The following is a 214,169-nucleotide window of genomic DNA, read 5'->3' as shown; positions in this document are numbered from 1 at the left end:
TCTACAGGCCTTTGGGTGGTGTCTGAAATAACCTGCCCGAAGTGTAGTTTCTAGAGCAGGCACGTGGACAGATACCCGTCACTGTGACACAAAGTTGAACTGCTTCACGGCTATCTGCAGGAGCCAGGGTCAAGCTGGTTTGGCCTTTCTTGATGCTTTTTCCAAGGCTCACTGGTTGAGCAGCACGTGGAGTTTTTACATAGTTACTAGCTGATTGTGAATGAAAAGACAAGAGCTTTGCATTAGTCATTTCCTATTGAATCTAAGAATACAGGTTTATACTAGTCTGTGAGCATTTTTAGGGATAAGCCTTAGGATGTATTTGTCAGTCATGGTAACAACATGGTTTTGAGAGAATCCGTTACTAGGATCCTGTAAGTAGTGGTGGTAGAAATGAACTTAATATCACATAGTAAAAGACAACTATAATTTGAAAAATATTTATTTCTCATTTGATGAACAGTTTCTTCACCAGTGCACTTTTAAAATCCTCTGGCTGTAAATTGGTTTTTAAATGTCCATAATGTACACTTTACACACCTCAGCATATACCAAATTTTTAATGATAGGATTTGAATTCAGTGTGGGCATACAAATCATCTCAGCCATGTAAGAGCTTTTTAATGAATAGAAAAATATAAACAGAGTTGTAATGTGAAATCCTCCACGCTGAATAAGAACTATTACTAATGTTTATATTTTGAGAATTACATTTTCTGAGGTGTAATGGACTTTCATCAGATCACACTTTCCTGACATTAGTTTACATTTTTACAGTCTATCCTTTAAATATAAAAATTGACAAGATAAATATATTGTTTCAACTTAGCTTATTTGTGGTTTTCTGTTTTCCTACGACCCATCATTCGTTCTATAAAAAAGTGCCAGGCCAAGAAACCAGAGTAAGAGTAATTTTTCCTTTAAGTTCCTTCAGCATCCTTGCCAAGCAAGCATGAATCATTCCTGATGTACTTCTACCGTTGACAGCCAGAAGAATGTCACCGCATCTAAAAAACATAAAACAACCCATGATTAACATTTTGGTCTGTAGCTAAGGTTAATTAATGCAAGTGTATCTGGTGGTCCTAGCTCTTGCTACATCTGTCAATCTTAATTATATAAAATTCTAAACAAACCTTCTAATGAAGGCTTTTCCCCCTCCTCACTTGAATTCTGCACACTCTCTCCATTCAGCTTCTGTTAGAAAGAATGCTAAAAGTATGGGAAGTTGCTGTATGGGACCAGGGAATTCTTAGAAATTGAATGCTATGTAAATTTTTCTTACCAATAAAACAAGGTATGTAATACATGCGATATTTCTAATGGGGCCATGCTTTTGCATATATAAAACACTGGAAATAAGCCATCATTATTACCTAATTCTTCCATCATTGTATGCTGGTGTTCCTTCAACAATGGACTTAATAAAAAAAGGTTTGTCCCCGTTGTATTCTTCGTAACCTCCTACAATGCAGAAGCCCAGACTCCCGGCTGTGTTTCTTCGTAATATGACATCTTTACAGTTATACAGGTACCTGAAATAGAATGTAAGCAATATATCTGCACAGATCGGTTGAACTCTTAGTAATAATTAGGATTCATCTCCCGTGCCCTTTATTGGCATTTTTCAGACTAGCATTGGATGGGTCTTACTCAAAATTGTCATAGCCCAGCGACCTTTTGTGGTATTAGCTGGCTTTTTCCAGTTGAACTGTTTTCTGTTGCTAAACACCCCTTAAAAAATACTATTATGTTCTGTTTACATGTTTAGTGGGAAAAATAAGCCTATTTTTGGCTTAAAGATTCAATGTCTCAATTTATATTAAAAAGTTGGAAATGCCTAAATCCTTATTGATGAGCCAATTCAAGCCTACTTAGCAACACATGTTTATTTACTTGTGGATATAATTTTAATGCAGACAAAAATCCTTTAAATGATTAATCTCGGTGAAAAAAAAATTTAAACCTAACCCTAACTTGCCAAAGTTTGACTCTTGAAATAATACCAGTTTAAATGTAGCTCTACATGCTTGACAGGTTATAGAGAAGTATGCAGGCATAAAGTGAATGGAAATCGAGGTACTTTTAGAGATTAGAAGAATGATTCATAAGGGAGGAGAAAAAGTAAACTGAATAGCAAGGTACAGAAGGAATGGGAGAAGGAGAAGCCACAGGTCTTCTGTGAATGGGTGCAATCCTCGTAGAGGTTAGAGGGAAGGAACTACTTGGTGGCAGCTGGACCAGTGTTGACACAGGTGCAAAGCAAGTGCAAACTGTGTTAACAGTTGTGACAGGTTGTGTGTCAGGAACTGGATTGGACTAAAACCCCCCAGTTGAGGAACTGGTTTAAAAGAAAGCATTTTCATATTGGTAAAAATCAAGATATGATTGTTTTGTTTATAAGCTGTACCTTAAAATATTAACTGCCTTTTGGAAAACCAATAAACTCATGTGAAAGGTTTTGTTAAGTGATGACGTTGGTCATTCTATTTGTTACTGACCTTGCTAATCAGTGTAAATGTGACTTCATGACGTTGCTGATTCCAACTTAAAATAAGCTTTGACTTTGGTGGATAACTTTAAAATGTAGTGGTAAAATTCAACTCTGTTTTGTTTTGTATCTGTTGTCACACATAATTTACAGTAATTTCACTGATAGCTGAAAAATAACAATTTTCTTTTAATAAAACAACATCCATATTTTGATTGTAAAATATTCATCTGCTGTATTTCACAGGAAGACCTCTGGTGTGAAACATTCACCCTGTAGGATCCGTGGCGTGTTAGATATCACATTTGCTTAGCGGTTCACTGACTAGCTCATACACAACGCAGGTAACAGACAGTTCTCCAGACACCCCACAGCATTACATTCCTACCTATGCCCAGTACTGGGGAGAAAGCAGATGAAGAATTTGGTGATTCCTACCCAAGGTCATCAGCAAATATCTGTTACCATTTCCCAGCCATCATTCCTTCCTAGAGCAATACTTGAAACAGTATTTCTCATTCTTTGACTACTGGATTTTTTCATGGAGTATCACCTTGGATCTTTAATTTTTATTGAATATTTGATTTCATGTGGACAAGCTATAAACCTCACCATCTAAAAATTCTGTTCTAGTGTAAAAGTTTCAACATAACGTGAATGAATTGTGTCTATTTTCCTAGACTCTTGTTTTGATGCTGGAGAGAAAGTATCGGGATCATCTTTTAACAGATGTTTATTGAGTGTACCACATTCTGGGCACTTGGGGTATCAGTGAACAGACAAAAACCCCTGACCACTCTGCCATGCATTCACGTAGATGGCAATGTTACTGAGAGATTTTTCACTAAATACTCTCCTTACTTTTGTGTTGAGTAGTTTAACTTTGTAGCATAAGAACTCAGTACTGTAAACCCCTTCAAAATCAGACCTTGGTTAGTTGGAACTGAGGAGTACTGGGCATTTTTTTTCTCAAGTTAAATGATTTCAGTCCCCATTGGGAAATGTGGAAGCTGGCTTTGATCAATGATGCTGAGGATTTACCTTTGAAATACTAAGCGACTTTAAATTCTATAAATGTGAGTTTTCCTATTCTGAAACTCTCTAAATTTAGGGCTCATTGAAGAAGAGTTGGATAATTTAAAAAAATAGCAATGGGTTTAGTAATTTTCTCCCAGTGAGAAAATTACGGTTACCTTAAAAAATAAACTCCATGTTAAGGACCATGGTGAAGTCTTGAGTTGCTCAAGAAGCTGTAAAATTTTGTTACACTGGCTGTTCCTTCTCAGTCTCCAAGGATTCCTCTTTTCTCAGCAGACCTCAGTGTTTCGCTGAGCCCCTACACTACCAAAGGGTGGTTCTCAAAGTGTCTGGAGATCAAAAACTCCTTTTGCCTTTCAGGGAGTCCAGAGATCACAATAATTTTATCGTAATAGACATTATTTGCCGTTTTAAAAACTCTCATTTTTCTCATGAGCGTTTAAGCTCAGAGAACACAGGATGGGTGATCTGGCAACAGAGTGAATGCAGAGGTAGATGTGAGAGTCCAGTTATCTTCTGTTCAAGCCAAAGAGTAAAGAGGTTGGCAAAAAATACTACTCTTCTCACTATCTCACCCCGAAGTCTTTTCTGGGTTCCCACAGCACCCTGTGCCTGTAGAATAGTAACACACATTAACTCATTTCTCCCCTATCCTACTGGTCCAGATGAGAGCATGTTTTGAAAGACTTCCAGATGTGGAGTGTGGCCCTGGGAGCCAAGAGAAAACGAAGCAGAAGGTCTTTGGTGATTTCTGAGTCCCCTTGAGTTGAAGAGCATCTGATAAGTTGTAAAGCTGAGGGGCAATCCTGGAGTTGCTGCCTATGGTGTGACCCTCAAAGCCTCAACTCCGGCACTTTACAGAGAATGTTCGCCAACCCCCAACTTTGACTTTTCCTAGAAAAACACACAAGGAACTGGTCACCGTGATGACTTCAGGGGAGTGGGTCTGAGGGGACAGGCATGAGAGACTCACCCTGCACCCTTCTCCCCTTTGGTGCCTCAGAATTTCTTCTGTGATTATATTACTGTGAGGGGACGAGGGGCCAAAGGAAACTAAGGGCCGCCAGGGTGACCGAAGACCAGCGTTGTCTGTGCTGGCATCATTTCGCACTTCCTGTCTACTCCTTTTAAAGGAAATGAACCAAATCCAGACTCCACTTCTGGCAGGAGCAGGGAATCGCTGCCTCAGGCCAGGTGACAAAAAAATGGAGAGAAAGCCACTTGGTTGGTTATATTTGGAGCAAAAGCATCTCGCATTTGTCCTGTATACCACGAATAAGGAACTCTGATAGATGATGAATAGCTTTCAAGCACGCAAAAACAAAAAACAAACAAACAAACAAACAAACCCTGCTTTTATAGACTCCAGTGTCAGAAAGATTAAAAAATGTTAGTAACTCTTCTTCCACTCAGGCTCAGTCCAAAATGCTTGCAGATTTTCAAACTGCCTCAATGCTCAATTTTCAACTGTTTAAAAATGTCCTTATTTTAAAAATAATCAACTAGGAAAGGCTCAAAAAGGAATCTAGGTCAGTGTATCTGAGGCAGGGATGTTTTTTAAAACCTCATTTGAAATTTGAGAAAAAAAAAAAAAAAAAAAGACAAAGAGACCGACCTATCTCCACCCTCAAGAAAAATGTCCTAAAACCAAACATCCTACTTTTATTCATTAAATCCAATGGCAGCATTTCATCTTCGGTGACTCTAATATTTAACATTTACATCACGCAGTTGGAATTTGTAAGGCAATCCTTTGAAGGTCAAGAGTTTGTGCTCTGCTGCAGGTGTGCAAACCCCAATTTATCTGTTCTTCAAAAATTTAACTTCTGCATCTAGCCATTTACAATGTCCTTAAAAACTGTCCTGACGTGTCTGTGCAAGACAATTTACTGGCTTCACATAAGGCTCCGGTTACGTCTCACTGAAATGACAACCCGGCTGCTCCCTGAAGTTTTCTAGAACTTTACAAGAGTAGGAACTAGAGAGTCTTGAGACATGCCCCTCAACCAGCACATGCTTCAACATCTGGGTACACGCAAGATGTTCTGCTGAAGGGTTTTACCTCTGCAAGTTCTGAGGATTCCACTAGCAAAGTAAGGGAAGGTTCCAGAGTGGAGGAGCCTGGTTGGGTTTTAGCCCTCTGCCCCCGTCAGCTGAGCTCTCTCTGCTGCATGAGCCATACAACGTACAAGGGCAGCAGCCCAGGAGCTCCTCAACGTGAGTGTCTAACAATGTTTCCACATCCAGGCTTTCATCCTGCTCTGGGATTTCCGCATGCATTTTCAGTAACAGAAGGGAGGACAGACTTCTTTCAAATGGTCTCACAATCAAACGTGGGGCTCACAAGGATTCTAGTGCCACGAACGTGGCTAGTGCCGAGAGAGTAAGAGTGGTCCGGGAAACGCAACAGTTTCCTCCCACATCTCCGCAAGGATGTCAAGTTGGGACTCACCGTGGTAATTCCAGCCACATGATCCAGGACGGGGACCAGTCTCTGGCCGGGGCTACGTTGTGGTTGGAGTCCAGGGCTGCTGGGCTGCTGCTCACTTCCTCGGGTTCACGTTCTTTGACTTCCAAAGCTTTCAGGACCACCAAGGAGGATGTGCTTTTCAATAATGCAACTGCCTCACTCCGGCTGACCTCTGTTAGTTCAATCCCGTTCACGTTTAGCAAAATGTCACCTGATGGCCAGAGAAGCAGAAGCTATCTTTAGTGAGAATGCAAATAGGAACTTCTAGAAAAGTGCAAAGGGGCAGGGGTGACTGCGATGTGGGGAGGTGAGGAGGGTGAAGGGCCATGTCATTAGCCTCCTGCACTGACGTGAGGCTGAGTTCTCCAACAGCAAAATGGCTAGCGTGTGGGTGTTTCACGGCACTGGGAAGTTATGTTTGGTGGTTTCTAAAGCATACTCGTTAGTGTTTGGTTCTTGCCTTTAAAAAACAAAAAGCAGGGGCGCCTGGGTGGCTCAGTCGGTTAAGCGTGCAACTTCGGCTCAGGTCACGATCTCACAGTTTGTGAGTTCGAGCCCCGCGTCGGGCTCTGTGCTGACAGATCAGAGCCTGGAGCCTGCTTCACACTCTGTGTCTCCCTCTCTCTCTGCCCCTTCCCTGCTCATGCTGTGTCTCTGTCTCAAAAAATAAAATAAACATTAAAAAAATTTTTCAAAAACAAAAAGGGAAAGCAGGTAGATAAATTAGCTTCGTTTACCATTTAATCAAAGAAAACCTACTTCTTCACTTCTTGTTTCTTGGTTTTAGCACAAGAGAGAGCATTTGGCAAAAGCTCCAAGTACCCGCATGGAGCCTGGCATGTGGTGGGCACCCAACAAATGTGGACTGCCTGAAGAAGAGACCACCCCTGAAAGGGTCTGGCAGAGGAGAACACAGCAGTTAAGAAAAACGAGCTGGAGCGATGCTCTTAAAGAGGGGAAAAGAGTTAACATTGTGGTTCACTGCAAAGGTGATAGTAACTTCCATCGGCTAAGCACCTACGATGTGCAGGGCCATTTCCATACACCATCCCGCACAGTCCTCTGCTCGCATTCTCTCGCTAGCAAGCCACTTCTTGGCAGACCTCATCACTCTCCACCCAGGTGCTTGGGTGCAAAAGAGCAAGAGAAACCAAAAGACATACTTCTCCTACCTCCAATTTCTATTCTTTGATCTCTCTCCTAATCTCCTGCCTCCTTTGACTCTCATCTTTTTCACACAGAATAACCATAGCAAGAGTAAAAAGATAGGAAGAGACAGATGGGAAAGGCTTGACCACCAGCCCAAACCCTGCCTGACCCCAAAAGAAGCACTGTTAGGTTGGCCAAAGAAATCCCTTACCATACCCCCCCCCCGCCCCACCCCCACCCGTGGCTCCTCAGGCTGAACAGCTGTACTTCAGGAACTTCACATGATCTGAATCGGAATATCCTTCAACGACTTAATTGCTCAACCATCTGAGCTACCCCTTCGTGGGAATTGACAATATTATTAAAGATACATACTTGGCATCACCTTCCTTCATTCAGAGTAACCCAGGACACATAAGATTAAAATAATTAGGGGCGCCTGGGTGGCTCAGTCAGTTGAGTGTGCCGCTTCGACTTGGGTCATGAGCTCGCAGTCTGTGAGTTTGAGCCCCACGTCGGGCTCTGTGCTGACAGCTCAGAGCCTGGAGCCTGCTTCGAATTCTGTGTCTCCCTCTCTCCCTGTCCCTCCCCTACTTGCGCTCTGTCTCTGTCTCAAAAATAAACGTTAAAAAAATTTTTTTAGAGAATGAAACTTTTTTTTTTTTTTTTTTTTTTTAACCAGTGGAAAAGAACCTAGCATGGTACTTTCATGATAAATATTACTTCATGGTAAATAATGTAAATGGTAAATATTCATTGGCTCAAAATCCATGAAAGCATTTCTCCCATCCAACCCACGAAATGGAACAATTCATGAATAGGTTCATCACAGGATCAATCCGGCAAAAGAATCACTTAGAAAGAATGGAACCAAATTATGCCATTTAGTCGAGGCCACTTGCTCATAACTGTAGAACTTCTCCATCACTTCTTGGCATAGTTTGCAGGTGCCCACTTTATTAGCAAGCCAAGGGGCCCACATCGGCCCATGTAAACTAAGAGGGGTGAAACCCAGTCCAGCAACTAAACCCAAACCAGTCAAGATCAACGGGTAACAGAGGTCCTGGGCAGATCAACGTCTCATTCTCTTGTTAATTCTGGAAGCAGTTACCTAACCCAGCAAGCTGCTAATTCATTTTTAACCCTCTGCTGCCCCGGTACTTTAAGTCTCTTTTTACCTGTTTTTATTCTTCCATCTCTGCTTATGACTCCTCCGGGCTCCACACTGATGACATAGATAGGCAAATCCCATTCCCTATGTGATGCTCCCCCTGCAACGGTCATGCCGAGAGATTCGCTGGGGTCTTTTCGGACACTTACCACCTTCTCGTGGCAAGTGACCACAGGATGGAGGGGCTAAAGGCACAGAAAAACAAACACGGCATATCTGTTCACAAGTGGGTTTGCATTTCCTACATACAAAAGCTACCAAAGCTGGATAAATACAGGATGGTTGTCCTTGCCCTCACAGAGAAAGACGCGCTCAGACACCCCACACTTTGCCTCCACCCTCAACAGAGTTGCATTATCCCAAACTCTATAGGCTCAGAGAAAGTTTACATTTCAAATAGAAATGGAAACAAAAAAAACAAAAAAAAAAAAGGAAGAGGAACAGGTTGGAAACCACTGCAGAAATATTAAGCACACAAAGTGAACTACATCCCAAATATTCCAAGTGACTCATTCATTCCTGATAGCAGGGAGTATTTCCTAAAACTCTTGTCATTCATGAGAATCAGGATTTTTTTCTAGATTAGAAAAAAGTATTTGCAACAACATGAATGGAACTAGAGTGTATTATGCTAAGTGAAATAAGTCAGAGAAAGACAAATATCATACGATTTCACTCATATGGGGAATTTAAGAAACAAAACAGATAAACATAAGGGAAAGGAAGCAAAATTAAGATAAAAACAGAGAGGGAGACAAACCATAAGAGGCTTTTAAATTCAGAGAACAAACTGAGGGCTGCTGGAGGGGAGGGGGGTGGGGGGATGGGCTAAAGGGGTGATGGGCATTAAGGAGGACACTCGTTGGGATGAGCACTCAGTGTTATATGGAAGTGACGAATCACTGGGTTCTACTCCTGAAAATCATTATTACACTGTAGGTTAACTAATTTGGATTTAAATGAAATTTAAAAATTAATTGAAAAAAGGAACTGTACTTAAATAGTCTTCAGTTTAACTTAGGTAGAGGGAGTCAATTATAGAACTCCTTAAAGAAAAAAAATAATGGATTTCATAGATACCCCATTCAATGGATAACTGGGTTCTCCCCAGTTGGCATCTTCACTCTTCACATATCTCTGAAAAATATGCAGTTCTACCCTTGAATTATATTATGTAAAAATATAGCATAAACATTGTATAGCATACATTGAAGACCAACTGTTGAAAAATAAGAGAACTGTGATTTTGATTCAACAACTCTAGACCAAAAACAGTCAAAGCTGCATGCAGTGTTATCTTAAAGCAGTAAGAGTTGGTCAAGGGCACTGTTTACCAATGAATACAGATCAGCATGTACTTTTATTTTTTAAAAACATTTTTAATATTTATTTATTTTTGAGAGAGATAAAGAGACAAAGTGTGAGCAGGGGAGGGGCAGAGAGACAGTGAGACACAGAATCTGAAGCAGGCTCCAGGCTCTGAGCTGTTAGCCCAGAGCCTGGTGCAGGGCTTGAACTCATGAACCGCAAGATCATGTCCTGAGCTGAAGTCAGAAGCTCAACTGACTGAGCCACCCAGGTGCCCCTCAACACATACTTTCCTAAAAATGTATTCTCCTCCCTGCTTGTGCAATGACTTGGGAACTAAACGGGAATGTGCCCTGCAAATAAATATTTATAATACTTGATCAGACCTCAGAGAAGTCTCTGGTTCAAGAGAGAGTTTACAGTTGTATCTAAAGGAAGAAAATTAGAAAACACATCTGGTAAAAAAAAAAAAAAAAAAAAAAAATCAGGGTACAAAAGACAGTGTAAGCACACTACCTTTTGTTTAAAATGGTGTAGGAATGAGAATTTGTATTAATATTTGCATTTTCATGAAGAAACTCTGGAAACAAAGAGGTTTTTTGGGCATGGAGGGGGGAACTGGACAGATCAAGCATGGGTGAGGGGCTCCTTCCTGTATCGGCTCCATTTTCTGAAACCTGGGAATAGATTATCTGTCCAACAAATCCACTGAATGATAATTAAACTTCTGTAAAGTTGATGGTTAACATCATATAGAATTACTGCCTGAATGCATGAGTCCATTTTTAATGCTTCATTATGAAGATAAGCTTAGGGTTTTTTTGTGTGTGTATTTATTATCTCACAATTTTCTATGGTATAAAATTACCCACCTCTGTTCTAATGGCCTTATTGTATCCAGTAACGGCCTGTTGACTGTATCCCAAGCACTGAACATAGCATTTGGCATATTCAAGATGGTAACTATGTGTTTGTCGAATAAACAGGTGATAAATTACGGCTGACACAAATTGTTTTTGGCAGTGATGAAACACTAAAATAGGGATTGCAAATTATTATGGCAAGGTATTTGTTACAATTAGTGCTTACAAGGTCTGGTTGTGTGTTTCTCTAAACCCCCAGAACCTTGAAGAGACTGGTTATCAGACGCGGGTTGCAAAACGGAAATGGGACCTTCTTCAGGGCAAAGTTTCAAAATAAAACAGAGAAGTAACAGTGTGCACACAGTGGCTCTAGCATTCCAGAGTAGATCTGGAGGTGCTCTCAAGGTCCGTTCTCAGTATGTAACTTTTCTCGTCCACAAAGCAATGAGATGTAGGATGTTTCTGCCTTTAATCACAGACATCCCTCAAAAGAGCCCTGTTTGGAGATGCAGACAGTTCTGAAATGCACCCAACTCAGGGCTAAGTTCTAAACCTGGAGACTCCTACTGGCTGCTCTGTTTCTTCAGCTCATTCCTGGGGACAGTCGTACAACATTCACTCCCAAATCACAAATAAGGTCTTTCCTCCATTGTTTCCACATGGAAGCCAGGCATGCTGCTGGGACAGCTGATCAATCTCCCAAGGTGATGACTAAAACACAGTATGGAATGCTCTGGAAAACAAGGACCTCTTTTCACATTAAAAAAATATATGTACACACAGGGGTGCCTGGGTGGCTCAGTCATTGGGCGTCCGACTACGGCTCAGGTCGTGATCTCATGGCTCATGAGTTTGACCTTGGCATTGGGCTCTGTGCTGATAGCTCAGAGCCTGGAACCTGCTTGGGATTCTGTCTCCCTCCCTCTCTCTCTCTCTCTCTCTCTCTCTCTCTCTCTCTCTCTCTGCCTCTCCCCTCTCACGCTCTCTCTCCTTCAAAAATAAATGAACATTAAAAATTAACATATATATATATATGTACACACACATACACACTGTATTGCATTCTTGAACAGCTTCCTAGTACTTCATCATGTGTATGTGTCATATCCCCCATTGATGACCATTTTGGTTGTTTGTAAGTCTCGTGAAAAATTAAACAGTGTCACTGCGAACATCCTTAGACAACACATATCTCGTACGCTTGTGTAAATATTTCTTTAGGCTAATATCCTAACAGTACAACTGCTAAATCAAAGAACCTGAGCATTTTACATTTTGATACATACGACACAGCTCTATCATCTATAATCTCACCAATACCTCGTGAAAATGCTGATTTCCCACAATTCTGCCAACACTGGGTTTTATCAGTATTTACAACATTTGCCCAGATGAACAGAAGATTGCAAATAATTGCCTTTCTAGGTAATAAGCTTAAACACGTTTTACTGTTAAACTTCTAACAGTAACAGCATTTTCGATCTTGTAATACCGTCACCACTCAAGCTCCCCCAACTTCATTTATGAAGAGGGTAAGCATGCCCATTGGGGCAGCCCTGTGATGGGAAGAAATGCATCTGGAATGGAAGATATGCCTTTGACCTGAGAATCCTTTAGTTAAAAAAAAAAAAAAAGGGTCACTAAATTCATTTGAAAGTAGAAAACTTACTTATCTCATGAAATATTCCAGAAATGGTTTCTCACCTGCCACACCAGATAATAGAAATAAGTGAGGCTGCGGGCACCTGGGTGGCTCAGTCACTTAAGTGACTGGATCTTGGTTTCGACTCAGGTCACGATCTCATAGTTCATGAGTTTAAGCCCCGCATCAGGTTCCGCAGCTGGCAACACAGAGCCTGCTTGGGATTCTGTGTCTCCCTCTTTCTCTGGCCCCTCCCACACCTGTGCTGTCTGTCTGTCTGTCTCTCTCTCTCTCTCTCTCTCAAAATAAATAAATTAAAAAGTAAGGCTGTAATTATTTTGTTGTGAATAAATATTCTTTGAACAATGCACAGATTGGCCAGATACTCTTTGAGGAAAAAAGAAAGAAATACAGTTGGTTATCTACTTAAATGTGTTTGGGCGGAAAAACTGAGACTCAACCTCAAAACAATTCTGATCAAGGAAGCACAGCTGGCCGGGGGAAACTGAGGACTGACACCCAAGAGATCTGAGTAAATCCATGGTCTCCCTGCCCACACTACTCTGCTTTCAGAGGTAATATTTTAACACCTGATTAAAAAAAAAAAAAAATTAACCTATTAATTTTCAGGTGCCGGTCAGAAAAAACACATGAAAGAATCAGTTACCCAAGAATGAAAGGTTTATCTCATTGACTAGAGAACTCAAATCCAATCCTGTCAAATAAAAGACCTGACATATAAGATCTGACTGCTGAAACCTATGTTCTCTTGGCTGCACAGGTAGGTTATTTATGCTTTTAGATCCAAGTTCCTGGAGAGCAGCATCTTCCTCCACACGTCATCAGTGCTTACCCAACAGCCTTGCTGTGCTGAGCAAGGAGATGTTTCAAGCACCTATGGGCTCAACACACATGACTGGGCACCCCCTAGATAGGAAACGTGTCCCTTGTATTTTGGACACCCATCTGCCTTCCACACCAGAGGGAGAGACTCACGTTAACAATGGAAAAAACCAAGTACCGCCACGAACCCTTCACACCCAGAGTTGCCTAATCCTCATTGAGGAAAAGGAGAATGAAATACAACAGAGATCCTCTTTTCCATCCGTGTTTTCTCCCAAACGCCTTCCCTGCTTCAGAGACCTGAGGATGTTCCCTGATGTTCGAAAACATAATTTGGTACGAACTAATTCAAGCTGGCTGAAAAGCATCGTGAGTACTAGTCTACTCATCACTCAGCTATAAAAATACTTTAAAACAGTTTAGACATAAAAACAAGTATAAGGATGTACATAATGACCTCCCATGTACCTTGCCACCCAGCGTAGGAAATACGTGCTCCAGTACAGGTGGAGTGCCTCTGTGATTTCTTTCTGGTCACTTTCCCTTTCCTGTCCCACAGAGGCAGCCGCACGCCTCCATCTGATGCCTTTCCAGCTTTGCTTTTCAGTTGGCTAACAAACATTTCTGTCTCCCGAGTCTTGGTTTGCCTTCTCTGAGCTTTGTCTCATTTAAGCTCCTACTTTAAAAACCCATGTTGTGGGGCGCCTGGGTGGCGCAGTCGGTTAAGCGTCCGACTTCAGCCAGGTCACGATCTCGCGGTCCGTGAGTTCGAGCCCCGCGTCGGGCTCTGGGCTGATGGCTGGGAGCCTGGAGCCTGTTTCCAATTCTGTGTCTCCCTCTCTCTCTGCCCCTCCCCCGTTCATGCTCTGTCTCTCTCTGTCCCAAAAATAAAAAAAAAAAAAAAAAAAAAAAAAATGTTAAAAAAAAAAAAAACAAAAAACAAAAAACCCATGTTGTTTCCTAGATAAAGCAAGGCTTAGGATCATAAAAAAACTAATCGAAGAGCCACGTATGTCTTAGTATTGTTTTAAATAGGCTGTGTGTGTGTGCGTGTGTGTGTGTGTGCACGCGCGCATCTCATCTCAAAAGGCAGACACACCTACAAATTAAAATGAGACTATTATAATTTCCCACCAGGCCAGTTTGTTCGGTATGTTTCCCAGGAATTAAATACATGACAGAGACTGCAGCAAAACTTTGATCAGCTCATCTCGGTTGTTTCCGTGATTCGCAGCAGTTAGGTGAAAGGGACTACGGACCCACAGAGCTGGTGGAAGCCTCATTCTTGGTGGCTTAATGACTAGACTACAATACGGTCTGGGTAACCCAACTATAATTAGTTAATTAGATTAAACCTTAACTAAGTTAATAAACTAGTTTTCTATTAGTAAACACCATTAGTTTATTTATTTATTTATTTACCATTAGTTTAATGTAAACACACTAATCCTATTTACTAGTGAAAAGATACCAGGAAGCCCTTACCCATAAAATGTGTTAGCAGGAGGCACCTGGTCTGTCTAGGTTGCTTATTGTAAAAAAAAAAAAAAAAAAAAGCCTGGAATTTATGGATATATGGGGTACAGCTGGCTGGCTGGGGAAAGAGAGGGTTGTAGCCTTGTAGGCTATGTTATTAAAAGTCAGGATTCTGAGAGGCGTCTGGGTGGCTCAGTCGGTTAAGCGTCTGACTTCAGCCCAGGTCACGATCTCACAGTTCGTGGGTTCAAGCCCGGCGTCAGGCTCTGTGCTGACAGCTCAGAGCCTGGAGTCTGCTTCGGATTCTGTGTCTCCCTCTCTCTCTGGCCCTCCCCTGCTTGTGCTCTGTGTCTCACCCAAAAATAAACAAAAAAAAAAAAATTAAAAAAAAAAAAAAAAGAAGTCAAGATTTTGAGTATTGTTTCTGCATACATTACTCAAAAACCCAGACTTGTGAGTTATCCCAAACTGAAGCATAGTCTGATATTGCTCAGACAGGCACTCCCTAATCTCTGTTACAACAAGAGCAGGCTACCTATAGACTTGTTTTAATTACAAGTGATTGAATGCAATCAGATTTAGGAGAACTGGCTAGAAATCCATTGCCATCACAATAGGATGCCAACCCAAGGCTATAGGACTCTGAATTTGGGCTAAGCAAGGTTTGTGTTGCTTTCGATACCCACCCAAATGGAGAGGTGATGGCGTTGCCTCTGACAGAAGAGACCGACAGGAGTACAAACTGGGCTGAGTCACCTCATTGAAAGAGAAGCTGCACATTGCTGACCTGAAGGACGCAAGCAGCCCGTAGGTGCACTCTGCTTCATTCACATCGTCCTACATTTTTCTCTGACTTTAAATGCCACAACACAGGGCATATGCTTTCTCATTCGCCCCATTCCCCACCACTCCCTAATGTTACATGAACTCCAAGTGTATATATGATCTTCCCAGTTCTTCTGAAAAAAAAAAACAAAAAACAAAAAACAAAAAACGAACGTACTAAAATTAGCAGGGGAATTGTTATTTTAATTTTCAGGCAGATTGGGAACTTCAAAAACCAAAAACCAAGTGAATCTCTTGTTTCATTTCAAAACGAATGAAAACGGTCCTCAAGCAACGCGACTGTTGGAAAAACATGACATCTCTTTGGCTTAGACTAGAAATTAGGTCCCCATATGGAGTCTGCAAGATCAGGTTTCAAAACTTGCCTGCACCTTCTTCTCTCTTGTTTGGATGGGAGACACCTGTTATCTCACTGGGTCTTGAAGATGGGACCTCGGGCTTTTTGTTTCACAAGGCAAGTCAAACAGTGTTTAAGTGATGAAGTCCAGAGAGTACACTTAGAAATGTTAAAGTGTTCAGCCTTCCCAAGCAATTGCTTCCTGCAGGAGGAGTGGACATAGCCTGGCTGGGGCTCACCTTGGGAGTATTGCTCCTGTCCCCCGGCCCCGGGGACTGGCTCCCGTTGCTGTCCCAGCCGGCTTCCTGAAAGATGTCAGGACTCTGCAGACGAACCTGGCGGGACACGATGAGGTGAACGCGCCTTTCACTGGCCTGGGTAAGAAGACACAGACATTAGCCACCCTCAGAGCTTCCATCCAAAGCACTGGGCACCAGGGGCTTACCAGGATGCAAATTTTACTCTACCTTTTTTTAGAGAGAAAAAAAAAAATGGTGTCTAGTATTTCTCATGGCAGTGCCCATTTTATAATTTGGCAAGAGCATGAGACTCATTTCCTTTACTTTTTAAAAATTTTTGTTTAAGAGAGAGAGAATGGGGAGAGGAGGAGAGGGGAGGGAGGGAGGGAGGGAGGGAGAATGAATGGGGGAGAGAGGGGTAGGGGGAGGGAGAATCTTAAGCAGACCCCACACTCAGCATGGAGCCTGACTCGGGGCTTGATTCCACAACCCTGGAATCATGACCCGAGACGAAACCGACAGTTGGATGCTCAACCCACTGAGCCACCCAGGTGCCCTTCCTTTAGCTTTAAATCAGGTAAGGAAACCTACTTCAAGGGAAAAACTAGGGAAGGTTTGATGCATCCAACAGTTTTTGAAAAGACATCATCGAACATGGTTATTTTTCAGAGATGGCTCCTCTGCACACAAGCCACGTCTGAAGGGCCTTCCAGATAGAACCGAGTATATGGCGTAAAGTTGCAGCTCAGTCTAAAACCCAGGCCAAAGGTGAGCAGGACAGAAAAAGGAACAGAGTTGGTGGTGGCAATGCTACCAACGTAAGAGTAGAAATCCCGCATGTACAGAATTCAACATTTGGGCACAGGAAAGGAGGAACACTTTAGAAATACAGGGATGAGTCAATAGTGCAAATGCAACCCGCTTAAGGGCCTTTACCCTGAGCCTTTATCTTTCATGTGGCTATCCCCAGTTCTGACTACTATTCCCCTCAGCTATCAACATCGATGCTTGCACAGAGCATTCCAGAGAGCAAGTACGTTGCTTACTGGGGAGAGTCTATTCCACATCGTAAATTTACAAATTGGATTTGTGCCACAGATGAATTTCAGATCTGCTTGAGAGCATTCAGCGTTACTCACAAACTGCTGACTACTGAGACCCCAGATCCGCGGGGAAGATAGAGGAGACATTAATTAGCCCTGTGAAGTGCAGATAAACAAAGCTCCCTGATGGCCCGGAGTGGATTAGAAAGGTCCCCAGGAAGGACTAGGATTGGGCACGAGGAGGAGAGAGGAGCACGTTTTGGGGGTTCCTCTCTTCATGTCATCCGCTGACCACCCTTCACCTCCGCAGAGACGCACATTGCCTGCCTGCCTTCTCCATTTACAGGTATGGCTGCCAGACTGTGGAAAAATCTGGTCGTGGAGGAGGACCTTGTTTTTAATTTTTTTTTTTTAACGTTTATTTTTGAGAGAGACAGAGACAGAATGTGAGTGGGGGAGGGGCAGAGAGAGGGAAACACAGAATCCTATGCAGGCTCCAAGCTCTGAGCTGTCAGCACAGAGCCCGACGCGGGGCTCGAACTCACTGTGAGATCATGACCTGAGCCAAAGTCGAACACTAACCGACTGAGCAACCCAGGTGCCCCAGGAGGACCTTGTTTTTAAAACCTGAAGCAATCAAAACCTCATCGGTGAAATCCCCACGGTTGTCCAACACTGCCCAGCCCAAACCTTCATGATTTTGCATGCTTGTATTAATAAACATTTCTTCTCAGGGCTCTCTTGAAACTTAGGGATCATCAACTGGGTAGCTGTAAGTCAGATGAACTTTTAAAAACAGCTGCTAAAGTCCACTAAATGTGGCTATGGTGAACATCAAGGTGGATGGTGGGCCAGTTGAGTTGACTCATCTCAAATAAATTACAAAAATCCTACTGAACAGGCCCAAAAAGCAAGTTCAAGTTCTTCATTTTCCTTCCCATAAAGCCCAGTCATCACTTTTGCTGGTCTACGTAATCAGTATTTCTACACCTTTCCTCTGTTCCTTGCCTCTCTTGAATCCCTTGGTGTTCCTCATCACGTATAAAGCTTGCATCAGAACAAAAACTAACAAGCTCAGGAAACAATAATGTGGCAAGCTGACATGAAGAACTATGGTATTAGCCAACTAAATGCAATTCTTGGAAGAGTATTTTGTAATAATGTTTCTTTATCCTGTAAGCCTCACTTTTCCTAATGAGGTTATCGCTAGGAACTTTCTGAAGCAAAAATTCCTAGTGATAAGCAGCAAAACACTCAAGTCAAAACTCCAACTGCTGAGCCCAAATTTGCTCTTTATCTGCAGGGAAAGTCCAATGTTTTGAAGGATCTCAGCAGGGGGTTTGTCTTTGGCCCGCACATCGCCATCACGTTCACTTCGGACCAGGAGCAGTCATGTGTGCTAAGCATCTCCTAAGAATGGAGAAAATCTGAGCCTTTCATATCAAATCAACTTGCCAGGCAAAATTCAAAATGCCAAGGAGCAGCCTGCAAGAGCTGTTTAATTCACATTTGCAAACACAAATTTCTCACTGGATTTTCAAATGTCGACTTTGGCATTAAGTTGCCGGCAGGAACAACCCTCCAATAAATGAGCCTGGTATCCATTTGCTTGGAAATAAATTCTCCACAAGGCTGGATCTGTGGCTCTTACCGGCCACCTTACAAATTGTTCTCAGGGAGACTACTGGCTGCACTTTCTCTCCCAGTGTTTGAAGTTGTGAGGTGGAAACTAGGCTAATGTGTTTGTACTGGCTCTCGCCTCAGCAGCAGCTGGGTGCAGTGTTGAGAAACAGCCCTTGTTAGAGAGACGAGTGAGAGCTATAGTTGCATTTATAATAACGTGAACTTGCCTGTACTTAGTGCTCCATCAACAAAGATTTTAATGAGCATTTCTTTAAAAATAATTCATCCTGCATCCACATTCCCCACCAGCTTCTTTTCCAAGGATCCCAGAGTTAGGCAGTCTAGCTTTGGGTTTCAACGTATAGTCGTGGGGATGGTCCTCTCTATACTGTTTGGGGTTGCCCCCTCTTGGGCTCCCTTCCACCAACTGTTCAAGTATCACGGTCAGTTCATCTATCCTGGGCTCACAATGCCTTGGGAAATTGGGGACCACTGGTTCCATGTAATTAAAAAGTCACATATAGCACTACTAGGAATTTACCCAAGGGATACAGGAGTGCTGATGCATAGGGGCACCTGTACCCCAATGTTTATAGCAGCACTCTCAACAATAGCCAAATTATGGAAAGAGCCTAAATGTCCATCAACTGATGAATGGATAAAGAAGTTGTGGTTTATATACACAATGGAATACTATGTGGCAATGAGAAAGAATGAAATATGGCCTTCTGTAGCAACGTGGAACTGGAGAGTGTTATGCTAAGTGGAATAAGTCATACAGAGAAAGATACCATTACGTTTTCACTCTTATGTGGATCCTGAGAAACTTAACAGAAGACCATGGGGGAGGGGAAGGGGGAAAAAAGGGAGGGAGGGAGGCAAACCATAAGACACTCTTAAAAACTGAGAATAAACTGAGGCTTGATGGGGGGGTGGGAGACTGGGAAGGGTGGGAGACTGGGGAGGGTGGGAGACTGGGGAGGGTGGGAGACGGGCATTGAGGAAGGCACCTTTTGGGATGAGCACTGGGTGTTGTATGGAAACCAATTTGACAATACATTTCATATTTTAAAAAAGTCACATATACAGAAGAGATGTCAGGCATCATCTAATCCAACACGTTCTCTGTAACCCATATTCTAATTCCCCCACAAAATCCCTGTCACGTTGTCACCCATCTCATGCTTCGGTGCCTCCAATGACAGTGAACTCACTGTGTCCCCAGGCTGCTTGCGCCATACTTGGCGTTAATTAGAAAGTCTGTCCTCAGGCTGAGCTAAATGTACCATTTTCTTGCTTACCCATTGGCTCCAGTGATGCTCTCTTGGGCAGCCCCAAATCAATTTCCATGTAACAAACTTATTTGAAGATAACATTCACTGTTCTCCCTTGGCTCCTTTCCTTTCCAGGTCAAGTATTTCTAGTTTCTTTAATATTTCATATGTTTTCAAGTCATCTCAAAAGCTTGACAAAGTCTGGACTGACTCTAATAAAGCTGAGTGGGGTGTTTATCTGCAGAATTGGACCTGGAAGATCCAATACAGAGTAGTCTTTTTGCTGATGGACCAGCTGCCCCCAGGACCTCCATGATGGGCCCACTTGGCCATGTCATATATGCAGACGCGATTATCTCTGTGCCCTATGAAGCCAAGAACTCCATAGAGGTCTGTCTTCATTATTACTAATTAAAAGATTACTGATTAATTAAAAGATGATGGATTAAAAGATGTCCTCACTAAGGGACACATTACATCAATGAAACCTAACTCTGAGATCACGTATGGCACACAGACCATACGTGGCAATACAGACAACAGGAGGCATCAGAAGAGAGTTAGCAGCATAGAGCCTGATGCATTTTTTTAAAATGCGTATTTATTTGGGGGGAGAGAGCCAGAGTGCGCACATACGTAGGGAGCGGCAGAGAGAGAGGAGGAGCCAGAGAATCCCAAACAGGCTCTTCGCCATCAGCGCAGAGCTGGACGTGGGGCTCGATCCCACAAAACCACGAGATCATGACCCGAGCCGAAATCAAAGGTCAGATGCTCAACTGACTGAGTCACCCAGGTACTCCACAATTTTAAAAGAAGACTTCACGAATATCTTCTATGGGGGCGGCAGCAGCTATTTTAGTGGGCAAAGAGCAAGAGTCTGACCAAAGAAAAAGAAAATTAAGGAGGGGTTGAGGGAAAGTGGTGAAATAGGACCTTAGGACTAGACCGAGGTAGAAAAAGAGATTTGAGACAGCAATTTGGCCTCTTTTTCCCTCTTGACCATAGCTCCATATTCATCCTTAGGCTGCCAGAAGCACCTCCTTTAAGTGCTAAGATATTAACGACAGTCTGGTGTACATGGGATCATACAGAGGTCAGCGACAAGGTCAAAATAAGAATTTAGTTCTTGTGGCTGCTGCTTGCTGCGTTGGCAGAATGACTCAAGTCCTTTGCCTCAAACATCACTTCTTTTATGGTATCTAATTTTTTTTTTTTTTAATGTATGTTTATTTTTGACAGAGAGAGACAGAGCATGAGTGGGGAGGGGCAGAGAGAGAGGGAGACACAGAATCGGAAGCAGGCTCCAGGCTCTGAGCCATCAGCACAGAGCCCGATGCAGGGCTCGAACTCACAGACCACGAGATCATGACCTGAGCTGAAGTCAGATGCTCAACCGACTGAGCCACCCAGGCGCCCCTCTTTTATGGTATCTAGAAGTTACTCTCATGGTTAATGTTGTTCCATGGTGTTAAAAAAAAAAAATGCATGTGGGGGGGTATGGAGTTGGAGGAAGGGCAGTAAAGTTCCAAGATTCCCTAATATTTGCAGCGTGTGGCGATGTAGGAGATTCACTCCAAGAATTCAAAGCTGAAAAGCTGTACAGTTTACCAAGTGATGCTTTATCAGGAATGCATGAGATTTAGAGCTGTATATAAAACTTATCTGGACTTTAAGAATTCAGCTCAAGAAGACTGTTACTAAATCCGCGCATTCTTTAGCCATTGTATTACATTTATTACAATGCCATGGTAAGAAAATATGTTGAAATGGGGATTTGATTCTGTATTAGCGCTGTATTGTGCTGATCTGTAAAAAGCACATTGACCTATCAGGTCTTATTTCATTGGCAGTTCTTCCTGGTTTCAAGGGACAGAAGTGCTCTCTCTTTTTTTTTTTTTCCCCCCCAGTTACGCAGAACACATGAGCTGGAATCACGTATTCAGAACAAATGTCGGTAATACGAGCAGTCCATTATTTGCTTTCTGGCTCTGTCCAGAGGCCTCTCACATTCTTTTTAAAAGTCTGTAGAGCCTAGTTGTTGGTTGTTCTTGATAAAATCACTTCTCATTTAAATATTAATTCATGCAAAGGGAAAAAAAAATCACACATGTGTGCATTATGAAATTAGTATTAAGGAAAACCTGTGTGTCACCACCTCTACAAATGGCTTCAAATTGTTTTTCAGCTTCTGCCTCAAGTCTGGGGGTTGCCTAGAAACAAAAGGCACGAGAGCAATACTCAAATTTGAAATCCATAATTACTTCGTTTATGAATTGCATATATTTGATCTCCCACATACGTTTGTAACTCACTGTTCCAGAACTGCAGATAGAGGAGAGCATCTCAAAATAGGTACATCTGTCAGCCTAATCCATTTGCACACTGATTGGTGGGTTGAGAGATGCTGAATCGCCATGGTGAGGGAAGTCGAGATCTCTTTTTTCTCCCAGGGTCTCAAATCTTCGCTTTGTATTTCTTGGTTCTCTGGTTTTAGGTAGGACACCAGACAGTTTCACAAAGCTGTCTCCTTTCTACGATTATTCTAGATATGGCGCTCAAAGAATTACGAAACTGACAATGGGGGGGGTGGGGGGGGAGGAGGAATAAAGTCGTCCTGTTGTTCAGTCAGTCAACTGCTCCCTACGCGAAACTTCTGTGTCCTTAGGGTTTCTCTTCCTAGAGGAGCCGACTAACTCCTGGGGTCTGGCACCCGGGGCTGCTGAGTAAGTGGGGGTTAGGACTCCGCATATGTCAGTTGGTCAAATTTAAAACAGTTGTGGCTTCTCTGTAATAACTTTTCCCTGAAATAATGGAGAAAAGAGGCAAAAGTGTGGTACTGTGGGAGAAAACATGACCAACAGGACATGTTGTCTGGGAATTTCTTTCTCAGGCAAGTATGATTCATGGGGTAGATACACAAGGGCCATGCAGCTAAGGATCGCTTGGTAATTTGAGTCTCAACCTTTGAAGGGTATTAAGTTTAATTCCCCCAGCCTGGTGTGCATTACAAGTATCACATAAATAAAATCCACTCTTGAGATTGCTTAACTGGGTTTTCCCAGCACTCTACTTTTTCCATTTCTTTTCCAACTAGCTTTGCCCAAGCCTTTAAAAGATCTTTTTTTCCCCTTTCCCCTGCTTATAAAGCACATTGGCTTTGTGAGAAGACTCTTTTAGGAAGTCCCCCTGTTAAGCAAGATTTTACTTCATAAATTTCTCAGGGAAAAAATTTTTTCCTCTTCTGCTATTAATCTACAAAAGTAGAATGCCATATGTAATTAAAAATTTGCCCAAATGGCATGAGTAAGACCGTTTTTCTTTTGCCTACTGCCAAGTGTAGTTGGCAGATCACCTCTAGAACATGAGCTGCACAGACAGACCTGCAGAGGAAGTTGACAAACACAACGTGCACGAAAATTGACGATCACCTAAAAGTCTAGTTTCAAAGAAGAAAAAAATCACGCTTAGTGTGCAGTTTCTTTGTGATGAGGCAAAGGGCTCTTCCTTGTCCGTGGGTTAATGTTTTCAGAAATACTGTCTTATTTTCTGTTCTCACCCATTGACACAACAGGCTACACCCACCTGCCAAACGTGGACTTCATTCTATTGGAGATCAGAGATAGGAATACATTCCAAGCTCTAGAAGGCCAGGAACTGCGTCAGTCTCGCTTTCCACTGTAACCTACACCTCTCGGCACATAGAAGGTGCTCCACCAGTAATAACTGAACCAATTCAAAAGGACAAAATGTAGAAATTCCATCTTGGGGACAAACAGCATGTAAAAGTCGATTTGGTGTTTGTTCTTCGGTAAAAGGTTTGATGAAAAATCCCTAGGAGATGGGATGAATGTATAAATCCGGTCTTCTATATATTTACAATTTTAGAACTTGGCTCAATGTATCCATTCAACAACTATCGAGTGTCTGTTCTTGCCAGGCACTTCTCTAAGTGCTTGAGATACCATATTGTATTCTTCTATACTATGTTGACAGGTAATAAATTCGTTGGTGGGAAGAAATAAAGCTGATTAAATAAGGGATCTAGAGCTGGGGGTGGGAGAAGCTATTTTAAGTGGGCTTGTCAGTGAAGGCCTCCCTGAGGTGAGGTCTGAGGAAACACCTGAATGAAGCATGGCAGTTATAGAGTTATTTGGAAGATTCTTCCAGTTAGAGGGAGAGCGAGAATGCCAGCTTTGAGGTGAAAAAGGTCTTGAAATGTTTGAGAAGTAGTAGCAAGAAGGCAATGTGACTGAGGATGGCCGGGCAAGGGTGAGAATACCAGAGATCTTCTACTTTGCTTAAGAAATTAATTTGGAAGGATAACTAAAGGCCAGATTATGTATGGCTCTGTGGGCCGTTGTTAAGATTTAGAAAATTTTAAAAAATACTTTATTTTATTTGAGAGAGAGAGAGAGAGCGCGCACGCATGTGCTGGGGAGACAGAAGAAGAGAGGGAGAGAGAGGGAGGGGGGTGAGAGGGAGGGAGAGAGGGGAGGGGGGTGAGAGGGAGGGAGAGAGGGAAGGAGGGAGAGTAAGAGAGAGAGAGGGGGAGGGGGGAGAGAGAGAGGGAGGGAGAGAGAGAGGGAGGGAGAAAGAGAGAGGGAGGAAGAAAGAGGGAGGGAGGGAGGGAGAGAGAGAGGTAGGGGGGAGAGAAAGAGGTAGGGGGGGAGAGAAAGAGGGGGGAGAGGGAGAGGGGTGGGGAGAGGGGGGAGAAGGGGAGAGAGAGAAAATGAAACTTAAGTTAGGCTCCACACTCAGCATGGAACCCCTTATGGGACTCAATCCAGGACCCTGGGGAATCATGATCTGAACCAAAATCATGAGCCAGACGCTCAATTGACTGAGCCACACAGGTACCCCAAGACTTGGAAATTTTAATCTAAGTGTCTTGGGAAGCATCAGAGAGCTGACCACAGGAGTGACATGATGGGACTGACATTGTAAAGTGGCCATCTAACTGCCATGTAGAGAGCAGAGGTAGAGAATCGGGCGCAGAAGCAAGGAGACCAGCTGGAAGGTCTCTGGTGGAGACCGAACACTGATGGTAGCTTGCCTGATGGGAGCCATGGACACAGTGAGGAACGGATCACAGAAAGAGCACGTGGAAGGGAAGAAGGGATTCTTCTGGCCCAAATTACTGGGCAAATGGTGCCATTTCTAGAGGCCGGCAAAAGCTGAGGAAAGAGCAGGTTTGACAAGGAATAGAGTAGGGAGAAGTCAAGGATTTGATTTTAGACATTAAGTTTGAGATGCCTTTAAATGGAGATACCAAGCAGGCAGTCGGTTCTAGAAGGGTGGCGTTCAGAGGAGAAGTCGAGGCTGGGCATATGAATTCGGAAACTAGATGGCACAAACTCCAGAAGGGACATGCCTCCTGTCACTCTGATTCTGTTCTCCACCTGATCCACAGGCCATGGCCTTAGGCCCTGTTTAGGGAGATAAACATCCATCAGGTTGTTAATCACCTTGAAAGTGGAACACCGCCAAGATCCACAGCTCGGGGGCCAAGACAGCACATGTGCTTCCTTTCCCGGTGGACAGGGGAAGGAGGGAGAGTCCCCTTGCCCCCTCTGCCTCATGCTGTCCACGTACAAAAGGACAGTAGCATCTACCACTTGCTTCTCCCCAAGGAAGAGGCAGAAGATGCTCCACACGACAGTGAAGAGGGCTGCCGACACCCGGAAGAAGTCCATGGCCGGAACCCCGGGTAGGGAGATCAGTGTGTGCTTAGGTGACCAATTCTTGAAAGCAGGCTCAAACTTCTGTCATCTTCAGTGGAACTTGGTACAAGGTCCAGCTAAATATATACTGCTGACTCACTGTCTATTCTTGAAGTATTAATACTTTAGTCACTAACTAGAAGCTGACGCGGAATGCCAGGTAATTGCAAATGGTTCATAAGATAAGTCCTCTAATCTGTCCCCTCTCCTATCCGCTCTCCACTGCCTCTAGAGGAATCAAGAAAATCATGTCACCTCCTTTCTTAAACCCTTCCAATGACACCCCATGGCCTTGAGGATACAGTCTGAGCTTCTTAGGGCCTGGTCCTTGCCTGCCACTCCTGCCTCGTCTATGGCTGTGTTTTTTTTTTAATGTACTCCATGCTCCTGGTATTAACCCTTTTCCTAACCAGCTTTTCGGGAAATGTTCTTTTGTGTTGTATCCCCTTCAAATGACCCTTCCTTCCTTGTCTACTTAGAGGCCTTCTACTGATTCGTCCAAGCCCCAGTTCAAGGTGTTCTCCTCTATTAAGGATTCCTAGGCCCGTGCAAGCAATAATCTCTCCTTCACGTGAAACAGCACTGTTATTAATTTCTCCGTTATAGTACTAACACACCATATGGGAATTATTTACAAAAAGGCCATCCCCCATACTAGACTGTGGGCTCCTTTGAGAGAGCAGCCTAAGAGGTCATCGTCTCTGTGTTCCCTGTACCTGATGCACGGCTAGGCAAGCAGCAGAAACTTAACGTGTTTTGGCTAAATGAAATAAATAAATGGATCAGGAGCACAAGAGCACAGAACAAAGCCCGTCCTTCGAAGAATAAAGATGGCAGCTCATCATGAATTGGAAAACCATGGTGACCCAGGGAGAGCCAAAAGGACACATGCTGGGGCTTGATGATGGTATACCAGTCAGGAAAGTGAATTAATTTGAACCAACGTCAGGTTATTGGGAACATAACTTGCATGCCTCGCTTTTGAGAGGCCTTCCTAAAGGTTCATACTGGAGTTCCGTGGGTTTTCCAAAGTGGCTGGACTCAGCCATGGAGACGGGGATTATTAGCTAATTCCCTAGTGGTCTCTGTCCACAGGATTCCTGGAGGGCATATGGCACCACTTCTCATGGGAGTTAGTACAATTAGAGGTCTTGGGTATGTCCAGAATGTATCTGAACGACCCTTCGGTCTGCAAACAACACACGGGCTATAAGGATGACCTTAAGTGATCTTCACCTGGTCAGGTTGCAGCACATAACCCTAAGTGTTTACAGGCAGTCATATTGGTTGGCAGTCATTGGTTTATAGGCAGTCATGGTTGGTGACACTTAGGGAATGTCCATGAACTTGAGACACATCATTTGCTTGAGTAATGTTCTTACCTGGCCCTTCAATCTTGATTCCTGGGAAGGGGGGCACTACACGTGACATGTGGTAGTAACATGGCAGGTAGGGCAGGTTAATGAGCATACCACTCCTGATGGCAGTTTCCAGCCGAGATCTTGGCAATGCCCTGTGACTCACCTGAATCAGATGAGCTGCGCTTTCAGGACTGCCGTACCGAAGGTCATGTCCATTGATGGCCAACACACGGTCGTTCTCCTCCAGCTGACCATGTCGGTCTGCTACCCCACCATCCAACACGCTGAAGATGAAAACCCCGGGCTCATCCACCCTGCGCACCAGTTTTATTCCAAGCTGCTCCTCAGGGCTGCTTTTGTTGAGAATCACGTGGAAACTGTCATCGCGGGGTCCATAGGCATCCAGTGCCTGTCCATTGCTCCTGCTTTGGAACTTCTGCTCTCGCAGCACAGTGAGCCGCAGCACGCGACAGGGCTGCCGCAGGAGGCGAAGGGCGTAGTTGTGAGGGACGTTGCTGATGTCCATCCCATTGACCTGGGTGGGGGGGGAGACCGGAAGTCAGAACAAATCAACCAGCTCCACTTGCCACAACACTTCCTAAAAGGCCCCGGGCCCACAGCATCAGCAGCATCCTTCCTTAAAGACTGCTCTGGGGGGCGCCTGGGTGGCGCAGTCGGTTAAGCGTCCGACTTCAGCTCAGGTCACGATCTCGCGGTCCGTGAGTTCGAGCCCCGCGTCGGGCTCTGGGCTGATGGCTCGGAGCCTGGAGCCTGTTTCCGATTCTGTGTCTCCCTCTCTCTCTGCCCCTCCCCCGTTCATGCTCTGTCTCTCTCTGTCCCAAAAATAAATAAAAAACATTAAAAAAAAAAAAAAAAAAAAAAGACTGCTCTGGTTTCCCACCTCCTCCTCTGTCCAAATACCTGCATACACCCACTTTCCAACATTACTCCTAACCCTGCTTTCCTTCAGCATCACTCGCACTTCCAGTTCAAGTCTGTCTCACTGGACGCCATCTTTCTTCAGGCTCGTTCTTGCACAGGCCCCTGGATTTATCTGTACAAGTCCCAACCCTCATTCCTGTTGCTTGCCAAACTTAGTGTTCAGCCGAAGGGGTGGAGGTGGAGAGGAGGGTGGAGAAAAAAGGAAGAAAAAGTAGGAAAAGGCAAAAGAAGAACATTTCCCATGAAGTTCAAATGATTATACTAAACTCTTCAGATCAAACTGAGCTGACACTTTTCTTTCCAAAGAGCTCCAGATGAATTGTTCTCCCTGGGGCCTCCATCCTGGAACTTGAACTTCCAGGCCCCATCACTCTGTGTGTGTGTGTGTGTGTGTGTGTGTGTGTGTGTGTGTGTGTGTGTGTGTGAGAAAAACAACCTCTGTATAGTGTCAAACAAATGGATGTGACTGCGTTTCTAGGCTCTTACTGAAAGGCTGGATCACTTTATTATGCTACTTAAATGTTCTCAAGCTCAGCCCTCTCATTTGTGCCTCGTTAATTATCTGTAGGGCCGATGCCACATGGGGCTCTCTGGTTTTAATTACTCTGGCTAAGCAGGCCCAGCCTGGAGGCTACAGCCCCTAATGGTAGTCACCGCTCTGGCACCCCGCTGTGCAGTGTCTGAAGGACAGGGGCCCCACAGAAGAGAGACAACCTTCTTGAATTTCTATGGTTTGGTAAGATTTCTCGTACTCGCAGTCGATTATTAGTGGAGGCGTGATGTGAGATTTTAAGAAGCCCTCCTGCACGTACAGTCATCAGTTTTTTGCTGCCTCTCCAGGGATGGAGGGGGGCTCTCGTGCACAGACAAGCCTCACCACCTTTGTCCAAGCACAGGTGAGCTCAAAGCCCTTGCTCTGCTCTGTCACGTCTGCGTCTGGTCGTCCCATCGCACCCAGGCCGAGAGAAGGCCGGGGTCATCTCCTAGACAGTTCTGGCAGCATTTTGCCTGCCAGGGCCACTTGAAGACTGTAAGAATCACAACTGCGTATCATACAACCCTCACCAGCAGCAGTTTCCACTGGAGGGGAGCCACGCGCACTGTCGCTGACTGTGCCGTGGACCATCTCTGGAGGGGGATGGGCCTCGCCTCGTGCTCCACCTCAGGGACCAGCGGGACTTTCAGTATTGCAACGACACCTGCTTTAAATTCTTTCACCTCTTATCACCCCCAAAATAAGAATTTCTGTTAGAGAAATAGCTCATGATGTGTCAGGTGCCTGCCCCTCAATGACCTAGAAGGAATGGAATGAAACCCCCATCCGGGCATCAGACAGGAAATGTGTGACCAGGGAGGGTTTTCCTGTCACTTCTGCCACACGTCTGACTTCTGATAAGCAACTCTTCCTTGACCTTTTCTTTTCTTCTCAACATTCTTCCCTAACGTCCTTCCTCTCACCCAAGCCTCAGGGGACAGAAATGCCCAGGGTGTGCTGTTCTATCACCTGCCTTCCCTGGAATGCCTATGGGTTGGTGGGAATAGCTTAGGAATACTTTTTGGGTTTTCTCACGGAGGGCCATTAAGCTATGGGAAATTTACTTTAGAGGGTTGTGTGAATGGGAGTGATTAGATAAAATACAAAATGTTCCATTAATCTGCTCTAAAAACAATATAAGAAGATATATGCTCCAGTTTGGTATTATTTTAGGCTATTGTTACTTAAAGTAGGAGGAGGGGGCAGAAAGGAGGAGAGAGGTAGAAGAGAAGAAAGGAGGTAGAGAAGGGGCAGGGGGGATGAAAGGTGGAGGGGAAAAGACAAAATGATACAGAGACACAGAGAGATACTTATATACAGAAAGAGGGAGAGACCAGAAGAACAAGAAAGACAGAGGGGGACAAAGACCTATCTCAATTAAATGACAAATCTCAGATGAAGAGTCCTATCAACATAATAAATATGGAAAGTGGCCGCTCCATATTGATTCAGCATTTCATCCATCCAATTACTTGCTCCAAAGTGATTTTTATTAAGCCCTTTTCACGGCCCCACAGACGGTCTCTACCTTCAGGATGATGTCCCCTGGCAGAAGCCGGCCGTCCCTGGCAATCACCCCATCACGGTAAATGTGCTGGATAATGATATGGACCAGTGGGGTTTCGCTGCCTCCCACAAGCCTAATGGAGAGGCTTTCGTTGGGATCCACTCGATTGATCTTGACGCTCGTAATTTCACCATCTGGAATCAGGTGATACAACCTTGGAAAGACTAAAATGGACAAAGACAGTATTTACTTAAGACACCGACCCAACGGACATTTCCAACCACTCTCCTTCTTGCCAAACTTTGGTTTCAGCCAAACTAAACTATTCATCGTTCCTCATACATGTTTTCCATTTTCCTGCCTCTGTGCCAGGATAAGTTTCTCTGCTTGGAATGGTTTTCATTCTAGGCCTCGGCCCAATTTTTTTCTTCAAGACTTGCATGAAATGATCCCTTTCAATTAAACGCTACCCCGATCCCACTTTCCTTGTTTTGTCTAAACATCCCATTTCTCCCCGAAACTTGTTTCTCACAGCACTGAGCCTTCATTAGTCATGCTCATTTCTTACAGCCTCTCCTGGACTCTAAAATCCTTGAGGACATCACTTCTGACTGTTCCGTGGTTGTGTGCACAGATCGCAAGCATTGGGCAGGGCCTCCCGAGGGTGGAGGAGTGAATGAAAATGAATGAAGGGTCGTGATGGAATCAACCGCAGTTTTATCACTTATCCACGAACACAACAGAACGAACCTGCTCTTCTCTGTCCCTTTTGAAGATTTCTGCCTGGAAGTCCCTGCTTTTTCAGGCTTAGGGAATTACCAGTCCTCTCTACCAGACATTGTTGTTGATAAAGGGAAGTCAAGCAGCCTGATCCATGACCACAAAGAGATGGATGTGGCTTCCAGAACCTCGTCCCTGATCTAGCTGAATTCGGAGCTAATGGGAGGCCCAGAGACCTAGGCGGATGCCTCAGACTCTAACTTTTAACTGAAGGCTCTTCTTTCTGTATGAAATCTTTCACAGGTGCCTTCACCACCCCACCACCACTGCGCCCACACGAGCTTCCCTAGTTGCCTGGCTCGACAGACACAGTTGTGTGGCTTTATTTTATACCTGAGGATGTTTGAGCGTGGAGTGGGGAAGTGACATGATTGGCTGCTGGGGAGGGTGCCAAGTAAGGCGCTCTCAGAGTCAGGTCACAACCTGGGGCTCCAGGCGACCGCCATCCTGTCACCTCCCTCAGGTTTCTGTAGAGCCAGGGATTCACAACAGGTCCACGGGGGACTTGCCATATAGACCTGTTAGTGGGAAAAGTGTGCGGAAGGGACGCCGTGAAATACTACCCAACCTACACCTAGTTTGCTGATAGCAGGTCCTCCCGGGTTACTGGAGTTTGGACGTGGAGGGCGGAAACGCTTTTGTCTCCCGTAGCTGCTGACAGCTGCCTTTGCCCTAAGATTCTCTCTTCGTTAAGTCATCTGGGAAAGTCCTCTGCAGGTCTGGTTCTGCACAAGGCACTGTTTTCAAAACCCATGACCTTCGTCCATTTTCCCTAATGAACTCTGAGTTCATTAAGAAGGGCTCAACTCTCCAGGAACAATACAGAAAGAATTAAAATTACTTCGAAGCATAGAATAGTATAAGCAAGGCAATTGAGCAGTCAGAGGAAGCCTGAGACATTGCAAATGGGGGTCCTTAACGTCCACTGGGATGTAATTTAATGTAAGCGACTGGCTTTGCTGTAAGGCTACGGGCAACAGCCTTAATCTGTCAGTTTCTGGTGCTCGAAGTACTTGGGTGATTGAGTTCAATGGATGTTTAAACTACTTTGATTACATTAAATAGGTTCTACCACAAGCGTTTGTTGGAACAGGTTTGGGGACAGGGAATGGTGATTTTTAAAAAACCACTTCGAACAAAGAAAGATTTAGAAATAAATCATCCAAGTTGCTGATTCATGCTTCCCTCCCCCTCCCTGTCCATCCCCCACTTCCCCAACCGATTTATAAAAACTATCTTCCCAAACCTGGACTATTCAGGGCATTTGAGAGTCTGAAAAGACACGCCCAGTCACTTTTGTACATAATGCTAATTAGAACCATGCCAATGAGACCATAGTGACCTTGAAGAGTTAAAATAATTTTTCAACTGCCAAATTTGTGCTGGTCTGGAATGAAACAGGGTTGTTCAAAATTATGTCCTCACCTAAGGGTGTTACAAGCCAGCCGGTTGTGTGCATGTTTTTTGCATTTAGTCCTTACAACAACCCTATGAAGCAGATTATTACTTTTTGTTTTGGCTTTTGTTTTTGTTTTTAAAATTTTTTTTTATTTTTTTTAATATTAAATTTATTGTCAAATTGGTTTCCATACAACACCCAGTGCTCATCCCAACAGGTGTCCTCCTCAATGCCCATCATCCACCTTCCCCCCTCTCCCACCCCCCCATCAGCCCTCAGTTTATTCTCAGTTTTTAAGAGTCTCTTATGGTTTGGGTCCCTCCCTTTTTTTTTTTCTTCCCCTCCCCCATGGTCTTCTGTTAAGTTTCTCAGGATCCACACAGGAGTGAAAACATATGGTATCTGTCTTTCTTTACCTGACTTATTTCACTTCACCTAACACTCTCCAGTTCCATCCATGTTGCTACAAAAGTCCCTATTTCAGCCAGTCGGGGAGGGACAGAGAATCTCAAGCAGGATCTGCACAGTCAGCACAGAGCCTGATGTGGGGCTTGAACTCACAAGCCATGAGATCATGGCCTGAGCCAAAATCAAGAGTTGGATGCTTAATTGACTGAGCCACCTGGGTGCCCATGAAGTAGATTATTATTATCCTTGTTTTTAGATGACAGAATGCTGGAGCTCAGAGACGTTAAATAACCAGGCCAGGGCCACCCAGCCAACAAACAGTGGAGCCTCTTCACCCATGTGAAAAGGATGGATAAGTCACGCCATGACGGTCACCAGACCAGCCACAAGTTGCTGGAGCAGTGAGACTCGAAGGCCATTTTTGAAAGTTTTGTTGCCTCACAAGTCCTGTAAAGACATCACTACCAGCCTTGCTCAGTCTTAACACCTCATCCCATTCTGGGTAATAGCTTCCAGGAGCATCTGAAGAAATCCATTCTCTCCCCCTCTAAGCCCCCTGCACACCTCACATGGCAGCCGTCTTCGTGTTCCTGGATCACAGCACAGATCCGGCAACAACAGTCTGCAAAAGCTCCCAGGTGTGTTCACTGCCCCAAATCAAGACGCCCGAATGGCATCCAAGACCCTCCTAATCTAGCCTTAACCTTGGCTTCTGCTACTTTCTAACACAGCCAAGATCCCAGTGCCCATCCAGGTCATAAACTGCCCCTTAAACACAGATTTTGCCACCCTACCTGCAAATGATGCTCTTTTCCCTGTGGCTGCCGCTGCCATTTATTTATATCTCACTCTTCATGATGCTTTCTTTTCTTTCAGTTATGAATGAGCCTCTTGAAGCCAGAAACTGGATTTTGTAATCTTTACATAATATCACAGAGCCTAGGCCAGTACCTTACGCATAGTATCTCTTATTAAAAAGGTTTCTGCTATAAACATGCAAAAAAGTGTTATTCAGGCAGGAGAAAACTTTACCTGGAGAACTCAGGATGCTTTAATAAGAGAGAGAAATGGCAGAAGGGAAGTTGTAATCCCATTTTCACTGCACAAACATTCAGTGAACACTATCATATGTGCTGGATATTGCACATCATCTTGAGAATACAAAGACTCATCAAAAGAAGCCCTGCTCTTCTGGATGCGGTTACAATGAAAGGTGACACCACTGTAATCAAGATGCAGGTGCATGGAGAACACAAAGGAAAGGGGACTGAGGAAGTCAGGGAGGGCTTCCAAGAGGAGGCAAAGCCCATGCACAGCTTGCAAGGAGGAATCAGAATGCCTGCTGAAGGAGTGCGAGCGTGAAGTTTGTATAGTAGCATGGAAGGGAGAGAAAGACACAGTATTCGCAGGACTGTAATGAGTTCAGAGTAGTTAGAGGATGTAGAGTGTGTGTGTGTGTGTGTGTGTGTGTGTGTGTGTGTGTGTGTGTATGGGTGCGTGCATGTGCCAGTACAGGTGCGCATAGCGGGAGAGGTGATAAGGAGACAAGAGGGATTTTCTAGGACTGCTCATGGATTCTCTGAAGGCAGGATAAAGACAGTGGCTTGGGATTTACCTCTCAACCCCCCCAGGAGTGGAGGGCACTTCACCCAGTGGTTAATGGGTGGGCTCTGGAGCCAGAGGACCTGAGTTTAGCTCCTGTGTCTGTCATTTTCTAGCTGGATGTCTCTGGGCTAGTTTACTCTCTGGGTCTCAGTTTCTTCATCTGTGAAATGAGAATAATAATCCCTGTCCCTTAGCATTGTGACATCTAAATGACTTAGGGCACACACTACCTGGAACACGAGAAAGCTTCATTTTTTAAAGAAAAGTTACTGCGACTGCTCTAAAGCTCTAACGTAACATAGGAAGTATTTCCTCAGCTTCACTAATATTGGCAAAACCACATAAGATCTAAGAGCCAATAACTTCCTTTGCCCGGATTCTGGAGCCACATTCAAGTTTGGATTTAAAGTTAAACACCCTAAGTAATCTCCCTGTGTCTCAGTTTTCTTATCTGTAAAAGAGGGGTAATAATAGCAGCTACTTCATAGGTTTGTTGTGAGAATTAAGTAAATGCATGAAAAACACACTCAGAACCACACGTTATACATAGCTGCAATAAGATAAAATATTTACATGGTGTTTACTATATGCCAGCCACTATTCTAAATGCTTTTTACTTAATAATTATTATGTTCTGTATGTGTTAAGCTAGCACCTGGAGGTAAGGGTTCCAAAACCTGTGTGTTCAACTTCCGTGAAAAGAGAACAATCACTTCTGCCTTTAGTTACTTATGTAAGAAGTAAGCTAATCAAGGTAAAAAATATTTTATGCCCTCGTGAGGGGAGGTGTCCTAGAAAGCGGGTGGTGGTCAGGTGTCATCACCCCTGAAGTCATTCTGGAAGCCCAGGACCACGTCCACTCTCACAGGGAGCTCACTTACCTTCGGAGGCAGCGGTGCCTTCGGAATTTTCTCTGCCCTGGTCAGCTTGGTTGGCAACTACACTTCCACTCTTTGTCCTTCGAAGAACACTCAAAGCTCGATTTATTTTTTTAAAAGATCTGCTCCTGATACTGGATCGCTCAAAAGGCCGTGCTGAGGACAAGTGAGAAGGGAGAAACAGTAGCTACTCACTCACAGAAATCCTCTTTTATGTATGTGTCTGGTCAGATATATACAATAACATGAAGTGATTACTTCTAGGTGGTAGGAAAATGGGATTTGCTTCCCTGTACTGTCTCTGTTTTCTACCATGAAATATGTATGGCTTGTTGAAAAATCTGCTTTTCTTTCTTGCTGGGCTGGACTGAATGTGGAAACACTTTTCTTGGGCAGCATGGATAGAAGGATGGGAAGGGGTGGTGAATCATCAGGCCTAACTTCACCCCTTCCACCAAGTCCAATTACACATTTTTAACAATCTGAGGTACTTGTGGTTTCATTTCACTTTAGAGAATTGGACGTTGGATTGCTGCCGAAACTACCAGAATGATTTCCCCTTAAAACAAAAAAAAAAATTTGCTAGAACCTTCTACAGTAAATATTCCATGGAGGGCGATTTCAAGGCAAGGAGCCCATTCCCAGAAAACCACCCATTTGACTCACCCCTAGTTCGGTTGCTCCGGCCAGAGTCCAGTGGGCCGTCTGCTGGCTGACCATCCTCGGCTGTGGACACGTAGGCAGGGTTGTCTAGCCCAGGCTCGTTTGTCATTAAGGAGACGGTGGCAGCTGCAGAGACTTCTGGGGAGAGTGCTGTTGCCGTGAGGCTCGCACAGCCATCCGGGAAGCCATCTTGAGAGCGCCTCTTCCTGTCTTTGGTCAGGCCGTAGTGGGAAGCGCCTTTACAGCTGTCACAAAACCAGCGGGAGGTCAGAAAAGTCTCTGGCTTTGCTTATTGTTCAACTGGGCCTCTTCAAGTACACATGCTTGCTACACTCAGAACGTGATTTGTTCACTCCTATGTCCCCCTCCCTGTATCATGTGTATGTACTCAATATGCAGTCACCAACCGAGTGAATTAGTGATTTGAGAAAACAACTTTTAAAAGATGCTTTTTGCATTCTCTTAAAACACTCCACTAGTCCCTGGAATGCAAATTTATATAGTGGTCATGGTATCTACAAGACCAGAGCTTGAGGTTGGCACTCCTCAACTGTTTGGACTTGGTAATTCCCTCTTGTTGGTGTTTATTTTGACCACGAAAGCCCTTAGTCACACTCAGTCCTTTCTTTTGGGTTTGGTTCCCAAAGCACTGAACATAAATACAAAGCTCCTCCCAGATTCCGTATTTAACTGTCTGTGGAAACAGAATCGCCATCACCACAAAGCCACGGGGATTTGCTTAGCAGTACTATTCCCTAGAGGCAAGCTGGCTCCCGGCTTCCATTCTCTACCGCTGGGCTGGTAGCCAGCATCAGGGGCTGGGGGCTCCTGTCCACTAAAAATGTCATTCGTTGTCTGATCTTCTAACATTGGGAAAGTAAAACTACATTAAAGGTCTTTAAAAAAACACTAAAGCCATAATTGCCTATAACCATTCACCGTCCGTGTTAAAGAGCAGACCCAAGGGCACCTGGGTGGCTCAGTCAGTTGAGTGTCCAACTTTGGCTCAGGTCATGATCTTGTGGTCTGTGAGTTCGAGCCCCGTGTCGGGCTCTGTGCTGACAGCTCAGAGCCTGAAGCCTGCTTGGGATTCTGTGTCTTCCTCTCTCTCTGCCCTTCCCCCACTCATGCTCTGTCTCTCTCAATTATTTTGTCAAAAATAAACAAATATTAAAAAAAAAAAAAAAAAAAAAAAAAAAAAGGAGCGGGCCCAAGGGCCAAGAGACCAAGATATAAGCTGATCTCGGTCCATAGTTTGCTGTGTGTGCCCATGTGCTACTGAACAAGTCATTCCAGCTCTTAAGTGGGGTTTTGGTCAGAAAATGGTGATGAGTTAACTATCTCCTTGCACTCTGGTGAGAAGTAGCTGCAGACAGCCACATCAGCTCCCACAGCGGTTGTGAAGGCAGAAATCACGTGGGGGAGCCCCTTTAAGAAATGGCCATTTTGCTCATAACGGATATGCTAATTATAAGATATTTTTATCAATTCATTACAGAAAATCTTATGTGGTTGAGCTTTTTAAAAATTTTTGTTTTTGAGAGAGACAGAGCAAGAGCAGGGGTGGGGCAGAGAGAGAGGGAGATACAGAATCCGAAGCAGGCTTCAGGTTCCGAGCTGTCAGCACAGAGCCCAACGCGGGGCTCAAATTCATAAAACGTGAGATCATGACCTGAGCTGAAGTCGGACGCTTAACCAACTGAGCCACCCAGGCTCCCCGTGGTTGAGCTATTTTAAGTAACTATTTTAAATGAATATAGGTTGAGCGCTTATTTGGAACAATGGTTCACGTTCTTGAAAGTAAATGGAATCAAACAGCAGTCTACAGTTGATGAGTACACGATTTATAGAGCCAGAAGATATACAGCTGGTGGATAGGATGGCTTATTGTCTGAATCAGAATCCTTGCTCTGAAGTTTACCGGTGTAGTCGGGGGCAATTTTGTGAACCTGGTTAAATTTCCTGATCCAGACATACATTTGGGGCAGTGGTGAGGTCAGGTCAATATTAAGTCTTGTCCAGATTTTAATACCCTACCAGACATGTAGTAAGTTATCAATAGACTGTAGCTACTTCCATAACGGATCCATCCTAGGATGCCTGTTTTTGCAAACTTTAACATCTCCTGAGATTAGAATGCACAGATGATTGAGGGGTCATGCAGCTTCTGTTGCCAAGCTGCAGTCATGATGCAAATGCCATTGTCTGAGCGTGGCAAACAGTCACAGGTGTCCGTTCTTGGGACTACACCATTGAATTTCACTGCCATTAAATGTCTTAGAAAAGATTACATTAGGATTCAGCATTGGTCTGGAAAGTTAGTGTGCACGTAAAAAGTCTCAAAAACAGAGCAGCGGCATGTAAATGTTTGATGTTGATGAAGCAAATGTTAATCTTTCGTAGGAGGACAGCAATTCTGTATTTTCTTGCAAAGAGATCAGCAAATGCCTTATTTGCTCAGAAACACAGATACTCCCAAGGAGATAAAAAGTGGTGTTACATTTCCTTACTGAGATCACTCAAAAGGATTGGCCTATTTCGTGCCAAACGATACAACTAGAGGGCAGGAGAGGTCACCAGATTTGTCTGAACGGATTTCAAAGCCGCAGGAGTCTGATGGGACCAGTCCACGCATTGCAGGGAAATCTTTAAAAGTGTTTTGGAATAATTTAACCAGTGACAAGTTTTAAAACTGTTGGTATAGAAAATATGTTCCTTATGATCAATGGCATCTTAGATTTGATGAAATGTGGTTTTAATATTAGTAGGAAGAACTTGGATTATACAATCCTATACCCTTATCTTATAGAAAATGAAATAGGCCTCCAGTTTTAAATGTTAGTCTTTCCCTCACTGGAAGAATACAAGCTCTCTCCTTGAATTGGTAAGGTTTCACTGTTCGGATTAGCTACTCAGGCTTGAAATGGTTCTGCTTAAAAATAGCAAAGTGGTTGATATGGGAAACTAAAAAATTGGAAGAACCACCGTGTGATGGAAAAAATAAAAGCCAGCATGCATTTGAACAGCTCCAAAGTCATAAATACATGAGCGGAACACTGCTATGCAAGCCAGCGATATTTGGTTAGCAACGCATGGGAAGGAAGTTCCTAGACTATTTAGTTGGACGGGAAACAGTCTTTCTTTTCTTGGGGCAGCAATGCCCTTGACCATGGGTCCTGCCAGAGCATGAAATGAATTTTCCAGTTGGACAAATGGCTGGTAAGGGCACAAGCCATGGCTTTCTGGGGGGATACAGCATATCCCCAGTGGAACAAAGGGACGATATCTTTTGCTGCCACATCCACGTGGAGGGTCAAGGTATTTAAAATATCCAAATCTGAAGGCTATGACATTAAGAAACGCCTGCTGTTCCAAATCCTTGGGGCTCTAGAGACAGTTTTTAGTCCAGGAAAGAAAAACCTTATAAAATGGGTAAGTAAACTTCCCTTTGGCCCCACATCATAGCTATCCTTACAACAGCCAGGGGGCGGTGTATAGAATCCAGATTTAAACGTTCAGACTCATAGCCTTGTATAAAAAACGTTCTGCTAAAGCAACTCATGTGATGGTGCTCGTTCCAGTTTCTTGGCTTAGCTGGAATCTGAGGCACGGAATGATCTATGAAGGTAGCAGCTTGTACTCACTAATTATGTCTTTTGTGGTGACTAACACTGAGGGCTCTTGATTTATAAGGACAAAAGAGGGGAGGAGTGGGGAAGAGCTGATTAGCATTGGCCAGGACAGGAACATATGGTGAACCCTGGGTTGTGTTCAAAGCAAGCAGGATTTATTCTCCCTTTTAGTTATCCTGAGAACTAAGTACTCTCAGGTGGTGATGGGTGATGGCCATGAACTTGAAGGATGAATACAGGGAACATAAAAAAAACAAAACAAAAAACATATTTCAACCAAATCACTCATTTTGGATATGCTATCTGTTCAAAGGAACTCTGAAAATCAAATTGTTTTGGTAATAATGGAGTTGGGATCCTGAGCTCCCATATCACAGTTAGCAGAAGCAAATCAGTGTGTGTGTGTAAATTTATTTATTTTTGAGAGAGAGAGAGAGAGAGAGAGAGAGAGAGAGACAGAGAGACAGAGAGAATCACAAGCAGGTTCCACACTGTCAGTGCAGAGCCAGACATGGGACTTGATCTCATGACCTGAGCTGAAATCAAGAGTTAGACACTTAACTGACTGAAAGGCAAATCAGTCTAAATATAAAAATGTGGACAATGGATGTTCCGTGGAATTTTTTTTTTTTTTTTTTTTTTTTTTTTTGCAGGGGCATGGGGAGAAAATGAACTCCCTTCTTGCAAAAATTCCTGAGTCCAAGAGTTTGCTGCTAACAAGAGTTGACCTGAAGCAGGATAGGCCCCAACATAATTCACAGAGGCTCTAAAGGGGTGTCCTGCTAAATTCAGCCAACAAGGAGACATGAGCTGCTTTGCAGTGGACCTTCTGACAGGGAACTTACCCACTTGTGATAGCAGAAGTTGTAAGAAAGAGAGCCTCAGTGCCCTCATCATAATAGTCTGGCTAACTACACAACCTCCCTTTGATCTAACTTCCCTCGTGTTCTATCTTGGTTTACTTCTGAACTAGGTAAGCATCAAGTCTGCTCTTCACATCAAGTTCATTAATTGCTCAGTGTGAGCCTACTTTAAACCGAGACTTGTGAACTCATATGCTAGCGAAGTGAGGTGAGGAAATGGGGAAGGTCAGGCCAGCTGGGGTCCGTGGCAAACAGCTCTGCTCCATTTCAAGGGTACAACAGCCGTCATAGGACTTCACTGATCTAGGTCTCAGGAAGACCAGCCTAAGATCAATGGGGTAAGAAAAAGAAATAAAGCGCATCCAAATTGGGAAGGAGGAAGTAAACCTGTCACTATTTGCAAATGACAGGATATTGTAGAAAACCCTAAAGACTCCACCAAAAGACTATTAGAACTAAGCAACGAATTCAGTAAAGTTGCAGGATACAAAATCAATATGCAGAATTCTGTTGTTTCTATATACGAACGTTTTCTGATAATTCACTGAGAAAATTCCATTCATAATTGTATCAAAAGAAAGAAAATACTTCTGAATAAATTTAACCAAATTGGTAAAAGACCTATACATTGAAAACTGTAAAACATTGATGAAAGAAATTGAAGAAGATGCTAATAAAGACATTCTGTGCTCATGGATTAGAAGAATATTGTTAAAATATCTAAAAGTAATCTAGATTCAAAGCGATCCCTATCAAAATTCCAATGCCATTTTTCACAGAAATAGAATAAGCAATCCTAAAATTTGTATGCAACCACAAGAGACTTCTAATAGCCAAAGCAATCTCGAGAAAGAACAAACCTGGAGACCTTGTGCTGCCCGATTTCAAAACAGTACAGTATTGTCCTAAAAACAGACATGTGGATCTAGGAAACAGCATGGAGTCAGAAATAAACCCACACATATGTGGTCAATTTATGATAAAGGAGTCAATAGCATACGATGAGAAAGGGTGGTCTCTTCAATAAATGGTGCCGGGAAAACTGGACAGCCACATGCAAAAGAATAAAATTGGACCCCTGTCTTACACCATATGCCAAAATCAACTCAAAATGTATTAAACACTTGGGGCACCTGGGTGGCTCAGTTGGTTAAGCGTCTGACTTTGGCTGTGGTCATGATCTCATGGTGCATGAGTTCGAACCCCACGTTGGGCTCTGTGCTAACAGCTTGGAGCTTGGGGCCTGCTTCAGATTCTGTCTCTGTCTCTCTCTCTTTCTCTCTGCCCTTCCTCTGCTCATGCTCTCTCTCTCTCTCTCTCTCTCAAAAATAAACATTAAAAAAAGCCTTAAAAGTAATGAAAAATGGATTAAAGACTTAAATGTAAGACATGAAACTATAAAACTCGTAGAAAAAAGCATAAGCAGTAAGCTCCTTGGCATTGGTCTTGAGGAGGACTTTTTGGGTCTGACACCGGAAACAAAGGCAGTAAAAACAAAACTAGACTGGTGGGACTACCTCAAACTAACAAGCTGCTGCACAGCACAGGAAACCATCACCAAATTGAAAAGGCACCTACAAAATGAAAGAAGATATTTGCAAATCATATTATCTCATAAAGGGTTAATCTCCAAAACATCGAAAGAATTCATACAATAACAGAAAACAATTAACAATGGGCCAAAGATTTCAATAGGCTTTTTTTCCCAAAGAACATATACAGATGGCCAACAGGTACATGAAAATATGCTCACCATCTCCAAACATCAGGGAAATGCAAATGAAAACCATCATGAGATATCATGTCACACCCGTTAGAATGGCTATTATTAAAGACCAAGAAAGAAGTGTTGGTGAGGACGTGGAGAAAAGGTAACCTTGTGTGCTGTTGGTGGGAATGTAAGTTGCTGCAGCCACTCTAGGTTTTGAGGTTCCTCAAAAAAACTAAAAAAGAAATACCATATGATCCGACAATTCACTTCTGGGATTTTTCGGAAGAAAATAAAAACACCAGTTCAAAAAACATCTGCACCCCACGTTCACTGCAGCATTATTCACAAAAGCCAAGATATGGAAACAAGTGTCCATCAACCTATGAATGGATAAAGAAAATGTGGTATATACAATATGATAAAATATCACGGAACAAGAAAAACGAAGGATATCTCGCCATTTGTGACATGGATGGACCTTGAGCGCATTATGCTAAGGGAAGTAAGTCAAAGAAAGACAAATATCATATGATCTGTGGAATCTGAAACAACAGTAGTGGGGGGCCTGGGTGGCTCAGTAGATTAAGCGTCTGACTTTGGCTTAGGTCATGATCTCGTGGTTGGGGAGTTTGAAGCCCACGTTGGGTCCTGTGCTGACAGCTCAGAGCCTGGAGCCTGCTTCGGATTTTGTGTCTCTGTCTCTCCCTCCTCCCCCACTCCTGTTCGGTCTCTCTCAAAAATAAATAAATAAACTTAAAAAAAAAAAAAGAAAAGAAATAAAACAACAGCAGCAAAAGCAAAACAAGAGAACCCAAAAGTAATAGAAACAGATTGGGGGTTTCCAGAGAGGGGAGTGTGGAGGTGGGTAAAATGGGTAAAGGGGATCAAAGGATACAAATGTCCGTTATAAAAGAAGTCATAGGGATGTGATGTACAGCAGGGTGAGTATAGTTCACAATAATGCATTTGCATAGTTGAAGGTCGGTAAGAGTAAATCTTACAACTTCTCGTCTCCAAAGTAACCTGTTGTAACCTGATGCTGATGAGGCCATGTTTCTCTATCTTGTCTATTAAGGATTCACAGACACATCCTGGCTGAACTCTGTGTTGCCTGGATCCTGGATACTCAAATCGTGGTCCAGGGACCAGCAGCCCAGCATCACCTGGGAGCCCTCTGGAAATGCAGACTCTCAGGCACCTCCCAGAACTGCCGAATCAGAACCTGCATTTTCATGAGATTCCCCAGGAGACTCACGCACACATGAGAGTTTGAGAAACACTGGTTCAGAGCAGAGGTTGGCAGATTTTCTTTACGGGACTGGAGAGTAAATGCTTTTGGCTTTGTGAGTCAACAGCCACTGCATTGCTGTGTCTACTGTGCTCTTTGTAGCGGGAAAGCAGCCACAGACAATATGTAAAAGAGTGGGTGTAGCTGTGTTCTAATAAAACTTTATTTCCCCAAAAAAAAAAAAAAAAAAAAAAATTTGGCCTTGGATTGTCTGACCTCAGTAGCTATTAAATAACATCAAGTAACATCTGTATCAGGCCCTACATAGAACATACAGTTGAGTGGGAGTAAACAAAATAAAAAGACAAACGTGTGTTAATGGCTGTGCAAGAAAGATCAGGATAAAGGCCTAAACAGGAACAACTTCATCATCATTTAAGTTAGGAGATAGATGTTAACTAGACGTATTGTGGAAATCATTTCACGATATCAAATCATTATGTTGTACACCGGAAATTCGTCACTAATCTATGTCAACTGTACCTTAAGAAAAAAATAAAAGCCCAGTGTGGCTGGGGTGAAAACTTCATAAGCTGAAATCCAGTTTTAAATGTACAGTCTCTTGATTTTTTTTTTTAAGTTGACAACAAATTCACCACTTTAACGAACGTTGTGTGAGGCAAAATACATCTGAAGGTCAGATGTATCTTAAGGGATGACAATTTCTCCCACTGGAAATAAAAAAAAATAATAATAATAATAATAACCCTGTCAACGTCAGTAGGTCAGACCCATTTCTCTCTTATCAGTCCTCTTTGAGGCAGGGCTCTCCTTTTACCGTCTCCCCAATCTCCCTCTCTCCCCACTTGAGTGACGGTCTGTGTTTGGCATGCGTAGGGGAGATGGCTCTCAAAGGGGCTTCCCTTTCATCATTTGCCCCAGCCCTATTTCTGATCCAAGTTGGAGAAAGACATTGAATTCTCAACTGTTGGCCTTTCACTCCTGGGAGAGCTAATTACTTGCCCTAAGTCGTTACATAATGGGAAAGGGAGCCATTCAACCCTAATGGATGTACTCACTCTTTCAGGCAAGGAGAACCAAGATCAGAAAGCTCTGGAGGGAAGTGAGTTCCCCCGCCCACAGCTGGGTCTTAGGCTTCAGCTGCTCCACTGAACAGGATGAGTGACTCAAACTTTGCTCAAGGTCCTCGGGGCTAGGCCTGGAGACTGCTGCAAGAGACGTGGTCACCATGACATAGTGACAGGCTCTCCCTGTTGTGTCCTTGGACAGGCCACCGAGATTCTCAGGAAGCCATAGTGCGTCCTCAGAGACAGCCTTTGTCAAGGTGCTTGGTGGCCCTCAGTCACATGTACTCCCTCTCTTGTGCCATCACCCTGGCCCTCCTGACCCTGTACCTCCATTGTTCTGCAACAAACCCGGCCCATCCCCCTCCTACTGGTCTTTCCCCCCCGCCCTCTCCATCCTAACTTCACCCACACAATTTCTTTTTACTCAAAAAATTTCCCATAGAAATATTTCCCACTGCTTATTGGATTGTCTCAATTCCTCGGGCCGACATTCTGGGCCTTGCCTCATCTGTGTGGGTCATTGGGCTCACTACAGGGTCTGGCAGCCCAGGAGGGGGCTGGAAAGAAGACCACTATTACCTGTCGATCTGCTACGTACTGTGTTACGCTCTACATACGTGGCCTTCTTCAACCTTCCCAATGGTTGAAGGGAACATTCACTAGGCCGCCTCCACTCCTCACAGATGAGGATGTGGAAGCCAGAAGGGAAGGAAGCCTTGTCTGGGTTCCCCGAGTGCAGCTGGGATTTGAATCCAGGCTGTGGGGTTCTATGCTTTCACCCCTCCCATGGCCTGGCCTCCAGCCCAGAACTTCCCCCTGCACTCCAGGCTCATACATCAACCTGCTTCCTCCATGTTTTCACCTCCTCATCTCATAGGCACCTTGGACTTAATATATCCAAACACCCTAAGGTTCCCTGCCAAATCAGCTCTTCCCACGTCTTCCCTGTTTTATTGAACAACACCATATATCTTCCTGGTGTTCAGGCCAAGACCCTCAGCGCCATCCCCGATTCCTTTCTTTCTCTCAACACTCCAAATACAACCAACAAGATATATCCAGAATCCAACTACTTCTCATCACTTCCACGGCCACCATCCATGCCTGGGTTATCGTAACAGCCTCCTAAGAGGCATCCCTGCTTCTACACATTTCTCCCTTCCCCATCTATTTGCGTAAGGTGCTTGCAATGGCTCACAGAGCCTGTGTTCTCTGTCCGGTTACCCCACCCCTCACTCATTCACCCCCTGCTGGTCCTCACCAGGCCCAGCACATTCCTGCTTTGCATCCTGTTGCCCCTGTCTGGAACACTTTCTTCAGATTCCTACCTGGTCTGCTCCTTTATCTTCAGGTCTGTGATTAAAATCCACCTTCCCCAACTACCCTATTATTTTAAAGCAGCTTTCTCTGGCTCATCCTGATTTTTTTTTTTTTTTTTTTTCCTCTACAGAATGCAAGCTCCAAAGGGAGGTGGAAAGAGTCTAGTTGCATAATTCAGCCAATAGAGCCAAACTCTGAAATCTCGGTCCCTCAACGAGTGATGACTTCCTCGTTGGTACTCATGTTGGTGCTGGGGGAAGTTAGCTTGTGGATTCCCACATCACCACCCCTCCCCCCACCTGCCTGACTATGTTCCAGGCACATTAGCTCGGCCTTGGTTGACCAGTTAGCTCTGGGCAAGTCTTGTTTCAGAGGCTTTAAAGGGACAAAGTCTTGCTTACCGAGGTGCCTCTCGGAAGGTCTGAATAGCATGTACATTTCCTAGGGCAGGCACGCAACAAACATTTGTTGAGTTGAACTGAACAGTCACCCTTCTGGCATTCTATTTATTGAAATTATCAAACTGGGAATGGATGGACTCACCCCCGTGGCCCTGATAACACATAATTATCGTGGTTGATTGCAATAGCATCCCAGTCTTTTTCCCTCAGCAAGCTCATGATGTTCCTTTCCCTTCCCCTCATCCCAACTGAAGAGGCGAAAAAGGAGAGGGAGGAGGGAAGACATTTTTTTTATTCCTCTTTTCTTTTTCCCTAGTAACTTTAATAGGATCTCATTTGATATGGATTTTAAAACTATTACACACATAAAAGTAATAGTTACCATACATCTTCCTTTGATGGATTATGCTGGTAGAGTGGGCTGATTTTAAAATACTTTTTTTTTTTTTTCATTCAATGAACACTCATGGAGTCCTTCCTGAGAAAGATGACACAGCGAGGTGGAAAAAGCCCAGGCTTTCAAGTTTAAAACATATGGGCGGGAACCCTAGGTCTGCTACCTTCCTGTTCCGTGACTTCGAACAAGTTCCTTAATCCCTGAGCCTCATTTCCCAGGTATAAAATGGGCACAATGATGTTTACTGTAAGATTTAAAGATTCATGCAAAGTGCCTAACAGGACCTGGAATACAGTAGCAATAAACAGTAACTAACATAATTATTGTGTAACAGGCAAAAACAAAAACACCCTTTACAGTGTATGCACCCGAGGAAACGAACATGGAAACAGAAAAACCATCAGGCCACGTTATCTGAGAGAGACAGAAGTACAAGCCAAGTGCTGAGAGATCAGAGGAATGAGGCCGTGCGTTCTGCTTGGAGGTAATCAGGGAAGGTTCCCCAGAAGAGGTGAACTTGGAAACGAGTCTAGAAAAATGAAGGACATTGATCTAGCAGTCTAGATACAAATGCTACACTCAAAGGCCCCAAGGATGCAAGTACATGACAGGTACCAGCCTCATGGGGTTCGACGTAGACTTTCTCCCAAGTGACACTGACAGGGAAAAAAGCAGAGCTGAAGTGAGACCAATGAGGAGGGCAGATGCTAGGAGTGAGCTGGGGATAAAACCCAAGACGCCTGACTACCAGTCCATAAACCACTGTTGAGGTCCAGCAGGGTTACACCATGCCCACAAGCGAGGGATCTGATGCCAACACAGGAGAGGGTAGGAGGGAGCCAGAGGCATGAAGTTGACAGTGGAAGGCTCAAAGTCACCTCCTCAGAGACCCTGTCAATCTAAAACAGACCACCTCTCCCAGCAGCACCTGCTTTCACTTCCTGGCACCTTAACATCTTTGGAGGTTATTTTGTAGGTTTACTCGCCTCCTTTCCCAATATGTGTCTCCCCCCAAAGAAGACAGATTCCACGAGAGTAAAAGTCTGGCTCATCTCGCTCACCATGAGCTTTCAATACTGCGCTAACAGCTCTCATGGACGTGGCTGGGTCAGCAGCCCGAGAGATTTGGGGAACAACAGTTTTTTCTTATTCTTTTCATTAGATGCTTTCTATTCATACTTTCAATTGTGCTAGGCCAGATGGCTTTTTTTCTTTTGATGGGTTTTATTGAGGTGTAATTGACAAATAGCATTAGTTTCGGGTGTACATGATTTGATATGTGTTTGCATTTCAAAATGATCTAAGTGATCAAATGATAATAAGTCTACTAACTTCCATCACCTACACAGTTACAATTCTTCCCTTGTAATGAGAACTTTTAAGACCTACTCTGAGCAACTTTTAAGTATGCGATACGGCATTATTAACTATAGTCCCCATGCTTTACAGTGAATCCCCATGCTTATTTTATAACTGGAAGTTTGCACCTTTTCACACCCTTCGTCCATTTAACACACCCACCCACCCCCTCCTGTCCACCACCAATCTGTTCTATCTCTATTTTTTAATATTCCACATGTGAGCGAGATCACACGGTATTTGTGTTTGTCAGACTTATTTCGCTTAGCATAGTGCCCTGCACTGTGTTTTTCCTTGCTCCTTTTATTTGATGCTTTCTGTTTATACTTTTTAATTGTGCTGGCCCAGATGTGTTTTATTCGTTGCAGGCTGCCTTCTATTCTTCGAAGAAGGCGGGCTGTATATTTTAAATACATGATAACTAATATTTCATGATCGTCTTAATGCACAGCACTAGAAATCTTTGTGCTCAAGATAAAAATAAATGCATCAGTCATCAGCTTCCAAAACAGTCCCATCTGAGCTCCCTGAGCCCACCCTCGAGCAGGACCCACCCTTGCGAATTAATCCTGATCATGTTACTTGGAAGAGACTCAAGTAACAGTAACACAACTTCTATTAATATGATTCCTCTGGTTTTCAGGCAGCCTGGTCCTGAGCACAGGACTTCCTTAGGGAACTTCCTTCCTGAATTCAGACTGGAAATTTTCTGTATTTCATTCAGTATACCCGTAGCTTCTTAAATAATCTCTCTTTGGTCTAAGAATGCTAGGTAAAGTCATTTTTCCTTCTTTGGATGACTTTTTCTCCTCCTTGAAGTTAAAACCCACGTTCCCTGGGATCAAATTACGTGGTCGCTCACAAAGCTATCAGAAACCATAAGTGAAAAAAAGTCATTAGCACTTTTGTGTAGCCACGAGTGAAGTAAACATCAGTTAATAAGTAAAAGAGGTCATCAGTTGGTCAAGCCCACCCTCTGGGAGTTCGTTTAGACCCTGAGTATGAACTTGAGCCTGAAAGGCCCTTACCCTGGGGAGCCCATGGACTTCTTACATCACCACCAACCACATACTCCTTCCTCTCATTAGTCCCTTTCGTCTGCCTCCAAACCACTAGGGAAAATGTCCCCAGCAATTCCAACCACCCTGCCTCACTTGTTAATGAATACCAGAAAGGGAAAATTAAAAACACACTGGAAAGCAACAGGGAAACGCAGGCCAAGCTTTGGGCAGCTGTAACGCCGGCCTCTTGGGCACGGGGAAGTGGGGAGAGGTGCAGGGTGCTTTTAAGGTAGAACTGGCTCAGGAAACACATGTGCCCGAGCGACAACTTAGGCAAGCACGCTTGACTCAGTTTACCCAAGATGCTGATATGTTCCTACACTGACCTATGGGGGAGATCACCCACTGCCTGCAGACGTTAGAAACAGTTGGCCAGTCTCTGCACGGGCTCAGTTTTTGTTTTGGGGGAGGCAGGCGAGAAGTAGATATTCTGTAACCTCATGCGAATGGCTCTCCTTTTCTATTTTTTCTATTTGTTTACAACGTTAGGTCTGGAAGACCATCTGTGGCTTCAATTCTCAACTCACAGGTGAATAACATAATCACAGCCAGCACCTACAGTATCCTTACCGTGGACCAGTAGGCCCACGTAGTCCTCGCGTCATGTCAGTGAGGAAGATCCCCACCGTCATTTGCTAGTGAGAAATTAAGGCACAGAGAGATTAAGTAACTTTCCTAAGGTCACACAGCTGGTAAGTAGAGGCACTGACATTCTAACCCAAGACTTTTAACTGAGGCATGCACCCTAGTGCTAGAAGATACCATGCCCCCTGGTGGCTGAGGATTTGGAGCGACGGCAACGTAGGAGGAAGGGAGAAAGCAAGGAACCTTAGGAGCAGGTTATTTACAACCTTATATTCTTTACTGCAGATACCGTTCACGGTCAGCTGCTGAGCGGGCTATGACCGATGGAAACAGCAGGAGCTGGCAAGTGTGACCCTGCGGTCATCTTCAGGCCTGCAGTGGACAGGAGGAGCAGGGAGCTTCGCGTCGCCATATGGCTTCACTTCCGCCACATCAACAGGCCATGTCTGTAGGGTACTCTCGGTGGGTTAGCGTGTGGGGGGAGCAGGTACGGTGGTCCCCACATGCCCTTGGACGTGCTGTCTCCCTGCCATTCTTCCTCTCTAAAAAGACCTAGTTGTTTCTGAGAATAGATGTGGCCCCCAGCATCCCCAGAGGCAGAGGCTTAAAAGGATCTTGTCAGGGTATGTGAGCACCTCTAAGGGATTCACTCCTTTTCTAGAGAGAGCCCCTTCGTCCAGGCACTCAGATTCAAATGTGCAGTATAAAGACACAGCACTCGTCGTTGCAGCCAGGAAGCAGAACCCCCCTTCCGGCATATAGTTACAAGGTTAGCAGTGGCCTAATGCTAGGCCACCATGCCCACGCCATTCACCTCACGGTGCCACAGAGGCATTTCGCCATCGGACATCGTCGCACGAAGAACAAGGGGGAGTGGAGTACAAGAATCTGAGAGGCCATTCACATAAACCACAGTAGGTGGTTACAATTCAATTCTGTTATGATCAGTTGTTGAGCTCTAACTGGGGCCTGATGTAGCAGTGAAACTTCCTCCTAGGTATGGATGTCAGGAGAACACAGCCCAGAGAGGGTTTGGTACCACCAGCAATCTCAGGCTTCCACTCCGGGTTTGGGAATGGATCCCCGGCAGGCAGGCGGGTACTACCAGAAGGAGAAAAGAGGCAGACCCACGCAGCCCACGCTGGCTGGGAGCACATCTTCTCCCCTGCTGAGAGCAAGCCAGAACAGCAACCACCTGAGGAGTTATTTGTTGCGTGCTTGGTCTTTTTCACCAGGCACGGTATTGTGGCTTACGCCGTCAAAATACCGCCCTGGCTGGATGATAGTTGTCCCATTTTACAAATGGGGAAAAGGAGGCTCAGAGAAGTAACTTATCCAAGAGGACACAGCAGTAAACCAAGGAGCTGAAAGTCAAACATATTTCCTCTGTCTGGGATTGTGTCGTCAATTTTTTTTTAAATTTTTTTAACGTTTATTTTTGAGACAGAGAGAGACAGAGCATGAACGGGGGAAGGGCAGAGAGAGAGAGACACAGAACCGGAAGCAGGCTCCAGGCTCTGAGCCATCAGCCCAGAGCCCGACATGGGGCTCGAACTCACGGACCGCGAGATCGTGACCTGAGCTGAAGTCGGACGCTTAACCGACTGAGCCACCCAGGTGCCCCTGTGTCGTCAATTTAAACCCTGTAGCTGTCCAGTTTTTATTCTTGGAATAACTAAAACACATAGCCCTTGACACGGGTCAGGCAGCCCTAAGCCCTTCACCCGCTTTCATTCAACCCTCCCAACAACATAATGGGGTAGAGAATAGTATCATCCCCATGCTGCGAATGTGGAAACTTAATCCAGAAGTTCACTTGCCCAGGGTTAAGCAGTTAGTCGCTAAGGTGGCCAGTGATCCCAGTTTGCCTAGGACTGACTGGGGTCCTGGGATAAGGGGGTTCCAGTTTTAAAATCAGGTGAGCCCCCCAAGTAAACCAGGATGAGCCACTCACCCTGCAAGTAGCAGAGACAGAACCTAAAGTCAGAGCTCTGACTCCAAATAATACGCTCGTCACCGTCATCGATTTTTGCCACGATTTCACAGAAACAGAAGCGAGTTGGGTGGGGCTTCTGTGGTTTCGGGTGCCTCCCCGCACGTACTCACACGACACCCTCTTAGAAGGGGGTCCACAGGGCCACCCTCACTGCTGACTTGGTACAGCACCTTGCACGTCCAAACCGCGTGAAATTCCAGAGCTTCCAGTCACCAGGAGAATCGACTCCACTGTTCAGTTAGGAGGAGCCCAGCTGATAGCCAGCAGTGCCTGATAAATACCAGTGCTGCTCCCTGGGGTGATGCTCAGGGTTCTAAAGCCGCAGCCAGATGTGAACTTGACAGTGCTTAATGAGGGATGGCTGAGGGCTCGGGCACAGTCCAGATGCCAGGTCAATTCCTCACAGAGACGTCAGAATAGTTTATCCATTCCCTGAGTCTCCTGCATCTTCGGGGTCACAGAGTTGTTTTCCTCGACACTTTGGGGGAGGGAACAGACAGTTCTCATGCCACAGATGATTTGAGCTTTCTGTCCATGGATTAAGGGTGTGTGTGTGGTGGCAGGGGGCGGGGTGGAGGGGGTGAAGGGGGAGGTTGTCTTTTTTGGTTAACATTTGGTCTGTGCAATTCTCGGTTCCATTCAGAATGATCATCTTTACCTTTAAAACACTTGGAACTAACTAAAGGTTAGCTTCTCATTTTCGGGAAAGCAGGCTATGGATCAACTGTACTTTCTATTTCAGGATCGACTAGGAAATGTTTTTAGGGTAACTGGGAAAGGGTGGATTTCATAGTGGTGAGGGTTTGTAAATATCGCTGCTGCCCAGTGAGGTTTTCAGGCTGGCTTTGAAAGCAGCCTAGCTTTCCATTTGCTCGAGGAGTTTTTTTGAACACCTCGAGTTTTTGTGAAGCCTGCACAACCCCAGCGCCTGTCCAGAGGTGACGGCTTGGCATGCAGGTGGGGGCGGGAGAAGACGGCATGGCATGCGAGTGGAAATCATTGCCAGACGACATGTTAAAGCATTTCCTTCATTCCTCAATGTGCATTCCATTCCGGTTCTTAGGGAAACTATGAAATGCTGGACTTTCTCCGAGCCCCTTCTGAGCTGGGTGTCAGGAGGCCTCCTGGACATACGACTGGGCACTCGGATGTTGAGGAAGTGTGTTCTCCCTCATTCTGTTTGAGAACGTGTCATGCAAAGATATTTGGCACTCTTGTGACAAATCGTTTTGCATGAAACACACGCAAAAATTCTACTTTATCAGCCAGTTTCTATTTGCTAATTGAGCTTCCTCTTCCCTTTCAGCATATTGGAAGGAAATCACCTTTCCTCTCCTGTGAATCAGATTTCCTTTCCCCCAAATTGTGTTATGCAAATGGACGGAACGGAAAGTGAGGGACTCTACTATTTACTTCTAGGGTCACGGAAAGCCTCTCCTTTCTCCATCTCTCTTTCCAGGCCCCCCTCTGATTATCACTCTGCTCGATTCCTCTGTTTGGGCACAGTCGCTGCTCTAGACAAGGCTCTCTGCAGTCTAGCACACTACAAACTGTCCCTCCTCGCGTCACACGGGCCTCTCCCACAGGTTTTTGTTTGAGCTGGCTCCCCACCTGGAGTGGCTGCCGTTCAAACAAATCCAACTCATTTCCCCGAGACCTGCCCCTAATCCCACTTTCTCCATTGAGGTGTCAGGGGAATCTCTCTTCTCTCATTCATTCGTTCCACAAATATGCAAGCGATGGCTAAAGTCCACCAAATGTAAGGCACAAGGCTAGGTGCTCGTAAGACTTCCCTCTTAGTTAGCAATCTAGCACAGAAGGAAGACAGGCAGGCAAACAAGTATAGTAGGAACTAGTTTTACCCCAGGACCTCAGTGTTTTACTACATATCGACACGGAGTGATGTGTTTCTCTGACTAGATCAAAACTTGCTGAGATCATGTGTTGCATACAGGGGTGAAGACAGGATGCATTCATGAAATGCTTCTTCGTGTTACTAGAATCAAATGTAAATGGTCTTTAATTTCAAAAGACAACAGAGGTTCATGGAAGACATTTTTGACAACAGAGAAAAGCGAGAACAACCTCTTAACTCTATCCCCAATTAAAACTCGTGCTAATCAGTTTATCCTTCCAATTTCTTTTCAGTGCACAGACGTGCAAGTACGTATGTATTTGCTTTTGTGTTGGCTTTTCCATAGCTGGGCCAAGACCAAGTAGATGCACATTTAAGGTTTTTGAGATAGATTGTTAAATAACCCTACCATCGGTGCATCAACATGCTTACTCCCCTAGTGGTTCTCAACCTTAGCTGAACGATGGAATGACCTGAGAAGATTTTTAAAATCCAGCCTATCAGGTACTCCAGACCCCTTAAATCAACCTCTGGGGTGGGTCTACTAAACATTGGTGTTTTCATTAATCTCCCCAGGCAAGCCCAATGTGTGGCCACGGTTGAGAACTACTAGCCCAATCCTTCCCGTCTCACAAATTTCAATTGATTGAATTACACAATCTGCTTTGCACAATCTGCCCACTGACCAATCACTGCCATGTGAATTCTTGAAGCCATTTCATCGTTGATGTCTGGGTGGCCAGGTGTCCTTGTCTGCAGGGTAGCTGAGTTCTCTTCCTCATTCCTCCTTAAGTGCTGTGCAGAGAATGGTCTAGGATAAAGTCTGGGGTAGTAGAACTTGGTTGTGTTGTCCCCCCAGGGAACGAGGTGCCATAGGGTTTCTTTCTGTGCTGAAATCATCTGGACTTGGATAAGGGGAGAAATTGACTCACTGCCATCTCCTCCCGTGGACAGTATTCGCTTATCCATAGTATGTGTGGGAGACTACCATAAGTAGCATAAGGAGGCACAAATAAGTTGCATCTGAAACGCTAACAGTTGAATTATTAGTTTTGTTTCCTTGCATGATATAATTAAGGTATAACCAGGCAAACCACCCCTCAAAGGCTAGCCAACATGATCATGAAATATTCCCAAAACTTATAAGTAACTCAAGGGATCAGTTGAGATACCACTTCAATAAACACAGTGATGGATTCCTAGGAATTTCAACAAGCCATTCAAGTTTTTTTTTTTTTTTCCTATTACCTTAAGTGGCTAAAACCTTTAAATAGAACCTACTGGGTTCTCTTTTAGCTCTAACTGTAAGCCTAAAATGATAAATCTCTACTGGGAGTTATGTTGAGTGTGTGGTAAATAGGAGGCTCTTGATGAACACTTATTGAATAATGAAGCAGGAAGATTTCAACAAGTAAATTCTTGATTCCAACTACTTATGTAAAAATGTTACCCTATTCCATGGGTTTTATAGCCTTTCTGATTTTGGTAGTTCATTGAAGAAGGAAGTTGGAAGGTTGTATACTGTTAACAATCCTCTGCCTACGTCCTACCTGAAATACCATGACTGTTTATCAAAAGTATCTTTAATAAAGCTGGATAGATTTTGGCTTGGCACTTTTATGTAAAAATTGAAATAATTTTAATAACGTCCCCTACTTTATCATTCATTTCCATACTTGCTTCTCCAACACACTCACAGACCATGAATGCTAAGATTCTAAGATCCTCGAGGTGAGTCAATGTCTTAAAGTACTACTTTGCTCACCATGTGTTCGTAGTGATTTTTGATAAACAGAGTTTAGGGTTTGCCTACATGTTAAAGGTTCTGTCATTACTACTGACCCTTCAAAACGTCAGTGTTTAGTTTCGACTCCTCTTACCCGTACTGAATCCTGAACCTGGCCCTAGCTCCTACTTTTTGTCACTTGTGGGCTCTAAGGTTGCCTTTTGGGTTTCAATCCATTTGATTCCTATTCATTTTACCTCTCTAGGAATTCAACCATCCCTAGAGAAGAGAAAGCAAAGAAAGGGAATAGGAAAAAAAAAAAAAAAAAAACCCATAAATGAAACTTAAACTTTGGCCACTTGCCAACCATCCAATTTATCACTCAACCTATTCACGACTAAAATCTATCACCAAAGAACTGCACTGAAACCACTGAGGTCAAACATTTTAATCTGTCCAATTATTCTAGAGGGAATAAATGGAGATCCCAGATTTATTAAGACAATGTGGACTTCAGGTTGTTCAAATCAAGCTTTTGCCCATCTACCAAAAATAGAAGAGATTTAGAAGTGAAGCTACAGAGTATTATCACAAAATGCAAGGACCTACAACTTTATGTGATGGAATTTGGTGCTAACATCCTTTGGATCTGAACTCTTCTAGATATTTTATATTTGTATTAAGATGTAAATAATAGGAGTTTTTGTCATAATATGCAGATAAATAATCAAGTAGACCTCCAGCTAGACTAAACAACAGGACCCTCTAGAAATCTTCCAAGGAAATACCCACCTTGCCATGGGTTTATGTTCCTAGCAAAGAAAAAGTATTATTAGAGTATTATTACTCTAAAGTATTATTATTATTAGAGAAAGACCCCTATACTTTGAACTTTGAAATTTAGGATCTCAAGCGGTACAGTGAGTTTTCAAATAAAAATATGCACATCTCATAACATCAGTGGTCTACTAGAAGGAGACCATTAATTTTCTGCTTCATAGGTGAACTTGGAAGGTTAGTTTTGGCCTCTTTGAATGAGGACAGACCCCAAAACATTGCAGAAATCACTGTGGATTCAGGCAGTTTCAGATTCTCGAAACAATTAGTGCCTCACTTTACTCTGCCAATTGTCCCAAAATACATTGACACACGTTTCCCCATCTTCCTGCTTGCCTGTCGATGACAGAGGATTTGGTCGATTATAGCAGAGGATTTTGTTAATTAGGTTACTGAGAACTGCTTTTCAGAGGACAACTTTTTCTAGCAACTTAATTGTAATCCGGCTGGCCAGCCTATTCTTAAATTGACCATCAATTAGATTACATAATACTGCCGTTTTGGATAAGGGTCTTTGCTCCACCAGAAAACCAGATTTGGCTAATGTCTACTCCCTTAATGTCAATAGTATTGCTTTGTTTTGAGAAGACATGGTTTGATAACAGTCCTAAGGTTTAAGCTGAAGTGTGTTTTTATCCCTGTTTTGAAATGACAGTCAACAAGGTTTTCATCGGACCTTGTTAGCACTGAAACCATGATCTTGTTGAAATTGTGATTTGGAGAGCTAGTGATCAAGAGTGAGATCTCCTGTCCCAGAAATAACCAAAGAGCCAAATCTGGAAGTGGCAGAAGAAACGGCACTCCAGGAAAAGAACATTTATTGAGCCCTATGCTACCCTTTCATCCATGGTATCGTTCACATTTAATACTCATCACTAACTCTGGAGACGCACGTGTGGGTGTTCTCTATTGTACAGATAAGGAAACCGATTTAGAGATGCTAAGTCACGCATCCAAGGTCACATAACAAGACCACCAAGATGCTTTTCCTTGAAGTCATTCATTCTAACACGATTAGTAAATGGCAGATCAAAACATGAAAAATGTCTGTCTGGCTTTACGCCCATGTCTTTCTGTCAGTAAACGTTACTTCTAGGACCAATCCAATTCCTGGAAAGTTAATTGCATTTCTGAGGAGATTATAAGGTTTAGGGGAAATAAACAAAGTTGGACAGTTTGGCTCCTGCACAAAGGGGGTCAACGGAGGGTTCAGGGGGCTGACATTCAGCTAGTGCTCTGCTTTCTGAGCTGAGTGTCAGCAGAGGATACAACGGCCAAGAGAAAGGGGCCCTTTCTTTGGGAGGGGGAAGCTCTGTCCACTTGCCAAGGGGGTGCTTTCTTCTTATCTATGTGTGATCTAAAGGTCTCACGTGGAAGGACTCTTAGGGTATACAGGTGGGATCTGTGGATTTGGAGGTTTCCAGAAAGCTCTCCTGTGTTGCGCAAATAGGAATCTACGCTTTAGAGCTGTTTGCAGCCACAGGGCCTTCACACGCCCTCACGTTTCTTTCACGCTCATTTCAAACTTCCATAGCCACTCAGTGTGGGATGTGATTCCCCTTTCTTACACACTGAAGAAAGTGAATTAAAAGCTCTGTCTCTTGCCCAAAACCATACAGCTGGTAAGCCAAGAAGAGTCAAACAGATGTCTTTTCCCACCTCCTATTTTTGCAGTACCTGCTTTCAGCCCAAACTAGCCTATCGAGCGAACCACACACAAAGATGCTTGACTTCCTGGCTGCAATTCCAGCTCTGTTTTGACCTCAGCAAATCACAGAAATATTTCTGACCCCCAGTCAAAGTTTCCTGGCCATCACCATGGGGAGAGAACAGTCAGTCAGGCTGATGAATGGAGAAAGCTCCAGTGTTCTTAAGTTCTTAATGATGGATGGAATCAGGAAGTTTCTTGAATCAAAAACATGGCAGGTTGGGGCACCTGGGTGGCTCAGTGCGTTAAGCGTCCGACTTTGGCTCAGGTCATGATCTCGTGGTTTGTGGGTTTGAGCCCAGAATCGGGCTCTGTGCTGACAGCTCGGAGCCTGGAGCCTGTTTCGGATTCTGTCGCCCTCTGTGCCCCTCCCCTGCTCGTGCTCTCTCTCGCTCCCAAAAATAAATAAATGGTAAAAAAAAATAAATTAAAAAGCATGGTAGGCGATGCTATTATCCTGTGGCTGAAAGCTTCTCCCTCTCTGGGAGAGTATGTGGAATGCCAGGAAAGGGGGTGTCTGGGGGAAGACAATGGCAAGCTGATCTGATGGTTAAAATAATGAAGTTCTTTGTTAGCATTCACATTTTTAGGAAATACTACCTGATCAGGGTTAGCTTGTACCCTATCATTTAATAAAATGGGTAAGGGGTAATTTGCAAATTGGACCGTGCAAATTGCCAGTATCCAATTATTATTTAATCAAAATAATTGCTTGGTTATTGACATTTGATTTTTAAAATATAGGTCATTTGTTTGCAAGTTGCCTGAAGGAAAAGCATTATATAGCATGTTTGGAGACTTTTTAGGAAACAAACAAAAATTTAATAAAGATTCCAGGATAATTTAAGTCCTGTTGGGCAAGAAACTTCTTCTAATCAATGGTAACATGAACAAACAAAGAACCCAGTCACTGGACATATTCTTAAGTGTTCATCCCCTTGTTTATATCAGAAATCCAATTTGGGGAATTTGCACATGTTGATGTAAAACGATGAGTACTGGTTGCTATGTAAGCAAGACACAACAGCTACTTGGGAGCGATTTCCATATTCCTGAATTCTTGTGTCTGAATTACCCAATAATCAACTCCCCAATCCCTGGCACTAAGTGGGGAAACCAAATACTGCAAGTTCATATTAGAAGGACTACTTTCAGAATGAAATTTAAAGCCTAATGGAAAGCGTTGGCCAAGCAGCTGGTAAAGATACAGTACAAACCGGCCCCAGGCTTCAGCGATCACAGCCCCACCCGACCTGTCCTGCTCAGGACAGGAATTGCAACCATCTCTGCGCCTTTCTATCTGCACTAGTCTCTGCTCGAAATTCCCTTTCCCCTCTTTCCTCGGCCCAACAAAGTCCTACTCCACTTCAAGATCCAGCTTAAAGGTCATTTCTTAAAAGGTTTTCGTAAGCCCCAGGATAAAATTATCCTTCTCTTTTGAACCTTTGGAGCTTCTGGCACTTCTCAGTTGGAAATTCCTCAACGTCCCCAGTTAAATTGTGAGCATTTTAACAGTAAAGGGTGCAGCTTAACATCTTTGCTTCTACGGCAGCTGGCTCCATAGAAGGCTGCCAATGTTTGTGGAATAAATTAATATCCAGAGCAAGTTCTTCTTTGTAAACTAGATAACTCATCATTCTAAATGATGATAGAATCATCATTCTAAATTCTAATAGAAAATGAAACTTAGGGGCACGTGGGTGACTCAGTCGGTCGAGCGTCTGACTTCAGCTCAGGTCACCATCTGGCAGTTGGCAAGTTCGAGTCCCACATCGGGCTCGCTGCTGTCAGCCTGTCAGTGCAGAACCTGGTTCAGATTCTCTGTCCCCCTCTACTTCCCCCACTTGTGCTCTCCCTAAAAATAATTAAAAAAAAAAAAAAAAAAAAAAGAAAAGAAAAAGAGAGAGAGAGACAGAAACAGAGACAGAGACCGAGAGAAAGAGACAGAGACCGAGAGAAAGAGAGAGAGACCGAGAGAAAGAGAGAGAGACCGAGAGAAAGAGAGAGAGACCGAGAGAAAGAGAGAGAGACCGAGAGAAAGAGAGACCAAGAGAGCGAGAGAGAGAGAAAGAGAGAGAGACGGAGAGAAAGGGAGAGAGACGGAGAGAAAGGGAGAGAGACGGAGAGAAAGGGAGAGAGACCGAGAGAAAGGGAGAGAGACCGAGAGAAAGGGAGAGAGACCGAGAGAAAGGGAGAGAGACCGAGAGAAAGGGAGAGAGACGGAGAGAAAGGGAGAGAGACGGAGAGAAAGGGAGAGAGACCGAGAGAAAGGGAGAGAGACCGAGAGAAAGGGAGAGAGACCGAGAGAAAGGGAGAGAGACCGAGAGAAAGGGAGAGAGACCGAGAGAAAGGGAGAGAGACCGAGAGAAAGGGAGAGAGACCGAGAGAAAGGGAGAGAGACCGAGAGAAAGGGAGAGAGAGCGAGAGAGAGAGAGAGAGAGCGAGAGAGAGAGAAAGGGAGAGAGACGGAGAGAAAGGGAGAGAGACCGAGAGAGCGAGAGAAAGGTCGAGAGAGAGAGAAAGAGAGAGAGACGGAGAGAAAGAGAGAGAGACGGAGAGAAAGGGAGAGAGACGGAGAGAAAGGGAGAGAGACCGAGAGAAAGGGAGAGAGACCGAGAGAAAGGGAGAGAGACCGAGAGAAAGGGAGAGAGACCGAGAGAAAGGGAGAGAGACCGAGAGAAAGGGAGAGAGACCGAGAGAAAGGGAGAGAGACCGAGAGAAAGGGAGAGAGACCGAGAGAAAGGGAGAGAGACCGAGAGAAAGGGAGAGAGACCGAGAGAAAGGGAGAGAGACCGAGAGAAAGGGAGAGAGACCGAGAGAAAGGGAGAGAGACCGAGAGAAAGGGAGAGAGACCGAGAGAAAGAGAGAGAGAGAGAGATAAGGAAAGAGAGAGAGAAAGAGAGAGGTGGGGCGGAGGGAGAAAGAAAGAAAAGAAAGAAAGGAAAGAAAAGACAAAGGAAAAAAAAAGAAAAGACAAAAGAAAGAAAATGAAACGCAGCTGGGGGCAGAATCCAGATGGGCCAAGGAGAAAGATCCTGAGCTCACCTCCTCTGACAGACAAGCCAGCACTACAACTACATTTAGAACAACTATCTCTGAAAATGAGAAGACTCACAGGAAAGTGTTTTACGCAACCAAGGATATAAAGAAAACACCACACTGAAACAGGTCGGAGGGCAGAGATGCAGTCTAGTCAGGACCATAGCCTAGACCCAGCTAACTGCTCACGGGAGGGCTATCAAACCATAGAGGCCTTCCCTGAGCAACGAAGAGCCTTCCACCCCGGGAAGATGAACCCCCATAACGTGTGGCTTTGGAAACCAGTGGCGCTCAGGTCCAAGAGAGCCGGACGTTAGTAGGAAGCCGAGACTCTGGCCTCAAAGGGCACACGCACAGTCTCACCACTCCGGTCCCAGCACAGAGGCAGCAGTTTGAAAAGCACCTGGGGTACACATGAAGGAGATCCATTGACTAATTTTAGGGCATGTGCCAGAGGGGGAGGGATCTACCAGAACATTCTCTGGGGAATGAAGTGCTGGCGGGAATCACTTTTTTTCTTTTTAACTCCCCTTCTACCTAGGTTGGCACTCGCAGAGCCATTTCTGATGCCCTCTATCTACTGTGCTAGCAACACCTGTCCCACCCCCAGTGTCCCCCTGAGAACTCACCGTACTCAACCCACCTGCCCCAGCCAGAGCCCCTCCTGAGTGATCCCCATCCCACCACACCTGGCAGGCAGCCTCAGCCATCATTGGAGCCCCCTCCAAGTAGTATGGGGAGGTTGGGGGCGGGTGTTGGGGGGACATCCCCACACACTAGAGCACCTACAACCGTCACAGCCAGACCTCACAGCCAGCTGTGCTCACCAGCAGTCACGACTGGGTCTCTCAGCCAGCCCAGCTCACTAGTGCACCCATAACCATTGTGGCCCATCCACAGAAGAGTGCATGCAGTCTGCACAGGGGATACCCTGGGAACACCCAGCTTGGGTGACTAGGAGCTTTTGCACTACTGGGCCCCACAGGACACCTTCTACATAGAGCCACTTCTTTAAGATGGGGAGATGTAACTGATCTACCTAATATATGGAAACACAATTCGGTAAAGTGAGGGGACAGAGGGAAACGTTCCAAGCAAAGAACGAGACAAAAACTCAAAAGAACAAAACAGAGATAAGCAATGTGCCAGATAAAGAGTTCAAAATAATGGTCATAAAGATGCTCTTTGAACTCAGGAGAGTAATGGATGAATACAGTGAGAACTTCAACAAAAAGAAAAAAAAAAGAATCAGAGCTGAAGCAAGCAATAACTGAAATGAAAAATACACTAGAGGGAAGCAAGACCAGATTAAGTGGCGAAGAATGGATTGGTGATCTGGAAGATAGCAGCAATTAATGTTTCACATGATCAAAACAGAAAAAGAAAAAATATAATTTTTTTCATGTTTTTTTATTTCGAGAGAGAGAAAGAGCGAACACGAGCAAGGGAGGGACATGGAGAGAGAAAGAATCCCAAGCAGCTCTTCACACCATCAGCACAGAGCCTGATAGGGGGCTTGATTTCACAAACCGTAAGATTATGACCTGAACCCAAATCACGACTGAGGGTAACTGATGGAATCACCCAGGAACCCCAGCAAAAATAATGTAAAAAGAATAGTTTAAGGGACAACTAAGCCACACTAACATTTCTGAGACACTGGGAGAGAGAGAAAAAGGGACAGAAAATCTATTTGAAGAAATAATGGTTGAAAACTTCCCTAACCTGGTGAAAGAAACTGACATCCAAGCCCAAGAAGCAGAGTCTCTCAAGTAAGATAAACCCCAAAGACTCCCACCAACACACATTATAATCAAAGTGTCACCAGTGAAAGATAAAGAGAATCTTAAAAAACAGCAAGAGGAAAACTGGTTATATACAAGGGAATCCCCAAAGGACTGTCAGCTGATTTTTTAGCAGAAACTTTACAGGCCAGAAGCGCCAGAGGTGGCACAATATAGTTAAGTGCCAAAAGGAAAAAAACTTACAATCAAGAGTATTCTACCCAGCAAGTTTATTTCTCAGAACTGAAGAAGACAGGGAGTTACCCAGACAAGCAAAAGATAAAGGAGTTCATTGCTATACTGGCTTTACAAGAAATATTAAAAGGACTTCTTTAAATGGAAAAGAACAGGCTATAAGTAGAAATAAGAAAATTATGAAAATCACTGGTAAAGGTAAACATATGATAAAAGTAGTAGATCAACCCCCACATAGCTAATATGAACTTTAAAGACAAATGTGGTAAAATCATCTAGACCTACAATAATTAGTTAAGGGATGTAAAAAAATGGGGACATCCGGGTTGCTCAGTCAGTTAACTGACTCATGATCTCAGGGTCGTGAGTTCAAGCCCCATGTTTGGCTGTGTACTGAGTATGGAGCCCACCTTTTAAAAAAAGCATAAGATAGAACATCAGAAACAGAAATCATGGGGAGCATAGTAAAAAATATAGTATAACTTAAACACCCATCAACGTAAATTCCCATATACATAGGATATTATATATGAATCTTATGGTAATCAATAACCAAATACCTAGAACAGATACTTCGAAAGTAAAGAGAAAAAAATTCTTACATAGCACTAAGGAAAGTCACCAAGTCACAGGGGAAAACAGCAAGAGAAGGAAGGAGCAGCAAAGAACTACAAAACTACCAGAAAATAATAAACAAAATGGCAATACATACATACCTATCAATAATTACTTTAAATGTAAATGGACTGAATGCTCTAATAAAAAACCATTGGGTGGGGCGCCTGGGTGGCTCAGTCGGTTAAGCGTCCGACTTCAGCTCAGGTCATGATCTCACAGTCTGTGAGTTTGAGCCCCGCGTCGGGCTCTGTGCTGACAGCTCGGAGCCTGGAGCCTGCTTCAGATTCTGTGTCTCCCTCTCTTTCTGCCCCTTCCCTGCTCATGCTCTGTCTCTGTCTCTGTCTCAAAAATAAACAAACATTTAAAAAAATTTAAAAAAACAAAACAAAAAAAAACATTGGGTGACTGAATGCATAAAAAACAAGACCTATCTATATGCTTCCTACAAGAGACTCTGTTTAGTCCTAAAGAAACATACAAAGTGAGGGGATGGAAAAAGATATCTCATGCAAATGGAAGCAATAAAAAACAAAAACAAAAAACTGGGGTAGCAACACTTATAGCAGATAAAATAGACTTTAAAACAAAGGCTACCACAAGAGAAAAGACAAGCATTACGTGATAATAAAGGTGTCAATCTAACAAAAGGACATAATAATTGTAAATACACACACATACACACACACACCACTCCCGACATAAGGACACCTAAATGCATAAAGCAAATAACAGATATAAAGGGAGAATTGGCAATACTAATAGGGAACTTTAACATCTCCCTTGGATCAATGAATAGATCATCTAGACAGAAAGTAAATAAGAAAACACTGGCCTTAAAGGACACGTTAGACCAGATGGACTTCATATACAGAGCATTCTATCAAAAAACAGCAGAATCCACATTCTTCTCAAGTGCACATAGAACATCCTTCATCCAGGATGAATCATATGTTAGGCCACAAAAAAGGTCTCAATAAATTTAAAAAGACTGAAATCATATCAAGCATCTTTTCCCAACTCAACAGTCTTAAGCTAGAAATCAATTACAAGAATAAAACTGGGAAAAACAACAAAAAAAACCCAAACACGTGGAGGCTAAACAACATGCTACTAAACAACCATTGGGTAAATGAAGAGATCAAAGAAAAAAAAAGTAACAGACAGACGAAAATGGAAACGCAATGTTCCAAAATCTATGGGATGAAGCAGAAACAGTCTAAGAAGGAAGTTTATAGTGATAACAGACCTACTACAGGAAACAAAAGTCTCAAACAATCGAATCTTACATATAAAAGAACTAGAAAAAGAACAAAGACAAAAGTTAGAAGATAAAGATCAGAGAAGAGAGAGAGACTAAAAAGATGACAGAAAAGATCAGTGAAACTAAGAGCTGGGTCTTTGAAAAGATAAACTTGAGAAAGTTTTAGGCAGACTCATTGAGAAAAACAAAAAAAGAGGGCCCAAATAAGCAAAATTAGAAATAAAAAGGAAGTTATAATTGATACAACAGATATACAAAGGATAAGAGTTACAAAGAACAATTATATGCCAACAAATAAGACAAACCTAGAAGAAATGGATAAATTCCTAGAAACATGCAATTTTCTAAGACTAAATAATGAAGAAATAGGAAATCTGAACAGACCAATTACAATGAATGAAATGAAATCAGTAACCAAACTCCCAAAGTCCAGAACCATAGAGCTTTATAGGTGAAAATCATGAAATATTTAAAGAAGAGTTAATAACTAATTCTTCTCAAACTATTCAAAAAAAACTATTCAAATTCATTCTACAAAGCCACCATTACCCTGACAACCAAAACCAAAGACATAACAACAACAACAACAACAAAATTGCAGGTCAATATCCCTGATGAACAGAGATGCAAAAATCCTCAAAATATTAGCAAACTGAATTCAACGATACATTAAAAGGATTATACATTATGATCAAGTAGGATTTATTCCAGGGAAGCAAGGATGGTTCAATAGCCACAAAAATCAATCAGTGTGATACATATTAAAAATAACAAAGGGTAAAAATTATATAATTTCAGATGCCGAAAAATCATCTGATAAAGTTTAACATCCATTTACGATAAACCTTTCAACAAAGGGGGTATGGAGGTAACATACCTCCATATAATAAAGGCCATATAAGACCAACCCACAGCTAACAGCATACTCAAAGGTGAAAAGCTGAACGTTTTTCCTTTAAGATCAGGAACAAGACAAGGATGCCTATGCTCACTACTTTCATGCAACATTGAATTGGAAATCCTAGCCAAAGCAATCAGACAACAAATAAAAGGCATCCAAATTGGAAAAGAAGCAAAGCTGTCACTATTTCCAGATGATATGATACTATATATAAAAAACCCTAAAGACTCCACCCCAAAACTATTAGAACTAGTGAATTCAATAAAATTGGAAGAATCAAAATTAATATACATAAATCTGTTGCATTTTTATACACTAATAACAAGCTATCAGATATATTAAGAAAATAATACCACTTAGGGGCGCCTGGGTGGCTTGGTCGGTTAAGCGTCTGACTTCGGCTCAGGTCATGATCTCACGGTCCGTGAGTTCAAGCCCCGCGTCGGGCTCTGTGCTGACAGCTCAGAGCCTGGAGCCTGTTTCCGATTCTGTGTCTCCCTCTCTCTCTGCTCCTCCCCTGTTCATGCTCTGTCTCTCTCTGTCTCAAAAATAAATAAACGTTAAAAAAAAATTAAAAAAAAAATAATACCACTTATAATTGCAGTAAAAAGAATAAAATATTTGGGAATAAATTTAACCAAGGAGATGAAAGACCTGAACTCTGAAAACTTTAAAACACTGATGGAAGAGATTGAAGAAGACACAAATTAATGGAAAGACAGTCTGTGTTCATGGAAGAATTATCATTAAAATGTTCATACTACTCAAAACAATCTACAGCTTCCATACAATCCCCTTCAAAATAACAATGGCATTTTTTTTTCCCCACAGAACTAGAACAAATCCTAAAACTTATTCAAAGCCACAAAAGACCTCAAACAGCAAAAGTGATCTGGAGAAAGAACAAAGCTGGAGCTTTCAGGCTCCCTGATTTCCTTTTTTATTTTTTTTTAACTTTTTTTTTTTTTAATGTTTATTTATTTTTGGGAGAGAGAGGGAGAGCACAAGTGGGGGAGGGGGAGAGAGAGGGAGACACGGAATTCAAACCAGGCTCCAGGCTCTCAGCTGTCAGCACACAGCCCGATGTGGGGCTTGAACTCACAAACAATGAGATCATGACCTGAACCGAAGTCGGATGCTTAGCCGACCGAGCCACCCAGGTGCCCCTCCCTGATTTCAAACTATACTACAAACTATAATAAAACAGTATGATACTGGCACAAAAATAGACACATGGATCAATGTAACAAAATAGCCCAGAAATAGACCTAAGCTTCTATATTCAATTAATCTTTGACAAAGGAGACAAGAGTATACAATGGGGAAAAGACGGTCTCTTCAATAAATGGTGCTGGGAAAACTAAGCAACAATATGCAAAAGAATGAATCTGGACCACTTTCCTACAGTATACACAAAAATACACTCAAAATCGTTAAAAGTTTAAATGTAAGACTAAACCATAAAACTCCTAGAAGAAAACACAGGAATTGAGTGTTTTTGTTTTGTTTTGTTTTCTGTTTTTTGTTTTGAGAGAGTGAACACATGTGCAAGCAGGGGTGGGGAGAGAGGAAGAGAGAGAGAATCTGAAGCAGGCTCCACACACGGTGTGGCACCTGATGTGGGGCTCAATCCACAACTCTGGGATCATGACCTGAGCTGAAATTGAGTCAGATGGTCAACTGACAGAGCCACCCATGTGCCCTGTCAGCGAACTCTTTGATGTCAGTCTTTGATATCATATTTTTGGGGTCTGTCTCCTCAGGCAAGGGCAACAAAAGCAAAAATAAGTGAGACTACATCAGACTAAAAAACTTTTGCAGACCAAAGGAAGCCATCAACAAAACATAAAGGCAAATTACTGAGTGGGAGAAAATATTTTCAAGCAATATAACTGATAAGGGATTAGTATCCAAAATAGATAAAGAACACAAACAACTCAACATCAAAAAAATATCCAAGTTTAAAAATGGGCAGAGGACCTGAATACACATTTCTCCAAGGATATACAGATGGCCAACTGACACATGAAAAGATGGTCAATTCACTAATCAGGAAAATGCAAATCAAAACCACAATGAAATACCACCTCATAGCAGTCAGAGTGGCTATAATCGAAAACATAAGAAATAACAAGTGTTAGTGAGGATACAGAGAAAAGGGAACCCTCTTGCACTGTTGGTAGGAATGCAAAATGGTGCAGCCACTACGGAAGACCGTATGACATTTCCTCAAAAAATTAAATCCTATGATCCAGGAGTTCCATTTCTAGGGATTTATCCAAACAAAACAAAAACACTATTTCAAAAAAATATATGCACCCCTATCTTAATACAGCATTATTTACAACAGTCAAGCTATGACACCCTAAGTGTATATCAACATAGGAACAGATAAAGAAGATATGGTATATATATATGTACACACACACACACACACACACACACACACACACACAGTATGGAATATTACTCAGCCATAAAAAAAGAATGAAATCTTGCCATTGTGGCAACATGGATAGACCTAGGGATTATTATGCTAAGTGAAACAAGTAAAAAAAAAAAAAAAGATAAATACCATATGATTTTACTTATATGAGAAATCTAAAAAAAAAAACAAAAAAAAAAAAACAGATTTATAGATTCAGAGAAGAATCTGGTAGTTGCAAGTGGGGAGGGGTGGAGGATGGGCAAAATAGGGGAAGGGGATTAAAAGATACAATGTGCTAGTTATAAAAGAAATAATTCATTCAGTTGTAATGTGCAGCATATAACAACTTTGTATAGATTTCAGAAGCTAAATTTATCATGGTGATCATTTCATAATGTACATGTACGTTGAAACTCTGTGTTGCACATCTGACACGAACATTGTACATCAATTAAAAAGAAGGGGAAAAAAAAAAAAGCCAAATAAGGGATAGAGAATGCATGAATTAGAGGCTAAATACACACTGGGTCAGTAAGGTTTCAGATTCTTCTTTCGGCACCCCAACTCCCCTCCCTGGGCCCTCCCCCCAAAAAATCCAGCGTGTTTATAGACATTAGCAGCAACTGAAATACATCATCGGGAATTTAAAAATCCAGTTCTATATTCTCAGCAGCAAGGTCAACTTCATTTCATCCTTATAAATCAAGACAGAATTTCAGTGAATGAGTATAGTTTTAATTCTGTATGTGTAATGGACTAGCTAATTCCCAGATTCATGGTACAAAGAACCTGTGACTCAGAAAAATAACTTATTTAATTATCCACCGTAACTAACGTTCTTCTTTTAGGAATTTGTTGACTTAAATGCGTTTTCCTAACTTGGTGTGGTACTCACCATCTGATGGCTTCAAAATCTTTTTCGAGAGTGGGTCTGCATGAATTCCCCACACCCAATATCCGTTTCCACAAGTCTTGTGCTGGCTCAATTATTATAAAGGTTCTTAGTTCCAGAACATTTCTTGGCTTTGTTTTGGAGGCACGCTCACTTCCATACACTTCATTACTCATAGGAAATGCTTGGCCTTCTCTGTACATATCGTGTGTTTTTACGTTCATCAGCATTGTTCCCTTTACTCAGTAAGCCTAAAACCTTATTCCCCACTGGATCAGTGGTAAAACCCATGGCCACGGATCCATCGTGGAGGGTAATATACAGTGCAACAGAGAGCCTCAGCAGGGGTAGGGGGCACCCCAGGGCTGTCAGCTACCAGACTCTGCGAAGACAGATCTCTTGTGAAAGCTGACACCCCTCACTGACAGATTTAGATCTTCCCCAATAATCAAGAGAGGAAGTGGAGGGATTCTAAGCCCATTACATGAGCAAAACTCCCCCCTACAATTAAGTGATGTTTATGGTCTAATATAGTTCACTTTTTCTTTCATTCACTTATCCCCCCAAGAAATATTAATTTTGAGCCCACTATGTGCCAAGTCCTGGGAATAAAGTTTTATGTTTTCTAAGTTGATCTAAACTTAGCACCCATGTTCAATTGCTTTGCCATTCTGTCTCCTAAAATTCTTTAGAACACAAAAGTCATTGTCTAACCTCCTGTGTCTATTCAGCATGTTCCCTTTGAGAGTGGCAGGGCCTGCCAATCAATTATGCGAACTCACCCAGAGAGGAGAGCCAAAACATTTAAAAATCAAGTACAGTCTACACAGCAACCCATGAGTGGAGATGATTGACCAGCGTGAACCAAACCCAGACTAAGTGGACCGGCTGCCTTTGCCTGCCCTGGGCACAGCCTCCCTTAGAGGGGGGGAGGGTGAGGCACATGAGCTAACCTAGCCAGTCAGGATATCCATAGCCAAAAGGCTTGGTTCCAGGGTGCACACGTGACCCATGTCAGATCCGAGTTGGGACTGTGCGTGACTGTGGCAAGAAGCTGCCTGTGGAAAAAGCAATCACTGAGGAAAAAACAGCCAGGGGAGAAAGGCACGAGATCCAGTGATGCCTGGGGTTTCAGTTCATGACCCATTCTGTTTTTGCTGGTTTACTGACATTGGCACCTAAAGAGTCCCGACAGACGGGGAGACAGAGGGAGGAGAAGAGGAAGAAGAAGAGAACTTAGAAGGGCAGGCAATGAACTAACACAATCTAGGAGACAGGGCCACTGGAGCCAACTGAGAAACCCAACAGCTCTACCCTTGCTCCACGCTGGACTCAGGGAACAGGACAGAATCTATAGAATCTTCCAGGAGTGGAGGAGGCACGTCTTCTGTGCCTCTGTCTGCTCTCTGGTACAGAGAGGTTATTCCAGGTGAAAAGTAGAGTACTGTGGGTGCTACGATTTTGAGACAAACAAGCTGCCATTATCACATTCACTTATTTTTACATCCATGTGGAGATTGGGATTCCCAAGAAGCAAGAGAACAAAAGTCAAGGGAGAAGGGAGGACGGGCACGTTGTATCCTGAGAGAGACAGTTGTTCGGTAATGCATGAAGCTCTGGGCAGAGACAGTTGCAGGGAGACGCTGGGTGCAGAGCAAGCTGGCATTTGACAGGTCGGTGTCCACCGTGGGCTGCCAGAGTGTGAGAAGCTGGAGGGTTGGTTGCACAAGCTGTCACCAGAGCATGGCGGGGCGTCCTTGCTGGACAGACCTTATTACCCGGTAGGGAGAGCCCTGGGCCTAACTTAGTCAGGAGCTGTGACTCAGAGAGCATTGGCCTAGTTGCCAAAAGTACGGTGACCAGGGCTGAGAGAAATGGACATACGCTGACCAGGGCGAACAAGGGCTCTTGGAAGAGCACCCCTCATTCCAGGATGGGGAAAGAAAGACATGAACATGGGGCTGTGGAAAATGCTGCAAAGCCTAGAAGAAAACATAAATGCTTTTCAGACCTCAGCCTGAAGAACTTTCCAAACCTCAAAGAAATGTAAGAGGCAAAGGTTGATATGTTTGAACAAGATTAAACACTCCATCCACAAATATTCTAAGCAGATTAGAATTATGCAAAATACCTGCTTTCATATGCAAAACAGGAAAATAACAATAGCTGTATTAGTGCAATCTGGTTAGAAACAGTATTTGTGTTCTCTATTTTCCAAATGTGTTCTATGGTTGGCTTTCCATACATTTTTAAAATATTTTTTTAAAAAAATTTTATTTATTTTTGAGACAGAGAGAGACAGAGCATGAACAGGGGAGGGGCAGAGAGAGAGGGAGACACAGAATCGGAAGCAGGATCCAGGCTCTGAGCAAGCAGTCAGCACAGAGCCCAACGTGGGGCTCGAAGCCACAAACTGTGAGAGCATGACCTGAGCCGAAGTCGGACGCTCAACCCACTAAGCCACCCAGGCACCCCTAACTTTCCTTCTTCAAAGGCCCTATCTCCACACAGAGTCCTATTCTGAGGTACTGGCGGTTAGGACTTTCACATCAATTTTGGGGGGGTACAACTTAGTCCATACAGCTGTCAGCACAGAGCCCGACGCAGGGCTCGAACTCACAAACTGTAAGATCATGACCTGAGCTGAAGTCAGATGCTTAACCGACTGAACCACCCAGGCGCCCTGAAATGTTACCATTAAAGAAACAACACTGACCTAGTATTTGATGTATCAAATTAGCAGGGATCATATCCAGGGCTGGTAGATGGGTTTATAATGAAACATGTTGACCAAAAGCAGATGAGAGTATAAATGTTTGAGAAAACAATTTGGCCTTCGTATCAAATATTTTTTTTAAAAGATCTACTTTGAATAAGAAATTCTCAATCTAAGAATTCAGCCTAAAAATGATTTATGGTAAAAAAAAAAAAAAGAAAAATCTTCACAGATTACTCACGATAGAGAAAATCTGCAAATTTATGTTGAAGAAAAATGTCCCTATGTCTAGAGAATAGTTTAATCTAGTAAGACATGCCAAAGTCAGAATAATATGCAGTACATGAAAAACATTTTGTTGAGGTATTTGAGTAAAATTACATAATTTCTGGAATTTATTTTAAAAATATTCCAGGAGCGCCTGGGTGGCTCAGTTAAGCGTTGGACTTTGGCTCAGATCATGACCTCGTGGTTCGTGAGTTCAAGCCCCACGTCAGGTTCTGTGCTGACAGCTCAGAGCCTGGATCCTGCTTCAGATTCTGCGTCTCCCTTTTTCTCTGCCTCTCCCCTGCCTGCACTCGCTCTGTGTGTCAAAAATAAACAAACACCAAAAATTTTAAGAATATTCTACAAAAAAGGGAGGGGTGGGGTTACAGAGGAAGTAAAACTATCAAATGTTTGCAACTGTTAAAATGGGAAAGTTATTCTACTCTTCTACTATTGTGTATGTTTGCAAAATCCTACCCTGCATGTTTAAAAACATTTGTAAAAAAAAAAAGCAAATAAGAAATGTGATTATGAATAAATGCAAGATAGAAAAATTGTATATCTATATACACACACGTTTGTATAGTTTCTAACCTTTCAAAATAGTTCAAGCCTAACTCCCTCCCATCTTTTTCCACGCATAGTTTAGAGCATAGAGCTGTCCAGTAGAAGTTTAGTAAGAGCCAATAAGTAAGGCTTTCTAGCAACCACGTTCCGTACATTTTTAAAAGCAGGTATTTTAATATAGTTTAACTCAGTATATAAAATACTCCTATTATTTTTGTTCAGTTTTGAGAGTGCATGCGTGCATGCACACACAGGTGGGGGAGGGGCAGAGAGAGCGAGGGAGACCGAGAAGCCCAAGCAGGCTCCGGCCTGTCAGCACAGAGCCCGACAAACCAGGAGATCCGGATCTGAGCCGAAATCAAGAGTTGGACACTTGGGGCGCCTGGGTGGCGCAGTCGGTTAAGCGTCCGACTTCAGCCAGGTCACGATCTCGCGGTCCGTGAGTTCGAGCCCCGCGTCAGGCTCTGGGCTGATGGCTCGGAGCCTGGAGCCTGTTTCCGATTCTGTGTCTCCCTCTCTCTCTGCCCCTCCCCCGTTCATGCTCTGTCTCTCTCTGTCCCAAAAATAAAAAAAAATAAAAAAATAAAAAAAAAAAAAAAAAGAGTTGGACACTTAACTGACTGAGCCACCCAGCAGCCCCCAAAATATTACTATTTCACCATCTGAGCAAAAGTAGAGATAATTCACTTTTTTTTTTTTTTTTTTTAATCCTTGGAATCTACCGTATGTCTTATGCTGGAGCACATCTCCGCCCGGAAGCAGCAGGTTTCAACTGTGCGGTGGCCCCGTGAAGCTAGTGGCTACCAGGATGGACAGACAATCCAGCGTCAGCCCTCTTCAACCCCTCTCCTTATGTAACGGGCTCCTGGGCAGTCTGGTTTCAAACCAAACAAACTGGGGCACACAAAGATGTCCTAACCCTCAGCCTGGCCTCTCGGAAGACCCGAAGCCCCGTCAGGCGAGGACAGGAAGTTCTAAGGGTCCCAGGATCTGGCCAGGTACAAGCCCCATCTTCTCTTCCTTCCTCACTTTTTCTTTCTCCAATCTCCTGCCACGGTCTTGGCATGAATTTACGGCTTCTCGACAGGTCTCTGAGGGACTCCTGTTCTTGTTTTCTCTCCCTCCTTCCGTTGCTCTCATTTCCTATTTTGCACAAAAATGTGCATGTACATACGCTGTATGGACTAAGTTGTACCCCCCCAAAATTGATGTGAAAGTCCTAACCGCCAGTACCTCAGAATAGGACTCTGTGTGGAGATAGGGCCTTTGAAGAAGGAAAGTTAGGGGTGCCTGGGTGGCTTAGTGGGTTGAGCATCCGACTTCGGCTCAGGTCATGCTCTCACAGTTTGTGGCTTCGAGCCCCACGTTGGGCTCTGTGCTGACTGCTTGCTCAGAGCCTGGATCCTGCTTCAGATTCTGTGTCTCCTTCTCTCTCTGCCCCTCCCCCGCTCATGCTTTGTCTCACTCTGTTTCTCAAAAATAAATAAATGCAGGGGTGCCTGGGTGGCTCAGTCGGTTGGGCATCCGGCTTCGGCTCAGGTCATGATCTCACGGTCCATGAGTTCAGGCCCCGTGTCAGGCTCTGTGCTGACAGCTTGGAGCCTGGAGCCTGTTTCAGATTCTGTGTCTCCCTCTCTCTCTGCCCCTCCCCTGTTCATGCTCTCTGTCTCAAAAATAAATAAACGTTAAAAAATTAAAAATAAATAAATAAATAAATAAATAAATGAAAAAAAATTTTTAAGTTAAAGGAGGTCACTCGGGTGTCTCTAATCCAATGTGACTGGTGACCTTATAAGAAAGGAAAATTAGGACACAGAATGGAATAGAGGCAAGACCATGTGAACCACAGAAAGGAGATAGCCATCTATAAGCCAAGGAGAAAAACCTAGAATAAATCCCTTCCTCATGGCCCTCAGAAGAATCCAAGCTTGCCTACACATTGATCGTGGACTTCTACCTCCAGAACTGTGAGGAAGTACATTTCTGATATTTACTCCCCCTAGTCTGTGGGACTAGGTTATGGTCCCCTCCAACCACCCCCCATCACAACACACAGAGCTTTCAGCCTTCTTACTCTTTCTTCAAAGAAGTTAAACTCAACTGGCACTCGTCAAGAACTTCTGCACTTCTGTCCAGCAAGGAAGCACTGTGGACATGAGGTAGGGAACACTTTGTGGGCAACAGAATTCTAGTATTTGCAGAAAACGAGGTCAGAAAGTAAGATATGCCACCTGCCCTTTTTCTGTACCAGCTCGTTTTCTCCTAAGCAAACCACGTAATGTTTCAGGGCATCTCCCCTATAAAGTGAGAGGCTTCAATGGGACCATCTTCAATGCCTCTAATAAAATCTTAAGATTCTGTGGCTCAGCCTGGCTCAGACACAGGCTCCACCTCACCTTCTATACCCATAGCTCCCTAGATGAGGCACACAGAACGGACGGTGGCTGGGATAATATTTAGTTTTCAAAAAATTGTTTAGTATAAATTATTTTAGCTTGACGCTGGTTGTTTGGTTTTGCCTGCTCTGATGTTTCCCCGCCATGTAAACATATAAGCCCGGAGACAGTGTAAAGGGAGGTGAAAGAACTCCTAATTGTTGTGTAAACCGTGAGCAAGGGTTAAACGTGAGGCTGAAATGCCCCACATTTGTAATACGTTTGAACCAAACTGCTGGTAAGCCACAATTTCTGCACTTCATTTTTCTTGATGTTGGACCAGAACGAACGCTTGGAGTTCTAAGAGATCTTAGGACAAGTCCTTCCAGACATGGGTGTTGCTGCTCTTTGTTCTATCACAACATCCTGGTGATGTATTTATTTCTCTCTCTTCAGGAATGTTTAGGGAACAGACACAGTGCGGTGTCTTTGAGGACTGGAAACCCCTTTCTGTCTCAGTTGTTCTTTTTGCTGCAAAGGAGTTAAAGGGCTCGGCCGCTGTGCTGAGGAAATATACAAGCCACATGCTGACACCCCCAGCACCCAGGGATGTCTTCGAATGAGAAAACAAAGGCAATGTTATTTCTAAATATGACTGTGCAAGGACTTAGGGAAGGGATGGATGCAGGATACGAATACCATGAACACATTCAGTGTCCTCTTCAAGAAAGCACCTGTTGCGACAAGGCCATCAGCCACCGGAGCTGAAAGCCCCAAGGAAACTCACAGACCGGAAGCCCTTGAGCTGCCAGACTGCCACCAGGCTTCTTTTGAAGCAAAACGTTTGCTTTCCATAAAGATCCCCGCACAAGGGCCAGCTCTTCCACAGCACAGCACCGTGACAGTCCCCAGAGGAAATTTTCCTCATGCCAGCTGGGGAATAACATCCCCAATAAGACCATTTGGGGAGGAAGTTCTGGCCACAGGGGACAGAATCAACAGTGGAATTCTCGAAAGCCTCCACGTCATTCATGCTGGAACACAGGTATCAGAGTCAGTCTTGCCAGTGCCCAGCTTGTGCCGGACTGCAGGCTGGTGGGTCTCTGCTGAGGATGCCCTACTGCGGGCAAGTTCAGGTGCAGCCTTTGCTCGTGGAAAGCTGCCAGGCATCCTCTGCTCCCAACATTTCCACCCACCCCCCTCCGGCAGCCTGCTACACTGACCTTCTCTTCTTCCTTTGGGGGTAAAAGTCCCAGCAGGGGAGCTCATTTATTGCTTTCCCGGCTTATAAAAGAACAGCAGGAACATTCTCCCCCAAAGACTGTTATTGAGCACATATGCTCCCTAGATGCAAAGAGGGTCACTCATGAGCACAGGGCAGGATTTTGTTTATTTAGTGTATTGCTTTCTGGGTTGCACAGTTAAGCCTGGCAAAGGAAGAAATGAGACTTACTTTTAATACTCTAGGTGGCTGTGGAAGCAGGGGCTAGAGGACATGGGGTATTGAAAGGAAAGGGCCCAATAAAGTGCACACAGGAAACAGATTTGCCAGAGCAGCTTATTAAAAATAGAACCTGGGCCCCACTCTCCCCTTAGGAATTAGAGTCCATAAGAGTAATTCTCGACCAGGGGCAGTTTTGTTCCCAAGAGACATTTGACAATATCTAAAAGGTATTTTTGATGGCCACGAATGGGGAGGTTGCTCTTGGCATCTAGTGGGTAGGAACCAGGAGGCTAGTAAACATCTTACAGAGCACAGGACAGCCCCCATCATCCCATCGTTTCCTTCATGACTTTGTGGATTCTTTGAGAGTGTTCGCAAGGCCTTTTCCAAGTGCACTATGCTTCTGGGTAAGGTCCGACCTTCAACCTTAAGTGTCAGAAGTTGATAAAAGGGGAGAGCAGGCCTTGTCTTTTGGCCACTTAGTGTGCAACCGAAGGCTAAGAGAACCTGTCTTTAGAAAAAGAGGTGAAAAAGTTCAGGAGAAGCATCTCAACTGTCTTCTAGAGCTCAAGACAGCGGTGTATCAAGAGTGAAATGATTTGGGCTCTTTTGGTCTCTACTCATCAGCCATATGCTTTGGCCAGGCTGCTCTCTCTGGGGGCCTCGGTGTCCTTGCCCATGACGATGCTTGACCTAACTCGCTGCAATGCTGTAAGGATTGCTAAGCAAATGACCAAGAAATGGCCTTTAAAAACATTATAGTGGAAAGAAAAGATTGTGCTTGAGTGTGGAAGGTAAGAAACCAGTAGTGTTAACCTGCTGTAAATGAAAATGGTTTTCTATTAAGTCATGGATGGAAAAGGTGTTTGTCAATCTTGGAATATAATGAATCCTCATGGCTGAGTCAGAAGAGAAATAGAATTTTCTTTCTGCATAACTCAAAGGTTTCGACTTTAAGGAACACAAAGGATATCATCCAAGTTACATGATACTCACCAATATTGCTGTTTCCATTAGAAACTAAGCCTATTTCATTAGGTTATTTATACTCCATAAACAACAGACCAGGCTTTGTTGTTTGGTTGGTTAGAGCATGATTCTTTTGGTCCTTTTTGCAAATTCTGTTCCAATCGGGGTCTTTCTCCCAAAATGCTATTTCCGTGACACAAACCCTGCATCCTGATGTAGCTACAAGTGAAATATTGCCCCCTCCATCCAGAACAGAAATCTTTAATTCTGATTACCGGCAAGGGCACGCAAGAAATCTAATAAAATAAATTGGCCTGTTGCCTTGTGAGCGAAATGTTAATTTCTTCCGGCTCTATTCACAGATAACTTTCAGACACCATATTTATGTCCTCAGAGGTAAATGTTACTATCAGTTATAACAAGAACCATGGTGCTCTCTTTATAGAAATTGGGGGGGGGGGGGGGCAAGAGCCAAGAAAGGAGGAGTCGACACAATGATCAGTCCCAGATCCTCAATCGGCTCCCCAAACCCAGTGCCATGAGGATGCCAGGTACTCCCTAAAAAATCTCCCCTCTTTATGCTCTTCCCCTCCTGCTTTCATTTCCTTGATTATTCCTCCCTCACCTATTGCCTTTGTTCATGAAGCACACAGGGCTGGGACTATTTTACCTTCTACACTTGGCATGGCATCTGATAACTGCTGACAAAGGCACCATTACCCCATTTTACACATGGAGAAGCTCCAATGCCGAAGTATTAGACTTCATCAAGGTCACTACTTCTGAGAGATTTTCAGGGACTGCACCAGTGTAAGCTCTGTGGGTCAATCCCTTGCCCCTGACCTGAAGTCTTTCCACCTATTTTTAAACAAGCATTTTACAACACCCTGTAACGATCTTATCATGGTTTTCTTGGTTATTCCACATAACAAGGTAGCACGATTTTCCTTATTTAACCATAAAGAAATGGGTAGGGAGAACCACATTAACAGGATGCCCTTCATCTGTGAATGTACCTCCTATATTCAAGTTCAAGTCCAGCATACCTCCTATTTTCAAGTTCAATCCAACACCCGTGGGAATCTCTTGGGAAATGCCTAACAGGGATTTTCTCCCATAACTGAAGCCACCTATCACCCTGTGAGGAGATTGTCACTGCTTGCCTCCTTCAGAGGATGATCCCAACACAAAGGGCACAGCCACCAAAGCTGTCCCCTGAGGGACTCTTCCTGTGGAGGGCAAGCACAAAAATGGTCACAGTCAAGTATCTAGAAATGTTACTAAGTGGCATGGTGCCTGGACCACAGCCAGCTCCTGACCTCAGGTTTCCCCCATTCTCCTAAATCTTCGTCCAAGAACACAGCGGATTCTACAAATGTGCCTTATAAAAACTTGTTCAGCAGGACTGATTTACCAACTCGGGGGGCAGATCTCAGAGCCACTCCATTCCCAATGCAGCCCCTCTGCTCCCACATCGCTTATTCACAAAGAGTTCCACAGATCCTGCTGTGACACAGCTTCCTTGGAGGAAGGCTCTAAATGCCCCTCGAGACCCTTTGATTACACGGAGGAAGCATGAAGTGTTCGTGGGGAAAAAAAAAAAAAAAAAAAAAAAAAAAAAATCACTCCTTTGTTTTTCTAGAAGTAGCTGGTTCTCTTCCTCTGCTTGCTTCTACACCTAGTGATGCAGTGACTTGGTTAAAAAACACCAAGAAGATGCGGTAGGCTGCATTTATGACGTGAGAACACAGCTAATAGCATCAATGCAGACTTTCCACTCTAACCAAGGGATCATTCTTTTCACTGTTGGTAGCAAAATCTAACGGTCTCCCACATGGCTTTAGATTTCCTAGGAAAATCTACATTTTGTTTATTGCTTTGTTTATATCCCAAGCCAGCTGTCATCCTGGCACGTTATGAGGTGAAGAGACTCACTTCCAGGTTTATTTTCTTTACATTTGAAGGCGGTGGTGGGCAAAGTATACAGCCTTTCCTGTCGAAAGTGATTTGCCTTAGGGGCACCTGGGTGGCTCTGCCAGCTAAGTGTCCAACATCAGCTCAGGTCACGATCTCATCACTCATGGGTTCGGGCCCCGCATCGGGCTCTCTGCTGACAGTGCGGAGCCTGCTGCGGTTCCTGTCTCCCTCTCTCTCTGCCCCTCCCCAGCTCCTGCTGTTTCAAAAGTAAATAAAAACATTAAAAAAATTTTAAACAAAAAGTGATTTGCCTCAGAACAGGCAGACAAGGTGTATAATTTTTTAAAGGCAGCCAACTTGCATGAATACCCGGTGCTTTTTAGTGGAGTCAAAGAGCCAGCAAACTGTGGAGGAATTATGAGCATGCTTATAAAAGCTTTGAAATGGTAACCACCACCCTTGAAGTCACAGGCGTACAATGGCCAGAAGTCCGCCCTTTCTTAATCAACTGAATCTTTTGTCTGAGGGCGGAGTTCTAGCCCTCCCCATGTCCAGCCTTGTACCTGGATAGAAAAGGGAGGCACACTGCAGTGCTTGTATCAACAGGTAGCCAGTGGCCTCATGTGTACAAACACACGTACACAGTGAGTAGTTACAAAGGAGTGGTCACTTTTCAGCTTCCTTTAGTATTCACGCACCCTCTCCCTCTCTCCGTTTTCTCTAACCCAACTTTGTACCCAACACTCACTCTGCTGTCAGACTCAAGAGACTCTCAGATCTGCCTGAGCCCCACACCCGTGGGCAGTCCCGGGCACCCTCCCTTGTACTATTCCCCTCCACCTGACAAAAGCCTAGGACCACACAGCCAAGGAAGAGAAGGTCTTTGAAAAATGGGGGGGATGGGGGGGGTGATGGGAGCTTTCAGTGAACAACATTCTCCTTTCTCATTAAACACACAACCTGGTGCCTCCAGTTCCTTCTTTGGGGATGATGGTGTGGGGGAGTCAGTGACCTGGGTGAGCTGGGACAGAGTCTCCTGAGGCTGGGTGGGGCTTGTCTACTGTTCTTAAGTGCTTCCCTAATTACTCTCAGTTGGAACGTGAGCGATCAGAAGACGCGAAGTATGTGAAGAAATTTCATGGCAATTGGTTTCAATCAGCTCTTGGCTAAATACAAAGGTCTCCTAAAAATCCACCACCACCACCACCAGCAAAATGCCACCGAAAACCCACTTCCAAGCCTGGCACTCGGAACACATCGCGAGAGAACATGCTTAACACAAGCCTGAAGGGTGGGTGTCTGGCTTGCCCCTGGGTGGGAAGCCACCGTGCCTGTGTCTCATCCGTACTTTCTACTACACTGCCCACAAAACCCCTGGGTTGAGTGGGACCTAGTCTCGAGACCTAAGGGCCAAGATCGGCAGCGAGAGAAAAACACTGCTGCCGGCCCTAGAATGCCAGCCAGATGCAGTTGTGCTGTGTTTGAGGCGCCTAACTCCAGGAGAATGCGTGGAGGAGGTGAGAGATCAGAACCCTGATGCTTCTTTTCTGAATGGATTAGGGTTCAGCTCTGGAAAACCACTACATTACAACTCAGGTCCAATCGATCTGAAGAAGGCTTTACATTTTAGAAAAGGCAGTCAATCTGCTCCTTCTGCCACATGGCTTAAGCCTCATATCCCGGCACGTGTGTGGTTAAAAACTCTTCCCCGCACAGCCCGCATCTCATGTGATGCATCTGGGACTCAAAAGCTGTGATTGAAAGAGCCTTCAAAGTTGCAGGTGTGCGGCTCGCTGGGGACGCTACACACAGATTTAAAATGCAGCGGCCATTAGTGTCCAGTCTCGTAATTTTCATGGCCAGGAAAGGCTGGACGTGAACGCATTGAAACAAGGACCCTTTTGGGGGTAGAGAGGAAGAAAAAAGAAAAAGGTAACTGAAGACCCTCAACGGGGACAAGATGTTCTGCAACTTCTGGAAGTAATCAGAGGGAGCGAGCCAAACAGCCCATTACCATCCGTGCACAGACAGTTCCACCTGGCCAAGTCCGGGACATCCGAGCAGTTGAAGGGGGTCCAGAAAGAGGACTAAATCAACTCAGTCCCACTGAAAGTGGGGTCCGTTCCAAGGGCTTAATCTGTCTTAAAGGTTTTTAAAGCCACACTTTAAATAAGGTAGATTTCCTGACTAAAATTGGATCAGCCATGTAGCCATCCTGCAACATCAAAGGAGTCTTTACAGAAATGGTGCTTTACAGAAATCAAGGGCTCCCTCCGTTACCAAGGGGACCACAAGGGCCCTCTGCCAAGTGGAGCTGTCAGATGCCCGAGACCAGGGTCTGGACTAGAGAAATGTCCATTGCTCCCTTCCCAGAAGGTCTCCAGCAAGATTTCCTACCCTTCCGGTCCTCTAATCATGCAGAAACCTCAAGAAGTAGGGAAGGGATTTGATCCTCCGTACAGAGTGGCATCCTATGTAGATTCACCCACCGAGTGGTCTGTACTGACAAAATACTCCAGTGTTTCCTAGTGCCTCCTCTTCCCATGGCTCTGAAGATTTTAGAACTTTGGAATTTCTCTTCTCGTAGCCTATGATTCATACATTCTTTCGCCTGCAGAAAATGGTTCAGTTCCAACTGGTTTAACTTCTGCTCTGAGCTCTTTAGAGAAAATGTATACATATGTCTCCAGATACCGGGACGGCGGGGACCTCAACGGATGCTATCAAAAGCATTGCTTACTGCGGGTTTTAAGATTCAAAGTCTGCTTTCAGAAAACAGCACCCGCGTCTTGTAAGCTGCAGGGGGAGGCCACCAGAGCAAGGCTGCTCCCTCTTTGCAACCAGCTGCCGTCAGAGTTTAATTTCTGCCATCCTGGCATGGGGCATCCATGACAGAGGTGGACATGGCCATGCGGTTAAGACTGGAAATTTAGTTTTCAGTGCTCATTTTTGCTCAAGTTACTAATCAATACCAAATCTAATGTCACTTGAATAAAATAAAATTGGCACAGTAACTACATGGTCCTTGCTAACAGCTCCAAATGACAATGGGGCTTCACTTGAACGTACTTCAATACCAGCTTCAAAGTCAAGTGCCACACCAGCTCGTGAAGTTTGTTAAGAATAAGGGTTATTGCTTGTAAAGCTTGTTAAGAACGAGGGTTATTGCATTATAAACAGAGCTTTCTGTTGGAGTAGTCATTGGCACAGAGTGGTTACAGATTTACATGTCCTTGCTTATTGAGGTCAAACATTTGTCTTTAGTAAAACAAGGGCGTTGGATTATAGTCTAAAAATAAGTGGCAGGAATGTGTGCTGTGACTTCAGGAGTCTCTAGTGGGAGGGTGGAGGGATCGACCAAGTCAGGATACAGATAGCAATTGAATAAACTTCAGAAAAATGTTCTCTAAAATCATGTTGATTTGGCAAGGCCATCTTACGAAGATAGGCTGGGTGGAAGAAAATTATTTCCCTGAGGAAAAGAGTGAATAATTAGCGCCAAACTATTCACATAGTGGAAACTTGTACACTTTGGCAAGAGGAGCGACTTGGTGGTTTCTAAAAAGCAGATCAGCATATTCCATTGCTATTTTTTTCCCCTGAAATTTATAGTTCATAATTCTTTAATTCCAGTCTCTAGATCAAATTAAGGAAAAAAAAAAAAAAAGCGGACACCTATTCAGCCATGTCAGAAACTTAGGGTCACCAAACAGTTCTGAATACCTGAGACAAGAAAAGATGCCCAGACAACGGACCATATCAATTAAGCTCAGAGGAAAAACCAAACAAAACAAGTTGAAACAACAGAACTTAACACTCTGCAATAGCTTTAAAATCTGTAAGCTCACCCTGAGTCATAAAGCATAGGCCAAGAATCTTGAAAGAACACAGATCTACTAGGTTTTTAAAAGAGGCAAACGCTGAAATAAAAACGTGAAGACATGAAATGCTAAACTCCTTTAAAAATATAAGAATAAGTGAAATTCCGAGAGTTATAAACTCACGTGGGGAAGTTCAGACAAAAAATAGGTACGGGCCTATTTGGCAAACACAAACATACATAAATCAGCTGCTCCAGATGACATATGCCCTCAGGGAATAAGGGAATTTGACTAACATGCTTACTGAACAATGGTGCAGCAGAGGTGAATAATTATTTCTGAAAAATTACCTTGCACACAGGGGGATGTCAGAAGATTGGAAAAAGACCAACAACATATGATAGTGATATAGAAAGAAAACAGAAAGGGCAGGGAGAAATTCATGTAGGATATATGCCATTGTTGGTTGTGGAATAAAGATCAGGGCAGCAAAATTCAGAAGGGTCAGAATACCAGAGATGGATAAACAAAGAGTGATCTGCATTTAAAGCCCCATAGACATGTTCAGGAGAGGATCTTAAGGACTTAAGTACGGTTCTCTTTATAGTTGAGAACATAAAGGTATGGGGAAGAGGGTACTGAGCTGAATGCGCGTGGGTCTTGGGAAAGATTTTATTTTCCATCGGTCCAAAGATTCCAAACGGAGGCTGAAAATGGATGGGAATCCCAAACAAACAAGGTATTAGGCCCAGTTACGGAGAGGTGTTCCAAGAACAGGATCTTAATCTGCCTTGACTCAATACCCTGACCCACCAATACCTTGACTCAAAACCCTGACCGAGGACCCAGGACAGGGTGTCATGAAATTTATGGAGGATGCTCAGGTGGGGAGCACCACAGAAGACCCAAGACCAGAGGAAGCAAGAAACCTAGGTTACACACATCTGCAAACAGAATTTACTGGAAACAGAGATGAACAGGATGGAGAAACTTAGAAAGCGTTTTAGAACTATACTGGGAGTGTGTGACCCAGAGCGACGTTTAACCAGGTGAAAGTCCTCCCTGACCCTCCTTCAGAAATAATCCAGCCAGGGTGAAAACGGAAGTGGCAGGAACTCCCCTTCACCCAGCCTGGCCAGGCACCAGCTCCTTTTCCAGGGGTCTCACTACTCAAGGGAGTCCTGTGCTGTCTGAATCCTCATTTCTGCTCCACAGAGGAGACAGCAGAGGCTCAGGGGGGTTAAGGCCACGTAAGGAGACATGGAACAAGGCCGTGTGAGATCTGGGGTCGTCAGAGAGGACCCCAAGTCCAAACTCCTGCTCTCTGATATCAGGCACCCTCACAGCCCCCTCCTTCAAGTTTCTGCTCAAATGGCACCTTCTCAGAAGCCTTCTTGTAGAAGTAAGCCAGGGTCAGGGGATGCTGTTTTACTTCATACCACTTATTTTCATCTGATATGCTAGATGTTTGCTTGTTTATTGCCCTCTCATCGGAATATACACTCACTGCAGGATCCTCAGAGCCTTACAACGTGCTACAGGTTTCATTGGTACTTGATAAATACCGATTAAATTATACACTCCTCAGGAATAAGTGCTTTCTTTTTACTAATTCATCTACCAGTGAGTTGCCTAGTGGGGGGGGGGGGGGCGGGGGAATCACTTATAAAACACTCAGAGGGGAAGAATTGTAAGGAGTGGGAAAGGTCTTCCTGGATTTTTTCCAGAACATGGATTTATTTCTACTGGATGACACAATCTGTTTCTGTAACATACTGACTTTATGAATAGAAATACCCGTCATTTGTTAAGTAGTAGACAAAGAATCTGAAGGAGAACCAAACCACTGAACTCCTTTGGGGTCCGTGTCTCAACCCAACCCCACGAACCCGACCGTGAAAGTAAGAGGAAAGATGGATCTACGTACAAAGAAGCCAACAGAGAAGTGGAGAAGCCGTCATGTTTTCTTTAATGATACTAAAGCAGCTGATGAGGGATTTGAAAGAAAAACCAAACTGACCACACTTCTCACAGAATCACCTAAATCGTCTGGTCATTTTGTAATGAAAGAAACAATGCCTAGGTTAGAGCGCGCACTGTTTCTTAGTCTCACTTACCCTCCCTTGTTCCATGTTTGAGCCCTAGACACCATTCCTGTCTAGCTGCCATTCAGAGTTTTAAATTCTCTGAAACAGGTCATAAGTATTTGGAGGCTTTTTATGGAGAGTCAGCATCTCAAGTGTTTAATCGTTCTTTTGCGACGTTAAAGGAATTCTAATTCTCTGATGGGGCTGGGCCGCCCTCTTGAATAGAGCCAGAGGTGGCCAAAAGAGGGATAGTCAGCAAAGAGCTTCTAGCTCCGCGGCCACCTAATACCACTTGGGTCCCTTTTCTAAAGAGGACGTTGGCTTGTAGAGTCGCAAAGGAGGAAGCAAAAATAGCGAACATCGGTCAACAATGCCCATGTGCCAGGCTTAGTACGGAGACTACATACGCAGGAGCTCGGGTGGCCCTCACTAACACCACAAGGCTGAGCTCAGAGAGGTTACAGCAGCTGAGGACATTCATCTAGTAAGTGACAGAACCAGCGGCTGGCTGGCTGTGGAGCCCATGTTCATGATCATAACACTACATGACCTGCATACCCCTCAGATCCTCACAGGGTTTGTGTCATGGGGGGGGGAAGGGACTTCTACTTTTTTAAGTGTATTTGATAGAGAGAGAGACAGAGCACGTGAGTGGGGGAGGGACAGAGAGAGAGAACCCCAAGCAGGCTCCACCCTGTCAGTACAGAAACTGACGCGGAGCCCCAACCCACAAACCGTGGGATCATGACCTGAGCTGAAGTCAAGAGCCAGATGCTCAACCGACTGAGCCACCCAGGCACCCCCGGGGCTTCTACTTTTGATGGTCGCCCAGATGTTTTTCTACAAAAACTGCAGCATTTTGGAGGAAAGGGTTATCACAGATGCATTCGCCACAGAATCCCTCCAACAGCCTCTTCATTCATCGATTAGCTCAGGAGGCCAACGATGTTTTTTTTGGCTAAGCTCTCTTCTGTCTATTTCAGTGGGAAAAAAATACATACATTCTAGAAAGCTCCATCTTCAGCATAATTTTAACTAGCCAGAGAAACTACATGAATGTTTTGCCCAGAAAAATTGCATCTATAGAGCAACTTACTTGTTTTGGTGCAGAATCCATTTCAGTCCCCCAACCTGGCCCTAGTGAATCATAAAGACCCACAGCAACTCAACACCCACCCCCAGCAACACCATCGTCACAGCAACAAAGGGACATGTGGTAGGGGAAAAAAAAAGCCCTGGTCCTAGAATCAGGATGCCTGTGTCCCAGGCTGGCTGGATCCTCTAGGGGCACATCCTAACCTCAGTGGATCTTAGTTCTCTCACCAGTAAGATGGGGATTTACCGCATCTACTGTGAAGTTCAAATAAGGTCATTAGGTCATTACCTACCATTACCACACCTAGTGTTTACAGTGCACTTGGCGATATTCCAGGGGTCCATAAGTGCTCCATCTGTAGATTTCATTCTTACCCCATCAGGTAGGTGCTATCAATAAAAGCTCAGATTTAAGGATGAGAAACTTGCAGCCCAGCTGAGGGGAATTAATTCATCCCTCCGAGGTTACATAGCTGGGAAGGGAGGCAGCAGTATTTGAACTCAGATCCAAGGGACTTCAGAGGTTACCTTTTTAATTACTGCAAGCTGAAGCTTGTAACTGGTTCATGATTGGGTTCAGCCCTGCCTCTCTGCTGCCATTCGCTGTAAATGAAATCCTTGGAATGCCCTATTCAAATATAAAGCCTTATTGCTATCAAGTGGCCCCAGTTTGCATTTGTACAAAATTGGTCAAGGAAGTCCCAGGAGAGCGTTCTGAGCATGCCCATCTGGTCAGCTCCCCTCAGAGGACACTCAATCCCTAATAGGCGATGTGTGTGGTCAGGTGCACATCGATGCCATTGCTTTGCCCAAAGCAGTTAGTTTAAAATGTTAATTAGATCTAGCTTTATTGTTTCCTGAGGCTACATGAAAATAAGCGAGTTACCATTTTCCCCCCAAAAGTGTCCTGACATGTTCGAGGTCTACATAGTTTATTACTGACAGGGCCAAGGCATTCAGGTAAATTACTGTGCCTCAGTTTCTTCCATAAAAATGGGAAGATTGGGCCGGACCATCTCTGTTGCCTCCTTTGGCCCTGAAAAAAGGGTGGTTCTGGACCACAGACTCTACCAGCCGAGTGACATGCTGGATTAGGCCTTCCTCTTCACAGTGGGGAAGGGGGAAGATGGACAGCAAACGGGAAGGAAGTAGGAGCCGTGGCGTCAAGGTAACAAGCAAGGGCGCTAAGTGGCTGAGGGAGACACCAGGGAGAAGAGTGGGAGACAGTAGAGAGAAGGGGGTGCGGTAAAGGACCCGCCCAAAGGAGGAGTGGCTCTCATCCACCAACAAATGGCTCAGTCCTCTCCCAGGCTTCACCCTGAGACACCGGACATGCTTTCTCAGCTCAGCCAAGTCACCCACCAGCCTCTCCAGTGAGGGAGAGAAGAGAAAAGGGACTGCGTGGTTTTAGCAATTCCATTTTCTTGATTTCAGCCCATCTGTGCTCACTGTAGATGGGGTTTTACTATCAAATTTCATTAAATCAAAGACTCCATCTCTACTGTAGGATGCGCCATTATTTGACAGATTACCAAGAAAAACACTGCCCGTTATCTTCGTACGGCACCATTGAGAAGACGCAGCCTGCTCTCAGAATATTAACTATTTTAGAATTGATAAAGTGCTCTCTTATAACTACTATTAATAAAACCTATAATTTAAGGGTTTGCCATGTACCAGGAACTGCATGACATGCTTTATACAATCTCATTCAATACTTACTACAACCTGTGAGGTAGGGTTTATTATCCCCATTTATAGATGAGGAAAGCTCAGAGAGGCTAAAGTAATTTGCCGAAGGTTGCCCAGCTGGAAGAGACGGAATAGGAACCTGAGTCAGCCTGACTCCAAAGCACTTGCCTTTAGTCCCCAAGTTCTCTCACCTCCGACCTTCCAGTGGTGGCCCGTTTGGCTATGGTTCTCAGGAAGATGAAGGGACTCAGTCATTGTCTTGGGGCCCCACCTTCTCCTTCTCTCACTCTAGGTAGAGAGGCTAATGAAGAAGAGGATGGAAAAGTGGCCACAGGTACCTCCTTGGCCCATGGAGCATTTGCAAAACTCTTAACTCTGGACACAGAAAAGTTAGACACAAGAAAAGCGGGCACCAGAATTCCCAGAGTTGGTTCTACACGGAAACAGAGAAATGGGGGCACACAGACTGGATGTCTTTGCTCATACAGGGAGGGGGGTTACTGTAAGACTGATGATTACACCCCAAGGCATGCAGAAGCCTTCCCAGGACTTGACTGGAGACCTAGCCAGTATGAATTCATGCGTGTGTCTTAAAAAGAAGACTCCTCAAACTCTTAAATCCTTCAGGTTTCACAACCCTGGCCACCCCCCACCCCAGCCCCAAGCCCCGCTCTTGAGGTTTATGAAAGCAGGTATGGTTGAGAGTGGAGGAAGCTGGGAGAGTCGAGTCCACATGGGCCACACAAAGAAGTGATGGCCCCAAAACGGGAAAGATGACGAAGAAAAGAGGTCTGGTTCTTTGGCCCACAAGTTTTCATTGGCCTGCAAGAACGGGCCATTTCCTGCCCTATTCCTTCCAAGGCCAATCCCACAGACTGGCAGTGGGCAATTTACTCTGTTTACTTTGAAGGGGTGGTGTTCTAATGCCAACAAGGCCCGAGAGCCTGTAACTCTGCCGTGGTCTCCCAAGTGCAGATACCCATAAGGAATGTGGGAGGATTTAAGAGAATTCTTATGTAGTAAATCCTTTACCAGTGTTTGTGTTAGGGTTTCTAACGGGTAGAATACAGTAATCCAGGGGTAAGCAGACAATTATACATCAGATGGGCATATGGACACATTTCTTCATTGATAAAAGTCTGTGATCAAGAAGTTGTAAGATTGTCACCCTGGGGAGAAGATACTCCATGCTCTTTAAATTCACCTCAAAGCTCTGGGTGACAAGATTATCAAAAAACCACTCATTTTGGTGAAAGATTGCCTCGGATCTTGCCTTTACATTTCCTTTCAACCTGATAGTAAATTCATTACCTGTTCTCTTTTTCCAGCTACTACCTAGTACTAGGAGTTTGCCAAAGCTATCTTCTTCAAATTTTATTTCAAGAACTCCTTTTTACGTTGATGAAGGTGGAAGAGGCGGGGGATTAAGAGACAGGGCAACCAATTGCAATGTGTAGACCTTATTTAGCTCATGATTCAAACAGCCTGTAAGATGAAAAGACAGACAAATGGGGGAAATTTGAGCTTCCTGGATATTTGATATTAATGAACAAACTGATGGTTTCTCGTGTGATATTAGCGTTACGGTTAAGAAGCTTTACCCTTTGGAGAGAAATACTAAAAGGTCTACAAATATGGTGTTTGTGATTTGCTTCAAAACAACAAGGATACAGGTGAAACAAGACACCCTTGACTTATTATTTAAGATGGGGAATAGGGTACATGGGGATTCATTATACTTTTCTGTGTTTGCTTTGAGGTTTTCATTGGAAGTTAAAATGAAGAAAGTAAAAATCAGCCAAGCATGAAGCAATCAAGGAGTCCTGAGGTGAAAGAAACCCTCACTTTGCTGGTCATGCACCTGACATGTGACCCAAAGAAAGGCAAGCACAATTTGCCAAGCATTAGAGTGAGATCTTGAAACTCCCAGGGTTCGCATTTTCGACCAGAGAGCGCATGGTTTGGGACTGGAGTTGCTTTACTGCTGGCAAAAGAGAATTTGCTGATTCTCAATGAGAACAAAATAAGACCACTAGGTAGGATCCCTGTGAAATTTGGACATCAAAGAACAGTTACAAAGCAACATTTTGAGGAGTTAAGTGTAAAGGAACCAGGAACATGCAGCTTCAATTTCCTTCCAAATAGACACACTTGTAGATTTAAGGAAAAGTGTTCTATTAGACATGTGCTAAACTGTAATGCTTCAAAAGACATGGAGAGTCATTGAACCCGAATGGGCCCTGGCTTTGCTCCCTCAGACTGGATGTTGTTCCTCTCCCTTGGAATAGGACTTCTCGATCTCACTCCATTTCCTCTGTAAACCCCACCTCCTTCCTTCCAGGTCTAATCCAAACTTGACTTCAGATTCTCAAAACATAGGACAAGAAAAATCCAGAGATCAGCAATATTTTTTTTTTTTTCCCTTTTCCGTTCTGAAGAAAACCCAGCAAATACTTGGAGACTCAACTTGGAAAGTGTTTACTGGCAAATCCATAAAGCTCACTCCGTTGGTTTAAACTTGGAAAGTGTTGGGAGTAGTTAACACAGCTAAGTGCAGAGGAAATGGGGGCTGAGGTAATCCCCGTATGCTCCCCTCCCTCCTCACTCTTGCAAGAAAGACTCTGACTGCAACCATATAGATGGACCTCATGCAGAGCTCCACGTGGTACACAGCTTTAGAAGAGGATGCTCTCCCCAGCTCTGCGGCTCAGGGCCCAATACCCAGCCCATGTCTAGCTGAAGTCAGCAGGGAGAAGAGAAGTTACTAAGGCCAGGGCCTCTGCATAGCCTTGGCCTAGAGAAAGGGAACTCGAGGAGCTGGACCAAGGGCCAAATGAGTGCCATCCAAGATTAAGGCGAAAGGTCTTCACTTGAGTGCCCAGAATGCCCAGCTGGGAGGGATTTAAGATGCTCTTTGGCCTGCAAGCCCCAAAGTGGATGATGTTTTTGCTGCAGGAAGGCGGTGTAGTTTGTCAGGAGTGTGTTTTACAGGTTGGCTTGAGAAAGTTCTGCTGGGGAGGTGGTGGGTGGTCGGAGTCCTTGGACTTAAGACATTTGGTGGGTGTTCTCTGTCTCTGAATGCCAGGCCCTACCCCACTGCCCAGGAAGGATGCACACAAGGCTCCTTAAAACTCCTGCTGCTCCTGGCAGCTTCTCCAGGAGACCTCATCTGTCCATAGCCCTACATGGTTCAAGTTATGAGATCAGAGTCGCTCACCTTAATTTCCCAAGCACAGAACCCCAGGGGGAATAAACTTTTCCTGCTTAGAACTGCTATCTCCATCATGGGTCAGAGTGGAGTTTCACCCTCCAGATGCTGGCACAAACACCGTTCACAGATATGCCACATACACACCCCAAATCCTCTTACATGCGCTAAAAAGAGTGCCAACGTTTCCTGACTTCTGAGAAGTCACACCGCTATGGCAGCAGCACTAGCCTGCAGTGACCATGCCTACCTGCCTTACTGGTAACTGCATCCCTAAAACAGAGGGCAGTTTCCTGCTTTGAAAAGTAGGACTCAAGACGCACCCAGACTTAACACCAAGGGCACGAACACCACACCCGCCACCCCCAGGACGTGCCAGTAGGAAGTATTTCTGAGGGTGACAGGAGCTACAAGTTGTAAAGGTGGGGGGAAGATGAACACAGCTTTTCAGTTTTCTGTAAACAGCTTTTGAGAGTTGGGCATGTATCATAAACTACATCTCACCACCCACCAGAGCCTAAGGTTTCTTCCTGGGATTCTTGCCAAACGAAATATGTAGAGAAATGTTACAGCAGCCACAGGAGACCAATGACCAGAGCGGTGTCCATTTCTGTTATGCCAGCACGGCTCCGCTTTGTGCAACACCTGGGGTGAGGCTGTCTTGCATCGATACTCCCCTCCACGGAAGCCAAACCAGGGTCATCCTTCGTCAGGCCTTGCCATATTTAGGAATTGGCCAGGATAAGAACCAAATTCATGTCACTCAGCTTCACGGAAGCCTGAAGCGTGCAGAAATGAACACCTCTCAAGCTCTCCCTCTGAGGACTCACCAGGTAGAGGAGACAGACAGGAAAGCTGCCGGAGATAGGGAGCAGAGCCGGAGAGTGGAGGGCTGGTTCTCCACAGGGGAAGGTAGGGAGCTAAGAGGCTTGCGTGTACTGTAGCGTCCACAAGGATCACCTGAGGAGCGTGTTCAGCATGAAGAGGGTCACCTGGGGAGCGTAAGAATGGAAACAGATGCCCCCTGCCAAATGTTTTTGTTTTTGCAGGTTTTAGAGCCCACGCATTTTAAAAAAAACAGCCCTCGGCTCTCACGTGAGCGGTCCTCAGAACTGACGCTGCTCTTAAGACTTCACCTACGTCTCCCCATGTGCGGGGGGCTGCACTTAGGCCCGGAAAGGTGAGAAGGCCATATCGATGCTCATGCCTGAGGGTTAGAGTCTATTTCCTACATTCACTTCGGGGTCTAGGCAATTCAGAGAGTTGGCGGAAGTGTGAAGGTGAGGGCTCTTGGGGAAGGGGAACTCGAAGAGCTGGACCAAGGGCGCAATGAGTGCCGCCCAAGACTAAGGGCGACAATCTTCACTTGAGCGCCCGGAATGCCCAGCTGGGAGGGATTTAAGATGTTCTTTGGCCTGCAAGCCCCAAAGTGGAAGTTTTTGCTGCAGGAAGGCGGTGCAGTTTGTCAGGAGTGTGTTTTGCAGTGCCCGTATATGCCCTTCAATGTCATGCTGTGCCCTCTGCAGGCCCTGAGAACCATCCTACACGCCCTGCCCCTGACCTGTGGACTGGGATTCCACATCACATGCCCTGGTTTGGGGCTTCTTCTGTGGAATTCGCTGTCCTCTGGGTCAAGGCAATAGGTGACCATGGACATGTTTGAAGATGGAGCTGCTCAGGGTCATAAACTGTTGACTTCAAGGCCAAACTGGGCAGGCAGAAGTGACCTGCTGGGCTCGACCAAGTGTTTTTGTTTTATTTTGTTTTAAATTGAATTAGAATACTTTTAGACATTATACGTATATAATATGTATTGTATATAATATAGTAAAAACATATACTATGATATATGCTATATTATATACATATGTATAATAATATATATTTTATTATAGTGTCTAAAAACATTCAAATTATACACACACACACACACACACACACACACACTGCAGTTGATCAGAGGTCTCACCCCTTCCTTCTGTCTTATACATGAATGAGTCACATGTTTACATAACTCCTGCCTGGTTCCTGTAGGCATTTGAGTTTGCGACCCTCAGGGCCACATGCTGTAATCGACACTGTTTACTGGATTAGATCCAAGTTTCCAGCTGGGTTCTGAGGGAGCAGGACTCAGACTGAGAGAGCCCTGGCCAATCCGGGAGGGCCTCTGCAGCTGGAAGTGCGGGAACACAGGTCAAGCTCACCCAAGGCCAGGACCCCAAAGCCCAGACAAGGGTAGCAGGAGGAAGCCTGGCTTCCCAGTGCTTTCCAGTGAATCCCCCCAGCACGGCCTGCCTTCAAGATCCCAGCGGCCTGTGGTAGTGAGAGAAGCGTCTTTTCACCTCAAGAACATGCAGCCACCAACCCATGCCCCCCACCTTCCACGAACAGTGAAGGGGCCCAGGAGTCCTATTTACTGCTCTCCATTGTTGTTTCTCACAGCTTTGGTGACAACCACAGCCACCTCGCAACCTTTCTGCAGTGCCATTTACTCTGCCCGAAATGCTTTCTCTTTCCATCCACGTTGCTGCTTAATCCTTCCCTAACTACTTCAAAAATCCAGCTCAAACCCCCAACTCCCCCAGTTGTATTCCCTGACCAATTTCACGGAAATGGGCGACCTCCACCTCCTCTCAACTTACTCCCTACCTTACTTTTTAATGACATAGTCCCTGTTGCCTTGGATCATTGTTAATACTTCTTATGTGTATAAATTTCTTCATCTCAACTGAATTGTCAGCTCCTTGAGGATGGGTACCCTGCCTAATTTCTTACCACCTGTATTGCTCAAAGCACTGCCACAGCACCCGAAATGTGTCACTAATTTCCTGATTAGTTCATTATCACACTAGTGCCAGCTAATAGCTACATAGAATTCTCTCATAAATCATCATCCCCAGCGACTGGAAACTTCCAGAAAGTTCCGGCAAATTAGTCTGGGAACACTGTCTTGGCAATTTCCTGGCATTAGGCTTCCTCGATTGCTTCACGTTGTGGAACTTGTGTCCAGTTATTCAACAGAAAATTTACCTTGATGCACGTACTTGTAGGAAAGAAAACTGATAAGCCAGTAGGAAGAGCCTTCCTTTAATTAGGCTGCAAAACTGAAAGTAACTTGGTGGAAAGCCTCCTCAGGAGCACCTGCAGTGGGGTTGAGTGGAGCTCCCTCACTGATGTGCACCTGGAACCTGTGAACATTCACCTTATTTAGAAAAAGATCAGTTAAAGATCTCGAGATGAGATCATCCTGGATTATGCAGGTGGGCCCTAAATCCAATAAGAAGCGTCCTTGTAAGAGGAGGGAAAGACAAGGGAATTGGAAAGGACACACATGGAAGGTCACCTGAAGACAAAGGCAGAGATTGGAGTTACGAGGCCACAAGCCAAGAAAGGGGTCACCAGGACCCGGAAGGGGCAAAGGAGGATTCTCCCTTACAGCCTTCATAGGGAGTGTGGTCCTGTCGACACCTTGATTTCAAGCCTCTGGCCCCCAGAACCGTGAGAGAATAGACCTCTGTTGTCTTAACTTACAAATCTGCGGTCACTGTCCCCATAGCCCCAGGAAATGAACACAGTAACCAACAAGGATAGCAGGTGGGGGCGGCGAGGGTGGGGAGGAGCGCTTGGGCACTGGATTTCAGAGACACCATCCAGGGAGGAGACTTGCCACAATCCCAAGTAGCCCCGCTGTTGCATATTTTTCTAGAAAACGTCCACATGCCATTATTACACCAGAGATGCTCACCATGCAGGCTTAAGCCTGATATTTCCCCACTGAACCTTCGCATCTAAGGAGGACAGGGCTTACATTCCAAAAGGATGGGCCCAGCTAACCCTGAAATGCAGGGTCCTCAGGATGCATCATCTGCCTCCACGGACCTAGGTCATTTGTTCTCTCCTCTATTAAGAATTTGTTGAGTATCTGCTATGCTATACAAATTGGTTAGTCTGGCTAATTATAAAACAGACCCTGATTATTACCGTACACATTTGGGGGGCAAGGTTACTTCTACCTAAATATGACTAGCTGAGCTTTCTAGTCTGGGCTCTATGAATTCTTTTTTTGGTTTGTTTTAATTTTTTTTAATGTTTATTTATTTTTGACAGAAAGAGAGAGAGAGAGAGAGAGAGAGAGAGAGAGAGAACAAGCAAGCTGGGGCAGAGCAGGGAGAGAGGTAGACAGAATCTGAAGCAGGCTCCAGGCTCCAAGCTGTCAGCCCAGAGCCTGATGCTGGGCTCAAACCCATGAACCATGAGATCATGACCTGAGCCGAAGTCGGATGTTTAACTGACTGATCCACCCAGGTGCCCCTCTTTTTTTTTTTTTTTAATGTTTTATTTATTTTTGAGAGAGAGAGAGCACGCAAGCGGGGGGTGGGGCAGAGAGAGAGGGAGACAAAGGACTTAAAGCAGGCTCTGCACTGACAGCAGAGAGCCCAACGTGGGGCTTGAACTCACGAACCGCAAGATCATGACCTGAGCCCAAGTCAGACGCTCAACCAACTAAGCCACCCAGGTGCCCCCAGAAGAATACATTTTTGTAAATGCTCCAAACGCTGAGGCACACACCACAGCACTTTTTATATGTTTGCTAGAGGCTGTTCACATTCACCTGCAATACTCTTGGGTTTTTTAAAAATTTTTTTTTGATGTTTATTTATTTTGGAGAGAGAGAGAGAGAGAGAGACAGAGCATGAGCACGGGAGGGTCAGAGAGAGAGAGAGGGAGACACAGAATCCGAAGCAGGCTCCGGGCTCCGGGCCGTCAGCACAGAGCCCGACGTGGGGCTCGAACCCACGAACCGTGAGATCATGACCTGAGCCGAAGTCGGACGCCTAACCAACTGAGCCACCCAGGCACCCTACCTGCAATACTCTTTTAAAGCTTACTAACAAGAGGAGCCAGAAAATTGTCACCGGAGAGTTTGGATGCATGAATGATTTCCTCTTACAAAATGGACATGGGTCATATAGGAAAATGTCTATTTTTCAGAGATGCACAGTGAAGTATTTGGTGGCGAAATGTCATGACTGCAGTCTACTCCAGGCCACTTCAATAACAACAAAAATAAACGAAGTGAAGCAAATGTGGCAAAATAGTAATCACGAGACCGAGGTGATGGAGTTATGGGAGCTCGCTGCACAGTTCTTTCTGCTCGCCCATACGTTTGAAAATGGTCAAAACCAAAAATAGGATGGATGTATATTTTTTCCATTTAGGGTTATCTGTCTGCTGTACTGATGCTATCTGTGTTTGCAGGTGTGAAGGCTGATGGTCTGAATAGAGGGAGTTGTCTTCTCCCAATTAGAAATGCCTGACAGGCTGCAGATTTGTGCCCGCAAGCTCGGTTCGTAATTGCTCTTTGGTTCTATTTACGGAAGGAAGAGAAGACACATCTATCGAGAAAAAGTAGAGTACCAAAAAAAAAAAAAAAAAAAAAAAAAAAAAAAGGGCAGGGTTGGCATAGAAGCAGGAAAAAATATGCCTTGCTGGGAAAGCATTGCATCAGGAAGACGGTGTTTTTTTGTTAAGTCACAGACCTAAGCATGCAGCTTCAGACTGCTGGCAGGGTGCTTTGTCCAAGTGCATCTAGCTCCTGTAGGGCTGACTCCTCTAAGCAGACACCCCAGCCAGGGAACTGACTCCGGTTCCAGCCCCAACAGCCCCAACACACAGACACAGGCAGGCAGCGTTATAGAGGGACTCACAGTTCTGAGTACAGGAAGTGCAGATTGCCCACATTATCAATGTAGTTGGCAGGGCTGAGCCACGGCAGGACCAGCAGCAGAAGCGCCTTCATTTTCCGAGCAGGGTGCTGCTTTCTTCCTGGCCACCTTCTCTCTGTCCGCTGCAGGGGCCCAGCCCAGCTCAGTTCCCTTAAACAAACCTTGCCATGTCCCCACAATGGCACCTGATTTGGAGCCCTTAGATGGAGCCACGCTGATAAATCATGGGCTCGTAAGAGGATCGTGCCCTCTGCTTCTCGGATGGGGAGATAGGAGACTGGAGGGACCCACCATGGTTGGCAAGAGGGCTCAGGCTGAGAGCAAGCAGGCTGATGCCCGGGAAAGGGACCTGCCCCTCCTGCAGGATGCCGACTGGTTCTTGGGAAGCAGCTGGTACGTTTACATCACCGGCCGGGAGCAGATGGGCTGGAAGCTGAACTGTGTTGGAAGAGGGCAGGAGCATGGCACAGTCAGACCCCGCGGTGTGGATGCGCAAATCATCAAAAGCTGTCCCACAGTCTGCTAGAGGAAGACACTGTAAGAAATCAGCATGCTTGGAACACAGCCTGGGGATCTGAGCTCCAAGTGAGTCTTCAGACATTGAGACAGACGAGGGTTAATTATGAACCAACTCCACGTCTCGGTGCATATTTAGAATAGGCAGATATTTTACCTATCCCTGTCCTGACTACACTGGCAGATGTAAGCAAAGTGATGGCCTCTCCACTAATTTGGACAACTGGCCCTTTACAAGAATAGACTGCGTCGTTCTCTTTGAGAATAAAGAGCCTTGTTAGACAGACGTAAGATTCTGTCCAAATGATGCACAAATTCCTGTTCCGCCACGAAAGAAGTCACTCCGTTCCTCCTCCTCCCCCGAGTGGCAGAACTAAGCTCTGATGCTAGTCGTAGGACCCTGGGCATTTCATTGAAGCTCCCGAGCCTCAGCTACGTCATCTCTGAAATGGAGCTCTATTCATGCCTTACTTGCTGGGTCCAGCAGGCGCTGGACATCATTGCTTCCAGCTTTAAGATCTGTGATTCCAGCCTATGCTATCAGTCTTAACAGGACTTCTAGCACGCCTAAGCCCCGTGATGTGCCAGAAGCCCCCGGGACTCCTCTCCTTCTACGCCATCTTCAAGAAGTCTAAAATCCATGTGGACCTTGCAACTCAAGGCCTAAATCTTAACAGACACGGCTTAAAAGGATTGTTCCACTAATGCAACCAAGCAATTACAGCAAACTAGAGTCGACGGGAAAGAGACCAGGGAAAAGTCTGCGGAGTGAGACCAAGTGCAATGAGCTATGTAGTAAGCGGGGTTTGGCCTCAGAGAAGGTGCATTTACCTGAGGCAGGACCGAAAGAGTTTACATACGGTAGATCCTTCGAATGTACAGGCTTAACTGCTACAGTTGAGATCAGAGATAAGCAATCTCGGTAAAGCAGGACCTGTATTACTTTATAGTTTTGTTGAGACTCTAATTTGAATTCCATTCCCTGTCAGTCTGGTATGCAAGAGTGAGTCAGGGCTGGTGAGAAGGAAGTACCATGAAATAGCAGTAAAACGGAAGTTAGGTTTGGCATTTAGTTCCTGGAGTCAAACAGATGACTTTGAACCCTAGCTCTGCCACATGATGGCTGTGTGACACTGGGCATGTTGTTCAACCTCTCTGAACCGCTCTATCTTCCTCTGTAAAAGAAAGACAAGAACAATAGTGCTTAACTCATAGTGCTGTTATGAAGGTGGAATGAGATAATGCCTATAAAGAACAAAGGGCTCAATGAGCGTTAGCTGTTGTTATAAAAATTGTTATTAATAACCACTAAGAGCAGTGAATGAGCCTTGCCGGCAGCTCAGCACCCACCTCCCAGAGGCTTTGTTCTTCTCGTCCTTTCTTCCCTTCTGCACTATTAGGGGCATGAAATGTTACAGTCTGTTCCTGAATATGGAGTTTCACAGAGTCCTGGGACGTGCTTTTCTGGAGTGCCTGGTATCTGCTGTATAGATCACAGCTCCTGAACAGCCTGGAAAATAATAAATGCTGTGGGTTTCATAGTGTGCTAGATTGTATTTCTGATAACCTTGGACATGTCAGATTGTTCCTCCAAGTCTCTATGACAAAAGAAGGATGTCTGCCCTTTTACCTCCTTGCATTTCAAGAGAATAAAAACCATTAATGGAAAGGAATGCAATATAAAAACAAAGGAATTATTTTTTGAGGTTGTCTATGTCACTACTGCAAAAATTGCTGGTTGCCTATCCAGTATCTCACCTTCTCTTCTTCCTTTTCACAGAGCCTACATTTAGCTCACGGTGGTAATGCACGTTAGCCTGTCTCACAGATGGGTGGCCATACAACGCAATACTGGCTAATGAGGCATAAGCAGAAATTACTGGGTGAGGCATCCCAGAAAGCTCTTTAAAGGAAAAGTCTCAGTATGCATATTGTCAATTTGCCCTCCCTGCCTGGTTCTTCCTAGCTGGTTATTTCTGCCTGGAACTTGGATGTGATGTTGGCGATTGGGCAGCCGTTTGGGAACCAAGAGGTGACAAGTTGAGGCTGAAAGCTAATCCCCAAAGCCGAAAGAGCCTGGATTATTGATGGCATCACGATAACATCATACAAATCATGGACTTCATACACCCGTAGTTTCTGTTATATAAGAAAAATAAAACTTTTACAAAGTGAAACCAATGTAACTTCAATTTTCTGATACCTGCCATTAGCTACAATCCTAATACAACCCCCCGCAGATGAAATCTCACCTTCAAATGGCCATATTCTGTAGCTACCTTGCCAGTACATAGCCCTAACCCTAATCTTTGTCCCCTTTGCCCAGCTAAGTTATCCTTAAATGTCATCTCAGATATCACCCATAAGCTCCTGTTTTCTTGTCTCTTTTCTCTTCACTAAACCAGGAACTGCTTGAAGGCAGAAGTCTACCGGTCTTGTTCTCTATTATAGCCTCACCATAGTGCCTAGAACACAATAGATGCTCAATAAATACTGAATGACATAAAATTGAACATGGTTACAGAGTCAACTTTGGGACCAACCTTTCTTGATCAGAGGCAAAGCAGCAAAACAAGACAAAAGGATCTCAGGACTTCAAACGTGCCAAGAGCCACGGGAGGGGTCAAGCGTTTGTACAGAGAGACAATAAATGTCCAGGAATAAAGGAAATATGTAAAGAAGATTTCTGGGCACGAGGGCCCAGGAGAATGTTGTTTCTTTAGCAGATTGCTTGGAGCATAATGGAAAAGCAATGGGTCCCTCAGGGAGCAATGCAGGACAATTGCCTCATTTCTTCCATGCCCGGGAGAGTGAAGAGAGCAGCTCTCAGCCAGGTAGGAGCCAGGCAACAGTTGAGTTTGAGACTAGGATGTCACTTGAAGGATGAATGTCAAAACAGTTACGGTGAATAGGTCAAGCCTGGCTGACGTGACCAACGAGACTCGTAACCTCCCCATCTTTCCGTAGGGTAAGACTCCCCTAGACCTTCCCTCCAGGAGTACCATCTTGTGGACACTTACAGACAGTCACTGTGCGCACGCTCCACGGGCAAACTACAGGAAAGAGCCACCTGAAAGGAGGAAAGGTCAAGAGAACCTGCAGGGTTGGTCTTTGGAGAAGAAACTCCAGGACGCTGGGTGCAAATTTAATTAAAAACGACAACAAAAGCAACAACAATAAACCCAGGGAGCCTTCAGTCAGGTGAGTCTTGGGCCAAATATGCATTTTCATGCAGGGCTGTTTTCAGAACATCCAACAATGATCTCTTTGTTCCTGCCAGTAGGGTCAGCTTTCTTATCTCCCATTGTTATTATCTTCCATCAGAAGGAAGCTAAAGGCCAGAGGCACTTATCCCGTGAAACAATTCAATGTGTGTGTGTGTGTGTGTGTGTGTGTGTGGTTTCGACTTCTCTACTCTTAAAGGGTCATTTCCTAAGGCAGAAATCACGGTGTGTATAGATTTTTCTCTCATTCCGGGCCCGTCCTACAGTGGATCGTTGATAAATATGATGCATGCAGATGACGATATTACACAAGGAAGATGTGGTCTGGAGCCTAAGACGACACCCACCGAGCATCAAGGAAGTAACAGCTATATTCCCACACACCCCGTCACTGATCCAGGTCAAGAGAGACGCAGTGGACTGGCCCCTGCATCACCTCTACCACATCCACTGTCAATGTCCTTGGTTAGGAAGGCTGTCTCTTGACTCAACATAAGCCTATATCGCCCGCGGGGCAATTCTTTGCAGCAGACCCATGCGAGGGGAGTCTGCAAGCGTCTAAGAGGACAGAGGTCAACGGAATTAGCCCGAAGATTCCAGACATTAGCTCACAGGTTCGGGCTTACTCTCATGGAAGAACCCTCTCGTCTGAAGTCAGGAACAGCTGTCCAAGGAGTTACTGGTGCAGGCAACCGTGTGCAACCACAGTCAATCCGAAATGTTTTACTTAAGAATTTACATTCAACTCGGGGTCTGAAGCGGCTGGATAATAATGTTTACAAAGGACACGAATTTTGGAGAAAACAGGCAGCGTTTGTTTAAAGACATGATGCTGCCTGCCTGCATTCCTGACTCAGGTCACCTGCTATTATTAGTGGTCCTCTGGACAGGTCATGAACAGAGACCTCAGCTCGGGTGGGGGGGTGGGGGGAGGGGAAGTATTTGGAAGTATTTCTCTACCATATCTTCTTTTCTGGAGGGACAATGGGTGACATTCTAAATGTGACTCATTTCTGAAGAGCTTTGTGTTCAAGGAGCTAATTGAAATAAATGCCCATTTTGTAGGTAGAGAAACCTAAGTCTGGATTCGCCCATGAAGCCTGGGACTGTTAGCATACTGGGACCCGCTGGTAGGGAATGTGTGGGTCCACATCTGTCATACGGCAATCCTCAGCCAGATTTATAGTTAAGTTCTCCGTACGAGGTAGGATCTGAGCCTGCCTCGTTCATATTCATTACAACGCCACAGGCCAAATAATATTTTTTTAAAACTCATTGCATGTGAAATCTTGAAATTGAGATGCAAAATTGATAAGCAAAGCTATCTTCTAGGACCAATGTGTGAAGCAGCTACAGCCACCAACCTGGAGGTCTCCTATGGATATATAAGGAAAACATTTGCTTCCTGGTCACCTCTTGGTTTTTCCCAATTGAAGGGACTCCAGGGGCGCCTGGGTGGCTCAGCGGGTTAAGCGTCCCATTGTGGCGCAGGTCATGATCTCACGGTTCGTGAGTTTGAGCCCCGAGTGGGGCTCTGTGCTGCCAGCTCAGAGCCTGGACCCTGCTTCCGATTCTGGTCTCCCTCTCTCTCTGCCCCTCCCTGGCTCGCACTCTGTCTGTCTGTCTCTCTCAAAAATAAATAAACATTAAAAAAATTTTAAAAAAGGGGGAGGACTCCAGAGTAGTAATGACTTAATCTTAATATCCCTTCTGAGGAGAGGAAGAGATAGTCCACTAGCCCAGTTGCTGGCCCGACGCCTAACAGGGCTCCAGAGTCAAGTCCTGGATTAGCTCCAAGTTTCGAATCCTTGCCAATCAGACGGCCAGAGGGCGGGAGGGGCGGAAGTGTATATTAAGCATTTGATGACTAATATATACAACATATTTTTGGAAACGTTGGTTTCAACCTACTTAGAGAGCCGACGTGTGGGGGAAGATCCAGAACGGGTGTTGCGGCCCTCACCTCCCTCACATGGGAGTTTTCCTCTCCCCAGGGAGCTGCAGATGGCTGCCTGTGAAAAACTCTGAGGCCTCCGTGTGAAGAGGTGATTTCAATTAGTTTTGCGTTCTTTCCTCCTGTTGTTTTCCAACTGTGCATAGCATTATCGGCCGAGGGTTCGTCCAGACCTTTTCCTGGGCTTCTTGTGGTGTGGGGGCCACACGGCCTGTGTGGGCAGGTGAAGGCCATTGCCAGTCTGGGCAGCTGAGGGGCTCCCGGAGGCCCCGTAGGACCCACCTGCCCCTTCCCAGCCCTTCTGCTGCCCCACTTCTGTTGTGAACTCACCCTCCCATCCATACGCCATCTCACCCCGAGTTTTGGGGGTACTCTTGGCCCGAAACCAGTTCTTGATGAGGAGGTGAGGAAGAGCTGCTGTGTGTTCATGTTCCTTCAAGAGACTACCTCCATTTCCTTCCTTCTCTCTCCACTCTCTTACCCCTCCCCTGTGGAGCCCCCGTGGGGAGCAGAACAAGGCCTCTCCCCACAGACGGCCGTCTCCCAATCCTCAGAACCCGGGGACATGTTACCTTAACATGGCAAAAGGGACTTTGTAGATTTGACTAACTTAAGGATCTTCAGGTGAAGAAATGATTGTAGATTATCCAACTGGGCCCAATGTAGTCGCCAAGTGTCCTTGGAGGAGGGAGGCAGGAAGGCCAAAGCCACAGAGGGAGATGTGATAATGGAAGCAGAGGAGCGAGAGGCAGACAGACAGACAGAAAGAGGAGACAGGGGGAGAGAGAGAGAGGCAGAAAGCAAGCAAGCAAGCAAGCAAGAAGGAGAGAGAGGGAAAGGGAGAAAGAAAAGAAAAGAAAAGAAAAGAAAAGAAAAGAAAAGAAAAGAAAAGAAAAGAAAAGAAAAGAAAAGAAAAGAAAAGAAAAAGAAAAGAAAAGAAAGAAAGAAAAAGAAAGAAAGAGAGAAAGGGAGAAAGGGAGAAAGAGGGAGAGGGGTGAGAGAGAAAGGGAGAGACAGAGAGAGAGAGAGACAAAGAGATCGACAGAGACACGGAGAGAGAGAGAAAGAGACAAAAGGCAGAGACAGGCAGGCAGAGAGACTGGAAGATTCTATACTGCTGGCTTTGAAGGTAGGGAATGAGGCCACAGGTCAGGGAAGGCAGGCAGCCTCCAGAAGCTAGGCAAAAGGGAGGGGATTCTCTCCTAGAACCAGAGAGAATTGGCCCTCTCTGACCTGATGTCAGTCCAATGCACCTCTCACTGGACTTCTGGCTCTCAGAACCTTAAGATAAGACATTCGCGTGGCTTGAAGCCCCTGGGTTGGTGATCACTTGTTACAGCAGCGATAGGAAACTCATACAGCTCTCAAACACAAAGGTAGGGGATGCAAATGTTGGGAGCACGGGAATGTGATGTGTAGAGGGAGCTCTCCCTTTTCTCCACCGCTTCTCACCTCCCTCAGCCAGTATGGCCCCAGCCTTGGCCCCTGGCTCTGTGCCAGCATCTGTCAGCATCTGCCTCACTTTGACCTACCCCAGACCTCTTCCCTCCAGACAGGGCCTCTCCTCCCCAGGTCAAACTTCCAGCAAAGGCCACAAATAGACCCCCTCACCCTCTTCTCCTCTGGCCACACCTCCTTCTGGGCAATGAGAAGGGCACCCTAGTTCAGATGCCAACCACAGAGGCAACAACAATAGATGGCAACAACAGAGGGTCAGAGGCAACCCGCAAACCCGAGTTAGATGTCTTTCACTCAACGTGTTGGGAAGAAAAGTGAGTTTGCTGACATAATTACCATGGAAACCAAATGCTAAGCATCACACCCAGGCCATTGCCCTGGATGCAAACTTTTTTTTTTTTTAATGTTTATTTATTTTTGAGAGAGAGAGAGAGAGAGAGAGAGAGAGTAGGGAGGGGCAGAGAGAGAGGGAGACACAGAATCCGAAGCGGGCTCCAGGAGCTGTCAGCACAGAGCCTGACACGGGGATCGAACTCACAAACCTCGAGATCATGATCTGAGCTGAAGTCGAACGCTTAACCGACTGAGCCACCCAGGCGCCCCCCTCAATGCAAACTTCTATGTTAGAGAATCTGCCTGTCCTGAAAAACACTCAGATTCACAACCTCAAGTATGTGACCTTTAGAAAAAAACACCAGCACCTACCTCTTGCCCTCGTCATGACCAAGGAACCAAGATAAACACCAGCTTCCAAATTTCCTCGTACAAAATAATTGTGGTATTACTGTTCATCCTCCCGTAACCACCTGAAATGTTCTGAGCACCTCATTGTGGAGCAAGACCTGGGGCTGCCCTGAGGCCATCCGCACAGGAATGCCCAGGAATGTGACAATGTAAGTGGACAAAATGAGAGGCAGATAAGTGGAGTGGACCTGTTGCTCGCCACCAGCAGGGGCGGTCACACCATCGGTCTGCCACCGGTGTGTACCCTGGCTGAAAATTCAGCAGAAATTCTCCAGAAGACAGAAGTTTTCTACATTTCTCCTTTTATTCTTATTTTTTTCAATGTTTATTCATTTTTGAGAGAGAGAGAGAGAGAGAGAGCGAGAGCATGAGCAGGCAGAGAGAAAGGGAGACACAGAATCGGAAGCAGGCTCCAGGCTCCGAGCTGGCAGCACAGAGCCTGATGCGGGGCTCGAACTCACAGACCGCGAGATCATGACCTGAGCTGAAGTCGGACGCTTAACCGACTGAGCCACCCAGGCGCCCCTGTACGTTTCTCCTTTTAAAAGTCAGTTGGCAATACCTCACATCTCCTTAAAGAACAGTGGGCTTTGCCAATTCCCATACAGAAGAAATCTTAAGAATCATGGACCAGACTGGGAGACATTTTTTTTTTCTGATGTGAAAAGGTAAGCAATGCCCATCAGGAAATCTTCTGGGGGCCACGAGCCTCAGAGAAAGCTGCTCATCAGACCTTTCCAGGATCTCTGACATTTCAGAACGTGCCCATATGAAACAAGCCAGTCCACAAAAGGACAAATATCATACGATTCCTCTTCTCTTAGGCTCCCAGAGCAGTCAGATTCATCGAGACAGAAAGCAGCATGGTGGTCATCAGGGGCCGGACAGGAGGGAATGGCGAATCTGGGGTTAATAGGTACGGTTTTGATTCTGGAAGGCGAGCAAAGTTCTGGTAATGGATTGTGGTGATGGCTGCACAACTGTGTGAATGCACTTAAATACCACTGCACCGTACTCTTAAAACTGGTTAAAATGGCAAATGTCATGCATATGTTACCACGAGAAAACATTCCCCCCCCCTCCCCCCGCCCCCACCACACACACACACACCTGCACACCCCAACTCTATCACGGGCTGTTCTCTCACCCTGAACCACGGTTATAAACACCTAAAAGGTTTCCTTTGAGCGGATGCTTGCCCTGGCTGCCAAAAAAGAAGACAGAGAAACGGCATCTTGCGGAGCACCCGGCCCTGAGGCCGGCCCTGCTCTTGGGAGGCAGGTGAGGCCAGCTGTCCCCGGGAGGGAGGGCGGGCGGCTGGGAGCCGGCCAACCAGGGAGGCCCTACCTTGTCTGAAAGTGCTGCTCGAGATCACAGCGCTGCAGGACCTCGGTGCAGTACTCCGGGAACGGGCAGGTCACCAGCAGCTTGTTGAGAAGCTTGTTGACCAGGATGCTGGACTTCTTGCAATGCTGCAGCACCACAGGCTTACGATCCACGGGGCAGAAGTCCTTCTCCACCAGGAAGCTGGTGAGGCAGAGTGTGCAGTAGGTGTGTCCACAGGGAGTGTCCAGAGGGTCCAGCAAAGCCTGCAGGCAGATGTGGCACACGAGGTCATCGTCCACATCTTCCGCGTAGGCGTAGAAGTGGTTTTCCTCAGGGGAGTGGGCCTGGCCACACACCACACACAGGGGTGCAGAGCTGGGGTCAGGGGGACAGGCAGGGTCTGGCTGGCTCATGGTCGACTCGGGAGACAGTAGGGCAGGAAACCAGCCCAGGGCAACAGTATTTCCTCCGGAGAAAATCACGATCTTCCAGGAGCCATCCACAGACCTAAAAGAGAACAAGACAGCTGACCTTCGTTTTCATGAGACTGGAGACTAAGCAATGGACTTGACACCCTGCCGCCCGCGGGCGGGGGACTGAGCTGGGATTCAGAAGGCCAGGGCTCACTGCCCCCTCTGGTGACTGACATGACCTTGGGCAAGTGACTTGGCCTCCTTATGCCTCAGTTTACCATCCATCCTGGTGGGAATAACGTTGGCCTTTAACATCCTCGCGCTGGGTGGTAAAAACCATCGGGGACTATCCGGGAAATCCCCAGAGATATAAATTGTTAGTAAAATTAAATTAGACCATAAATTATATAGACTATAAATTAGAGATTTAGAAGTTGCTCTGTCAGATCGCGACAAGAAGAAAAACAGTGAATACTCTAATGGCTTTTTCTTATCTTTCCTCCCAACTTTCTCTAAAACTCAGAGAAGGTAGGACGTCAGAGCCTTCAACTCTCGTCAGAAGAACCAAGAACTGTGGAGTCTATAGCGTTTTTACTGTGGTGAGAGCATGTTTTCCTCCATATGCATTTCATTCATTCAATCGGGCATTTGGCAGTTATGTGGGCTCTCCAGCTGCACCGCCTGGGTTCAAATCCCACCACCGCTGTGGGCCAGCGATTTAATCCATAGCTGGAAAATGAGGATAACAATAGCCGGCCTCATAGGACTATCGTGAGGATTGCACAAGATACGCGACAGAGAGCTCTCAGCATCATATCTGGAATATAGTACATGCTCAGTCAATATTAGCTACTATTTTTTTTTTTAATTTGTTGACTTTCATTCATTTTTGAGAGACGACTGGGGGAGAGGCAGAGAGAGAGAGGGAGACACAGAATCCAAAGTAGGCTCCAGGCTCTGAGCTGTCAGCACAGAGCCCTACGCCGGGCTTGAACCCACGGGGCTTGAATCACGACCCGAGCCGAGGTCCGACACTTAACCGACTCAGCCACCCAGGTGCCCCAATATTAGTTACTATTTTTACATGCATTTGTTACTGCATTCATTCCAGTCTAGCTCCCTTGACCTAGAAATTGAAAGCTATAGTTCCTACAAGGGGTCTTTTTGTTTCATTTTAACAGTACTCTTTTATTTAATCATATATATATTTCAAAGCAGAATACTATCACACTATGGATTTTCCTCTCGTATAGGTGTCTAAATGATGGAGTTTTTAACATTCTCGATTAACATCTAAGATGTCTCTTGGAATCATTCCATAAATGTTTTTTGAGCACCAGCTCTGAGCTAGGTAGTAAGCTGGGTGTGGAGGAGACCTTCAAGAGAGCTTTAAAAACACACTGCTGCTCTCGTGGGGTCACCAGTCCAGGGGACACAGACGGCACAAGTAACCGGAAGTGTGCGCGAGGTGACCCTGGGTCATCTCTCATGAGAATTAAGAACCCCATGGGGTCCCCTGGTGGTTCAGTGAATGAAGCGTCTGAGTCTTGATCTCAGGGTCCTGAGTTCAGGCCCCGTGTTGGGCTCTGCGCTGGCCATGAAGCCTACTTAAAAATAAAAATAAAAATCCTGCACCCTCCCCCACCCCCCTGCAACGTTCTTCATTTTGGGAAGTAAACGAAAAGACATCAAGCGTTCCACAAGAGCATAAAGACACATGAGTAACCTAACAGGAAACTAGCTGCATTTGGAAATATGGCACACCAGAGTCATAAACTGTGTTATATCTTTTTTCTTTTCCAAATTAAGTCCAAGGTTGTTTGTAGGAGTACAGCCTTATCTCCAAAAGAAAATACATGGACTTCAAGCTTTCAGTGGGTCAGCTTCGTGTTTACATTTCTGTCCTGTGCTAATGTGCCTGAAAGAACACTCTGGTCAGAAGGTTGAAGTAAAATGCCCTGAATGTGAAAACACTTAGATCATAGCATTTGATTTCGCATCAAAAGAGAACACAGAAGACTAAGGTAGAGAGTGCAGAAGGGGGTGAAGTGGTTTCTAGTCAAATTTTATGGAAACATACACAGCTGCTATTCGTCCTCAGGCTGATAGAAGGTACTGGAACCACACAGGAAATGCTTTAAGTGGCATGAAAAACAGTCCAAAAATAAACATGAAAACGGAAACGGGCCACCGGAAAGATTATCATCCACTAGAGGAAAAAAAAAAAAAAAGTTCACATATTTTGAACTTTGACAAGAGTTTTGTCAAATCTTCCCACTTGTTTGGGTCCTCTCCATTCCTCCTCCCTGTGCTATACTGAAAAGTGATAGGAATGCAGCTGTCGCTCTGGTCTTACCACTGAAAAAACAGCTTCCCATTTCTGGGCCATGCCTTTATGGGTGAAATGGTGGGACTGGACCAGATGTTTGGTTTTCAGACTGTGTTCTAGAAAGTGGCAGGTGCCTGAGAGCCTTCCAGGGGAGGGACGGAAGGAAGGCAGGTGGGGTAGAGATTTGCCCACTTCTCCACCCCACCCAGTCCCAGCTCCATTTTTATGTCTCTGACACATCAATTTCCTTATTGGTAGAAGAGCCCTAACTTAAAAAAAAAAAAAAAAAAAAAAAAGCAAGCCACCAGATCGATACTATAAAATCTCTTTCAGAAATAGAGTTTCAGCACAGAGGATTCTGTGTTAATAAAGCAGAGGGTTTTGCTTTGTTTTGGGCAGTTGGCTTTTGGGAGAATCTTTTTTTCTTTGCTTTCTGACAAGTTTTGAGCATTTACCATGTGCCCGGCACTGTACTTGGGGGCCTTATATACAGTATGTTATTTAATCCACACAAATCCCCAGGGTTGTTCGGTTTTGTTCGTTTTCATTTAAAAAAAAATTCTGTTTTAGTGTTTATTTATTTTTGACAGAGAGAGAGAGACACAGAGCATGAGCAGGGGAGGGGCAGAGAGAGAGGGAGACACAGAATCTGAAGCAGGCTCCAGGCTCCAAGCTGTCAGCACAGAGCCCGACGCAGAGCTTGAACTCACAGACCGCAAGAGCATGACCGGAGCCGTAGTCTGATGCTGGACTGACTGAGCCACCCAGGTGCCCTTTGTTTGTTTTCATTTAACAGATGAGAAAGCTGAAGTGTGTGACATGTAAGTAACTTGCCAGTTACACCAAAAAAGAAACAAACCAAGAAATGGTGCTGACTCTAGTTTCCAGGTCCTATTTTGCTACATTGTGGCCACACATCTCCCCCCGCCCCCGCCCCCCCATCATCATGACTTCCTTGGAATGCAACTAAGCAAATAGAAGAGCCCCAGGAAATTGGGTTTAAAAATCTCTTTAGGACCATTGCGAATAGGTTTTTCCAAGGCTCTGATTAAAAATATTCTTTGACTTTACTGAGTGCCAAAATGATGGACACTAAATGAATGGAACAGGTAAACAAAACCGGCAAGGTTCTAGCTCCAGCCCCAATTCTTTTTTCTTTCCTTTCCTGTTTTTCTGAGAGAAATTTGAATTCCCTGGCACTTGCCCATACGAGTACACCAGATCCTTAACATAATATTAGCGTAAACACTGCTGTTGGTATTTTCCAACTTTGCTTTAGACTAAATAAAGCCTAAATGAATAGACACAGATTATGAGATAATTGGCCAAAAAAAAAGCAAAAAAGCAGTCTGGGCTCTAAAGAAAGAACTAGGTAGGCTTTTAAAAATATGACTAATGGGGTGCTTGGATGGTTCAGTTGGTCAAGTGTCCCGTTCGTGGTTTCGGCTCAGGTCATGATCTCACGGTTCGTGGGTTTGAACCTCACCTTGGGCTCTGAGCTGATGGTGCAGAGCCTGCCTGGGATTTTTCTGTCCTCTCTCCCTCTCCCTCTTCCCCTCCCCTGTCCCCTCTTTCTCTTTCTCTCTCAAAAATAAATACACTTAAAAAAAAAAGAAAGAAAAATTATGATTAATGGGCACCTGGGTGGCTCAGTTGGTTGAGTGTCTGACTCTTGGTTTTGGCTCAGGTCATACTCTCATGGCTTCGTGGGTTCAAGCCCTGCCTTGGGCTCTGAGCTGACACTGTGGAGCCTGCTTGGGATCCTCTCTCTCACCCTCTGTCCCTGCCCCTCCCCAACTTGTGCTGCCCCCATCTCTCTCAAAATAGACTTAAACAAATTTTTAAAAATAAAAAAATACCATGAACATTATTTATGCAAGGTTTCTTATTTCCAGTTTACATCTTATAAACCTGTATGATGTATCATGTTTTTAAGACATGAACTGAGAAGAAATGATCAAAGATCATTAAGGCTTGAAAGGTAAACGATTTTTCCTTCCAAATGTCAGCGAGAGGGCTTGTTAGCTGAGTCCATCTGTTACTGAGTGTCCCAGCCCTCGGCATTTCTGGCCCTGGCGCTTTTGCAATTTGGAGAAAGAGAAGGGAAGTAGATTTCCTCCTTGGGTGTATATGGGGGGCTGGGTAGGAGTGGGGATGAAAATCTTACACTTCCTCAGTAGACCCCTATGGTGGCTTAGGAACCATCTTTCCTGTCTTTCCTGTGATTTGGGGTGCAATAGAGGCCCAAGATGACTTTTAGACATACAGGTGGCCTACCAACGCAGTGGTGAAAAGTGCCAGGAAAACTCAAAATCTCCATCTCTCTCCTTAATCCCTGCTTCCTTTCTTCCGCCACTTGGTGGTCATGCCCGACACTTGTACAGAAGTTCTTCGACCTAACTTTCAAATTCTAAAACTTCGGTGGCTGACAACAGAGATGCATTCCAGAGCAAAGTGAGTCAGCGCTGTCTGCAAGCAAAGAAGGTCGTTAGAGGTCATATGTATACGGTCACCTGCACTAAAAATCCAATAGTCTTAAGAACAGCCCTTGGGGTACAACCTATTTGGAAACGGAAAACTGTCTGCATGAAATAACCTACCAGAACAATGGAGTCCCTGGTGTGCTACTATTCTGTTAATTCTCCTTTAAATGCACGCTGGCTTTATAAAAGATGGTTACCCAAGGTGACCTTGATAAACCATATACTGCACTGGAAAGGCAATGGATAACCATATCCCTTGGCAGGCTGTGCTGACAATGTCACAGTTTCTTCTTACTCCAAGGACAAGACTTGACTCCAGAGCTTCTCCTGGATGGCTGCATGAGTCACACTTTTACAACAATAGTAATGGGACTTCATATTATCAAAAAGAATTCATCTTATAGTCCATGGCAGTGTGCCCCACATCGGGACTTTAACCTTGAGAAAGACGAAACATTGAGCCATAGATTCTTGGTGTTGAAAGGGAGCCTTGAGAGAAGGTCCCTAAATGAAACAGGCCTTTATTACCTTATAAAATAGATCATCCTGCTTTGGAGAGCTCTAACTACTAGGGGGGACAGTCCATATACAGAGCAAAAATTTGCCTCTCTAAAAAGAAAAAAAAATCCCTCTCTAGAACTCACCAACCCCTCCATGGGGGCCAGATGTATCCCAGGAGCTACTTAGAATATATTAAATTCCTTAAGTCCTTTAATTGTTGGAAGACACCTTTTTCCTCCCCCGGGGCCAGCGGCCTTGGGCTATGTGGCACTCCTTCAAGTTTCCATATACTCCGCGAAGCTGACCATCCTCTGCAACTTTCCAGATTATTCAGTGTCCCTCCTACGAGGTATGGGTAGAATGAGCCCCAAAAGTCTAGGATATAGTGGAATGGAGTAACGGCACTCAGAGCCTAGGACTGTGTCTGCTTTCTTGGTGGCAGTAGAAGGCCATTGCTGTCATTCCTGATCTGCCCTGCTGCAAGACTGAGACACCGCCCTGAGGCCTGGAGAAAGCTATTAGCAATTCTTGAGCACCGAGAAGGAAAAAAAAAAAAAAAAAAAAATCCAGGGTAATAAAGTATAAAAGTAGCAGCTAGGGACACAGTTTAGAAAATGCAAAGATATTTAGTGGTATTAGGTGGATTTATATAAACAGAAATTCCTCCGTGGCTAAACAGTTTGGTATTGGAATCCTCAGTGTATAACCCAATCCCAAGAATGAGTGGTATTTGAGGTTTGGGAGTCTCCCATTTGTTTATAAGCATTCCTATATTTTGATAAATGGTGATCTAGAATGTACTGACAAAATGAACATGAGAAAAGAGACATGGAAACCATTTAAACAAATGGCAAATTGGAGACAATTTTTTTTCCCCATCCAGAACACAACATCGATTAACTGTCACTGATATTCAGTAATAAATGAAAAAGTTAAAAAAGCGACAGGCCACGGGCAGCCAATGGAAGGGCCATGAGATGAACTGAAAGTCCTAAAGCTCTGGATGATCCTCAGAAAGGAAAGAAAGAAAGGAAGGAAGGAAGGAAGAAAGGAAGAAAGGAAGGAAGAAAGGAAGGAAGAAAGAAGAAAGGAAAGAGAAGAGAAGAGAAAAGAAAAGAAAAGAAAAGAAAAGAAAAGAAAAGAAAAGAAAAGAGAAAAGAAAAGCGAAAAGAACTTCTGGTGCACAAGTACCAGAAAAGGAAAAGTGTCTGAGGTGGTGTCCTAGTCACCTGGCACCGTTAGCTGAGCAGTCACTGAGGGCTCATACAAAGGAGGAAGATTTCAAACAAGAAGAAAAAAGTGTAATCTGAAGCCAGGCCCCAAAATGATCACTGGATGACTGGATCCCGAAAGAGCACTGTTTCGAGTGCCTATCAGTCAAGTGACACAAACATTCTCTCCAGCAAGGCCACCACCACTATGTAAACAGCGTGGGGCTCTGCCCTACCCTCGCTGTGTTTGCTTCCTAATTTTTGCTGGCTTATTTCATGTTTTTTTTCAAAATCTCCTAATCCCTTCCCCCAACCCTAATGTTTTACACAAACACATAAAGACTGAGGGGGTGCCTGGGGGGCTTGGTTGGTTAAGCATCTGACTTTGGCCTAGGTCATGATCTCACTGTTCCCGAGTTCGAGCCCCACGTTGGGCTCTGTGCCGACAGCTCGGAGCCTGGAGACTGCTTCAGATTCTGTGTCTCCCTCTTTCTGTGCCCCTCCCCCGCTCATGCACGCTCTCGCTCTCTCTCTCTCTCTCTCAAAATAAATAAAAATTAAAAAAAAAAAACACATAAAGACTGAGAACCCCTATACCAGATGATTTCTGAAGTAACTTTTAGGTTCTAGAAACTGAGCTGAAGGTGTTTCATCGTTGATGATGCTTTGCAATTTGGATGAAGCTATGCAGGCTGGTTCAGAACTTGGTTCATGCTGGTCACTGAGGCCACACCTCAGCACAGAGATCACAGTCATTCAGGAACCTCATCCTGGACTGTGGAGACCAGAAATACACTCATGTGGGAATCAAATGGAATAGTGCTGGTAAATTCTTCACGTCGATGGCCTCATTCTCTTGCTAAACAATTATCTGTGGGTGTATTTGTCTAACAACTGCCCTGGCACTGGCTGGAACTCCTAAATTAGATTACTGGAGGGAAAGCAATTGTCAAAGTTAGGGCAAGCTCTTCGTCTATTAAACAAAGTACATTTATAATTACACTTTATAGATAAACTGTGTGCAACTTGGAGATATCAATAACGTGCCATCAATTCTTTTATAAATACCAACTGTGAACTAAGAGGATGGACGAATGCTCCGTGGGCTATTCCTTAGCTTACAGACACATCAGTAATAGGGAGGAATTAAGTGCTTTAGTGACCTGAATTAAAACGGTCACACATGAAATAAAAACTGTCTTTTAACTTACGAGGGTTTGAAGTGGGGGCTGAGGAGGCAGGGGAGTCATATACCTTGCAGAGGAAAAGGAGAGAGAACACAAAGAAGGCAGGTGCTTATGGACTGTTGCAAAGGTCAGGGTTCATTCTGAATCTACTTAATATCTAAATCAACGATCCCCAAGAGGGAGTAAGCAATTCATTAATTGGATCACTGAAAGATACTTGCCTGCATAGTGTTGCCACCACTAGAAAGGACAAATATATAAAGTGGTCTTTAAAGAGGTCGAAATATCTTCAGGAAATTAAAGGAGAATTGAACTAAAAGGAGACCATGTCTGGAGTCAATGACTGAGAATGTAGATAGTCAGGAAGTGGGAAGAACAAGAAAAGCAGTCAAGTGAAAAGTGTCCCAAGTGGCTAGCCAATCAGATACAAGTTCTAGAAGCCCAGGGAAGACTTTTACAAGCTGGTTGGAGAAGAGCTTTGTCTCCCTTGACTAAAGATTTACTGCTTTTCCCCTGGGTGTCATGGCACCCCTTTCATACTTGGGTTTCTTTGTAAGAACTCTGTCCCAGAAAAGATGTCCTTTCGTTTCCTGGTCTATCAACATGGTGAGATGGAGCTGACCCCCTGCCAACAACAAAAATGAAGGCAGAGTATTTTGTGTTAACCAAGGGTTCTGTTCATGCAAAGAAGCGCCATAGGATCCTGGGAAGAGATAATTTCAGAGGAGAAATGTGGGGAAGCAAGCTGACATTCTTCCACCCAAGGCTGAAAAACATATTCGGGATTTTTTTTTAAAACAGATAACCATGGGGTGCCTGGGTGGCTCAGTCGGTTGGGCGTCCGACTTCGGCTCAGGTCACGATCTCGCGGTCTGTGAGTTTGAGCCCCGCATCGGGCTCTGTGCTGACAGCTCAGAGCCTGGAGCCTGTTTCAATTCTGTGTCTCCCTCTCTCTGACCCTCCCCCGTTCATGCTCTGTCTCTCTCTGTGTCAAAAATAAATAAACGTTAAAAAAAAAAAAAAATTAAAACAGATAACCAAGTTTTACAGAGTGAAAGACAAGGTGAAGGAAGATATTTGAATTCTCACCATTGTTTCTGCTGTTTTTCAATTCTATGTATGTTCGTTGATCACCTATTATATGCCTGGCATTTGTCTTAGATTCTGGGGGAGCTCCCACTGTGGTAGGGTTCCCCTCCCTAAGGAAAGCAAAAGGAAAAAACACCTCAAGGCCACCTGGTTATACACGTACGTGACAACATCCCTCAGGACCCTGTGTCATGCGACGAGTTAATCAGACTACATGTTTGTATGTTACCATTATGGGAGACAAAGAAACAGAAAATATATAAAAAACTATGCCATGTGGCGTTCAGGGCTCAGTTCTTCGGGCACGAACCCAACGGAGCGGTGCCGGCAGGAATAAAGTTGTTTCCTGGAAAGAAAAGCCTCAGCGTCCCGACTCTCTGTGCGAGAATCCTGCTACACCATAGGGAATTCAATGTTATCCTCAGCGAGTGTAAGTCTAATTAGAAAAATGGAGCTTACATATAGAAGAAAAATTCGAAAGCACTGCAAAAAAAGAACATATTGAGTATGGCAAGGGGTATGATCCCCCCCACATAGGAGCCAGGGACAAGTTTTGGAGACAAAGAGACAAGAGAACAGTATAATGTGACCCGGAATGGCCAGGAAAGTTCATGGAATAGTTGGGCCTCAGGGCACATCATCAAAGCTTCATGGTATATGGACAAGTGGGAAGAAATCAAGGTAGGGGAAGAACGTGAGCAAATCCCCCAGTCGAGGAAGAGAAATACACACACTAGTGTTTGGTCACATGATGATCTGTCTCTGAGATTTTAGAATTACCTTTGAAGAAATCACAGGACTTTGAGTTGGGTAAGAATCTTAGCTTCTCCCCAAGTATAGGAATCCTCTTTACAACGTGGCTGTGAGCTGGCCTACCAGCTTCTGCCCGAAACACCTACAGTGATGGGGAGCTCATCAGCTTCCCAACAGCCGAATGCTTTCCTTTTGCTACCTTGACCTTGTCGTGTGACACAGATCACAGTCACTCCCTCTAAACATGGCAGCCACCCCGAATTAAAGAGAGGATGGGTGGTTTCTCTTCTGTCTCTTCTTTTTGTCTCTGGTTCTTTCCGTTGTCTTCCTGGGGAGTCGACCCAGGGTAAAGGGTCCGCCCAGGGTACTCGCTAGTTTGTTAAAGTCCCTTTGAAAACATGACAGCGGGAAGTGGACACTTATCCAGTTGTGGTTTAGTGGTTCAGTGGAGCGGTTGTTTCTTAACCAGGATACTACTTGTCTTTAAAAGCAATGGAGGACAGCCGTTGCTGATTTGCTTTTGTAGATACATCAGGCTATTGACCAAAAACACTCAATAGGTCTTTAAAACATAAAACACTACTGTGCCTTGAACGTAGAAATAAATGGTGGTAAGTGGTGTCAATTCTAACTCTCCTTACCTATTTAATGACCAATATTTCAGCCTCCACACAGACAAGGAATCACTCCATGAGTAGTGGGAGGAGCCTGCATATGTAAGTGCCAGTTAGGGGGTATAGCAGGTAGAATGATGGCCCCCCCCCCAAAAGATATGGCCCTGTCCTAACCTGCAAACGCTTTGAATGTGACTTTAATTAAATAAAGGTCTTTGAAGATGTCATTAAGTTAAGAACCTTGAGATGAGATCATCCTGGATTATCTAAATTACCTTAAATCCTATGACAAGTGTCTTCATAAGACACAGATGAAGAGAACACACACACAGGAGACGGTGATAGGAAGACAGAGGCAGAGATCACAGTTATGCAGCCACAGGCCTTGGAATGCCTGGAGGTACCAGAAGCTGGAAGAAGCAAGGGAGGATTCTTCCCTGAAGCCTTTTGAGGAAGTGAGTTTCTGCCAAAACCTTCATTTCAAACTTCTGGCCTCCAGAAATGCAAGAGAATAAATTTTGTTGTTTTAAGCCACCGGGTTTATGGTGATTTGTTACAGCAGCCTTGGGAAAGTAACCCAGAAGGCTATGTATTTCTAGGGGCATTCTCCCAGGACTGAGGGAAATATCCCCAAAGATCCACACCAACACTTCTCTCTGTAGCTTAAGGAAATGGAAAATAGGCTGGGATGGCAGCCATTTAGACTGCTCCATTCTTTTTTCTTTTTTCTTAACGTTTATTTATTATTGAGAGAGAGAGAGACAGAGTGAGATCAGGGGAGGGGCAGAGGGAGAGGGAGACACAGAATCTGAAGCAGGCTCCAGGCTCTGAGCTGTCAGCACTGAGCCCATCGTGGGGCTCGAACTCACGAAACGTGAGATCATGACCTGAGCTGAAGTCAGATGCTCAACTGACTGAGCCACCCGGGCGCCCCTAGACTGCTCTGTGCTTAGGGATGGCAGTTCCGCCCTAGTATAAAAATGTAATAACTTCTTTCAATCCACTACTAAGCTGGAATACTGATGTCTTCTGCGATGACAATTACACCAAATTTGCCAGGGCCCCAAGACTACAGATGGAATAGCTGAGTTTGTGTGTGTTGTAGAAAACATAATACACACATAACAACAATACTTAATGAGGAGTTTGAAAACACGAGGTGACTCATGTATTAACGCAAACGCAGTCATAAGCCAGCTATGCAAATCATCTCCCAGATAGCAATGGCATGTTTCCACCTCACCATCATGCAGTGCTGTTGCCATGCGCTGTGCCAAGAGGCTATTAAAGAAAATTCTTGGAGAGTTTCCATTCTGCTGTTGGTGAAGTCTTTTGTGTGCCTGTGACAAACGCATCAAACATAAGAAGCAAATAAGAGTCACTGGAAAATCATGGTGGAATTTGAATCCACACATTCCAAGGCACAAATGAATGATGTAAAAAACAAAACAGAACAATAACAACAACAACAACAACAACAACAACAACAACATCCCTGGTTAACTGGGACAGAACCTACTGCCACGGTTAAAAGTGTACTGGTTAACCTACTATGTCAAAGAGCATGGCTCCCACGAGCAAGCGCCTTTCTTTTAGAAAGGCAGAGGAAGAAGATCAGGGATGAAAAGGATAGAAATGAAGGGATTCTCATAAAAACTACAAATCTCAAATCTGGAGGCCATCTTGTCTACTCCCTACCTGAAAGCAGGATTCGCTTCTTCCCCCTCCTTTTTAGAATACGGTAGAAAATGCAACATAATCATTATTACTACGTAATGAGTAGTTCACTAGGTGCAAGATACTGTGCTGGGTGCTTTACATGTATCTTCTCACTTAATTGTTGGAGTAATGCTACGAGATCAACGATAACCTTCACTTTAGAGATGAATATAGGATTTGCTGAAGAAACACGAATTCTCTCTGGTATTCATTCATTCTTTTAGCAACACATACCAGGCACATATAAATATGCCAAATAAACAAATGCACCAAAAAACGATCACCATCAGTGACGGAGATCTCAGTACCCCAAAAGGCAACCTCCTGGATTTTTGGACAGCTCTAATTCTTAAGAAAAGAAAATTCTTTCTTATATTGATGAGCTGTGTGTCTCCAGATAACTAAGCAATAGGTCACTATGGTGTCATTGTTCACTCGGAACAAAATGAGATTAGAGGAAATGGTGAATGTAAGAGGTTCACAGGAGGCGACCAACATTTTCTGTTTCTGATTTCAGCTAAGTGCAGTTTTTATACTTACCAACTTGCATGGTTTTCATGTTGACCCTTAGTCCCTGGGGAGAGCAGATAGCTAAATCCCATTAACCCAGGAAGAGAGATGTGGTCTTCCTTCCAGATAGTTTTGAAAAGCCCTTGATAGTTTAGAGGCACTGTCAGAGGACCATAAATATGCCACCCACATAAAAGTGAGTCTACACGATGCCAGCACGTAAATATCAGGCATAGTTCTGTGTCATCACCAGGAGATCCATGAATAGATGAGCTCCATGAATACTGACGTGATGAGGCAGACACATTTCAGAGCCTCCCTTGTACGTGCTCTCTTGGCAGGCATTTTACATGGCCTTTCAAGAAGTCAGAATCCCAGCAGACCCTATTTTCTCCACTCCAAGTGAGGAATTCACATCCAGTAGGGAGACACCGGAGGCTAGGAATCACTGCTCCAGGAGAATCCATTGTTTATTTACCTCACAGAGTCCTACCGCCACGGGTCTGCAAAAGACCAGGCATTTCAATGGGCAGCCACCCTACCCTGGAGCTCCAAGATAAACGAGATAATCTTTGTTAACAGGTTTTCTTTCCAAACCTTCGGGGAGGGAGGGGGCTTTCGGGAAATCTGTTTTTCTCAAAGAGCCTTTGGCCCTCAACTTACTACTGTTTCCAACGTTATTATGTCCAAACTGCAGCACGACCCAAGAAGTCTAACTTTAGCCAATATAATAATTGTTTTCCACACGGGCACACCTCGGAGACAGTGTGGGTTCCGTTCCAGACCACCACAAAAAAGCGAGTATCGCAATAAAGCAAATATTGTAATAAAGCGAGTCAAATGAATTTTTTGGTTTCCCAGTGCATATAGGAGTTATGTTTGCACTACACCACAGTCTATTAAATGTGCAATAGCATTATGTCTAAAAAAAAAAAAATGATGTATATACCTTAATTTAAAAATACTTTATTGCTAGGGGCTCCTGGGTGGCTCAGTCAGTTAAGCTTCTGACTCTTGATTTCTGCTCAGGTCGTGATCTCACGGTTTGTGGGATCGAGCCCCACGTGGGGCTCTGCACTGACATTGTGGAGCCTGCTCCGTATTCTCTCTCCCTTTCTCTCTGCCCCTCCCCCACTCACGCTTGCATGCACCTGTGCTCTCCCTCTCTCTCTCAAAATAAAAAACTTTACTGCTAACTAATGCTGTCATCTGAGCTTCCAGTGAGTCGTAATCATTGATCACAGATCACCATAACAAATCCGATAGTGATGAAAAGTCTGAAATACTGTGAGAATTACCAAAATGTGACACAGCAACATGAAGGGAATAAATGCTGTTGGAAAAACGGCACCGAAAGACTTGCTGGAGGGAGGCTTGTCACGACCCTGTAATTTGTAAAAAATGCAATATCTGCAAAATGCAATAAAGCTAAGTATGCCTGTGTATCATATAACAAGAGATATATGCCTGTGTATAATGTAACAAGAGAGATATGCCTGTGTATCATATAACAAGAGATATATGCCCGTGTATAACAAGAGATATAGGCCTGTATATAATATAACAAGAGATATATGCCCGTGTATAACAAGAGATATAGGCCTGTATATAACAAGAGATATATGCCTGTGTATAACAAGAGATATATGCCTGTGTATAATATAACAAGAGATATAGGCCTGTATATAATATAACAAGAGATATATGCCTGTGTATAATATAACAAGAGATATATGCCTGTAATAATAGAACAAGAGTTACCATTTATTGGGCATCTGCTATATTATACATCAGGCATTTTACACGAAACCATGTCAGTTATTCTTCACAATAGCATGGGGTTTGGTACATAAGACAAAGAGGTACTGAGTGCCTAGTAATTACTTGGTGGAACCAGGCCTCGAACCCAGATCTGATTCTACTTTCCTTTTAAAAAACAGTATTCAGGGGAGGGGGTTGTCTGGGTGGCTCAGTCCATTAAGCGTCCAACTCTTGATTTTGGCTCAGGTCATGATCTCACAGTTCATGAACTCGAGTTCTGCCTTGGGCCCTGGGCTGACAGTGCAGTCTGCTTGGCATTCTCTCTCTCACTCCTTCTCTCTCCCTTTCTTCTCTTTCTCTCAAAATAAATAAATAAACTGAAAAAATTAAAAAAAAAAAAAAAAACCCACTACTAGCAATAGCTCACATTGTGCAGGTAGAATTCCAAGAGTTTACACATTTCAGCTGTTTCTTCTTCATAAGAAGCCTATTTTCCAGCTGAGGTAAAGCGGGGTTAAATAACCTGTCCCAGCCCCCCGCCCCCCCAGCCGGCTAGTATAAGGTAGAGCTGGGTTTTGAACCCAGGCAACCTGATGGCAGAGGCCAAACCACTATTCTAAAGCAGTAGCCCTGCTCCACCAAGAACTACCCAAGAGGAGCATTTCCCGGTGAGGCATCACCCACTCCCCTGCAGTCAGTCTGATTTACCGAGGTATGCTGCCCCCCTAGCTTCTGCTAGAGGACCCGGCCGCTTGTGAGGTATACCATGTTAGCGTCCCTTTTTGGGGAAAGGTAAACAAGGAAACTGATGGGCAGGGAAGTTGAGGCTTTCCCCCAGGATCTCCGAATCACACCAGTAGTAAGGTCAAGGTTATGAACCCCTGTCCTCCATCCGCTAGGCAGTTACCTTGCTCGTGAATGATGAAAACCTGCCTTAGCTTTTCAGGATAGGGTGAGATCTAGAGAAGGCCCGGGAGCCTCTTAGGCAATGACTCAAGGTCATCGAAGGGTACAGGATAATCCATTAGTGAGGCAATCATATCCAAGGGACCCCCAAGCCCCCTTCCCCAGGGCAGTGCAGGCTCCAAACCGGTTTCCTCCTCCCTCCGGCCGCCCCCGCCCCCACACCCCCCTCCCCCGCCCCAGGTGGCCAGGCACAGCGGCACAGGGTGTTTATCAGCAAGATTGGAGGAAACCAAGTACCCAGTCTGCCCTGGAGAGAGCACAGTGGAAAGCAGAAACGGCTGCCTGCCAAGTCAGATTACAGCAAACGACAACAGGACATGTCCCCCGCAGGCCTGCAGAGAACCACGTTTGCTGGGTCTGTGGTGCAGCGACAGCTTTGAGGCCGGAAAGGCCAGAGGAACAGCAGCGGCCGGTGGCTCCTAAGCATGTCCGGGAGCTGGCAGAGGCCAGATTGCCCCAGCTTTTATGACATGGCTGAAGTAGTGTCCTCCTGCCTCCTGCCTGTTTTCTTTCTCTGAACTGTTAACGTTGGAGTTAATTATGTACAATTAATAACCATTACAAGAACCATCAGAGTTTCTAACGACGGCGGCCACGGAAGATCTCTTATCTTGCTAGGGTCAGACTGTCTCTGCCAAGCACCCAGGAGAATGCCTTCAAGAGGGATCTTGCCTTTGTTTGGCACCCACGTGGCCCTAGACACTGGCCACATGACCCTCTCTCTCTGTTACCTCAACTACTTCTCATGATCACTTCGTATCACAGGGATTAGCTCCTGTTTTACCGATGAAGACACTTGAGGGCCTGAGCGGCTAAGTCACTTGCTCAAGGATGTAAGTGGAGAGACACCGTATGTTTTCCAGACAGGTCTTATTGCCACTTGAACCAAGAGATGAAGTTACCACACGTAGGGAGCCACCGTGGGGCGTTGATCCCTTCGGACAACATTTGTGCACAGATTATCCAAGAGGCCAACTGCAGTCTAGATAACCTGACTCTGAATTCCAGCCTCTGTAATTTCTTTCCTTTCTTATATCTGGGGGCATGGCACCCACAGCTTTGTTCCTTTAGTAGCCAGAGACCCTGACATGTAGCGATGAAATGGGGTACTTAATCATAAATTACGGTGCAAAGATCTAACAGACCATGGTAATCCAGAAGGAACGCGTCTCGTGGAGAGGTTTCTGACGTTAAAGACATATTTTGCTCCAGAAGATTCAGGACCTGAGAGCTCTTTTTCTGTCCTCTGCTGACAAAGCTCCGAATCAAGTGAGAAAACACACGGGTAAGGTACCACCATCCAGACATACCACTCGGGAAAAGAACCCACAAAGGTCAGTTCAAGAACAGTACAAGCCTCCACCGAATAAGCGAGAAAGTGGCAACAAGGCCAGGGCAGAATCTCGGTAGTGAGAAGCAGCGGTCCGACAAAACTCTTCTCAGCTTGTTTCAATTTCGACTTCTGGAGAATTGACATGCACTTTGAATTTCGGGGGGGTGAATATGAGCATAACCCCTAACAGGCTATTCCTTTGCAAAGGTACTGGCTGACTGAAATCTCAGAAAAGCAGCCATGAAGGAATCCAGAATGAAAGGTCCCCTCACAGGCTGATTTCTCCCCTCCATGTTTTCCAGCTCAGCTCAGCAGGAAAACGGGATGTATTTTCCTTTCTCTGCTGGATGTAGAGTGGGGCTCTTGGGCTGTCAAGAACAGAAGGAGTATAGGCTGTGGGATCAGGAGTAAGAAAACAAAAATGGATCCTAGGAGTAAAATTACTTAAAAAAAAAAAAAAAAAAAAAAGTCAGGTCCCGGGGAGAACAATCTCCTCCATATATTTGCTATTAAAAATATTAAATAAAGATTTGCTGTTAAAGGGGGAAAAAAGTGGAAGGATTAAAAAAAACCAACAACAACAATTAAAGATCAGACCTGAAGTTACATTCTTGTAAGCACTGAGGAAATGATCTTTTCTTTAAATCAAAGGTCAGCAGGCAGCCAGGCCAGGTCTGGATGTAAACAATTCTAATCCAGACTGCAAAGTGGATTTTAAGAGCGTCAACAAAGAACAAAGAAAACAGAAGAAGTTTTTAGAGAAGAAAGAGGAAGGAAAAGGAGTCCAGGGCTTCTGAGGGGGGCAGCAAGATTCACCTGAGAAACAGACTTCTGGTGGGGGGTGGGGGTGGGGACATGTTAGGTTCAGATGGAAATTACCTCTGGGGAGACAAATGCAGAAAGTAAGGCAAAAATAAGGCAACCGTGAATTCAGTCGGCACTGGCCTCCCAACCCCCATTAAACGGGCCAGACAGGTCTGAACCTTTGAGTTCAGTTTCAAAAAAGTCTCCACTGCAGGGTTTAAAAAAAAAAAAAAAAAAATCAGATCAACTTCCCAGACAAGCAGAGGCTGGCTTAATGATTAAGGGAAACAAAAAGGATTAAATATCTGGCCTGGGAGAATTTTCCTGTGCAACCAAAATGTCAAAGGCATCTCTCTGCTCTTCCCTCTCAAAAGGGCTTCTCCCTGTGGGACAAACTCAGAGCTAAGCCATTCAGCTTATGTATTTTTTTCATTCAAATTCCTCATTCAGATCCCTCAGGGGCCATGGGGCTGAACGTCAAAGGAGAAAAATGGAGAGTTTCAACTCACCTTTTCAAGTGTGTGTCTGGGGCTCTCAAAGCAGCAGCAGCCCCAAAGTTTCCATGCCTTGTGGGTGAATCCAGCAGCTCGTGGGGCTGCCTGAGCAGTGACCAGGCTCAACCTCAGCGTACAGGTGCCTAAAGGAAGGAGGAAGGCATTGGTTGGTTGAGAGCAGGAAATGTGTGACATCACAGGGAGCCTCACAGATAAAACATTGCTGGGACCTTAGCTACTGAAACAGTCAATAGGTCCCGCCCACCTGTCATTTACCTGAATACCTGTGAGCAGGTAGGTGGCGTCTCGGTTCGGACAAATGAATCAGTTAGAGCAATTTGCCGGTTGGAATTTACTTTCTTTCCTGAGCACGGCACGTGTCCAGCCCCGTGGACAGATTGGAACTTAAAAGCCTGGTTGTTTCCTCGGCCCCCTCCTCCCACCCCGTCCCAAGTAGCTGTCCCTAAAAGACTTAAAAAAGACACTGCACCACCAAATCAAGACAGTAAATTCGTGGGCATAAAAAGAAGAGTGTGAAGACTGACTTTTTGGAAAATATTTGAGAGTCACCCTCAAATGCCTTTTTGAATGGCATCCATTTGAATCCCACGTGTTTCTGTGTTCTAATTTTAAAAAAATTGGAGGTGACTCTCCAAATACATCTTTTTAAAAATTTTTTAAATGTCACTTTATTTTCAAGAGAGAGAGAGAGACACACACACAGAGTGCAAGCGGAGGAGGGGCAGAGAGAGGGAGACACAGAATCCGAAGCAGGCTCCGGGCTCTGGCTGTCGGGACAGAGCCCGACGCTGAGCTCAAACTCACGAATGATGAGATCATGACCAGAACCGAAGTTGGGACACTTAATTGACTGAGCCACCCAGGCATCCCTTCAAATTCAAAAAAAATCTTAATATGATATTTGTTGGCATTTTCAAGGTCACGTTTTCAAATGCTTTTTCCCTACCCCCGCCCCAGTGGGAGGGCAGCGTTTTAAGCCCTTATTCAGGAGTTTGTAAAACTTCAAGGTCATTCCTACCTCGGCTTGCCTGGCGTCTTAGTCACATGGAGTTGACAGTTCACTTGTAGGCCTGCAATTAGGAACAATTTAAATGATTCAGATTTGAATGATAGTACAGTAATAAGGTGGCTTTGTCTGCTGGTTACAGCCAGGAAGGAGTCAGGATTATTTCTGTCCCAAGCCTGGTGTGTGACCCTGGGCAAGTCGCTGTGTTGCTTCAGTTTTTCCAGCAGGAAAAGATAGTAACTCCACAGCTCAGCTCCGCCAGCACCACAGCCGCAGCTGGGAACTATTAGGACTGACTGTTAAACGCTTTGGCATCTTCCAGAAGATTGTAAACAACTCCCTTCATTGTATTTAAACGTCCTATATGTCTGTGGTCCCCATCCAGCATCTCTCAACAATTTATTCACTCTCTGGAGCGCTACCTGGGGATACTGTCCGTTCTCACTCCAAGAGATGGCAGAGACATTTCCTCAGAGAGACATTTCCTCCTCCCCCCACCCCTTAAGAAAAAAGCATTGAAATTCCTATCCCTCCCTGTCCCCCCCTCCCCCATTCTGTGTCTCTCTCCTGATATTGGAAACGCTTTGGTTCCACACATTCTAACATTGGACTACTTTAGCGGGTTTCGGTAGGTCCTGCGATGGGTAGGTTGGCGTCCTGACTGGGGGAGGGGTGGAGGACGAGGAATCAAGGAGAGGGGGAGGAGGGAGGAGGGAGGGAAGGAGGTCTTGATTCTGCTCTCTTGGCCTCCACTTTAACTGAGCGCAGCCAGTCATTCAATACCTTGTAAAAGATCAGCCAGGGAAGGAGGAGAAATTCTAGTTAAGTGCCGGAGGTACAGGGCAGACTCTGGATACTTCCCTGGCCACCCTCCCCCAGCCATCCCAGACTGCTGTGTTACACCTTCCCCACCTGGGAGCTGGGTGCGCTCTGAAGAGAATGAAAAGCCTTAAAAAAAAAAAAAAAAAAAAATCCCCACTCACATTTTTATCCAATAGAAACTAAGGTAGGCGTGGCCTCCCCTGTCGTATTAACAACAAAACGACTCTGCAAACACTTTTCCACCACTTAGGTCTTTCAGGAAAAGTACAGGTCCACCAGCTGAGACTCAACTGAGAAACAACAAAAGAAAGACTTCTCCTTCACTTTGACAGGGTGTCCCCTTGTCCCTGAGAAGGGCAGGGCGAGTGGCCAACCCCATGAGTCATCTAGAAGGCCGAGCCTCTGGCAGTCTTGAAGCTACCTGCCTTTCCTGTGTGTCAGTCATGCCTCACCTTTTTTTGCTAGGGCCACCAAATCTGTCCTCGCAGGGCAGAATCACAGTTTTTTTGTTTGTTTGTTTGTTTGTTTTGTTTTGGTTTTGGTGGGGGAGTTGCAGGGGAAAAGAATTGGTAGGAAGTGATCAGGCACAAAGCTTTATCCAAAGCCTCCCAGGCTATGAGGCTTCCCTTGCTATAGTCACATACACTCAGCCATCTACATATATGGCCTGATGAATAAACATTAAGAACAAGAGTTGAAGCAGGAGTGGAGTTCACACCCTAGTATGGCGTATACACGAAGAGAAAGAGACAAAAGTAGATGTATTTCACACAATCAGCCATCCCAAGTAAGAGGCATCTTGGTACTCCTGGATTTAGAATAATCTCTCACGGTTACAAAAAAAAAAAATCAATATGGGTTTCATTATTCCATTGGGGCTGTCGTTGCATTATTCAGGAAATGACATTTCTAAAGTGTTGTGGAAAAGATATAAATCAGAAACGTAAGAAACTAGCATTGAATAGGCACTTAGCGGGTGCTACTTACTGTTCTAAGTATTTTTTTACAACAACCCTTTAAGTTAGGTGCTATGTGCATTCAAAGCTGGGGAAACCCAGGCATATAGAAAGGCTGAGAAGTTACTTAAGGACGGACCAGCCCGCAAGCAGCAGGCCCAGAGCAGTTTTAACCAGCGGAAAGAAGGGGAGGAAAGTTTCTAATTTCATGCTCATGGGGCAACTTCGTGGACACTAATGAAGCTTCTCACCCGTTCCCTATTCAGAAGGAAGTATCTTGTGGAAGTAGCCCTGGGGGAGTGTAGTTTCTGGGAAGGAGTGTCTTCAGTTACAGATGAATTACTAATCTGGTTTATACGTACAGTATATACGCATAGAACATATACACACGTGCATGTATTTCTACATACAGTTATGCGAAACGCACCAGGAAATCCATGAAATCGTACTTTTGAAGTATGAAATCATCTTTTCGAAGCCCGTCAAATCAACTGGAGAATGGAAGATCAACTTGATGGATCCCTTTAGAACAATGAGTTGTAAGTCTCTATGGCACCTTTTATGGTTATTTCTCTCTATAACTTCAACAGTCAGTGCCTTTAAAATCTGAAAATCGGGGCACCTGGGTGGCTCAGTCGGTTAAGCGTCCGACTTCGGCTCAGGTCATGATCTCACCGTCTGTGAGTTCAAGCCCTGCATCGGGCTCTGTGCTGACAGCTCAGAGCCTGGAGCCTGCTTCGGGTTCTGTGTCTCCCTCTTTCTCTGACCCTCCCTCGTTCATTCTCTGTCTCTCTCTGTCTCAAAAATAAATAAACATTAAAAAAAAAATTTTTTTTTTAATAAATAAATAAATAAAATCTGAAAATCTTATCAGGGCAGCCCTAAGAACATGGAAGGAACAACATGCCATTGGGTAATATGAGACCATGTAAAATTAAGTTCCAATACCACCACCGCCATGACGGATGATGGAGACCTGGGTTGGCAAATACCAGATGCACACTGCTCCATTCTTTTCCCCCATACCATACGGAGTAGTCTCTAGTCCTTGCTAAAGGGCGATGGTGCCCTCGAGCTGAGAGGTAACCTTAGAATCTTCAAGATGTAAGTCCAAGGACAATGTAATTTCTATGCCTAGTTTCACAGAAGACGGCGAGACAGTCAGGAAAGGAAAAGAATGGTGTTGGCTGGTACCATCAGGGAAGATTTCATGGAGAACGTATTGAACCTTGAAGGATCTGGCGAGATGGTGAGAAGGGCACACAGTTCCAAACAGGGTGGCCGTGTAGATGGAGGCAGGAATGATCACAGCCTATGTGTGGTGGGGAGGAAGGTGTGGTGGGGGAGCAGGTGGAAACAGGGGAAGAGGATCCATCACATGCTAAGTTTGGATGGGTACTGTAGGACCAGATTATGAAGCCCCTCGAGGGCTGACTGCTTCCGGTCTCCATGATATTGCTGGCTACTACTCTCATGATGAATAAACAGCTTTTTTAATTGAAAAAAAAAAAAAAAGGAAGAAATAAATTCAGCATCTTATGCACAGGGTAATTTATCAAGAGTGACAATGTTTTAAGAGACGAACCAGAAGACAGACTCTTGAATACATAGAACGAACTGAAGGTTGCCAGAAGGTAGGTGTGTATGTGGGGAGTCGGGGGTGGGGGGGGGGCGGATGGAGGGGATGAAATAGATAAAGGAGATCAAGAGTACACTTATCTAGAAAAAATAAAGAGTGACAATGTTTTCGGTGTTGAGCTAAACTTCCAGGATGTGCCATTTTGGCTACTTTATGGTCTTCTTTCTCTTTAGAAGCACGTCTCCTTTGCAGTCGTTATAGCCCGTAAACATCTTTGTCTGGAAGGGCAGGTGGAACACATTAGAAATCCCTCTGAACTCAAGGTTGGGCCTGTCCTAGTTAACCAGCCAGCTCACTTGGGCTTTTTGATTAGTTTGAATTCTTTTATGTGTCTTGACAGGGAAATCTAAGGGGGGAGAGGAGGTCTGTTTTCAAAGCTCTTTCCTTCTAGATCAACACAATGAAGGTTGGCATCCTCAAGGATTCCTCCTGGCAATGGACCCATTGCTAAGACCATGCCTCGTGATTCGTCAGAATTACTTTGCCCCTGTTTGCTTCCTTTTTTTTTCTCATGGCATATTTGTAGAGTTGTCTAAGATGACTAAATGCCACAACAAAAACATATCCCATCTGATTTTAATAAACACATCTCTAGAAAAAGCTTCTTTGGCTGAAAGTGCTCAGCATTATGAGATGGAATTGCTGTATACATTCCATCAAATTGGCCTCAGGTTTTTTGTTTTTTTTTTTAAACTAGCTTAGCCCCAAATCTTTCATTGGCTAATTACAAGTGCTTAGCATGATGCAAATAAGCAGATCCCACAAGGGCAATTATGGAAAATAATAGTAATAATCACAACTATCAGCTGATGTGATAGATGCCATCTGGTTCTGTGTATGTGGAAGAGTTTCTGGTTCTCCCACAAACTCACAGCCTGTGTACTGCCTGGTTGGCAGATGAGCTTCTAGGACACGCTATGGATCTACAGGTTAGGAGCAGACATTTCTCTGCTTTGCGTGCTATTTGGGGGAGAGGTAGTGCATCAGGTATTGGATTTGGCACGTATTTTGTGAACTTGGCACATATTTGTGGCCAGCATACTCTGCTTCAGCACATACACACAACTATAATTATCACAAGGCCTATATTCCGGAACTGTAAATATCTTTATGTGTATATGACTCCACCCCTGCATAAACCAGGTGGGTTACTCCATTTTTGGGTGATGATTATTACTATTTTGGAGGCTATCATGTCTTTGTTTCTTTACTGGTTCCTTCATATACAGCTATAATGATTGACCTAGTACCATATATGGAAAATGGAAAATGTCTCTTCTCTTTGCTAACTTTGGCTTCATTCTGAGGGCTTTCATGGCACTGTAGATGACCCCTCCAGCATCCTTGACCCCCTCAACTATAAGGACATTGACCTCGACTCCTCTTAGGCTACCCTTTCTGAGGGCTACCCGTTGGATCTTCTTATCACCCCCAAATCTTCCATTTCAAAAAATCAGAGAATGCTATTCTCAACCCTCCAGGTTTTTCACTCCCTTATTGAAACTTCGCTTTCTTCTCTGCACTGATTGTGATCCCTGCTTCCTGGAGGCTGCCCAAGAATACCTGCTCCCTAGGTTTTACTTCAAGCTTATCTGGCCCAGATTCAACTTCCTTGCCAGCCTCTTCGACTTCCTGGTGACCTGGCAGGACCATGGCACCACCTTCCCTCTTCCTATAAGCATGAAGCCTAGACCCACTATTTAGATATGTCCTGCTGTCCTGGTCACTAAGCTTGACACTTCTGCTCAGTGTCTCTCCCTTCCCTCTCGGTGGTCACCCCACCTTCAGCTTATTTGCCTTGCCTGGCACTTGAGGTTTTTCACGATCTGGCCCCTGCCTGCCTATCAAAACTCGTCAAGATCTTTCTTATCTTTTCCATCCGCAGAACACCATCCACCTCCCAGACCCCAGGCCCGAGTAACTCTGTGTCGGAGGGGAGCACTCCCTCACACCCCCACTTCCACGGGAAAGTGGTTTCCAAAGCAGGCCCTGACTAGCTCCACACTTTCCCCCCCTCTTCCTCTGGGAGTCCCCGACTGGAAATACGGGAAAGAACAACCAGGTAACCTCGGCTTTGCTCCTCCCTTTTCTGTGTTGGGAGCAAGGCAGACTTTCCCTGTGCTGTGCTGCTGTGCTCTGAGTTTTCTCTGGCCGGCCTTCTGTTTGAGAAACCGCCACTCCCAGGTCTGCCTGGTCCGGGTGTCTTCAAGCTCTGTTTTCCCTTGTCCCGGGTGTTCTCCAATTTAGCCACTACCATTTAAAAGGTGATATTTTTGGGGCGCCTGGGTGGCTTGGTCGGTTAAGCGTCCGACTTCGGCTCAGGTCATGATCTCACGGTCCGTGGGTTTGAGCGCGTCGGGCTCTGTGCTGACAGCTCAGGGCCTGGAGCCTGTTTCAGATTCTGTGTCTACCTCTCTCTCTGCCCCTCCCCTGTTCATGCTCTGTCTCTCTCTGTCTCAAAAATAAATAAATGTTAAAAAAAAAAAAATTAAAAAAAAAATAATAAAAGGTGATATTTTTGCCTCCATCATTATTCTTTTGAATATTTTCCAGATTATCCCAGACCCGAGTTTGGAAAGAGGCACTGTTTACGGCGGTTCTCCTTGCATACCCCCAAAACTTGCTTGTGGTTCCCTTAACAACCAAGGTCTCTCACGTCTAGGCTCTCACCCCTGCGAGGCCATCTAACAGTCATTGTTCATTTGCCATTGCCTGGATGGATGGTATGCACGCTGTCTGTGTTCTCTCACAGATTCCTGGCAGAAATCCCATGAGCTGACTCTACTTAACAGATGAAGAAACTGAGTCTCTGGAAGGTGACGTAACTTGTGTGACATGCCCAACTGATGACAGGCAGACCCGAGACTCAGGTGTTACTCCTCCCTCAGGCTGGGAAACTCCTCCTCCATCCATAGGGCTCAGCTCAAATGCCATCTCCTTCACAGAAACTTCTGTGACCTCCCTGAGTGGATATCTGTGCCTGCCTTGTGCTTACCACACACTCTACTTCAGCGGTTCTGTCACTGATTGTCAGTTCTTAAAGACTCTCTCCTCTCTAGACAGCCAAGTAGGGAACATGGCTTTTCATAGATGCCCAGGCCTCAGCCCATTGCCCAATGCCTGTGATAAATATTAGTTCAAAGAACTAAAGAAGAATCTAAGACAGGGCGCCTGGGTGGCTCAGTCGGTTAAGTGTCCAACTTCGGCTCAGGTCATGCTCTCGCAGTCTGTGGGTTCAAGCCCCGTGTTGGGCTCTGTGCTGACAGCCCAGAGCCTGGAGCCTGCTTCGGATTCTGTGTCTCCTTCTCTGTCTCCTCCCCCACTCACCCTCTCTCTCTCTCTTTCAAAAATAAATAAACATTAAAAATAAAAGTTGAGGGGCGCCTGGGTGGCTCAGTTAGTTGAGCCTCCGACTTCGGCTCAGGTTATGATCTCACGGTCTGTGGGTTCGAGCCCCGCGTCGGGCTCTGTGCTGACCGCTCAGAGCCTGGAGCCTGCTTCGGATTCTGTGTCTCCCTCTCTCTCTGCCCCTCCCCCGTTCATGCTCTGTCTCTCTCTGCCTCAAAAATAAATAAACATTAAAAACAAAAAAAAAAAAATTAAAAAAAATAAATAAAAGTTGAATCTAAAACAAGGAAAGGACGAGAGGATGGAGGAATTCACATCAAATTAAATCTTGAGGTTTCCCTTCCTTTCCCAGGAGTCTAGGCCTGTTGACTTTGGACAGGGGGCTGATTGTATTCCATTTCAATTTTACAATAATGCTACAGTCTAGACATTCCTTGTTCACTCACTAATTCTTTCACTCGCTTCTTCAGCAAACTTATGAAACACCATTAATATGTGAGGCAAGGTCAAGGAGAACAAGAGTATTTTCAGGAACTCATAATCAAAGGAGAAGTAGAGTTTAAGGCCAGTGATTAAACAACTAAAGGTGGGAATCACCATAACAGAGGAGTAGCGCAGGGGCACTTGGACGAAGGAGGGGGGGGGCTTTTTCTTCTCATCTAGAGGCTCCCAGGTAAAAAGTATCTGCCCCAGTTTGCCCAGCTAGTAAATGGCAGAGCCAACACGAGTGCAGTTCCTCTTGATTTTAGGGTTCATAGTCTTCCCGGGTGCCCACACAGCCTCGTGGTGGCCCTTAGCTCTGTAGGGCCATGCAGAGAAGGGAGTCCACAAGAAAGGGAGCCTAACCTGCTTCTAGAGTCTATGTATGTTACCCCAGAGAACTCGTGGCCTCTTACAGCTTTACAAATTTCACATTGTAGGGGCGGGTTCTCCGAGAGGGTAGAAAGACTAATTCTCAAATGTGGCCTCTGGGTTTCCCGCCCACTGTCAGAATTGCTGGCACCTTGGGCAGAATTTGAAAAAGGCCCGTTCTTTACAGGCAACAGAAACATCTGTAGATATTCACATCAGTAGAATTGAAATTCCTTGAAAGTGGAGTCGGCTTACTTCAGTAAACCATTTTTAAAGATCCCCACCTCAAACCTCATAAGCTTTTTAAGTGTCACATATCTAAATTCCCATTTAATTCTATTTTCTGTGCTGTCAGTCCTCAGTGGAGAACAAATTAGCATTTTCCTCCCCACAACTCTCCACTATATTTGCTGTCTTTTCTGCTGTATTATAGAGTTCAGGCCTGAGAGCCTTGTTTAGGCCTTAGAGCCTGACTTCTTCAAACTTTTTCCGGAGGGAGTAGAAAATTCATAATAACTAGTAACATACAATGACTTACAGACACACCCACAAAAATGTCCCAGTGAGATGGAGTGGAAAAGGCAAAATCGAGAGAGGGATCACGTTGCTGGCCTCCTTGGTGCGAGAAGTATAGAGGAAGCCAACTTTCTAGGCGGGGCTGTGTTTTCCTTCTCAGTGAACTTTCACTTCTGTCCAAGAAAGGGCAGGTCCTCAAAAATGGGGATCACTGCCAAGAAGCCTGTCCTTTACTTCTCCTAAGTCAAAGAATATAAGAAAGAGAATATCATGAAGACCACTCACCATCAACGAGGAGATGGCCTCTCAGTCAGATTCTGGCTAATAGCAAAGGAAAGTTCCTTTGACTTTTCTTGAATCCTGAGCAGGTGAAGATACTCCTTTTCACGGTGGATGATGAATCTGGATGGGTGCCTTTTCAGGTCTTTCTTAGAGCTGAATTCCATGGCTACCTGTCACTTCTCCATGACAAGCTGCTTAGACTAAACAAGGGTAGACCTCCTGGTGGTCATGAAGCCACAGGGAAGCAGGGCAGTGGACACAGGTTTGGGCTATGTGGAGGGAGGGTTCTTCAGGTCCAGTTCCGGGAACTCCGCCCCAGGAGCAGCCATCTCCTCCCAAAGTCAGTGTGGAAGCTGTCCTTCCCGTCCAAAGTGTAGATGATCACCGAGTAATGAATACTTTGACCACCTGTCCTTTGCCAACTGCGAGACTGGGGGGTGGGGGGGGTGGGTAGTTATCATCACAGACCTTTCCTGGAGTCCTCCATTACTGAGTAGCTCAACCGATCCTGAGTTGGAAATGTTGACTCGACTGCAAGCCAGGGGCCAAGGTACAGGTGAGGCAGCAGGAAATCATTCCTGCTAGGATGTGAGAACGGCTGAGAAGAGGCCTGCATTTTGTATTCAGATCCCTTCATGTCAGTTCACTGAACATTTATGGAGAGTTCAGAGCCAGAAGCAGCGTTATTAACTGGTCTGGGTAATAGAGGCCCCAGATTGCCAAGTTCCCTGTTTGTACCGTCTTAATTTGAGGCTTTGTCGATATCAGTGCTGGCCATCAGCTCAGGGTGGCCAGGCTGGTTCTTCCAGTTCAGGTTGTCCCCCTGGAGTGGTGCGGTCCATCTGGCAAGAGGAGAGGCCACCCTTCCAGTCCAATCCCACTTTCTCTGAGTTGCCCCAGGAGGTGGACTGGATGTGCAGCTTTGACATGTTATGCCACAGGCATACTCACACCCCCGTGTTGGGTGACTCTCACTGAAGTGTCTCCCCAGGGTGGCCAGTCCTTCCAGGTGATCCGGCTGCACCTGGATCAACACTGTTCATGTTCCTTCTGCCCATTAAACTCACAGCTGTGACTACGGTGTGAGAATGGCACTAAGCCAGGTACTGTGAGATGCTCGTTCTTCAACGTCATGGAGTTGGGAAGTTTGGGCAGAGGGACAGCAGTGGTGATGGGATGTCCCTTCCTCATCTCTGCCCCTAGGGCCTGCTGCACGCACTAACTCCTTTGAACTTGAAGTCAGAAGAAGATTCGTGACGTTCCTGGCCTACCTTCAGCCCATTTCAAGGTGGCATCTCCTCCAGGATAAAGAAATCAGGAACCACATGCCAGGGGTCGCCAGTGGGTTAGTCCCAAGTGTCAGTCTTCTCAAAGCCAAACTCTCTAGACTGATTATCATTATTTCTCCCTGTCCCCCATGCCCTCTCCCCCAAATCTCCCCATTCTATACAGTCCATACACCACCCACCCTCTTCACCCCTGCTTAACTGGCTGACTTGTGTTCATACCATTGTCCTCCCCTGGAAATGATCCCATGAGATTTTTATGGAAGAGCAAAAGTAGATCCTCATCAGGAAGTCTTAGGATTCTGCTGGTTGATGGAAAGAGGGATAAAGTGAGAAATAAACTCAGAGTCTGCCAAGGTACATACCAAAAGTAATGGAAATGAAATCAACCTCTGCAGTGACCCAGGGATAAATCCAGATGTAACAAGTGAGCTCTGCTGTCTGTGATTTTGATACAACCATTAGAGGGTTTGTCTGGGTCCCGGGAGAAACAGATGCCAAGGTATGATGAAATATGGACTTTATTAGGGATAATACCTACGGGGGCAACAATGGGACAGGAGCTGAGAAATGTTGGGAGGGCACATGAAGAAGTTTAACAATGTCTTTGTTGCGTAAGTGATGAACAAAGTTTGGTTTGGGAATGGAAAGAGAAAAGGAACATCTGGGAACAAAATGATGTGAATTAGCCAAGTTGCTGTTGGGTTGTAGCGAAGGTAGATACTCAGCTGGTATCTACCACGGGGCTGTACTAGGTATTGACTCCTGACACCTCGTCCAACTGGTCTGGTCTATTGCTGGTCGATGCCTGTCCTGTACTGATTGTCAAATATTTTGAAAATGACCCCAAGTTATACAAGCTATCATATTGGCTGGAATATTTGGCTATGGTTTCACAAATGGAAAAATTTATTTCTGACGGCCTTTTCATTGCAACATAGGACTCTCATATATATTAGCAATTCTCATAGAGGGGCGCCTGGGTGGCTCTGTCCATGAAGTGTCCGACTCTTGGCTTTGGCTCAGGTCATGATCTCCCAGTTCATGAGATCCAGCCTTGCATCGGGCTATGTGCTGACAGCACACAGCCTGCTTGGGATTCTCTCTCTCTCCTTCTCTCTTTCTCTCTCTCTGCCCCTCCCCTGCTCATGCTCTCTCTCTCTCTCTGTTAAAATAAATAAATAAAACTTAAAAAAAATTCTCATAGATGGTGGGTGGTACAGAAACAAAGGGAACTGCCAGAATTTATTTATTGTTCTGTGGATTTGTTGGAGGGAGGTTTATGAAACTGATGGTATGCCCATATTCAAAGTTGCTTTTGTTCTATTCTTCCTAGAAAAGAAGGTATATTACTCTTTTCCCCTTGCCCCACTAAAAATATCCTAGCACCTAAATATGGTGCACTTCCTATTTGTTCTTTTGTTCATAAGCACTGTACGTCCTCCTTAAACAGGAAAGGTAATTGAAGGTAAAATGAACTGAGACAGTGAAAAGTGACCTGTCATTAAAGTTTCTATCCTCACAAAATGCTGAAGTAATGAGCATATTTGGGGAGACTGGTGAAAAATCTAGACTTAACGGCCAGATAGACAAGAAGCAGAACTGGCACAGCCCGTGCCCATGTGGGAGTGTGGAGGCAGGAAGAAACAAGAGAAAGTGACCCGGGAACCCTTGGAGATGGTGGTGAGGACTGAATTCTCACAGGCAGTGGTACTGGGATTCAGACCACGTTTAACTAAATCTCCATGTGCAAGGGGGCACACCTGATATCTGGAATATACTTAGGCTAGCTGGATTTTTTTTTTTTTTTTTTGTAACCAAAAATGCATTACGAATAGCAATCCAAAGTCTGAGACAGATTAACCTGTCTTTCCTATAATGAACTAGGAAGTAAATTCTCCAAGATTAAAGATTTGTTCTCATGTCTAGGGTGGGTTGAACTTCTTGGGTGAGGATGGCAGGTTGTAATCTTCCCGTCCAAGAAAATAGGGATGCAGGGACCGGAAACCAAAAAAGACAACGCTATGAATGCAGAGGATTCCAAAGGCAGTGACATGCTATCTTATGTGCATTTAAACTCCCCTCCCAGATTAATGTAGTGGTTGATTTTCCAACATAGGGCACAAACCCTCAGAGTTCTAAGTCATTGCTTTTATTCTCCTATGTGGTAATGGCTCCACCCCTGCCACTGAAACACACACTCTCACTTGCACGGAGTACCACACCATCACTGTGCACACCTTCCGAGTGGCCCCTTCAGTAAGCTGTTTTTGATGACCTCTAATGACAATGACACCTGTTTCCCGCCCAGACTGCCACAGTGGCCCCAAATCACACACAGCCCTTTTCCTCTTTCCGTGCCCAGGGCCTACTGGAAAAAATAGCTGAAATTCCCCGCCTCTCCTTGTAGCAGGTAGAGGCGGAAATGAGACGAGGCTAGAGACCAGAAAACTCGAGAAATTCAGACTGGAGATATCTTGCCTCTGAGAATGGTCAAACTTTTGAAAATTAGGAAAAAGAAAAAGTATAAAAAAACGTAAAAAAAAAAAATTAGAGAGAAGTAACGGAATTAAGTATATCCACCATTGTGCTGAACGAAGAACATGGCATTTCCTTCCCATTTCTCCAAAACTGTGCATATTCAGCCAATGACATCCGTATGGTCCAATCCACAACAATTCTCAGCCCTCATCTATTACTTTCCCCTTTACCCCACTCCAGCCACACTGGCTTCCTTGCTTTCCCTTGTACACGCTAAGCATGACTCGATCCTACAACTTGACATTAGCTATTCTTTCTGCCCTGGAATACTCTTCCTCCAGATGTCCACATGGCCAGCTCTGTCCCTCCTTTGATTTTTACTCAAATGCCATTTTCTCAGTAGGGCCTTTCGTAACCATTCTACGTACAGTTGCAAACCTCCCCTTACACTCTTGATCCTACACACCCTGCTCCATTTTTATTTTATTCCATGGCATTTAGTATTTCTAAATTGCTCTGTTGATTGTTTATTTATTTATTTTTTATTTTTTATTTTTGAGACAGAGACAGACAGAGCATGAACGGGGGAGGGTCAGAGAGAGGGAGACACAGAATCGGAAAACGGGCTCCAGGCTCTGAGCGGTCAGCACAGAGCCCGACACGGGGCTCGAACCCACAGACCGCGAGATCGTGACCTGAGCCGAAGTCGGCCGCTTAACCGACTGAGCCACCCAGGCGCCCCTTGATTGTTTATTTATTATGTGTATTGTTTATTGTTTGCTCCCATAGACTTTCTTCTTTTTTTAATTCTTTTAAAAAATGCCTATTTATTTTGAGAGAGAGAGAGTGCCCACAAGCAGGGGAGGGGCATAGAGAGAGGGAGACAGGGAATCCCAAGCAGGCTCTGCATCATCAGCACAGAGCCTGACATGGGGCTCAAACTCATCAACTGTGAGATCAAGACCTGAGCAGAAATCGAGTCAGACATTTAACTAACCGAGCCACCCGGGCGCCCGTAGTTGAAGATTTTAAAGGCATTTAATCAATTCATTTACAAAAGTACCCTAAGAAGGAACTGCTTTTTGTTTTTGCTAGATTTATAGATTAAATATTTGTGAATTAAACTTAAAAATCTCAGTAAACGGATTTCTCTTACAATGTAAAAATCTGGAAAGAGCATCACTCACACCCTACGAAAAATAAAAGCAGGATAATCTATAAAATTATAGTTTTTCTGGGGTCCATTCAAGACTTGAGGTTGTAGGGAAACCAACTAGCCTGAAATCTAAGCAAAAAATAGGCACCTCCGAGGAGAAATGTAATATGAGTATTAGCTAATGTGAAGCCAAGTATGGAAGGAAGACAGATTTTGCATAAAAGCAGGTAAGAAAACTCCAGCTAAAATTTGTAAAGAATTTCTTTTAAAAATTTACTTATTTTTGAGAGAGAGAGAAAGAGAGAGACAGAGAAAGAGAGGGTGAGTAGAGGAGGAGCAGAGAGAGGGAGACACAGAGCTGTCGGCACAGAGCCCCATGCAGAGATTGAACCCACAAACTGCGAGATCATGACCTGAGCCGCAGTCGGACGCTTAACCTACTGAGCCACCCATGCGTCCCTGTAAAGAATTTCTAGAGTCAAGTGTGGGCTATCATGAAAGTCTAGAAATCCTGGGAGTCAGAGATAAAAGGAAGATTCGCACTCACTCACAGGCTCTTCTCCACAGACCACAGTAGGTACTCATGAGAAAGACTGGGGCAGGGTAGAAGATGGGAGAAAGACGGGAAAGAAAATAAGAATGTTAGCAGACTTCTCATCAGAAACTATGAAAGCTGAAGAGTATGAGGGAGCACCTCTAAAGTACTGAAAAGGAAATATTGTAAACCCAAATTTCTATACCAAGTGAAAAAGTTTTTTCAAGTATGAAGAGAAATGAAGACTTTTTCAGATACACCACGATTGAAAGTATTCATTACCAATAGACATGAACTATAAGAAGTCTTGAAAGAAATTTCTTTTTTTTTTTTTTTTTTTTTTTTTTTTCCACGTTTTTTATTTATTTTTGGGACAGAGAGAGACAGAGCATGAACGGGGGAGGGGCAGAGAGAGAGGGAGACACAGAATCGGAAACAGGCTCCAGGCTCCGAGCCATCAGCCCAGAGCCTGACGCGGGGCTCGAACTCACGGACCGCGAGATCGTGACCTGGCTGAAGTCGGACGCTTAACCGACTGCGCCACCCAGGCGCCTTGAAAGAAATTTCTTTAGGCAGAAAGAATATGATAGGGGACAGAAAGCTGGATTTACACATAAAAAAATGAAAGGCACTAGAAATGGTAAAAATAAATGGACTGTGGATGTTGGTACACTTAACACCATTCCGGGAGCACACCTCTAATCCAATCTGATTTTGTAGGCTCCTTTATCTGGCACAAAATACCCTGAAGAAAATCTAGCATTCTAAAGTATAACAAGAATGATTCTTTATGTGCTATGTGCAGGGAAAGGCAACCTGTTAAGGAAAAACGAGATTGGAATTCAGTTTATGAAAGGGCAAAGAAAAAAAAAATTAAGTTTATTTTGAGAGAAACAGAGACAGTGCAAGTGGGGGAGGGGCAGAAAAAGAGGGAGGGAGAGAGAGAGAATCCCAAGCAGGCTCCACACTGCCAGGGCAGAGCCCAACATGGGGCTTGAAATCATGACACTGTGAGATCATGACCTGAGCCGAAACCAAGAGTAGGATGCTTAACCAACTGAGCCACCCAAGCATCCTGAAAGGGCAAAGTTTTTAATTGAAGTGTGGTCAAGTGTCAAAAATAAACAAATAAGTAGTAAAGATAAGAAAAATCCAAGAAAGTAAGGTGAGCATTGAAAATACATAGTTTTTATAAAAGACTAAAGAAGTATTACATTTTAAAATTTAATAAAAAATAAAAGTGCACCAGAGTAATGTTTGAACCCACAAGCCACCCTCAAAAACACCAAAAAAAACTTATATTCACTGGGTAAATCTCTTTGGACTGCGTTGGGCAATTCTGCAGAAAGAAAGCAATAAGGACACAAATGAATTGTCTAAGTATTTTTTGTTAATATAACAACTAATTATATGGCATTTGCTATGTTCTAATTTCTATTCTAAACACTTTATAAATATGAAATAATGTAATTCCCATAAGAACTCTATGAGGTAGACACTATTATGATTCACCTCTTATAGATATGCTCAAGGTCGTATGTAATGTAAAGATTTGGAAGTAGACATATTTTTCTCTGAAGTCTTCGCTTTTAACCTCCATGCCATGCTGCCTCCCAACACCATAATTGGATGAAACCCTACATTCCTGGTAAAGAGAATTTTCATATGTTTGTAGAACATTCATAAACATTTATACCTGGCTACAAAGAAAACTTCAGCAAATTTAAAGAGTAAAAATGTTATAGGTTATGTGATCTGATCCTAATTCACTAAGAAAAAAAAATATTTTAAAATGACCAAAAAAGTTGACTACTTGGAAATTAAGAGATACTTAGAAAATAATTTGGTGCAAAGAAGAAATCAAGAGAAATCACTGATCATTTTGAAAGCTACAAAAAAAGAGAACTTTATAATATGCTCTAAGACACTACAAAGATTGTATCAAAAATGTTATAGTCAAAATCTGTCCTTGTGAAATAATGAAGATGAGAGATAAAGAAACTAAAACCACATTCTAAGAAATTAGCAAAAAAAAAAGAGGCTTCTGGGTGGCTCAGTTGGTTGAGCTTGATTTCAGCTCAGGTCATGATCCCAGGGTCATGGGATTGGGCCCCTGATCAGGCTCTGTGCTGACAGTGTGGATCCTGCTTGGGATTTTCTTTTTCTCCTCTATCCCTCTTCCCCACTCATGGCCTCTCGCTCTCTCTCTCTCTCTCAAATAAAAATTAAAAAGATAGAAAAAAAATTAGCAAAAAAGGAAAAAAACAATAGAGTGATTAATAAAGTTAAAATCTTAAATTAATGAAGTGGAAAGAAAAAAGCAGTAAAATAGGTAAATAAATTTAAAATCTTGTTATATTAAACATGCATACCTTTGCTAAACAAGTTTTGATTTTTAAAATGAATAAAAAGCAAAATTATAAAAGATCAAGAAGTAGAAAGATTAAAGTGACTGAAAGTATTAAAAGAGAATAGAATATGAAACTTTATGGCAACAAATTTTAAAACTGGAAAAAACATTGGCAAAGAAGAGGAAAAATGATCTATTTGTTGCAGATGACATGATTGTAAACCTAGAAAGCCCAAAGGAATCTAGTAAAAATCTCCCAGAATTAAGAAGAGAATTTGGTAAAGTAGATGGATATAAAAAATATGCAAAAAAAAAAAAAATTCTGTAGCTTTTCTTTACTCTGGCAATAAGAATAGGAATGGAAGAAATCCATTTAAAACATTGAAAAAGAAACCCCTGTGAAATACTTAGAAATACATATAACAAAAAAGGAAATAAACAACAAGGTCATACTAAAATACGTAAAAGGAGAAGTGAAGAAATGGAAAGAAAGATGTACCAAATTCTTAGATGAGAAGACTCAATACCATAAAAATTCCCCCAAATTTCAATGATGTGGGTATTTCTTGTTTGTTTGTTTTGGCAATTGGATAAAGTGATCCTAAAGTTTCTAGAGAAAAATAAATACCAAAGGCAAGACAAATAATTTCGGAAAAATGGGGGTGGGGCAGGGGACTTCTTCACCAGTTATTTGAACCCTCTATAAAGTCATTATATTCAAGTTGGAACCTTACTGGATCCAAATTTTATGGCACCTCCAAGGACATAATACAAATATATGAATGAAAAATATAAAGTTAAAGCAAACTTAAAAAAAATTTTTTTAACGTTTATTTATTATTGAGAGAGAGAGACAGAGCATGAGTGGGGGAGGGGTAGAGAGAGAAGGAGACACAGAATCTGAAGCAGGCTCCAGGCTCTGAGCTGTCAGCACAGAGCCGGACACGGAGCTTGAGCCCACAAACTGTGAGATCATGACCCGAGCCGAAATCAGACGTTTAACCAACTGAGCCACCCAGGTGCCCCAAAGATAAAGCAAAACTCTTGCAAGAAAATCTAGTAGATTATATGTACTCTATTGTACAGGAAAACTTTCCTGATAAAAACTGAGAAGTCAAAAGGTACAAGAGAAAAGATGGACATATTTAACTATAAAAAAAATATTTTTTAAGGCAAAGGTGTCATAAAAATATCATTGACCATGACAGATTTGCAGAAATATATATAATGCAGATAATATATTTAATTTTTATAATTTACAAAGATTTATTATAATTTGACAAGAGAGACAAGAACAAACCAATAGGAAAATGGGTGAAGAATATGAATGGGCAATACACAGAAAAGCAAATCCAAATGCCAAGAAACACGGAAATATCCTCAAATTTCCCACAAGTGAAGGGAATGCAAATTAAACTAACTAATCTGAGATATCAGATTGTCTAAAATTTAAAAGATCTACAATGCTTATCGTTTGGAGGCACTGTAAGAAAGGAAACACTTCATGCAGTGTGAATGGAATGAAAAATGTTACAGCCTCTCGGGGAAGCAGTATGGTGGTATGTATTAAAATTGAAAATACATATATTCTTTGGGTCAACAGTTCTTTTCCCGGGAACCTCTCCCACAGAAATGAAATCGCCAGAACTAAAGGATTCATAGAAAGGCACTCTTTTGGTAAATGAGAGGTTATTTTAGGTGTTTAAAATTCGGGGGGTTTTTTTTGTTTTGTTTTGTTTTTCACATTATTTGTGTGTTTCCAGCAACAGGGAATGGTTGACTGAACTATGGGATATCCACAGGATGGAATAATATAGCCATCACAAAGAATGTACAGGAAGAACTTCAGAACATGTTATGGACTGAGTAAACTACAATGCAGACAAAAAAAATGTGTACTATGGTTTTATTTTTATAAAACAAATGATTATCAGAAAGCACTTGGGTGTGTACGTGTGTGTGCATATGTATATGGTTGCATAGCCATTGGTAAAATAGGAAAGATACACATTAGACTATTTATATGGGTTATCTGGGTAGGTGGGTGGATTGGGAATTAACATGTGTGTAAGGGAAAAGGAAGCACCAAGCCAAAAAGGGGAAAACAAACACAAAGACCACCCACACATGACCACACACTTGTACCTATGATTGAACTGAATCACATACATTTGTTTGTGAAAATGTATGAATGTGTGCTATTGGACATAAAGCACTCATCTGGCCAAATACAAATTTGCTATTCCATTTGTACCCCTGCACCAACACATTCTCCAGGAAAGATTTTCTGATTCTGGGATTCCCATATTTAATTCTAAGACTTCCTCTGCTATGACATAGTGTTTCCTCTCAGAAATAGCACTCACAAAGTCTCCATCATCCTTCTAGTAATGAAGGTGTTTCTACCTCTGTTCCTTCTTGTCCACACTTCCATTCTTGACTGCCAGGTTACCTTTCTAAGTAAGGAGGACCACACAATTCCAGGCAGAAGGTGAAGGGTTCCACCATGGGTACCTGGGGAAATGACCAATTCTTTAGGTCATCCATCTTGGAATTATAGCCTTGTCTACATTGTGAACTTCCTCAGGATCCGGTATGAGGTAAATATAAGAAGAACACTAACTTGAGATACTTTTAGTCAGCCACGCTGTTTACTGCTCATGAGTCCCTCGCCTCCTTGTGTTTATAGAACGTTTACTGGTCTTACATTCCATGCTCACATCTGTCGGCCTCCTTCAGCCTCCTTGTGGTACAGCAATTTCCTTCACTTCAAAGGAAACTCCAGGTGCAGGGAAGGCTCGAGGGGTGTGGTCCCGCCTCAGAATCTGGCTCCTTTTCTCTCCTAAAACATGTACTCTCTTCATCTTATCCCAAGATGACTTTTGGAGCCCTTCCTAAGTTCATTCATCTGTTTTTGAACTCTGAGAGTGAGACAGAAATGCAGTTTTCCTTTTTCCTCAAATCACAGACACTTCAAACTGAGTAACTGCAGAAGGAAAGAGGAGGGATAAAGATGCCAGCACAGAGAAAATGTCACAATTTAAAGAGTGGTAAATAGGCTGTGGGAGATTAGTACGATGATGGCCCCCAATGAATTATGGAGAAATTTTAAAAAAGATTCTTTTAAGCTCTATATTTTTTAGAGTGGGAGCTGGATGCAGGAGAAGGGCAGGGGGCAGAGAGAGAGAGAAACAGAGACAGAGAGAGAGAAACAGAGAGAGAGAGAATCTTAAGCAGGCTCCATGTTAAGCATGGAGTCAAATGTGGGGCTCGATCCCATCACCCTGGGGTCATGACCTGAGCTGAAATCAAGAGTTGGACACTCAACCAACTGAGCCACCCAGGCACCCCTAAGCTATTATATACATATATATTTTAACGCAGCAGTAGTGAACTGAAGTAGGGGACCGTTTGCCCACCCCTGGGAATCTGCCTGGGCTGGCGGAGGACTCTGTGGGAGTTCCAGAGACTGGACATTGAGAGGCTTTGCAGCTTCCTCTCTTGCCCTCTCGGATGCTGAGGCAGCCGTGCTGTAAAGAAGCTCAGGGCAGCCTACTGGTGAGCAAGAGACCTTGGGAGGAAAAGAGCCTCTTGCCTTTAGCCAGCACCAACTCCCAGATACAGGAGTGGGGCTGTTGGAGCTTCCAGCGAAAGGCAGTCTCACGATGGAACCCAGACAGAACCGGCAGAGAAATAGGTCAGCCAACCTCCAGAATTATGACAAATAACAATTGGTGGTTGGTTTAGTCACTGGGTTTTGGAGTGGTTCATCCCACAGTAATAGTCGATTAATACAGAGGCTTGGACCTTTTAATTCAGTATCTATCTTTCTCTTTTCTGTGTATAATGAGACTCCTTTTCTATTTTTTTTCCTGAGAAATCTCGGAAAACACATTCCCCACATGGACGCAAGTAATTCCCAAGTACTACCCACTTTAAAAAGTTCTCAGAGGGGCGCCTGGGTGGCGCAGTCGGTTAAGCGTCCGACTTCAGCCAGGTCACGATCTCGCGGTCCGTGAGTTCGAGCCCCGCGTCAGGCTCTGGGCTGATGGCTCGGAGCCTGGAGCCTGTTTCCGATTCTGTGTCTCCTCTCTCTCTGCCCCTCCCCCGTTCATGCTCTGTCTCTCTCTGTCCCAAAAATAAATAAAAAAAAACGTTGAAAAAAAAATTAAAAAAAAAAAAAAAGTTCTCAGAAGGCGGGTTGATGGGGGGTGGGAGGGAGGGGAGGGTGGGTGATGGGTATTGAGGAGGGCACCTTTTGGGATGAGCACTGGGTGTTGTATGGAAACCAATTTGACAATAAATTTCATATATTGAAAAAAAAAAAAAAAGTTCCCCGAAGACAAGACTGTAAAGGCATGCGCTGGATCTTCTGTCTACTCTTCAGGACCCCGCAGCCAGAAAGCACCGAATGGCCAGGGGGAGATCAGCATATGTTGAGCAAATGGAGTATCTCGTGGGATACCTGATCCTGCTTTCACCTCGTTTTCTTAGTACTTGCACGTGTCACAAAACAAATGTCTGGTCGGTTTGGCTTCCCTGGCCAGCCCTGCAGATATACCCTTGTTGCCTCGATTTTCCAAACAATAGGTCGTTCCCAAAGATCCCAGCCTGGAAGCAGCGGAGAGCATCTCTCCAGGGGGTGGAAGCCCCCGGGGGTGCTGGTCAAGAAAGAGTGTAGTGGCACGGATCCATTCGTGGCAGGGGTGACAGGAGCACCAGCTAACGTTTACTGACACCCTATCCATATGCCAGTATTTATGCCATTCACTTCCTATGAATTGACCTAATTTAATTAGTTATCTGTCACACCCGTAAGGAAACTGAGGCACAGATGTGTTATCTGTTCTATCCAAGCTGACAGTTAAAAGGCAGAGCCTTAGCTCTTAGCAAATGCTCTGGCTCTTAATGTGGCTAATTGTATGGTTATAGCTAAGGAATATTTAGCTAAGGTTTAAACTAAGGACCTTTAAACACAACCATTTGTAACAGTTACCTAACAAGGAATCACCAATGAGTTATAATCTCCAAAACTTTTAGATATCACTTGTACTTGTCGTTAGCCAAGAACCAAGTTATTACTGAGAGCATAATATATGTCTGTGCTTGTACACAGAAAGTCATAAACCTGTCAATTAACAAAAAACAATATCCTATAAGAATCTTGGCTCTACAAGTCCTTAACACTATTTTAAAGAGACCAGACTTCTTCAATGAAGTGACAAAAGAGTAGGACAAGACTTAAAAAAAAAAAAAAAGCAAAGGAGTTTTGAGACCTCACCTCTTACAAGGAAGAATCTGAGTCATATTTCAAATCGTCCTTTCTCCTCGAAGCAAAACCACAGCCTTCTTTTTGAAGGTCATGGCACTAAAAGATGGTTTAATGGGCCAGGCTAACCTGTGTTAGCAACTAGAATAATCTCCAAAAAAAAGAAAATTTACTTTGGGATTTAAGATAATCAAAACTGATTACTTCTCAAGAGGCTTAGAAACCCAAAGCTGTAAACACAGCTGGGGAAACACTTGAATGTGGGTCCATAAAAACTCCAGTGAATAATCCATCCTTCTGTCTCATGACGTGGACACAACACCACACACATGAACCTATAGGAAAGCAGTAAATATTTTTATATAGCCTTGTTGGTGAATAGAAAAAAAAAGGTGTACAGAGATAGGCCCACCCACATCTTCTACATGTGCAGTGTAAATATCTTTCTTGTTTTACTGAAGGACCGAAGGCTTACATTTAGCCCAGCCACGAAATTGTAACACAGGGATGTTATATACCAGACCTATACAAACTGGAGTTTTCTTCTGAAAATTCAGAATGCCAATAGAATTGTTTTTGATTGGTTGAAAAATAAATGTTCTACTATGTGTCATCCAATAGTCAACAGCAGCATTTTTTGCCAGCTTTACTCTATATAGAATAATTTTGACTCCTCAAGGCCATTTTTTCCCAGGGAGGGACAGACATTTATGTATTAACAATGATTGTCTCTGGCTGTGCGATTAGGAGTGCTGGTTATTTACTTCTGTTTTTTGGTGGTTTTGGAACTTTTCAAAATAACATACATTATTTTCATAATAAAAAGATACTATGATTTTTTAAAAAGCAATCAGCTTACTTAACTTGCTCAATGATGGACAGTCCTACACTACTTAAATATTTTGCTCTTAACTACTGCGCCTACTAAATAAATACTTGTGTTCAGTTCATTTAAAACCAATTTCCCTTTGAGGAGAATTCCTATGATCTGTTTTCACTTATATCTAGAAACGTACGTGAAGGCTAAGAGCATTTTGACACAGAACTTGAGTCTTGGAAATAAGTCACTGGGAGCAGGAAAGAAACGATGCCTTAAAAAATTCCTTTTTCAGATGATTTGCTGTGTAGTTCATTAGCAAGAGACACAAAAAGTACTTTCTAAAATAATAATGGCCCAGAACCTTGTTCTTTGAGATAACAAGGTTCTGTTTTTGCAGGTGGCCCGCTACTCAAAGAACAAAAACTGGAAACATCCATTGAATTGCCCTGTGTACATGTGTTGAGTCATGCTAATGAAACAGAGCTAATCAAGTCCCTGGGACAAAGCCCTTTATGTAAAGGAAAAGGACCAGCTTCAGATTCACTAACCTCCAGATGCAAACACTTTCACGTGCCTCTGCAAAGACACCAACCTGCTGTGGGTGAACTTGAAGGCAGAGCTGGCCAGTGGAAAGATAATGTGAGTCACGTACAGAATTTTAAATTTTCTAGAAAAAAGTAAAAGTACATCTAAAAAAGTAAAAGTACAATAAATAAATCTAAAAAATAAAATTAAAATTAAAAAGTAAATAGGTAAGTTAATTTTAACGTTATATTTTATTTAACCAAATATATTCAAAATAGATTCATTTCAATATCAAAAATGTAATTAGGTATTTAGGTATGTCCTTTTTTTTTTTCTTTTTAAACTAAGTCTTTGAGTTCTAGCCTGTATTTTCACTTATAGCAAAGCTCACTTTGGACTAACGACACTTCGTGAGCTCAAAAGCCCCATGTGGCCAGTGGCTACCTTATTAGATAGTACAACCCTAAGATGAAAATGTTATTCTCACCAAGTAGGATTCTAGGGTCTTAAATTTTTTTTACATTGAGATATAATTCACAAACTATGATGTTCACCTTTTAAAACATAAAGTTCAGTGGTGTTTAGTATATTCACAAGACTGTACGTGTATCACTATCATCTAATTCTGGAACATGTTCATCATCTCCAGAAGAAATCCCATCCCATTATCAGTCACTCTCTATTTCCCTTTTTCCCCAGCTCTGGCAAGATCATTAATCTGCCTGTGGATTATGGATTTGCCTATTTTGGACATCTTTTATAAATGGAGTCATACAACATGTGGCCTTTGTACCAGACATCGGATCAGTCCTTCCTTCTTATGGTTGAGGGCTGTTCCACTGTATGGATATATACCACATTCTCTTTAGCTTTTCATCAACCGACAAGCCTTTGGGTTCTTTCTACATTTTGGCCACTATAAGCCAGGCTGCTATGAACATTCATGTAAAAGTTTTTGTAAGAACACACATTTTCAATTCTCCAGGGGGTATACCTGGACGTGCTAGGTATATGGGAACTCCACGTTTGACAGGAACTGCCCAACTGTTTTCTCAAGTGGTGGCACCATTTTACGTTCCCACCAGCGATAGACAAAGGTTCCAATTTCTCCAACATTTGTTATCATTGTCTTTTTTATTATAGCCATCCCAAGGGGTGTGAAGTGTAAAACTTCTGAACAAACCCAGGGATCAGCTAGTGTTTTCACCGATGAAGAACGTATAAAAACTGTGGATACAAAAAATGCAGCAGGGGCTATGACAGATTTACAGATTTAAAGGATTGGGGATTAAGCTTACCTTTGCCAAGTTTACTTGTAAAGAAACATACCGTGGCTTTGTTAAGAAGCTGTTTTCTTCTCTCTGTTCTATTAGCAAGTGAGTTGAGTTCCTTTGGCAGTGATAATTAATACGTATTTGCAACTCCTGCGTGTTTTCTGTCCATTCGCTCAGTAGGACTCCTCACATTGGCTCTAGGGGGTAGGTGCTATCATCATTTTCATTGTGCATGGGCACTCTGAGGCCTGGAGAGGTTAACTAATTTGCCCACGATTCCACAGCTTCGAGGGCATGCTTTTTGTCGTTCACTTGCTTTATCTCTTTTGTTAACACCACTTCATAGGAAGTAACCAGTGATTCTTCTAGACCAGTGGTTCTCGAAGCGTGGTCCCCAGACCAGTGGCATCTGCGTCACCTGGGAGCATGTTGTAACTGCAAACTCTCAATCTCCATCCCAGACGTACGGAATCACAAACCGTGGGCGTGGGATCCAGCAATCTGCCTTAAAAAGCCATCCAGGTGATTGGGACCCACGCTAACATTTGAAAATCACTGATCTAGAACGAAGATATCGTGTGACCGAGGTTTATGGAAAAAGGTTGAAAGGTTGTATAGGTCAGGTACAGCGGTAGGTGTGGGGTGCATACAGTTTGAGGATTCAATGCGGAAAAAGACATAACTGGTCTCCCAGTGCTTAAAGTCAAGGGAATCTGATAGATAGATGGGTGAATCAGCATTACCTTCCAGGGCAATAGGCTCTACACTAAGATATGCATGTGATGCTCTGCCCAGGGATGGTGAGAAAGCTGTCTGGTGGGAATGACTTTCAAGCTTCCGATAAACTTAGGAAGCCAACGTCAGTTTCAAGTTATCCAAGCATCGTTGTTACCCCTGTTCTTTTTTAGAGAGAATCCAAATTCTATAGCATCGCCTTCAGAACACTATTCACCGGCTCCTGCTTATGACCCCATCTTTATCTCTTCTTTAGCAACTCGCTACTCAGAGTAGGGGCCGTGGAGTACATTGACATCACCTGGGAGCTTGCTACCGTTGCAGAATCTCAGAGCTCACTCCTGACCCGCACAACCAGAGTCTGCATCTTAACAAGAGCCCTCTGTGATTTGTATGCATGTTAAAGTTTCAGAAGCCTGGCTTCAGCTACTGTGAAGGACCTCGCAATTCTCCTAAACTGCCAAATTATATTCTCTATGTAGTACCCTCTGCCCAGAATGCCCTTCCCTCCTTGGCCTTCTCTGCAACCCCCCCCCCCCCCCACCCCGGAGAAGTTGGACATCCTTTCAAGACAGCACGCTGGCTGAGGGTTTTTTTGGGTTTTTTTTTGTTTTTTTACCTGTTTGTCTGCAGTACTAGTTCATGAGCTTCTTAAGGACGGGGAGACTGTTTCATTTTTCTATATAATTTGCAGGGCTTCAGGACCTACTTGCTACCCTGCATGTAATGGATGTCTAGTCGATGCTCGTTTGATAGAACACTGTGTGGACGAATGAGATGTGCCAATTACCCACGGTAGATACTACATCACACGATTCTAGACACTGGTCAGTCTCACTGGTACCTGCGAGAATCAGACAGAGCTAGGGAAAGCAGGGAGCGGGGCGGGGGGGGGGGGATGGGGAAATGGCTAGAGGTTAAAAAGAAGATCTAGTTTCTACTTTTAAAAAGTTTATATTGGGGCACTTGGGTAGCTCAGCGGGTTGAGTGTCCAACTCTTGATTTCAGCTTGGGTCATGATCTCAGGGTTGTGGACTAGAGCCCTGCGTTGGTCTCCACACTGGGTGTGGAGGCTGCTTGGGATTCTCTCTTTCTTTCTCTCTCTGCCCCTCCCTCACATTCTCTCTCTAAAAAAAAAAAAAATTACATTATGGTTTCTCGTTATATTTTATTTACCAGATCTCACCTGAGAAGACAGAAGGAAGTGACGTGAAATGAGCACCGGGTTGAGAGCTGGGTGCTAAATTCAGTTCCTTGCTACCTTGCTTTGGGCCTCCCCTTTCACGTCCTTGGGCTCTGTCTCCTCACTAATAAATGAGGGAGTTGGACAAAGCAATCCCATAGGTCTCCCCCCGGCCCCACCAGAGATCTTTTTAACCACTAGAATTCTACTATTTGTCGGTATGTAGGCAAGTTTTGGAAATTAGGGTTTTATTCAAATGGGGCTCTGGAGGGTAATAAGGTTTTCAGAATCGCTTTTACAGGCAAGTTACACTCACTTATATGTTTTCCCCTCTTTGCCTGGGTATTCTTAAAAACATTACTTATTGTATATTTGCAGTTTTTCACAAGAAGGCAGCTATTGAATGGAATCCGCTTCAGAAAGCCGTAGGTACGTCGTAAGCCAGGAAGGGCGGGTTTTGAGCACAAGAGTTGGCATTCGCAATAAATCCAACCTTGTTCTGAGTGGTTAAGTTCTTTAGAAAACCTCCTGACGTTTCAAAGAGTGCGTAGATTAGAAAAGACTGACAATTTTCAAAACACCAGCCTTGCATGTTAATGCCCCGGTGTCGTGAGCGTGAACAGTGCGGCAGTGTTGGTGCACACTGGGCCCCTCTCACACACGAAGCGTGTCAACCTGATCAGCCCATGGAGACTACAGTTGTCCTTGTTCCTCCGCCATCCCCGACCCCAGGGCTAGCAATGGACCATTATCTCTCAGTCTGACATCTGAAGCGAGAATCTGAATGCCAGGAAGGAAGTTTTCCAAATCGGTATAAAAACAAAATCCTCTTATTACAACAGGATACAGTAAAGAACACAAAAACGGAAGTTCATGAGAGGGAGAAGGTTTAAGTGTAAAAGAAAAACATTCTGAGGAAAACAAGCCACCAGTCACATTTGCTTGTATTTCCCGGGGAAAACCCAGCACTGCCGGAGAGACTCGGGTATGGGAGTGAGGCTGACGTCTATGTCACCGGAAAGGTGGCTCATCATTGTCTGTGTCACAGGGCTTTAAAAGCTAACCGATAGAGCTGGAAGTCAGCAGCGTTTTCTTTCACCGTGTTGTCTCTCTTGGTTGTAAAATATTCTTTGGGAGGGGAGCGTTATTGAGTTTTGCCCAGAGTGAATTCGGTTGCACAAGAAAGATGGAAACATCTTGTCCTTTTATTACCCAGAGATTAGGAAAACATTGTATGGAGATATTCAGCCATCTGGAGCTTCAATCGCTTATCCTAGCTCAGAGCTGGAGATTTCAAAATGGTGTGCTAATGTCATCATTCAGGATCTGCCAATGTGAATGGCTGCGCTAAAAGGCATGCTAATTTCATGCATTTTACACCGGGGGATGGGAGAGGAAAGAGCTTCAACTCCGCCTAACAGGAGGAAGAGAAGTCACCAACAATTCTCATACAAACCATATGGGCTTCTCAGGTATTTCTCAAGACCAAGTGGTAGGAAGAGGGTTACAATGGAACACAACTTTAACCGATTGAGTTCTCAGTTGCAGTACTATGGATGTGTTTTACTTTTGTTAGAGCTCCTGAGAATTTGTAACTACCAAGAGATTTATGGGTAGTGCTCGTGTAATCCTCACTCAAACTACCTGATGAGGTGGGTCTATTACTGATGCCACTTTATGGAAGAGGGCAGTGAAGGATAGACGGGTTACACAGCTTGCCCAGGACTGCACAGCTGCTAAGAAGCAAAGCCAGAATTTAAATCTGGGTCCGTCTGCATGTGGAGCTCCAGTTTTGAAGGTTTTGAACTTCTCTAGTTTAAGCCACAATCTTGCATTGATCAATTAAGTCATGCCGTCCCTTGTGCTTGCCCCTGAGGACTGGGCTCAGTCCCTCCTTCTCTTTTTTTAAATTTTTTTTTCAACATTTTTAATTTATTTTTGGGACAGAGAGAGACAGAGCATGAACGGGGGAGGGGCAGAGAGAGAGGGAGACACAGAATCGGAAACAGGCTCCAGGCTCCGAGCCGTCAGCCCAGAGCCTGACGTGGGGCTCGAACTCACGGACCGCGAGATCGTGACCTAGCTGAAGTCGGACGCTCAACCGACTGCGCCACCCAGGCGCCCCAGTCCCTCCTTCTCTTGGCTCCTTCGGGCTCTCCTTATCAGTTATCTCTTCTCAATGCACACCTGCTCAGGTTTCCCTTATATTGGGTAATTTCTTCTTCTTTTGTACCTTTTAATAATTATCCCATTTTTGTCCTTTCTATAATATACAGCCTCTTAGCGGTGACTTCATAGCCCTCACTGCCACCCTCCCAGTCTGCTGGAGTTTTACTCTCACAGGGCGCTTATGATCTAAGGCCCAAAGGCCTCTCCTAGTTGTCCTTCACCTTGACGTTTCTATACTGTTTCACTCTGAAGACTATCCACTTCTTGGAGAGCTACATGTACACGTTAGACACAAAAATTTACTAAATGATTGGGTAAATAAAATATTCAAACATCTTCTGAATTTATAAATACAATCTATGTATGGCTAAAGAGAAGAACTTTTTTCTACATATGAACATTCTTGCATATTTTTAAAGAATTTATGAGAAAATGACTTTGGTTAAGGAAACTGCTCAACACTGCAGCAACTGCCTTCTTTTGCAGAGTAATGAATATATTTAATTGTTTTTATAAAGACTGAGATATTTTTAGACTAATATTTTTTAAAAGTATAGGCATACCATATATAAAAATTAACTCAAAATGGATCACGGGCATGACTACAGTTAATAATACTGCATTATATATTCAAAAGTTGCTAAGAGAGTAGATCTTAAAAGTACTTATTATAAGAAAAAAATATATAACTGTGAGCAGTGATACATGTTAATGAAACTTATTCTGGTAATCATTTTACAATATACATACATATCAAATCATTATGTTATATACCTAAATTAATATAATGTTATATGTTAATTATAGTTCTAAATTTAAAAAAATGTTTATTTATTTTTGAGAGGGATAGAGCATGAGTGGGGGAGGGGCAGAGAGAGAGGGAGACACAGAATCGGAAGCAGGCTCCAGGCTCTGAGCTGTCAGCACAGAGCCTGACGCGGGGCTCGAACTCACGGACCGTCAGATAATGACCTGAGCCGAAGTTGGATGCTTCATCAACTGAGCCACCCAGGCGCCCCTATGTTAATTATATCTCAATAGAAAAAGAATCCGCCTAAATGTAAGAGCAAAAGCTATAAAACTCTTAGAAGAAAACATAACAGTCAATCTTCCTGACTTTGCATTAGGCCAATAGTTCCATAGAAATGACACAAAAAGTAAAGGCAACAAAGGAAAAAAATAAATGGGTCTTCATCAAAACTAAAAACTAAAAACTCATGCTCTGTTTCCCTCTGTCTCTGTGTAAAGGACGCCATCAAGGAAATGAAAAGACACCCATGTGAGAAAATATTGGCAACTCATGTATTAGATAAGGGACTTGTATTTAGAATATGCAAAGAGTTCTTACAACTCAACAGTAAAAAGACAAACAATAAAAGAAACACTGGGCAAACGATTTGGATAGACACTTCTCCAAAGAAAATCTATAAATGGTCAACAGCACAGGAAAAGATGTTCACATTATTATTAGAAGAAAGTCAAACCAAAACCATGATAAACCACTTCGTACCCACTAGGATAGCTAAAATAAAAAAGACAATACAGATGTTGATCCACAATGAGGTATCACTTCACACCAATTTAGATGGTTATTCTTTTTACGAAACAGAAAATAACTAGGATTGCTTGGGATGGGGCAAAATTAGAAGCCTTGGTGATGGGAATGTCCAATGGTACAGCTGCGGTGGAAAACAGTATGGCAGTCCCTCAAAACAATTAAACATCGAATTACTATATGGTCCAGGAAATCCACTTCTGGGTATATTTGTAGAAGAATTGCAATCAGGACTCAAACAGGCATTTGTACACTCAGGTGCATAGCATCGTTCACAATCCCCAAAAGGTGGAAGCAACCCACGTGTCCATAAATGGATGAATGGATAAACTGAATGCGGCATAGTCATGCAATGGAATATTATTCACCCTTCAAAAGGACGTTCTGACACATGCTATCATATGGATGAACCTCGAAGATATTATGCTCTGTGAAGTAAGCCAGTCACAAAAACCCAAATCCTGTGTGGTTCCACGTAGGTGAGGTCTCTAGGGTAGTCAAATTCACAGAGATAGCATGTGCAATGGTGGTTTTCAGAGGCTGAGGGAAGGAGGAATGGAAAGGTTCTATTTAATGAATAAATAATTTCAGTTTGGGGAGATAAATAAGTTCTGGAGAGGGATGGTGGTGATGGCTGTACAACTAGTTGATGTACTTAATGCCACTGAACTGTGGAAATGGTAAAAAAAAAATTTTTTTTAAAATAAACAAAACCACGTTAGCAAGCCGACGAATAGACAAAACGTGCTGGTGAGGACGGAAAGAAATTGGAACCGTTGTCTATTGTTGAGTTTGTAAAATAGTGCAGCCATTGTTTAGTTTGGTAGTTCCTCAAAATGTTCAACAGAGTTACCATATGACCTAGCAATTCTGCTCCTAGGTATATGTATTCCCAAGAGAATATATGTCTATACAAAATATATGTCTATACTTTGCACAAGAGTTCATAGCAGCTTTCTAATTAATAGCCAAAAAAAAAAAAGAAAAAGAAATAACTTAAATTTCCATGAACTGATGAATGGATTAACGGTGTGGTGTATATGCACAAAATGGAATATTATTCTCCAACACAAAAGAATGAAGTACTGATCTGTGCTATAAAATGAATGAACCTTGACAACATTATGTTATATGAAAGACATATGACCCAAAAGGCCACATATCATATGGTCCTTTAAAAAGAAATGTCCAGAATAGGCCTACCCATAAAGATAGAAGACAGATTAGTAGTTTTCGGGGGCTGAGCAGCAGGGAAATGGGGACTGCGACTGGTTCTGGGGCTCCATTTCGGGGTGATGGAGGTGTTCTGAAATTTGATGCTGGTGATGATGGCACAACCTTGCAAATACACTAAAAGACGGTGCAGTCTACCCTTTAGAAGGGTGAATTTTTTGAGATGTGAATTATAACTCAATAAAGCTTTTTAAAAATAAGTAGAGATTAGCTACCTGAAAGCTAGTATTCATTTCTGCATTCATTTGTTTCACCAAATCTTTGTGGAACATGCTTTGAGCCAGGGACAACATTAGGTGCTAGGCATAACAGCATTTTGCAAAGATCACCCAGCCTCGACGTGGAGATCAGATTGGAAGGGAACCAGAAGCCACGTGGACAGTTGACAAAATTGGGAGCTAGCCAAAAGAGAGAATGGTATGTCTTCTCAGTTAAAAGTCCCGTCTTGGGGCGCCTGGGTGGCTCAGTCTGTTAAGTGTCTGACCTCGGCCCAGGCCATGATCTCATGGTTCGTGAGTTCAAGCCCGCGTCAGGCTCTGTGCTGACAGCTCGGAGCCTGGAGCCTGCTTCGGATTCTGTGTCTGCCTCTCTCTCTGCCCCTCCCCCACTCATGCTCTGTCTCTCTCTGTCTCAAAAATAAATAAACACTAAAAAAAAAAAAGTCCCGTCTTTACATTCTTTTCATCATAAATCGACAAACCAAGGACAGGAAACAAGCTCTTCTTCAGCTCATTCTGATCCAAAGAATGCTCCAAGGTTTCTTAAGGACTTCAGAAAAGAGCTTGACAGTCATAAAAGCGAAAGACTCGAGTATTAATTTTACTTTTGAAATCTAATGAAAAACATACCATACACTCATTTTTGCCAAGAGTCTGAAATGGAAAGTGAAGCTAGAAGAATAGCAAGTGGTCTGGAAGACTGAGCCTTCATTCTTCAGACATCTTTGACGATACATACATACATACATAAAATTTTAAAAAAATAAACAAAACCAAAAAAAAAAACCAAAAAACAAAAACAAACAAACAAAAAACACTATATAAAGATTGGCCAAGGATCTGAGGCTACTTTGGTTGGATGAGAGTGGGATGTAGGGTCACCACAACCTCCAACAGGAGCTCTTGAAATCAGCTACAAATGCCCCACGTACGCTCACTGGGTTTAAGATGGTTTTGGTAGGGAAGAGTTGAAGCTCTGTGTCTGGTTTTGTCTCACAGGCCAGTGGTGTCTTCAGGGAGAAGGAAGATTTTACTCGTGTAATAAGACTTCCCTGAATGCTATGAAGGACATTAGGTTTGGAATTTTTGATTATGCAGGAGCTTCCCCATCCTCCTGACTCTCTTATCATGGTCCTTGATGGTCCAGAGGAGTCCGGCAGATATATTTATCATCCTTTCCCATGTAAACTGCTCATTAACATTTATAAGAAAAGCCCTAACCTGTTACATTAACAGGTTCCAGTCTCACATTCAGGTCCTTCATCCATTTTGAGTTTATTTTTGTGAATGGTGTAAGAAAGTGGTCTAGTTTCATTCTTCTGCATGTTGCTGTCTAGTTCTCCCAACACCATTTGTTAAAGAGACTGTCTTTTTTCCATTGGATAGTCTTTCCTGCTTTGTGAAAGCCTAGTTGGCCATACATTTGTGGGTCCAATTCTGGAGTCTCTATTCTTTTTTTTTTTTTTTTTTTTTTTAATTTTTAAGGTTTATTCATTTTTCAGAGACAAAGAGAGAGCGTGAGCAGGGAAGGGGCAGAGAGAATGGGAGATACAGAATCCAAAATAGGCTCCAGACTCTGAGCTGTCAGCACAGAGCCTGATGTGGGGCTGAACTCATGGACGACGAGATCATGACCTGAGCCGAGGTCGGACGCTCAGCCGACTGAGCCACCCAGGCACCCCTGGAATCTCTATTCTATTCCATTGGTCTATGTGTCTGTTTTTGTGCCAAGCACTGCTAGGAATTTATGCAAGGGATACAGGAGTGCTGATGCATAGGGGCACTTGTACCCCAATGTTTACAGCAGCACTTTCAACAATAGCCAAATTATGGCAAGAGCCTAAATGTCCATCAACTGACGAATGGATAAAGAAGATGTGGTTTATATATACAATGGAATACTACTTGGCAATGAGAAAGAATGAAATCTGGCCATTTGTAGCAATGTGGATGGAACTGGAGAGTGTAATGCTAGGTAAGATAAGTCAGGCAGAGAAAGACAGATACCATACGTTTTCACCCACATGTGGATCCTGAGAAACTCAACAGAAGACCACGGGCGGGGAGAAGGGGAGGAAAAAGTTACAGAGAGGGAAGGAGGCAAACCATAAGAGACTCTTAAATATTGAGAATAAACTGAGGGTTGATGGGGGGTGGGGGGGAGAGGAAAGTGGGTGATGGGCATTGAGGCAGGCACCTGTTGGGATGAGCATTGGGTGTTGTATGGAAACCAATTTGACAATAAATTTCATGAAAGAATAAAAAAATTAAAATAAATTAAAAAGAAATTGAAAAAACCAGATTCCAACAGAGTTGAGCAATCTTGTTGAAAGTTTAATTCCCTTCCAAATAACTTGGGTTGCCTCTCACATTAGCATTTCCATGAAAACTCCTTCTAACAGTGACCGCTTATGTTGAAAGTAATAATCACAGATCAACAACACAAGATTTTCTGCTTTGAATTGATGCACCCCGACTCCAATAAATGATAAATGAAATAATCCCAAACTGAATTCTCCCATGCTAAAGAAAATACAATTTAAATATAAAAAAAGCCAAACAATGGTTGAATGAATGCATGGACGTGCGGTAATTGATTTCGCTTCTTTAAATGTGCTTATGGGTAGGTCGGTCTTGAGTTAGCGCACCTCTGAAGATGGTTGCCATAATCTGTTCAGATTTCATGCTTTGAGTGGAACCAGAACCTGTTAAGCCTCCGCTGCCTTTGCTCCTTCTCTCAAGGATCTGGAGGTGCTTCTGTCGAGAAGTCCTGCACCCTCTTCGTGAGCCAGTCCTCCCCCCCTGCACTTCCCACAGGATTATTCCAGGATGGGTGTTTAGTGGGAGCACTCAGCTCAGGTCAAGTGGACCTGTGGTTTATATCATTCTGACCTGACAAGTCTCTGAGGAAAACTGCATTTAGGAAGCAACGAAGACAGACCATGGCTATCAATTTATAACACTCCAACTTGAGGCTATTCTTGTCAAGTGGGAGTGAAAATTAAACTCACTGGAAACAGGATCATCTCCAGGATTTCTGTTAGGCAAAGCTTGAGGACAGCCATGGAGCCGGAAGAATGGGGGCAAACAGAAGACTTTTCTTAAAGCTGTATCCACATGGAAAGCACGCAGGTACAGAATGTTTCTTTGGGCTGATTAAGGGGCTACTTGAAATGGGAGTGTGGGCAAAGCCCCCTCCTCCTTGCCTCTAGCCCTCCCTCGGTGCATCCACAAACAAAAACAGGACCAGAGGGGCGCCTGGGTGGCGCAGTCGGTTAAGCGTCCGACTTCAGCCAGGTCACGATCTCGCGGTCCGTGAGTTCGAGCCCCGCGTCAGGCTCTGGGCTGATGGCTCGGAGCCTGGAGCCTGTTTCCGATTCTGTGTCTCCCTCTCTCTCTGCCCCTCCCCCATTCATGCTCTGTCTCTCTCTGTCCCAAAAATAAATTAAAAACGTTGAAAAAAAAAAAATTAAAAAAAAAAAAAACAGGACCAGAAACTGTCCTTAGCAGAAGCCAGAATGAGGGCCACAAGGTCCTCCCCACCAAGAGACAGACCAAATTCATGCCAACTCTAGAGAGGAGTAGGCTTTCAGTGCCGAGAGCTCCCTGGCTCCTTCCGCCCTTGTTTTGGCCCTTTCAGAAATGTCCCAGGCTGTGCCAAAGCATGGGTTCCCTCTAAGATCTGGAAAGAAAGTGTGTTGTAAAAGACAAAGTCTCCCTTCCGAATGGTTTGTCAGCACATAGGCTGCAACCCTGCCCAAGGGTGCTCTGAACCAGCAGCCAAGTTATTTGCCCTAGGGGTGTAGCAAGAAAGCTTGACGGTAGGTAGGAGAGAGGCTCAGACCTGGGAGCTGGGAGAAAAGACACCCATTCACCATGTTTGCTTAATCCGTGGGTTGATCAAAGTGGTAATAGTCTGTGACTCTTCCCAGCACATCTCAGCTAGACAGCCCTGAGGCCACACCCCTGGCTTGAACAGAGCTATTTGTTTTGTTTTGTTTTACATTACAGGCACACCTTGCTTAATTTTTTAAATGGATGATACCATTTTTTTTTTAACGTTTATTTATTTTTGAGACAGAGAGAGACAGAGCATGAGCGGGGGAGGGTCAGAGAGAGAGGGAGACACAGAATCCGAAACAGGCTCCAGGCTCTGAGCGGTCAGCACAGAGCCCGATGCGGGGCTTGAACTCACGGACCGCGAGATCATGACCTGAGCTGAAGTCGGACGCTTAACCGACTGAGCCACCCAGGCGCCCCTGGATGATACCATTTTTGAAAAAAAGAAAAAGAAGCCCCTCTCTGTGTATCCAAGATAAAGACCATAAATATGTCTATTTCTGTCATTCCTCCAAACCACATTCTACTGAAAAGCAAGAATCTACATAACGCACCTAGTCTGATTTTGTCTATTATGTTCCATTGGTCCTGGTGACAAACAAAAAATCTTCAATTATTTTTGGAAACAAATATTTTCCCATGAAAATAGTTACTTGGCTAAAAAAAAAAAAGTGGGGTAGCAGCACTGTAGTTTTGTTTTTTTGTTTTTTTTTTTTAATGTAATTGACTATATAGTATTTCAGGAGTGCTAGCTTAAAACAGAGGCTTTTAAATTAATAGTAAGGCGTGAAAACATCTTGTCACTCAGAACTGGATGCTTATATAGTCAATCCTCATTATTTGTGGATCCCATAGTTGTGAATTTCCCTACTTACTAAAATTTATTTGCAACCCGAACTCAATATCTGTGGTACTTGAACACTCTTTCATGCACATGTTCAGCTATATCTTCCTTCCTGTTTCAGCTCAACAAGTGTCCTTTTCATGGTCTATTTAGTGCCACAGTTTTTGTGCTTTCTGTTGGTAATTTCCTGTCTAAAATGGCCCCTAAGCATTGTGAAGTGCTCTCTAGTGTCCCTAAGGACAAGGAAGCTGTGATGTGCCTTACAGAGAACATCAGCGTCTTGGATTAAGCTTTGTTCAGACATGGGTGATAGTGCGTTAGCTGTGGGTTCAATGTTAATGGTTCAATGATATATATTTAAATAAGGTGTCTGAAAACAGAAACACATATGAAACAAGGTTGTATATTGATTGTTTGCTGAAAATGTGACCAGAAGCTAGCAGGGAGCTTAACCCTATGTGTCCCCTAGGAGCCATGGTTCAGTATTTGCTAATTTAGTGTTTGCAGTTGACTTTATGGGACACAATTGCAGGGGGAGGATCAGGAGTGGGATAGGATAATACCCGAGCTGTCTTAACTGGGTAAATTAATTCTGGGTTGAATCTCAGGCACAGTGATCTCCTTTTCCACTCACCAGTTGTGGGAGAAGCCGCTTAGCAGATCTCCAGCAGAGAGATGCCGAGGAACACCTGAAGAAACAAAGACCCCTGAAAAATGTAGTTCTACTTTACATTCGGCGGCAAATGTGATCCAACTGACTGCTCATTGTCAAATTAATAGTGAGCATCTCTCCTTTCACCTCTACTGCTACTGTCCCTGGAGGCTTCTGGTCCTTTTAACAGGACTCTGATCCCAACACAGTTCCAAATCTCCCTATCCTGGCATGCTTCCCCATGGAACAATTTGAATAAATCCCCAAGCCAGTGTTTCCCCACCTTGGCTACGTGTGAAAAGTATCTGGGGAGCGTTAAAAAACCCTTCATGTCGGATACCTACTGTGACCCAACAGATCAGAATTTCTGGGGGATGGGATTTGAGCGTGGGTATTTTTTTAAATGCTCTACGTGATTCTAGCACACAGGCCCAAAGTGACTGAGGAATGCCTGGTATAGTGATTCTCAATCCTGGCTGCAATCAGAAATCACCCAGGGACTTCAAAGAAATCCCAAGTTAATAGATTCAGAATCTCCCGGGAGGCAGAGGGAGCCTTGGCATTGATACATGTATTTTTAAAAGTCCTCGAGAATTTTTGGCTTAGTGAGATTCTGTAGTTATGTGTTTGAAATTTTAAGATAAAATCTGCTGGAGAGGGGTGCCTGGTTGGCTCAGTCAGTTAAGCGTCCGACTTCGGCTCAGGTCATGATCTCATGGTCCATGAGTTCGAGCCCCGCGTCAGGCTCTGTGCTGACAACTTGAAGCCTGGAGCCTGCTTGGGATTCTGTGTCTCCCTCTCTCTCTGCCCCTCCCCCACTTGCACTCTGTCTCTGTCTCTGTCTCTCTCTCAAAAATAAATAAACATTAAAAAATATCTGCTGGAGAAAAGCAAAGAAGAATGTGGAGAGAGAGTTGGTGACAACTATATGAATGTGGTGAAGGGGACGTCAAGGATCCTGGGTCCTCTGATTTTCAGAAACCATTGAACCTTGACCTGGTGGGGAGGCAGGGGGCCGTTGAAGGGACCAATATGGCTTGGGGGCAGATATAGGACCACATTATCACAGAAACTTCCTGGTGTGTGACGTCTGCTGCCTGCAGATTGACTGTGAGACCAGCTACCATGGGGGCCGGGCCTTCAGAACTGACACTGGCACTCAGAACGGGCTCTTCAGTGACCACGAGGGCAGTGGTTACTTCTCTTCTGGACGTCCCTTCTCTCTTCCCTTGCACAGTCGGAGACTGGTAGCAGAATGCAGAGAAGATATTGTTGCCCTGGTGCAGATTGCCTTGCTTGGGCTGTCTACCCATCTTCCAACAGCTAAAGGCATACAGCCACCTCCTCCTCCAGAGACCTGCCTTCTTCTAAACAGCCACTCCCTTGAGATGTTACATGTCTCACATCCACCCTGGCCGAGAGGGATGGCCCACAGATCATGACTGATTGGCAGGGGTGCCGAAGTCTGACTCCCCTGCCTTGGGATGGGATGCATTCCGAAGGGCATGCATGTTCCTTGCTGGACCAGCTAAAGCTGGAGTAATTGAGTCCTATCCCTGCTTAGGGTTTTCCCCTGCCCTCCCCCACTTCCCTCACTCCCCTTCTCCTGAGAACACTTCCTCAGGAAGTACAAGAATCCTTGTCTCAGGCTCTGCTTGTAAATAACCTGTCCTAAGACAAGTAGTGATTACACAGTATGTGGATGATGGGAATGTGGGGTGGAAAGAGTGTCAGCCATATCTGGGTTCGTCCTCAACTTTATCACTTCTTAGCTGAATGAATCCATAAATTCCCATGATCCTTTGTTTCCTTCTCTATATAACGTGGGGTGGCCACACATTGCTTGCAAGGAGGTCACAAGTATAAGAGAATGGGTGTGAATGTCCATGGCACATGATAGAGATTCGCTAACGTCCGCTTCCCTTGCCTCCTGGAACTGTGGCTCCACCTTCCTCCGAACTTGTTTCTCCGCTGTTCTCTTTGGTCATCTGTGGATTACAGTTTTCTTAGTCTCTCCTTTCTCTTTCTCCCCTTTTATATATTCTTTTTACCATCTCCTTTTCCCAGGGTTTTCATCTCTTTTCTTTGTTTTCTGCACTGCTTTTCAGTTCCCCCAGCCATGATAAATGAAGAAAAATGCATAGCAATACCCAGAAACACAGATCCTCGTTCTGTGGACCAGGGCCAGGGAAGCTGGAAGCCGGAGTGAGGTTATCAGTTTTTGCCAGTTCAGCAGAGTTAGGTTGGGCTCAGTTCTGTAAACAGGACTCCGGGGGCTGCTTTGTGGCTTTTACTAAAACAACGTTTAGCCAGAGAAGGATATGCTATTTTCCTTGTAAGGTGAAAATAATGACCATTAAAAACCAATCACACTAGTACTTGACATAAGAACCCTCATCACCATCAATCTTCCTCATCTGGGCCAAATGGTGGACCAGAGGGGAGCTGATCCCCACAGTTGGGACAGGAGACAAGAGTTTACTGGCTCAGCCACAAACTGGTCATGGGACTTTGGGGAGGTTGCATAACCTCCTTAGGGTCCAGTTTCTCCATCACCAGAAAGGCTATAAAGCAAAACATGTGCCAGCTATTTCACATGGGGCCTCCTAGAATTCATAAAATATTATGTGGGAAACACTGGAACCCTGTGCAGAAACCGACTGAGAGCAATGTAGTTAGTTATCAATATTCTTGTTAATAACATTGAAACCATTGCAAAGTAACTCAGTAGGGCATGGAGTATATTGTAAATCACGTGTCACAGTAACATTCTACATTGAAGATGGTGGGAAATCTGAAAGTCATACCTTGGCCTTGAGCACCCAATACTAGCCGCTCAACTAGATTTTTATAATAACCATTGTTATCCTAAGCCCAGTGAGACAGGCTGAGCTAATTAATACTTTCTTGTCTGCCTGGCTCATTTTTCTATCCTTCTTCTGGCATTGGTATGCCCTTCCCTCTGGGGACCTCCTTCTCCACTCCCTGGTCCTAGCGGGGTTGTAACCATAGCCCGTCATTGCCCAATTGACTCACTACTACACCCCTGCAGGAAGGGTGGGTGCGTGACCCAGCCCTGCTGGTCGTAGTCCACCCTTCTCTGGTCACAGGGATTGGTCCAAGGGGTGGCCGATTTATCAGGTTGATCAGAATCGTTCACTAGCATTCTGGAATAGGAGGGAGAAAGGTAGAGCCCTCCACCTTTCTGAAAACAAGCGGTGAGCTTGAGGCCTGCCATCAGTCTTTCTAGTCACTTGGGGTGGGAGGGCGTGCGGAAAGAATGCTGGCAATACAGTATACAGCAGAAGAGGGCAGAGGCCAGAAGTGGGGAGAGAAAGAGGGCACCGACATTGTTTGAGCTGGGTCCCCACTCTGGGCTTCCTGAGTTTTGTGAGCCAACGAAGCCCCTCTTTTTCTCCAGTAAGTCTGAATTGCTGTCATTTTACATAACTCACTACAATGTTTAAAGAACTTACTTGCTCAAGAAATACAAATTTCCATTTAGATAGGTGTTTTCCTTCCTCAAGTATCTTATATTAAAGAATATGTGTGATTTAGAATAGACCAAGTCCATTCAATTATTACAATATCATCATAAAGAGAAACAGAGGCAATATCTTGGCGTACGTTATATATGATTTAATATAAAACACGTCTACTGGGAAGCGGGGGCATGATTTGATCAATATTCTATTGATCTTGCATTAAAAACAAGCCTACTTGTAGCAGGCTTTTACGACTTTTTCCAGGACAGGGTGTTTCAGAGCATCAGAAACTCGGGAGAGTTGTCAGCGTGAGCATTTTCCTCCTCCTTTCTCACGGGTGTGCTTCTAAGTGGCCACAGCCCTTTAGATCGGGTTGTACTCTCTGCCCAGAGCATTAAAGAACAACCAAGAGACTGAGAAAACAAAGTAGAAGTCCTAAATCTTGGGTCTCCCTGGTTTTAGTCTGGTACTTTATCAGGGGTGCTGTGTCCATCTCATTCACTTTTTCATTTCTCACATCTGTTTCACATGCATGTACACATATATATGCAAGTACTTCTTGTCCTAACTGTGGCTGGGAAGCTATGTAAAGCTGTAAATACTTATTAAGTGTGCATAAGACGGCAGTGTGGGCTGACGGGCCAATGAAGGGGAACTAGAGTCTTGGGCCCCACTTTTGGCTCCACTGCTAATTCCTGCGGGAGTCTGGGCAGGTCAATTAAAATATCCGTGTTCCAGCACTACATTTAGGAAAAAGAGATACTATGGGGGCGCCTGGGTGGCTCAGTCGGTTAAGCGTCCAACTTCGGCTCAGGTCGTGATCTCACCGGTCCGTGAGTTCGAGCCCCGCGTCGGGCTCTGGGCTGACGGCTCGGAGCCTGGAGCCTGCTTCCGATTCTGTGTCTCCCTCTCTCCCTGCCCCTCCCCTGCTTGCTCTCTCTCTCTCTCTCTCTCTCTCTCTCAGAAATAAACATTAAGGGGCGCCTGGGTGGCGCAGTCGGTTAAGCGTCCGACTTCAGCCAGGTCACGATCTCGCGGTCCATGAGTTCGAGCCCCGCGTCGGGCTCTGGGCTGACGGCTGGGAGCCTGGAGCCCGCTTCCGATTCTGTGTCTCCCTCTCTCTCTGCCCCTCCCCCGTTCATGCTCTGTCTCTGCCTCAAAAATAAATACACATTTAAAAAAATTTTTAAAAAAAGAAAAGGAGATACTAATCTTTATTGGCCAGCACCCCAAAAGTAATCATTACTGAGCACAATACCTGCTATTCAGAATGGAAATCAAAGAGCAGTCTCACTGAGACCGCCCATCCATTACTTTTTCTCTTTCTTTCTTTTTATTTTTTATTTTTATTTATTTTTTTTCAACGTTTTTTTATTTATTTTTGGGACAGAGAGAGACAGAGCATGAACAGGGGAGGGGCAGAGAGAGAGGGAGACACAGAATCGGAAACAGGCTCCAGGCTCCGAGCCGTCAGCCCAGAGCCTGACGCGGGGCTCGAACTCACGGACCGCGAGATCGTGACCTGGCTGAAGTCGGATGCTTAACTGACTGCGCCACCCAGGCGCCCCATCTTTCTTTTTATTTTTGTAAGGGAGGAGGCATGGTGAAGCCGAAGGGATGTATCCTTCCCTGGCTTGAGGGGAAACAAAGCTTCATTGTCCCCCCAAAAATACATTAGCAAGTACCTGTCGATGCGTGTCACTGTGGTAAGAAGACAACAGTGTGAATAAAGTAGCCGGTTTTGAAGTTCCTCTCAAAGATCACGGGAAAAGTGGACGGCAGAGCAATGGTAACAGCATCTCTGAGGCATTGACTGGCCCCTTAGAATAGAACGAACAGGGCTTTGAGGCAAGACTTGGGTGTTCAGGTGATTCTGTTCCTTACTCCTGTGACCTAAACAAATTATTTCACCTTGGTGTGTCAGGTGCTGATAACAGCAAACTGGAAATGATAGCGCCCATATTTAGGTGTGTTGAAACACTTCTACACAAGCACCTGACAAAAGGCACATAGAAGCAGCTTGATGGATCCTGGTTTTCTACCCTCTTCCATTTACTCACTTATTTTGCTAGGAGTTTGGCAAGAGGACAGCAGATAAAGCATGTCCGTGTTTGGCTGTCAGGGAGGCAGACGTTCAGCCCTAATACCCAATTAGCTGTTCCCATCATATGCCCCTATCCAGACTCCAGACAGATTTCTAGGATTTATATTGACCCTTTGCATCAAGGAACAAACAAACATATCCAAGGAAACGTGGTCAAAATCCACATTTAAAGCATCTGTTTGAAGTGAAGATATTATAAGCTTTTGCTTGTACACAGAATCTAGGTAACCTCCCTCCCTCACGAAAAGAGCAATTGAAGTGATGCTGTGGATGATCAGATGGAAGAATCTTGGGTTATATTACGAATTTAGGACTGGGGCGCCTGGGTGGCTCAGTCGGTTAAGCATCCGACTTCGACTCAGGTCATGATCTCAGTTTGTGAATTCGAGCCCCACGTGGGGCTCTGTGCTGACAGCTCGGAGCCTGGAGCCTGTTTTGGATTCTGTACCCACCCCCCACCCCCCACACCTCCCCTGCTTGCTCTCTGTCTCTGTCTCAAAAAATAAACATTTTTTAAAAATTAAAAAAAAAAAAAAAAGAACTTAGGACTGAATTATTGCCTCAAGGGTTTCACTTTCCTTTTACTACTGAAAGGACAGAACATATGCCAAAGCCGTTTAATGAGAGGAAGTCCAACCTGTACTGTCAAAAACCTCGTGATGCAAACGAGACAATCCCCATCATTGGATCACATACAACCCCACAGCTGCCATATTATAAACATGGAACAAGGACCCCTCCAGCCTCCATGAAACTTGTGTTTTGCTTTCCTCAGGGCAGTAGTTCTCAGACTCTTTTTGGAATCTATTTCCAATGACAAAAAATGTAATGACGCCCCCCCCCGCCCCCGCCAAACCAATCTGTTTGTATCACCATCGCATGAAAAATGTAATCAGGGTCATAGAGAGCCATGGTACAACTTTTATGAAATTTCCTGAGGAACTGCAAAAGTAAAGAGATTGACCTATTCCAGGAGCAAGGAAACACTCCCAGTCATGATAATAATTCCCTAGTTTGCGAGTGGTTGCACCATGGCTGTCCTGTCATGTACACTTTTTTCACAACCACCTGTGACATTGTAGCATTGCTCAATCCGTACAATACCCGGAAGTAGGTACCCTTATTACTGTAGTTCATCACTTCTAAGATGCCAAAGGCTGGAAATATGCACCTTTATTTGATGAACCACCCAGAAAGAAAACAGTGCTGCCAATGAAACCACAACACATCATCAGCGATAAAGCAAAGAGACCATTTTAGATACGTTAAAAATGTGAAAGAATGAGTGCTTGGAACCAATGAGCTATGGACTTTCCCTTCTGCAGATGAGGGAACATAAGCATTACTCAAGGTCAGGCTGCTCCCGGAGACTGAAGCGTGAAACCCCACTCGCACTCAGACCTCCTGAACTTCTACCTGAATGGGCTCCGTGCAAACACACCTACGGTTTTGCAGATCATCTTGGAACCAAGATAGAAGGTTCTTACCAGGTACTCCTAAAAGTGCCACTTTAGAAGGAAAGGATCTGTCATGATAGGTGGCAGTCATCACGAGAGCACTTTTCGCAAGAAATGACCGATTTTTTTTCAAAGGGAAGTAGGAAGGGCCAACTACCTCTGTCTTCCCAATACGCGGCATTGATATCACGTAGGTACAGTCAATGCTCATTCTTCCTGAATTCCATATTTGCAAATGCACCTACGCACTGAAATTCATCTGCGACCCCCAAATCAACACTCGTTGCGTGGTCACAGTCATTTGAAGATAGCGAAAAATATGAATTACCAGCTGAGGTCAAACAAAGTGCTTATTTCAGCACTTGTACTGAAACAAGTGTCCTTTTTATGGTCTAGTTAGTGCCACATTTTTCGCATTTTTGTGATTTTTCTTGGGGCTTTTGGTATTTAAGATTTGGTACCCGAATGTCGTTCAGATGTGCCGTCCAGGGTCCTATGCACGAGAAGGCTGTGCTGTGCCTTTACGGAGAACGCAGGTGTGTTAGATACAGTTCATTCAGGCACGTGTTACTTGGGCCGCTGGCCATGAGTTCAATGTTAATAAGTACACAATACATATTAAATAAGATGTCTTTATACAGAAACACACATAAAACAAGGTTATGGATTGATCCGTTGATGAGACCGTTTCAACCAGAGGCTCACAGGAACCTAACTCTGTATTTCCCCTGTGAGTGCTTAGTATTCACTAATGGGAATTGACTGTTTTGCATGTTAAACCGTCAATAGGACTATTTCTTCTCTTGCTGACTTTCCCACTATTCACATCTCATGGCCGTGAATCCCGTGGAGAAGTCAAGTTACAGGAATAATCAGGAGTTTTATATATATGCATTTATGTGTGTGTATATACACATATATATACGTATCTGTATATGTACATGCATATATATACATATACATACCCACACATAAATGCATATATGTAAATACACACACACATATTAAGTAGGCAAAAAAGTATGCCCGGGGTGCTTGGGTGACTCAGATGGGTAAGCATCCAGCTCTCGATTTTGGGTCAGGTCACAATCTCACGGTTCGTGGGTTCAAGCCCTGCATCGGACTCTGTGCTGACAGTGCAGAGCCTGCTTGGGATTGATTCTCCTTCTCTCCCTGTCTCTCTGCCCCTCCCCTACTCATGCTCATGGAGCATGTGTCTCTTTCAAAATACATAAATAAACACTTAAAAAAAAAAAGGATGCCCAATGACAAGATCTGGAGGGAAACACAGAACAATAGTATGACAGCAGTGGTGAGAAGATAGGGGTTTTTAACATTATTTTGTTAACATTTCTAATTGTTGGCACTTCTTTAGAGCTTTGTGTTACAAACCATAAAGACTGTCAGGAAGGGGAGGAGGCAGCCCCAGACAGAGGGTGGGGGGGGGGGGCAGAGCAGCCCAGGAAGCCCCCCAGGGGGTGATGCCTGCAGGATTTCCTTGTCCTCAGAGTGTTTCCTTGGCTGTGGAATAAGCTCACTTGATTCTAGAGGAACACAGAACTCTGTATAAGCTTCTTGACCTTTCTACCCTCCTCTTTAAAAAGTCAATAAAAGAAACCTGAGGAGGGAGACCAGGAGGAGGGGGGTGGAAGGGGAGGAGGAAGAGGGGGATGGAGAAAATGAGTCTGTGATCTTAGTGTTTTTCTGCTGAAGATAGGGTATTGGCAAGCAGGTTGAAGGCACACCTCCTTGCTAAAATTAAGAGTCCGAGTCTTTTGTTTTAAGCCTTGATGTAATATAAATGATGAAGAGCCACCAGTTACAGAGGGACCACCTTGCATCTGTCGTCCTGAAAAATCTGTGCGTTTAGGGGGAGCTGTTGTCAACCTTGGGAGCGACCAAGGAGATGGTGCCATTATGGAAACACTGTGCCTGTCTGGTCTGCAAAACAGAACTCCTCACATTAACTTACAGAGGAAGTGGATGACCTTGGACGACAGTTTGTGTCCTTGTGGACAGTGGCTGATTCTCCACAAAATTGTCCATGGGCTGATTCTCACAAGAGGTTTCAGAAATGAAGCTAGGGTTTCAGGTCTGACCTGCATGAGCTGCCTTTATTCGGACGGTCTTTGTTTTCCCCAGTCTGGTCGGCAGTCCTTCCGGGGCCTTCCTCAATCCCTGGCGGGGGCTGAGGCCCAGCCGTTGTTCGATATGAAAAGGTGCTGGAAGGCCGGCTGCTCTAATTGGAGTTGCACCTGCAGACCCCGGCCTCGGAGGCAGCTCGCTCGGGGGGGCCGCTGTTGCTGTGTGTGCGCGCACAGTTGATTGCCTCAATGCACACTGGGATCCTGCTCAGTTTTTTGGCCTGAATACACTGGAGGGGATCCAAGCCGCTCCGTCGCTTTCTCGGTTCTGGGTGGGGAGGCACTCTCTCTTCTCTGCTCTCTAAGAAGAAGGGATTTTGCCATGCGATTATATCCAGTGTATTTTGGTCTAATCTCTTCTGGCTCCAAGAGGGCTTACCCAGATAAGAGGTGCCCTTCAGGCTGTACGAGAGGGTGCCACGGCTGGGCTTCACCCACCCATAAGTTGCTGTGTTAGGAGTTTCTCACACTTCACTCCAGTAACACCATCCAGGCAGCGCTGAAGAGCAATGACCACAACCTCTGTGCTCAGGCCAATGAGAAGCAAGTGGAGAAACCACCCAAGTGCGTCTAACCGATGACCGTGCCTCGGTGCCCCACACAGCTCCCTATCTCCAGGGCTCCTTCCTAATGCCCATATTTCGTGTGTCCAGTCTGATCAATTTTGGCGTCTGGAGATGAGACGGCCATACAAATCATCACCACAACTGAGCTAATGGATGCGTCCATCACCCCCAGAGGGCTCCTCGTGCCCCTTGGTAATCTCTCCCTCTCACTTCCCCCTCCATCTCCGTCCCCAGGCAAGCCTGGATCTGCTGTCTGTAACTATAGATTAGTTGCCTTTTCTAGAATTCTATGCAGGTGGAGTCGGGCAGTATGTATTCTGTTTTGTCAGGCCTTTCCCACTCAGCCTAGATAATTTTGAGATTCATTTATGTTGTGTGTATCAACAGCTCATTTGTTTTTACTGCTGGATGGCATTCCACTGGATGGACGTACCACTGCCTGTCTCTTCATGCACCTGTTGATGGGCATTTGGGTTGTTTCTAGTTTGGGCCGATTACAAAAAGAACTACTAGGAAGGTATGTGCACACATCTTTGTATGGGTATAAGCTTTCATGTCTCTTGGGTAAATGCTTAAGGGCGCAATGGCTGGATCAAATGGTAAGTGGACATCTAAATTTTTTTTAAGTTTTTGAAGCATTTTTTTTTTTAAAGTTTATTGTGAGAGCGAGAACGCGTGAGTGGGGGAGGGGCAAGGAGGAGTGGGGGAGAGGGAGAATCCCAAAAAGTCTTTGCACTGTCAGTGCAGAGCCCAACGCGGGGCTCGAACTCACAAACCGCAAGATCATGACCCGAGCCAAAACCAAGAGTTGGACACTTAACCGACTGAGTCGCCCAGACACCCCTACACTTATCTTTTTATGAAACTGCCAACGTGTTTTCCAAAGTGGTTGTACTGTTTTACCATCCCATTAGCAGTTCCGATTCCTACATACCCTTACCAACATTTGCTAAGGCCAGTCTTTTTTTAAGGCTAAGCCATTCTAATAGATACGGAATGATATCTCATTCTGGTTTTAATTTGCTTTTTCCTAATGACTAATGATGTTGAGCTTCTTTTCCATGTGTTTACTTGTTATCTGTATATCTTCTTTTGGCTAAGTGACTGTTCAAATCTTTTGAGCCTTTCTTAAATTGGCTTGTCTATTTTCTCATGATTGCGTTTGGAGAGGTCATTATACGATTTTTCCCAGGGATATTTTTTATTTCAAGAATTATCCTGGAATGTAAGACACTGCAAAGAAAAGTTTCATAGAATTTTCAGCACTAATCAGAGCATGTGGGGAACAATTTGGGGGCTCAGGGCCTTCTAGCCCCTAGAGATAATACTCTTTACATGCCGTATTCTGCCTTATAATGATGAAAGCAGGTCTTGCCAGAAATCCAGACAGGCCTAGCCCACATCTACTTTTGGAGGCTCTTGGGATATTAAAAATGAAATAAATTTCAAAATAGACATATGAAAAGCATGGTATATTTTAAATGTATATATTGAACACATTAGTGCTTTTGACCATATGTGAAAATTCAGCATGAGTATAACACTGGAGATGATGTCAAGATTTTTTAAAAAAAGGTTTTTAATGTTTATTTATTTTTGAGAGAGAGAGCAAGCAGGGCAGGGGCAGAGAGAGGGGCACAAAGGATCCAAAGGAGGCTCTGGGCTGACAGAAGCAAGCCCAATGTGGGGCTTGTACTCGCGAACTATGGGATCATGACCTGAGCCGAAGTTGGACACTCAACCAACAGAGCCACCCAGGTGACCCTGATGTCAAGATTTTACATTTGAGGCCTGATGTGGGGACTGAGATAAAGGGCTCTCCTGGCCACTGGCCATCTTATGATAGACCACGCAAGACCAGCACCAGGTTGGAGGACTTCTGATACACCTCGGTATACCCACTTATGCTTGGGGCTAAATGAATGCTACAGAGATGGCTCTATAAGAAAGGACCATTTCCCAGGTATACAACCATTTCCTGCCATGATGGTAACATGGGGAACGCCAATCATGGCCCTTTAGGGCCCTTTGGAGGGACCCCTTGCTCAACCCACTTGAGAGCCTTTGGGACCAAAGGCTTCCTTCGGGCTGGTAGAGTCTTGGCCTTTCCCACTTCGTCTGAGTCAGAACTGTGCTATGAGCGGCGTGCTTCACTCGAAGGATCCCAGAGACCTCCCAGGCACGCACACAGAAGCTCCCACCCTCTGGGCTTGTTCACCATCGTTTCTGAGGAACCTCAATCTCCTTTCAGGGCTGGTTGCACCTAGTGCCGTGGTTCTCTGTAGGGGGTGGTCTTGGCCTCCACGGAACTTCTGGAGTCATTTGCAGACATTTTTGATGGTCAGAACGTGGGAGCTATTACTGGCCTTTGGTGGGTTGAAGCCAGCGATGCTGCTGTCGATCCTACAGTGCACAAGACAGCTCCCCACAACCAAGAATTATCCGGCCCCAAATGTCAATGTCGGTGAGGCTGAGAAACCTTGATCTTGATGATTTCCCCAGGTGTCCACCAGAATGGACAGAGAAAACAACTGACACAGGTTCTGGGAAAGCGGTTCTTTGTTCATTAAGCAGATGAGTGCTGCAATACCCACATAGAGCTTTGGTCCGGAAGCGTGAGGGGATGGGAGGAACAGGTTGCCCAAGGCCTCTCATGCTCTCACGGCCTTTCTCCCCCTTCTCTTCTCCCTCCAGGAGTTCTGCTTTTAAACCCCGTCCTACTGCATGGTGACTGGGCAATCTACCTAATCTCTCTAAACCTCAGTGTCTCCACCTGAAAAATGGAAGACCCTTAGTATTTTTTAGAATTATGAAACAAGCCAGGCCATGTAGGGTTCGACAGTGGCTGGCCCAAAGTGGCTGTGATTATTATTCCTTCATGAACTGAGCCCCAGTTGGACACAGAGCACCTTGTCAGGTGTCTTTCCTAACCACTCAGTGCCAGTTGGTGACAAGTTTTCATTAGTCTGCGAAAAGACATTGCCTCTAAAAGCCTTAATGATAACCCTCACCCCTCAGAAACAAAACCTGATGGATATGTTGAACTCACTGTGTTTTGTGCTTCATTTCAGTGATGACAGAAATGAATGAAAAGGGAGTTGAGTTAAAACTGTGTCATATATTGAGGTATTTGTGAATGTGTGTATATTTGTTTACAGTCGGTGCAAAGAAATTTACACAATGAGCTTTGTCAGAAAACACAGCGCTAACTGGGACTCACACAGCAAGTCCTTGGGAACTCTAGGGCTCTCCCGTCCCAGGACGGAGCAGGGCCCCGTGTCCAGTGACTTAGATAACATCTCAGGTAGGGTCGGTTACTTCAGCACCAGAGGGCTTCATTGCCAGACGGCCAAGCAGAGGCTGTGAGGCTCGTGCCAGACTGAGCTCAGGGTGTTTCTGGAAGGTCATTGTTGCAAACCCAGAGAACCAGTTCTGTGAGGTTGGCTCAAAAGGGATATTTAATCAGAGTACAGAGAGGTGTGGTAATGGAGTGGAGGAAGTCTGGGTAAGGATTACAACCGGCAGTCAAAAGGCTCTTCTCGGTTTTCAAAAGAGTGGGGGGAGAAGTAATGTTTTGGTTCTGGCCCTCAGACAACACCCCGATTCTTTGCCAAGTGCGGGAGAGTGAGCCCACAAAATCACCAGTGAGCCAAGAGATAATCCAGGTGATAAGGACTCAGCCAGGCGGCATCTGGCCCAAAAAATAAGGACAGAAAATTTGACTCAACTGCATTTCTGCCTGTGTGTTTTCTCACCGGGCAGGAGACGCATTTAAAGGTACAGATAGCTTCTGCTCTTGGGGATTCACAGTGGAGCTAACACAAAGAAGCCCTTGGCCTCCTTTGGCAAGGGAACTCTAATAAGACTTTGGACCCTAGCGCCATGAAAAAGCTCCCTAGGAACATTCCAGAAAACAGGCTAGATCTCCTGCCAGCCCAGGAATGTGGCAGAGTCTTCTTGTGCAGAGAGCAAATGGATTTAGGAATTTTCTTCCCTTAGATGGGCTGTTCTCCGCCTTCAGGAGTCAGTGTGCATAACCATCCATGTTTCCCCACCGGGCTATCGCAGAAAAGGGAAGGAGATTTTACTTACTTCCATCAAAAGGTCGAAAAGGCCACAGAAATTGCCCTTTAGTATTAAGAGTAGAAATGTCCCGAAGAGCTGTTAATTCTGTCTCACCAGCTGAGAGAAGACAGATTTATGGAAGGAAGACAGTTTGAGTGACAGGCATTCTGCCCACTCTGCTGAACACTCTGTGAATTGAGATGAGCCAGAACAAGGGGTCTGCATGGCGTTAGCCTGACCTCTCCTACAACCTTCATCGAGTTTAGTTTAGATGAGGTATGCCCTTGTCCGTTATCTGTGGACACTAAGGCAAAACAAAAACAAACAGGCATTTTTGCATCTCTCGTGCTTATGTTAGTGCCTTCATAATTGTGCTTTGGATGAATGGCTGAAACGGTGGAAAATACCCTAATTTTGTGCCTGTGTTGGTGAGACTGTGGCTTACTGTATCACTCAGAGGTCCCTTTAGAAAGCCTAACATGATCGATTTCTATTCCAAGTTCAGGTGACAAAGGTTTTGTACCCAGAAAGGATTATTTCTCTGTCTTTCTGAAAATGAGAATGATGTCATTGAATATATCTCCCTTGGCTCTGAGTTCCAGGAACCTCAGCGTTAAATCTGATGCTCAACTGTACCAATCATGTAGGCTCGTGTGGCATCCATACCTGCTTCCTATTTCTTTGGGCCTTGTCATTCTATTCTTTTTTATATTTCCCCTGCCCCTAATTTAAATTCTTGATGATATTTTCCCCCATTTTATTGCAGAGCCCACAACCTCAGATGCCCCCAACTGCCAAGAAGGTGGCAGTAAATGACTGTAGTGAGTGGGGCAATACGGCACGGTGTGGCCTGTGGCAAACTGGGACATTCTACAAAGATAGCATTGTCTCCATTCGCCACCATCAGTCTCTATCCTCCGACCCTGCTTTATTTGTAGCCTTTATCATTTTCTGTAATGATCCTATTGATCTGTTGACTTAAGCACAGGCTGCCTCACCTCTGCTACATCCCAGCACCCACAAGAGCACCTGACACAGAATTCTCACCCCCACCGTACTTTGCTGAGTGAGTGAATTAGCAGATAGAAACGTGGGACCAGTGTGGCCAAACGCACCGTGGCCCACTGGTGTGTCGTTATTTTTCCAATTTGGCATAAGTGCGTTAAGGCCCCACAGAGGTGAAGCAAACCTGCAAGGTTAGAGGTGGAGGAAGCGTTAGAAGGCAGGACTCTCTCTGGGAGTCGGAACTGGCCCTCCGGTCGGGTGCTCAGGAAAGTTAGGCGGATACTTCCCCCGACACAGCACCCTCGACTTCAGAGTCAGCCTCACGCTGGGTCTGTTTCTGTACATTTCAGTGCAGAGGGAACCAGCCTGAGACATCAGGGTGAATGTCTTTCAAAGCCCTCTTACAGGGCACCTTTGGCTTGACTACCGCCGGGCAAAAATTGCAAGCTTTAAATGTTTTAGCAGCACCCAGAGACCACTGAGCAATCATCATATTGTATAGCGTCTCTTTCACGTCTGTAGCTGCAAAATGATGCTGATCTTCTTTGTTTTGGGAAGCGATCTCCTTACATCATTGGAAGACTGGTAGGTGTGACATGGCAGAGAGTATCTCAGCAAGTCTTTGAGGTGACTGAGATCTGGCCAATATTTATTTCCTTCTTTCCCCAGAGAAGAACTTGAAAACAAAATACGGGTATTAAAGTTTGTGTCACTGACATTTCTTAGGAAACTCTGAGATGTGAAACATTTGTCTATAAATTAAAGAATTCTTTTCCTTCCACAGTTCTCCTAACCATTTTTTTCCAGAATGAACTGCCTAAGGGGGGGGGGGGTGGGGCGGGAAGCAGTCCGGCTTGATTGGCATTTCTCAATCACTAGTTTTAAATGTGGTAAATACCAAAAATATAAAGTTACCATTGGGGCGCCTGGGTGGCTCAGTCAGTTAAGCGGCCGACTTCCGCTCAGGTCACGATCTCGCGGTCCGTGAGTTTGAGCCCCGCGTCGGGCTCTGTGCTGACCGCTCAGAGCCTGGAGCCTGTTTCAGATTCTGTGTCTCCCTCTCTCTCTGCCCCTCCCCCATTCATGCTCTGTCCCTCTCTGTCTCAAAAATAAATAAACATTAAAAAAAATAAAAAAAAAATAAAGTCACCATTTTAACCGCTTTAAAGTACACAGCTCGGTGGTGTAATGTGCATCGTTGTATACTTTGCACTGTTGTGCAGTCATCACCACCCTCCATCTCCAGAACTCTTTTCATCTTTCCAACTCGAAGCTGTGCCCATTACACAGTGACTCCCCACTGCCCCTGCTCCCAGCCCCTGGCTACTCACGTTAAGTGGGATTACACAGTATGTGTCTTGTGGCTTCTTTTACTTAACATCACGTCCTCAAGGTTCATCCGTGCTGCAGCATGTGTCAGAATTTCCTTCCTTCTGAAGGCTGAGTGGTGTTTCGTTGCATGTATACACCACACTTTGTTTATTCATCCGTTCGTGGGCTTCCGACTTTCTTCCGGCCCTGGGCTATTGTGAATAGTGCTTCTGTGAAGGTGGGTGTACAGATATCTCTTTGAGTCCCTGCTTTCAGCTCTTTGGGGTGTAGACCCAGAAGTGGAATTGCTGGATCATGTGATAATTCTCTGTTCAATTTTTTGAGGAATCGCCACACTGTTTTCCATGGCAGCTGTACCAGCCAACATTTCTAGCAACAGTGCACGAGAGTTCTTACCGACACTTGTTATTTTGCGGGTTTGGGTTTTTTCTTTAATTTTACCGTTTTTTTTTTTTTTTTTTATAGTGGTCACCCTCGTGGGTGTGAGGTAGTATTTCACTGTGGCTGAGATTTGCATCTCCCAGATGATTACTGACTTTGAGCATCTTTTCATGTGCTTATTTCCATTCGTGTATCTTCTTTGAACAAGGGTCTGTTTTGTTCAGTTTTCAATGGGGTTGTCTGTGTTGTACTGTTGACTTGTAGGAGTTCTTTATATATTCTGGATATGAATCCCTAAGATACGGCTTGCGAACATTTGCTCCCATCCCACAGGTTGCACTTCACCGTGTTGTGTCTGACGCAGAGAAGTTTTAAATTTTGAGGCACCCTGTGCACTTCTGAGCTTGTATTTCTGGTTCCCCTGGCTCTCAGGCGATGTGTGCCGTGGGGGAGGACAGCTCCAACGACAGAGTCCTAGCAGGTCACTTCTGAAAGGCTGCCAAGTCCTATCTCAACAAGACTTTTAGGATGGATTTCAAGAATGCCCTCCCCCACCCCCGCCTCCACTCTCTACTGTACTTCGTCAGGGTGCAGAAATGCTTTAGCACTAACTGAATTTTAAGACGGCCTCCCTTCAGCTGTGGGGTAGCCTTGGTTGGTGCTGGTGTCAGAACAATCATAACCAATACTATGGTCCTAGAACTCAGTGGGTGTGTACAATGGCCACTCCTAATGGATCTCCATGCCTGGCAAACCAACAGAAAAGAGGTTTCCACGGCGTGTCTCTTTTGTAACATTGGGACCTACAGAGGCCAAAGCAACGAGAAGATTACAGTGGACTCCTATCCCCCAAAATATGTCAAAAGAAAAACAACAGTAAGCCATAAATAAAATATGCTCATAGAAGTGCGTGGAAGTACTGATTTTTCTCAAGGTGACGACTTCAGAGTTGCTGTTGAAATGCCCAAATCCATTCTTTTAAATTTATCTGTTTTAATTAATGATTTTTTTTGTGCCTCTGCCTTGCCAATGCCTTAATCCCTTTTTGATCCACCTCTTGGGAAATAATAATATCTGATATTTATTATATACTTCATATATGCTGTGCAGTTTTCTATGTACTACATAAAAGAACTAATTTAATCCTTATTCCCATTTTGTGAGGTCAGGACTATTGTCATCTCCAGGTTTACAGTCAAGGAAACTGAGGCACAGAACAGTAGCTTGCCTAAGACCGCACAGCTTGTTACTGGGAGAGCCAGGGTTTGAACCCAGAACATCTGGATGCGGAGCCTCTTGTCCTCAAATGAAAACTCCAGCTGTATTGTCAGGTGGCCTCCCTCCAGCAGCCTGCACCTGTCTTTCCCGCCCTGCCCTTGCGTCTAGCTCTTCGCACGCCGATCCCTGTGCTTTCCACCCCAGCCCTCCTCACCTTGCCAGGTCGGAATTCCCCTGGGTATCTGCTCTCTGCTGTCCCAGCAGGGTTGGTGGCCCTCCCCTGGCAGGCTGCTGAGACAGCTAACACTGCACCCAGCCACAGGGAAATGTAACTGTCTCACTCGTGTCTGCTTCCCACAGAGGCCTTGAGAGTTTCTTGAAGGTGGACACCAAGGTTCAAAGCTCTATGTCCCAACCCAGCCAAGTACCTGGTATGCAGTAAGCACTGAAATATTTAGTTTTGAGGAACTAAGTGAGGAAGAGCCTAGGATGGGATTTGAGGAGGAAAAGGAGCAGTGATTGCCCAAATAGTTTTCACCCTGGAAATGTTGTTAGTGCCCTAGCCGACGTCCACGTAAATTAGAGCAATATTGAATGGAATAGGATCAATGGTGGGAACCTTAGTCCCTTAGGCCTGATACTGGGGACGTGTGTCCTATCTGTGTGGAGGAGGCTGCTCTGCTCCCCGCAAATCAAAGAGTAACAACAAATATATGTGCGCAAATGAGCATCCTGGGACACAGAGCAACTTCTGAGTTTCTCAGAAATGTCAAAATTGAATGAATGTCTTCTCTCCTTCCCTTTCTCTCCCTAAATAATTCAGTCTTTAAAGCCATGAGACGGGGTGGGACACCTGGGTGGTTCAGGTCATCTGACTTCAGCTCAGGTCATGATCTCACGTTCATGAGTCTGAGCCCCACAGCGGGCACTGTGCTAATGGCTCAGAGCCTAGAGCCTGCTTCAGACCCTGTGTCCCCCTCTCTCTCTGCCCCTCCCCAGCTTGCACTCTGTATCTCTCTCTCTCTCTCTCTCAAAAATAAACATTAAAAAAATTTAAAAAAATCTATGATACAGGGCCAAGTAAGGTAGTTACCCATGCAGGGGGTAGAGGAGATATGGTGGTCCAGACAGGGCATCAGCACCTCCAGGGAGTGAGGGGGCTAGCCACGTAGAAGGGCGGCCTAGATCGGGTGCCAGAGCCTAGATGAGCAGAGGAAGGTCACCCTAGGGAGGGCAGCTTGACACAGAACTCTAGAATCCATGCAAGGTGAGGCGGGCATCTGCATGGAGAAGCGGGCAGTGGTCGTGATGGGAGTTGGTTCCAATCAGGGGACTGATTGAACGTATTAAGGCTAATGGGAGCCAGCTCGAACTAGTGGTAAAGAGACTTACAAATATAAAATATAGAAAGGGAGATAACTGGAATAAACCTCGGAGTGTTGGATTGCAATTGGAAGTAACCGTGTGAATTTACAATTTTCAGTGCATATAGGTCAATATAGAAACACACACCCGGGTCCTAGCTCTGTCCATCGAGAGATTCTGAGAACAGCAACACTCCAATTCATGATGAACACATCTAGCAGTCAGGCTTTGGATTCTAAATAATTCTCTACTGAAAGGAACTAGAGTTCCTTGGAGAGAGAGCTGATTTTAAGGCCGGAACATCTCATTGCACTAGGAAGTCAGAAGGGCTCAGAGGATATGGGAACATATCAAAAGGGATTGTTGGCATGTTCGATTAAGAAGGAGACATTTAGGTAACTTCAAACTACTTTTCTACAGGAAACTTATGAATTAAAGAAGGAAGAAGAGTGACTTTAGAGCAGAGAGCCCTGGCAGTCATGTCTTTATGACACTGGGATATCATATAGCAATCCCAGTGACATTTAAAATCATCTGCCATCTGATCGGATGACAAGGGAGGAACACAGCATCATCTCTGTGACATTTTTTGCCAAGGTTGTAAAACTTGAATGGAAGCACAAGGAAACTCAGACAAACCCAAATTGAGGAACATTCTACAGAACGACAGGCCTGCATTTTTTTTTTAATTTTTTTTTTAACGTTTATTTATTTTTGAGACAGAGACAGACAGAGCATGAATGGGGGAGGGTCAGAGAGAGAGAGGGAGACACAGAATCTGAAACAGGCTCCAGGCTCTGAGCTGTCAGCCCAGAGCCCGACGCGGGGCTTGAACTCACGAACCGCGAGATCATGACCTGAGCCGAAGTCGGATGCTTAACCGACTGAGCCACCCAGGCGCCCCTTTAAAAAGTGTCAAGGTCACGAAAGTGGGGGAAATACTGAAGAAAGTTTGCTATTGGAGTGGACTAAAAAGATGCAAACAGGGATGCCTAGGTGGCTCGGTGGGTTAAGCGTCAACTTCGGCTCAGGTCATGACCTCATGGTTCATGAGTTCAAGCCCCGCATCAGGCTCTCTGCTGTCAGCATGGAGCCTGCTTTGGATCCTCTCTCTCTCTCTCTCTCTCTGCCCCTCCTCTGCTCTATTTCTCTCTCTCTCTCTCTCTCAAAAATATACAAATATTGGGATGCCTGGGTGGCTCAGTCGGTTAAGCATCCAACTTCGTTCAGCTCAGGTCATGATCTCACAGTTTGTGGATTCAAGCCCTATGTTGAGCTCTGTGCTGACAGCTCAGAGCCTGGAACCTGCTTCAGATTCTGTGTCTCCCTCTCTGTCCCTCTGCTGCTTGCGCTCTGTCTCTCTCCCTCTCAAAAATAAACAAACACTCAATAAACAAATAAGTAAATAAATAAATAAACATAAAAAAAATGATGAAGACAACTGGATGCAACACTTGATTCTGAAAATGAGTTGGTCTGAGGATCAAATGGCAACTGATGAAAATTTAGTGGGGTCTGAGGATCAGATCATAGGAATGTATCAACATTAATTTCCTGACTTTGTGGTTTATGTGGGGGGACGTCCTTGTGTATAGACAATGTACACCAAAGCCTATGGGGAAGATGAGGCGTTGTTTTGGTAGCTTACTCTCAAAGGGTTCGGGAAAAATACACTGCAAAGTTCTTCCTACTCTACGATATCTACAACTTTTCTATAAGCTTGAGGTTTTTCTAAATACATACATGCATATATACCTGTATTCTACATCTGTATCTGCATCTACATTTGCATGTAGTGAATATGTTAGGTTGGCATTATAACGTTTTCCAGACTTTTCAGGCACCCAGAGGCTGCTGTGGGTGAACGAAGTTTGGAGTAACTGCTCCCGCAGCAGGATTAGGGTAGGGCTGCTGAGAGTTGGGTCTCTGATCAGTTGCAGGAGATAAGTATTCTTGTTTCGTGATGAATGGAGGGAGTCCTGTGGTATCTACAGAGCTGATCATGCTGGCCACTTGACTTATCTGATGACGGGCTCATCTGCCAGAACGAAGAAGTAGAAATACTGAGGGCTCCTTGGTCATCTTAGGAGGTCCACGAACTTGTTGGGATGAGCACTGAGTTTTGTATGTAAGCAATGAATCATGGGAATCTACCCCAAAACCAAGAGCACATCATATATGCTGTATGTCAGCCAACTTGACGATAAATTATATTCAAAAAAAATATTCTCTACCAAAAAAAAAAAAAGTCCATGGGATAACGAAAAGGCCAGTTTTTCAGGGTTCATCTGGAATGTGGATTGTGCAAGAGATTCCACCATCATTTGAGGTTTGACCCAAAGTGCTAATAGTGACAACCACAGCCTGTTGGGCCCCTCCCGTAGGCCAGAGCGCCCTTTTATGTGTCCTTTTTCTAATCTTCACAATGGTTCTCCTTGGGAAGTATTGTCCCCATTTTGCAGATGAGGGAGTACAGATTCGGAGAGGTTTAGTAACCTGATCGTTGTTATGGGCCGAATTGGGTCCCCCCAAATTCACATGTTGAAACCCTATCTCCCAATATCTCAGAATACGACTGCATTTAGAGATAGAGCCTTTCAAGAGGTTATTAAGTTAAAATAAGGCTGTTAGTGTGGAACCTAGTCTAGTATGACAGGGGTACTTAGAGGAAGAAGAAACTTGGACACACAGAGAGATACCAGGGGTTCACGCCCATAGGGAGACGACCACATGAGGACACGGCAAGAAGGTGGCCATCTGCAAGCCAAGAAGAGTGGCCCCAAAAGAACCAAACCTGTCAACACCTTGATCTTGGACTTTCAGCCTCCAAAACTGTGAGAAAATAAATTTCTGTTGTATAAGCCCCCTAGGCTATTGTGTTTTGTTATGGCATCCCTAGCATATTAATACACTTGTGCTTTGCATGTGGTTGAGGATGAAGCTGGGATCCAAAATCACATCTGTGCAGGGCTTTTCACCGTCCTATGCCACCTCTCTACACATAGGGCCTCTACTGTGAAACCTCCTCCCGTTTCCCCCAATAGGCTGCACAGGCCACACACCCAAACCCTCCCCGAGACCCCTCCCCCATGGTCCCAGAACACTTAGTGCACTGCAGATAGTTGGTTGCACCCAACGAATTCACAATGTTTGATCAGATTGAGAGTGGAGCTACTCTTATCTGCATCCCCAGCATCCCCCGTGGAACTAGGCGCGGGGTAATCACCATAGTATTTATCGAGCACTTGCGTGCCCGCCAAGGCTTCACATGCGTTATCTCATTATCTCATAAAATTGCCATGGCAAACCTTAAGACAACTCCGTGGACTAGGTATGATCATTATTCCCACTTTACATATCAGAAAACTGAGGTCACAAGGGTTCACTGAATTACCCCAGGGCATAGAGCCAGTAGGTGGTGGAGCCAAGGTTCACGTCTAATTCCCAGAATGCTCTCTTCACCCCTGCTTTGTTGCCACCATCTTGCTGTAAATGTTCCCTGAGCCAATTCCTGCCCTGCGGAGTTGTGCCAATCTGAAATGCTCTCCCTCGATCCAAGGCCCCTCTTTACACCAAGCCCAAGTGTGAAGCTCACGTCCTGTGGAGAGTCCTCTCACATACAACCTCTGCCCTCAGCCCCCATGCGGCCCTCCTTCAGCACTCCTTAGGCAGAGTTTGCACTGTGACCCATCATGTGACCTTGGCGTGCTGGGCACCTCGAAGGTAGTTGATCAACATTTGGTGAACTGGATTCAATGCCTAGGGATGGATGTAAACAGGGATAAATAACAAGGTGGCATATTATGCTGGATACTCCATTTCTGGATTTTCTAGGGAGCTCCAATTGCTAAAATTCTATCCTCTCATCAGATCACTTGCAGGGTATGTGGCAGAGAATATAGCCTGGTATTTGGCTGAAACAGTACAGTCACCAGGGGCCCTGGGTGGCTCAGTTGGTTGAGCGTCCAACTCTTGATTTCAGCTCATGTCATGATCTCAGGGTTGGTGAGTTCGAGACCCACGTCCAGCTCTGAGCTGATGGCATAGAGCCTGTTGGGATTCTCTTTCTCCCTCTCTCTCTTCCCCTCCCTGGCTCTATTTCTCAAAATAAATAAATAAACATAAAAAAAAAGTACTGCAAAGAGGCAGGAATAGAGACAGAATGTGCTGTCACTCACCTACCCACTTGCTACTAGGCAAGTCACAATTTCTCTGGATCTAAATCTCTTCATGGGTCAAATTGCAATGACAATGCCGATTTCTACCATAGCAATGAAACCAAAAAAATGTGAATATGCTTTGAATAATGATGAAGAATAACATAGAAATGCAGTCACCATTAGTGGGATTGTTTATGTGTTTACTGACCTGTTTGGCCAGAAAAAATAAAATAAAAAAAAGCAGCTTTTATTTTTGAAAGTGAAGGAAGAAGTTTCCCCACGAAGACCAGTACAATAAATCAATAAATTAATAAATCAGATATTAAAAGAGTAAATGTCCTCAGGACCTTTCTAGAGTGTCTTGAGAAAGACATAATGAGACATTTCTATCTTCTAGGTTCTCCTCAAAAACTTGCCGTGTGTGTGTGTGTGTGTGTGTGTGTGTGTGTGTGTGTGTGTTAGGAGTAGGGGTGGGGGAGGCTGGGCTGGGATAGTCAGGGGCAAAGTTTGTCAAATTGCATGAGATGTTACCTGGTAGAGGAACCAGGCCTCTTACCTTTGCTGCATCGTGACTCAGTTCCCAGCTGTGCGAGGCCTCAGGGGACAGTCCATTTGGGAGCTGAGCTTTTGTGACTCAGTAGTAGCCCAGGGAAATGTTCTTTCTCTTTCCTGTGTCCTGTCTTCCAGACATGCATGCAAACCACTGGCCCCAGAATTAATCAGCTCACCCCTTGCCCCCTTTTCAAGGCTTTGTCTCATGCTGATCCATAAACCTGAGAGCAGCCTCTGGGGAGCTTCCAGGGAGAGAAGCCCTGACCGGAGCAGCACTCATTAGCATCAGTGACAAATGTGTTCTGGTCTGGATGAGGCTGAGGCTCCCTCGAGCTTCCTTCTGCTCTAGCTAAATCCAGGATCCTTTTGTTCACCTATACAGCTGCCAAGTCAGTCCTACCGCACCCCTGGATGTTATTTTCCTGCAGGCAATGGGAAAATGAGCTCGGAGCCAGGGAAGGGAAATCAACAAGGAAATAAACACAGCGTCACCGCACCTTCAGGTCATCATGCTGGGGCCCATTCCTAAACAGGCAGGGGCCACTGCCTGGACAGGCTTCAGAACCCTGGGCATCTTTTTATTTTTAATTATGCAGAGAAGTTATGCACTGAAATGGATATCGGGCATGTCAAGCGATCCTGAGTCGTTCCGATGCCTTGCCAAAACTTTCAAAGATTTTCCATAGGCAGTGTCTCTTATGACTGAACATTTGCTAAGGTTTGTAGACAAAGGAAAAAAAATGAGCACGATTATGGCTGATACTAGTTAAGACCTTTAACTCTAAAGATTCAGGACTGTTGTTTAAAGAAGGATTTCTTCTACTTACTCTTCAACATCACGGTCAACAGCAGCAGCAGCGGTGTCTTCGCTAACGTCAACTGAGTGCTGATTGCCCGGTCCTGAGCCAGTTACCCGACCTGTATTATTTCATCTAATTCTCAACCTAATCCTCCAGGTATCATTCCCATTTTTGCAGAATAAGAAACTAAGGATTAGAGGGCAAAGTGCTCCTGCAAAGTGCTCCAGAGGGTTATAAATGTAAAAACTGCCTTTCTGGAAATACGCTTTTCCGGGTCTCGCTTGTCCCACCAGTCAGCTTAAGCCCTTCTGCGGACTGACATCTCTGGTGATGGCCGAGGAGCTTGCTTACATAAACAGCCCTGGAATTCTAAATAGAAACGTGGATCATCAGTTAGTTAAGTGGCCTCTCCCTGGGGCTGTGAGTTCAGTGCTATCTTTATGCAACCTGTATGTGGGACGTACGTGGCCGGGGACCCTTTCTTCTCCAGTCCGCCATGAGCCAGCTGGCTGCAGTAGACCTATCTCTCCACTGGGCTTCTGATTTACCAACGAGAAAGCGCACTACCAATCTCTTGGCCTCTCTGTGTGCTTTGATCATGGTCCCATTTACAAATTTAGATTTTAGGAGCCTAACCGTTACGAGCTCCTTTTAATCAATAATTTGAGGGATGAATGATAAGAAGTTTACAGCCTGGAAACGTCTGCCGGGTGAAAAGAAACCAGCACGTGTGTTCTCAGTCCTCGGGTCACACCGCACTGTGTTTCAGTTTTATTGGCCTCATCTTTACTTCCAATTGTTAGCACTTAGCTCTCCGGTGCCATGGCGGTTACCCAGGGCAGCTGGCCACCGGTCAAAGGAAAGTAAAACTGCTAATTAGGAGGCAAGGAGATGCCTCCCAGTGGGGTCCAAGTTGTCTGTTTTTGTAAATACAGGAGTTGCGACACTGGGGCCGTTGCTTCCTTGTTATCCTTGGATTTGTTTTGGATGGAGCTTTTGGGGTGTTTTACTCTGGGGCCACATAAGCCTTTAAACTTCAAGTCGGTCAGCTTTTCATTCCCAGCAAAGACTAAAGATTTGTTTATTGGAGTTATGGCAATAAAGCAAATTGGAAAGGGGCTGGGCACTTAGTTTAGATATCATTTCATTTGTCTCTCCCAGCAGTTTACAACTAAACACATGTCCAGATATGTTTATAGACTCTGATCTTGGAGTTCTTTGATGAGGAAAGGCAATTTATAACAGTCAAATGGGCCTTTTCAACCTTATCATATGAAACAAAAAACTCGAAATGTTGCAAAGGAGCTGACGTAACGAAGGCTTTCATGTTCGTCATCTGCTTCCCAGCTTTTTCACCACCAGGGCATAAAGATAGCCGATTTGGGGACTGTCAGAAGCTTTGGGGTTTTCCATTCCGAAAGAAGTAGATGAGTTTTATTTCAGCGTCCCCTCCTGTGAGCATCTGCATCAGTGCTGACTGAATTACTTCCCATAGTTAAGTCCGTTCCGGGATTAACAACAAACACACATACCTCCAAAACAATGTTTTTTTGCACGGTCATGTAACCGAGGCGCTCAGTGTCTAAAACTGGAAATGGAGAGAAGTCACGGATGAAAAACAGGACATATTAAGTTAGCTTTACAAATGTGCCCTTTCCAAAGCCAGAATTACTCACTCACTGGCAGCTCACCGTGTGGGGACCTGAGTCTGCTCAAACCCCATGGCTTTAGTGTCCTTTCCATGTGGTGTGGGACATTCCAGCCGAGTGACAGGATCCAACTCAGCAGAAACGTCCAGATGCAGCTGAAGGCCTGCTCATTGTTGGAAAGCAAGCACAACTTCACCAGGCAAGGAAAACGGCCCGTTTTTAGAGTGTCCTCCAAATCATCCCGCCCAGTTGCACGCAGACGAAATGTCGTCCTTTTCTGGTGTATTTTGAGGGAGGGATACACAATGTGAGAAATGTAGAGTTGCAGAAGCGCTTTTTCAGTGTTCTGTGACCAAGAAGTCAGAATCTGAGCTAGCTCTCCCTCAGGCCTATTTCCCTCTCGCAAGGCGCTCAGGCTGAACTGGATTTGTCATATGGGGAGGCAGAAAATGGCTTCTTTGAACCGTTAGGAACTCATGGCCCTCCCTTCCCTCCTCCCGGCACATAACGGGTAGTTTTTCCACCCATGCCTACAAATGGGGGAGGCCGTGAGGAGTCCAAAGCTCCACCCTGAGGCTCTAAGTGCCATCTCTGTGTCAAGACCCCTATTCTGGGCTTCCCATGTGTTCTCCGTGGTGCACGGCTGTCGCGACCGGTTCCCAGCCCTCCATTAGCTCTCACCCGGATTGCGGCAGGAATCTCGTAGCTGGCCTCCCTGCTTCCCTTCCTGCCCCCATCTCTCCACCACATCCACATTCCAGCCAGACTAGACTCTGAAAAACATAATTCAGACTATGCCATTAGCCTTTCTACAGGCCTGAAGGCTTTTTGCTGCACTAACGAGGGACGACAGAATCCCTGACCGGGCCCTCTAGGTTGGGCATTATTTGGCCCCTGCTCCTCTCTCCAGTGTGCCCTCGGCAACACCCTTGTGTCAGCACACTCCAGCCACACTAGCCTGCTGTCAGTTTCGCAAACATGCCAAGATTTTCTCCGTCTCACAGCTTTGCCGTTTCTGGGCTGGCTTGCACTGATCTACATTCTTCCCCCCACCATTCCCCTTCCCCAAGGAAAATTCACACCAATGCCCTCTCTCTTCCTGCCTTGTCCTCATCCTTCATGACTCAAGTGTTATCTTCTGGAGACACCCCCAACACACACACACGTGCCCTTTCCTTTGTAGTAGTCGGTACGATGTGTAGGTACGTTGTTTTACTTGCCGATTTGCTTAATATATAACTTCTATAGTTATTACCCTACACCCACCCCTACGCCTGCAGCCGGGTTTCTTTCCTTCCCTGAAAGCAGGGACTTGTTTCTCTGTTGTTTGCAACTACATGTCTAGGGCCTGGTACATAATAGGTTCCAAGTTTCTTTTTTTTTTTAAGTTGAATGAAGGAATGAGTAATTGAATAAGAAAAAGACAATTTCCCTTAACCATAGAGAACAAACTGGTGATTACCAGAGGGGTGGGGTGGAGCGAGGGAGTGAAACAGGTGATGGGGATTCAAGAGTGCACTTGCTGGGATGAGCACTGAGTAATAGAGAGACGTGTTGAATCGTTATATTGTATACCTGAAACTAATAGAACGTGTGTGAACGATGCTGGCATTAAGATTAAAACCCTAATAAAAATATAATAATAAAAAAAAGAAAAAATTTTTTTCTCTCGATTCAGGTCGCTTAAGGGAGAGTTTCTTAAATAGCTATTGAGAGGCACTTGCTTGTTCTTATTCAGAAGCAGATATAGTTTTCCCTGTGTGCAGATAACGAGCGAATAACTGTGGTTTTAGAGAATCTAACCAGGTCCTCCCTTCCGTGGAAGCACTTTCTATTGCTTCTGGCACGGCTGCTTCACGGCCCAGGGAAGCGGGGCAGTGGACAGCAGTGGACCCAGGACCGATGGTGTTTCTTGCTTTCCATGTTAGACTTTGTAATTCATTCCCCACGAAAACAGTAAGGCAGAGTGGAAACTGTACTGTTATAAAGACTTTGGGGAGGGGCGCCTGGGTGGCGCAGTCGGTTAAGCATCCGACTTCAGCCAGGTCACGATCTCGCGGTCCGTGAGTTCGAGCCCCGCGTCAGGCTCTGGGCTGATGGCTCGGAGCCTGGAGCCTGTTTCCGATTCTGCGTCTCCCTCTCTCTCTGCCCCTCCCCCGTTCATGCTCTGTCTCTCTCTGTCCCAAATATAAATAAAAAACGTTGAAAAAAAAAAAAGACTTTGGGGAATGGCTAAAATTAACAACTCAGGAAACAACAGATGTTGGCCAGGATGTGGAGAAAGGGGAACACTTTTGCACTGCTGGTGGAAATGCAAACGGGTGCAGCCACGCTGGAAAATAGTATGGAGTTTCCTCAAAAATTAAAAATAGAACTACTCTATGACCCAGCCATTGCACTATGAGGTATTTAGCCAAAGGATACAGGAGTGCTGATTCAAAGGGTCACACGCACCCCCATGTTTATAGCAGTGCTATTAACAATAGCCACATTATGGAAAGAGCCCAAATGTCCATTGACGGATGAATGGATAAAGAAGAGGCGGATGAATATATACTGGAATATTACTCGATGACCAAAAAGAGTGAAATCTTGCCATTTCCAACGGCGTGGATGACACTAAAGTATATTCTGGAACTAGAGTGATATAAGTTAATCAAAGAAAGACAAATACATGATTTCATTCACACGTGGAATCTAAGAAACAAGACACATGAACATAGGGGAAGGGAAGGAAAAATAAAAACAGAGAGGGAGGCAAACCATAAGAAACTCTTAAATATAGAGAACAAACCGAGGGTTGCTGGAGGGGAGGAGAGTGAGGCTAAAAGGGGGATGCGCATTAAGGAGGGCACTTGTGATGAGCACTGGGTGTTTTATGATGTAAGTGACGCATCGCTAAATTCTACGCCTGAAAACAATACTCCATGGCCTGTTACCTAATTTGAATTTAAATTAAAAAAAATCTTTTGGGTGCCAGTTTGGGGAAACCAAATACCATTTAGATTTAGAACATCAGTGTATGGAGAGAAATGTGTTCCAAATTGTAACAACCGACATACCAACCAAACAACCCAAAAAAAACTCCCTCAGAAGAAAAACATTCTAAGTGGGAGTTGCCTGTTTTGCGTTTTATATAAATTTTCAAATACACGGTGACTTCTCACCAGCCACACCTTCCCTGACTTCTCGCCTTAATTTAGGTCCTGGTGAGCATGCGTTGGACAACACTGGGGATGCCTATGAGATAATTCATTCTGCCAGGGGCTGTATTTATTTGTGTCGAGGCAGAGTCAGGAAACATTTCTTTCTCATAGCTCAGGAAAGGCAGGAGGAAGCTGTGCATTTTTCTCAATCCAGCTTCTCAGAAAGTAGATACGACATTAGGCTCGCTTTTGGGCTCTTTATTTCTGTCCTCAATGAGAAGGGACGCACGTTCCCCCCCAACTTCAGCCATTTGTGTTTTATTCTAATCCGTTTCTTTTGGAAACAACTTTTCCACACCTCGGCATAAAGTGCGTGTGAACGATAAACTTCACGCTGGAATTAGAAAGTGTGTAAATCAGGCATTTCCCGTGTCTCCAAAACCAGTCTTCTTCCTTTCTGGGTTTTTCAACAAAACCTACCCAAACTCCCTGAGGAATTTTATATTAAGTGGCTGTGCCCTTGAGTCAACCCAATCAAACGCCCAGCCATGTATCCCATTTCCTTATCTAGGATTTCTGTTCTAGGCTTTGGCCATCCATATAATAGTTGGGCGATGCTTTGCTCACAAGTTGCTCTCACATCATTGAAGGGAACAGGCCTTGAAGGATGTTGAGGGCTTGCTCAAAACCACAGCGAGTCATGGGGCGCCTGGGTGGCGCAGTCGGTTAAACGTCCGACTTCAGCCAGGTCACGATCTCGCGGTCCGTGAGTTCGAGCCCCGCGTCAGGCTCTGGGCTGATGGCTCAGAGCCTGGAGCCTGTTTCCGATTCTGTGTCTCCCTCTCTCTCTGCCCCTCCCCCGTTCATGCTCTGTCTCTCTCTGTCCCAAAAATAAATAAAAAATGTTGAAAAAAAAATTAAAAAAAAAAAAACAACAAAAAACCACAGCGAGTCTTGGAGCGGGGCAGGCGGATCAGATGTCCAGCTCGCAAACCTGCACACTATAAATTCTAAATGACTTGGCAATGGCTATAGTCCTTCCAAACTGCTTCCCACGAAAACTCAGGGTGCAATCTCCGGGAAATGCTGTCTTTTCGCATTTATACACACTAGGTGCCCCACATTACTGTCTTGAAGGGGATTTGGGGACAGAGGTGGGACTAAAAGTGGTGAGGATAAATAAAATGAGTTGTCACATCAAGGAAAATAAAATTTCATTTGAATTGGGTCTGAGTTTTTGAGTCAGAGTAGGAAGAACACGTAAATTTACACTCTTCCACTAAATCACAAATATTAGAAATTCCAAGCCATCTGCTTATGATCCCCAGGGATTAAGAAGATGTCATCTTTACACTTATATTTCTTTATTTGATGCTTTTTTTTCTTCTTATTTTTGAAACTAGAGCTATTTCCCTTTGAGGTGAAACTATTTCTTTCAGGGCTCTGAAATGCCACGAGACCAAATAGTGTGCATTCTGGGAGTGCCATGAAGAAGAGAAGCAAACGTCACGATTAGGCAAAGACTACGGTCCCCTCAAGGATTTTGTTTCCAGCCCCGAGGATGCTGTCAACACTTAATAAATAAATGAAAATGGCAATAATAAGTACTATGAATGGAAATAACAATGTGAGGTGCACTCAGATTTCTTACAATCCAGGAGGAAACTCGCGGAGTTATCTCAGACTTTAGGAAAAATCCCAAGATTCTGCGACATTTATCTCTAATTTCAGTGGACAAAAGCCTTTCGGTTCCTTTAGCTTGAAAAGGCCCAGTTGATTGCACTGACTAATTGATTGGGTCGTTTGATTTTTAAAACCACACTACAATTAAAAAGTGATTGGAAAACATATAGGAGCATTTTGTCTTTAAATGTGGAGTTCTCTAAACTGGTGCAGACAGCTGGACCGCATTTTGTGTTTGTTTTTTCAAACAGATTCTTGGTGTTCTAAACTAGATCCATCTGTATGTACTAATTGCATTCCAACGACTAGGTTGGATGTTGTCTTTTTGGGGGAAAATCTCATTTAAAATTTTTTTTTTTTCAACGTTTTTTATTTTTATTTTTGGGACAGAGAGAGACAGAGCATGAACGGGGGAGGGGCAGAGAGAGAGGGAGACACAGAATCGGAAACAGGCTCCAGGCTCCGAGCCATCAGCCCAGAGCCCGACGCGGGGCTCGAACTCACGGACCGCGAGATCGTGACCTGGCTGAAGTCGGACGCTTAACCGACTGCGCCACCCAGGCGCCCCGGGAAAATCTCATTTAAAAGGAAAACGGACGCTGAAATCTCATTGTAGTTGCTGTATTACTGCAGTCTCAAAACTATGCTTGGTCAGAGGGCATTCATCTTGGTACACCAAGCCTGTGCTCGTGTCCTGGGGCCATGCTGTGTGCAGTTACTAGAACTTAAATGTCCAGGGCAATCATGCCAGATAGCCTCTGAAGACTCTCAGATGGATTGGTACCTCCCTTCTCCACCCTAGCTGCCCACATACATGTGTACATAAAGATGCTTTGAAATACCAAGAGAAATTATTTTTTGGCTAAAAAATTACAGTAGTAAATATTCTTAGTGGAAAAACTCAACGACAAAGAAAAAAGGGCCTCAAGTAGAAAGTAGAAGTCTGTCTGCCCCTTGGCACTCATCATCAGCAACACACACACGCGCGCACACACACACACACACACACACACACACACACCTGATTCCCCGTCTCAAGGGATAATCATTATATAGAGAGACATATAGATAGATCCGCGTGTATGCGTACGTGTATATTTATGTGCACACACACGCACAGCTCACAACTTATTTGCATCTTTTATTCATCATCTAATGTTACATAACAAATCTCTAAAACGTAGTGGCTCAAAATAACACGAATCATTTCTTATCTCTCAGTTTCTATGGGTCAGGAGTTAGGGAGTGGCTTGACTGAGTGGTTCTGGGAGGCTTAGGGCTCTCATGAGGTTGTCTCCGGAGATTGGCTGGGGCTGCAGCCATCCGAACATCTGCCTGGGGCTGGTGGGTCTGCTCCCAAGGTCGCTCACTCCAGCAGATGGCACCTCGGTGCCAGCTGTTGACAGGAGGCCTCTGTTCCTCTTTACGTGGACCTCTCCACGGGCTGCTTGAGTTTCCTCAAGGAATGGCACCTGACTTTCCCCGCAGGGAGAGGTGCAGGGGAGGGGTTGGAAGATGCAATGCCTGTTACAATCTAGCCTCAGAGGTCACACACTGTCACATACAGGAGTGCAGCCCAGTTGCAATATGGACTACACACGGGCACGAACCCCAGGAAGTGAGGACAAGTGGGGGACATTTGGGAGGACGTCCGTGGGACAGCAGCTCCCATTAAGAGGTGGGGTCTATCTCCTTTGTTCCTTGATTCTGATCCAGCCTCGCAATTTGCTGTGACCGGTGGAAATTGAGAGAAATGACATTGTGGGGATCCTGAGCCCAAGCCGCAAGATTTGCCCTTTTGGCTGTCACCCTCTTGGAATGCCACTGCCGTGTCAACAGCCTGTACTAGTCACCCTTGGGGATGAGGGGCTGTCCCCGGCACCCTCGTTTCAGCCTCAAATACATGAGTGAGCCTGGCCAACACAACATATGGCAACGACAAGCTGTTGGAGCTGAGCCCAACTCAAACTGTCAAAGCGCACAATCATGAAAAAATAAATGATTGCTGTTTGAAGGCACTAAAGCCTTTGGGATGGTTTGTTATGCAGCAATAGGAGACTGATACAATATGACGAACAACAGTCTATATATTTTGTTGATTTTAAACTCATGAATATATCGTAGGCCTCCTTTCACCTAAGTAGGTACAGATCTTCCTACGTTTAAAAAAAAAAAAAAATTCCAATAGGGAAATGTCATAATATAGAATTGCCACCATTATTTAACATTCTTACTATTAATGGACGTTTAGGTTGTTGACAACATTTTTGCTAATGCAAACAACGCTTTATGAACTTTATTTATTGCCTAAATTTATGGAAGTAGAATTGCTGGGTCAAGGGAGTTAGGTGCTTAAATATTTGATATGCCAAATTGTACTTCAAAATGTTTGTGCCAATTTCCATCCCACTTCACAGCGTGTCAAATTTTAAAGGAAAATCCCAATAGCTAGCGTATGCCCTGTTCCTAAAGTTGCTTAAGTTCGAAGGCAGGGGATTGGGAAACTGAGCTGAGGTGAGGGATCAGGACTTTGTGGGACCAGTACTTTCTCTCCAGCTGTCGTGAGAACAGACCAAGGAGCACGATGTGAAGATTCCAAGGGTTTGTGAAAGAAAAGTAGGTTGGAGGCAGCTGGCTCCTGCCATAGGACCCAAAGATGCTTTTTCTATCTCTGAAAGCTTTTTTGGAAATAGCTTTAATATTCAAGGCTGCCAGCTAAAAGCTTTTTAAGATTATCACAATAATAGGCATTAATTCTGAAGTACTAAAGATTACAATAGTGGTTAGTGTCCTGTAAAAGTTTAACATTAACACAACTTAAATACAACTTGTTAGTCAAATTTTTAGGCATAGCTTTTGGATGAACCCCAAGTTCAAGGAGATTTTCTGTGCTTCTAGGTGCATAAATAATGATGCTTAATGTATAATATATGACAGATACTATTAAAAGCGCTTTCCAGGGGCTCCTGGGTGGCTCAGTCGATTGAGTGTCTGACTTTGACTCAGGTCATGATCTCGCAGTTCATGGGTTTGAGCCCCACGTCGGGCTCTGTGCTGGCAGCTCAGGGCCTGGAGCCTGCTTTGGATTCTGTGTCTCCTCTCTCTGCCCCTCCCATGCTCATGCTCTGTCGCTCTCTGTCTCTCAATGATAAATAAATGTTTAAAAAAAATTTTTTTAAAGGGCTTTCCATGTACTGTTGCATTTAATTCACATGGCAGAGGAAGAAACTAAGGCACTGAGCAACCAAGTAACTTAGTCAAGTTTATCATAGTAATAAGCAGGGAAGCTGGCCTTCTAATCCGTTTGATTCCAGAGGCTCTGATCATATCCACTTCTGCACGGTAGACCTCTTAGCTGCCTACTCCCACCATTCTTCCTTCCTGGAAGACACTGGAGATGTGTTTCCTTCCCAGCTTCCCTTGCAGCTAGAACATGTTCCCCAATATTGGACCAATGGGACCTTAGGAAAAGTCAGCTGGGGACTTCTGGGGAAGCCTTCTCCCCCCCAGTAAAAGAAGATGTGTGGAAAGAAACCTCTCTCTCTCCACCCTCACCTCTGTCCCAGATACTGTGGGGTATAAAAGTGTTGGCTATCAACGTGTTGCCTAAATGTGGGTTATAAATGTAGCAGCTTTTTTGAATCTATGCTGCCAACTTTGAGCTGGGAGTGTAGAGAGGTGAAAAGAGCCTATACCCTTAATGATGCTGTTGGTCTATTGATCCAACCCTAGCCTTGCCTGCTTCCCTCTCAAATTCTTGTTTTGTCAGATTACTAAATTCTCCTACTTTTAATGGAGGTATTCTGTTACTTGTAGCTGAAAACAACGTAACTAAAACATTACTATGTTACTCTGCCTCTCAGAGAATTTAATTAATCGTAACCTGAGTATGTTGAAAATGTATTTTAAACAGAACTAAGAAATCCTAGAAGAACCCAGAGCACCGGTTCCATATGTAATAATCAGACTCCTGCTTGATTCTGCTCTTTTAGCAAACACAGAAAAGGTTATTAATGGCAAGCTTCATCCTTCTAAAATGACTCATGCTAAAAGAAAAATACAAAAGCTAATTGGTTAAAAAATTTTTTTTAATGTTTATTTATTTTTGAGAGAGAGCGAGGGAGGGGCAGAGAGAGAGGGAGACAGAGAATCCTAAGCAGGATCTGCACTGTCAGCACAAAATCCAACGTGGGGCTCAAACTCACCAACCGGGAGATCTCGACCTGAGCCGAAGTCGGACGCTCAACCAACTGAGCCACCCAGGCGCCCCAAACGCATTCATTTTCTAAGTGATGGGAACCCTGGTTTTAAAAAGTGCTGTCCAACTTAGCCGGCTGTGCAAAATCCTAGTACTACTTGTTGAAATAAGAGAATTGGAAGTGGCTGCCCACCACTGTGGACCAGAAATCTTATACTCTGCCCTGCTCTTTTACTGTGACTAGTTTTCAAAAATGCACATAACCATTCACCAAGAAATGGTCATTTATGTATACTTTGAAAGTTTAAAGACTCAAAAGTCTCCAAAGTCTTCATGTCTTCACTAGAAAGCAGGATCCTTATTCTCGGATGTTTGAAGAAAGGATATAATTCAGGGGAACGAAGTCTTGAAAGCAGTTTTGGTGGACAATAAAAAAGTTCTCGCTTCAGATTATATTGCCCTACATGGTAACCTCACTGAGGGCTACCTGGTCTGGGCAAATTTCACCCTGCCAGGCAGGCAAGCCACCAACACCCGCTGGGGTGATTGCTGTTGGTAGTGGGGGAGAGGGGGTTGGATGGATAGCGATGGAGGGAGAGGAGGTGTACCTGTTGCTGCCCTGAAACTCACTGCAGCTAAATGAGCTGCTGTTTGTCCTGCTAATGTCCCTCTTCTCAGCTTCTCCTCAGGAAGAGAGAGGCCAGTGAGATCCATGGAGGAGCTGTTCCCTGAACCAACATGAAAGAGTCGAGCTTTGTGGTGTAAGCGACGGGCTGTGGTAGCCATGGAGGTGCAAGTGATGGGTTGCACTGTTTCCTCCCCCAAATTCACATGCTGAAGCCTTAACCCTTAGTACCTCAGAATGTGACCATATTTGGAGATAGGATCCTTACGGAGACAACCGCGTTAAAATGAGGTCATTATCCCATTTGGGCCCTAATCCAGTAAGACTAGCGTCCTTATTAAAAGAGGAAATGTGGAAACAGACACATCCAGGAGGCAGATGATGTGAGAAACCGGAGAAGAAGGCCATCATAAGCCAAGGAGAAAGGCCTACAACGGATCCTCCCCTCACAGCCCTCAAATCAGCCCTGCTGACATCTCTATCTTGGACTTCTAACCCCCAGGACCATCAGGAAAGGAATTTCTGTTGTGTAAGCCAACCAGGTCGTGGTATTTGTTACAGCAGCCCCAGCAGACCCATACAACGCACTACTCAGACCTCCCTCGAGAGAACCTGCCATGAGGAGCATCGTTGATGGAGAGCCTTCTGCGGCCCCATCAGAGCCACTACAGCAATCACTCGGCCACGCTTCCCAGGGCTGCTCCCTTCTGATGCCTGAGTGCGGTGGGGTGGCAAGGGAGGACACTAGAGCTGGGTTATTCCAGCCCAATGTGGGCTCTTCTAAGGGGTTGTCTTTGGGCAAAGACTTCCACTGACCTTGTAGAGATGTTCTCAAAGCTGTACTGCAGATGAAACTCTTCCTACCCAATCCTCCTCCCATGTAGTTCTTCTTTCATAGATTTTACACTGTAATTGTGCTATCTGAGGCTCTTAGCATCTTTCCCAGCAACCTCCTTACATATTGACATGTTTTATATATATAATACAGACACACTGTATATCTATCTATCCATCCATCCATCCATCCATCCATCCATCTATTCTCCACCATCAAAGTCTTTTTTACTGATAAATAAGTCTATGTGTCCCAGCTAATGTGTATGGGACATTATAATTCATCAAAAGCTAAATGCAAACGTAAGTTGATACATAGTTGAGAAGACACTTCAAAACATTTTTCTGAGCTTAACGACACCATGCATTTCCCTTAAATAAAGACAGAAAATTGACAACTTGACCAAGAGAATGGCAAAACCCACTGGCATATTGCTAGAAGTTAGCGTCAAGTACCTGTATGCGGCAGAATGTGCTAGCAACACTTCACAGGGTGGACTCATTGCAATTTCTGGTGACCCGAGTGATAAAGAAAAAATAAGAAGCTCAGCATCTCGGTGATTTTGGCCTCTAAATAAAATCAAGAGTTAGTCCTTGAAGGCCAGGAAGGTCACCAGACAAAGCAAAGAACTCAAATCTCTGCCCCTCCAGCATTTGAGGACGAAGGACAGGAAAGCCAGCCTTGTGCTAATTTTAGAATTGCAGAGCCCAGGACACCAGCCAGCCAAAGTCACGCAAACATTGTGGGTAAGCAATGCCACGCTGGCTGCTCTGGACCAGGCCAAACATATGGCAGGTGAAAGCGGATAACATTTCCTCCCAAACATTTGTTTGTTATCTTTACAATCTTTGTTCTTAGAGAAGAAAAATGAAGTTGGCTAGAATTTTGGATCCGCGTGGGTTTTTTTTTTTTTTTTTGCTTGCTTATTTATTTTTAAGTCTCTTTATTAGTTTTCTCACATTAAAAATTAAAGCATCCTCAGCAAAGAAAAAAATCCCAAAGACCCAGAAGTGGATAAAGGAACAAGTGAAAGCTTCTTGGCCTCTCGTTCCTGCCTCTGCCTTCCCCTTCTGCCTGTGGCCCTTCTTTGTCACTAGTGGAGGGGACAGCCCCACCCTTGGGCTCACTGTTAGTCATTTGGTATGTATCCTTCTGAACTTTTTTCTGGGCACATGTAAAGAAAATAAACTATTTTAAAAGAAAGCCCACTGCCACATGTTCTTGAGGTGACTAATACCTCTGTTCCCATTCTCGAACATCTCAGAAAGATGAAAGGTAGCAGATGGTCCTGTGCTCAGGGCTCCCCGTGTGCGTCCATGTGTTCTCCTGAGACTGCTATACCTAATTGAATTAACTGAAATTTACATAGCCACATGTAGCTGGTGGCTGCCATATTGGACAGCACAGGCCTACAGATAGTAACCTTTCTCTAAAGAAGATCCAATTCCCTAAAATAGAAGGAATCTGCTCCGTGTCTCCCTCCTCCCTCTACTTGGGCTCCTTATCAGTGATCCAGCCCTGATCCATTTATAACTTGGACTCTGAAAACTATCACCGTTAGATACAGATGGTGAATTTTAAAAATGCCACGCCCATTGTAAGTCAAGATAACGAGGGAGAATTCGGTTGGTCATCAGTTGATGTTTTCCTTTTGGAGGAAAGTAAAATATGAACTCTCTATAATCACAGATTAGGAAATCAATGGAATCTATTCCTTTGCCTTTATGAGGGCAATCATATAAACAACTCCTGTTAGATGTTCATGTATTATTGCTAAGAGGCCTCCAAAGAAGGAAATTCCCAGTCTGCCTCAGTTTCCCAGGCCAACATTTAATTGGCCCCACTCTAAAATACTCAGGGGGCATTTTGATTCTTGTCTACTTTGATTCTTGTCTGCTTCCTGGTACTCACTGTGGCAGGGTCATCATCTTTCTTCTTGGATTTCAATTTAGAAAAAACGTCACTTGGTTTCCCTATTTGTTTTGTAAGCTTCTCAAACTAGATCCTGGGCAATCAGAATGAGTTGTAAACAGCTCCCTTTGCCCTACGGGGCAGTAAGCAAATAGCTGGAAAGGTTGAAGGTGATGCTGCCTGGAGACATGTGAAAGCAGACAGCCTGTTCTTGGAACCAGAAAGGGTATGATCTGTGACTGGTATAACACAGATGCACGCTTAGATCCCAAACTGGGTATGCATCTTATTTTCTTCTATCTCTTCTCAATTTGTTTGTGTAGGCAGAGGATACTATTTTGCACGCGGGGTCATCTTGAAACTTGCATTCTTGAGGCTGCAATCGTGTTTGGAATTAGTGGATACATGTGGTTGTTTCTTTGTTTCCCAAATGACCATGAACAGTGAAAAAAAAATCTCATTTTTTTCTGATTAAAAGTTAATTTTAGTTTTTAAAAAAAAACACACAGAAAGTAGAAAGAAGAAAGCAAAATTCACCTAACCCTTCTACTGAAAAATCCACAACTAATAACACTTTTGGTGAGTATTAGCTCAGACATTTTCCCCTGCAAATATACACAAATATATTACACCATTCTCGGGCCAGCAACATCTGGAAGGCTGCGAAGGCAAAACTCATTTCCATCAAGAAGGCAATCATATGGATCTGGAGACGGTACGAAACGATGCATTTCCCCTGAAATCCCATTTCAGGTCAAACAGAGCCATGGAGGGGGGCACCTGGCCCTGAGCACCTTCTCTGACCTGCCTCTCTCTTCTCCTCCCTACACCATCCCCACGGTCTTTCCTAGCCCCTGCTTGCTCCCCTAGAGGACCCAGCTCTATTCTGGAGGTTCAGGGCCTTGTCCTGCCTCATCTCTAAACAGCTCTTTTTCCTGTATTATAGGAAGGAGCACAGGCCTCCAGACTACACACAGAGATCAGCTGGGAGGGCTGGCATTCTCCCCGAAGTTCATCTTGCCCACCTAAATGTCCCTGCCCCCCGACACTTGTACCATTCTGCATTGGGAAGCTGTACAAAGAAGAAGGGAACGTGACTTATTCTAGAACTTTGAGGATAGGAAGAGGCATCAATAAAACAAAATTCTATCACCATCTTTGGGCAATCAGGCCAGATGTCTGCCTGGACATTTTCAACTGCAAAATGGGGACAGCGATATCTACTTCACAGGATTGTTGGGAAGGTAGAATGAGCTATGTGGAGAAGTCTAGATAAGGCCCAAAGAGAGATCCCTCGATGTCTGGCTGACTGTTCTGCAAGAGTCCCTGCAAAGTCGCAGTGTCCTGATGGTGCAGGATCTGGCCAGTAGCTTTATATGCCCAGAGTGTGGATTATTAGTTCATCCATATAAGGCCCTGGGGTGGGCGGGGCTGTTGTGCATAATTTAATTACTAAAAAAAATTTTTTTTTGGTGGAATTCTCACAGAATAACCTCATTAAGTCCTCTGAGGGATGATACGATTTGCATAACATTTTGAAAACATGATGCGTGGCTCAGAGGAGGTGCCATATTATTCCACATGCTTTCTTTCATTTTCCCAGTCAAAGCATGAATTCTAATGAGACCAGGAAACGGAAATGCAGTAGGTTATTCTTCTAAACAGCCTCATGGCCCTGGGGCAGGTTGGTTATTGCTTAGACCTCAGTTTTCTCGTTTGGAAAATGAGTGGTCGTCTCCGAGGTGCTTTCCAGACCTCTGTGTCCTTTCTGTCTATATTCTATAGGATCTAGAATGGCGTTGGAGCAAAGACAGCACTCAGCAAATACTTGCTGATTGAAATGGAGCCAAGGTAACAGGATGCAGTTTTTAAAAGCTGTTCCACGAGTGCCAGAACAAAGTGTTCCCACAGGGTGTGGAAGAGCAAAAGACGAATGAATGGAGGGTTTTTGGGAAACCTTCAAGCAACAAAGGAGAGTCCCCCAAATAGCGCTTGGCTAGATTACCACAGGAGAAACAGCAGGAAATTGCACAATTTTGGAGGAACCAGCTTGAAAATGCTAACGGAAGGAGACGTTCCACTTTCTTTTTTTTTTTTTTTTTTTTTTTAATTTTTTTTTCAACGTTTTTTATTTATTTTTGGGACAGAGAGGGACAGAGCATGAACGGGGGAGGGGCAGAGAGAGAGAGGGAGACACAGAATCGGAAACAGGCTCCAGGCTCCGAGCCATCAGCCCAGAGCCTGACGCGGGGCTCGAACTCACGGACCGCGAGATCGTGACCTGGCTGAAGTCAGACGCTTAACCGACTGCGCCACCCAGGCGCCCCAAGACGTTCCACTTTCAAAAGACATGAAGCAGAAGGCAAGATCCATTTGTTGCTCAGAGAAAAATAATGTAAGAAGTCAACCGGCTCTAAGTGTCCTCTCCCTTTCAAAAGGTCTGCTCTTGTTCGAGCTATTTAAAAATAAGACCAAGGGTTATCACTCCCACCAGCAGACAAAGGGCTCTGATGTTTCCATTTGACCCTACATTTTCCCTTAATTACCCTCACATGGCTAGTTACCTCCCCCCTCCCCCCCCCCCATATTTTATATCCTTGCCCCTGGTGGGAAGGGGACCTTTTGATATCATCATGCATCCGAGTCTCCAACGGATGCCAGAAAGAAGCCTTCAGCTATAAGGATGCCTGCCCTGTGCTCCTCCCAGGTTGCACCAATGGAATCAATACTCTGGAGGGGAAACCAAGGGATACAACAGGGCAGTGGCAGAAGAGAGAAGGGACAAAATGGAGACACATATATGATCACACTAGACAACGGAACATTTCCAATGGTGGCTGAGACTGTTAGTTGTCTCCTACTCTCTGTTCGTCCCTCAGAATAGAAATTTATTTTTTTTTAATTTTTTTTCAACGTTTTTTATTTATTTTTGGGACAGAGAGAGACAGAGCATGAACGGGGGAGGGGCAGAGAGAGAGGGAGACACAGAATCGGAAACAGGCTCCAGGCTCCGAGCCATCAGCCCAGAGCCTGACGCGGGGCTCGAACTCACGGACCGCGAGATCGTGACCTGGCTGAAGTCGGACGCTTAACACACTGCGCCACCCAGGCGCCCCCCTCAGAATAGAAATTTAAAGCAAGCACATGGGAGTTCCACACACACACAATATGTATATATATTTCCCAGCCTACTTTGCTGTTAGGTGTGGCCACATGACCAGGATCTGGCCAATGGAATTTTAGTGAAACTGATGTGTGTAGATTTCTCACCATGTCTTACATGGAAGCATTGTGTCCTCCTTTTTCTTCCCCTCCACCTTCTGGCTGGAAGGTGGATATGAAGGTGTGAGCTAAAGCAGCTATCTTGGGCCATGTTATGGACTGAACTGCATCCCCGTCAAACTCAGATGCTGAAGCCTTAACTCCCAATGGGACTGAATTTGAAGATAGGGGCTTTAAGGAGGTAATTAAGATTACGTGAGGCCATGGGGCGCCTGGGTGGCGCAGTCGGTTAAGCGTCCGACTTCAGCCAGGTCACGATCTCGCGGTCTGTGAGTTCGAGCCCCGCGTCAGGCTCTGGGCTGATGGCTCGGAGCCTGGAGCCTGTTTCCGATTCTGTGTCTCCCTCTCTCTCTGCCCCTCCCCCGTTCATGCTCTGTCTCTCTCTGTCCCAAAAATGAATAAAAAACGTTGAAAAAAAAATTAAAAAAAAAAAAAAGATTACATGAGGCCATAGGGTGAGGCCCTAATCTGATAGGACTGGTGTCCTCATGGGAAGAAGAGACAACAACGGCATGCATACACAGAGAAAAGTTTACGTGAGGACACAGTGAGAGAATAGTTGTCTGCAACACGGGAAGAGAGTCCTCCCCAGAAACCAACCTTGCTGGCACCTTAATCTTGAACTTCCAGCTTCCAAAACTGGGAGAAAATAAAGTTCTATCGTGTAAGCCCCTCAGTCTGTGATATTTTGTTATAGCAGCCCTAATAGATTCACATAGGTCATGAGATAAAATTTGTGTGTTGAGGATGACAGAACGATAAGATTAGAAGGAGCCTGGGTTCGTGGTGATTGTGAAGTTGGCATCCCAGCCCTGGGTCACCTTCCTGATCTTCTGTATGTATAAGAGAGCACAAACTTCTATGAAATCACTGTCCTCCTGGGGTCTTTGTTAAAGCATCAAAGTTTGTATCGAAACTGATCGAGCAGCCCTCCTAGGTAAAAAACGATTGTCCCACGGAGTGAAACTTTCCTATGTTGTATGTTTGTAATTAGCTACAATGTTTGACTTAACTGGACACTAATGCCAGCTAATAATGCATCCATAGTGAAGAAAATTATTCTCAAATGTATCCTTTTGTTTCACAGCCTAATTACGATCCCTAACTGGATATTGATTGAAAACAATTATTTGAACCAACAGGATCTCCACTAAATACATGTTCTGCAAACTGCTTTCCCTACAGGGATGTTCTGGGACTTCTTTATAGTGACCCTACTCACATTTTCCATTAGATACAAAAAGAGGTGGCTTTGGGCTTTCAGAGAAAGGACAGGTACCCACCGTGTCTGTGATGTTGCTGATTTCTAGTCTCACGCACCCTCCAGAAATTAAGCAGAGACATGAAAATTATATTCTGCACCTGATACCCTCGGACATGTCAGAACAAGGATTTATGATCATGGAGATGGTTTTATGGGGAGTTTAAATTCATGATGCTGGTTGGTTACTATTTTTAAAGAACTCAGAGCTTACATCAGTTCCTCTCTTTGATTAGGTGGTGCATTCACAGACTTTACAAGTTATCCTTAGAGTTTCTTAAAAGCAACAACGTGAATATTCTTGAAATAACTTTGCAAAGCACATAGAAGGGATACGTTGAGATCATTTGTTTTTGTGTATGGAAACCTCTTCTGTATCATGATTCTGAAGGATGGCTTGGCGGTAAGTGAAATATTTATACAGTGCACATGTACGTATATACAATACACTTACAGACTCCGTATGCTATCTGTCTTCTACGTCTCAAAAGTGCTCTTCAGAAGTGAGGCTACCTCTGCATTTGCTTAATTCCTGCTGCATTTGCTATTTCTCTGTATCTGGCCCGGTTTCTTTCCTCTTCATTTACAAGAACCATCCCACCCGCTAAGGATACAAGGACAGCCTCCCCCCTGCACTGTTAAAACGGGGCCCTTAAAATGTTAATACTGCTCTTTAAATGGATGGCAATGTCTTTGCTGGGCATGTTAAGGATTCATGAAATCAACTATCAACTTCTAGTTGGTCAGTCTTGCAGTGTGGGAACCTGACCTCTGAAATACAGGCTAACTTCCATGCTTCCACCTCAGGGAAGTTCCCTTTCTTCATCTTTAAAAAAATTTTTTTAATGTTTATTTATTTTTAAGAGAGAGAAAGAGAGAGAGAGAGAGAGAGCAGGAGAGGGGCAGAGAGAGAGGGAGACACAGAATCTGAAGCAGGCTCCAAGTTCTGAGCTGTCAGCACAGAGACTGATGTGGGGCTCAAACTCATGAACTGCAAGATCATGACCTGAGCCAAAGCAGGACACTTAACCAACTGAGCCACCTTGGGGCTCTGGCCAGAGTGATCTTTTTAAAACTTAAATCAGGGGTGCCTGAGTGGCTCAGTCAGTTGGGCGTCCGACTTCGGCTCAGGTCATGGTCTCACGGTTCGTGAGTTCGAGCCCTGCGTCGGGCTCTGAGCTGACAGCTCGGAGCCTGGAGCCTGCTTCGGATTCTGTGTCTCCCTCTGTCTGCCCCTCTGCTGCTTGCACTCTGTCTCTCGCATTGCCTCAAAAATCAATAAACGTTAAAAAAAAAAAAAAAAAAAAAAAACTTAAAAAAAAAAAAAACTTAAATCAGACCATAGCACTTCTTTGCTCAAAACTCTCCAAAGATTCCACACCTAAAATGAAAATTGAAGTCCTTGAAATGCCCTCCAAGGCCTTGCTTGATCTGTCCTCATTTCCTACCACCCTCTTCTTTACTCATCCTGTTCTAGTCACTATGGGCTGCTAACTGTACCTTGAACATGTCAGGCATGTATTAGCCTTAAGGCTTTGCAATGGCTGTTGCCTCTCCCTGTCTCTCTTCCCCCAGGTATCTGCATCATCATCCCTTTGTCTCCTTCAAGTCTATACTCAAATAACTACCCTGCCAAACTCCTTCAATTGCTGTCCCTCTCCTCCCCACGGTGCTAAACTTGCTAACTCTGATCTACTCTTTTTCCATATCATACTTACCACCTTCTAACATACAATGTAATTACTTATTTATTATCTGCTCATTTATTTTCTTTCTCTGCCAGATTGTAAACTCCAAAAGTCGGAAGAATTTTTATCTCTCTGCTTTCTGACACATCCTAGGTAGCTCAAATCACACCTAGAAGGTAGTGGTTGCTTATACTTGTATTTGTTGAATCAACGAATTCATGGCAGCAGCATATTATGGACTGGAATATTGAAGGAGCCCTGCACGTCCACCATGGGGACAGCTGATGACTAAGGGTTGAGGTTGTGAGTCGTAAGATTTATAACACAGCACAGTATGTAAAAAGTAGAGTGCCTGTGCTCAAGAGCACATTATTCATTTCCAAGCATGCATACACGCAAAATACATATTAAACACACTAGAATGGATACTGGTGCTGAAGAGAGATAAAAGGTAAGAAAAAAAGAAAGAAAAATGGAAAGTAGGAAAGAAAAGAACTGAAGAAATTCCTCAAGGACAAATTATAAAAATGCAGCATGAAATGATGAATGTGAATTAATTCAACACTAAGCATGTGGAGTTAAAAAAAATAATGCATTCAGTACTTTTACGAACTCAAATTGTTCTTCTCCTCCATGAAACATGACAGAGAGGATTTATTTACTGTAAATATTTATGCACCCAACTTGGAAACACCCAAATACATAAAACAATTAATAACACACATAAAAGAAATAAGCGATAATAATACAATAATAGTAGGGGAATTTAATACCCTACTTACATCAATGGCCAAATCATCCAAACAGAAAAATCAATAAGGAACAGTGGCTTTGAATGACATACTGAATCAGATGGATTTAAGACATATTCAGAATATTCTACCCTAGCACAGCAGAACACACATTATTTTCAAGTGCACACGGAACATTTTCCAGAATAGATCATAATATTAAGCCACAAAACAAATCTCAACAAATTCAAAAAAATCAAAGTCATACCATGTATCTTTTCCGGCCATAACACTATGAAAATTCTTAGAAATATACCACAAGAAAAATCTGGAAAGAGCACAAATACATGGAGGTTAAAAGGCAGGCTATTAAGCAATGAATGGGTCAATCAGGAAATCAAAGAAGAATAAAAAATTACATGAAAACAAATGAAAATGAAAATACAATGGTCCAAAGTATCTGGGATGCAACGAAAGCTGTTCTAAGAGGGAAGTTTATACAACACAGGCCTACCTCAAGAAGCTAGTAAAAATCTCAAAAAACCTAACCTTATACTTAAAGGAGCTAGAAAAAAAAGAACAAACAAAACCCAAACCCAACAAAAGAAAGGAAATCATAAAAATTATGGCAGAGATAAATCAGACAGAAACTAAAAAAAAGTAATAGAACAGATCAATGAAACCAGAAACTGGGTTTCTGAAAAGATCAGCAAAATTGCTTAACCTCTAGCAAGACTCATTAAAAAAAAAAAAAGAGGCAGGACCAAAATAAACAAAATTACCACTGAAAGAGGAAAAATAACTGACACCACAAAAATATAAAAAATTATATTTTTATATAAATTTCATAATAGGATATTATGAAAACCTATATGCCAACAAATTAGACAACTTAGAAGAAATGATAAACTCCTAGAAACATATAACCTACCAAAGTGAAAAGCAGGAAGAAATACAAAATTTGAACAGATCAATCACCAGTAATGAAAGTGAATCAGTAAACAAAAAATTCCCAAAAAACAAATGTCCAGGACCAGAAGACTTCATGGGTGAATTCTCCAAACATTTAAAATCTTCCAAAAAATACAAGAGGAAGGAAAATTCCCCAATTCATTCTATGAGACCAGTAGCACCTTGATACCAAAGCCAGATAAAGACACCACCAAAAAAGAGAACCAAAGGCCAATATCTCTCCTGAACATAGATGCAAAAATCCTCAACAAAACATTAGCAAATTGAATCCAACAATATATTTTAAAAATCATACACCACAATCAAGTGGGATTTATTCTGGGGATACTAGGGTGGTTTAATATTTGCAAACAATCGATGTGATATGTCACATCAAAAAGAGAAAAAATAAAAACCATGTGATCATTTCAATAGATGCAGGAAAAAGCATTTGACAAAGTAAAACATCCATTCATGATAAAAACCTTCAACAAAGTAGGTCCAGAAGGAAGATACCTCAACATAAGAAAGGCCTTGTATGTAAACCCCACAGCCAGCATCATACTCAATGGTGAAAAATGAAGAGCTTTTCCTGCAAGGTCAGGAAAAAGACAAGATGTCCACTCTTACCACTTTTATTCAACGTAGTATTGGAAGTTCTAGACTCAGCAATTAGATTACATAAAGAAATAAAAGGCATCTAAACTGGTAATGAAGAAGTAAAACTCTCGCTACATGATACTCTACATAGAAAACCCTAAAGACTCCACCAACAAATTACTAGAACTGACTAATGAATTCAGTAAAGTCACAGGATACAAAATCAACGTACAGAAATCTGTTGCATTCTTATACACTAATAATGAAGAAGCAGAAAGTGAAATTAAGAAAACATTCCCATTTACAATTGCACCAAAACAATAAAATATCTAGGAACAGATAACCAGAGAGGTGAGTGAAAGACCTGTATTCTGAAGACTATAAAACACTGATGAAAGAGATTCAAGATTATGCAAAGAAATAGAAAGATATTCCATGCTCGTGGGTTGGAAGAACAGCTATTGTTAAAATGTCTATACTACCCAAGGCAATCTACACATTTAATGCAATCCCTATCAAAATATCATCAGTATTTTTCACAGAACTAGAACAAGCAATCCTAAAACTTGTATGGAATCACAAAAGACCTCAAATAACCAAAGCAATCTTGAAAAAGAAAAGCAAAACTGGAGATATCACAATTCCAGATTTTAAGTTACATTACAAAGTGCTAGTAGTTAAAATAGTATGGTTTGTCATAAAAATAGGCACATCAATCACATAGAACAGAAAACCCAGAATAAGTCCACAATTACATGGCCAATTCAATCTTCAACGAAGGAAGAATGGATATACAATGGGAAAAATACAGTCTCTTCAACAAATGGTGTTGGGAAAACTGGCCAGCCACATGCACAAGCAAATGGACCACTTTCTTTAACCATACACGAAAATAAACTCAAAATGGATTAAAGACCTAAATGTGAGACTTGAAAATATAAAAATCCTTGAAGAGAGTACAGGCAGTAATCTCTCTGACAGTGGCCATAGCAACAATTTTCTATATGTTTCTCCTGAGGCAAGGGAAACAAGAGCTAAAAATAAACTATTGGGACTTCATCAAAATAAAAAGCTTCTGCACAGTGAAGGAAACAATTAGCAAAACTAAAAACAACCTACTGAATGGGAGAATATTTGCAAATGAAATATCTGATAAAGGATTAGTATCCAAAATATATAAAGAACTGATACAACTCAAAGCCAATGAAGCCAATAATCCAATTAAAATATGGGCAGAGGACATGAATAGACATTTTTCCAAAGAAGACATACAGATGGCCAACAGACACATGAAAAGATGCTTTTTATCACTAATCATCATGGGAAATGCAAACAAAAACTACAATGAGATATCAACTTCATACTTGTCAGAATGGCTAAAATCAAATACACAAGAAACAACAGGTATTGGCAAGGATATGGAGAAAAAGGAACCCTCCTGCACTGTTGTTTGAAATGCAAACTGGTGCAGCCACTGTGGAAAACAGTATGGGAGGGGGTCCCTCAAAAAGTTAAAAATAGAACTGTTGTATAATCTAGTTACCTCAGTACTGGGTATTTACCCCCAAAATATAAAAATACGAATTCAAAGGATACATGTACCCCTATGTTTATTGCAGCATTATTTACAATAGCCAAACTCTGGAAGCAGTCCAAATGTCCATCGATGGATGAACGGATAAAGACGATGCGGTATATATACACAATGAAATATTATTTGGCCTTACAAAAAAGAATAAAATCTTGCATTTGGATGGATCTACACGGTATAATGCTAAATGAAATAAGTCAAAGAAAGACGAACACCATAGGATTTCATTCATATGTGGCATTTAAGAAACAAAAGAAATAAGCAAAGGAAAAAAGAGAGGGAGTGGGGCAAACCAAGAAACACACTCTTAACTATAGAGAACAAACTGATGGTTACCAAAGAGGTGGCGGTTGGGAGATGGGAGAAGTAGGTGATGGGAATCAAAGAGTACACTTAACACAATGGACGGGAAAAAAAAAGAAAAAAAATGCACTTCAGCAATTTTACTAACTCAGACTGTTCTTCACCTCCATGAATCAGAACAGAGAGGGTTTATTTATTGTGATTTCACTCTCAGTTGGGGAGCCTGTGGATCAGGTGAGTCAATGATGCGGGAGTTAAGACTGAGAAGATCTAAGACCGCAGCGCTCTGGGTGCTGCTTTAAGTGATGTGATGTCACCTGTCTGTAAGTGACTGACAGTCCAGAGATGCAGCTGTCAGCCTAATCTGCAATTTATGTGTTCAAGTTCTTTTCCTAAGACTGATAGATTTCCTGACCCCAGCATTAACTGTTTCTTTCCCTCTTATATCTTCTATCAAAACGTTTCCAAAGACAAAATTCTCCTTTAGCTTTTTTTTTTTCCTGTTTAAGAACAATAATGTGCTTTTGGAGTTTATAAAGTTACCTCCTACATAAAACAATAAACAGCTGAGTAAAACAAAACCTGACATAAAGAGGCCAGTTGTAAGCAGCATCAAATGGAAGGATGGAAGGGGCTCAGTCCCATGTGGTTCATATATTCTGGAGTTTTCCTGGATAAGAGCCTCACACTTCTCCAAACAGGAGACACATAAACCCTTATTGTGAAACTCTCCTGACCTACACGGGACCAACATTTTGTTCCTAATAACACAGAGCAGGTCCTCGGCTCGTCCAACTGTTCGGTATCCATGCTTCACGTGATTTTTTTTCTACCCCGAACTCTAGAAGAAATGACCTACCACGTTCCACGAAGAGGTGCATCCGGAGAGATGGGTAGAGGGGTAAGGAATGGCAGCCTGGCCAGCCACGCTGGCTGGGCAGCCTGTGTGAGCTTCATTCTGGGCGTGTCTAGGGGCTGGGAGCTGGTCTGTGCTCTGAAAAAGAAACCACCAGAAACGTCAATGGTGGGCTGCAACAGGCAGGTTGGGAAACAGGTTAGGACAGAATCCAAGGACATTGCAAGGGAAGCTGGCAAAAGGAAATGCAGATTAGTGGAAGAGAGCGGGCTGACACTCCTCCAGCGTCAGTTCTCCCTCACGTGCTGCTTACCAAGCAAATTTTTCCCAGGGTTTTCGGGATAAATGGGTCAGAAACATATGGATTCCATTTTCCCAGACCTCAGATGTCTTCCACAACGAAGTGGAAAACTGCTCAGAAAATACACATCAGAGGTTATCCCGGGTCCTCAAACCTTCCAAACATATCTGAAACTATTTTGCTGACTTTAAAAACTAAGTAAATCTATAGACCCGCATGAGTGCTTAGCTCTAATAATGAATAATAATAATAATAATAATAATAATACACGGTCCTCCCAGGGGAATTTCCCTGGACTTCACAGGCCTGTCCGAGGCCTGGGCACCTGCAGCCTGGGGAGAATTTCTGGAACTATAGGTTGTTGCTGGCAGCTTCCTCCTGCTCTCAGAAACCCCTCTCCCCTCTTCTGTTCTCCGGTAGGGTGTAATATGTGTGGTTCCCTCGTTGGAGGGAGAATTCCTGGAGAGAGCAGGTGAGAGGTCAGTCATCCCTTTGAAACGGTTTCTTCATGCATTCCCGTATTCGCCCAACGGATATTTGTTGTCCCTAAGTCCTGGTCATGCCATCTGTGTGATGTGGACCGCTTCACTGCTGGGGCTACCACAAACAAGTCCCACCCACTGGATGGCTTAAATCACAGAGATGCGTCGTCTCACAGTTCTGGAGGCAGGAAGCCGAAGAAGACAAACGCACGGGCGGGGCCGGCTCCTGCTGAGGGCTGTGTTCCGTGCCTCTCTCAGAGTTCCTGGTGGTGTTTCTGGCGAGCTTTTGGTTCATTACCCTGACGTCTGCCTTCATGTTCACATGACTTTCTCCCTGCATGTGCCTCTGTCTCCACATCTCCCGTTTTTATAAGGACAGCAGTTGTCTGGGATTAGGATCCACTCTGATGGCTTCATTTTAACTTGATTACCTCTGTAAAGACCCTATCTCCAAACTAAGGTCACCTTCTGGGGTACTGGGAGTCAGGACTTAAAGAAATGAATTTGGGGGCGTACAAAATCCCACCCATACCATGGGCTGAACGCTGTCAGACCGGCTGCTTATGCCCCTTTTATCCATCCCTTGTAGCTACAGAGGTGGAGTTCCTTTGCAGAACCCTGCTCCCTTAAACCTGGGATCCAAGCATCCCCAGTAATGCTCCCGGGAAGTAGAAAATCTGTCCAGGAGGTGCATTTGCATCCAGGGCTTCCTGGAGTAGCTTCCTCACAAGACTGTGATAAAGAACCTGCATCCTATTTGATTCAGGAAGCTAACAGGTTGCATGGAGTTTCCATTTCCTTTCTTAGAAGATAGAAGCAGGATTGCCTCAATGCTCTAAGCTAACATCATTTCTTTCTTTTTCTTTCTTTCTTTCTTTCTTTCTTTCTTTCTTTCTTTCTTTCTTTCTCTTTCTTTCTTTTCCTTCCTTCCTTCTTTCCTTTCCTTTCCTTTCGTTCATTCTTTTTTTCTCTTTCTTTCATTCTTTCTTTTCTTTTCTTTCTTTCTTTCACATTAAGTAAAATAGAATATAGTTCTCTTTTTCTTTTTTTTTTATTTAAACATTTTTTTTAACACTTATTTATTTTTGAGACAGAGACACAGCATGAACGGGGGAGGGGCAGAGAGAGAGGGAGACACAGAATCGGAAGCAGGCTCCAGGCTCTGAGCCATCAGCCCAGAGCCCGACGCGGGGCTCGAACTCGCGGACCGCAAGATCGTGACCTGAGCCGAAGTCAGACGCTCAACCGACTGAGCCACCTAGGTGCCCCTATAGTTCTCTTTTTCAACAACAAATCATTATAATTTGGTCTGGGGAGCAAAGGTGCATTTAACAACGTGACATAACAATATGTTACCCAATGGAAAGAAAATCATTCTAAAATATTATTTTCAGATTTCTTCAGCCAGTGTTCAACATTTGTATCATAGTCATAGAACCAGGGAATTTTAGAGCTGAACATGTCTTTGGAGACCAATTCATTTAACTAAGGAACCCTTACATATAGCTAAGAAGAGAAAGTTTATTTGAGGTAACAGTCAAGCTAACACTCGCCAAGAAGCAGACACATGCTAAACACTCTCCATAGAATATTATCTGGTTTTTTCACATGGCTGGGAAGTGTTGGAACTGAGATGGGAATACAGGGTCTATGACTGCAGAGACAGACTCTTAACCACCATGCTGTTGTTGCTTAGTGGCCGGCTGGGATTTGCAGCCAGGCCTCCTCAACTCAATCCAGTGGTTTTCCATGACCCCAGCCCACTTTCTTCCTTGCTTTACTCCGTCCACACTAGGCACACAACTTCTAGAACCATTTCTGATAAGTACAGCCCTAATCAGAGCGCTCTGTTTGCACACCTGCGATATCTTGCCTACCAAGAGGCGGAACACATTCCTCACCTGATACATGGAAGGCCCGGGACAAAAATGTTTACTCTTGTTTTTTAGACTTCCCTTGTGTGCACTCCTAAACTGTCCAGCCAAACTTGGTCACAAGCTCTTCTCTCCAAGAGGCCTGTCTCATCTGCCTTGCCCAGACTGTTTTCCACGCCTTGACTGCCCACCCCACCTTTGCTTGAGAATAGTCTAAATCTTTCTGCTGTGC

General features: G+C 44.3%; 1 protein-coding gene across 4 annotated transcripts; it reads right to left on the bottom strand.

Annotated features, from left to right (window-relative positions):
• Nucleotides 1-426: 426 nt before the first annotated feature.
• On the bottom strand, nucleotides 427-185,473 carry LNX1 (ligand of numb-protein X 1). Of its 4 annotated transcripts, none has more exons than XM_058722571.1 (13): nucleotides 185,175-185,473; nucleotides 124,809-124,860; nucleotides 123,785-123,912; nucleotides 105,624-106,109; nucleotides 35,615-35,856; nucleotides 34,952-35,104; nucleotides 29,900-30,102; nucleotides 27,058-27,429; nucleotides 15,874-16,008; nucleotides 8,327-8,504; nucleotides 5,982-6,210; nucleotides 1,377-1,535; nucleotides 427-1,007 (listed from the first exon to the last, which is right to left on the bottom strand). In XM_058722571.1, exons 4-13 carry the CDS (start codon nucleotides 106,013-106,015, stop codon nucleotides 872-874), a joined length of 2,199 nt encoding a protein of 732 aa, XP_058578554.1. In that variant the 5' UTR covers nucleotides 106,016-106,109; nucleotides 123,785-123,912; nucleotides 124,809-124,860; nucleotides 185,175-185,473; the 3' UTR covers nucleotides 427-871. The 4 variants fall into 4 exon arrangements, with proteins under 4 accessions (XP_058578554.1, XP_058578553.1, XP_058578555.1 ...); XM_058722570.1 differs by lacking the exon at nucleotides 185,175-185,473 and adding an exon at nucleotides 133,215-133,584; XM_058722572.1 differs by lacking the exons at nucleotides 34,952-35,104; nucleotides 185,175-185,473 and adding an exon at nucleotides 133,215-133,591.
• Nucleotides 185,474-214,169: the final 28,696 nt, after the last annotated feature.

The sequence above is a fragment of the Neofelis nebulosa genome, chromosome 3, assembly GCF_028018385.1.
Source record: "Neofelis nebulosa isolate mNeoNeb1 chromosome 3, mNeoNeb1.pri, whole genome shotgun sequence".
NCBI lineage: Eukaryota > Metazoa > Chordata > Mammalia > Carnivora > Felidae > Neofelis > Neofelis nebulosa.
Note: the sequence above shows the minus strand (reverse complement) of the source record. Positions and strands in the feature narration are given on the sequence as shown.

What these genes read in the sequence shown, in the direction of transcription:
- LNX1 (XM_058722571.1), bottom strand. Translation starts at nt 106,015, where the DNA reads ATGAGCCAGCCAGACCCTGCCTGTCCCCCTGACCCCAGCTCTGCACCC. An exon ending in ACAGGAGCAATACTCCCAAG is followed by an intron (nt 8,505 to 15,873) that starts GTGAGCCCCAGC and finishes CTGTGCCTTTAG; the next exon opens with CCCCTCCATCCTGTGGTCAC. An exon ending in TACAATGATGGAAGAATTAG is followed by an intron (nt 1,008 to 1,376) that starts GTAATAATGATG and finishes TATGTTTTTTAG; the next exon opens with ATGCGGTGACATTCTTCTGG.